The sequence below is a fragment of the Tinamus guttatus genome, unplaced genomic scaffold (genome assembly GCF_059628265.1).
Source record: "Tinamus guttatus ecotype Peru unplaced genomic scaffold, ASM5962826v1 Tinamus_guttatus_pri_ptg000347l, whole genome shotgun sequence".
Taxonomy (NCBI): domain Eukaryota; kingdom Metazoa; phylum Chordata; class Aves; order Tinamiformes; family Tinamidae; genus Tinamus; species Tinamus guttatus.
In genome coordinates this window covers 1,844,798-2,118,480 of record NW_028288881.1, presented here as the reverse complement: position 1 = coordinate 2,118,480, position 273,683 = coordinate 1,844,798, and the positions used below count along the sequence as shown (strand labels likewise).

Here is a 273,683-nt window from a genome sequence, read left to right as displayed (position 1 = left end):
CAGTTAGAGGAGTTAAAAAGCCAAGGCAAAGCTAGGGGAAGTTAATGTACTAGGTTGCCATTACCTAAATGACACACTCCAATGAAAAGATCATTAATGCTATTATAAACCTGTTGTTTTAATTAATAAAAAATGTGAGCATTTACTTTTTTAATGCTGGGTACTGCTGGAAAGATGCAGCTTTAGCCGTGTACAAGCCAAGTTTTTCATTAGTTCCACAATGAAAAGTTTAGATTGCTTCATAAAACACCTAGATCAATATTAACAGTGTTCTTGGTACAGTAAAAACACATCCTTTCAATTTAAAGCAAACACTCCCAAGACTTTTTGTTATACCACAAGGATTTTTTTTTAATGTAATGGGATAGTTCATAAAGAACTGATGGCTACCTATTAGTATAGTAAATGTTCTATGTTTCTGTATTCATTTTGGAGGCTCTCCAGATGCTTCAGCAACTAGATGAAATATTATTTTAGTCACCTTGGAATAAAACTCAACAGGTAGGTCACAGCACACAACAGTAGTATGTAACACCTTATGGCAGAAATTGCACAAAAGAATTGAGGGAAATTTAATATATTTCTTCAGTTTCACAAAAAAAGTCATTGCTTGGCCAAAACAACTTGAGCAAATAATTGCCAGGACCTTTTATCAAGTGTGCTCCAGGATTACTTTCTACTAGATACATTCAGTCTAGTGGCTCTATTTATACTGCAGCAATGTCTGAGATCTGTAAAGAGAAGCCTTCTTCCAAACCTGAATTAGAGTGTGTCTCTTTCATTCTGCTGTGCATTTGAAGGTTCATAGACAAAACCGACAAACGAGCAGAGGAGTGAAGAAAGAAGGGGTGCTAGTCCTTTATTTTACCACAGGGAAACAGGCTGGAACAAACAAAATGGACAAGATTTTGATTTTGTACAACCCACAGAGGAAAGACTGCTATCGCTGTTGACTGGAAGCTATCAATAAAGTGTGTTAAAGCACTGCCATGCAACCAGTTGAAGAGCTTAAAGAAGAATCCAGGAAGCTCAGTCTCTGGGAGAAAGCAACTCGAGGTGCTGAAGGCAGTGGCAATCACAGTAATGTTTGTGGACCTGCTTTGTTGTGAAGGTTAAGTGGTCAATATTTATACAGCATTGGAAAGGGAAAATGTTAATTATTTTATTTTGCCTCATTAACGGAGGGTAGGAAAGGACAACCATTTCTATGACTATAAGCGCTAACAATCAACTAAAGCCAGCAGAAACAAAAGGAAAGCCAAAGATTTAGGTGCTTGTGAAGAACATGATTTTTTTGCTAACACAGAGTGTGGAGCTGGTTCCTTGACTGAGGCAAGCTGGCCTGCCTCCAGCAATTTTAAACAGCTGCAGTGAGGAGTGAGGCTGAAATGAGAACTTTGTCCTGCTGCTCTTCCTGAGGCTGGAGTCTGAGCTGGAGCTGCAGATGCTCTCACAGGAAAACCAGGGCAGGGATCAGGGCTCACAGCAGGTCTCGTTTCTGGCATGCCGACTGTATCGGCCATCTTATCCCATCACCATCACAACACATCTAAGGATTCACTTTCAAGAACATGGCCAGACATTTCTTCATGTCTAGGAAGCAAATCCTAACTTTCTCCCAGTATTGCGTTGAATGGAAATCATCGTTACAAATATTAATCTGCTCACCAGAGGTGAATTCTGCCAGGTTTTCCCAATTGTTCAATCTTCATCATATTGTGGAATTCCTTCCTATTGACTCATCCCTTTGTCCTGGTTTTACGTGCTGCCTTAAGATCCCTCTGGACTGTGTCCTTATTTTACCTTTGCTTACCAGAGAGCTTTTCTGAAGAGCGCTGATGACAGGAAGACATTTTCCAAACAAGACCTTTCCACTGCCCTCACTGCATTACCACTTTTAGGAACTGCGAAGGCTGCACGCTGCCTGAAAGAGTCATCCCTACCCTGGTTTTATACCTTGCTCCTCTGAAGTGGGGGAATGCCAGTTGCTTGCCAGTTATCCTGAGATCACCCTTAGCACAAGCTTTAGGTGTGGTAAAATTGGAATCTCCATATGTTTTCCAAAGATTTAAATATGATTAAGAAATTTAGAGATGGAAAATATATCATGCCTACATCTGCTTGCAGGTTTAGCTCAGCCCTGACAGATATCTTTCTCCTTGCATATATCCAACTATCAAGCCAATAGCATATTTCGCATTTTCTGAATGGAGGTCTGGTTCCCTCTTTATATATCCAAATTATATCTTTTATAGCTTATATCTACATATATCCAGATAGATACATAGATAGATGGATTCTCTATATCCATCAAGGGTATACATGACTTTGAAGCCCAGACATTCCCTGGCGTTGGGGTTTCAGTGCCTTTAGTCCCCCTGCTTGGCATCTGGAGCTCTATGAGCTGGCATTCAATTTGCAAGTTGTTTAAAATTATTTTTTCTGAAGCGTAATCTGAAGTGTAATACTTTGCCTATCTTAATTTTTAGATATTGTAATGTCCCTCAGTCCTATCCAGGTAGTAACTTGGTAATGACTAGACTGTGCTTGATTAAACGAAATGTTAATCTGTGGCTAGGAATCCAGTCAACCTATATAATGGGGCTTGAACACTAGTGAACTGCATTTGGACCCTGAAACTTAAAGTGAACAATAACTTGACAGCAACAGATTATATAGATTTCATGATGGGATATTTCAGAATGTAAACACTAAATAAATGTGTAGTGCTCCCTACTGGTCTTATCTGAGACTGAGTATCACAGAAATTAGCCAGTTTGCTGTGACGGGTTTGGGGTGGATAATTATTTGCTGGGGCATAAAGGGATACCATGGTATCTGCCTTTTACTGATTGCCTTGCCTAAGAGGCAAGGTTGCTTCTGTAGCTCTTACCCTCACACAAGCAAGAATTTATGAAATCGTCTGAGGCTGCCTCTGCCAATTAACATCATCATTATTTCCACATTCAGAAAACAAGGCAGAGTTTGTGTTGACCATTCATCAAAGGAATGCTGTGGTGCTGCAGCCTCCACTATTCTGCCTCAACTGAGGACTAAACAGGTAAATTCTTGAGAACTAGGAAAGAAAATAAGCATATAATTTATGCTGTATACTGTTCTTCATTTTCTATTCCTCTTCCTTAAAAATTGTAGCAATATAATCCATGTGTATTTTTTGTTGTTGATGTTTATTGCTGATTATAATTTATTGTCAGCTTCAGTGAGTGAAAATGAAGACAAAGTGTACCTAGGGGTGTGGCCCAGAGAGAAGACACACTGTGGTTAAAGGACTGAAGTCTTCAGGAAAGGTAAAATTGACTGAGAATATCATCAAGGAAGTCGCAACACAAACATGTATGTTTATGGACATTTATCTTTAAAATTGAAAGGATAGAATCTCCCCATCCCCTTCACACCTGTCATAATCCTTTGAGAAAGATAAGGAGCCCAACATGTGTTCTTTCTCTCACTGATGATTGCAGAGAATCTCCTTTATAAGCCTGATCTACTCACCGACTGGTGAGCTTAGAGAGCAATCGTATATATAGGAAATATATATAGGATATCCCTTCCAAGGATATTGGAAGTGGTTTGTTCAGATTGTGGATGATGAGTAGATGTTGTGGAACGTAAGGGAAAACAAAGCATCCCACTAGTTGGAGCTCAAGATTCACTGAAGTGTTGGAATGCTTTTCCCTCCATGGATACAAGATTTACTGTGCTCATAGTAGGGTTGCAGGGATGCAACGAGGAAGGCCAAGGCCCGTTTGGAATTAGAGTGAGCAAGAGACGTCAGGGACAACAGGAAGGGTTTTTATAAATACATCAGCGGCAACAGGAAGACTAGGGAAAATGTTAGTCCTACCCTGCTGAATGGGGAGGGTGCCTTGGTGGCGGAGGATGCAGAGAAGGCAGAGTTACTAAATGCCTTCTTTGCTTCTGTCTTTACTGCTAAGGCTAGTACCCATGAACTACGTAGCCTGGACACAAGAGAGAGAACCAGGAGAGAGGAGGACTTTCCGCTGGTCGAGGAGGATTGGGTTAGGGACTATTTAGGCAAACTGGACACCCATAAATCCACGGGCCCAGATGGGATGCACCGAAGAGTGCTGAGGGAACTGTCAGGGGTTATTGCTCAGCTGCTCTCCGTCATCTTTGAGAGGTCATAGAAAGCAGGAGGAAGTACCTGAAGACTGGAAGAAACTAACGTCACCACAGTCTTCAAAAAAGGCAAGAAGGAGGACCCAGGAAACTACAAGCCGGTCAGCCTCATCTCCATTCCTGGAAAGGTGATGGAGCAGCTCATCCTAGAGACCATCTCTAGGTATGTCAAGGAAAAGAAGGTGATCAGGAGTAGTCAGCATGGATTCATCAAGGGAAAGTCATGTTTGACAAATGTGATAGCCTTCTACGATGCGATGACTGGCTGGGTGGGCAATGGGAGAGCCATAGATGTTGTCTACCTTGATTTCAGCAAGGCTTTTGACACAGTCTCCCATAACATCCTCATAGGAAAGCTTCAGAAGTGTGGACAGTGAAGTGGATTGAGGACTGGCTGGGTGGCAGAGCCCAGAGGGTGATGATAAATGGGGCCGAGTCTAGTTGGAGGCCTATGACCAGTGGTGTCCCACACGGGTCAGTACTGGACCCGGTGCTGTTCAACTTGTTCATCAATGACTTGGACGAGGGCACAGAGTGCACCCTCAGCAAGTTTGCAGACGAAACCAAACTGGGGGGAGTGACCAACAGTCCCGAGGGCTGTGCTGCCATTCAGAGAGACCTAAACAAGATGGAAAGTTGGCCAGAGAGGAACCTCATGAGGTTCAACAAGGACAAGTGCAGGGTCCTGCACCTGGGGAGGAATAAGCCAGTTGGCTTATTAAGGGTCGACCTGCTGGAAAGCAGCTCATCTGAAAGAGATTTGGGAGTCCTGGTTGACAACGAGTTAACCATGAGGCAGCAATGTGCCCTCATGGACAAGAAGGCCAATGGGACCCTGGCCTCCATCAGGAGGAGCGTTGCCAGCAGGTAGAGGGAAGTGATCCTCCCCCTCTACTCGGGTCTGGTGCGACCGCACCTGGAGTATTGGGTGAAGTTCTGGCCTTCCCAGTACCAGAAGGACATTGAGCTTCTAGACAGAGTCCAGCATAGAGTGACAAAGATGATTAAAGGACTGGAGCATCTACTGTATGAGGAAAAACTAAGCGAGCTGGGCCTGTGTAGTCTGCAGAAAAAAAGATTGAGAGGAGATTTGATCTTCAAAACCCTCCAGGACCACATGACCCTGTGCCACATGCTGTATGTGTCCCTGCTTGAGCAGGGGGATTGGACTGGATGATCTCTAGAGGTCCCTTCCAAACTTAACCATTCTGTGACTCTGTGATTCTGTGTGACTGAGGGTAAACAAGGCGAGGACTGAGGGTAAACAGAAGGAGTGGGACTGAGGGTAGACAAAGAGAGTACCAATGAGTGTAAACAGGGGGAGTAGAAATGAGGGTAAACAGAGGGAGTAAGACTGAGGGTAAACAGGGAGAGTAGGCCTGACGGTAAACAGGGAGAGTAGGCCTGATGGTAAACAGAGGGAGTAGGACTGAGGGTAAACAGGGAGATTAGGACTAAGGGTAAACAAGTAGAGGAGGACTGAGGGTAAACAGGGGCAGTACGACCAAAGGTAAAACAGGGGGAGTAGGCCTGAGAGTTAAGGTTGATTAAAAAGGCATGTTGGGAGTTATAAAATTATCAGAATCTCACATATTATTGAAAGTCTTAGAGGTTACAAAGAAATGCCCTTAATTTGCTTAACATATCTCCAAACCTTTTTCAATATTTTTGTGCAATATTTGTGAAAGGCGGTAGAGTTATTGTGGTTTTTGCAATCAGAAAGAAAATATGTTCCTTTTTTCGGTCATCTCCTGCAGTGTTTCAGAGCTCTTGCTGTCACTACTTCGTAGCAAGGTCATTACAGTCAATACCATCCAGATGTCTCTCCTCAAGGTCTATCTATACATGATTTTACCTGTGAGCAGGGCCCCACCCTGGTGCCTTCACCTCACTGTTTATTCCCTCTTGTTCTTCTCCCAGTGCTTTTTGGTGTATTTTTCTCGATTCAGCTCTCTCATTCCATCGATTTATGTAATTCTGTCAGTTTATCTCAGAAAGGAAACAAAGTGTGTAGGCCCACTTCAAAGTACTGTTTTTTTCCATTTTTTATTATGTTTCAATTGTTTTAGGTATTTGTTACATTTTTCTTTTAAGCAGTGTTTTGATATGTAGAAGGCACACAAAGTCAAACTGTAAGTGATCTTGACATGTATTCCCCTGAATATCTACTGAGCGGGAGTAGGCTAAGGGTAAGGAGTCATTTGAAGGTCTTCAAAACCCGTCTGGATGCGACCCCGTGCCATGTGCTCTATTTGTCTCTATTTGTCCCTATGATCTCTTGAGGTCCCTTCCAACCTCAACCATTCTATGATTCTGTGATTCTGTGATAATAGTCAATTCCTAAATGAAATCATTTCCTAAATGAAATAGGACATGTCCTATATATGTCATTATATATGTGACAGAAAAAAATAATTCTCCTGATTTAGACAAAGCAAAGTGTATGATTTCTCTGTGCCTTCTTCACTATGACCGTCAAATAAGATTTCCATGATGCAGTCAGATTAGGCAAAGTGGAATCCACATCTAGAAATTCAGTTACTCATTTTTTATCAATTTGAGGAGCTAGTATTTTTGACCTTTGCAATTGGAAGGAGCAATTACATCTTTCCCCTTTGCTACTACCATGTCTCAAGAGTGAGAAAGTGTAGCAGAGCTAAGCATTCACAATACCTCCTGCCTGTGCTTTGCCCTTCCCGGTGACAGCACAGACACAGACCTGAGAATCTCCACGGAGTCACAGGCTGCATCCAGTCCAGGAAATTATTAGACATGACCAATTCTGCAATCTCCAGACTGCCAATTTTTCAGACTGCATTTTTTTTGGTGTAAATCTTCTGATATCTGGGTGCCCATAGGAGAATTGAGAATACTTTATTTGGATTTCCATTTTTTGAAGAAGACTGTATCCTACGTAAATGATATATTTCCAAGGAAAGTCTATCCTAGTAGATCTAAGGGCTTAACACAATGATAAATGTTTCCTAGAAGAAATGTGCCCTAGAAGACTTCCTCTCTTCAGGTAATTCGTTCCCATCCACTCTTGGTACAAGGTCTGGAAACTGATACCCAAAGGCCTCTGTCAAGGGGAACTTCTAATGCTGGGCAGTAGGAGAGATGATGGTGCTGCTTCTTTAAAATATGTTTAATGCAATCAGTAATTAAGAAATATTTAAATTATCCTGGTTATGAAAAGGAAGTAGAACAGCAGAAGGTAAAGAAAAATATCAAGTGCAGATAAATCTTTTTGTTCTTCATCTTTTAGAGGTCAGTACAGGGAAAAGTAAGAGGTTGTAGATAAAGATCTTTGACAATTTTCACTCTTCCCTTGCCTAGATATTTCCCAAGCGACTGTTAAGTGTTATTTTTTTTTCTGGTGTTGTCAGCTTCTATTGCCTGTCACATGATATATATTTTAATTGACAGTCAGTAAGAGGCATTCCAATCATAGTGAAAACTGAGTTTTATAGCCAATGTGGATAGAAGTTGTAACCTGAGGATATGTCAGTTACTTGTTAGAAGTATGAATAATTGATACTGAACACCACTCCTCTTTACAGTCCCTATTCATTAGACACAAAGCAATCACAGAATAACCTTTTTTGCATCATTTTCTTTATATATGATTCACTGGTCTTTATGTAATTCTGGGATAAAATTATTCAGCATGCAGTTAGATTCTGAGTGAAGGCTTGAATTTAGAAGTGTAATCGATCATGACAAACTATTCAGTTTTGCCCATGGAAATATCAGCTACAAGACTGACAGTTAAAGTGGCTTGCTAGCCATTGTGCATTGAAACGTACCAGCAAGACCTAGGCTATGCCTGCACGGTGACGTGGACGTATGCTTCTCAGACGTTGCAGCATAAGAGACACGACGTGCATGCCAGCAGACATAGGATGCATGCAGAATTGCTGGGAGATTGTACCACACTCTGGAGAGCAATACTCTAAACCCCGTGTCACGTCTTTGCGGCTGTCATTACTCATGTTGTTACTGCTGGACTTGAGTTGAGGGTGTCAATTAGAAGACCTAATGTCCTACCAAAGGCAGACGTTGGAACGGACTACAGCTGGAGAGGTAATGCCTTTAAAAGAAAGCTTTGTGGTCTGAGCATCTGTTCACATGGATGATGAAGCTCCCCTGCTGTTATTTGTCTTCATTGGTAATTAACAAGTTCAAGTTTGCTATTACCTACTTGATCTTTCCAAGTCTTTATGGGGCTCATCAGTGATTCTCCCCACTGATCTTGTAATTTAATTTCTCCTGATTATGAGCACAATACAGAAACATAACCACCTTAACCTTTAGCGCAGCCCATGCTGCTAAGATAACCGATGCCTGCAGACTGGCCAACCTGACCTAAGCTGGTTAGTGGCAGGGCACATTGTTAGCCTTGTACACACTGCAGGGATGTTGTCAAGTCCATAAAGAACTTCACACAATGTAAATGGCTTGAGAAATGCCTGAGTTTTGTTCTTTTTTCACCTCTGCACCTGACATAGCAGACTAAAATTTGGCTCAAGACAGAGTCTATGAGGAGGTTGTAAAGAAAGGGTGAAAATTGATAGACTGTGACAGGTTTTTTTTTTTAAGTTTTGTTTAAGTTTGTTTCCTTCCCTTGAAATAAGCAGCTGCCCGTAGTTCCAATAAAGGAAGCTTTTTTTCCCACTTGTTTTCCTCTATTGTTGAACTCTGAATAAATTTCTATGGCCTGGGGGCTAAGGTAATGAAATAGGGTCCTGTAATACAGGAAAGGACTTTAAGACTATTCTGGGTTTGTAGCCCACATAATCTAAAAGATTTCCATGCCTCTATGTTTCCATGTTTTTTTTCCTATGTCCTCCCAGAAGGTTTTTCTTGTTGGATTTTGAGAACTTTACAGGTTTTGCTGGGAATATGCAGCAGACCCATTGGTACTACTATACGAGAGCTGGTTAGCCACAGACTGCCACTGTTGGGAAGAAACACTGCCGACTTCCACATGGTTGCTTGCATTCTACAGCAGGACTGATGCTTCTGGGAATGGGCTGATCGATCTTCAGCTCAGATGCTGCAAGTTGCCTATTTCTTTTGGCAAATTATGCTTACATTTGAAATTAGAGATTAACGGAATCTTCACAGAGCATTCTAGAAAATTCAAGTTTACTGTGCGTGCATTCATATTTCTGTGTAGGAAATCTCCAGACTTAAATAAAAGTTGCTAAAAAACGAGAAGAAAAAAAAGATGTTTCACCAGAGGCTAAGCTAATAGCTAGTTATCTCATTGTATAATCATGTGGAAATAAAAGCAAATTTTGTTTTGTTTTTTTTAATATTGACAGCAACTTTATATTCATCAGTGCCACAGTGGAAGCAACAGGAAACCTTTCTCTCCCACATTTTTTGGTGAGATAATTGGCATGTTTTAGCTATCTCACATCTTTAAAAAAATACACAAATACTCATCTCTCACATAGGGAAATTACAGTCTTTAAAATTATATGTCTGATCTAGAGAAAGGAAGAGTTCCTTGCCTACTTGAATCTGAATTGAAACTGTAAGTTCGATGTTTGAAAATGAAAGCCACCTCTGTCTGTGACTAAAGTCTCTTGGCTTGAACTCTTGTGATTTCAGCTTAATACCTCCTTTCATTAGGATGGACAATATTGAGCCCTGTGTTTCTCTTTTTTTGAGAGCGGTTGCTAAATACAGACAGGCAAAATCCCAACACAAGACGGCTGGATCAGCAATAGATATGGCTCTTCTTCATTGAATTGCATCAAAGCAAAGAGCAAAAACATGTCAAAAAAAAAACCAGTTTGCAGATGAAATATTTTTCAGTAGGATGTGCGCTTATTCATGATCACCAGGCAGTCAGCTGGTGGTCAAGCCCAGACTGTGCCAGACCCCAGAAGAAATGACAGCCCCTCTGCGTTTGCGATGCCTCTCCTGCTGTAGCGGAGGCCTCTGGTCCATGATTCAGAGGCTACCTAGAGCTGATTCAGTTCTCCCTCTCATCAGTATTTCCTTTCCTTTCTTATTGAGTTGAAATATTCCAGTTCTATTTTAATATCTGATTTAGTAAATGAGATCTCCTTTTTTGTCCCCTCCTGTCCAGTTCCTATGATATAATTAGGGTTTTAGAGGATACAGTTATATTGGTATAAAGATCCCTCATTTGGCTACACCAGGTTGTCCTCCCTGGGTAGGACTAACTCTACTGGAATGAAATACCTTAGACTGCAGTTTTTCCAACAGGGAGTTGTAGTGCTGTAAATGTACTGTTTACTATTTAGTTATGAATACTTCTCAGAAAGGCAGTAAGACTGTATATGCCTCTTAAGCTACACTTCAAGACAGAGCCTTTTACCCTTTTGGGGATCTTTCAAACATAAGTCTAAAAACCCCAAGCTAACACAATAACCATCGCTTTGCCTTGAAGATTATTTGACTCTTCTTGTGAAAATAGTGAGCTATCATGGAGCTTTAGAAATAAGGCACCATATTTGCTATTAGTAATAGAAAGATGTTTTGTTGTGTGTTTTTTTTTTCTTATTCCTCTGAGTTCTCTGTTTCCAGAGATTGCTGTGAGAGGACATAGTTGAGGCACTATGATTCCATGGGCCAAGGTAAGTAGTGAGTAGACAGCATTTCCTTGTATTTCTCCAGATATGTGCTTGTATTTTCAGTCTCAGTTGTCCCTTCTTCTTGAGCCAGTTAAGCCTCTAGAAGACTTGGGCTAAGACTTTGTCCTCAGATACAAATCTGGATACTCCTACAAGGAAAATATAGGCCAATCTCTTCCACAGTAAGGATTTAAACAGAAATGCTTTAAAAAATGAAAAAAAAAAAAAGTTCTCTTACATTTTTTCAGAAAGTGAGCAAACTTATTAAATGTTATTTCCCAAAAGGTAAAATTTTATATCTCTAGGCAGTAGTTGTTTCTCTGTTATAGAAAACGCTGGAGAAAAAAAAAATAGGTTAAATAATAGTTCTTAACAGGAAAACTGTCATAAATGGGCATAGATAAGCCACTTGGAAGGAGTATCTTTTACAAGACAAACAACAGCAGAGTGTACGCCAGAATCTACCAATCACTTCTGAATAAAAATATAGCACATTTATTTTATTCCTTTCTTTCTAGGAGAGACAGTTAACACCATGCCTTTAAAATAAAGCATCTCTAAAGTTTAAAGGACAAAGAGCCTCTCTCATGCTTGACTATGTTCTTGTCACCAAATAAGAAGTGTTGTACAGGATCTCTGCAGAGCTCTGCAAGGCAAACAGTTTTGCAGCTGAGGAAAAGATGGAGAAACTGTCTTGCCAATGCATTTTCATGATTTATTGTCATGTTTATAGCTTTCATTGTTGCAAGTGCCTAGACACTGTGTAAGCAAAAGGTGGAGTAAGCCTCACTCCATTTTAAGGAGATTTTATATTCAGTATTTCAGAAGATCCTCCTCTTTTTTTTTTGATTTTTTTTTGATTTGGATTCCCTAGAGGGTTTATAGCATTCCTCAGGGTGGAGGCATTTGAAGGCCTGAGGCCGGGTAGCTCCCGGGTTGCTCCCACCTTGCGGAAGGGTGCAGGGAGATGTGTGCGGGCTGCATCGTGATGAACACCAATTCTCAGCAAGTCAAAGGGCTTTCTTCAGAGGCAGTCTGTGACAAAATCCTCCAGGGTCCTCACAAACTTTGTTTTCATTAGGAACAAAGAGTATATTTGTTAAAGAAATACCTCCTAAAAGGACATGTTAGTGGAAGATAGGAATATGGGGCCTGGTAGCGCTGGCCTGTGATGTTCTGGGAGGGCTGTGCTGCTGAGGACAGAGTGACAGTCCATGCAACAGCCAGTGCCACTAGAATCACTAGAACAAGTCTCTCAGAAGCACTAGGCACGTATCGCAGGCTGGTAAGTATGGGAACCCACGCTTGTTGCATGGCTCCCTGGATGGAGACTTTATTTTGCATCATTTGTTTGAAATATAGCATTCCTCCGGCAGTAATACATGAAACACTTTCTCTTCTGCCTGCAATTTCTCATATTTGCAGATCGAAAAGCTTTTGTAATAAGCAATTATTTGTTACAAGCTTATTCCATTCTGACGTGAAGTCTAATTTTTCTGCAGAGTGGGAAAGAGATGGAATAGTTAATAACTCCTGGTCCTGAGAAAGGCTGCAGAATAATAACAGAGGAAGCTGAAATAATCATTCTGCCATCAGTTGTTTTCCCCTGGGCCTGCCCACAAGAAATCATGTAGAGAACTATCAGAGTCAGGCCTAGATAAAGGCTGTCTGCTAATTTTACCCTGTAACATAATCTGTTTATTCAGAAGATGCACTCCATCTTCTGTGCTATGAATCAGAAGAACCTTAACCTAATATGATTTCTTTTATTCTCGCTCCTTGATAATTAATATTACAGCACCAAATCTGCATCTGACTTTTTATTGCAAGCAATATATTACAAAATGATTTTTTTAACCCAAGAAAGAATAATCTATACTTTGTTATTAACCTCCTAAGTCTGCTACTCTTCTTTTATAATAATAGTGTTGTCTTGAGAGACATTGTTAAATGTCTATATTTTTGTTTTTATTGCAGAAGAAAACTTGATCAAAGTGGGAACAGGAGTAGCCTATAAAATTATAATGCATACCATTATTTAAATACAGCCTCTTTTTGAGTTTCAAACAGCTTCCCAAACATGACTATCTGTTGATGACCCTATGTATGGGACATCTGATGGACAATATCTCTGTTCACTTTTCAGAATGGCTACTTTTTCATACTTTTTGTTTTGTTTTGTTTTTCATTTGCCTTTTTTTCTGTTCAAACTGAGATGAGTATGGCTTGTGTTTCTGAACCTTGAGTGCCTGAAGCTAAGATCCAGGTCTTCTGAAAAAAGTAGGACTTCAAATGCCTCAGTTTGAGGAACCAGTACCTAGAGCTGCATAGCTTGCAATGTTTAAAAATAACTGGTAAATGATTTGATCAGTATTTAGCCAATTTACACAATATGTTCCTAAAACATTAATCACAGGTTTTCTTCTCACTGTCCTGCTTTTTTCTTTTCTGTTTTCCCCTAGGTCCTGGGCCAGACAGATATTGCTGCCTTATCTGTTGTCCTTTGTCATTCCAATGAATCCCATGCATATAGAGGCATTAAAGCGAATATAAAAAGTTATCCAAAAGACTGTTCTAGTTATGCGACAGTGGACACTTTCGGGCATTCAAAATAGAAATTACACAGTAAAATCTGTTCCATATAATGTCAACTATGTATCTTTCTTTCCTGCAGGTCCTTTCTTTCTATTAATGTCTCCTTCCCTCATTATTTCACCTTCATTTTCCCTTCCAGATATATAACTGTTAATATCATAGCTGAATGAATAAGACACTCACCTAGGATGCACTTTCGTTTAGCTCACAACCAAGGTGCAGATGTGATTTTCAGCATTTAATCTTTGCTGTGCTGCAGTTCCCTATCCGTGAGGTGGGGATGGCTTTTCTCTGTGACACAGTGATGCTGTAAAATAGGACCCCTTAATGTCTGCAAGCGGTTCACAAACGATTCTGGCAAAGCCTTGAAAGAACCTGAATAGCTTAATGCAGTGGCGTGTCCATGTCTGCTAGCCAAAAAGGTTTTAGGAAAATGCCAGTCACGTCACAGATATTATCTGTAGCAGCCAGGGAAAAAGGAGTGCGGAGGTATGAATGTGTGTGCGTATGCATGAAAGAAAAGACCAGGCAGAGGTCTTTGCAAAGTAGAAAGGACCTGTGCCTTTTGGCTCAGCAGTGGCTATTGGTCTGTAGAAATCAGCCTGTAGGTACAGACAAAATGATTCTTAGAATTAAAAAAACAAAAGCTTTTGACATTTTTTGTGAATTCCCCGCTCCAGGCTTATGGATGGTGGAAGAGATTTGCAGCAGGAATTGTGGTCCCCAGTGAAAACTCATGCACACTCTGCAAGCTCCCATTACATCCCCCTTCAGACACTCTCTGTAGGAAACACACACACAAAAAAAGGCCTTTTCTCCCATACTGGAGTGCTAGAAGGTCAGGACTCTGCAGGTGGGTCCAACAGAGCTTGCCTAGGCTTCCTGGGTGGCGAATAAAATGAAAGACTTGGGTATTCAGCATTGGAGGAAATAGCAAACACTCCCCCAGTGAAAAATTCGCTTGGGTTCCCAGCCTCAGGAAACCCATTGCTCTTGGGCAGGTAGGTCCCTGTGAGGGTGAGTTGTCTCCTCCGTCTGAGACCAGTATCAGCACGTGCCTCCTCCAGGTGCCCTCCTCTCCATGCATTCGCAGTATGTTCAGCCTAAGCATTGGAGCAGAAACACTAGGGACTTAATATTTCAGCCACTCCAGGCATAAATTACTCTTCAGGCTTCATACAAGGAGGACAAATATAGACGTTTTAATGGAAGATGGTGCAGCTTAGTGGGTCTTTTGGGAGAACCACTCGAAGGGTAACCATAGATATTTTTGTTTTATTTGACCTTAAAAATCCTATTGTACCAATTAGTTTCTTCCTTTTTGTAGTTCTGAATCATCATAGTCATTTTCTCTATTTTCCTTCAGAACCAAAGCATTCTGCATAAGAGATGTCAGAGAGCATAATAATAAAGACGTGTCTTGTGGGACATACACCCTAGTGAATTTGGGATTGACCTATGTATTAACTCTATAAAATGGTTTACTAAATGACCATATCAGATTAAATTGCCCAAAGAGTCTGAGGAAACAAGAGAGAAGAGGGGCAAAAAAGTTGCTAGATTCTGGCTCAGCTTTACTGTAGGAATTTGTTACTTGATGATCCAGAGAGCAGAAATGGGAAAAAAATATGAGGGCTCTGATAGATGCTAGTAATACATTTCCAAACAATGGCCCTTGCAGTGAACCGGACTAGGGCATCTTGAGCACCTGCACATCTGCCAGGTCAGCATAGTGATTGAACACTGCGAGGGATCAAGGGCCTGGCCAAAGCGGTAACTAGAGTGAGATGTTCCCAGGAAATAATTTTGGTGGTGAGGAGAGACCAAAGCAAGATAATGTAGTAGGGGACTACTACAGCTGTAGTTGTGCCACGTGGGCTACTTGGCTATGTGGTCAGCCTAGTTACTAGGATCTCATATCCAAGACAAATGATGGCCATAAGAAATTTGAAATTGTGGAAGGAAACAAAATCAGAGATGAAGCTAGGTGAATATTAATGTGAAAATGTTTTCATTGTTCAGCCCTGCCAAAAATCTCTAACTTCATTGTTCTCCATGTCAAGAAAAATAGCTTTCAGAGAGCAAAGCTTTTGAGACTAGAGTTTCCTGCATTTATGTCATTGTTGGACTTCTAATTAAATACTAAATAGACAAAGGAGAACTGTCAGGCAGTTACACTCACAGCGGTCTAATGTCATATGCTTTCTTTGAAATAAAAATATTCTTAAACAGATGAGATAAAGTACTTAACTTGAAAAAATTGCCACTAAGTATTCACTGGACAGTTATTTTCATAACATTTTATCAACACAAGAAAATCAAAACTTCTGAAATATCTGACTATGGCAATGACAGCTGACAGTTTATGTTAACATTGGACCAGATTTTTGCAGTACAACTGTTGAGTTTTCAAGGGATACTATTTTTCTGTTTCTTTCCAACCAAATTAGGCTGAAAGCAGTGGGAGGCCAACCTTCAGACTTCTCTTCAATAGTGTATGTATTTCTTTTGTGCAATGATAACTGAGGGATCTTTTTACTCTATTCTGCCTTCATTTTCAAAGAGTCTCTGATAAAACTGTACAAACAGAAGTGCAATAATTTCTGTCTTGGTAAAAATAAAGGATTACTAGTCTGCTCTTTCCAAAAGAAGGAATAATCTCAGAGCTTTCAGAAAAGCTACTGCAAGTTGTCCATAAAGGAAGCCATGGGGCAAGAATGTTCTCTGTTATACTCTATTCCCTTTAATTGATTCTGATTCTTTACACAATTAGGGAATGAATAACTCTAAAAGTTTAATTCTAGGTAAAAATATGATTTACATTTACATACAACTACTTTGTCTGAGAATGTGCATTATGGTTGGCTTTGTGGCTTTTCCCAGAAGTGCTTTCTTTTTATCTCTCTTTTTCCTTCTTCTCTTCTCGTCTCGTCTCTTCCCCTGCCCCCCTTTCCCCTTCCCTGTTCCCTTTCCCTTTTCCCTTTCCCTTTCCTTTTCCTTTTTTTCTTTCCTTTTTCGTTTCCTTTTTCTTTTCTTTCCTTTTTCATTTTTTCGTTTTCTTTTTCATCTTTTTCTTCTTCTTTTTCTTTTTCTTCTTTTTCTGCTTTTTTTTTCCTTTTTCTTTCCCTCCATTATCTTAGGAACCAGATGCTGAACTGCACAATCGAGCACAGTTCTGCTGACATCAGTACAGCCAAATGCCTTTCCACTATATGTCTGTTCATGAAGACAACCTTTACAACAAATACTGGTGAAGCCAGTTATTTCTTCTCTTTTAGACCCTCCCATCTTCATCATGGTGATCTAGTATTTGTAGACAGATATTTTCTCCATATTGACCACTGGCTATGCTTTTTTTTTTAATAGCTCCCTTTTAAACTGTGAACTTGGAAGAATCTTTGCATCATTTCATGACTTATTGTGTTTATTGTGTATCCATGCTATATACTGTATAAAAGTTAAACTACTAAAAACTCCATTGAACATTGCTTACTCTGAAGCTATCATCTGTGATTATCTGTGAGTAACAAAAATTTCTTGGTTTGGCAATATATTTAATATGCTATCACAATAACATTGCATCCTATTGCAGTTGGAGGTGGCTCCTGTTAATGTCCCTGCTGTTTTCTTCTGATTATCAAATCAGATAATCAGAAAGTCTTCTCTTATATTTTTTAATTTATAGAAATGTCATGTCTCGCCTGTGTATATTTATATCAAGCTGAACTATGGAAAGATAACCTATCAGTTATTTTATGAAGAGGAGTTTGCATCTTTAGTGAAAGAGGGACAGCTATAGTTCTTGATCTATTTACAGAAAGGCAGACAAGAGTCTAGCTTGTGCCAAACTAGGGACAAAATCTAGTATTGGATTTATCTCTGTGGATCCAGAGGATGCGGATGTCACTGGCAATCTTTCTTCTTGTAGTCTTTAGTCTCTGAACGATACTTCTGCCAAAGCTGACATACAGCATGAACTATTTTCTCATAAACTAAATCTAAATTTGAGCTTCTTATACCCTATCATTTAAACTGTCATCTGAGGAAAAGAAAGATTTTTGTGACTTCTATTCTCTGCAATGATTTAAAACAAAACAAATCTCAGATTCCCATACTCGAAATGACACACAGCATTTGGAGCAGCGAGCAGTAACGAAAACTTTATTTTCTCATTTTATCCCATGTTTTCTTATTCAGTAAATTGCATTTCAGAAGTTAATCATACTAAATGCCTTAGCTTATTATAAGTATGATGGCAGGCAAGTACACATAAGTCTAATACCCAAATTATTCTCAGGGATTGTGTCAGCTAGTGATCAAAGTGTCCATTTTTATTCATAACGCTATATGCAAAATGATTTAATTTTGACTTGTAATTTTGTTATGCATAAATGGTTATAGTATGTGATAAATAATTGGGAACCTAAAAGAGTGGTATCATTGTAAATACCCCCCTCTGTCTCAACTTGTTCCGTAAGTGATGTCAAAAAGCTGAGAAGCTATGACCCACGCTCGTTCCCTCCCTTGATCAAGAGAGAAAGAGAGAGCGAGAGTATAGGATATCTTTACCAAAATTTCAAAAGCGCATGTAAAGAAGGAATACTATTAGAAATGAGCCTGCTAGTCTCTGTCCTCCCTGAATTGTACCCTAAATATAGGCACTTTTATCTTCTTTCCTTATACTGTATACTTGTTTTAAATAGCAGTCCAAGGAACCAAGAGCCATTATAATGAGCCTTGACTTTGTATTCTCTCTATAAAAATAAATATATGGGCCTCTTTTCTGAATAACATTTCACCTATGAAGCAGAAAAAGTCTTCTTTGTAGGAGACTGTAGAATAGATTCCTGTTTCAGCGGTAAAGAAAAGTTTTATATGATTCTGGGATGAACAGTTGTAAAAGAGAATTGGTTATTTCTCAAACGTCTTTTTTTTAAATAAAGCATAATCTGAACTAGTACTCATGACATTTCTTTTAGTTTATTTGCCAGCATTTGGCCCAGAATCACAGAGTTCAGCATCTGTGGAATTGTTAATGCTAAATAGGAGAAGCAGCTGTAGAAAGACCTATGAAAAGGCTTAACACAACCCAAGATATTGTCAAGAAATTACCATTTCTAGAAAATGTTCCAGATATAAGTTTTTATCTGAGCTCTATAAGTTTTTGTCTGAGCTCAGAAGTTTTGTCCCCGAAGCTGCTAGTAAGGCCACTCTTAGAAGTGATGGCCAGTTGAGGCACCGCAGTCAATACGGATGTGCCCATACAGTTGACTAAAAGGCTCCCTGGCAGTGCCATACTTTCTGTGTTTGTGGTAAGCCCTCTCTCTGACAGATTCTGGAGGCAGCAGGGATTATATTATTCTTCTCTTTGTCTGAAAACCTCCACAAAATGTGTGGCTGATGCACCCAGAGATGTATGATAACTAAAATATGATTTGACACTTGGTAGCAGAGTAATAGGTTCCTGCCTTTTCTTCAGACCACTGTCAATTTGCCACCTGTGTTTTTTTATTTTATTTTTTCTAAGGCCGGTGGAACAGCCTTCATGCAGGCAGTAAGTCATGCTTATGCTATTAAAGTAAAGAAGAAAACAAATAAAAGCTGCACCTGTCATATTGCTTATATTGATGAGAAAGGAAAACAGCATAGAACCAATTATGTGCATCAGATATCTATGACAGTCTATAATGACTTAAATATTTTGCTAGAAAGAGGACCGTACTGGCTATAAAAAAGAGGATTACCCAGGAAATATGCCTATTTCTTGAGGGACTGGGTTATATTTACCTATTATGTTTTAATTTCTTGCTACTCTCTTCAAGGCAGATAAATGTGAAATTTACTGACCCTCATAGCCTTAGCAAGTATTGGCAGATCTCCTCTAAAATATGTCTTGTCTGGGCTAGCTAAGAGTCTAAACTCCTGAAGAAAAATTTACCTATTACACAATAGCTTCATGCAATAAGTTAGACAAATCATCTGCTGAAGACGGTTTGTTCTCTTCATTGCTTACAGATGCAGCCTAGATGAAAAGTGTAATCTGAACATTGGGATGGGTTTCTATCACTTAAATACAAGGTGCAGGGCCAGCTCTGGTGCTTGGGAGTATGCTGGAGAGCAGCGTGGGGCTGGTGGAGATGGTTGCGGACTGGTGGGATCCCTATGACACCCAGTGCAGCAGTGACAGAGCAGTGGGCTATGCCAGAGTATGCGAACACTACTGGACATGTGTGGTTTGGTTACTGAATTACTCCTAGAGTGCTAAATTTAAAAGTGAGCATTATCTCTAGTTTCTTCCTACATACAAGGATTTTAAAAAGTGCTTTGATAAGAAACTTGCTGTTGTTGAAACTTTGAGTAATGAATAAGAAAAGAAATGTACCTTCGACCTCTTCTTGAGTTATTTCAAGAAAGTTTATATTAAGTGTAAGGTAAAACATGAGGACTTACAGAAATTTTGGGAATAGCTTTTATTATGCTTGGTGGAAGCCGTTTGTGTGTGTATATATCTACATGTTGTGATAATTCGCAAGCACTGTTGTAACTACAGTCTGCACTAACTCCTGACTGCTGAAGATCTCGAGTTCTAGTTCCTGTTTCAAGGAAGTAAGGGGTGTTTTTTTTCTTTAATTTCCTTTACACCAGTAACACCAGTAGTGTTCTGCCAAGCAAATCTTTTGTTTCCATTGTTCTTCAGAACATATACACTTTATGGTATCCATTAACCCTTCTTAATTAGACACACCAGTACAGCAAGTTATTCATTTAGCTTTAGACCCATAATTGCTTGCTAGTTCTTGTGCCTTCTGGTATGTAACTGAAGCTATTCACTCTGGTGCTATAGAAATAAGATGTGCTTTGTGTGTGAACATGTATTTACATGTGCATGTGAGCAAGCAGGTACTTTTGTGTTTGTCTGTGTGAAAACTGTGCAGGGAGAAGGGGAAGTGGAGGGAGACACAGAAACAAACGATTCCCTCATCAGAAGAGTATATAAATTCAAATGGACAGGAGAATCTCTGCATCTGGGGTGAGTCCCTTGCCAGCCTACTTTTTCAGTCTGTCAAGACCTAGAAGACGACAGGAAGTACACTCCCTCCCCAGCTCACTTTGGGAAGAAAAAAATTAGAATAGGGAATTTGAAAGATATTTATGCTAGCAATACCATTTTCTGTAACAACTCTTTTCATGCTCTTGAATTTCTGGTGTAAATGTCAATGCTAAAAATGTGGGAAAGCAGTATCAGAGACTGTGGAACAAATATCTCCCAAAACAAGAGTCAGGAAGATGATTGCTGTGAAAAACATTCTTCCCCCTTCCTTCTTAAAATTCTTCAACCCCCCTCTAAACGTCTTTAATGCTCTCATAGCTTGCTTCCTGTAAGCAAGCACCTACCATATAACAAAACTGTCACAACTCTCATACAAATTCTATAATGTGCCTCTTTTCAGGTAGATTCATGGGCTGTTGTAGGGAGCTGTACACGTAAATAGGAAAGAGCCTCTGACCAGTACCAGCTTCTGCCTTGCGGATCTCTGAAGAGCTGGGTAATTCAGCTCCCTGTCTGATAATCACATTTGTTTTATATGATCTCTTAATTATACCACAGAATATGTGAGGAAACTGCTCATCTGTTTAGAGTGTGGAGATTAAAATTAAAACCGTCTCGCTTTTCTCTGCTGTTGTGTGGGTGTCAGTAACAAACTAATATGGAACAGACAACTATCAACTGAGATGTCAAAAAACGCAGTCATGAGAGCATCTGCAAAGGCTATCGACTTTATTGCCAAAGGAACTGTTTGCTTAGCCTGTGTCTGCAGGTAACAATGAATCTATTAAAATAAACTCTGGATTCATTTCCTGGCACTTCACATTGCTTGAATGCTTAATGCCTCGATAGTAAACAGAATTGATTTTCATGTTTCAAAGGTGAAACATGAACAGATCTCCAAAATATTTTCAGACATTGTATTTATAAACACTAGCAATGAGGAAACCCTTTCATCTTCCACTTATTTTTCTCTGATCAGCCAGGATCTGCACTGTTTTGGGAAAACAGTCACTGCATAGCAGTCGCAGTTTCGATTCTTTCAGTATTTATTAAATTAGGAGAAACAGTCACTTGGTTTATTTCTTCAGTCTTATCATTCTGGAGGCAATAGTTGACTAAAGGTCAAGGTGTCAAGGTAAAGGAGGCATAATGATAATTTTATTCATTAGTTCAGTGAAAGAAGGATGTTCTTCAATGAATAATAGTTCAAAGGGTAATGCAGCAACTGTTGACGTACTTGGGGACTTCCACACGAAGGGAAATAGTATATATTCTTGTATAAACTGTCATCCAGCAGCATCAGTTTTGCTTTTGTTTGCTGATCAATGATGTTTTGTATTTTCTATCATGTAAGAATGAGATCCAGTTATAAGACAAATCTCAAATATTTCATTAGAGATGCTATATGTTCTCAATATGTTATTTTATAACTAGCCAAACGTCCTTGCTAAAACACTTCAGAAATACTAGGCTGCACATGATTAAAAAACATATTGTAAGACCAGATCCCTCCTTTCATTCTTGACAATTGTTTGCTGCGTCTCAAAAGCTCTTACATATATATGACAACTGAAATACATGAGCTCTGGGTTTGTTGTATTAAGACCAAGTAAGTGTTCCAAGACTTGGAACATGTACTTATCCAGCTTTCTTCATGAGTTGGAAACAATTGGCAATTCTGGAAAACATGCAAGCAGCCAAGACTATCCACATTGCTCCTATCAAAATTCTGCAAGAACCCTGAAGTGCAAAGGTGCTGGCTGGGAGGAAAAGGCAGCTCATATGGGGGTGCCCCGACCTACTGTGATTTCCTCTAAACCATGGCAAAACACTGTCCTTTCTTGATATACGTATGCCCAGGATCCAAGATCCTGGCCTCTGTGGAATAAAGTATGACTATTGGCCACTACATCAGAAAGCAGTGGTTCATACTATGCTGAAGATCCATCGTATCTCTCACCCAGAGATTAGATGTGCTTTCTGTCTTCTTCCATTCTCCTGAGGACTGGCTATCCCTTTTTCTTTAGTCCTGGAGTTCAGCTGAAATTGGACTCCCTGCTCTCATTTTTCACATTAGGCAGGCAGTGAAGTTGGAAGTGATGCAGAGTCACCCCCTTTGCTTGCAGGAGGAGAAGCAGAGACTGTGACTAGGGTACTGCAGAGCAGCAGGGTTTTCCTTTGGCCCACTTATGGCACCAGTCCTGAATCTCTGTTGTTGCACAGGATGGGCGACATGAATGACTATTTGAACTGCTGTCTGGGACTGCAGTTGGCTCCTCTAGGCTGAGGGATGCCCTCTGAGATGCTGGTTGCTTGCATGGCTTTCTGGATGTCCTTTTGTGATGCTTCTGGTTAAAAGTGGCCTTTAATATCTGTCATCCTATATTTAGCATTTAATTGTTCAGCCCTCCAAGTTAATTTGTCTGGGTACTGGTCAGAAAAAAAGGCTGGATCAATCCAAAGGTATTTCTCTAACCAAAAACCATTTTGAAGTGGGATCTGGTGCATAAGTCACTAAGTAGCTTTAATAAGATATACAAATAGGCCTGGATTTTTTTTTTGTCCTAGAATTGCAAACTAAAGATTCTTCAGAACAGCTATATGAGAAATCTGTTCTTTTCTAAGAACACATTTCAGACTTCACATATACTTTATGTTGAATGAGTATATAGCGTTACCAGTCGTGTGGGTTTTGGGGAGTGTGAGTGGCTTTTTCCACAGACACTGGTTAAAGAAGACTACACACATGGTTTTAGTTCTCACACAACATGCATGGAATGTTTTCAAGAGGTGTATCTAAAGGCAAATCTAATATGATATATCCATCAAAGGTACTGCCCCGTCATGTTGTCTTGGAAGCGAAAGAGGAATAGTCAGTAAGGTTGAGTGACTTTGCTAAGAAATAACCTGAGCCACTGCCTGTGTTCAGGCAAACAGTCCTTAAAGGGACTTGAGCAGCTACCCAAAGCATACACTCAGCTGTTGATGCACTACTGTGGAAGGCTTTCCTGACTATTTTTTCCCTCTGATCATCAAGATGTTGAATCTAAACTTGATGTTTACAAGCCCAGTACAATTAAGGTTTTGAAATAAAAAGGAAATACTGCTTTCAGCTGAAAGCAATATTAAGTATTGAGGGAAAACTTGCAGTTACAAGTTTATAGAGGAAAGTCCAACTCTTCAGTAGAAAAAATGCTAAAGAAAATGAGATATTACATTGAAGATGAAAAATTACTGAAAATAATCTTAAGATCAATTACCTTATGCAAAAGCATGCAAGATGACTTTAATGTCAAATTGTCTTGTTGGAAACATTCTGTGAGAACTTAATCTGTCTTTGAAAGTAACTGGAGTCACTGGGGGGCTGTTTAAACCTCTTCCTCTAAAGCAGTCTCTCAGTCTCGGGTCCATAAATTAGTGATGGTTTGTAACACAGTGAGGGGTCACATTCTTAATTCTTACAGAAGGACTTCACACGGTGTGTTCTTGCACACAAGTGAAGAATTCATAATTTTCCAATGATGAAAACTATGATGTTAGCACGATTTTCTTTTCTTTCCAGAAAAAAAAAAAAAGTAGATGTCATTTTAAATAACAGGAACTACTTTTCTGAAATTTCTAGCTATCATCTAAACACTGCACATTAATTACAAATTTCATCTGGTTCAGGGATTAATAAGAAGTGTGCATGGTTGGGGGAATGGTAAAGATCACAAATGTTAATTTTAGTCTCATGAGGCTTATCTCTTATCACCTGCATTTTCAATGCATACCAGAAGGTCAGAGGCTGAATCCTCTAGAGGCAGATTAAAAGCAAGCACATAAATTAACTAATCTCACTCCATCTTGGAGAACAGATATTTCTTTCTCTGGTCACGAAAGCTTGCCTTTGAATATTCCCAAGGTCACACTTTGGCAACAATGTGACTGTATTCCATAACCTGGCTTGCTGGAACTATTCACCTAGGAATTAATGCCACTCTTACTTGCTGCCAAGCTTCTGGTTGCTCGAGAGGAGACAGTGCTTACTATTGTAATATGTGGATTCCGAATTAAAGCATCCGACAATCTGGGGAGGGAAGACTCAGAAGGCATATGTGATGCCTACTTTGGTGTACTACTGGACAAACTTGCTTGAGATGTGAGATAGTCTTATGTGAAACAAACTTTTTTATTATTATTATTTTTCCTCCACCCGTTTGACATTTTCTTATTTTATTCCATCCTAATAAATCTTTGTTTTTGTGGAAGTCTAGTTGAAGATTCTTGTTCCCACATACCACACTATCTTCAGTGATCTACATTGAAGTCTAATGCCCACCATGGCCATGGGATGCAGATGCAGTTTGCACTCAGACATGGAGCTTGGCAAATGATCCTGGGCCCTATAACATGGATGAAATTCCAGGGGTTTGGTCCTGTGGGCAGAGGTAGTTTCCACATGCATGCAAGTGCATCCAGTCCAATTTTGAAATCTTTTCTTGATGGATTATCCTGTACTATCCATGTGATCCCTGCTCTCAGGGCTGGTGCTACATGGTGGACCATATGGGTGATATGAAAAAGCACAAAATACTGATAAAGCATTTTGTGTTCTCTGAAGGTCAAGAACCACTGAGTAGTCAAACATGTCCTGAAGAGACTGAATGATTACTTCATAGCAGAAGACTACGCCTAGAGTAATTTCATAATTGTCAGCTTAAAAAAAAAAAAAAAAAAGCCTTTGTCAATCCTTGCTTCTTAGCTTGAGCGATTTTTTTTAGGGTTTTCTACAGACCTGGGGAGGATTCACTGCCTCTGATTACATTCCTTTTCCATTTTAAGTTTACTTTGCAATCATAGAGACCAGAAATATAACTTAAAATTACAACCAGCTTATATTCTAGAGCTCATTCTCTTGGCAAAAAGCAAAATGAATTTTGTGGTAAATTTTAAAAGCATGAAGTCACAGGATAACAGGAACTGACTATAGAGTGTCATCCTGGCCTTAGCAACAGCAGTGTCTTGTTGGAGAACGAAAAGTAGATGCGTAAAACTCAGAGAAAAACAATTAACTACGCTTGGGGTTTTACTTTACAGGCAGGGGTAGAAATGCTGTTACCAACTGACCCTTAAAAGGGTAGGTAACTGAAGAACCTGGAGAATGGGGTAGCTAAAGAATGTAAAAAGAACATACATGACTGTTAGTAAAGGAAGTAAGGAAAATTGTGCACAAGTTTTGGAATGCAGTGCAGGGAGGAAAAAGCAGACTGAGTTTTAGGAATGAATTCACATTTTAGACTTCCCAAAGCCCTTAAGCCAGCTCTGTGATGGCTTCTGCCCTCCATGTTTATGAATTCCTTGCACAAGTTCTTGCCAAGTGGAAATGCACAATTGCTAATAACAGACTGCAAAACTCCAGTTTCCTCCCCACTGTCATGGTCTGTGTTTGTTGCTGTCCCTTTAGCCAGTACCACGCATGTAGCTCCAGCAACACGGGCACAAACAACTACAAATTGTCTTTCAAGTGTTTGCCACCACCTGGAGACCTGCAGATGCAGCTTAATGGAAGCAGAAAACCTTCTTTTACACAGGCTGACAAACAAACCCTGAAGGCATCTGCAGTTAAGTGTAACTGAGGTAGCTATTCCACTGAGACACATAACACAACATTCACAGTCAGATCTGCCATCAAACTCACAGCAGAGCTCAGAGTTTTGGACTTATAATTCAGAGGATTTGTGTGATTGCAAACCCCAAAATTCTTACTTTTATTATAGGATGCTATAAACCTCCCCAGGAAAAGAAGCTTTGCTACATCCAGGAAATATAACAAATGTAATATTCTAGTCTTTTTCTGACACAGAATACCACTAGCCACTGGCTAGACCTGTGTCCTGTATACATATATACAGAATACAGTGATAGAAATGGATATGTCTTCTTCGTTGAAACAATATCAAGTTTTCTTAACACTGACATTTTCTTAACACTTAACATATTGAGTGTATGGTATAATATGCTTTTATTTGGTTTCTTAATTGTTAAAGAGGTGCTAACATGTGCTGGTACCCTTCCTTATTCCTCTAAATAAAATCTCTTGTGACATTGATCTTCCCCCTGAGCATGTCTGCATGTTGAGAGCAGTAGGAAAGTGAGCTGCGTGCTGAAGGCCTTATAAGATCCCAAACGACTCATCTTGCAAATACTGGGTTTTTTATCAAGAGTAAATCATTCTCCCATTAATTTTCATTGCAAATAAAATGACCTTGATGAAAACAAGATCTGAGGTGCTCAAAAGTAAGAAAATAATCTCTCTTTTTTTTTCTTTTTTTTTTTTTTTAAGCAGGACTCTCAAGAGAGAAGGAAGCCTATAAACACTCAAAAGAAGCATTTAACGATTATTGTGATAACCTCTCTTACACATTTTTAATTAATCTGTTTATTTCTCCAATTCCTAAAATGTAATTTAAAAAAGAAAAAAAAAGGACCCTGAGAATGTAATGTTGCACAAAGTGGTGCAACCACATATATCATTTGAAAGCTAATGTGTTGCACAGATAACCTACTTTATAAATTCAAGAAAATGTTTTGCATTTTGCACTTTTGATTTGTTGATACTTGCTTGCTAAGGATCAAAGATTTTTCAATCCATTTTGTTATTAAAAATCCACTTCAGAATGAGGGTGAATAGATAGCCTTTTGTGATAGTCTAGTTAGATTGGTTTCAAATACTACTTTAACTTAATCCATGGCAATTTGCTCTCATAGTATGAGATATCATCTTTTTCTAGAAGTGATCAGGCAAGAATAAGATACACTTATTATTTCAATATTGATTACTTAGATTTCTCTGTCTTCAAGAGGGTATGGTACTAGGTAGGCTGAGAACTCTTCATTCAAATATATGCTTCACCTCTTAAAAGTCAAAGCATATTAAAAGAAATCATGTAACTATAATAGCGCTATTCTTTGTCAGCATTTATTTCCCTTGGCTTAGCTATTAACTCCTTGCAAAGCATAATCAAGAAAAATGAGATCTGGTGGAGTTGTGTTTGACATGAACTGAATACAATTACTGGATGCTCAGTTTGAGGGAGGAAAAAGTTATATTATCCATTTTCAGCTTCTATTAGCCAACTTGCCATGAACAGGTACCTTCTGTTTGATGAGCAGTGTGTGCCTGAAAAAGCACCAGTTTAGTTCCTTCACACATCTGTGAGGAGGGATTTCCTGGTAGGTTATTCTGGAAAAAGACGAAAAGCCAAGATGTGCTAGGCTTGTGAATATATAAGAAGGCCTGCATTTCTGTACCTTGAGAGATACATGGCAGAACTTTTGAATGTTTCTTAAGGGGACTTTTGGATGTCTTTGGGGGCTTTGGTAAAATATTTTCCTCCCTCATGCCATTTCTTCAGGATATTATTTGTGTGTGAGACTTTCATAGAACAGCACTATATTAGCATTGCTCAACTGGATTATGGACTCAGGTTGGCTCATCTGCTGTCCTATTGCTAGTAATGGGAATATGAAGTGGGGTCAAATCCTGGCTGTCCAGAAGCTCTAACCCAATCTAAAAACTGACTCTGCGCATGTCACTCATTTCGTATTGAAACACATTCGTTCTTTGCATGACGTATGGTTAATACATCTGTAGGGGGCTAGAAGACTCTCAAAATCTATGAGTTTTCTAAGTAGCATTAATAATTAAATAAGCTCAACTTACTTATATTATAAACTAGTATGGAAATCCTTTGACAATATTTTATGGTGTATCTGTGGTATAGGCATGCTCAACCTACATACCTTCTCATTTCCCACCATTCTATCCAAGTAAATGTTGTTCCCTTGTTACTCTACTCCTACAATTTTCCTCATGCCTAAGAAAATATAATCGGTACAAAATAACTTAATTAGTGTTACAAATTAGGCTACAGTTTTCTAAGAAAAAACGGTGGAGAAAATGGAGTAGCAGATCTTTTTGATTTTTTGAGAGAGACTTATCCACAAAGCCGAGCTATTTGGAGATGTTGGAAGATTTACTGGAAGGAAATCCAAGTCCTGATGGATTACTGAGGACTGATGGATTACACTACTGGCTTCTATCAAGGAAAGCGGCATCAGCATGTGGCCCAGTGGAAGAAAGAAATCAGCCAAGTATCTTGAGATGATCAGACGAGGAAGGAAATCTCAACTTAGGGCTGGGCGGGGGGAAAGCAAAGCATGTTAACCATGTATAGTTAATACCCATTACCCATAAACTGATCCAGAGAGTGGGGTTTATTAAGGCTTGTTGAAATGTGCAGTCATTTTTTTCTGTTCATATAGCGCATCATTTTACCTATTAGTTATATCACTGTTCTTGAAAGACAAGTGTGAGTAGTTTCATTGAAGTGTGTTCTCTGATTTTACTGTCAGTCAGGTATATTGCTGTATCTGTGTCTAAAGCAGCGGACCTGAGGATGCTTCTCATCTCCTGGGTCCAAGACTATGCCACTGTCCAAAGAGAGAAGCTAGGAGGCGCTCCAGGATTTTCATTGCCCACTCCGAGCCTTGTCATCCTGGGATACCAAGAGGTTTGTAGGTCCAACTCCTATAACCCTAGGACACCGCGCAATGCTTGCCAGCTGCCCCATGTCCATAAGACTACCACTTTCAGCAGAAAACTACCCCTATCAGAAGAGCCAACCTCTATCAGAATCTGGGCCATCCATGTGTTCATAAGAGACTCTGTGATGCTTTCTGCTCCATTTGTTTCCTGATTAGCTGTGCTCAGAGCATCAGTATTAACTCTCAAAGATGCTAAGATGCAGGCAGGTATAATATGAGGTTTGAAGGCTTCTGATAACTTGTCAAAAACTGGAGGAGTCAGAAACAGTGGCTTGTCAGAGGGAAAAATCATGATTGTTGAGATGCATCTGGCTGAGAAGTTTGTCATGGGCCTCACTTGCTCTCCCTGCTGAGGATGCTCATGCTGCTCTTACTTTGCTCTGCTGCTGCTGGCTTTTGATGCCTGTCTTACCACAGCCCTGCAGCTGAAGCTGAGAATGAAAACAGAGCATTAGAGCCAAGAAAGAGAACCTGTATGGCCTGAGTGTTGGCTTGGGGAGCTTGATTTTTATTCATTGAGATATAGGAGCTGATCCTTGACAGATGTGTGCTGGAAATGATAGTGTGATTAAGGAGGCAGAATGTAGCTAGAGATTATAAAGGGCCTTATTTACTGCTTATCATGTCTTATCTGAAGATTTTTAATCTTAATCTTTTCGGAAAATAGATACATATAAGATGGAGTTTGGGGTAGAGAACACTGACTTGTATCTACAACTTCAAAACAATTACAAGGACTAATGTCTTCTTAGCAGTGCTCTGTCTTTCTACTCTTCAGACCCTGGCAATTTGCTTATTTCCAAGTCAAAGCAAGAGTTGAAAATTTAAAGTGATTAATTTCCTTTTTTTTGCCTACACTGAACACTCTTGTCATAAAATGGCTTCCAGTATATGTGACTGCAGAAAGGAACTGGGACTGTTCCATAACTATTTTAGCCAATTGCTTAAAATACATAAGAAGCTTTAATTGGAGTTTACTGAAATAAGCCAAGAAACTGAGAAGGTCTGATGTTTGTTCATATCCTCAGCTTGAGATAAGAAGTCTTCAGAGACCTCTTTGTAATATGTTGGATTCTTTTTTTTTTCCTGCTAAAACCCCTGCATTAATCAATTTCATATTAAAAATGGTTTTATCAGAAATAAATTAAAATATGAAAAGGGATTTTTTTTTGCTACTATATTATGACCTAGCATATACTTTTAACTTTAGAAAGTAATTAGGAAAGTAATCAACTTCTGTATCTCACCTTTAAAGCTCTACACTGCTCAGATTTATTTGGATCAGTGTTTCTGGGAGAGCAGAATCATGCACTGACCAAAAAGAATATTTGACCCCAGAGCCATTCTATGAATACACAGTACACATCATTTCAGAGTATGAAAATCGTGCTTACTTTCAGTGAAGCTCACTGAATTTATTTTCCCCCTTGTTCATGAAACAGAATCATTACACATTTTTCTTAAGGGAAGCTACTTGCCTGTGTGCATTCAAGTGAACTATTTTTTTGTTTTGTAATTCTCTTCAGTTCCTGCAAATCTCAAGCTACAGGAGATATCTATTCAGCATTTTAAATCTGAGCTGTGGATGTCAGCTGTGATTGATCTCCAATCTGCCTCTTGTTTCCTGGATGACCAGGCAATGACAGATCTTTTCTTCCTCCAACTGCTTGAGCAGTAATTCCTGTAATCAGGATGAGGGTGCTGTTGTGTTTCTGACAGGAAAAGCATCAGAAGATAACAAATTCTTAAAAAAATTTAAAACTATTTCTTTTGAACTTCCTCCACAGGTTAGGCTGCTCTAAGACTTATTGGCTGGGTACCAGTTGTAAGCATAAGCAGGTCTCTCATTGCATTCAGATAAAGATTTTGGTATGTGCTCGTGTGGCTTGGAGATATCCTAGGCTGTTACACTGAACTGCCTTATAGACCGAGCAGGATTCTTGGCAAGAGGCCAGAGCCCAGCAGCCCCCACTGCCACAGCGCTCTCCTTGCTGAGAAACTCCTGCACCTGGATCATGGGTTTTCTCTGGGGATGTTCTTCAAGAGTAGCAGGCTGTTCATTAGTAGCAAAACCTACCATTTTACGCTACTTGGAAGAAGTAGATCAAGAGAACAGGAAAGTGTGACCTATACACAGATACTCTAGCTTATCTCATTTTTCAGCAGTTGAAGTCCACCAGGAAACAAAAAAAAAAAAAAGGCAAAGCTTTTCTCACTTACCTCTTTTGTGCAGAATTTATGATGGAAAAAAGCCAACAAATATCCCAGGCACTGTGATTACATTGGCTAGATTAAATGAAAACTCAATCATCTATTCTTATTCGGTGCAGTGAGGCGAGGACAGAGTATCTAGCACAGGAGCTTATTCTCAAAGTACAGCCATTAGTCCATAACTCCAGAAACTTCTAGAATTGAATGTGATCCTTTATCACTTCCAGAACAGAAGATACTATGCACTGAAGTCATGACAGCATAACAAGGACTATGAAAGAGCAATTTTCAGAGTACTCTGGCACACTTTGTATTCTGAAACTTAATAACTTGTTCCTGTCTTCCAGAAGTGCACTTCTGCCCTTCACTGTCTTCAATTTGAATAGTGGAAAACTGACACAACACTCTTCTGACAGGTAAAGCACAATATGCAGCATCTGTCACCTCGCTTTGAATATTTCTGTTTTACCACAGAAAGCATTTTGCCTCAGCTTTCATTTATCTTAGTGATATTTGGTAGTGTTTCTGCAAGTTTGTGTGTTTGTGAAACTGTTTTGTGAGGCGTGATAGAGCTTAACACTTCCAAGCTTTTCTGAACTCGTATTTTACATTGACCTGATTTTTAAGCCTTTATTGTGAAGTTGTTACAGTTTTACTATTTTGAGCTAGTTTGACAGCCCTGCGTTCTTTAAGAGTCAGCATTCAATGGAATTGAAGAGCAAATAAAAATAAACATCGCACATCAGGCATTCTCATAAAACCACCCCATACTTGTTCTGTCTAACGAAGCAAAGTAGAGTGTATCTCAGTTACTTCCTCTTGCTGCAGTGGATTGTCTTGTGGGCTTTACCTATCTCAGGCTTCTTCCACATTTGTGTGAATTATCTATATTTATTCCAAGCTGCGTTGATTTGGAAAACAGCTAAGAGAAGCAGTCCATCTGATTTGAGCTGCTACCCCTTGAAAAATAGTGGCATCTGACAGAATTGCATGAACGAGTTCAGCTGTGAGAAATCTAAAGAGAAAAGAAATGCCCACATAAATGTAGCCTTGCAAACTTACTATACATGTGGTTGCAAGCCAGCTTCATAATACTATTAGTCAATGCCTACACTGACGTCCTCTACAGTCACCAGCAATTCAGCAGAGGAGGCTGGGTGTGGGCAAAACACAGGTCAAATTGTAGACCTATATTGATGTGAGGCTCAACTAGACGTAACTTGAGCACCGCGCGTGGCCTTCCGGACAACTCAGAAGACAGGCAGGGCCTGTTCTTCCAGCAAATGTTTGCAGACCTCCGCCTCCAGAAGCCAGTTCTAGATGAGAAAAGGAGTCAGAAGCCTCTTGAGAGCCACAGTTCAGACCCCTGGACTGCAGAGGGGAGAAAGACTCAGACTCAGCAGCTGGGTTCCTGCTCTGATCACCTTTAAAGGTTCTGGACTGAGAAGCGGGATGATTTATAGTGGGACAGCAGATGATGCATACACCCTTGCTGCGTGGAGGCAGTGCTAGCCTGAAGCATCTCCGGTGGTGGTTGTGTTTTCACACATCAGGTTGTCATCTGCAGTAAAGAAAGCTTAGAAGGAGCTTCATGAGCAGCTTGTCCTTGCCTGTAGGAGCAGTGGAGTTGGAAAGAAGAGTGTTGCAGGCTGCATGAAGCATCCAAGTCACCCATTGTGGGCTGTAGCTTCCTGCTATCAGTAGATTTGGTGCTTAGCCTTAGATGCTACCATGGATAGTAAGCCCCTAAAATCTGTGAATGCAGACACAAAGATGCTGTTTTCAATCATCTGCTATTTGTGATTTTTTTTAAAAAAAGAATATAAACTATCAGTCCACTAGAGATTTCTGCTCGCATAGCTGGAATAATGGAATGGCTTGTGAGGCGATTCAGGAATTCATTCATAATGCAGTGGTGCAGCAATGAATGCTGCAAAGCAGATGCTTGTATTTAAAAGTGCTTTGCAGGTACAGAATGTAATATGCAGAGACTCTGCATGAATATTTTTGTTTGGGGCTGTGTTCATACACCTGCTTGAGTTTTCAGTTAAAGCTTTCCAAGTTAAAGATGATTCTGTAAAAGATGTATTGCTTTGTATCATCATTTATTGTTGTGAATTTTCTTCCATCTCTAAACTGCAATTAAATGTTCCTATCATCCTGTAAATTAGCCTTTCTCTTTTAAACATCACATTTGCAACTCTATGTTCATATAATCCTGTAATTATGTAACTATTTTCATTTCAGCACTGATTCAGCAATGTACTTAAGCATATGAATATCTCTTTGAACCTACTGGGGCTCCTCACATGCTTAAAATTAGACAGGGTTTAATTACATTGCTCTATCAGCAGCCTTACTAGTAGATAAAGACATGGAAAAAAAAAGAGGTGGCTTGCATCTACTGTAAACACTGTTATTGAGTTGGACATTTCTAGACTCTACCTTCCTGTTTATAATATTAGTTTTCAGCTGGATCATGGTATTGGAGCTAAACACCATATGAGGCATTAAGATGGAACCACCTCTTTGACATCTGTGGTTTATCTAGAGGCAAAACAGTTTGAAAAGGCTCCAGACCTCCCTTGGCCTGTCTGCTCTCTTGAGGTTTACTGCCCCTGCGCTGCTGCAAATGATTGCAGGCCAGCATCAAAGGTTTTGTTTTGTTTTGTTTAAAGCTCTTTCAATGATTATTTTGCTTTCAAGATAACAGCATTGCACTGGTATAGCTGAAGTGGTGAAAAACCTTGAGGCACGGGCATGAGTGTATAGGGGAGGAGGGAAGACAGGAACCACCTCAATCCATCAGCAACTAAAGAGGTCCATGTCCTGAGAAGTCTTTCGTATGCTGAAGTTTTCTATCCTAAAATGGCATACTGTCTAGGACTATAATGATAATAGATTAACCAAGGTATATCTGTAAAGTCTTTACCTTTTACCTTATATTACATGAACTGGGAAACTCAAAGCATATCCTTTTAGATGAAACTAAAACCTTTTGTATTTTAGAAGAGATAAGACAGAAGAGTACTGCTGAAGAAAGCGGGAACATTAGAGAAAGGCCTGAAATAAAATGAAATGAAATGGAACGAAACATTGCAAGCTGCTTTTTTTGACAGAATTTGAAAAGATAAACCAAGAGCCTCATTTTCTCCAGGAAACAGAGGCAAACAGATTAAGTTCTTCAGTGGGCTTATCTTGATTCAAAGCAAGGCTAAGAAGTTTGATCTCTGTGATACTTATACAGTGATTATTTTACAAAAATATCAACACAAAGTCAAAAATCAGGGGAGCAGAGAACATTTCTGTCCCAAAATCATCATTGAAACTTTATGAAGAATAAAAAAAAATACAAAACCCAAATAGTCTTAAAGATTATTTTAGAATTAGAGAATTAGAATTATTTTAGAATCCACACATCCGTTGTGAAAGTTCTGTCTGACTTAAAATCCACTAATGGAGATGAACTTACCTGAAGCTGTGAAGAATGCCCAGACAAAACTTTTTGGAACAAGGTGGCAGTCTGCAGGGAGCCTTGGCCTCAAATAGAAAGCAGCACACAGGCCAGTAAAAGGGAACACTAAGAGGGAGTGGAGAGGGGATATTTGTACTGTTAGTTTAGAAGACCAATTTAGAGATTCCACTGAGTGAGTGGGAATGGACCCCTTAAAGAGGCTTTAAAAAGGATCAGACGGAGAAAATTTGGTATGTTTGCTTCACTGCTTGGGTTTTAAAAAATAGATCAGTCTGCAAAGAAAAATGACTGATTATTGATTTCTAGTGGGAGTTCTATTTCATGCAGACTTGAACAGTAGGGACCTGGTGATGGTAACACTGCTGCTAATAAAATGACTAATGCACTGGAAGGTATTACTAGAATAATCTGCCACCTCGCAGAGAGCAATCCATAATTTCACCAAATATTTTTGCATCAAAACTTTCTGCCTGAACATATTTTCATTTAATGTTGATTTCTAGATTTGGAGACAGTGGAGAGCATACTCTCTTCTCGTAGAAACTGCTAAATACCCTCATGTCTAAAATGAAGAATTTTGGTGTTTTTTTTTTTTTTGGTGTTATTTCTTTGCCTGAATTTCTCAAACTTCAGCTGCCAGACATCAGATGAGTCAACTGAATAGGTCTTTTTATATTGCACTTCACAAGAAAGGATCACTGAGATACTATATAGTATGCAGAAAAACTGCTTTACCTTCTGATGTTCAGTAGTCACTTCTGATTCTAGAGCTAGGCTACTGCAGTACAAATTGTGCAACAAAGAATGCACCTCAGAAAACATTTCATCTACCTAAAAGTTATTCTGTGCAATATAAAATTAGGTGTATCAAGCTTCAGCGTCTGTTTACCCATGCAGTCTAGAAATGTGTTCTATTTTGTAAGTGAGAGAGAAAGGATTAGATTTTTTTTTGTCATATTTGTTCTTGATTTGTTTTTAAGCACTGAGACCACAATGTCCTTGCATTTGGATACTGCCACAGTGAATTTTGAGGCCTTTGGCCTCAGCAGAGTAGTGCTGTGTTCTGGCTTCTCACATGAGGTAGTAGGAAGGGCTGGGTACCACAGAAGGATCCAAAAGCCACACAGCTTCCCAGTCTGTAATCTGTTGAAAAGTCATCTTAAAGAAAAAACAGGGACAACTCACAAATTCCGCCTCTCTTTAGGAGTTTGAGTTTACTCTTGGCTGCAGAGGGATGTCTTCTTCATGTCCAGTCAGGACAAATCCCTGCATCTAGTAGTAGTTCTCGGTTCTGTTTTTGCAAGAAAAAGAAAAAGGATTGTGCTTTCTTTAAGAACATTGCATGTGGTGGTCAGAGCATTTTCTGGAGATGTACTTTTGGCTTGATGAGTTAGAGCTTTGATATTTTGTATAACAAAGGGTAGTAGCAGCATTGCCTTTACTGCCAAGCTTGTAGCCATTACTGCAGTCTATTAACAGGTTCAGATTTGCCAGCAGTTGTGGGGCATGTTTCAAGAGTGTCTGTTGACAAAGGATTCCAGGAGATGCAGGTAAGAATTGACCTTATGTTTGATTTGATGGTAGCTGATAGAAATCATTTAATTTCTGTTGAATTTCTATTGAATTTCTATTGTGTTTTTATTCACAAGGACAGGGATACATGTCTTCTCCATAACGTGTTCTCCCTTCTTGTCAACCTTCTTGTCAAGGTCCTCTAAAATTGTTCTTAAGTTGCCTCATGGGCAAACTTCCTTATAGACCCCAAAGGACAAAAAGATTCATTAATATTTATGAATAATGAATCACTAGGATATTGCCCTTACATAAACAAACTGTAAACATTAATGCAACTGACCATTTAATGTAAACACAAATATGGTGTACCAATTTATTTTCTGTTACCCTTTGTTTGCTAATTCATTGATTTGTTAAAACTGCCTAACTAGAAAAAAAGACTGTGCAAATAGCAATTTCAGTTGTTACACACTTATAAATGTTTAACAGAGTCTTCACTCCCTAAAATGTTGGAAAGATACTACTCCTTGAGCAACATGATTTTCCCATTTTGTCCTTAGCTTTCCACTGCTCAAGATTTAGATCAGCACAGGCCATGTGATAACTTTAACATTATAATCTTTAATTTCTGTGTGTCCTTCACCTGTGCAGGACAGGGATGAAACAACACAGAAGTGACTCCTACCTTCCATATGTACTGCCATCTACATAAGCAACCAGTGTACTGAAGGAAGAAGAAAAATACCTCAAGCCCCTACATATGCCCTTCCACTAGCAGGTTGAGTGTGACATAACGGATGCGAGGAATATATATATCAGAAGTTATGGGTTGTTTTGTTTTTCTGCTGAATTGGCTGCCATACAGGACACAAGAACTGTATGCTTCATGCAGCTGCTTCATACAGCTATTGGAATCTTACTGGCATTGCCGGGATTTCTCACTACTTATTATAGAAGCATTCACACTAGTGATGAGCATCACAGAATATGATGAGTCATACAATGGCTTTTTTAGGCTAAATCATTCCTGTATTCACAAAGCTGTTCTTGCCTTAAGAAGAGAAAATGGGTCTGAGTAGTTGCTGGGTCATTCTTTCTTCCAGTGCAGTATCACTTATTTTTTTTTTATGGCCTAGATTTTCAGGTGTTGATCAGAGTAAATATTCTGCTAGCCTTCTAGCTAGTAAATATGGAAGAGCCGGTGGAATAACTGAAATGATTCATTATAGATTATAACCTTTGACAATATGAGAGTGATTTCTTGTTGAGTACCCTTACACATTAATTACTATGACTCCAAGCAGACATCTTTGTCTTACAGAGCTGGTGGAATATGCTGGGGTGGAGGGGCTGCCTAATTAGAGCTGGGCCCTGTGGACATGGGGTTTATGAAGCATAAGCAAGCAGGTCCTACCGTGACCAGCTCCCAGAATTAACCTCCATATGCTTCCAATAAAAAGCAAAGAATAAGCGTTTCCTACCCTGAACCTTTTTAGTCTGTTCCTTTTTTTTTTTTTGTTAAGGATAGCCTGTTTTTTCCTGTCTTAAAAAAAAAAAAAAAGCAAGACCTAATTTTTCTCATCACTTGTGTTTAATGAGCCGCTGTGTTCATGATGACTCAAGTGCTCCTAATGAAGTTATGTCAGTAATGTATTTGTTCTACTGAGTGTCAGAGCAGTAGACTGTATTCTTCCTATTGCCTATGCATACTTGTTTCTTCCTTTCTTGCAGATGCATGGGTATTCACGGGCTTCAGGATAGTTGGTTAACTGTATGTTATTGGAAAGCCTGATTACAATAAGGCCTTGATTCTAACCTATAGGCAATATTATATTGCCAGTAATCTTCTGAAGAAATGATTTTCTTAAATGTCATGATACTATTCAGAAGTCTTGAAAGCAAATGCAGCTATCTTTCATGTGTGCAGACAAAAGTATTGCCTTGCTAACCATCACCATCTCCTCTCTGCTAATCCATACAATATGGTAACAATGGATTGCCTCAAGGGATTTATATGACATGGCTAAATCCGTTTTAGCAATAAGAACCGAAACTGTCACTTGTTGAATTACTTTCTAAGGACTCAAATATTGTCTTAAATTAAGGTTTTGGATTTGATAGTCTGCATGTCAATTTTCTCAGTGAAAGCTCATGAGGGTTTGCAGCAGGAACGCCTGTTTTCTGAGAGATGCACCATGTATTTATCACAAATGTTAGAAAAACATTTGTAGTTTTCCAGAGATAGTCTGGTAAATATTTAATTTCCTCACTTTTGCTTTTATGAAGCTTAAAATCTACTTAGAAGGGGGGAGTAGATGATTCTTAATCTACTTGAAAGGGGGAATGGATGATTCTAGGAGTAACTTTGCAAGAAAAACAAGAAAAGTTTCAGGGCTGTTTGTTTGAGTATTTTTGTTCTTATTTTTCTGAAGACAGTTGTTCTGCATCAAGAAATATGATAAAGGGAAGAGTGATGTTCTTAACCTGTAGTGAGATAACAGGGAGGAGGTGAAAAGAGTAAATTAATGAATTTCATTCTGCCTACAACAGAAAACAATGACTCAGTCACTTATGTAAATGCACTGGTATATGAAATTTAGAAAACGTGACTCTTGACTTTAGTTCTTATGTATGTTTTAATTCCTAAACTAAGGTTTTTTCAAAAAAGATTTTAAGCTAGATAGCAGCAGCAAAATTAACCCTTTTATTAGAAATAATAATAATAGTAATAAGAAGAAGAAGAAAAAGAAGTGAAGAAGAAATTGAGTCCTTTCTTTGCAAAACCTGAGCAACAGCCGCAATATAGTAAGTAAGCTTCTACTTACTGTCAGCACTCCACTGCAGTTCAGAATTGCTGCCTTCTAAAATAGCTACAGGGACTTGGATTTTTAGACTAGGTATGTGATATATTTTCCATAAAAAATAGTGGAAGATTTGTCTTACATCTATAAAACCTTAGACAGGGTATTTACTTCGTAGATGTATGCAGCAAAGCATTCATGGCATGTAATTATCTGAGAGGTCTCACAGACAACAGATGATATAAGTGCTGTTATATGCAGGTGCTTGCTATCTGCCCGTCAATATTAGCAAATCGCTTTGCGATTACCAGTAGGATGATGCATACTTAGCTATGCATCCAGAGAACAAAAAGCAGGGAATGATGGATTTAGAAGATGGTTTTGATAACACCAGTACTGTTTATTAACTCATCAAGGGCTGCCAAGCTTGAACGCCCTGTGTATATAATAACACTGTTTCAAAAAATTTCCAAATTCATCACAGCAAAACAGCCCCAGGCCATCATCTATACCTGAAAGCCCTCAGAGTTGCCTCCAGAAAGGATCCCCTTGCCTCATGCTTCCACTCATTTTGCACTTCCCTGCCCCTCTTGTAGCCCAGCATGAAGGGTCCAGTTTAGCCTCCTCATGCAAGCAGGCTTTGCTCTACCCATACAAAGCTTTCCTGCTTTCCCTCCTCCTGGGAGCTGTGGACAAATGCATGAGCACTAGCCTCCTCAGAGCTGGAGTCAAGGAGAAAACACCCAAGGCACTGGCAGAAGCTCGATCCCATAGTCAGGCCCAAATTACATGCAACTTTGTGTGACAATATTTGGCCCTAGATAGAAAGTAGATATTCAGCCTTCCAAAGCTGATACACACAAGCTGGCCTCCCAGTTCTGGTCCACGGTGGGAGCTTGCTCCTGCCTTTGCCCAAAATGTGATTCCTTTGCTTGCTTGCATGGTGCGACACACTGGAGGAGAGCTGGGATGGGCATCCTGACGCACGCGCTGGGGTGTTGACTTGGCTGCCTCTCTGCGAAAAGATGCGGAAAGGGCAGAGCCAGGCCAAAACTATGCAACCCTTCCAGTTGATCTGCTGTGGCTGCTGCTTCTTCAGCCTTGAATATCCTTGTGCTTGAAACGTGGGTGTGTAAGGACTGGGGACCCGCCACCTCTGCCTTACTGCATAGGCAAGGGGCGGAGGTCCCACCTCACCTTCTCAGCCCAAGGACGACTGCCACAGCAGCCTGCCCTTCAAGAAACCCTGAAGATAGACCCACTTATTAGCCCTGCCCTCTCTGCACACACTGTTTGCCAAAAGCCTGTGCTGAACTCACGTAGGAAACTCCTATCTGGAGACCCTCAGAGAAAAGCTGGTGAACCTCTTTAAAAGCATAGGATTCATGTGGAAGAGGATGTTTCTTGCTACATGAGCCCTTAAAAGCCTTGGCAATGGATCACAATTCCTCTCACGTGTATAAAATGGTACTGTTTTTCCCCTGGCAAGAAGCTCAGCCTGTATAAATCAACCAATTTGCATTGGCTGACAGTCTGGCTATTGCACACCCAGAATGCTTTTATGCTTCTTTTTCTTTTCTTTCTTTCTTCCTCTTTTTTTTTTTTTTTTTTAAGCTAGTATTGGGAATGTAAACTGAGGCATGCGCTATATCTGCTCTCATATCCCTTAAGCAGATCCGTAACCCTAAAATCAGGGCACATCGGTTTTTGTTTTGTTTTCCTCACCTTAGCCAAACTTATCCCAGACTGTGAGCAGTGTAACAAGGAAGCCTCTTGCAGCACACCAGTGAAGAGTGAATTTGGTGAAATACCTGTTTTTTTGTTAACCCACATAAGTCTTGTGTAAAGGCCAAATGAAAGTAATCTGCTTGAGGTGGTGGAGGAGTAGAAATAGGAAATTGCGGAAATATTTTCACAGACCTGAGGGAAATATTAGTGTTGCCATTTTATTCACGTGTCTCTATTTTCCTAGCCCTGTGTTTCTTGGTAACATGGAGTAAGGGATGCTAACCCTTGCAATCTGGAAAATCAAAAGAGCAGCATTTTTCAAGTGAAACTAAATACACTTTGGAAGACTTCCTATTAGGCAAAGCTCTAAAGATTTTAATCTTTATTTGAATTATGTTCATGCAACTTTTTGTCAGTGAACAAGGCAGGGAGAGAGAAAAAACCCACAAAGTTTTCCATATATGTTGTAGACCAAATAGGAGAAAGCCATGCAAAGCCTTAGATCCTCAGATCTTTTTAGTGTACAGTTTAATAATATCAGCATCTTGGTCTGCCTCTTCATGCAAGTATTTGATGTGTCTAGTATATATCCAAAAGGGATAGAGTAGGGATATGCAACTGTTTACAAGCCCTCACTAGGGCATCTATGAATATTGTGAGTTGGAGAAAATCTTGGCTGTCTACAGCATACTACTTTCTATTGCATTTCTTTATGCAGTAGAAATGGGTGAAGAAGATGGTAACAGACCAAGCAAATCTGAGTACAACCACAGAGCTGTTATATTCAGGACCAGGATAAGAGCTGGATAAGCCCAAAAGGGATAAAATGCAAGAAAGCATTTTATGCTGGATTTTATGAGTTTTGTGCTGAAGAATTCAGAAAATATAGTCCCCCTCTTGCTGTTTAAGTTCCATGCCAAAAGAAACTGAGTTTAGTTTGTTCTTTGCAAAACAAAATTATTTTTCAGGCATACAACCGGTAAAGGTGGATATAGACCAGGTACTGGGTTATGTATGTGAGAAACTAAATTTGGCTCTAGTCTGGATATGTGAACATTTTGAGAAGGCTTTTCTGTCAGCCTTCCCTGGTCCCATGAAAACAAGAGTGTATTTTTAATTCTTAAAGTGCAGTTATAAAAACTAAACAGAAAACTATTGTAAAGGTGAATAATGTATCACCAATGCTCCAACAATAAAAAATCTAAACACAATTTAAGATGTGGATATTTTAAATATGGAATAAAATGTTCTTTTTGGTTATGAATGCTTACAGTGATCGCAGGTGCTACCTGTTGCTGGGTATTGCATTCACTGTGCAACTGCCCCTCTCTAACCTGAAGCACCAGAGAGCAGACGGCAGCGGGGGAACATGCTCCAAGGCTATTTTTAAATACACCCACAAGCACATTTATCCCAAACTGTGTGAAAATGTTCTTTCTTCCACTGAAACACTAGGGAACAAAGCCTGCTTTTCATATGGACTTGATTTTTCCTTTGGGATCATTCTAACAGTTTGTTTCTAACTTACATATAAAAATCAATCTGCTTTTCATTCCAGTTGTTTTAGTTCCCTATTGCTAGACACTAGGAAGATGGCAGATAGGAAATGACTACAGAGTATTGAAAAGCAACGGGCAAGAAAGACACTATCGATCCAACAGAAAATTCTTTCTCCTAACTGTGTCTGCTTTTGTGTGTGTGTAAGGATGGATGATTGGCGTGAATGATAATAAATCAATAAAAAGTATGTCTGTTCTTACAAGTTTTAAATTAAACATTTATATAGCACTGACAGAGAGTGGGTTTTCTCTTAAATGTTTTGCATGTTTTTCAACTAAGCAAAACTTTGAGATTTTATTTCCAGCTTACAACAAAAGTTATTTTTGTCTTAATATTTTTAAGGATATAGCTCTGACTCTTAAAATTGATTAATGATTTTGACCGGGGAAACTTTTTGGTATGCCTAAAGGAATGGTGAATTCCCATGTTGTAAAGATTCAGACTCCTATTGGTTTGCCTATAGGCAAAAAGCTAAAAAGTAAAAAGCTCTTTTGAAAAGTTTTGTCCATTTTTTTTTCTATTCTATAGAAAGACCAATCCAGTCAACACATATCCAGACTTCATTTATAATTAATATGATATAAATTGAAGTGACAGTGGAGAAAATAGAAACGTAATATATAATGCCTGGGGATATAAAACTATCAGAATATTGTATAGCAAAACACAAAACAGAAGACAAAACACATACTATATAGGATCAGCATTAGTTACTGCCAAAGAAGACATATGTAGTTGAAATGTGATTCCTCTGACATCTGTCAAATATCTATAAAATGTTTTCATAGATTCGGTAATCTTTTTTTATCATGTAAGTCATATTGTGTCTATTTCTGATTAACTTAGCTAACTATCTTCATAAACTTGAAGTCTGAGGGGCTGCATGTGGGGAAAACATTAACTGATAAGAGATGTTCTTTGGGTTCATCAGTCTTGTTCCATTGATAAACCAGGAAGAAACAAATGAGTGTCTAAAAGTCACAGGAATGGATATTGTTGGAATTACAATATATATATGATAGATCCGGCAAAAAGTCGCTTCCAACACTTCCAAAACACATAGCTTGCAGCCAGGGCTCAGCTCTATATAATGCAAGAATAAAAGGGAGAGGCAAACTTTAGGCAGTTCTGCAGGTGTCAGAAAATAATCCCTGAGACAGAGTAGATGAGGAATGCAGAGGTATGAGGACGACATCATTATTCTTGGTATAAGCTCCAAGCAGAGCCGGAGAGCAGTTGTACCATGTGTGTATGTGGCCAACAATGAGTATCTAGAAGCATACAAAACGGAATCAGAACCAAGTCAGCTCCAGTCAATGAGGCCGCTGGTGATATGTTGTCCCTCTGTAGAGATGTGCAAGGGGAAGCTGCCTGATATGGTCCTTGACAAGCAAGAAGCAGGAGAGCCTCAAGCTCCGGAGAGGTAGGGCACAGCGTTCCGTGACTATGCTCATTCTCATAGCCTGATGCTTGTGTCGTGCTTTGCTGCCAGTCAGCATGGCAATGTCAACTTTGCTTCAGTTGCTTTTGGCACAGGAGGATGTTATCTGCAAACCAGATGGGCAGGAGGAAGGTAGAACTGAGAAGAGGACCCAGTGAAGAAAGTTGTGCTTCAGAGACACCACTGAATACACTAAGGATGCATCCTGAATCCTAAAAACGGAGGCACAATGTAGACTGCTCCTGTCAAATATACAGCTCCAAGCAACAAAGCTGCTTTTGTTCTGTTTTGTTTTGTTTTACGGAAAATCTGATATTCGGTAAGCCCAAGTGAATTTAGGAGAAAATTGGCTAACTTAGTGTTTTCTTTTTGTTAAAAAAAAAGGAAATGTTTCTTTCATTTTGGAGGGGAAATGCCTGGAGAGAGAAGCCTGAAAATGGGAACAGACTGCTTTAGCAAATAAAAGCAGTGTCTTGGGAGGAGATAGCCTAGTCTTTTTCATAAAAGTTTTTTCAAATGCTGGACAGATAATAGTGCAGGTACTTGGTTTGTGGAGCTCTTGAACTGCTTATTAATTTAATTCAGAACAGCCGTAGTACTTGTTTTCTTCTGTCTGTTTTATATGAAGATCAGGCCTCATGGTTTGATAAGCAGAGATAAAAACTTCTGCAGCAGAGAACTTTAGAGTTTTCCAAAGATGTCATATTTGAGCTTTGTCTAGAGGAACAGTGTTACTCCTCTACTCTGTTTTAGCAGAAATTTATCGTACTGATGCAACATTTTAGATTTTATTTTGACATTGGAAATCAGGTTGTATCAGCATTAGGATGAAAAGGCTTGTTGATTGAAAAAAAATCATTTAATATCAAGGTATCTGTGATTCAATTCCTTTAACTTTCAAATATGTAGCTATCTACCCAAATTTACTTTCATTGGTTCTTCTGCTCTTGATGTTCTGACTATAACACTATATATGGATTCTTTTAAATAATGTATCTGTCGTATTAAAAGTTAGTGTTTGGATGCATACAGGTTGACTTTCACTTTTACTTGCACTACAGAAAATAGCTGTGATTGATAGTAGATTCATTTTAGTGTCTAAAGACAAACCAAATAGGCAAGGGAGGAAGAGCATAGAAGATGAAGGGTTAAGTAATGATGTGAGCAAGAACGGAGCTATGTATTGTAGCTGTTGTAAATTGAGAAAACAACATAGCTGCAAGGTGTTTTATGATTTGAAAAGCTATTCATTCACTACAGAACATTACTGTTACTTACCTACGTAGGATGCATTAAAATAAAGCTCAGAGTTAACTGAACCTTAAATTTTATAGATGCACATTTAATTAAATTGTATGTTTTATCTGTAGTAATAAAATATGAAACTTATCTGAGCTAATGCAGACTTTTATAGTTTTGAGGTCTGAAACATCTCCAGCACCTCCATTCAGGGCTGTTTGGTATATGAGCCATAACATCCATTGAGGGGAAGTGTTAATCTCTGAACCTTTTCATTTGCACCTAAGTGACTATCCTGCTCATCATGTTGATGCTGTATTAAGCAAATAAATAAAACTGCTTCCTTTTCTGGTATGAAGGGAACCTACAAAATCAAAAGAAAATTCTCCTAATCATTATAAAGCACTTGGCTTTGCAAATTATTTAATCTAATAGCATCAACAAAGGATTGTACTGTAAAATTATATTCAAACTATGCTGAAGGACATGTAAGTGTTTCCTGTTGATGTTGGAGGACAGAGGATGCTTTGGCATCAGGCAACATTATATGGAAAATGCTGATTCTAACCATATGCACTGCTCTTGCATTTTTTTTCCTTCTAGCCTTGTCAGTGAGCAATCTTTCACATACCCCCATTTTACAAAAGACCAGATCATAAGAGTCAGCATGGCCTACTATTAGAGTTTTGCCTCCAGAAGAGGTGAATTGATTAAATGTGTAATTCTAGATTATTACATTTGCAAACTGAATTTCCAAAAGTATAGAGGAATTCTGATGACACAGTCTATCTTTTCTTCCTTATTCAAGAGCATTCACTTGCCCGTTATGGTCTTTTAAACAAAAAAAGGATTCCGCCAGTTTCCATTTAAATGAGTGCAGAGCCTGCACTTCTGGAGGTTACCTAGTGAGATTTGCTCAGTTTGGCAAATGTCTGCATTCTGCTCTGCAAGTATAGGGCTGGTTTTACTGTATTCAAAAGGAGGTGGGTGGGAAGGTGCGTGGAGTACCGTGGCAATGTCTACCCTGCCAGTTTTAGCAGTTTGACCTGGATTGACATCCGTCAGATCCTGCCTATTGTTCTGCTGGCCATAGCTCAGACAAAATGCATGACCGCATCTCCAAGAAGGGTTTAAACCCCGAATATTCACAGTCTATTCACTCAGAATATAACTTATATTATAGAACACCATTACTATACCTTGTCCATCCAGGCTTCAGGACAGAGAGCTCAGGTACACTCAGTATAATACTAAAGGTCTCAAATTTAAGAAGTCACTGAAGTTTGGTTTATTTTACTAGCATGTAGATGAGTCAGGACTTACAAGTGCACTTATATGGCTGTCAGTCCATCCTGGCAAATAATTCAGTGTGATGCAGTCACTGAGCTCTGACAACAGAAATTGTATGAAACTTTTAAGGTATGGCTGAAAGTTATTTGCCTTTGAATTAGCCATTAAGAATGATCAGGACAAAACAAATCCACAAACATTTCTGCTGAAACTGGGCATGAAACTGGGCTTGAAACTTCCTTGTACTTCAGCATTTATGAAAGCTTAGGAAGATTTTCATATTTACTTCCATTATTGAGGTCCAAGTTGATTTATTAGGGGCAGGTTATCTGAAGCCAATTTATCTCTACTAAGGCCAATTTATCTCCTATTCTGTAAAGCAATTGTTGTATTTTGTATTTCCTCTGACTGAGATGGGAAGGAAGGGGGGATTTTACTTTTCCCTTCCCTTCCCTTCCCTTCCCTTCCCTTCCATCTGTGCTTTGGAGATTATCCTTTGTTAGCAACAGTAATGATTTGAATTCACCAGAGAGCAAAACATATCAGACACATAAACAGGCTTCACTTTCTTCTCTAAAATCAGTGCTTTGTAAGAGTGAAAGAATGTTGAAGATTCTTTGTTTTGGAAAGCTGGGGCAAGCATCTGTAGCTTATGAACATGTTTTAGTTCCTTCAAATACAAGTTTCTGTTGTCTAGGTGCATATGCAAAAATATATAATTCTGTACTTTTGATTGTAATGCACACATACGATAGCTCACAATCACTGCTAACACTGCTGATTATTTTTCTTTGGAGTAATGGAAATATAACTTGATAACTCTTTCTAAGTTACTAAGTTTGTGAATTCTTAATTTACTTAAGCACCCTCGGCTAAATCTTAACAACACCCCTTTACTCACAAGCAACACTTAGCACAACCATTCCCAGGAGAAATAGTAATGCATTGTTAATAGGAAATCACAGGTCATTTATCTTAAGGCTTGGTCTTTGTAAATTCTCTTTAAGCAAAGATGGTATCTTTTCATCTAAGTTTGAATTTGAGACTTTGGGTGTTACGGGTAACATATTTCTCTAATAAAATGCTGCACACTTTTACTAGTCAGCGTTACATCTGGAATCTGCATGTTCTTGTTTTGTTTACATTCCAGAATAAGAGAGGGAATGAGGATTATTTAAAGAAAAAATATTTTATTATGATGCCTGACCAACCTGACTGCTTTCAATGAGATGACCGACTCTGGACACGAGAGAGCAGTGGCTGTTTCATACCTTGACTTTATCAAGGCCTTTGGCACTGTCTCCTCTAGTATTCTTGCAGATGAATTGATGAGATCTGGAATGGCTAAGTGGATAATAACAAGGTGGGTGGAAACCTGGCTGGACCCTTGTGCTCTGAAGCTGGTGCCTGGCAGTACAGAAACCAGCTGGCTGCTGATTGCTAGTGGTAAGGCTTGGGAATCAATCCCAGGTCCAAAATGCTTAATGCTAATAAAGATTAACAGCCTGGACTAAGGGACTATGTGTGCTCAACAAGGCCCTCTTAGCCTAGAACATTCTCTGAGTGTTTTCATTTGGGGATTCACAAAGCATCTATGAACACCAGCAGCTGTATGTCATGGTGAATGTGCTAGCTCTCCTTCCTTGTAAGAAGCACCTATTTCTGAACAGGGCTTGACAGCGTCAGTGCAAATTCAATAATGCATCAACTTTGTGTCAGCAACAGTAAGAAGGAAGTGGTGTAGGACCAGGCTGGAAAAATTTGTCCAAAGTTGATGTTACTACTGTTGGCTTAGTTAGTACTTGTGGAACTTGTTTTCACATATAAAAGAATCAGGAGCTCTTGGTATTATCTCTTTGTTCTGAAATGGTAACAGGAGAAAAGATGGAGAGGCTTCATGTTGCTTCATATGCTATTTTCATGTGGCTCAGCGGCTCCTCTAGAGCTGTGTCCTGTCTTGCTTTCTAGGGCTTGCCCCAAAATCTACATCTGTTGCTCTTACATAAGACAAACTCAGTAGAAATATTACTGTTGTGGGCTTTTGCATGAGAATGAAAATATTGCCCTTTATTAAGCAAGCAGTTTAGTATCCACCTCGAGAAGAAAAGACTTTGAATGTCTAGGAAGAGAAAGATGACAGCTATATTTTATATATATTTAGCAATTTTGAGGTTTAGAGTTCCTTATTTTTTTTGTGGCCTCTACAGCCATAAGCACTAAAACAACCAGTAAGCAATAAATGATTTCTCCCCTTTCCTGTCCCCCCCCCCCAAAAAAAAAGGTATTTTACCCATTGGTTAATTGCAGCCATTTCTATTTCCACGTGGTGTTTTATAAATTACAGATTTAAAACACTTTAATTAGACCACAAGACACTCACCTTTCTCTTATGCTGTTTATACAGTCTGTTTTCAAGAATGCCTGATACATGTGATGCAAGTCACTCTTATGCTTCAGGACTGTCGGCAGTTTTTGGAGAGGCCTTCCCCCCCACCTCCAGCTGACCTTTGCTTTGGTTTTTTGGGGGGGACTAAGAAAGAGGGAGATATTTTAAAATCAACTTAGTGTTTAAGAACGTTCCAAGTGGGGGATCTTCTCTCTCTCCCCAGTGAAATCCAGGAAGGCACAAATCTGATGATTGATTAGTTACCTGCTGGGATTTTTCAGTCCCTGACCCAAAGACCACCCATGCCTTCTTATTTGTTTTTTTAATGTTCATTTTCAGGTGCAGGGACCACAACAGTGAGAGCAGGACAGAGAACACACACAAGAGAACAGGCACCATTCATCTCAAAACAGTGCAGAGCTACCATGTTTGTAAATCCTTATGACTGTGAAATATAAATGTTATCATTCCCTGTCCAGTCACTGTGTTACATTTCCACAGACACAGTTCACAGCAAAGATGATCATCTCTTGTGCAATATCAGAGACAGATGCAAAGTTAAGCACGAACACTTAGCAGCCACTATAAGAAAACGACATCATAGGAAGCCTTGGTTTGCCACCTCTGATCACATCTAAGTCTTCTGTAAACTAGTTAATCAATGCATAGTCTTATTTCAGAGTAATGCTTTTTCCTATAGAAATTACTCTATTGTTTTTTTTTCCTTCTCCATTCCTATTTGTGTGTTTGTAACTGTGTGTGTATATGACTATTTTTTTTAAGAGCAAGATGTTAAGATCTACTTTTTCCTTAAACCTTGATTAATATTCTCAGCTCTCTTTTTGGCTCATTTCTTCTTGCAGAGGTAGAAAATCAGTAGTCACCTTCAAAAAGAATGTGTGCCAGAATCTGACAGAGAAAAACATATCTCTGCCATGCATACGTCTCAGATAGATTCCACAAGCTTACTGCTGCCCCTTGAAGCTTGAAAAAAAAAAAAAAAAAAAAAAAGAGGAGAAAAGTACTTTGAAATCTAGAAGTTCTCACCCTGAATATAGGACTTTTGATGTACTTGGAAGTCAGCAATTCATTAAGTGTGCCATTTTGGTACTGGAACAACCTATAAAACATTTACGTCTCTAGAAGCATTTCTCATGTAATGACAGGAACAATGAAATATATCCATTTTTAGAATGCCATAAAAAGATCAATATCCACTCCAACCAACTCCCAAACACAGCACAAAATTTTATGGTACAGATGGTGCTATCTCAAACATGGCATTGCCAAATAGAAAAAGATCTATGACTTGACTGTATAAAGAACTTTCTACCTGTGACTCCCATTTGCCAGGGAGGAACTTCAGGGTTTCGGTTGTACTTTACTGCCTACTGGTGCTAATCACTCTGAAGGACCATTTCAGCCCTGCTGCTTAAGATATTCTGAATGAATCCAGTAAAGAGCTAAACTATACAACCTAAAACATTTTTTTTCAGGAGAAAGTTGCTTCAGTTTCAGAAATGACAGTTTATTAACAGCAGGAACTTAGAGGGATTCCTACTTGAACTGAAACATTTGTACTTTTAGGATATTGGGGTGTAGCATTTAACAGCCTCGCTTCCAACACACAAATAGTCTTACAGAGCTCAGCAAAACCCATTGCTTTGTTGCTTAGAGATTAGTTACTGACTTGTAAGCAGGTCTTGTTCTTTGCTGTGGGTTTATTCGATGCTTGGAGTCATGGACTTCCTTAAGCCCCTTTTTGAATCAAATGACATTTGTTTGTCATTAGATGTCTTTGAGATGTCATTCTTTTGGTTGATTTGATCATTTTCTATTTGGCTGTATTCTGCCTCCTCAATCTCCTCTTCACAAAAATGATCGGATTTGCGTCCAGTGTCTTAGCAAGCAGTCAAAAATGTCTCCACAAATCTTTGGATGTCAATACAAATGCCAAGAGTTCCAAAATAAAGGTACTCTGCAACATTTTAGAATGGCATTTTCACTTTTATTAAAAAAGTTTGCTCTTTTCATCAACCACATTTGCCCATTTTTACATACAGGTTTTAGCATCGGAGAAAAATGTGATTTGCAAAGTTAGATCTGATTAACTGTAGTGTGGGAGTTTCTAGAAGTCAAGATATCTGTTCAGAACACTGATCTGAAAAGGTTTGTTAGTTCTCAAATGTTTTCAGTCTTTTTGGCTTGCTTCTGCTCTCTCCTCATTTCTGCCATTTAACTCAATGTAGGACTTGCCGTAGTATGAACTCAGCCTGCCCTAAAGAAAAAAGATGTTTGCTTTAAACCATAATATCTAAGTAACAGTAAGAGATAATATCTTCATTTCATTATGCCGGCAAAAATGTCTGGGCCAACAAGACTGCCAAGACTCATAAAACTCTTCTGCGTCACTACCAATTTATTGGCATGAATCTGTCGTATCTTACTTTGATGTTTGCTGTTTTTGACTACAGCTCACACCAACATTAACTTCCTCTGATTTTTAACTCTCTCTTATGTATTTGGACACCTTTTGGTAGTGGATATTTTGGGATTGGTGTATTTTGTGTATTTATTTGTTTATTTGGAAATTGATGTAGGAGATTGTCTTTAAATTTGGTGTTCTGAGAAAGGGAGGATCTGTGTGAGTTGATAAGTACCTTTTTCCTCCCTTTTTCTTTTTAACTGTGTGTTTTAAGTGAACTTGGACTGAAAAAAAAAAGATAGGCTCACATATTTTCTTACTTGACACATAGTGCTTAAATGTCATTATTTCAGACAGTCTCTTTTTAAAAATAGACATTTGAATCTTCTGCTATGATGAGACCCAGCTCTCAGCTCTTTGTAGTACAAAATGCAATCAGCCACTTTCCATTACTATATAGTATGTCAGTATGACTTCATTCTTAACACAATTTACTTAAATTGGACATTTTGGCAGATGTGTCTATGAGACTAGGGGAGCAGAACTTCTATTAAATCATATCCTCAAACAATAATAGATTGTGCTCTAGATTTAGCTATGGGGAAGTTTGCAGCTCTGCTCATAACTTACAGGACATTATAGGATACATTAGGACAGTTTACCAGCAAAAGATTAAAAAACATCCTGATCGTAGGCCAGAAATGACATGCATAGATAAAGAATTTGATTTGTGATGGAGATGAAGGGGTTTACATAGCACAGCTACCTAGACAACAGGGGTCAGTAAACGTGTCCACTTGTAACAAGTCCAGTGGCACAGATGAGAGGAAGCGAGCAATTCTCTGGTGAAAAATGCCTTTCTGTTCTGCTTTGCTGGGCTCATACACTGCCCTCCTTTGGAGAAGTCACAAGTTCAAAACATGATTCTCCACTCTAGAGGTAACAAATTGTGCAGACACTGCGTTGTTTTTTTAGGAATGATGTTTGTGTGTACACATATTACGTTGCGTTTTACAGTAATTAAGACAGGCCAGAAAAATTCTCCTAGCACTGGAAATTGAAAGTGGTAAGTCTTACGACTATCTAAGGAATCTCTGCTCGTGATTTCAGAGCGGCTCAAGAGAGCTCAATCTCCTGCCTATACAAAGTGGGGCGCTTCTAGCAGAACCTCCTGGGCAGGAAGGCAGATTGTCAGCCAGAGACTCAGACTTCACCCCCAGGAAGCACTAGGGTAATTTTTGACACATGTTGGCTTGAGGGACAAGTTCTAGAACTTGGAATATTCTGGGGTAAATCTGAACTCATATTTCACATTTGTGCTTTGTTTTGCATCTTCTCTTTGGGGTTGTCTGTTGCTTCCAGTGAAGCATTTGATGTGAGGCTTTCTGTAAACTGATGTAGGGGTCAATTATTAGCATAAAGTTAAAAGTATCACTGGTTCCTAAAGATGGCATCATCTGAAAAAGACAAGATGATGAAATCCATTCAGTTCTGCAGATCTTGATTCCAGCATGAGCTTCACTAAATTTTCTGAGAGCATATGTGCAACCCATTGTAATCAAAACCTGGGATGATCAAGCTCTCAGTGCTATAGAAAATATTTTATGTAATATTTCCTCTTTTCTTGATTTCCTAATCTCTTATATCTCTTATATTCAAAGAAAAGAAACATAATGTAGCACTGGAAGTGTTGTCTGGGTCAGCAAATCAATAAAACACATACTTAAATTTCATTGACTTAAAACTGAATTGAGCAGTAACAAAGTACACAAAAATTTCAACCCTCTGAACAGAGAAACACTTAAAACATACTTGACTAATGAGTATGAATCAACTTGTATTTAAATACATCTGAATACTCATAAAGTCATAGATTAGAGGGCAAAAACAACCCCCCAAAAAATCAGAACACGCTTTACCAAAATTGGACCAGGAATTTTCATTCTAAATATAAACAAATAAAATAATATTATTTTAAATGGGTAATTGCTGGCCTGCAGTAACTAACAAAATACGTGCAAAAGTAAAGGGGAAATAACGATTACCCTCCTGATATGGATGGAGTAGCAATGCAGTCTGATCTCCCATGCCTTGAATGTCACTGAGTTGCATTGACTTTTCCCTTGCACCATTATCTGGTGAAAACTTAATTCCTGGCTTTTATCTCTCACTAGTGAAAGATGAACTTCAACAGGTACTTTCTATAGCAAAACAAAAACACTCCTTAAGCATAAAGGAGTAATAAAGTTATGACTTTTAGAAAAAAAGTAAAGAAAAAAATAAACAGAAAAGCTGTTTACTACTCTATTGCACAGTGCATTTTGAGCTTAAGAACTGGAAAACAGGAGAGAGAGTCTGTAACTGTGCTTGGTTTTGGTCTTTTAGGTGTTCCTTAGAAGGTTTGTCTTTAGAGCCTTTATTCTGTTTGTGCTTTTGCCTGCTCGGAATTGGAAAGGAAGAGAAGCAAGCATGGGTTGCAGAGCTGCAGGGACCAACCCTGCGCCCTGGTCAAGGGATTTCCCACAGGCTGGTTTTTTTCTTGCTACTTCCTCAGCGCAAGGTTGAGTATATATTCCTTCCTTCCCTTCCCTCACCACCACGCAGAAATGAGCCATTAAGATGTTAAATTTGCAATGAGTAAAGTTGCTGCCAACTTACATCAAACGGGCATTTGGCTCACTAGATTTACGGCTCATAGTTTGAATACAGCCCAGTAAGAACACTAGTTGACCTTTCAATGAGCAAAATCTGTTGAAGGCACAGAAAGGTTGGAAAGAGTTAAGGAAACGACTTGGGAATCAGATTTTGAAGGACCCAAAGTACCAAAAGGTGATTTTTCTGTCTTGGTAAGTTTGCTAGCCTCTGCAATAGTCAGACTTTGTGCCAACAAAGCACTTGTGTAGCTCTTTAACTTCAAGCACACAAGCCGCCTGACTGAAGTCAGCCGGATTGCTCATATGTCAAATATTGACTATATTAAATGTTTTGCTGGCTTAGATCCAACAGATGTTTATCAGGAACGGCTAATTTTTGAAAGAAAGCAGCTGCATTCAACAATAAAAGAAAAGGCCTACTGTGGGAAAATGGGAAGAAAAAAATCACCTGTAGCAAAGGCTGGGTGGGGATATCTGGTTTGATTAAAAAAAAAGAAAAAAAAAAGAAAAAAATCTTTAACAATCTTTTAGGGTGTCTCATTATCCCAAGACTTGCTTAGACAGAATTCTATTAGAGTCTGTGCCACCTGGGGCAGCAGAGCTGTTTTCCATCCATTCTTAATATAAATGACAGAAAAACATATTCAAGTTTGTCTGGGTATTTCCTGTGTTCTCGTTTTCTAGTACGGTAACCTATATTTAACTTTAAACATTTATAATTAAAAGCTTGATCTTTTCAGCTCCAATTTCTACTAACAGTCCCCTATTCATTTGAATAAGTACACAGATGGAAAGCTATTTTCAGATGGGATCATTAAGAGTAAGTATTGGCTTATATTTACTTCTGTGGAAGTCAGTGGGAAAATTCCTACTGATTTTTACTTAGTTTTGAAAAGCACAACTTCAGTATCACTTTACCAAGTGCTGTCCAGGTATAATCCTGAAGAAAGTAAGCTAAAATATTTAGTTAAGTATGACATAATACTTTCAGACCACACTTTTCTCCTTAATATGGGTACCCTGTCTGCACAGGCAGCCATATCAGTGTTAAGTCAAGGACTTCCTATGGATACAGCTCTCTCTTCCCTTCCCTCCCCTCCCCTCCCCTTCCCTTCCCTTCCCTTCCCTTCCCTTCCCTTCCCTTCCCTTCCCTTCCCTTCCCTTCCCTTTCTTCTCTCAGATACAATATTAGGAAAGAAGGAATTCAAGTAGCTTGTTTTTGCACTTGAGCAATATACCATTAACATCTGACTAAAGTCAGTAGATGATGCAGTTCTGCAAGAGCAGGGAAAAAAATGTGATCTTGTTTAATAGAATTATACATACATACACAACATTCTTATATAGATATAAATATATTGATAATTTCAGCATACTGACTTTTAATGCTTCTTTCCTGCTAGATTCAGGATGTTTTCTGCAGAATGAGGCTGTGGTTCCATGGTGATTTAAGCCTGCACATACTGACACGACTGCAAAATCTAACCTTACCAAAAAATATGTGCATCTTTCAGCTAAATTGGTTTCTGAGGTAGCTCATAACCTAAACTGTAGTAAAGCAGAAGATGGGGAACCCTGGTTGAAGGCAAAGGTACGGGCATGTGATAAAAATGATCAATGTCCAACCTTTACTGCACGTTTTTCACATGATTAAGTGATTAGTGGTGTGTTCTGTCAGTGTTGTATGCTGCTAATGCTGCTGCGATGCTAATAGAGTTTTTCTGCTAGGTCACATACTTAATGCATAGCAGGGCTGTCTTTCATTTATCAGTGTGTAGTTAGGCCAATAACTATCTTTTAACAGACATATTGCTAAAAATACACTATTCAGATGGTATAATTTCATAAATATAAATAAATATGATATATATTTTTTTTAGTTATGGATACAAATCATATCCATGTATATGTGGATACAAATATAATATTTAAGAGTAAAAAGGAAGGGGAAGGAATACATATATTCACAGGAAGATGGTGAGAGGTGCACTGTATTTGGTATAGAAGTATAGGAAACTAAATGAAACAATTCAGAAATTGTATCTAGCAATGTTGGATTTATCTGTTTAATTTCCTGCAATATTTTTTTTTCTTTTTGAGGCTTTAGAAACTGAACCTCACCAGTTATTTCTGTTTATTGTTTTCAATATATTTAGGTTTACAGCTGCAGCATAGTAGATATACTACATGGTTATTATGATATAAATATTTTCCCATTATGTTTTGAGATGCCGCTGTTTCCAGTATAACTTTTCATTGATTTTGCCTACCATAAGTATTCCCCTTCACCCTCTGAAAACTGAATTTGCATCAGGTTTCCTGAAAGTATTATGTGCAAAATTCAGACCAAATGAGTGAGATATATTTGCCGCCTCAGCTCTCCTATGCAACACCACCATCACCTTTTCCATAGGGTGGCTGATGGTTCTGATTTTTAACTCGAAACAAGCAATTGAGGCTCCATTTGAAGCAATAAATGCCCAAGGAAAATGTGTCAGGTGATATAGTTAAGATTACCTCAGTAATTTCAGGTTCAAATCTTGCATGTTCAAAAACAACTCTAAATAAAGTTAAGTCAGCTTCTGATTAATCACTTTTGAAAATAGAGACTAAGCAAGCTTTAACTGGATAATAGTTTTTGCAGTTCGATATGATTTAGCCCATTAATACGTAGTGCAGCAGTTCACAACAAGCGGGACTGAAAGTAAATTCCCAGGGAGGTCTTTCTTCTGTGTACCAAGATAAGCTTTCATATTTTGGTTGTCAGAACCTGCTCTTTACTCCTCTGTGATGTTTTGAGAAAAAATACGTGGTCCTATAAATGTCTAACATGACTCTGATCCTCCTTAACTCTGCACATTTCCATACTATCATGGGAGCCGTCATATCACTTTTAATACTTCACTACCTCATTAAAAAAAAATGCAGAGAATAATGTCAGCATCCCTGTTTTGATGAATGTTTTGAAGCTCACACCTCTAAGAGCACCTGAATAGACCATCCCTGTGGGTTGGTTATGCAGGAACCCTGGATCAGCCCATTGCAGGGTAGAGGGAAGCTCTCAGCACCAAGGTGGAAGGTGCAGCCCTCTGCAGTTGCTGTGTGTGTGGATACAATACTAGATCTGTGTGCTAATAGCTGACGAGAGGACGTGCTGGTGATGGTATCTCACTTTAGCTCTCCGGCATGCAAAGTTTGGTCCTATGGTGCTTTCCTCAATGGAACCAACGGTGCCGGGTGCCGCGGGTGCCTCTCTCGCAACGCTGGATGTGGGCGAGTGTAGTTCACCTGCTTTCCCACTCTCAATATGCTTTTGCGTCTCTGCTCTAAATCGGGAAGAGAGAAGTCCGTTTTGGGTACAGGAAGAAGGTAGATGTATGCCAAATCAAGATGTATGCTGAAAGAAAGCGCAGGATGATTACGAAAGACACAAGATCTGAGGGTGTTGTTCTTCTATACAGAACGAACTACAGCTCTTCACTGCAATGTCCCTTTCCGCCCTTTCTTCAGCACCAAGCCATCCATTACAAAACTCCTGCAGGCATTGATTCCCACTTCTAACACTGGGAGCCTTTTTTTTTCTTTTTTTTTTTCTTTTTTTTTCAATTGGGAGGTGGACCTATCATGTCTGCTCCTGTGCTGTTGTGCAGCTGGGGTGTTGTGCTCCTGGCCTCTCATCACTGATTTCAGTCTCACTGTGGGACTCTACATAAATGCATCTCTGGGAAGAATTAATTTATATTTTGATGATCAGTTAATCTGCATAGCTGCACTGCATACTATGCTTTGTGATAGCAGCCAGGGATAGTAAAATCCTGATAGCTCTACAGGCATTTTCAAGGTAACATGAGATGCCCTTGCCCCGGAACAATATCAGCTGTCTCATTAAGCAATTTGGTCAGTACTGCTTCTCGTGCGTGCCTATCAGCTGGGGCTTGTTATTGTGGGCATCAGATAACATGAGAAAATCCCTCATGTTCAGCTGTTTCATCAAAAAAAAAAATAGTTCTGAAGGGGGATCCTTCAGCTGATTTGCAAAATGTAGGTTACAGAAATGTGAAGGGTTCATAAGAGGATTCACCAAAGGGTAAAATATTCTAAGGCTTTAGACTTTTCCACCTTTTCACATTTTATTCTACCAAATAAATTTACTTTTAGATGAAAAGTACAAGAGGCTGCAGGATCTAAAATATGGAAGGCCAACAAGAAGCAGTGCTTATAATTTTAAACATTTTCTTTCTTTTCAGGTCTATTACTTAGCTGGAGTTGCAGATCTTGAGGGAAGAACTACCAGATTTTGGTAATGAGGATAAAATGAAACCTTTTTTCCTTCTACTCTCTTTTCACTTTAATAAAAACCTCTCACACATAGGCATTGCACAGCCTGTTCCATGACACCCTTTCACAGCCTCTTAATATGGATTTACACATGGGGAGTTACAAGTCCCCTCTTCAGCCCCTGCCTCCCACTCCTCTGGTTCAGCCCCAGCACCACAAATGCTGCTGCAGCAGGGCCCTGGGAATGCAAATGTGCGGGTACTGTCCCTGGCAATAGGAATCATCTCTGTGAAAACCTCGGTCCCTTAAAGAGAGAGGGTCTGAGGATACAGCACAGCCACTAGCGTTTTTATTTCCTATTTCTCTCTCCAGGTAGACCTGCAGGTTTCCAGGAGTTCCTTGTAGTGTTTTAGATGGATATACAGGGAGTGAAGAGACAAAAACCTTCGGTACCCACAAACTAACTCAGCTGCTGCTGAAATCTTCCCACTTGTGCAACAATTTATTGCATTGGTTGCTTTTTGTCCCTGTTTGAGGTGCAGGCTTATGAACTGAGAAACTCCCTTGATGCTTGCTGTGTATTGGCAGAGCTGTGTTGCAAATGAATTTGTCATTTTATAATGTAAAGGCCTTGGACTTCACTTTCTGTGAACTGTCTCTGTTGACTGTTTTCTGATTTTTGCAGCCTTCAGAAAAGCTACTTATTTTTTTTTTCCTCCAGGGATAGTTGGAGAAGTGCTAAATTATGTGGTGAGTTAAGTTTTTCTATAAGCAAGTTGAGGAATGAGGATGCTTTTGTTAAAGCTGCTTGACAAAAACAGCTGTTCTCTGTTAAGTGGAGCCTGCTACTGTTCTTAAACTGATTTTTTTTTAATTGTCACTACTACAAACTGTAGCTGGGACTTTCAAAAACTGAGCTGAGCACTGTGTTTCTGTCAACAGGTTGTAGGATGTGTCTGCACATTCCAACTTGCTGCGTTAGCTATTACCAGGCATTTTAGGATCTGACACACCATGCTCAAAGAATCACAATAACTGTGGTTTTTTTTTCCATTCTGCCCAAATTGCCTAGAATCTAAAATATTTTCTAATGTGTATATATATGCATACATATGCTGCCTGTTAAATTCCTGATTTCCATTCTTTTATTTCAGTTCCAAGAGAGTGTTGAAACAGAGGACCGTGTCTAATTTCATACAGGAAGCTACTTGTGGCAAATCAGAGCCCTCTTCTTCGCCTTGGGCTTCATTCAGACATACATGGAAGGCTTGTAGGGGGAGAAGTGCAAACCAATACAGAAATATCAAGATCTTGTCAGGGTAAACCAGACACAGACAAAGCTCTAAAAAGAACCATGACTATGGAGAGAGGGGCAAAGCACTAGGAAAACACGTGGTAAAAAAGTAAATCTCAGAGAGAAAAAAGCACTTGCGTTTTTTGAATATTGCTGAATATAGCTTATTAAACCACTCAGAGTTTGCGAGAAATCAGACATCTTGTTAGTTGCATCTCTTTTTTGTTAAATATTAATGATTTGGGAGATTCACATCACAAACTGCAGTGTTGTTTTATCTGGGAGGACAAACCATAGCACAAAAAGCAGCTAAAAAGAGGCCAAAAAGACAGTAAGTATCTCATCTGGTGATGTTCATAACATGGGGAAAAAAACAAACAAACAAACAAAACACGTGATAACTTTCAGTTGCAGGGATGCAAATAGCTAAATGTCATTTGCACAGTTGTTCTGGAGTTCCTGCGGGGCTGGATGCTCTCAGGGACTTACTGTAACCACTCAGAAATGCTTATTATTCTCCAGATAATGCCAAACTTAACTCGCCTGACAAATAATTTGCCTGTTGTACTGTATGATGACTTGGAACATCCATGTATTTTTGTTTGTTAAGAGATGCGTACTTGTATTCAGAGTTGTTTGCCTATACTTTACTAGTTAACTGAGCACACAAGGTATGAGGCTAAGAAGATTCATTGCATGCAGCGGGGGGGAAAAAAAAAACCACAACAACCAAAAAACCAGCAGAACGAATGTTAAAATCCAAATTCTGCTAGAAGTGGGCAAACAAAATCATAGATTCAGACTCAAACGAAGAAGCAGCCATTCTGAACATCTCATCTCTACTGAGGAGCACAGGAAGGAACAACAGTCTCTGTCGATACGGGCAGCTGGGAGAATCCATAATAATATCATATATGTTTGGTACGGAGTGGTGTGTCCATGTACATCCACATGCCAAGCAGCAGAGCAATTACTGTTGCTCACATCTCCATTTCATTTCCCTGGCTGAGCACTCCTGGGATTTTGGACTGCGGTTTCATTATTCACTTGGCTCTTCCATTGGTATTGTGCAGGTATCATTGGCTCTTAATGCTCCCATGCTACGCAGAAGAAACAATTTACATCCGAGTAGGTCGCTATGGCTACTGGCTACCTGACTGTGCCCTGTGCCTGCAAGAGCCAAAAATGAAGGTGCTTCGCAGAATTCAGACGAGGATAAACCACCATTCACGATTTTAAATCATAGCTGCACGTACTGCTAATGCTAACAGCACACGCCTGTGTGTTGGGTTGATTAGGTCCAGTTTCTCCCTGTTCTTGGATGAATTTTTACAGACTCTCATTCTCAGGGTTGCCAGCTGACTCCAAAGGAATGACTGTCTCTAGAGGACACTTTACATGACAGTGAGCAGATTAATTATACCTGCAAATGGTTTAAGGGGTAGCATAAAGTCTAAAGGTTTTCCATTAAAATTAATTCTGTGCTATCAGGAAATCCAAAATCCTACTGGATTGTCTGAGACGCTGTACTCTTTTTGGAGGAGTACAGAAAAAATCCCAAACTGGAACTAACACAGAAGGGTGCCAATTAAATGGGCTTCAGGTCCTCAACTTTCAGGGGCTCGTTCAGAAACACCAGCTGCGGTGCTTCGTAGTGCTCTGTTCTCTACAGGAATCATGCAGGCAGGGAAACACTATCATCCCCAGTAAGGAAAATGATGAAAACTGAAGTGACTCCAGAATGAGACAGTGAGTCAGTATCAGGGTCAAGACGAAAGCTCATGCCTGCCAAATCAAGCTGTCTCAGTAACCACCTCTGTGAAGGCAGTGGCTGCAGCATACTGAAAGAAATTTGACTGAGAAATCATCCCTCATACAAATAAAATACAGCTGAGAACCGGACTAATAACTATTTTGTCATTGCCGAGGAAATAACTCTCCATGAGCAGAATTTCAGAGCCGTACGCATTTTGTAAGAATCCTTGCGCATACGAGGAGACATTTGGCAGCGCGGTAGCTGCTGCCTCATCTGTCATTGCAAGCCGTGTGCGAGTCCTCCCGTTACGGCTCTCGGCAGTGAGACCCACGGGAGTGTTGAGGGAAAGCCTGCTGCTATAAAACAACCAAAGAATATTCTAGTGGTTGAAGAATGGGTTTTGTGTTCTTCCAACCACCACCTGTTTTCACTTAGCTATTATTCGGGGAGGGAAGTTGGAGGATTTTGAAGTTTTCCTTTCTCCCCTCCAGCCACAGCCAGACCTTTCTTTTCATGACAAAGCAATTCAAAACTCTTCTGACTGACCCCAAAATATTTTGCTTTTCTGAGTGTGGAGCAGTGAACATAGAAATATCTGTTTACTTATTTACCACTGAATTACACTGTTATGAAGTAGACTTTAAGAGTTTTGTTGTCCACTGTGGACTAAGATTGTATAGCTAAAGAATGTTTCCACATATAATGATATATTAAAGTGTGGTAAAATAGTATTAGATATCATTCACACCCAAAGACATGTACACAGAGCAAAAAGGTACCCAAACAAACCCCAACATGCTTGCTTGGACATCATTTTGAAAGCGATCCCATTAAGACTGAAGCTCAGGAATTAAAAACACATTTGTCCAAACTTTGCCATTATTTAGTCAAAGCACTTCATTAGATTCTAAGAAAACCCCTGTTGTGATTTAGCCCATGTTGGTTTTTCCTTTGTAGGGAAAGATTATTTTCATTGCCATGGCTGGAGCACTACCAAGACTACCACCGCTTGTAACAGGGGGTTAAATAAGACTGAATTTTATATTAAGGTAGAGAGAGCAAGGAAAATAGTCAATTTGACCTTCTATAGAAATCCTAACGGAGAACACAAAGGGGAAAATAGTACACACATTTTTTCTTCTTCTTCTAGCAGGTCATCTCCAATTTTGTAGAGTTTACAATCAGGTTTTGAAAGCACCTTAAGCTACAGCCATTCTACTTGGCTACCTTGATAAAATCTTAGCAAATATTGTCACTGCTTTTGACCAACGGCCTGGCCATAAATGGTCTTCCTGTTCTCTTGACCTTTCCCCATAAGAGACTTTTCCACCTGGGCCTTCCCTCACCTCCCACAAGGGGTTTGATCCCACGGGTTTGCCCCGTGCCTAGCGCTGGAAGAAAGAGGCTTCCACTTGCCCACCATAAGGATGGAGGGGGCTTGGCTGATTCAGAAAGGCAACACTTTGATTTTTTGAAAGTGCGGTTTGATTTTAGCAACAGGAAGAAGTGTTTACAAAGACCTACTAAGCCAACTTATAATAAAAGGGCTACATGATTCTATTTTGGTTTTCTATCCATCTGGAAGCCTAATTTTTTCTTCAGAACTTGCAAAAAGCTTCCTTCTGATTGCCTCCATTGTTTCCAGGAAGAATTGTTTTTGAATGACCTCCATCAGCTCTACCAGGATGCTGCTTATTTGCAACCATCGCACTGCCTTTCCAGTGTTTTGAGTTCAGAAGCCAAATGGTTAGAAATATTTGCACAGTAAATCTTCCTGTAACCCCTCCGTGCCATGCGATCATTATCCTAATGATCAGATAACAATATTAAATTATTGCAGTACAGCCTGCCCTGGTTGCTGTTTAGCTCATCCTAATTTACGAGTTGGGTTGTATCATGATCGTGTGTCTGTTCAAAGCATGTACCTGCCACGCTTGTGAGAAATACTGCGTACCGTAAGTCGGGAGGGAAAGGGGGCCTTGTCTGCCTGTCACAAATCTCTCAGGCTCAGCAAGCATGACTCAAGCAGCTCCCCAGAGCCTTCATATGTATGGGAAGATCCATATTTGCATGATCATGGTTGTGGGGGGAATGCTGTGCTCCCAATGCATTTTATCGCACCTTACAGCCTGCCTAGCACAGGAGAGCAGTTTGCTCCCAGGAAACACCCTTCTGTTTCAGGACACAGCTTTGACCAAGAGCCTTGGCCTTGACCTAGAAGACACTCAAGCCCAAGCACAGCAGCAGGGCCAGCACGGCCCAGGCCACCGTGGCCATGCTGCTCGCCGGGGGGACGCTGACCAGCTGTCCCTCGAGTGAGGTGTCTGCAGGCCCCCTTCTGCAGCGGGTCTGTCCCCCACACTCCTTGGGGCCGCGATGAGAGCAGAGCTGTGGCTGTGGAGTCAGCGGTTCGGAGACAACACGTCAGGTTGTGTCAAACTGGATTTCCACTGAGGGAACAGCTGCTTCAACTTTGGCGAGTTTCCACATGAAACTCTGCTAAGTCACCCGTTCCTCACTTTCCTTTCAGTGCAAACCATTACAGTGTTATTGACAGGGCCAGGGAGCAGGCCAGTTTCTGCCTCCTGACTACAAGGTATTTGAAGAGGTCATAAAATTTATCTGATTCCTTCTTCATTCGAGGGTCATTGAGCCTCAGACCCACCAGTGCTCCTGCCCTGCCTCCTCTGCAGAGGGCACTTTGGGATCAGCTCTGGCAATTAACAGCAAGCACAAGAACACGGCAGGGACGGCAGCCAGGCAAACCCGCAGCAGAGCAGGGCTCAGGTGTGTGCACAGGTGTCACCAGCTACGCTCACCCTGCCTGTTTATCCCAACTGTATGGATAACAGTGGAGGATCCTAGTTTGGTGTACAGCCTCGGTGCAGAGAGAGAGACGGAAAAGCAGCATTTTCCAGCTGTTAAACAGCTTACATAGTGCAAATCCGTTTTTAAGGAAAGCGCTCCGCCGAGGACAACGGTGCATCCTGGAGACACCCGCGGGCGCAGGGGCCTCCTGCAGGAGAGGGACACGCTGCCAGCAGGGCAACACGGCGGCTGCCGAGGCTGCGGAAATCTCCATCAGAAAGGCTGAAAGACCTTGTGGCAAGCGAGAGGCACGCTAACGAGAGAAAAACAAAATAAAACAAAACAAAACAAAACAAAACAAAACAAAACAAAACAAAACAAAACAAAATAAAACAAAACAAAACAAAGCGCCGTGTGCCCGCGGGCCCTGCGAGGCGCCGCGTTCCCCCGCGAGCGGAGCCGCCGGGCCCCGCCGCTCCGCGCGGCGCCGCCAGGGGTCGCCGCGGTGCCCGCTCCGCTGCGCTCCGCTCCGCCGGGCGCCGCGCGGCGCCTCCCCGCGCGCTCGGGGGCGGGCCGGGCCGGGCCGTCAGGTGACCGGCCCCGCCGCGGCGCTCGCTGCCGCCGCCGCAGCTCAGTCGCGCTCCCCGGCAGCGGCGGCGCGCGGATTTAGCAGCCGGAGCCGCCGCCGCCCCCCTCCCCGCCGCCGCAGAGCGCCGGCCGGCCGGCCCCGCTCCCCTCCGCCGCGATGCTGCCCCACTTGGCGCTGCTGCTGCTGGCCGCCGCCCGGGCACTGGAGGTAAGCGGGGCCGCGGGGCGGCCGCTGCCCGCCGCCCTCCGCCGCTTTGTCCGCCCGCAGCCGCCGCGCTGCCCCTCGCAACAACGGGGCCGCTGCCGCCCCGCGGAGCCGCCGGCGCGGGAAGCGGCGGGGTGGCGCCGGCCCCCGCTGCCGCTTCCCCCGCCACGCGTGTCCGCGGCGGGAGCCGCCCGCGCATCCCGCGCCTCGCTGCCCGCCGCCGGCCCCCCGGCCGCCCCGCTCGTGCCTCCCCGCAACTCCGGGCGCCGCCTGGCACTGGGTGTGGGGCGCAGGGGTCTCCCCTGGGCGCCGCGGGCTGCGTGGGGGGAACCCCGTGGGCGCGCTGCGGGCGGCGCCTCCCGCGGCGGCCGCGCAGGGTGCGGAGCCCCAGCGCCCCCGCGGGGCCGCGCTGCGGGGCTGGCGGCGAGGGAGGAGCGGGAGCGGCAGGGCAGGGCAGGGCGCCTCCCCCGCGCGCAGGTGCGGGGGCTGCCCCCGCGGCGGGAAAGGCGGTGCCTTCCCCCCTGTGTGCGTGTATATACATTATATATGCGTACATATATATATGTGTGTGTGTATGTGTGGGGAGAAATGTCTGTACGTGCGTGTGCGCGCCGGCCCGGGGAGGGAGAGGGAGGGCTGGGGTCGGGCGGGCGGCGCGAGAAGATGGCGCCGCTGCAGTGCAGCAGAGGCGCCGTAGCGCGAGCTGCGCCCGCGGGCGCCGCGCCGCCCCCCTAGGTGTGCGGCCGCCCCCGCCCCGCCGGTAACGGGCGCCCCCCGCGCCGCCGGTAACGGGCGCGCCCCGCCGGTAACGGGCGCCCCCGGGGTAGCCGCGGCTGCCGCCGCCGCGGGGCGGGCTTGGGGCAGGGGCTCGCCGCCCGCCGCGGTGGGGAGGAGCGCGGCCGGGGTGGTTCCCCCGCCTGTGGAAACGGGCTGCGGAGCAGAGTGCGGCGGCGCTGCCCGAGCGGGGTGCGGGCAAGGCGGGGGAGTTGCCTGCTGGTCTCCTCGGGAGTGACGGCGCCCCTTCCAGCGGGGCCGTGGGCTGGGAGTGGGCCCAGGGCCGGCGCTCACCCGAAAAGCCTGGGGGTAACACCCTGCACACGGCGGGGACTTGCTCTCCCCTTGCTCCCCTCGCAGAGGCTGCACAGCAAAATGAAAAATACCTCCACCACGACATGGTTTTGCGAATGAGGAAACCGCACACATGTAAAGAAACCCAGAGGTTTCAGGCTTCCTGGCACAGCGCTCATTTGGACTTTATCAGCTTGATGCGGCTGTTTGTTGTGTGTGTGAGGGGATGAAATCTCTGCCTGAGGTGTTTGCTTGAGGTTTTTATTTATTTTTTTTAAAAAAGAAAGCTTTACAAAATAGACATTTACAAAAAAAAAATTTACAAAAGAGTGTTTAGCCTCGACCTTAGAGGGGCTAGCACTGCCATCCGATCGCTTTACACCCGTCTGATAAATACGTAACGCAGGTGTGCCCGTAACGTAGGTGAAGCTGCTTCTGTGGGCAAAAGTACTTGCAGGAAAAGCTCCCAGATTTCCCATGGGAATCATCCTGGAGAGAGGCCTGTACCTGGAGACATGAGGGACCCAGCGCTTTCAGTGGCGCTTGCCGTTCACCAGGATAGCCGGGTTTTTCAGTGAGGCACCCTTGCCTTGAAACGGCTGTTTAAGCGAGCACTGATGCTTGCGCAGAAGCTTTTGGTTTTGTTCTGGCTCTCTGTGCAGATATGTGAGATTTTGTGCGTGCCTTTTGGGGTGGTTTTCTTTCTAACGCTTGGCAGTGAGGTATAGCATTCTTATGATTAGGCCCATGTCACTTGATATTCTTACAGCTAATGTTTTGAATAAGCTATTGCTTATACAATACAAAACTATTCGATAATAGGAATGGCATTTGTGCATTAACTGCACTTGAACTGTCTCTGTGTGCTCATGCATTGAAACCTCAATGTTGGTATTAGGTTCTCTTTCAGTGTCCTTTCTGGAAATTAACGTTTCTCCTGCCATTTTAACAAATGCTTTCTGGAAAGCAGCAGAGGACCTATACTTTGTTTTCAGGCGGAGTTGTATGAGAAAGAAGGGATAGTCTGAACACAACAAAAAATCTAAGTTGCATGTGAAGAATATATTGTAAAAATTCCACGTAGATGAGAATTTATGTGACCCTAAGGGAAATCTTCCTTAGTGCTTTTACATACACATTATAGTTGTTTAGTATGTTGCTTCTTCCTCCCATGTAGATCACAATTCTAGGGGACTGGAAGTCCATTGGACAAGAATTCTTAGCATTTGGGAAGTTATCACTGAATAGCTATTTTTTAATTAAATTTCTTCTCAGTAGTTTTGAGTAGATAATTGAAATGGAAATTACTCGTCTTTATGAATTTGAATGAATAATCCCAATTTATAAATCATTGTTTCCTTTAACAACATATTAGTGGGGATATCAAAGTTTCTGCAGTTCCTTTTTTGCTTGCTGCTGTTGTCCCATGTTCATAAGCAAAACTATAACTGTAGCAGTAGTTGATGGAAATCAAAGGATTCAATTTGTATTTTACAAGCTGGACCTTGGAAAGTTAGTTGATTAAAAAGTTTATTGCCTAGCTTTTTTTTTTTCCTCCATGTTATGTGGTTTTTACTTTTTTTTTTTTTTCCCCCTCCATTTATTTATTTCAGACACAAAAGACTTCCTCCATGCTATTTTTTTAATAATTACTTTGCATTCTGGAAAGTTAAATAGAAGCTTTTCTTTCATTTCTATTCGGGTGCCCTTGAGTTACTTTAGCTGAGATTTTTTTGATTGTTTGTTAAAGGATCCCTTTTGAGCTTCCCTATTTAAAATTCTTTCATGACAGGAGACTGAGGTGTGAGAGAGAGAAGCAGGGCAAGCATTATGGATTTTGCTGCACGGTCATTCTATATTTTCTAAGCAAAGGGATCAGTTACTTCTTCATAGAACACAATTAAAAATATGAGGGAAATGATAAGATGTTGAGATTATTTTATTTTATTTTCCCCCCTGGGGTGTTTGTGATAGACACTGGTGATCTTTCTTGATAACATTTGTAGAACTTGGAGCTTAGGAAAATAGCTTCAGGAATAACAATTACATGCGACTGCTTGGTGAATTGGCAGCTCTGTTTTTTTCTGGACAGAATAGTTTCTTGAAACTCAGAAAAATAATTAACACAAGCTGTTGGATGTGGAAAATTAGTCAAGAAATGAGCTCATAGGATCACAGAATAACTCAGGTTAGAAGGACCCTCAGGGTGTCTCCAGTCCAGCGTGCTGCATAACATCTTGGCGACCTGCTCCACTGTTTGGTTTGTTCATCTCTGGTTTGAAAAATGTCTTCAAACTCTTGTTTATTTTTAAGATATTATCTATAGGCTTACGTTACATAGGTGATCCTTAGTTCCCGCAATGATTGTCTTTTTGGCATCTGTTATATCTTTCAAAAAATTATATAATGACTAGAAATTGGAAAAATGTACTTGAGTTTTATGAAAAAAAATTAATCTGTCACTCAAATATACACATGTATATAAATTTATGCATTAATATATGTTAAAATTGCCTGATTTGTATATGTACATATATACCTATATTTTTATGCAAGCTATATTAAACCAATAGTTGCTTATATACCCAGGCGATGAAGAGAGAGAATTCCCTTTTTTTTTTTTTTTTTTTTTTTTAAAAGGTGTATATATAATAATTTATTCACTGAAGATGCCAAGTGTGCTAGTATGGCTTTAATGCTCAAGTTTAGAGCTCTGTGTTACTAGGATTAAATTCGGGGGATTATGGTTGTGGTGGTGGGGTGGCGGAAAACACCCCGTAGTGTAAGATTACAAGCGAAGGAAAAATGGGGAAAAAATGCAGTACTTCCTGTAAGCTTCGTTAACTGTTAGAATGTGCATTTGGGAGAGTTTGCAACAGTTCCTGCTAGTCTGAGAGCTGCCAAGATTTGAAAAGAAATGTAGATTATAATCTTGAGACCAGAATCCCTCTGAGACAAAGGACATTTTATAGAAATAGGATATTATTTCTGGATCTCTTTATTTAAAACATGGTCTTATGAGTCTTTGTTCTTAAAATTTGATCTGGAGCTGTCCTTTTTCCTTGACTTTTCAGATACAATGGGATTTCTTTTTGGTAGTCAAAAAAAGTAGATAACTAAATTTCAGATCAATGTCATACTACACTGAGTAGAGGCAGATACATTAGTGATTCAGTCACTAATGTATCTGCCTCTACTTCAGTGTAGTATGACATTGATTCTGAAATTTAGTTATTATTTTTTTGATTTAAAAAAAATCCTGTAGAAAACTACTCAATTTTGTAATTTTGAATTTAGGTGCTCTGCTATAGATTCCAGAAGATCTGAAGCTATATTTAGTTTTGAAAAGTCTCTACCCTTCCCTCTGCGAATTTAGTTGCATAACAAAAGAGAAACCAAATAAATGGATGCGAGAGTCTATGTCCAAGGGGATCAAATTGATAACAGGCAATTAGTATGTCTGTATATGGGTGTTTAAAAGAACCGATCAACCTCAAACTTCCCTCTTATGGAGGTTATGTGATTGTCTTGCTGCTGTGCTTTTTGAGAGAACAAATATTTGGCAATGTATAAAGAAATTATAAAACAAAGCTAAATTATTGCCGCTTACATATTTTTCCATCATGTGAAAGAAACGCCATGCTATGTAATTAACATCAGTATCTTGCAGTGCTTCCCAAAATTTGCTTTCCTAGATAACACACACATCTGTTGTTTGAATGTAACATTGAATGACCCTTTTCAGAAGAGGTGACATCCTTAAACCCAGCTACTAATTGCATGGACACTTTCATAATTGCGTGTTGCAGGTTTCCTTCCCTCCATCCATTGAGAGAAATAGGAGAGTAGAGTGCGGATTAATTAAAGTCCAAATGTGATAATGCTATAAGCTTCTACAGCAAAGTAGTAGGACTGCTGCATTGCTGTATTTTCTTGATGGTCCTTCCAGCAAACTTGGGAGAAACTGATCTCGTCTTAAAGACTTAGTATTAATGGAGACATATGGACACTGATTCCAGAGGCTTTCCAAAAGAAGCAAAAGTTGTCAAGTGATGGTGTTTCATTTGCTGCTGGGCAACAAAGCTTTAAGCCAGACATGAGCCTCAATGTTCATTTTGTCTTCCAGTTTTGTCTTTTACTTGATCTTTTTAGACTGTAGTTAAACACTGCTGGTAGTGCATCTAGTTCAGGAGCTGACTCTAGAAGTTACTCTTCCTGCTTGCATCAGTGGTTAGCCCTCTCTGAGCTGAACTTTCTCTTCTCTCCTTGGCCTCTCTTGGAGCTGTTTTTATTACACTACAATATTAGAACAAGCGTCACCTCTTTTTTTAGTAGGTCTCTGTGCTTCGCTAGGATATTGTGGTCACTTTGTCAAACAGATCTCTACAACAGCTGAATTGGCCCATCTAAAAGCAAAGACAGCTTTTTTGGGGTAAGAAACCTATTAAATCACACTTGTCCAAGTTAATTTAGCAGCATTTAATTGAAGTTTTGGCCTTTGCGTTCCTCTGGTAACCTGCAGGAGTGGATGAGTGGATCTTTTCACACCTGAACCGGCTTTGTTTCCTGACTGTTAAAAGTTAATGTCAAGTCAATGTGAAAGACAAAAAGCCCCAAGGAGCTACATTCAGGGATGGATAGCTCCATTCAGTTTCTGCTGACCTATTTTAGGTTAATCCAGATAGGAATTCCCTGTTCACCCTTCTAGGGTTTGCCCATCCCTAGAGTAGAGTTTATCTATTCAACCACAGTAGATAACATAGGACAGGAATGGGGCAAAACTAGTTGTACCTGTTAGTAAAAGCATTTAAAAATTGCTCCTTTTCAGAGCAGGCTACCAGTGTGGCACTTTGCTCTTTTTTTGTTGTTGTTTTTTTGCATGGTGCTAGTTGGAATTGCAATTAATAAAGCATAGCACAAATCTGATAGAAATTCAAGATGTTGGGAGGATAGAAGAGCAAAATTCCATGCTGTGTTTTGGGAATTGGATTTGTTTGGGAATTTGCTTCCATTGCAAAAAAAAATTTAGCAATTTTATATGTAACACAGATTTAGGTAATAAAATTACTTCTTGCAAATACATACAATCTGTGTGATTATTTTTTTTCTTATGGTATGGGTGAGAATTACCTCCTTGTGCATCTTAAAAATTAGAAATAGCAGTGTCCGTCAGGCAAAGAAGAAAAAGTGCTAGGAGAAGTATTTTGGAATTATTTCCAATCTCCTCGTTGTGTTGTTATCATGTCATCTTTGTGCCTGCAGCAAACATGCTCTTTCCTTGTCAGTGTGTTGTTGGAGATTGCTCATTCCGAAGCTCTGACTCTCTTGTGCAATCAGTATTTTTCTGTATGTTATAGGCTAAGAAAAGGATGCATTTTTCATTTTCATTTTCTTTCTCAGGTGCAATCACGTATGTTTGAGACAGAAATAGCCAACCTAAGTTCTTGTTTTCATACTTAGTTATGCAAATGTATCTGTAACTGGAATTTTGAACTGGATCTGAAATGTGGAATAGTGAGGTAATAAAGCAACTTCATAAGTTCCGCTTTCTTGTGGTTTGAAGAATCCCGTGAAAAATTATATTTCCTCCCTGTCTCATGTCTTGACATATAGACAGATAGAAAACGAAGAACTACAGCAAAGCCAAAGGTTTGACAAGCAGCATATCAGAAAAGTAAGTTTCTTCTACGCTCTGAATGGCTTCTAGGATTCCCCTCTCCCCCTGAAAAAAACATCTTTGTATACAAATCCCATATAATGTCTGTGTGTTTATGTTTATGGCAAGAGAAAATACAGTGTTACTTAGAGGATAGTAATTTGAGGAAGGAAAAACCTTCTGTTATATATAACAAAATCGCAGTGGCTTTAAAATTACATTTCTTTTTTTGGTTATTTTATTTTATTTCCCTATAAACATTTTACATTTTTATGTGCTATTTTAAATGATTGACTGAATACAGTATGGGAATTGGGCTTTTTTTTTTTTTTTTTTTTTTTTTTTTTTTGCATTCACAGTATTAGTGAGAAACTAGGTCTCTTACAATGAGTCAAAATCTAGCTCTACTTAGGTTGTTTTGGAGTTTGTTACCTACTCTCTTGCAGTTGTTACGTGGGCTTTTCTGTCCTCTGTCCACTTCAACTATGAAGTGGAGTAAAATTGCTTTTAATGACGCTGCTTTTGGCATCCTGATTTCATGAGGGAGTTCTTGCCCCAGTTCTGACTTCAGCCCAGTGAAGTTCTAGAAGGAAAGTTCTGACCTGCTTAATAACAAACTTGTAAAACTGAGAATTTTGGAACTCCAAATTGTCATTCTTTTGTCATTCAGAATTCAATCGCAAGTAGCTTGCTAATTGGAACTTCCAGCTTCCAGTTATTATTTATTGAATGATTTTATTATTCTGTTATTTTACTTACTACCTTTTATATATTTAATTTTATGCAAAAGGTTAAGAACAAGAGCTGGAAACACTAAATAGTCAAAGATCAAGTAAGTGACCCAGTATACACGCATGTTTGAGAGGGTTTTGGGGACCTCTAAGGTAAACTGTCCAGACAACTGAAGCCTTGGTTCACTTCTGTGTGGATTCATTTATACCCTGTCTTTGCCTTCTCCTTTTCATTTCTCATAGTAGAATAATAAGCTTTAGGATTTTTTTTTCTGCTAGCCTTATGGTCTGAAAAGCTGTTTTCACTTTTTAATAAGGCTTCTTAATGATCTCTCAAAAGCAGAGATCACGTTGCTGAGCCGTTGAGGTGCAGTGTTTCTTCTGCCACTGCTCAGTGCTCGTCTGTTTGGTTCCGTGCTAAGTGACATCTTCTGTAAAACTCAGGCCATCCTTGGTCAGAGCAGGAGCTGTTTTCTTGCTGTCAGTGGCCAGGACTGGGTGACTTCTGGGGAGAGGTGTAGACGTCTGCAGTGGGCAGCTCTTGCTGAAAAGGTTTTTTTTTTTTGTGTGTGTGTGTTCATCTGCTCTTACCAAATGTTAGCACTGCAAAAAGATGCTGAATTGCCAACAGGGTTCATCAAGTCTGACGGCGGGGGAGGGGGCTTTCCTTTGGGCAGAATCTGAAGTCTTTCCTAAGGTGTTTGCAAGAAGATGGTGGGAACCACTGAGCTTCTAAAGGAAACAAAATCTCTGATAAACACCAGCAAAAGGTTAAATCAAAGCTTTTTACTTTGAAATTGCAGTCTAGACTAATTCTAGAATTAGACTTGCATGAGAGTTAGACTTTGTTAAGCAACTTTAGATTAAAATTTAAATTATAGTTATAAATGAAATTACTAAGATTTTTTTCTAGTTGAATTTAATAAAGTTTTTTTGTGGGAAATGGTCAACAGTATTGGAGATAAAGACCCATACTCTGAAAATTAGACTCACCTGTGTTGCTTGGCCCATCTGACATGCCCCTTTCACTTGTGTGAGACTGCACGTGCTTAAGTACAAATATGAGCATAAGTGCTTGTGCTGTTACGGATTAAGAAGATTCATCTCTTAATTAATGAGAAGAAAAAGCTGCAATTAATCTGTCCCTAAAAGGAAACCTGCATGATAAGACACTGCCCTGTACTACTTCTAGGCATAAAGACAGCATATGTTTGGTACAATGCTACTGACTTGTGAATCTTAGCCAGTGGGTAGGAGGCTGACTGTCCCAGGTTTGTTTTAACACTGATGTTTGCAGCTGATAACCAAGCAGTTTTCTCATTGCAGCAAGGGTTGCTGAGATCTGTAACATGACTATTTTTCCCAATATTGGGCTCCATCATGATGAAGAGATTTGCCTGTAATGTGCAGGACATCTGATGCAAATTTTCTCAGTATCTTTGGGTTTAAATTTTCTAGCCACCTGCAGTTCCCACTGACTTCAGATACTCACCTGGGCAAAACACAGTATGGTAATGGTAATTTGTACAATTATAAGAGGCATTTTGGACTTGCATACAGTAACCTTTGCTGGATTTATGGAAAATGTTATTTGCCTGTTGATCTCAGGATATGAATGTTGGTGTTATTAACATAAAGCCTCTGATTAAGCTTAGGACTCTTTCCTTTTCTGTTATGGATTGGCATTTTCTTTGAGAAATTACTTAATATGATTTTTGGGTTTCTCCAAAAGTTATTTTGCACTAAAACTTACGGAAGTATTTGAGGACACAATTAGAAAGTGTCCAGTCTTATTTTAAGTTACCTTGAAGAATATGCAATATGTTAAATGATCTTAATCCTTTAAAGGGAGCTTGTTTGATCTGGGTTTCCTGTTACTCATCCTGATGAAACACAAGACCGTGTTTGGAGTTTGAGGTGGAACAAGACTCCAGGAAGCAGGGTTGATTTGGCACATTTCCCATGCTTGTATGTACTGTGCAGAGCAAGTTTTGAAAATTTATCTGCTTACAGTTGTCTTTGGTCCATGCATGCAGTGGCATGCTTAGCTCTCTGATTTCATAAACAGGAATTTTACAGAAAGGAAAGAGGAGGGGGGAAAAAAGAGTTTTAATGAGTTTGTGGGGTTTTGTGTGTGTGTGTGTGTGTGTGTGTATTTTTGACTGAACCTGCAAAAGAAAAACATATGGGAATGCTGATCCCTGAATAGTGTGTGTTATAGGCAGTGTCTCATGGGTGTTTCCTACCAACTGAAGCCTATTTAAATGGTCAGCAGAGGTTTTTGTGCTCCAGCTTAATCACAGCCTTCCCAGATTTTGTGTATGTCTGCCGATTTATTTTTTTACGTATAGAGAATACTTTTTTTTAGGGATTAAGGTATGTGGAATGTGGGACATCAGAAATATAAAAGAAATCAAATTTAATGCCATGCCTTAGATGTCAGTACCTGCCATGGGAACTAGGCTTCTGTCAAAAGCTGAATTTGTCCAGTGAGATGAATGAAAACTGAAGTAATTGTCAGTCTCTTCGTGTAGCTCGTTTTGCCCTCGCAGTATCGCTTGTTTGGTTCGTAATGTTGCCTGAAGTCTGTTTTCTTGGAATTCTTGTTATAATTTGCTCCCTAAGAATATTTAAGGAGACATCTGTTTTCCTTCTCTCTGCAGATGATTGCAGTTCTCATTCTACAGCTTGCTCATGACAGCACTGATGCCTCTGGGGTCAGAGTGTTTCTTGGGTATCTTCCATACAAATGAAAATTCTTGTTCTTACTTACTCTGAAGTCAATAAACTGTCTTATAAGCACGTTAGCTTTGTCCTCAGGTCAGTGCTGTCTCTCTCAGGTCTTTTTTGGTATTCAGTTGCTTTTGTCTTGCTCTGGTACTTTGAAATCTTGTTTCAGCAGTAACATGGCAGTGCAAGATTCATCTCAACCAAGTAACCAACCAAAGCACGTGTGTTAGCACTTCTGATTTGAGAAGCAAATGGTGCAACCAACTTTCTAATTAAAAGACTTTCTAATCATGCTAGCAGCCACCTCACTGGTCTACTTAAAGAAAACCTTTTACGCTGCTTTGTGGAGTGTGATGCTAATGCCAGATTGGGTGGTTTGCTGAAGTCAGTGAGAAGGAGCAATATAAAGCTCCCTGGATGTTTCTGGTAAGCTAGTGAATCTCCAAAGGATCAAAAGGGAAAGTTGGGAGGAGGTCATACAATTACTACTTAATCCTATGGTGTTTTAACACTCCTTAATTGAAAAGCCTGTGGACTTTTGGTGAAGCATTCTTTGGAGATACAGCCTTTCTCCACTGCACTTGAGTTCACAGTACAGCTTGCATTAGGATACAAAGTCTTATTGCTAAACCTGGTGCTGTAGAACTCCGGAAGTGATGTGTTTTGGAGGAAAAATGAATAGAGGAAATATTTTAAGTCAGTTGTTCCCATTACTTCAATAACATCTTACAAAAGCACATAAAATTCCTTTGAGAAGTATGTTAGCATTTTCAGTCCTTATGGCATGGAAATTGGAATGATGTCAAGAACAGCTTGAATTTTGTATGCCACACTTCTGCCATTCTGTCCATTCTTTGAAAGGGGTAGGGAGACTATGTCAGCTGGGGGCAACCCACCTGCCCCGTTGGGTTTTAGCTTTTCAAGTCTGTAAGGATGCTAAGAAAGTTTTTTTTTTTACTTCCTTTTGGTAGTTGAAAAGGGCATATATAATCTAAAACAGCTTTAGGAAGAACTTCATTTAAAAGGATTTTTGTTGTTCTCCAAAGGTTACATAAATAAAAGGTAGGAAGGGAGTGGTTATAGGTAATTGCAAGGGTAGGATTCCTACAACACTCTACTTTCAGGGACGATTTAGATGTGCAAATTGGATGTCAAAAAACAAGACTGAGAACTGACACTTAAGCTGAGGATTTGGGATTAAACTGAATTTTCCAATTTTTATTTGTCCTAATGGTCTATTTTAGTTTGCTTGGAAAATTTTATCCTGCCTCAGCCTCCCTCGTTTGGATCTGACCTTAAATGTTTTTTAATAATAATAATTAAAATACTTCTATTCTCTCTACTTAACTCCCTGTTTGACTTTTTGTAAAAATATTCTTGGAAGGGCCCAGATTATTTCTCTCGTCTTTGACGGATGGTATGTATTGTCTAATGCCCTGATCAGCAAATGTGGCATCTCTTTATCTTTTTTTTTTCCTCTTTTCTCAGTCTACCTTTAAAAAACAAAAAGGCAAGAAAGGAAGGGTTATAATTGCATTGCTTTCAGAAGCAACATTCTGGATATGAATATTTGTTTGTAGCACAGTATAATAATGCAGCTTGCGTTGTTTTGATTAGCTACTCAAACGTGCTTGTGATAATTGCCAGATCACCGGCATTTACTACAGTCATCTGAGTGTTTGTTTTTTTTTTTTTTTTCCTAGCTCTATTCTGTCTTTTGAAGCATGTTGGAAATATGGCTAGACATAGCTAAAGAAATATTAATGAAGGAGAGTTTTTCATTTAAGTGCTTTGTGCCATACTAACAAAAGGGTTACTACGAGTTTCATAAGGAAATTAAGAGACTGGAGGCTAGATGAATTTTATAAACATTGGCTATAGATACTGCATTTGATATTATGCACACAGGAATCTTAAGGTTTGTTCTTTGTTTTAATAGAAATGTATGCTTTTTTCTTGTCTAGGTGGGTTATTTATACATACATATATATAAATACACACACATATGTGTATATATACACACACATACACATATGTGTATGTATATATATACACACACACATATATATAAATAAAATATACACACGTACATAAATCTTTAACACCTTCCCCCTTTCCTCCTGATGTATTTGGTAGCTGAAATTATCTCCAAAACTAGTTCCAGGTTTGATAATGGGTTTGGTCACCAGAAGCTGTCCAAACTATGCAGCCTAGTAATGCTTGGATGTACACATTAAGCAAATATTTGATAATGCTGAGTTAGCTGCCAAAACACACCCAGAGAGGTTTCCCCTCTTTCCACCCACCTCCTCCCATCATTAAGGAGAGGGAAGATGCATATACTTATAATGAAATTACATGCCTTTCTTGCAGTGACTGTCACTGGGAAGCGCAATGGTCGGGACGTGCCTGCCTTGCTCTGGCGCTGGGAGGTTTCCTTGCTTGGGTTCCCACTGCTGCCTGGCCTCGGATGCCCCTCTTCGCTCCTGTGGTCTGAGCCAGGCTTTGGCTTTTCTGCCCCTGCACTGCAGCCTTCCTGCTAGACACAAACTCTTGTCATCATTGCCTGCATCCTTAGGAGCTGGGTGCTCCTGGTAGTTTTGAGCAGTTGCTATGGATTTGAGGGAGCCTTTTTACAGCTTTAATTCCAAATCTGCTTATCCTGTAAGGCAGTGGTTTTCAGTTTATCAGCACATCTGTGGACTATTTCTAATAACTTTACTGGGTCTTTGCCTTTTCAAGTGAGGGGTTACCATAACTTTAGTAACTTCTGCTTCTCGTGTTGTTCCCTGAATCCTAGTGTTTCCTGTCTACTACAAGTAATGTGGCTTCAGGGCCCGTGGCCAGAAGATCAGGTTTAACACTGCTCACTTAAAGCTTCTGCTAGGGGCTTGAAATGACCAGCTAGAGCTAAATAGGTGGCTATAAAGAGAAAAGTTCAGTTTGAAAATAATTGTGTTGAACGGAAGCAAAAAAGGTAAATAAGGAGTCATTTGGGGAAGACCGATTAAAGCAATTCTTATCCCTGATGAGGCAGCGACGCTTTCATTAAATCTATGAGCACATTCCTGCAAGGGCAAGGTCACATCCGGCGTGGGAAATGGATCTGCACGGCCTGAGGAAATCCACTGAGCGACATGGGGCTGCTTCCAAGCTTCCCTGCAGGGCCCTCTAATGTCAAGGGTTTCGCTGTTGCTGCTGCTTTTCCTCCTCTAAAAGAGCAGTGCAAGAGCAAGAGTTTGGAGTAGCTGCTGTTTTCTGTTTCGGCCCCGAAGCAGATACCTTACAGACGCTTGGGAGTCTTTGTGTGCTGCCTTTTGATGTGGGCTGAAGCTGGCAAAGCAACCTGTATGTGAGTGCATTTTTAAGCCTTGCCAGGTCCTCTTTATTTTCAGAAAACTGCTAGCTACAGGTGGTTGGTACCCACAGGGTGGGAATACAAAATCTGTTGTAGCTGCTGAGGTGGAACCTCAGCCTCGCCTGAAATGGCACCGCCTGTTGCTGTGGTTGTGCTCCGTGTTTGTACTTGTGCCTTGGTGTGTATGCCCACATAGGCGCCTTTACCGTGGATAACCACTGCTAATTATGGCAGGCTGCAGAGTTGTTGTCTGAGTCACATGAGCAGAGCTCACTGGTATCTCTAAATTTGCCTTTGCTGGCTTGAGTGGAAGGTGCAAATTGAGGATCATCCTCCTCATCTTTCCTTCCCTCCTCCTCTCTCTTAAAACCCTCCTGCAAAATCTTAATTCTTTAAGTATGCTAAACCTAACGTTGGCATCGAAAACTAAGGCCTCCTGGCTTCGTAAGTTTGGAGTCCTTGTCCTTGACTGCTTCAGATCCCCACAGAAGCCCAACAAAATGCAGCATCTATAGAAAATGAAAATGTTACCAAGTGGGAAAGTAAATATTATCCACCTCTGAAATCTTCATTTTTGTAAAACTTGGTGAAGATTTCCAAGAGTCCATCTGTGTTTCCATGCTTTCTTGCAGAAAGTTGTGTTGCTGATAAGTCGCTTTACTATCCAATACTATGCTATTATCTCCCCTTTCCTGAGCAACTGAATATTCTTCAGTCTTTATTTTCCACTGTAACTGGTCCTAACAAAAACAGGTTTAGATTTAGCAGCACAGTTGAGAAGTCCAAGCCTGACTGTGGTGGTTCTTGATCATCTTCCCATTAAAATCACCTATTTATTCATGATTAACTTAAATTATTGTCATGCTTGTATGGGCTTAGAAAAGTGGGTGCTGATGTGAAATCATTGGTGAGGTATGTGCAGCCTTTTTCTCCCAAAGAAGTGTTGAAATATTAATTTGTTAATAATTCGATAATTAATAAGCATCGCGTCTTCTTTTTTTTTCCAGGCAGAATGACTTGCAGAGTTTTTCTGTGATATGAAAGTAAAGACTTCTACACTATATGCTACTTTTGTCTGTATTTCTTAAAGCAAAATTAACTATGCTATCTCTTAATATTTTCCAGCTATGTGTGTGTATATACATATGCTTACATTAATACATAAGTTTAAGAAGGAATATAGCTATCAATTTCTGATGTATTTTCATAAACTTTTTCTAATGAATAACTCTTATCTCTCTAAATTTGTGAAGTGTTCTTGTTACAATTTTCACAACATTTTTATGATCAGAGGGCTCGAAATGAGATTTGAGCAGAATTGTAGTGGACTTCTGGCAGCAACTGATATAAATTTTTCACAACATGACACTCGGAGTGCAAAAATAATCAAGCTACCTGATGCAGAAAGAGTAAGCTGTGGTCACAGCTAAATAATTATCTAGGTGAGTGGCAGCTGATCTTCAGGCAGCCATTGATAGGAATAGTCTTGGTTATTTTTGTTTTTTTTTTTTATTTTATTAGTAAATTCACTGTGTTTATTTTTCTGTTTCTTAATTGCCTAGACAGTTTCCCATTTTAGACTTCCAGGAATAGGGCATAAATGCGTATTGTGTATATTCTGTATTTCTAGATGCCTAATACTCCTCTGTTAAAAACGTATCACCCCTGTAAATGGCAGATACCTAAGCAGTTGAGTTGAAATAGATTCTTGTGAAAAATGTTGTCTCGGGATGAAATGACTGGGGAGAACTGCATTCTGCGCGGCATCGAATCTGCGTGTGAGCGAACGTGAGCAGCGCGCACACCCGCGCTCGCGGCAGCCCCGGCTGTGACGCAGCCTTCCTCGCACGCTGCGCTTGCTGGAAGAGCGGCTCTGCCTTGCCTGCGACTGCAAACGTGTCAGATTGACAGCCGTGCTGCTGGGCTGGCCTCTGCTGCGGGTCACGGCCTTAGGGCTAAAGGAGCCTGAGGAGGGGCAGCTGTATATGGCAGTTTCCATTGGGCTGGCAGTCATCTTGCAGAACGAACGTGGTATTTTCCAGAATAAAGATAAAACCTTGGTAGTTGAGGGGAACTGGTTGACAAAATGAAATGGCAAGCAGCCATTCTTGAATGAGGGCTAGATAGAAACCTGAATGTCTGCCCATCTTGGAGGGAGACTTCTTGACTCTTCACTACTGGAAGTTTTGTTGGAAGTTACTTATCTGAGGGATGGTCTCTGGATCTCTGCAAGTTCATGGGAGCAGAAACTGCAAACCAGGTTCGCATAGTTTGTGTTATATGAATAGCATGAAATTGTAAACGCTGGGTAATGATAGTCACTGATACATTATTAGTGGGATGAGAAGACTGAGGCAAGGGATTTATGCAGTAGTCATGTTCAGTTTATATATAACAGTTTGCACCACTGAGCATTTTCCCCAGTTAGATTTAAGTAACCTAGTGAAATCTAGACTGGATGAGTTAGATTGCAATCAAGGATATAGAGAAACAGATCTGAAATTGGAAGACAGAGAGAATGTTTGGCTTAATAGCTAGACTCCTAAATCTAAATACACTGCAATCTGTGTATGAGAATACTTCCTATTTATATTTCACCTTGGCTTTTAAAGCATCACATGGGAATGTTCATTTGCAACCTCAGCACTTGTGCTAATTGAGGATATTACTCCACATTTTATGGTTGCGTAAAACGAGGTAAATAGCATCAGTCACGTGCTCCAGTAGGCACTGGCCTGGTAGCAGAGCAGGATGCAGAGATCTGAGGCATCTCCAGACTTTCAAACCTGCCTAGCTCAAGGAAAGAAAGACCTTATATCCAGGCCATCATCAGAGCAAATCATGTCGATAGGAGTGATCACAGACAGCTAGTTTGGGTGTGGAGGATGAATGAGTGTGTCAGCTTTGAAGGCAAGGACAGATCTTGTCAGCTTGAGAGTCTTTTTTCCTTTTCTTGCCCTTTGTCTAAGTTCATTTTAAAAGAAACCTTGAGGAAACTTCCTTTAACAAAAAATAAATAGAACATTGCATATAAGATTATAAGCTGTCCTTAAACTTGAGAGTTTTTGCTCGAGTCTTCCTCTGGGTTGCAGTGCTTCTGCAAGAAGGAAAACTCAAGATTTCTCGAGTTAGAGAAAACTCTAACTAGTCGATGCTTTTATAGTGGGCTTTATTAGTACCTGGGCACTTAAAATGGTCCTCTCTCTTTTGAGAGAACAAGGATACTTTATCCAGTATTTATAGAGTGTTCTTTTTAGACAAACAGCGGCTGTATTCTTATTTCTTTTGTTTTGCTTGGTTTGGGGGTTGTGATAGATGTAAAATGCTGGAGTCAGGTTTGTAGTCAGGAGTAATAATAAAAGAAGCAGTCAGAATTGAGCTCTTTGCTGGCTTGTGGCAGTGTTTATAGCACTGTAGCTGTAAAACTCAAAGTGGCTTGCCCAGTTGTCACTTTAATGCAGCAATCAATGCTACATCTGGACAACAGGACAAAGCAGCTTCTTGGGTAATATACTGCTAATTTCCCTATCTGCCAATTAATAAAAGCCTAATGGTTCAGATGTTACCGCTATACGTAGCTATGTGCTACTAAAAGAAAAGGCTGGAAGAATTTTCAGATGAAAAGTAAGCCTTAAAACTTGAAACTGGGTGGCTTTAGTCTCTCTGTTTCTTTGCTGTAATACGATCTTTCTGTGAGCACTTAATTTTCACGAGTGTATTCAGAGATGATGCCACAACCAATTGCTCAATGTCCTGAAATTCTCCTCTGTGATTCATTTGGTGAGTTTAACCCATTCTCCTCACTTTCCCTCCTCCATAGCTACCTCAAGTCTGTGTCCAGAGCAATACTGCTTAAAACACTTCATTTTTTTGAGTGTCTTTTGGGTTTGCTGAAATGAGATGCAACCTCGGGTGGTAACACTCTACAGAGGGCTACTGTCCTAAAGTTTCCAGCGCTGATTGAAGCTGTGGGACTGGAAATGTTAACAAAAGGGCACAGATCTGCTTGCTCCCTGCTCTTGGCCCTGGGCTTGGCTTTGCCTTTTGCAGTTCTAATTACTCGTTGTTTTGCACACTGCCTTTCTCCTCACTGCAACGGGGTGTTAATTGTGCCATTGCTGTATTTCATTTTTGCTGACCAGTGGGTTTTAAACAGACTTGCTCACTAAGTTTGTGTCCTGGAAGCTCGAGCTGAGGCGCTTGCAGATTCCTCTTAATCGATTTGGCCTCCGCATGACCAGATCAAATGGTTTTCAGTGTGATCTTGTTACAGTCGCATCCTGTAGCTTATTTCAAGTGTTTTGATACCCGCTTACCCACAGACAAGTTTGTTTTCTGCTTGTTGTAGTTCGTTTGTGATTAGACTGAATGGAAAATTAGAAAACAGGATAGTATTTCTGTAAAAATCCTGGTGCGCGTGTACTGCGGTTGCATTAGATTGGTAGTTTAAAATGAGCTTTTTCAGCACTTTGCCCTGCTAGTCTGATAATAACCCATTCCTCTATTGAATTGGTAGGTGAGTTCATGGCAGTAATGGTTTTAATAAGCTGCCAATTTTGGAAACTGATGGTCCCATGCTTTGCTCTTTGGAAAGACAACTCGCATAATCTTGTTATTTAGATAAATGCAGACTCTGTTCTGATTTATAAACAGTCTCCACAGCTGTAGTGGCAGCTGGTTTTGTGGGGCAATAATTGTTCTGTCCTAGGGAAGTTAGTGATGTTTCTAACAGATACTGTGCTCATTTTATGGAGAAAAATGTTTTGCACTTCCATCTGTGGATTTGTGGCCGCTATCAAGTGGTCATGTGGGAGAATAATGCCAGCTTACTCTTTAACTTGTGTCCTTGGCAAAATGGCTGGAAATCACTATTTCTAGTAAATGTCACTGCTGTATGAAATGGAATTAATCCTTCCCATACTGATATATACAGCATAGCAATGTGGTTTGTGCAGGGATGGGAAAAGAAAAAATTATCTCCTTTTTTTCCTCCTTCTTGTCTTCCTTCTCTTCCCTTCTTCCCCCCCCCCCCCCCCCATGTTGCTGAAAGAGGTAGGTAACTTCCAGTGGCAATTTCTGGAATTGGCTCTTGACAAGCCGCTTCACTCTGGTTGTTGCATTTATTTTTATGTTCCTTAAAGCTTTGTTGATGTTTCAACACATCCTGACTTTGTGGTTGCTCTGCTCTACTAAGTTGGTTTGTGGCAAATCTTTTCCAAAATTAGATGTAGTACCTGAGACTGAATAGTGGTAAAGGCATTGTATAATGTTTTCATCTTGCATTTCCTCGATTTAAATCTGCAGGACTTCATGCATAAAGTTTGAAGGTAAAGCAGGTTAAAGGGAAGAAGCGCTTTCAAACTTTATTCCTGTGGAAGGGAGTAGCATTCGAGGTTGTGATGCATGATCAAAGAGCAGGAGACATGTATGGCATGATTGGCTCTGCTGACTTCAGTGCTATTATGTTACTTAACCAGTTAGTAGTGGCATCTTATGCTTCCTGCCTCTAAAATCTTTTCATTTTTTCCCCACGGTTCCTTATCGTTTTAGCTTTCTGAGATAAGAATGAATGGATTCTTGTTGAATGGACCTATTGTTGTAGACAGGGATTTTATTTGGACAGTTACTCCTTTTTACTAAAAGCAAGAAAAGAAACAGCCTTTTATGGTAAAATGGTTCCTTTGATGGTTCATTATTAACTATTCTTTGTAAAGAGAGCAGATGAGCTATTTAAGTTACCTTTACACACATGCATTTTTTTTTTTTTTTTAAGTAAGATGATGTAGTAAACAAATTGCATGTGTAAGTTCAGAATTAAAATGTCAGCCATATAGCAGTATTGCGGTGCATTTACATGTAAAGTGTATGCAGGTACAGTGAAGGCTGTGCCCCAAATACCTATGAAGAGGCACGGGATTTAAGGTCAGGCCTATCGGCAGTGGAATGGACTTAATGGCCATAAGCATAGCAGGGTATTTTTTTTGCCTTTCCTTGATACTTTGTACTTTGAATATGCTCGTTGGAATCCATAAATGGTAAGTAGGAATAATAATGTTTGCGATTTGATGCAGCAGCAGTTCTTGTTTGCATCGCCCCTTCTCTTGAGGACTTGTCTCCTCAGAGGATACCATGGTGAGCAACCATGCAGGGGTACCTTGCTCCCTGCTTCCCTAATCCGGGCACAGTTCTTGGCCCTTCAACTGATAACCTTGCTAGCTGGGTTCGCTGGCACCTCTGTGGCTGTTTTTCTACTCTATTTCCCTCAGTGTGGAAGTATTTTGCCAGTAAGCTGAATGTTGCTGAACCTAGAAAATAAATTTAGGGTTTTCCTTTCCTTTCTTATGTTTACATCCAAAACATCTTTGTTTTGCTGTTCCTGTAACGTATGTTATGCGAGCCCAAGTAGTGCAGGAGCTCAAACACTTGTTAATGCTTGAAATGTGCCTGTGCATATAATCATATGTATCCATTGCATGACTATTGAATAGATTTATAAAGTCTGTTTATTCAGACTAAGTTCTTTTGACAGACCTTAATAAAAAGTTTGTGTTAAAGAGTGGATGTGTGTTTTCACAGCATGTATCTGAGACACAAGAATGTTGTCTGACCTACTGACACAATTGATAGTGACTCTATGTGTGAAGAAATGGGTTTTGGAAGTCCCAGGAAAATAGACCAGAAAGATCTTGTTGTGTGACCACTCTGAAGGTTTCCAAACATTAAAAAAGATGAAATAAAGATCATCTACCTATCTTTGAAAAAGCTGAAAACTGGTTGCCTGGCATTTAAATAAACCTGCATTTAATCTGCTTTGCAATACCATGAGGCAATAAAGTATGTTGTAGTTTTGTGCCTTTTCAGGCAAATGTACTCTGCATTATTATTAAAGCCATGAATATCAAAACCAGTTCAGTATGAATGTGTAAGGACACACCTGGTGAAAATTTCTGATTAAACTCTTGGAAACATATTTTAGAAGATCTAAAATTCTCTTAGTGCCTTTCATTTGGAGATTATTTCATCAACAGGGGGAACAGATATTTGCTAGTGTCAGAAAATGTTGAGGAAGAACGAGCCCTATGTGGTAATTTGCCAATATTTAATGCTTTTTGGTGCCTGAGATTAGATTGTGTTTTATTTTTTATGTGTAGCAAGTCTCTTTATATTGTGATCTGACACAACAGAGTGACTTCTCTTATCAAAAAGTTTTCCCGAGTGGATTTTGGTGTAGTTTTGTAATGGAAGCAGGGAGCTTTTGCAGATGCCCACAACATGCACTGAGCCTTCCATTAGGAAGTCAGACTGTGTAGAGGTTAAGTGTATAAGACCAAGGTAATGACCATTGGAAATTTGCTCTAAACACTACATAATGCTAACTGCATTTATCTAGAACAAAGAAAATGTTATTCTTATAGTTTGTGTGAAATACTGGTGTTCTCGACTGTCATTACAGTATCTCTTAACCTTATGTTGTTAGTTTAGATTTGATTTAATTTTCTGGCTTTATGTAATGAAAGTAAAAATGCATTTGCAACCAAATAGATGCTGTTCTGGTTATACTCCTGGTTCTAGTTACACCCCTGGTTACCTTGAAACGACTTCTGCTCTCAAAACGGTGTGCCAATGCACTGAAAAAGCCAAAAATAATGTGCTGTTAGTGGAGAACGTTCTCTCTTTTGGTTGGTGGAAGGAGCGCGTAATGTACATTGACTGAGATTGGAAGAAAAAAGAAAAAGCAAGGGAAAAAGTTAATGTAACCATACTAATAAAATGGAAAGCAGCCATATTTGTTGGAATGAGTGATTTGAGGGACACCTCATAGTTACTGCATGTTATATGTAATATATTTGTGGGTGTTTTGCCAGTAGAAAGCTCTACCTTCAATGGTGTGCTTGCTTAACCTTGAAAGTTAACTGTGCTGCCTGAGGTAAGAGTTGATAGCTTATTTCTCTACTCTTTCCTCCTAAGTGAGCAGAAGAGAGCTGCAAAGTACTCCTGCATTGTTGGTGTTTGATAGGATTTTGTATAGCAGAGCACCAGGCACAGATTCCTCCTCCCTGGGGTTTGCAGAACATGTGACATGGTTCTCCGTGGGCAGTATGGCTGTGATGAGTGCGAGTTGGGAAAGAAGGGCATTATTTCTTTATTGATGACAGGAGTTACCAGGATGCTACAGCCAATGAGTTATATAACGGCAAGTCGTTGTATTAATCTTCCAAATTATTCATTCAAACAAACAAGCGAAACTATTAAAATACTAGTGTTCAGTGTAACAATAACCTAATGGGGGTATTAATAAATGAGAGGTCTTCATCCTGCAGTACGTTGTTCCAATATGGTTGGAAAAATAGGAAGTTTTTTTTTTTTTTTTGTCTTGGGAGTGTGCTATTGCTTTAGTTTTGTGGCTTTTTTTTTTCTCTCTAATGAACTGTGGTGATTTTGGTTCACATATTGGTCAGGAAACAGCACTTTGAATCATATCTTCTCATTTGGATCAGTTATTTCATATCTGATAAAGATAGTTAACAAAGAATAAGACTTCTCATTTATTTTCATCTTTTGAGGGTCTGAAAATACCTCAAAGTTCATTTTAACCTCTCTTTCATGTAAGTCTGTGCCATTCAATTAGTATAGATTTGAAATACTCCTTAAGGATTTTCCTTTTGAGCCCAATGCTTTTCATGAGATTTCAAATAAAATATGTATGAGCATTTCTCTGCCATTCCCGCTGTTATCAAGAGTGAGAGCAGCTGCAATTAGTGATCTGACCTAGCAGAGTTCTCAGAGTCCTCTCAGTCTATCTAAGAAAAGCAAAATACCCTACAGAATTTTGGATTGGAATTCACCTCTTCAATCAATACCTCTGTTCTTGTCTCAGTGTATGTAAGCTGTAGTTAACTGTAGGAACTGTGTGTTGTCTTCATGAAAGAGCAAGAGTTCTAAGGTTCAAAAGAGGTTTTGTATTAATCACTACTTCTGCATGTTGGAAGAAAGCCCTTGGATTAGACTCCCGCAAATGTAAGTAACAAAATAACGCAGTAGGTTTGTGGTCCACAGTGCAGAAGAGTACAGCACACTTAATGTACCACCATGCATTGTAGGCCATGACACTCCATAGCGCTCAGTGAGACTCAGAAATCCAAAGCTCACAACAGTATTTGCAATATTAACGGAACAAGGTGGGAAACATCAACAGTGTTGTGCTGTTTTTCTTTGAGGTGAGATTGTAAGGACACAACATTGAAAGCCATCAGTGCTCCCACCTGCTACCAATTCTCCTTTGGGTGAAGGAAATCTGTATGGAAGAACTTAAATGAAGAACCGAAATGAAGAACTTAAATGCTTTTAGGCACTACAACAACTGTTCTAAGAAACCGTGACTAGAGCTTTAAAATTTAAGGTATGATTCAGAAAAAAATAAATATTTCTCTTTGGCATTTTCCTTCATATAATGGGTAATATGGCTTAGAGGTTTTTTTTTTTTTTTTTTCCCCTATCCTGTGTTGCTTCAATTGCTTATAATTTTTTTTTTAATTTGTCTTCAATTTTGTAACATACTTTGGAAAGTCATGAATTTACCATAATTAGCTTCCTATCTAGTTCCTATGTCCCGTAATTCTAGTTTTGAATATTTTTGATTATTTTTTCTAAGGTGAACAGTGGTCTTCTGTAGAATAACCAACTTGTAGAATAACTCTTCCATTTTCTTATTTCTGGTCAGAGGAAGGTGGAGGAATAAGGTATGAATAAACTTGAGAGGTTATGATACAACCTATAACATAGTATGGTAGCGTAGCCTACTGAAGAGTGTTATTCTGTCTTCTCCTCCTCCTCCTCTGTGATCTCAAGTGCTGGGAAGGAAGAGGTGCTGGAATTTGAGCGTTAGCGCAGTGACGTAAAGTTCTTCCCTGGACTTGTGTAGCATAATAGCATTTAGTGAGCAAAAATGTGGAATGTACAAATTGTAAAGTGAAACCTGAAATGTGTCCTGTTGCAAGAATGATGGAATATATCGGTTTCCTCCCAAACTGTAGAATTGTTTGCCTTTCTCTCTTATGCAGTTCTCAAGGTCTGTTTCATTTTTATTTAGATTTTAATCATGAATATTTTATGTATGCAATAATGGTAGACTTATTTCTTTTAGAGGCAGATGAAATTAAGTGAACAGTCTCTAGAAGCAGAAATTGGGCAGCCAGAAAAATGGCTCTCACTTTGCAACATCTGGGCGTAGCAGCCGAGTTTGAAGGCTGGACCTTTCTATAAAGCGCGGTGTGGTTATTATAAAACATACGATAATACGTGTGTTTATTGTGAAAACTTGCACTGAGCATGGAGTAGCTATTCAGTGAGAGCAGTTGGGTACTGAGTGACAGTAAAAAGCATGTGTCTTGTATAACACTAGGGGTCTTTTGAATAACAAATAACCCGGAGTGCTCTTTAATAGCACTTTAATAGCAGAATTCTTTGTCCAGTGGCATTTGCTCTAGAGGATGGGGTACGTAGGAGCGCTCTGTTAATATAATATCCTCCTTGCTGCAGCATTCCTGCTGTGCAGAGGCAGAGTCGGATACATATTTATGGGCAAAAATTGAAGGGTTGAACCCTAATTCAGCTCAAAACTTTATCAAAATTTGTCCAACACCTATTTGGCTCTGCCATTGGCAACTACACTTTGGCTTCTGCATTTGTTTTGAAAGTAATTCAGCTAATTTGCTGCTGTTTAAATGATCAGCCTCAGAGTTTCACATGAAATTGAGCTGATGCAGAGTCTAGGTCCTGCATCGCTAGCAGAGCTTCAGCACTCAGGGCCATGGTGCGTGTGAGGGTTCCTTCAGCATGACGGCATGTGAGGTGAGCAAATTCCTCTGCTAAGCAAGAGCCTTGCACCTCCTGCCCCTTCTTGGGGGGCTTGTGAAGTACACTAGGTATCTCCTCCACTGTGCTACCAATTCTGTAGACTTGTTGCAGTTAGTTCAACAACTTAGTGTTGCTTTTCTGCTTCCGCAGAATGGTACAAGTTTCCTTGACCAATAGAATTTTCCAAGTCTCTACAGAGTTATTTTTCAAGGAAGTCTGTTTGGGGAAAAATTGAATACCCCATACATCTAACCTAATTTCATCAAAGTAATATATTGTGAAAAAATACGGAAAAAAATAGCAGTGTGAAATATCAACCATGTAAGAAGGGTGTTTTGTACGATTTTAGAATTTATCTTGTTCATAGTGCTTATACAAGGGTGTGCGTGTGTGCACTTTTATTCATTTATTTTATTTAAAAAGCTACAAATCCAAACATTTAGGCAGAGACAATCAAAATCATAGGGACTCTACTGTAAACTAAATTTTATGATTTGTCTATGTAGACATGTCATATAGGATCTAGAAGGAATAAAAATGTTGCTACAGAGGTTATTTTTAGTAATTTATTTCCTTCTTTTCTCTCTTACTTCCACAAAGCACTTCTAAATGGAAGGTTTAATTCCATAGATGTTGAGTACTAATACATTTAAGGGAAGTGGGGTAGTCTCTCAATAGACAGCATGGCCTCCTTTCATGAGTAATGCTTTTTTTGTTCAGTTTCAGCAGGGAAAATCATTGTTGGGGGGAAAAAAAATTCATTAAAAAGAGGTGCAGAGATGTCATACAGGTGATTTCTGGTAGCATGAGATGCTTATGCAAAGCACTAGAAATGTGATGAACGAGGCCTGAAATTACACAGCAAAAAGAAGAGCTACTTCAAAAGGCATCTTGAAAACTGAAGACTGCTAGTCTATTAAAAATAAGTGAGTACATTGCAGGACAGTGACATTTGAGCTGTATAGCTTATTTGAGTAACTGACATTGCTCAGATGCTAACTTGTTTATCAAACTTTCAGTCTAAAGGTGTATTTCAAAGAGGTTTTGACCTGACAGATGTGATTCAAAGTTGCTGTGTGGAATGTAGTCTGGCTCTGCATGCAGCTGTTTTTTCCTTCTGACATCCTTCTAATGTACATACACATCTAAGATATAGTTTATACCTTAGGGCACCCTTCTTCTTAATATAAATGAAATCTAGCCTCAGATTTTAGGGGACTTGTATACCTGTTTTCACTCTGTAGCTTAAATTTCACAGGAGAGAGTTTTATGGGAATAATAAGAATCTGAGAGTTATTACTGAGGTTGGAATAATTCTGTAGTCTGAGATGGTGATATGAAAAAGACTTTCATATCCTCTTTACTTAAGATAAAATAAGTGATGGTGACTCTGAGCATGGAAACAGAAAATATAATGCTACAGATAGATGCTTTCCAATTAAAATAAAATAGGGTGACCATTTTTTCTTCTAAAATTTTAGTTTAATTTTTAAAAATAATATAATCTGATCTTGTTTTAGTTTTGTTTTATGGCTTTCTGTGATTAGATTTACCTGCAGCATCGTAACATTTCTGCATGCTTGGATAAGCTAAGAGTAATAACAACCTTGTTCTGTTTAATTGTATGATTAAAAACTTGTTTCCTTGACCTCAGTCACCTGCTGGATTGCATCTTCATTGTGTTCAAAGCAGGTAGAGGGTAATTAATCCTGACAGTAGTGTTTGTTTTTGTTTTTTACTTTTTTTAACCTGCTATTCCTGAACAAATTATGTTGATACATAAATGACCATAGACTTTCAAAATCTTGGGAGCACTATTGTCTTTTTCTCACTTTTTTTTCTACCTTCTTAATGCATTTTCTCATCAGGTCATAAAATCTTGATGCTCTAAAATTTTTAGCTCATGTTGCATTTTTAGTGCATGTTGCTTTCCCTGCCATCCCAGATAACTGCATTTGCCACCGTTTTCTTCCTGGCAGAAGGGTGGTCGCTGTGAAGTGCAACTAAACTGAGGCAAGGTACCTGCTGGTTGAGTAGAGCTTGTGGTCGTGAACGTGTTTTGGTCACTGCTGTGGTGACTAATAAATGCAGGTTACATAAATTTTGAGTATGGAGAAATAAATCCAAGCTTGAAGGGGCCAGGCAGTCTCTCAATATAATCTAGAGGAGTCCTGCTCCTGGTTTTCACACGCAGACATCCTTCAGCTGGGCATTTGCTATAGCCAGGCCTTGTCCACCACAAAGTGACAAACCTGAACAGGCAGGTCCGAAGCTCTCTTTGTGCAGGTTGTCCAAACTGCTTGCACTGTTGGTCTAGTTATGCGCTAAATTATGTAGAGATCGGCTGCATTGTGTTCAGGGAGCTTCTTGGAGATGGTTTATACTTATTGCTTTATTTTAGTTGCATAGGAAGCAAACGGATGTTGCTTTAGTCAACTAGAAATGTCAAATGGCAACATCAAACTGCAACAAGAATGTGGTAATGAATGTCTGGATGAACTGCAGAATGGGGTTGGGAGGGTGGCATGCAACTCCTACGTGCTTAATCATCACTGCATTTGAACATTTTTCAATTTTTACCTTCAGCAGAAGTTGTTAAACCTTCAAACTGCGTTGTCTATTGGGTTGAAGGGCTGGAACTGATGTTAGGTTTAGAAATGAAAAGCAGAGAGATACTTTATCTCCTAAAATAAGGAGGACATTTGTTCTTGAATAAGGTGTGGGTGTGGAGATTGTTCTTTGAAGTAGTCTTGAAAATAGCTGCAAGTGGAGCAAAAGATTTCAAATAAATTCATTTTGAATATGCATGGCAGTTGCTTCAAGTTAGTGTTTGCACAATAAAAACAATTAAAATCATAGAAGCAGTCTTGGAAACTGCTGGGGAATGTTTTTCATGTTTTGGTGTTTATAGAAACGGCAGATACAAGGTCCAGTGCTTATTTTTCATGTTCTGTTGTAGTTCTTATTTTAAAATTAATAGCATAGCTAGCTGGAGTGAAGTTATGTAGCTTTGGGCTTTTGACAACAAACCTCTTGAGGCAAAATCTTCCGAACGTGCATTTGCTCAGTGTAACCTTAGCTGTGAACAGGGGCTGCAGTTGTTGAAACAGGGATTATGAAGCACTATTAGCAAAGAAGTTAATTACATTTGGGCTTGCAGAAGACAATGACAGGAAGAGAGTATGAGGATAGGATAACACTTGCTGCCTTAAATAGCAGTGCTTAACTGGAAAAGGCCTGGAAGATGGAATAGTTAGGCACTGAAAGAATCCTAATGCTGCTTTTGTTATGGCAAAATATTCTCCTTTTTTGATTTTGTAATTAGATAAGCTTCTTTTAGTTCTAAGGTCTCTGCTACAGGAATCCTCTTCTGAGGGTCTCAGAAACTGTATAAATTGCATACTGTTTTGCAGAATCTCATGTGTGCTCTTACTTGTGAAGCATTTTACCACCTTTCCTCAAATGTATTTGTTGAATTTTCAGGGCTGGAAGTGGGGAAGGCAAAAGAATCTCTCTACTGCTTTTTGAGTTGGGAAGAAAATAAATCACGTCCCCTACATCCTCGTTCTTTCAGAGTTTGCATGCTGTCTTTTTTTTTTTCCTGTATTTTCTTTAATTTGACATTTAAAAATCAAATAAATATTTGAAAGGACTACATTCTCTCTGAAATGCAAAAGTCACCCAACGCACTTATTTAAAGACCATCTAACCAGTAATTAAGCTGCTTTGTTTGGGTGTCTCTGCCAGAACTTACCTTGTTTTGTCCTAAATCAAGTAGGCTTGTGTAAATGTTTGTTATTTGAAGGAAGCTACCTGGAAAATGGCTGGACATAGTCCTCTATTTTCATGATCTGAAGCACCAAGCATATGTACAGTTAATGCACTTAAGGATCTTTCTCTTATGGAACCTTTTTCTGATCCCAGGCTTGGGTATTTTATTGGATTTTGGTTTTATGTCCTTACTTAAGGACATAACAGCGCCCTCTCTGAGTAGGCCAAAAACTTGAAAACCCATACTCAAAAGATATTTTCAACTTCCTTATTCCCAAATAATACAGCTTTAAAGTACTTTAAGCTTTAGCTACTCCCAAGACGGAAGCAACAAGGTAGCAACATGAAGATGCAGAGCCCTTGAGAGGAAATGACTACTGCAGCTGGAATGCAGATCTCTTAAAATGCCCAAACTCTCCTTTAGGGAGAATCTGCTGGCAGCATCCATCACTGCGTCTGTGATGCAGATCATGTCCTTTCTTTCAGAGCTTCTTCTCTCATTTTAATTACTAAATTTCAGGGTTTTAATAATTACCTTTCCTATGCCAAAACCATAGGGTTCTTTAGCACTTTGTGATTTATTACTGCAGTGTAGTTGCATAAAAATCTAAACAGTATGTGATTCATTGAAATAATATCTCAGAATCAAGTAGCTGCTATTTTTGCACAACTCAGATTTAGGTAGTTTCCTTTCTAGATACCTAGATCAGGGTCGATTTTCTAGCTTCTAATAATCAACTGTCCCAGTGAGAAAAAAAAAATGAAGAGTGCTGCTTTTTGTTTGTTTGTTTTCCTCTTCTGAAGTGTGTTTCAGTTGGTCTTTGAAAACTTGTTAATGTACTGCGATTGCTGTTCCAGATACAAAAATTCTTTATGCTGCAGATAAAGAAAAACCAAGCATGATATTACAGTCAGCTGGAGACTGTGCGCTAATTGGTTTAAGTGTTATTTAATGATATGCTGAGAGGCAGGAATAAAGGACATGTTGCTTCTTTGAGGTCCTATGCAAAGTAAACAAAATAACACATGATTACAGTTTCATAAATATATTTCTGGCTATTACTTTTTCAGAATACTAATATGGCAAGTAGTTCCTGTTAATGTAATTTGTGTTGCAGGTGTCGTTCTTTGGGAGACTAATCTGCCCGAGAGCCTTGGGATTAGCCGAGGAGAGATTTGCCACTACAGGCACTATTGTAACAAACTGGACTGTAGCTTTATGGCATTTGGTGCCACTGTATAGAAGCTGCCTATCAATGTACATCGGTGCTCTAGCTGATTTAGTTGTATTGCGATGCCCGGGAATGCACGTGGCTGAATCAAACCATTGACTATGATGAAAGCATAGATGGTGAATAAAATTCTCTACCAGTTTGTTTATGTTGGCTAGAAATACCTACCAATTTGTTTATTTCAGCTAGAAACACCTTTGGCAAGGCAAGCTGCTGAGGACTCAGTTAAGGCAGGTTATTCCTGACTTGGAGTTTCTCTCTGTGCCTTAAATACAACGAGTTGTGTTGTGCCCAAGTGCCTGTGCTAGATTTCCAATGGAACTTGGAGCCTCTACATTGTTTTTTGTCCTCTAAAACAATCTCAGTAAAATACTTACTCGAGCGCAATCTCCTGATATGCATGCGGAACAATCTCCTTCCTGGAAGCTGCGTGGGTTACACACTGCAACTTTCCCCTAAGGTGGTGGCAGCTGTAGCTGGGACGTGCAGTGAGCTGGCTTCTTGCTGCCCTTTGAGTGGAGCATGTGTGAACTGAGACCTGTGGTGATAACAGCCCGGTATTTCACTTGCATCAAAATAACAATTGTATGAAATAGCAGTTGTTCCACAAAACATATTGCGTTTTTATTTCGAATTATCCTGGTGTGTTATTGCTGAGAAAGAAATTCTTGGGATCGAAACTATTATTGAAACGCTGTGAAGTGTTTACTTAGCTTTTAGTGTATTTTTGTTTAGACTAGAGGTTCATTCTTTGTATAGTTCTCCTAAACAATGTGTAGGGACCTGAAAGAATCACCAGGTACCTTGGGAATGCTCTTGAATTCAGCTGTGGGGCACTGGCGACAGGGGCAGTATGATGTGTCTCCCAAGAAGTTTTCATTTGTTCTTTTACTCTAGTGCATAAAATAACAAAAGGCCCTTTGTTATACAGGATTGCAGGGTAGGGCAGGGTAGAGTAAGTGGAAGCAACCAAAAGTATTTTTCCTTAAAGTATCCATTATTTAGAATAGCTAATTATTTTGGACCGAATACATAGAAAGCATTTTTAGCTTTACGGATTTCAGTTTTTGTGTGTATGTATTTTTATTGTTGTGGGGTTTTTCATTTTCTTTTTAACCTGTGTTGTTCTGCTACAGTCAATTATGGTAGAGGGAAGCAGTATGTAAAAGCACACTATATAGTTTGCAGTAGTCAAGGGTTTGTGGCCAGTGATCTAAAAAACTTGCACCTGTATGTCACTGAGTTTGGGCCAGGATGAAATGTTTCTGAAATTACGTGGTCGTATCAGGCTAATGATCAGGGAGGGGAAGAGAGGTATATATTCAAAACAAACAAAACATGTTAGGCTTTCAAAGAGTTTGTGTAGGCATTATAACAAAAGTCAGAGGAGTTAATAGTTGTTTATAATGTAATGGGGGAAAAAAATGTTCTTTACAAACATAGGAATGTGCCTTCTACCTTTGTGGTGGCCTTGTAGGGGTGCGTTCTTAATTGCCACATTGCTCGAGCGCCAGCAAAAGTTGGTATGAGTTGTCTCTCATATCTAGTAAGCTAGTAAGGCCTAGGTATCTTGTAGCACACCCCTTTGCCCTTTCATCAGAAATGTTGTTAGGATTGTCCACGGTGCTCTAACCACCATTTCTGCAGGAAGCTCTTCATTAACATGAACTGTTTCTGCACAAGCAACTTGCTGAAAAGCAAGAACCTGCTTGTTTTCTCAAGAAGTGCCACAGCAAGGAACTTCTTAAGGAACTTTTTTTTTTCCCTTTTTTTTTTTTTTTTTTTTTTCCTCCTGATATGAAAAAAAACAGTATCTTGGTCTGGAAGTCTGTTATTTCAGAGAACGGGCAGGAAGATAGCAGCACAAAGGCTATTTGTTTTCCACAATAAGTCTAAATTCTCTATTAAAACTTTTGCAGTGTAGCTGCAATTTTCACAGTTAACACACTTAAAAATGCAATGAATAAAGTTGCTGTTTTCTGCTAAAGGTGAGAAGCTTTTAGCTTAAGTACCAGGGCTACATAGTGATAGTAAGTCCATACTTCCAGGTATTAACTGGTTTATTTTTGCTGTTGTGTTTTCTGATAAATGTTCCGAAATGGTTGAAAATGTGTTAATACCCCTCTCCAGGTATTTACAAAAAGTTAATTGGAAAACAAGGTGTTGCATCTTAACCTGAGATATAATGGACAAAGCCATTAACTAGCTATCCTTGCTTGCATTAAGGGCGTTGGGAAGGAGTTCACCTTTGGAAACTGAACATTTGAATTATTCATGAATGTGATATAAATGCTTCTGTTCTGTTTATAGTGTTTGTTAATTGCTCCTGTATTTCTTTATGATTAGAAACATTTAGCTGTCTTAATCAATAAGATGAAGTGCTGTGCTGAGCAGTTAATTAGTATAGGCCTGTCAGCTCCGAATCGAGAAAGCTAAATGTGATCATGACTTGCTTTAGTAATTTGATTAAGGTAGGAGAAGAAGTCTGAAGGGAATCGCTTTGGAAGGAGACGTTCATAGGTGGGCGGGCACGTAATTAAATTGATAGCACTCTGAGTAAACTCTTACTTTTATTTCTAATTTTAGCTCTCTCCTTAGTTAAGGCCAAAAAAAAAAAAAAAGAAATCTCTATCTGTAATTCACAAGATAAGACCCCCATGAATCTACAGCTTCTGATTTTCAAACAATTAAAAAAAAATCTATTACTTTATGATGGCTGCATACATCAAAACTGCATGCAGCAGTCATGAAATGGCAGATCTGTATTGATTTAACAGAGATACTGATTGGGTGAAGTGATTGAGAATTAAAAAATACCTGTGAATAAAGACCATATATGTCAGAGATGGAATGACTTCTTTTTTTATTAAAATTGTGTTAGAATTGTGCTTTATCTAGAAGGGGAATTTTCAGTCATTTAAACTGGAGGACTCTTTTTTTTTTTCTCAAACAAAGTGTAAATACTTGCTGCAGTATTTGAGTTTTAGATAGGTCACATCTGAGATGTTCTGCTGCGCTTCTTGAGATGCTAAAATAAAGTAGGCACAAAAATAGACAAAAATAGGCAAGGTAGTTAACGTGTCATGCCACTTACTGGAAAATTCCATATTTGCCTAATGGAAACGTAGCTGTTAATAGTGAACCAGCCTTTGGTTGCCATTTAAGTTGTATAAGAATCGTTAGGCTTACGGTAGAAGAGGAGTGTCATAATAAAGGGAAATGTCTGCCAACAGAGATTTTCCTGAAGTACTTAATTTTCCAGGATAATTTGGGGTAATATGTAACATATTAAAAAGGTAGGAAAATACATACTCCCAAATTCTTATCTAAACACTATTTAAACTTACTTACTTACTAAACTAAACACTTATCTAAACACTATTTGTGGCATGTTCTTTTAAAATGTAAATTTAAAGCATTAGTGGAGTTTAGATGTCAATACCTCTAAGTTTTTTGTTTCTTTATTTTTGTGTGTGTCACAGTTTCATCATTTTAGGCATATGAATTTTTTTTTAAATGAACAGGGGAATTCAAGAAGTTGCATATGTTTACCCATCATAGGACAATTGCCCTGTTTCTTCAGCTTTTCCTAAATTTTTAAAAGGTATTTCTTGAGAATACTTGAGAATTCTTTTGGCTAAAAGATCACAAGTTAAAAAGATGCTCTATAATATGGGCTTATATGTAAATGTCTTGTGCTGTACAGGATCCTGAATGCGATGGCTTCAGCTTTAGAACAGTGAACTCTTTGCATTTCCTTCGTAATGAACCTAGCACTAAGAAGAGGTTTACCTTTGCCTTGTGTTTTCCGGGTATTAAAGCTGTGTTCTCTTTACAGAGTAGTTTAAAACGTATATGCTTAAAGTAGGATGGACCTCAGTTTTCCAGAGGACAGAACAGCTGGCAGAAGGATCTCTTGATTTGTGTTAGGATGCCGCTCTCCTTTCTCCTTCCTCTCCTCCTTTCTCTTGCTTGTTCCCTGCAGCTCTGTGCTGTGCGCTCTCCTAGTCCCTGCTGAATCCCTCTGGGTCAATTTGGAAACTCTGGAGAAAGATGGCCCAGAGGAAAGACCGGGGGGAGAAAGGCAAGAACTTTTCTGTTGGGTGGCGCATTTAGTCACTTCAGGAAAGGTCCATACATCTTTTCAGTGGAGAAATTAGAGAGATGGGAGGAGAGGAAGGGCAAGATGAGGAAAGATCGGACTCCTTATCCATCTGGTGTCAACAGATGCCAGTCACGGAACTGCAGTCTTGTAGTGCAAAATATAAAGAGCTAAATAGAGTTGAAGGGTTGGTTGTATAACCTTCTCCACCTCCTCCTTAAACTTTCAGGCAATAAGGATTTTCTAGCAATTCATTTGGTTTTATTTTCCTGAGGGGATCTGGGGATTCAGTTCAGTGCTTGTGGTAAATGTGTTGCAAGAAAAGCATGACAACAACAATATGGATGAGAATCTGACTGTTGTGACGATGATCTCTGGCCTAAATGTGAGAGGACTTCTCCTAATTTTATCTTGAGTGTAATATAATCATTTAATAAAAATGTTAATACAACTTGCCTAGTTTTGTTTGCTGTTGTCATTTTATTCTACCAAATGGGAAACTTTGCACAAAATCTTCTGAATAGTTTTCCACATCTGTGTGGAGAGGAAAATGGAGCTAGAGTGGCAGGTTGTGCAGAGGAGGATTAGCTCCATTAATATAGATCATACTGTTATTCAAATCACTGTTTTTTTTAATGAATGAGGATGGTGTAAGCATGCTTTTGTGTGTATATTTGTGTAATAATAAGCAACAATGTCACTGGACTGCGAGATGGAAGAATTTTAACGGTACTTAAATGGTATGAAAATCTCTAGAGAACCATGTTAAGAAGGCTGCATGGGTTGTGTGGAGCATGTGGTCATTACCCTAGCAGCTCCCCCAAGGAAGACACTCACCTAGTTGGGCTTGTTGATGCCTACCTAGTTTTCAGCCTTCTGTAAATCTGAGGGTTCTGGCAGAATGATTCAGTCCATTCTTGGTTGGAAGCAAATTCTTTGAGGCTGGCGCTGGTCACATGTTTTCCGTTGTAGTCCTGCCAGATACTTCTTCTTACCCAACTGCTGGGGTAGACCTGCTGATGCATGTGTTTCGACTGCTGATTTATCTACTCTTAAATGATTTCATTCCCACCCAGCGTCTTGAGACAGATTTCCGCAGTGGTAGGGGTTCATCTGAGTTGCACAGGGATAGGGTGAAATTTACGGAAAGGACTGGTCTTTTTTTAACAGGCTTTTTGAAGGCAGGGCATTTGGAGTCTTTTCCTGTTTCTGTGGGAGCATAATGCAGATTTCTGGGAAGATTTCTGACACTACTCGAAAAGCTCCCGTACAAAAGTAGTGGAGGAGAATCTTTGGGATATTTAATTTCATAAAACTGCTTCATATTAAAAAAAATACTAAAATATTAAAACATTGGGAGAGAATAATGCTCAGATAAAGAAGTTCTGAATAAGCCTCCACAGAACCTTTTTGCCCATATATGCAGGTTTAGTGCTTAAACCAACTTAAAGGCTTGTGAGAGAAGGGGGTTGAGTTGCTTTTCTTCCTAAATGCATGCAGAAAGCTAATAGATGCTACGGAATTACATTAATTCAGCAATTGCTGAGGGAAATGTTAATATTTAACTCCCTGCTCAGACATTTCAATATGTCCTCTTGGACAAGGTTGAGGCATTGTAGACAGTGCCTCTGCAGCAAGCAAGGATAGGTAGCATAGGTAGATTAGGTAACATATCTTAAGCTTATGTGTTTTAATGCTTATTCATATAGATGGTATTGCACTATTGCACTAAGAGTTGGACATAACCCTTAGCACTCCCATGTTGTTACTTCAACCACTTTCAGGCTGAGTTGGATCAAAGCTTAGGCGGAAGACTCTACTTTTAACCCATTAGCTATATAAGACATCTAAAATACAGCCTGTGCTCTCAGGCGGAAACTAGAAAATGAACTAGAGGTGGTCTTGGGGGGGTGGAAAAAAAGGGCAAGATCTCTTGAGAAAACTTGCTATCTTTTTGCACCTTCCCCACGCGGTGCCAGGACACACGTTAAATTTCTGTAATTGTCTGTGTTTCGACTTTGTATGTTGTTTTTATGTTTAGCCCAAGTCAATAAAAAGACAACTTTTTGCCTGATGGAGTTTATGGTTTTACACTTTGTTATGCCACAGCATGTTGAATTTAATGGAGATTTTGTTTGTGTCTCAAATCGGCCTGAATCAAATAGTTTTTGTCTCTGCTGCAGTATGTGGGTAAGCCCATTGATTGATTTGGGTTTATTTGAGCTCTTAATGGCTTGGATGGGCTGAAATGTCAGCCATGAGTTTGAAACTTATTATTTTTTTTTCTCCTTTCAGGTGCCTGCTGATGGAAATGCTGGCTTGTTGGCAGAGCCCCAGATTGCCATGTTCTGTGGCAAGCTCAATATGCACATGAATGTTCAGAATGGAAAATGGGAATCGGACCCATCGGGAGCCAAGACCTGCATCAGAACTAAGGAAGGGATTCTGCAGTATTGCCAAGAAGTAAGTTCCTCATGCAGGGAATAATTTTAGTGGTTCAAGTACAGGTGCTTGCTGGAGACATTAATCTGTAGGGATCTTCCATTTCTCTCTGTTTTCTACTCCATTGTGTTTTTATCCTCTTTTTAAAGAGGCTCTCCCCAGAACCCATTAAAATATCTTCAAAAACTGGCTGCTATGGGGTCACCAAGACTATTGTGGGACAAGTTTGTCCTTCTGTCTTCTGCCTAGGGGACATAATTCTGTTGGATGTATAGTCAAGTACCGGCTTACAGAGTATCTTGAGTAAAGCTGAGGTGAGGGTTATTATTAAAATACCCTTGTTCTTGCAGGACTGATTTTGAAAGAGTCAGCTGTAACATCTGTCATTTTGCCATCATACTGAAATAGTCTGGGTCAGTCTGTAGCTTTTTGAACCTTTTGAACACTGAACCTTTTGGAGCTTCTTAATGGCAAAAGCTTCTATTTTTATACTTTTACAGATTGAGTCACAATGAATGATTTTATATTTGAGAGTAAAAAGTTATTACCCACTCCCATCCTAAGAACAGATGGTGTATCTAATTTTGTTTTGTCCCCATGCTGTGATAGCACGATAACCTGTGTGTGACAACTTGAAAAGAAAATGTGGGTTTCATGTCATGAAACAAAAGGGCATGGTTTGAATAGCTTTAGTCACTAGGTCTTTTCATTTCCTTGCTACCCTTTTTTTTTTGCCTTTTTCTTTTTTTCTGTTGTTGTTATTTTCTTAGCTGGGGCTATTGCTTATTGCTAGAGCAGTATTAGCCTTGCTTCCTAAATGCCAAACCAATTCCCATGAAAAGGCCTTTTAAAAAACAAAACAATTCACTCTTCTGATCTCATCTGTCTTACTGTCTTCATTTTGATTCTGTCATCCATCAGTTTGATTTCTTCTAGTAGTAGCTTGGTTATTGTTGGATTTTGGCTTTACTGTCAAGAATATTAATGTGATATGTTTTTTAGTAAAAAATTGTGATGGATGATAAAAATTAATACATTTTCAATAGCTTTGTCTTTTTACGAAAATAATTATTTTAGGGGAAATTTATAATACTTTCTTTTTACTAGGAAAAATACCAAAAGTATTAGCAATGTTTAAGAGGCTTTTGCTTTTCCATTTGTCTCCTCTGGGTTGTCTAAGTAAAGCTGATTTATGCATAGTGAAATTATTGAGGGGGAAGGAAGGAATAAAAAGATGAAAGCAAATGGTGAGTAAAACTCCACAAAATAGTATGGTTTTTTTTTTTTTTTGAAGTTGCAGAAGGAAATAAATTCATTAAGAGAAAAGAGATGTAGAAAATTTGGGCAGTTTTAAGGTGTAAGTTTTTAGTAGATGGTAATTCAGTTGCATATGCTGCAGGTACTAAAGGATTCCAAGCAAAGACTGGAAAAACTGTAAATATTGGGTGTTTGTCAGGGTAATAATTTTGAAAATTTGGGTGGTATTAAAAAATGTTGTTGAACAAGAAAAGAAAAAGTGATCAGGGAGTGGTAGCCATATGCTGATAGATGACAAAGGGAATATTAAGGGATGTAGGGAGGTTATGATTGGACGTAAAGAAAAAGTTCTTCACCATGAGAATAGCCAAGCACTGGTGCAGGTACCCAGGAAGGCTGCAAAAATCTCTATCCTTGGAGATTTTCAGGCCTGAGCTGGATGAAGCCCTGAGCAACCTCATCTGACTTCTGCTGTCGGTGTGTGTGGCGCCTTTTCAAACTTGGCTCTTCTGAGAGTCTGTGAATTTTATCTCCTGGCTGGAGAAGTGGGCAGAGAAAGGGGGGATGATCTGTTACTTCTGTTTATAAGCCTACATAAATATTTAACCTCCAGGGTGGTGATAGTCTTGATCTCGGTGTTAAGTGACACTTCATTAGCCTAATTTGTAGGTGATCGTGTTACAAATTCAGAGCATCTTCTCCACTTACAGCTTCAAGCCCAGCCCGGAGGGGATGCTTGGAGCTTGCCATGTCACGAGGAGAGCTGCCGGCGGTTGTGCTGCCTAAAAGTGGCGCAGGCACCTTCTCATTTTTAGTTGGTCTCAATTACTACGGTGACTTAAGGCATCAAAATGCCTCTCTGCGCCTAGAGCTTTCCCTGCCATGCACCCCACTGGCCTTGCTGTATGTCCATGGGAAGCTGCTGTCCTGGCTCTCCTGTCCCATCTTCTCTCTTCCTCCTCACCAGTCCAGTGTTGCCAATTGGGAGACACCTGTGAGGAAGGGACAAGCCAAGGGGCACTTAACAGTGCTTGGTAGGAGCCCTGTGGTCTCTCTTTGTGAGCAGCTGGTTTGGAGGTGGGGATACCATAGGAATGTCTTGCGTGTTTTTTTTTTTTTTTTTTTTTTAATGTAACAACAACAAAAAGGAAATGGTTAACAGATATTTGGAAGGTCAGATAGGCTGTTGATGAGAGGAGTCTAAAAGCTACATGGAAGCTGATCCAACCCTGCAGAATGGAAAGAAGCTCCATTTTGGCTGTTGATTCTGTGTTGTTCATGTTCCCTGGCACTATGGCAGCTTTCTTCTGTGTGTCTCCCTGGAGCAGCAGCTGCTCGTGCCCCTCTGCAGAAGTGTTGTTTTGTTGTCCCCAACTCTGAGCACAAAACAGAAATGACAGGAGACAGATGACAATAAATGCTAAGATTTCCCCTGAATCTCTAGTGAAAAATCTGACCATCCTGTTCTACCTGTTCTTTGTCAGAGATACCTTGAGTGGCTCTGTGCCAAGCACTGTGATTACAGCTGTAACACAGAAGACGATAGTGCTCTAGTGCAGTATTTCCTTGTAGAAGTAGCCTGTGTGTCTAGTTTCTCCTGTATCAAAGACAGACAACAAGGATATATAAAGAAGATCCAACTGGGCAGAAACTTTCCATGCAGTAAAGTGAAAATCCTGCTCTATGGCTTCTAGACCATAAAATAAGACAAAATACTTTTAAGAGGAAACTCCCTTCAATTCCCTGTTAATCCAGGGGGATACTCTGTGCAACCTCTAGCTTGTTTCCTCTGTGAAGTTATCTTTAAAATAATAATAAAACTTTTAGTAGAACTTATGAGTAGATGCATTCCTCTGCCTCCTGACAGGCTGTTTTAAAAGAGCTTTTCCTTTTAAATGTACGGGCAGACACCTGCTTGGTGATCAGGACACATGGCTGGAAGGTATGTGGAGTACAGCAAGACATGTATTTCTTGCAGAGAAGTCCCAAGGCACTGTGTTCTCTTCCTTGAGCTTGTCATCACTGCCTCTCCCTGTCCCTTGCCAGTGTAGGTGGGTTTTGAAGCCTTGATACAGGAAGGAACAGCAGCAAAGCCTTGCAGGGGCAGAAAAGGAGGAACAAGGAATGAGCAGAACCACCTACATGGTGTAAAGATGTGTGTCACTTGTTGTTGCATCTCTGCTTTTGAGTGGGAGCTGAGTGCAGCACAGGAACTATTTGGATTTATATTTGGACAGCACATCACACAATTTAAAGATTACAAAGCTCAGACTGTACACTGCTGATTTGAAAGGAAGTGAAGATACTTGAATGTTACCTTCTGGTTTTCCTGAGTTCAGTTAAACTTTACTCCTGGAGTAACAAGAAGTGGTTCTGGAAAAAGAATACGCTGATCCTTTCTGGCGTCAATAGTGCACATTGTGTGGGGTTTCTCATTTGCTTTTGTTTCTAAAGCAGGACAGGCTAAACAATGCACTTGTTTATTGAGGATATGGCAACCTAATCTGGTTGCTTTTCTCTTTCAAGTTCTTGCAGCAGAGTCAAGTTTTCTTGCATTTCAGTGGAACAAGGCACCGCTCGGAGAAGTAGCATCCAATCTCACGCTAAGCCAAAGGTCACGGCCGTGATGCGCACACAGCCGTGGCAGCACGGCGGCGGCAGCAGCGCGGTGCTCGCTGGGACTGCCGTGGTGCTGCCCGGGTGGTTCCACCCGTGCGCCTGCCGGAGCGGCCGGCGCGGCGGGAGCACCCGAGCGCTGCACCCAGCCGCGGTGCCGACACCGCGCGGTGCCAGCTGCCGGGAACCCACCCCTGCCATGTGCGGCCCCGGGGAAAGCTTGTCCTCCTAATGGCTGCTAATTGGAGGTTAGTTCATGCCCTGGAACGTGGTGACAGAGCTGCCCCAGATATCTGCTTGTTGTTGTTTTGTGAAAGAAACTGCAAACCCCCACCTGCAAACACTGGTGTTGCCAGGAGCTCGGATTCAGCAATGTTGTTGTTGAAGGACGGTGGATTTTAGGAACCTTTTGTTTTGCTTGGACTTATCTGCTATCTGGACTTAGCTGTTTATCTTGCTAAACCATTTTCATAAAATTGGTGTAAAACTGTCCTTCGGCAAAGGAAATAGTCACGTGAATATGCAGAGTAGAAAGTTAATTTAGGTGGATTCATTTCCCTACTTAAAAGGGAGTGAGGGTTCAGGTAGAAGACTGGTGTACATTTTATTATACTAGCAATATTGAACAGCCACTATGTGCTGAATTTAATTTCTTTGAACTGTACATTATAAAAGCTGCTCGAAGGACTGAAATTTTCTTCTCTGTGCTGAACTTGGTGTCCAGTGGATTTTAAAAACAGTACTCATTGTCAGCAAAAAATTCTGTCTAGTACAAGGAGGCGTTTTTTAGCTTTTTTTCTTTCCCCCCTCTAGTTTGGAGGTGCTCATTTTCATTTTTTAGTATGCATGGATTTGAACGGAATGGGGATGTCGACCTGGAAGCCTGTATGTAGAATAGTGCCCCATAATCAGCAATGGGCTCGCTGCAGAATCTTCGGCTAGTTGCTTAGAATAACTTTCAGACACAGAATATTCCTGTAATCCCTTCAGTAGGGATTATACTCTCTGAAAGAGCTTCAGTTGCTAAGTTTCCTGAACTTGGGTCAGATGTTCACATTTTTCACCTCTCTCTTGATTAGCTAATGAAATGTTACCTGACTTCTCTTCCTTGAAGGCCTGATCACAAGCAGGTGAACCAAACTGACAGTCATAAATAGTAATGAGAATTCAGAGGATAAATTAAATCTGTTACTTACTGTGGTAGGGACCAGCCAGCAATATATTCTAGGTGTCCCTGCTTGAACAGGGGGGTTGGACTAGGTGATGTCCAGAGGCTCCAACCTCAGCCATTCCGTGGTTCTGTGTGCAACCCAGAGTGACTTCTAGGCCACATCTAGTGCAACCTGAAACGTGACAGTAATAATGCACTATTTAACCCCACAACCTCCTGCATCAAAATAGTGCTTAAGGGCCCCCTACCACTTTTAATGGACTGAAAGGGCGATCAGGGTACTGCCTTTTACTTTCCTTGAGTTCCCTACCAGCAACATTTCCAATAATCCTTCTGCCCCTGTCACACCTTCCAGAGTTATATGAACGGGACTGATGGTAGCAGTCTCCTCTCTGCGGTCCTACCTCTTGTTGCAAACTTCATCAAAGCCTTTAATAAATCTTCATAACATCCAGAAATGGTGATAATTTAAAAACAAACAAAAAGATAGAAGAGAGTTTTAACAGAGATGTAGTAAAATGGTGTTGCTCCTTCCATAGCACCATTTCTTTACGTTAACTTGTCGTCTTCATGCTGAGAACTGCTGTTTTTTTCTGAGCTGCATAATGTCCTCTTTCTAGTTTCTCAAACAAAGTTCATTGTATTGAAAAATAAAATGGTTTTAAACCTGCACTGTTGAGCTTCTTAGTTTTTCTCAGTGCAAAAAGTGTGGTTTTCTGCATGGTTTAATGAAATATCACGGAAAATATAGAGATTTTTGGCAGCACAGACTGTCCTTAAAGCAAATGGCACTTCAAGGAAAATATGTTTTGATGTATTTTGAGATGGGCACAGTCATGCTTAAAAGTTTTGGAGAGGTCTATCTTAGCATTCTTTGTCTTGACTGCTCTGAGGTCCATTCTTTTAATTAAATTTCAGTCTACAAAATTCCTTCGGCCTCATTTGCTTCAACGAAAACTTAGCCTTTGGAAACGCAGGGTCTGCTACTGTTAGCATATTAATCCTGCAATTATATTTTAGTATATTCACAGTGTAACTCCTTTAAGAAGAAAGCTTTTTAGCCTATATTGCATTCTGTACTTTTAGCTATGGTTCAAACTGAGTGACTGATAAAACCTGTAGTATATGCTGCAAGATACTCTCTTCCTTTATTAATAATAAATTTTTCCCCTTCTTTCCCCCACAGGCTTTTGTTTATATTCCAAAAAGAGAAAAAATGTAAAACACCAAAATCTCTGTATGCTGTATTGCTTTTATGATAAATAATCTAAGTCTTTTTAAAGTTACGTGTTTTTTCTTGGGAAGGGAGTGTACTTTTGCTTTGAGGCTTAGGAAGAGAGGATGGAATGGAAAAGGATTATCACTGTAAATACATATTCAGGAGATCTGTACTGCAGTGCTTAATGATGCTGCTGTGCTGCATTTTCCCCTACATTAATTTGGAGTTTCCCAGATACAATAGCTCAGGTGAAAGGTTCAGCTCAATCTCCAAGTCAAACAGGTGAAGAGTTTGTGCCAAGAGTAAGATAAGATGGTTAGGTTTTCTTTTGACCTTTAAAATATACGAATGTGATGGGTTATATGCTGGTTAGTGCTGCTGCCCTTTCAGCTTGTAGTTGAACCAGCAGATAACCATTTAGCATGTGTTCGGATGGTGAAAACCATCTGCTGAATTGAGGGTCTGAAAGACAAGATGATGTTGGACATCACTTGGCAGTGTGTTGTTCTTCATGCTGGTAGCTCGCTCCCTAAGGTTGCCAAGGGGCCCCCTAATCACATGTGCACAGAGCCTCTCTGCAACACCTGGAGGAGGGAATGAAGTTCACCTGGCCCAAATCCTGACCGTACGGAAGCCCCGGACGCTTTCTGAGAAGGCAGTGTGGTGCTGGATGTGATCTGCAGAGCTGCTGCCTCTGCGTCCGTGCTGTTGGCGCAGAGGACCTCATGGGGACAGCGTGGTAGATCTCTGCGGCTGTTTTCACCCGTTCCTTCTTTCCTTCCTGCATATAATGTTATGGTAGCATTCTGTGTGGTGGCTGCTGTTTTCTTTAAAGATGCTAACGCCACCACGTTTTACCCTGTGTGAGATGGACTGGAGCAACTGTTCCCCCAGGAAATAACATTAGAAGCCTAAAAGATGATAGGCATAAGGTGTTAAGATAATTTTAGGTAAATTACCTTATGTAAAGAAAATCCTGTTATAACAAGACAGCTGTTAGATTTCAGCCCTTCTCAGGAGCAAATGCCCATTCTTTTGGAAAGAAATACCTTGTCTTTTTTTTCCCACTCTTTCAAACTGTGGTGTGTGGATGCTTTTAATCTGGCATAAACATATTCTGGTTCCAAAAGAAGTTATCTCGAGTCATCTTTAACTCCCACTGTGTGGTACTTCTTGTTCTCTGCCTTTTGACAGTGTGTGTGGGGAACACACATCTTTAGGTCAGTTCCATCGTCCAGCTCCTGTGTAGCACTGGCTCATGGAGAAATGTTGGCAGGAGATGGTTGAGAGCTGGAGTAAGGCAGGATCAACAACACTGGATCTGCAACTGATGAACGGGACTGCTGCTGCCACCGTAGCCTCTGTGAGTGGGCCTCTGTAGATGGCTGCAAGTGCAATTCCTTCTTGGGCCTGGTCCTTTGGGAGTTGAGGCTACTTACAGGTGTGGGGTTGGTGGTTTTGGTTTGGTTCTGTGCCCAGGGACTCTATTCCTTGTTGGTCTCCACTTGGTGAATCCTTTGGCTTCCTGCATTTCTTGGGTCATCCCCATGCACTGTGGATGGCTCTGTAGCTTTTCTGTGCTGTACCTCATGACTTTGTCCTGTGGTATGTGACGCTTTTTTTTCCTTCTTTCCCCTTTCACCCTTGCTTTGTATTCTGAAATACTTAAAAATTAGCATTACTCATAAGAGATCTGTTAATTTCCCTCTAGTACTACCTCTGAAGCTTTTTAGTAACAGACAGTGGGCTGGTATGTCTAGACTGATGGCACAGAATTGGTTCATACTCAGAAATCTGTCTTTCCAAGGAAAAGGGAAGATGCATTATGCATATGTTTTCAGTTGTCAGTTTTGCAGGCAATCAAAAAACTGTCTTTCTCTCCCTCTTTAGCTTTGAAGCTGTCAGGAAGATGATGCTTTCTTGAATTCATGGCAGGGCAGTGCCCCAGTGTTAGATTGGGGAAATACTACTACATTCTTTTTTCTTTTTCCCCCTCCATATTTATTGCCATCACTTTCTAATTCATGCTGTGATACTATCCTCTGATTAACAATTATCTCATTAAGATTATTTTGTGGTACTATATTGAATACCTGTCTTAATCCTCCAAATATCCTATACCCCTTTTAAATAATCAACAGTGCCACTGATAATCCATTTTGATAGATATATGCTCCTTACATGCATATTATTCTACATGGTTGTGAACTAATTGTAGTATGTTCATATAAGCCTGGAAAAGTTTCTGAATACCTAGCAAACTACTGACAGCTTCATACTCCTTTTCCCTTGTTAAATGTGGCATAGTCTTTCATAGTCCTAATGGAATTTTGGTTGTCAGAAACTCATTTTTTACTTGAGTGGAATGAGGAGCCCTTTTCCATCAAGGGCTATTGCCTGTAAATTTCTAATGTGTGAAATGTGAGTGTTTTCTTTTAGGCCCTTAAAAACTCTTGGAGAGGCCTCTGGTTTGGTGTTGAGACAGAAAACAGAGTGTTGGATTTAAGTTCCTGGTAACAAATCCAAATTACTATAATGTCTTGCGGTAAATCCTTGCTAGGAAGGGGGAACGTCTCCTCTTAGCTAAGTAGTATTTTTCTGGTAATGAGCTCCTATATAATACATGAAAGATATGTCACAGTATCTGTTAAAACATTAGCTTCCTATTTAGTAGGTGGTGACAACTGTTGCTTATATTAACATCTAAAAAAACATAATCTGAAGAAAATAGAAAACTTGCAAGGTAACTGCAGTAATGTGTTTGGAAGCATGGTATTTTCTTTGGTCTGGGTACAAATATTGAATTATGATACTGTTAATCTGCTATAAGGAAATACAATCTGATACAATCCCTTTTTCTTGCCAGCATAGTTTCTCCTTCTATAAATATCATTGTAGGACAGAAAAAAATTAACTTTGGCTGTTCAGCGCTTTACAAGATGTCTTATTCCAGCTGCTTGAAGAAACAGTGTAGTGTTTCAGTAAGACTATAAAACAGTTCTGTAGTCTAGTGAAGTGAAATCTGATTTATTTCATTCATGTCCGGAGTCACATGTGTCTTCCTGAAAAATTAAACATTTGTAAAATGCCTGGCTTCCTCCACTCATCCCTTAACTCCTTCCACATGCTCTCTAAAGACAACTCTGTCAAGGAGTTGTGGTCAATAAATGGTTTCTGTGTTGCCAGCTTCTTAAATTCATCTTCTGGGTTGGTCTTGAGAAATTTGACCTTTTTTGATGCAATATCAAGACTCTTTACTAGATTTACTTTATCTTGTACAGGTATGTGCTGCTGCGGCTGCAAGAATCTGTTTTGTTTCCCTCCTCCCCCTCACTTCTGCTCTGCCAGAATGCAGCATATGTCTGATCCTGCGAGGAGGGAACTCAGGGAGCAGAGCTGGCACAAAGCTAAGCCCTGCACAAAAGATGCTGGTTTGTTTCTGAGGTAGCTCCCCGAGGGACGGATAAGCAGCACCCTCAACTCTGGAGAAATATTTTTTGATGTAATTAGAGCTACAAAATGGGTGTTAAATCAAGCCTACAAGGAAGAACAGGTCACATTTTAATCAGAGATGCAAATGTGGCTCCATAATCTAATTTAGGGCAGCAGTAGCACGAGAAATGGAGGGTAATAGCTTCAAAATGCCAAAATACGTGCAAAAAGGGAGAGAAGAGAAGGAAAGCGAGGATGGACGAAGCTGGTATTTCTAGGCAGCACATGATGGCAGTAGGGAGGACAGAGGAGAACTGACAGATGCATGAAAGATTGAGAAACTGAATGTAATACAGCCTTACTCTTGTAGGGGAATCTAATCTCCTGAAATGTAGGTTTCTTAGATGAGTTGTTAAACATTCTTTCCATGCCTGCCATACAGTATTTTAGAAAAAGTTGTGACTCCTCCAGTGAAGGGTACAGTCTGAATTTCTCTCTTGAATATCTGGAGAGTTGCTCTCATCACATTTTTTACCAGGGGAAAACTGAGGCAGAGAGTAACTAAGTGACCTGTTGAAGGTCACGTGCTTAGTCTGGAGTGGTAGGACAGATTCAGCTGAGCTCCTCGTGTCCCAAAGTACCACAGCAATCGGTCCATCTCCCGTTGCTTGACAACAGGATGAAATTGCTGTTCACAAGCAATAAAAGCAAAAGACTTCATTGATTAGTACACAGTAATGATTGCTTTTGAAGCACAGAGACAAACTAATTTAAACTAGATGCCATGTATTAAAACTGAATGAGAATGTGCGCTAAATATCAGGGCTAACAAAAAGTATGAGAAATCTAGAAAACAGTACTGTAAGGAAAGCAGTGGCAGCAAGTGTGATGGATTGGATGCTAGATGGGAATGTGGCAGGTGATCTGGTAAATTGTCTGCATTGTTTCTCTCTCTCTCTTTTTTTTTTCCTTTTGCCTGCTTGAAAGGTCTCATTTATTTAGTGCTTGTGCCTGGCTAGAATTTAGGGTCCCAGTAGCTGTGAATTTTTCTACTGCTTTCGCTCCTGTCAGGGTTTCATGGCTGGAGATGCTGGAGGAGCTTGGATATCTGGCTCCTGTGCTCATGAGCATCCCTCGCAAGTGCTGCTTTCCAGGCTTAGGAGGCTTCTGTTGTTCCTGTTCACTAAGCTAAATTCCTGTCCTAAGAAATAATGCAGCGGGGGTTTTGGTATTTGCAAATTAATGGGAGGTATTAATTCATCACTTAGTGTAGCCTTACTGAAGTATTTCTTCCTCAAGAAGTACTGAGCTCTTCCTGGGTGTTAGAGGGTCACCCTGATAGTTGTCATATGACTGCATCAATAGTTTGATATAAAACTTACTGAAATGATTGCTTGCTAAAAATGTATTTGAAGTTCCTGCGAATCTTCACATTTACTTGGATGTTTAGATCCATCTGTGGAGCACTAAATTCAGTCCAGCAATGTCTCACTTTCATGCATACCGATCAATTAAAGCTTATCTCTGAAAAAGTTATTCTGCTAAACAACAAAATCTGTTAACACAGAGCACAGTAATAAAGTGGATTACATGATAACATAATCCTGAAGATAAAAGCATGTAAAGCTTTGATCTACGTTTTATTATTATTTCTGAAGGCTGCAGAAGTGTAGGTGCAGTTCTGCAAGGCCAGAGGTAATCGTGTGTCCCATGATAAGCCAAAGCAAGGTGCGTTCTTAAGGATTCTCTTTATTGTTTCTTTCTTGTCAGTTTGAAAATCCTTTCCATCAAGAAGCACTTGATGGGAATGGGCAAACTTTTTATTTGTTTCTTAACTTCATTCCAGTTCAGTAGGAGAAAAGGTGTCAAAGATGCATTTTAATTTTAAAATGATTATTTGCCACTCTTACTGTGATACGAAAGTTGCTAACAGTTGAGGTTGTTGCTAAAGGTTGTGTCCGATGTGGCGACTGAAACCTTTCTTAAGCCCCTTTCTTACTATTCTTCCCCTGAAGCCTTTGCTGGGCTTTCCTGCACAGAGCGGCTTGTGCTTGGGGTAGTTGGAGCGTCCTTAGCAGGATGTAGCTGCAGCCGCTGAACGTTAACGAGCTGCCTCAAGCAGCCTCAAGCAGCTCGTTTACTGGGGGGTTGTTGTGCACCAAACAAGAAGTCACAGCAGACTGTAACGGCTCCTTTTGCAAGTCTGTGTATTGGGCACAAGGTTCATCTTCTGGGCGTTCATAGCTTCTGTATTCTTAGCTCCAAAACTGGAAACACTAGTTCTGCATCATATTAAAACACTTTTTTTCCTCCTGGCAGTAAGAGTATAAAATAGCTGAGGTTTTTAATAGGCTGTTTGCTCTTTGAAAGTTATTTATTTATCTGCCTTTTAGGTTCTATTAAAAAACTATTTTTAATTGGTGCCAAAAGGCACTATGATTCCCATCATAGACATAAATGTCTGCTTAGGCAGAGAAGGGACTGACACTGCACATGAAACCTGCTCTCTAAATTGTTTCGCTTAAATAGTATTAAATCAAAGTCACGTTTTTCTTCTGACTGTTAATGTTGCCGTAGTACTAACCCAGCATATCTTAAAAAACAACACCACATTCATACCCCAACCTGGTAGGAAATCGGCTAGCTTGGGTGCCTGCAGTGGGGATGGCTGAACTTCTGAAGTGTCATTAATACAGTAGAGGGGGTTCTTCATGGCCATGTCTTTGCATCTCTTTGGAGATTGTGTCTCAGAGGGAGGCACAATCTTCAAAGGAAATGAAATGCTATGCTATTGCAAACCTCATTATTTTCCCCTTCAAGGGCAAAATGCTGCATAGGTTTGAAACGCTGAAAGTTGATCTCCCAAATGGGAGATGTCTTATCGACTCTCCCCATGCCCAAAAAACCTATATGCATGTATGCAGACATGCAGATGTTCAAAGATGGTAGAGTTGTTAGTGTATTATGTTTTAGGACAGCCCCTCAGAACTAGTATAGTTCAGATTTTAACTAATAGAGCAGATAACAAGGGGTAGTAATCAGAGCTTGGCAAGCAGCTGTGCCACTATTAACAATCTCATGCTGCTAGTCATTTTAAAGAAACTTCATGTTTTCACTTGATGTTGAAAGCTTGATTCATGCAGTACACAGCCTGAAAATTTGTAGTGAAATTTAATCTTTAGATACTGTAGATACTCTTTAGATCCCGTTGGCTGTGTCCAGTTGAGATGGGTCCTGTTCCACTTATGCAGTATTTCGGACTGGAAAGTGGCTGCAGGATTGCAATCCTTCCTACTCTCCCTTTTAAAACTAAGTGTTGTCAGATCTCAGGAGATGACAATAAGCTTGGATTTCAAGCTTATTCCCGTGTTCCTCTTGCACTGTTTACCTCCAGGCATTTAGATGTGCAAGTTCTGACTCTGCTGGAGGGTGAGGCCTGACATGTACTTGTCAAAGTTGTGTTGGATGCCACATGACTTAGTTATGCTGTAAGGATGTTCCTTTCTAGGGATTAACATTGCTTTGGCCACCTGAGTGTGGCAACAATTTGAAGTGCCTCTAGTTTCTTTGTTTGCCAACTATCTGAAAACTCTTAAACCTGATTTTTGGTAGGATTTTTTTTTCTTTTTTGTCTAGCTTTGTCTGAGTTGATGGATTTGATTCTTCCGTTGAAGAAGTCAGTGCCAGGGTTCCCACTGACTTCAGTGGAACATGTAATACGAGGCATCAGTAAAAATGTGCTGCCATCTGTGTGGGAAAGCACAAGAAAATGTCCAGGTTCCTTGTTGGTGCGGATGGAGTTCCAAGGCAGATTGCTCCTCGGCTTGTACATCTCCGACTTGCTTCTGTTAAGTGGGTGGACACATAAAGACAACCCAAAGACTGGGAATTTTAATGCCAGTCTAGAATCTGCTCATATTAAGGATATCAAATTATGCAGATTTATGAAGAGCTTCCGTCTGAATGTCTCCCTTTGTCACAGGAAGCAGGCTCTATAGCATTTTTTAAAATTTATTTTATTTAGCAATGAAGGATAAGAAACTTCTAAACTCTGGTCTCTGGCCTTGCTTGTGCTGCGTAAACAGCTTCAAGGCCACGAGCAATGGAGCTTAATGTGAACATGCAATGGTGGGAAGTGACTTTCAGGAGGGGGCAGATCTGTGTCACTTACTCTAGCTGCAGTAAGATCTGCAAAGCCACATGGGTCTGCTGATTTACTGAAACAACACGTGATTTTCTGTTGTAATGGTTTGCAGTGTGGGGAAAGTGTAAAGGGTCTAGGAGTTACGCTGCTAAAGAGCACAAACTGAATGTTAGAACTGAATTCTGGTGGCCTGGGAGACACTGTACACGTGCACCTGTTCCAGTGTCATGGCTAAAATCAGTGTATGTGTGCACTTGAACATGTATTTATGTGTGTGTATAATGCATCTAAAGTGGAGAATTCAATTTAGAAGTTTCTCAAAGTACTGAAAAGAGCAGGGAGAAGTCACTAATGCAATTCTTGCTGAATATTGAGTTGGTGCAAATTAGACACTTGCAACATAAGGTACAGCGAACTTCTTGACAGTGGGAGCTGAAGATTTGCAGATGCCATGTTCTAGTGAAAGTGCATGAGCACTTAGCATCAGGATTTCCATGTGCTCGAGTTAGGGTGTTAAGCAAACAAAAAGATTAGCCTTTAATACTGCTGCCTGGTTTCATGGCAGTATTGCACTCATTGGGAGAATTGCACTCATTAGGCATCTGCCCTTCAAAACTTCAACTCCTTTTCACTGATCGGGCTACTAATAGATAAGTGGAAACAGGCATCTTATGTGTGGGGTATACTGTTTGGTTTTGGATTTTTGTTTTGTTTTGTTTTTAAATGAGAGCTTATTTTTGCTTTAATTTTTATAGTAAGGGTTTTTTTTTTCTTAGCAATATGAATATATCCTTCAAATGAGAATAAAAAATTTCCCATCTTGAATGGGAAGGGGAATATCTGAAATTGTTGTATTCTACTTGCTCTGTGTGTACTAATGACAGTAAAGTGCTTTATAACAGTAGAATTGAGGTATTGTTTAAATTGTCATTTTGGGGCTATTTCTCAACCTTTTTCTGCATTCCTTTCATGCAGTCCTAAAGCAAGCTGAGCATGAGCTGCTCCTGGTTTCTGAAGGATGGAGGAGAGCTGCTGTTTCATGGTTAGAATGGGACATGATATGACTTTGTATTCTAGATACTCGATTCGGAAGTTGATTTCATTAAAAAGGAAACCACAGCCTCATTCCCCCTTGGGGTATTCAGAAAAGTGAATCCAGGCTCTTAGATTAATAAATTACCCTTTGGCGACTTCCACAGTAAACTCAAGAATGCATAAATTAATTAGATTATTAAAAATGAGTTCCCAGGCCTGCTACATTTTGACAGTTCTTGCATGGCCCTGAGGAGAACTTTGACATAAAGTAGGTCATTTCGCAAGGAATGGAACTTGGAATAGATGAATAAAGAGCAATTTTTTTTCAAGTATATTTTCATAAATTTTTGGCTGACATTTAGTTATGTTCTATACTGTGATCTACTCACTGAACATAACTCTATCCCAATTATCACACATTTTTTTACTGACAGAAGTGGGGACATGGGGCTTAATTAGATGAAGCTTGTGAAAATAATTCAGGCAGATAATTTGACTTTAAAGGGAGGTATGGTCCATTAATGTCAGAGTTGTGGGGTTTTTTTTTCTTTTTTTTCCCCCCAAATTTTAGGAAAAGGAAGTTACAACTTTTCGCATGTAGTGATTTTTACAGTGCTAATAAATTTGTAGTTTTGTGTATTCAGAAGGATGCTCTAGCTTTGATTTGTATTAGGATGAAGATTATTAAGATTTCAAGTCAAGCAAGATATGTTTCGGAAAGGAAAAATAGAGAAAGAACCAGACTTTCTGCTACCAATTTATGTCCAGACTCAAAAATTAAACAGAAAGCTCTGTGTGTGTGTGCGTGCGCACGTGTAAGTGGTTGTTTTTGTTTTAATAAGATCAGTCTTCCCAAAGACGGCACCTGAAGAGCTGCTGTAGCTGATCCAAAGCAATAGGTAACGGAGTCTTTTTGCAGTCTCCTTGGATGCTAGTACTTTAGCCAGAAGATTTTCCTTCAGACATCTCCCTTGAGTTCCCAGCTCTTTAGCGCAGGCCACTGCGTGACGTCGCTTATTGATGTGGTTGAGGAGCTGCCACCAGAAAAGCATTTCTTTCGCCTTCCTGCAGACAAGTGCTGAGACGGCCCCAAAAAAGCAGGTCTGGTCTTTGGAGCTGCGTAATGTCCTGCCTGCCTTTATGGGCTGACACCCTTGAAAAGGGGGCAGGAGGGATGAAATCTTGCCCTGGGCATAAAGGAGGAGACTTCTTGGCTAGTTGTGTCCTCCCAGGAAGGCTGCTGTGGCTCCTGTGGAGAGCAGAGGCAGTCGTGATTGTGTCACTTGGAGGAGGAGATGCGCGGTTAAGTTGATTAGATATTCCTCTGTCTCTCTGTCCTAGTGCTTAACCTCACTCCTACAAAAACTCAGTTCTAAGAGAAAAATGAAGAGGGACTGTTAATCGCTTCAGGTGCTGCTGCAGAGTAGCCGGCAGAGGCAGTCTCCTCAGCCTCCTCACCTCGTATCTATTAGAGACGGTCCATGGCAAAGGGACCTCTCACAGTGGTCTGGCAAAGTAGCCCTTGCTCTCTCTGCTGGTGTGATTAAATGCTGCTGCTGGTGGAGAAACAGAAGTGCTCCTTGTGTTTATACATTCAGTGCTTAAGATGGGAAGCAAGCAGTTTAGAAGAGACCATATGTTACAGCCCTGTTTACTCTGAGGTTTGTAGTGTGAGCAGCTGGGTGCCCTGTGCAGTTATCCAAGAGAGACTTTGGAGAGCTCATGTGGTAAACGGAGTTTGCCTGGCAGGGCTAACTGAGGCTTTTGGTTTGTTTTTCTTACTACATGCAAACATAGTGGTGTTATAAACAAAGGACTTGAATTGCAGGGAAGGGTATGAAGGTTGGCTATGCAACCTTATTTATGCTTCTGGATGCCTTGGCTTTGCCCTGTGTGTGGAGGAAAGCACTTAGACCATGGGAGAAAGCCCATGTGGGAGTGCGCAGTTAAGTCTGTGTTAATGTGTGGAGCCCCACATGGGAACTGATGGTGAACGGGCTACCTCAAGTCTGGCAGTTTTTGAATGCTTTAAATGTGGAGTGCTTGAATGCTTATGGGGAAATAGAAATTTTCCATGAAATTCCAGATAAAAGTACATTAGGAATTTATTTTTTTAAGAAAAGAGATTATTTACATAGGAGAAGGTCATGTTTCTCCCACTCTTGGTAACAAAAGCACTGAAAGCTATACTGGAATTTTGTGTGTGTATATGTATATAAATTCTGCTCAGAGGGAAAAGCAGTGGATTCATGTTCTCATGACCAGGACTGGAATAGCTGAAACACCCTCCACCTACCCCATCCCACTCCCATTGATGTATAATGCCTGGGAGGTTGATAATCTCCTGCCCTGCATCATGTGTGTGTATATGTGTGTATGTTTTTGTTTGTTTTTTCTGTTTGTTTACTTTGATTTTTTTCTTTTCTTTTCCAAAGGGGTAGGATTAGTAATTAAGGCTTCCTTAAGGAAACAACTTAAAGCCTTAAAATACATGCTGGCTTTGTATGCTTGGGAAAAAAATGGAGAGGTTTTGAAGATGCTTAAGAGACGAGAATAGAAGACTTGCCTTGACTTGCCTTTTGGGCCAAGGCATAGAGGTCACAGAGTGAGCAGACAAGTAGAAAGTAGGAACTAACAGGATGCGGTGGCAAGTGGATTGGTGAGGTGAGAGTTGCAATGAAAGAGGCCAAGATAGCAGGTGAGCTCGATGGCAGGATGCAGCTCTGTGTGTAACAGAGAAAGAGCTGAGATGTTGGGAGAAAGGCAGAAATTGTTGGATGGTCCTACAGGAGAAGCTTTGAGTGGTGTAGGAAACTCTGCTACGTGGGGTTGAGGTTTAATGCAGGTAGCTATTGAGACTGCAGCCTTTAAAACCTGGAAGAAGGTAGGGATGAATACAAGGTGATATGAGTGAAGATAACAGGCTTTATGAAGATAACAGCCTTTATGTCTTTGTAAAGCTGTCCTCAGAGTTAGATTCAAAGAAGTAATGCCCTCACTAGCCAGGGAGACATAGCCGTTGGCCATGGTTTGATTACTTCCCTTTCCTTTTAACTGATGGGTTCAGAGGGTTCTGTCTTTTCCAATAGCAGTTTGAAATCCATACTTCTTTCTAAAATATCATGCTGATTAGGTTGCAGGAGCAGATAAGACGTTCCTGGAGTTGCAGTCCAGAGGCAGAGGTGTTCCTTCTTGTTCAGCTTGTTGGTTCTCAAGTTGGCCTGTAACCACCTGTGGCTGCAATCCATTTGAAATTGGCACAGTGCAGCTGGGTGCTGGGTTTATTCACCATCCCATCATAATACTCCTGTAGCAAGTGAACCGCTTGCCTGAGTTATAGAGAATGGCATGAACCATTGGGACACTAAGTAGCCACTGAGTTTCTCTTCTGTGATGGAAGCGCCTGCATGGCTCAGCAGGGCACGACTGAAGCTGCTCAGGTATGACGGAGCGTGGTTGAGCCAGCAGGGACTTGGCAGAAAATCAAAGGTGTCAATGTTGACTTGCAGAAGCGTGCTGGTCTCTGAAGGTGCAGATTCTTGGTCAGCTGGCTGATGGGGACTCTTCCTGGAGGAGAGCTGCAAGTATGTTTTATGGAACATTTACTGTGTAAACATGCAAATACCTTTGTATTTGCAGTGCTAAGTTGAGCGTAGCTGTTTTGCTTTGGCTCAGCAACGAGGAGATCCTGTTCGTATTTCATAACTGAGGATGGAGTCAACTGAAGAACTGCACTTTTTCACATGATATTTCTTTGAGGAAATACAGAAAAGCCTCGTATATTATGTGATTGTGAAATGAGCAAGCGGGGCACTGTGTGGTTCATTTCTTGTGAAACACAACAGCTGCTATCTGCAGATTTTAGACCTCAGGGGACTCGCTGCAGTAGTCAAGTTGAGCACGCACAGCATGCTCTTTGTGTCAGTGTGTTAAAGTCTTTCTTAGCTCGTATGCCTCCTTCCCCTCCGTGGCTGGCAATTCAGCACGCGGCTTATGCCTTTGCACGTCCCTGATCCATGAGAGATGGCTGCAGAGCTGAGGTGCCCAAGTTCTGCTGAGGTTTAGGCTTGCCATAAATCTGGCTTCACTTGGTAAGCCCACATTCTAATCAAGAATTATGGTTAGAGAAGATGAACTTGGAAGAAAAATTACTGAATAGGCAAAAAATTAGATGAGTGGTTGGGATAGGAGGATTTTTTTTTATATATTATTTTCTATGGTTGGTCTTGTACTTAGTTCTTAATATAGTTGCTGTCACTTGGCTGCCTAAGGCATCTTTCAGACATAATTCCAACTCATAAATAGCTGTCAGATTTGGGGCAAATTAATAGCAGGGTGTGATTTAGAGACACTTTAGCATGTTCTAGTGCAGTGAACTTAGAGAAAACTGAGAAATCTCTCCCTCTTTCTCTGTGTTAAAACATTTAGTCATAGTATCTAAGATGCACCTTTTATTTTTTACAGTTCATGTTAATGTGCAACACCACCATTTATTTTCCAAAGACTGTGGGTGTTCTGCTTTTAGAATATACAGGAAGAGATATTCAAGCAGAAATAATAAAAAATGGGAGTATATTAAACTTTGCAATATCATCATAATATGCTTTTGGAGTTACTGGTAAAGATTTATTCGTATTTCGCCTGTATAATGAAAAATGCAGAAGTAAATTAAAGTAACCCCATTAAACTTGTAATCATCATCATCTTAATTAAGGTTAACCCTGTAAACTTTTGGAAAATTGATTTGAACGTTATGATAAAAGGAACAGAGATCTGAATGGGCAGAATTATTCAAGAAAATGAGGGAAATGAATACTGCCAAGAGAATAAATACTGTGCCTTTGAGAAGAAATGTCTTTTATGACTATTTCATATAATTATCCTTAATAATTCCTCCAAATTGCACCCAGATATTCAGAATACTTTGTCTTCCGTCAAGCATAAATGACTTGGTGAGGAATTTTTCAATCAATCAAATATACTTCATTATGGTTGTGTAAGTAGGATGTGACTTTTGGAGATTTTATTGCAATTAGTGAAGTGTTTGTCCAGAATAATCATGCAGTGCCCACAGGCGCCTAGCACAATCCATAGGATTTACTTGGTTCCAAGCCTCGCTGCGATGCCTCAACAGGAGTGTCCTTACTAAGGAAAAAAGTCCATTTTGACGGAGAAGTCTGTGGCGGGGGCTGCCACGTCCCTCTGCAGGTCGCGGGGTTGGTCGAGCCCCCCGCCGTGGCTGTGCTCCCCGCTCGGCTCCCGGGCGCTTGTGCCGGGTTTGCCGGGCAGATGGAGAGCTCCCCCGAGCCCAAACCCCTGGAGGCCGCGGGCCTGGCTCCCATCTGTGAGGGGATTAGTCCCTGCATCAAGTACGTCCGCCTTGCTGAATGTTGGCACCCTGCGGCGTCCTGCAGCTCCCCTCTGAACCCTTTCCAGCTCATCCGAGTGCTTCCGGCCTGCCCGGCTGCCGGTGGATGCGGTACCTCAGCTCCGGCGCGCGTCGCCGAGCGGGCGCTCTCACCCTCTGCTCCCCGACTCGCTGCTGCTTCAGCCTGCCCTGAACCGGGGGGACTCGGGGTCGGTGCTGGCCATGAGCTGCCACCCGCGTTGGTCTTTCCAGAAACAGACCCGGTCCCACGTGAGCAGCAGCCCGTGCCCAGGAGGCCTCGCAATAAGCGCGTCCAGGCGGGCGCGCGCTGCTCGTCTCGAGGATCGTCAGACCTTGCTCCGTCTCACGCGCGTGACGCATTGCGGTGGCGGCGACACGTCCCTCTCGCTGTTTTCATCTGTGCCTCTGCTTTTATATCTTAGTGATAAATCCGAGCACCACCAGCCTTTGTGTGGGTAAATTTAATTGCACAAGGATTGCATGAAGATGGCATTAAATTTCGAGTAACCTGAGCCCAGAGGCTTTTGTATTTTTTGCTTAAGGTCAATACATAAGGAAATCTGCAAATGAAAATTGAAGTAAATAATAGTCCAGCTGTAAATTTTGATCATAACTTAAATTTTTTTAGATAAATAGAATTTTATTTCTCCCCATACTTTCCCCTTTAATACATTAAATCAAATACTGCACAACAAGTTATGATAAAGTTGAAATTTTAGATTTCCTGTAATTTTCTAAAGCAACTCATTTTGACTATCCAGAAGGAACAATGGCTCATTAGGGACGCTATAAATAAATATGAAGCTCATCTTTCTGTGCCACTAAGTAGGTTCCACTTCAATTCAGAGCAAGTATCTTATGCAAGTCTAGTTAGAGGATTTTTTTTTCAGTGCATACACATTACTGGCATTAAGCTATTGATAATGAAATTCAAAGCCTGTTTTCTTTTGTGAAGGGTGGACAAGGCTTTGTGTGAGCTGTCAGATGACATTAAGAATTTAGTAGCTGATGTAGAAACAGAAGAACAGACTTCTTTGTCTTTCTGCTTTCCTATGGACTTTTGACACATTCTATTAACTGCTTTAAAGTTTGGTCCACACCAACCAAGGGTTTAAAAGGTGGTTTTGTGGAATAGTGGGACTAAAATAGTAACATTTTCTCAACTTTAATGTTTCAGTAAGGGTCTGCAGTAATACTTCATTCTTACAAATTGGAAATTCATCTTAGGAAAGCAGCTAAGTATGTCTTTCACTCCTGAATGAGTTTCGTTCTGCCTTGTTTTGGTGTTGCACATATGTTCTTGTGAAAACGTAAATTATTTGGATTTTTTTCTCAATTTCTCTTTTTTTTTCCACATTCCAGTCTAACTGTTTGAACCCTTTTTAGTCACTTTCCTTTCAGACCTTTACTGCTGCTGGGTGTGACAAGTGAGACTTACCTATTCTGCTGATAAATACTGTAAATGATAGTGTGTGGTGCATCAAGCTCATGGTTCGTGGTAACATCTGCTAACATACAACCCTGATCTTAATTGTTCAATCTAATGCCTTTGGGAACATAAACTGGAAAGAAGGCAGAGCGACTGTGCTAAGCCCAGTGTGCAAAGAAAATCAAATCTGCTGTACCTTTTGCATTAGCTCTTGAAGCAACTATGGTGCTTTGCAGTGTAATATTTACCCAGCAGTTGAGGTGTGAAATTTCCCACCATGGTGGAATCCTAATCTGTTTTGGCAGCGCTGTAACAAGCATCAGGAGCGTGAGCATGTGCAGACCTGTTTTGTGAAGCTGTGGGGACCTGAGGGGAGCAGTAATGAGATTGAAGAAGGAAGGGGAGCTTTCATTCAATTTGCAACCTTGCTGTTTCAATCCAGAATTCAGTATTTCAAACGTGGATGGAGCGGAGGGAGCAGTAATCCTTCTGGACTTGCTTTCTGCAAGTAACGCAGAAATGTTGGTATGTTGGTAGTACAGATGGTGACCCATCAGCCCTGCTCAGCTGCTGCAGAGTAAGCAAACGAACAGAGCAAAGCTATTATCTCCTGAATATAGGAAAAACTCCTAACTGATCCTGAGGTATCAGTTCTGGTCTATGGCCTTTCTACAAGTGAGCTCTGTCTAGCTTGCTCGGTTAGCAGGGAAAATGGCATCTGAAGCCTCTCCGCGTGCTTGCATGGTCCACTGTAATGAGTGGAGGGTGCTGTCTAAATTGGCAAGAAAATTCAGATGGCTTCTGGTTTTTAAGTGCTTACGTGGAACAAGAAGTATTCGATTAAAAAATTACAAGGTTGATGTTTAATGTCATTAGCGTAAGTGCAGCTTTTAAATGGAGTAAATATTTCTTTCCCCTACTAGTCTTTTTCTTAGTGCTATTACTCTGTCTGGCTTTGTTTGGTGCATGTTAAGCTGTTAATCAATCTAGATCGATTCTGCAAATCTACTGTCTGCTTCTTGTCCTTTAATGAAAGTGAGTAGTTCTTCCCTCGCATCTCTGCTAATGCTTCAGTTCCCTTCTGCTGCAACCACAGATGCGTGCACCCAGGCACATTCATTCAGAGATGACTGATCTCAAATCTCAGAAAGGCTGTTTCGTTGTACCGTCTTTTTAAGTTTGAAATTTGTGCTTGAGCTTTAATCAAAGAGCCTGCTTACTTCTTTTTTTACCACAGTTGGATTTTAAACTTTTGGTCAGAGGAGTGCTGGGAGGGATTGGCACTGGGTTTCTGTGTGCTCCTGAGGTATGTGGTTGGGGCTAATCCTTTCCCCTCTGAGAGGGGTAGAAATGTTCTTCCAAGCACTGGGTTTGGGACTCCTGGAACTCATCCAGCCTCAACCCAGCCTGCTGTAACAGGCTTTATATTCCTTTTCTATAGGATGTATTTGATCTGTCTCCAGGAGCTTGCTTTTCCTCAGGGTTTGTTTCTACTTTTACCAATGTGGATATGAGTAAACTAGCTAAACAGTCTACCTTAATCCTCAGATGTGACGTTATGCAGGCATTGATAAGTAGGACTTGAGGAAAGGCCAAAGGAAGCTAGTCCATTTCAAGTTTGAGCTTAGGAGCTAGCTGGTGGGTCAGTGATGGAGCAATGAGAGCGGCAGGTTATGTGAGTGAGCAGCGCGGCGTGAGGAGAGCCGGGAGCTGGCAGTCGCACCATGTGTGCTGGCAGGGCCTGCTTCTGCTCAGCTCAGCACCAAACACCTGTTAGGCGTTTGGCCGTGCGCCGGGAGCACATCTTCCCATTCGGCGTCATCCAGAGAGGATCCGGTTTGCGTGCTCTGAAACCGCTCTGCCTCGGGAACTGAGGTGTAAGATGAGGGAACGTACCCTGATCGAGTAGAAATGCTCACGTAGAGGCACCCGCAGAAGGTGGCAGGGAGGTGAGTCTGCAGTCAAGGTCAGTGTCTAAGAAGAGTCCTCTGGCAAGAGAGAGCAGCAGAGAAGGGGAGATGAGTATATATGAGGCTGAGGTGAGGGAGTAAGCCAAATACGTAGGTTGATCAAATAGGCTGCCATTAAGTGAGTCAGCCAGTTCGAGATGGTGTGTTGGTTAATGAATGCGGGTTATAGCAGTGTATTGCAGTATTAAGAGCAGACTGGATTTGGGTCAATTTGGGAAAGCTGGAAAGAAGGAAGCATTAGTGATGTAAGCTTAAATATGAACAAGTGGTTTAACAGGCTGCACTGAGGAAGAACATGATGCTGGTTAACATGACTAAGAGAAGCATAAAGGTATGCTGTGAGCTTCAGATGAATTAATATGGGCTTCAATATACAAAGTTTTGCAAGGAGAGTGATTCTTCTTGCAATGGCAAGGCATGGAGGAGAGAGGGTCTAATAGCAAATCATGAAGTTCTTGTTTAGGTGACCTTTGGGTTAAGAGTATAATCTGGCCTGATATTGGTATGTTCAGTTCAAGTGGAGATGACCATGTATGACTCTGAACAAAGATATGACAGTCAGTTGTTGCAGCCATCACATTTGGAGCCAACTGCTGCATTTGTTTACGGATGTGCAAATGCACCAGCTTTTCAGGTAAGGGCAAATATTTATACTGTGAAGTAAGTAGATACATAACATACAACAGAAGAAGGAAGAGATTCAAATTTGCGCACTGTTTTGTGATGTCCACAAGACCTACACATGTAACAATATTCAATGATTCGGAGAACATGCCTGGGATAACAGTTTTCTTATTTATATTTTAATTCTAGGTTTACCCCGAATTGCAAATCACCAATGTTGTCGAAGCCAACCAGCCAGTTACAATCCAAAACTGGTGCAAGAGGGGATGGAAGCAGTGTAACGGTCACCCTCATATTGTGGTTCCCTACAGGTGTCTGGGTGAGTGATACAGAGTATTTACATCTGTTACCTTCTCCTTCTTCCCTTGGATCTCTTAGCCTCTTCTTGAAGAGAAGGGAAAAAAAAAAAGGAATCCATGTAACTCTCCCATAACTTTGTATGATTTTTTTTTCTCTGAAATGTTTTGTCCAATTTGTTCATCCTTTAGACATGCATCAACTTAGCAGCAAATATTCTGGCTGTTTTTCTGATACTGTTTTCACAAGTAATTACAAAGCAAGGTACTGCTTGCTCCTCCTATTTTTGTCACTATCTATCATCTCTTCCCTTTTTGTATAGACCTATTCATGTTCCTTTTTTATAGTTCATATGAAATATTCATTATGTTTTCCCTAGATACATGCCACTTTTCTCGTTATTGTTTTCATATCTAGTACTTGATACTTTATTGTGGAAACCAATGGGATCCTATTTTTATTGGAAAGAAGTAGAAGCAAGATTTTAGAATTCCTTATTTCTTTCTTCAAGCTTTATTGTATCAGCAGCTTGTTATTTTCTTCTGGCCTTCATGTTTTGATTTACATCACCAGTTTAAAACATAGGCTTAAAAATTCAGTCTTCTGTTAATCTTTACTTCTCTGTTAGCTTTTTTGTCAGCATTTTGAAAACTGAGAATCATATTCACTTGATGTTGTCATTAACTTTCTAGGCACATTTGTTTTTCCTTGAGATTATTTTTGAATGGCTTAAATATGTTTTTTTTCCAGTATCATTTAAATTGTGTGATTAAAACGGCTGCTTGACTTCATAGTTAAATGCACCCAACAGTTGGAGATTGCAGTTCTATTAAGCCAAGGCAATTAAAATTTTGTCTGTGGGAAGTAACTCACGCCTGCTGATCTTTGACCAGTTATTCCATCAAATGAATAATGCAAGAAATTTCATATTTTTCTATTTTATTTTTTAAGAGGGCATGTTGTGTCTGATGCCCATCACCAAGTGTGCTGATTTCATGAAAATAAGACTGCAGAGTAAATAATGTGTGTTTTATCACCAGTTCTAATTTGGCAAGACAACAGATATGTGAAATATATACCTAGAATTATCAGGCAAATGTTAGCATTCTGTACTGTGTCTAGATACTGAATTATAATGGTGTGGTAAGAGATATGTGTGTCTAGCTCTCAGGTGCATAGTTGTTGATGTTACCACAGGTAAGAACACCTGGGTTATTCTGAGCACTAGTGTCATTGACAGAGTACCCGAATTCAAGACTTCTTTTTGGAACCCATCTGTACCAATTCTGAGTGTGTAAGAGAGCCCTTTATTGAGTGTTCTCCTAACCTCTGCATGAGTTTTAGTGATTACTTTTCCGCCAAATTTATTAAATGCTTAAAAGGGACGTGCTCTTTTACCCACTTGTCATGTTTCCTGCAATTTCATAATCAAGATAAAAATATCAGCTTGTAGTGTAGATATTGTTGTAGAGTAGGATAAGCAGCTTATTAGAGATGGGGTAGAACTGCAGAAACATCTAACTTCATCATAATATATTTGATAAAATTCCCTGTGAGTACACTTGCACTAATTAGAGATGTGATGGAAGAAGTTCAGAGTACTGGAGCTGTGGAAACTAATTTTTATTATTTATGGCATTGTCATCATAACCAAAGTACTGAATTATGATCAGGGAACCGTTATGCTCAGGACTATATACTTGTACAGGAAGGTTTCGTCATTGCCCTGGAGAACTTACAATCTAATTTAAGATAAAAGACAATGTCATCACAAGAGCAAATGAATATAAATTGGCTATGAATAAATTTAATCTGGAAATTGTAAGGAAGTGTCAGCAAGAATAAGGAGCTCTACCAGTCTTCTAGTAAAAGGAATATGGATAAGCCCAGTAATTCAACATGAGGCTCGTAAATTTATTAAGAGGATTGTGTGCAGCTGCCTTGCAGGAGTGAGGGACTGGACTTGGGTATTTAAGGTATCTCTCCTGAGTTGTTGTTTTGAATAACTCATTGTTTTGAAAGAAAGATTACCTAGAATTACATGTCTGTTATCTCAGGTAGCAAGCTGGGCTTTACTTACTGGTGGCAAAATATTTGAAGGTAGTTAAGCCCCTCATTCCCATTAATGCTTCATTTTTAGCTCCTCTGTTGTATTTTTGCATCCCCCCACATATGCTGCTTCTTGCCCAGGTTTATGTATGTGTGCCTGCCTGTGTATCTTGACATGTGTTTGTCTCTCTTGCCCTTCAATTTTTGACTTGGGCTGAAGTAAAAGTGGTAGAAACAAAAGTATGAGAAGTGGCGGGTGCTGTCAGCAGCCTGTGGGAGGGAGGGAGGCACCGTGGTAGTACTTCCACTGAAGGAGGAATGGCAAACTTGACCATTATCTTTCTCTTCTCCCCAACCAGGCCTTTGTTTTGTGTGTGTACGTCCAGAGTCGAATGCTGTGGCACGTTTTTCAGTAAAATGGCATTAGAGGGTGAGACTGGGAGAACTGATCATTTTTGCTGTGCCTGTGCATGGGGTCTGTGAGCAGAACAGCCCATGGGGAAGCGCAGCTGCTTAGTCCTCATCAGCTTGGTTTTGGTCTCTTATTAGCAGTGTTATCATTTTAAATGGTTCTGCACAAGCACTGTTTGCTTGACTGTCACTTAGCATCCCTTTTTGGGGAACAGCCCCCTGAAATTTTAGTAGTGTGAGGCAGGTGAAGTCATTGAGGGGCTTTTCTGAAACTTCCCAGTCCTTAGCCAAGGCCTTCTGAGAAGTGGAAAGAACATATCCTTGCAGCACCCGGCTACTTCCTTACCTTCTCTCCTGCAGACCTCTTTGGCAGTTAATGCAGTCTATTTGTAGCAATATTGACCTGATTAATAGATTACATGGTTTCATATTTCCTTTTCTCTATTGGATGCAGCTAAACAACAAATTATGGATTGGATGCAGCAACAAATTACTTAAGGCTAAATGAAAGCTCCTGATTTGAAAAAGCCACATGTTCATACAATAACTGCATAAATATACCCCCGAAAACATTCTAACTAACCCCCCAAAGTTTTATTTACTTTTGTAAGTAAAATTCGGATTTGTGCCCATTGTCAGGGCTTGGCAATGTCCTTAAAAGTGCAAGCTTTGCAAAAATGTTCTCGTGCAGTAAGTCTGGTTTATGAATATATCTCCTTCATATTTCCACCAACACAGACCATTGCTGTACAGTTTCAGTTTGCTGAGGAGGGAAAACATTTTAGGAAAATAAAGTTGTCAGGTGACTTTCCTTTTTGGTCACACCGAACATGCTTTTCTTGCAACAGGGTTTATATTTTTATCTTCACATGTCTAGAAAATAACATGTTTCAGTGTATGCCTCTTGTTGCTCCACGCTGTTAGCTACCTCGTGACATAAATTGGAATTTAGTTCTCTTGAATAATGATGTGGCTGCTACCGTCCCTATTTTCTTTTAAAAAATAGTGAAGAAATCAAAGGGTCAAACGATGCTGTGCGCTGCTTGGCTGGTGGAGGCACACGCGTGTTTGGTGCTCAGGCTTTGCTGGCCTGGGAATGAGGACGGGCAGTGCCGGCGTGCGCGCTGGCAGCCTCGCGCCTGCAGCACCCTCAAACCACGCGCGCCGCAGAGCCCGCGGTCCCGCGCGCTTGCTGCCTGGGAGGCTGCGGGACTTCGTTAAGCCGTGCCAGCAGCCCTGCCGTTTCTGACGCGGGTCATAAAAACTGTCCCAGAAAAATACCCTGGCTGCATCTCTGGCCTTATTAAAGCCAGAGAAAGAACTTCCCACCTGCTGTGGTAGGAAGGCAGGATTTTTGCCTGCCTCTTTTTTTCTGTGGGGAGAATATGGAAATGGGACAGTTCCTGGTTTGCTTTTTCCTCTGCTCGCATCCCACATGAGGCCAGCACCTTGTTTCGCAGTCTGTGTTGTACAAATTTAACCACCCTTTCCTCCAGGCTTTCTGTCGGAGCAGCTATCCTTGTCCCAGTGCTGCTATAAACCCTCAGAAATGCACGTGGCTGTGCCCCACTGCAGAGCGGGCTCTGATTAACTGCGCTGTGCAAACGGCTCGCTTGCATCGCCACACGCGACGCTGCTTTGTTATCGCCTCGAAACACTGTATTCAGACCGCGTTTGAACGGCCTGGATGTACTGGTATATGATTAAGTGTGTCTCTTCTGTCAATCAAAATTAGATTACTCATCATTTGTCCGTAAACAAGTGGATTAGGTTATATGACAAGTATTTCTTGCTGTTTAGCTGCATAATGAAAAGCCTGATTCTGTTTTTGATTTAAAAAACTTTGAAAATATTTATTAACTTGTCATGCTTTATTACTGTAGCAGCTTGTTAAGTAACCATGTGTTGACGTCAGAAGAAAAGACTTCCTGATGTTTTGATACACGTGTATAGCCAATTATAGCAAAAAAGCACTGAGGTTATGCCTGGAATAAATCATTTAAAAATAGGGGAACGTAATTGATGGTTCTTATGGTTCATTTGGTAATGTGCTTCCATTTTCACTTTTTATATGCAAGGGTATAAACTGCCTGTGTTTACTTCTGAAGCCTGCTACTTATAATTGTAATGGTTGAAAAAGACCTTTGAGATGGAGTCCCAACCATTAACCCTTCACCATCCTGCCTGCTAAACCATGTGCCTAAGTGCCTCATCTACATGTTTCTTGAATACTGCTGGGGATGGTGACTCCACCACTTCCCTGGGCAGCCTGTTGCAAGGCTTCACCACTCGGTGTAGAAATTGTTCCTAATACCCAACCTGAACCTCCCCTGGTGCAGCTTGAAGCTATTTCTTCTTGTTCTATCTGTAGAGAGTCACCCCAGCCTCACTACAGCCTCTTTTCAGGTAATTGTAGAGAGTGATGAGATCTCCCCTGACCCTCCTCTTCTCCAGGCTAAATAACCCAGCTCCCTCAGCTGCTCCTCATAGGGTCTGTGCTCCAGCCCCTTCACCAGCTGCGTTGCCCTCCTTTGGACACACTCCAGCACCTCCATGTCCTTGTTGGAGTGGGGGGCCCTTGCTGTTCTTTTCTCTGGGCTCACTGTGTAGCACACCTATTTCTGCTTAAGACTGAGAAGCTTCCTTCCCTCTCCCCCAGATATTTTACAAGGGCTTTCCCCTGGGTTTTCCATGCAGTGCCTAGTCAATTGAATGGCATTAAAAACTTGTCTCAGACTTTTCCTGTTCCTGCTGGCTTTGCTGCCCACCTGCAACTTCCTTCAGTCTCTGCTCAGCCATGTGAGCGGTGCAGACGAGCCTCACACCCCCCCGTCTTCATTAAATACAAAATGCACCAAGCCTCAGCCTACGCAACTACATCACATCCAGTGTTCCTGACAGCCTTAGCTGACGGGAAGGAGAGGCTCTCAGAAGGACTGACGGTCTGAATTGCTGCGCGAGGACACGCAGGGCAGGGAGATGTGAGACGCGGTGAGAGCGCCTCTCCTCGCCGCGGTGCTTGGCGTCCCTCACTGCGTGGGGATGCTTCTCCATATGTACCTGAGCCCCCGGGGCCCAAGATTCGTGGTTGTCTTCTGCAATAAAGGAAAAAATGGCTGTTAAACATCAGCTGGCTAAATGATTGTTTATGAGTTGATAATTTTATATTTTTATTTTTATTATCATTTCAAGTAATATATCATAATAACTTTTTTAATAAAAAAAAAAAAGGGCACACAGGTTGTTTTACATATGTAAGAACTTGAAAATATAAAATAAGCTTTGTACTTGAAAAGCCTTGACCAGTCCTCTCTGCACTAAATTCTTTGTTTCTTGTGAAGCTGTCCAGGCTACCCCAGTGTCTTAGACATTCCTACTTTTCCTGCAGTATTTTTATGTAAAAGTAGTTAACAACAAAGACTAGTGCCGAAAGAGTAATAATAGGGTTAAAAAGGAGACAGCTCAAAAGTTAGGAAATGCAAAAATGAAGGTTGCCTCTGTGACCAAAGGCCGAGCCCAAGGCCCGTGCGAGCCTTCCTCAAGGGACCCTCTTGAGGGGATGTGCCCCATCCCTCCCCTCCCTGCGCGGAGCGGGCACCAGGCACTGCTCGCTGAGCGAGCTTTGCTCTCACCCCCTGGGCTGTGTCCTCCAGCACCTTACCACGCACCACTCCATTTCTGCCCAAAGACAATCCATTTTCCTCGTTGAATTTTCTCTTAATCTTCGCTGAGTACTTTAGTTTCATAAAGCCTGTGAGGTAAGGACTATGGGGGTGATAAGTGGTATTTTGTAGTTGGAAGGCTGAGGCAGGGGGGCTTCAGAAACAAGAGTATTCAGTAGTAGCTGGGCTCTTGGGTAATAAAGTGCTTAAGGCTTTGTAAGCGTGGACACAAATAAGGAATCTTCCTGGATAATAACCATGTATTTAATATGCATATACAAAATACATTAATGTTTATCCATATGTGAAGCTAGGACATTCCCACATTGGGGGTTTCATACCCCATTGATTGTATAACCTCCAGGCTTTAGAAGCAGGAATTCTTCATCCACACATTCCTGTTGTGCCGTGGAGTTGACTTACCCTTTCATTTGGGTGTTTCCTGTAAAATATAGCACTTGATTTTTGCAATGGGAGGATTCTGATTAAATATTTGCCTAATCTTTTAGGAAGGAAAGATGGGGAGGAGGGAGAAAGGAAGCATGCATCCTACCACATGTCATTAAATTGATTTACACGTGAATCATCATCCCACAGCTTTCTACCACGAAAACAGAAAGTGGTGATAGGATCTTGTTGTAATTTGGTCTGGTCTCAGAGGAGGATAGCAGGTTGCTAGCAGATTCAATGCAGTGGTTAACTGCAAAAGAAGAGTCAGTGATGGAAATTGTTGGCTATTTCTAATATCTGAGGAACCTTTCAATAAGCCTGCTTTGAGGGGAGGGGGGGGCGTTATTTATTATTGTTTATGACTAAAAATTGAAATTATTGGGCTTGCCAGTTACTATGATATTGGAAAGAGTCATTATTGCTTCTGAGAGAAATCGTCCCTTGGTCCCTTTTTTTTTTCTTTTTTTTTACAGGACTAGGTAGGCAAATGAGTAATATGTCTGCTGGATTTTTCAAAAGAAATCTGGCAATGTCTGTTACCTAGAAGCTATTAAAGGAATTAATCTACTGTGAACAGGAGAGAAAATTGTTATGTGGATAAATAGGGGAGAAAAAAAAGAAATCATCTGCCCTCAAGGTAGAGGAAGGGTCACCAACAGAATCCCATGAGGATCAGTTCCTGTGTCTGTGACATTCAGAATACCCTCTTTTCAGGTCATTCACAAGTAAGTAGTGAAGTGACCTGTTTGCTGATGACACTAAGTTATTCAGGGTAGGACAAGTAAAGGCAAGCTGTGAAGAATTTCAGGAGGGCATCATGATACTGACTGACTGACTGGAGGTAAAATGGAATGTGAAAATCAGTGATTTCAAGGTGTGATGTACATGGGGGAAGCACAATGCAAATAAATCCTCATTTGCTGGATGTGGCAACACACTGTGAGTAACCTCTAGCTACTCAAGAGTGAGATCCTGGACTTTAATAGATACTTCTATGAAAACATGGGCTCGTTAGCACCCGAAAAAAAGCACTGTGTTTCGGATTATTAGGACAGGAATGGGAATGAGGCATTAAACATAAATAACATTGTGGCAGTTGTGGATTTACCTGCATTTTTTGAATACTGTGTGCAGGTCTGGTCTGCTTAAGAAGTATATAATAGAAATGGAGTTGAAAGACTGACAGTGACTACTTGAGGTATGACATGGCTCCCTACAAGAAATGACACACCGGATTAAGGACTTTTCATCTTTGAGAAGAGATGACTGGAGGCTATGACAGTGGTCTGTTAAATTATGCATAGCATGGAGAGGACGCATGAGGAATGGTCATTCAGCCTGTCTGCCAAAATGAGAGCTAGGGATGATGCCAAATGGAGCTAGCAGGTTTCAGGCTGCAGAAAAACAGGATGCAGGCACACAAGTCCATGTGATTGTGCAGTTGTACTGCAGAGTGTGTATTTGAGCTCCTGGCCTCTCTGCCACACCACGTTGTGGGTGCTAAAAGACTGACCAGGTTCAAAAGTTGACTGGGCAGTTCACTGCAGAATAAGCCAGCGGGTGTTAGGGACCTAGGGTGTTAGGGTCCTCTGTATGCGGTAGTGAAACGTTGTCTTGGAGAAAGGCCACCGCTTGCTCTTCTCTTCTCCCTACATCCTTTTTTGATACTGTCTTGCTAGGTACTTGCTGTTGACTACTTGAGCTGAAAATTGTTTTGGACTGAAATTGGCCTTCGTTTGTTTTTGTGGGTTCCTTTCCAGCATCAGAGAGTAAGTTTGCTTGCAGTAAGACTTTGCAGCCCTCTTCCCTCTAACCTGCTTCTCAGCTACTTTTCTGCCTGTCCGAGAGCTGCTGCCCAGTCGTGCTTTTCTCATCCAGTCTCCCTTTCAGCTTGGGGGTTTCCAGCCTTGCTCCTGTCTCTGGCTCACCAGGCTCTGCACTGACACTCCAATTACCAGTTCATTTAGTTTCTTTGCCTGAGCATTGCTGTTGCTCACCTCTCCTTCCTTTCCCAGTAGTTGTTTTCCCCCTCCTGGCGTCTCTTCCCTCCCTCAGCACTTTGCCATCCTCTTCGTCTCAGCACCTGCTGTGCAGCCAGTGCTGCCTCCGCCTGCTTCCCAGCCCTTCATCAGCTCTGTCACTCATCTCCGGGCGTCTCATTTCGCGTCTCACTTGATGCTGCCTGAGCCAGGCGAATAGAAGGAGAGCTTCAGAGCCTTCCTGGGAGCTCGGTGATTAGGATGTTTTAATATAAAGGCAAAGCAGCACTTAACCAAAAAAGAAAAAAAAAACCCTTCTGCCAGGGTAAAACGCTTTTGTGTTGGGAGTGGTAATGCTTTCTCTTTCAACAAATTGCAATAAAAATACTTTATTTAAAGCATTATGGATTATGGCAGTAACAAGCACAGTTTGAGTGTTCCTGCTATTGCACCATTTATGCTGGAGACATGATGTTGCAGTGTTTCTCAGATGACCAAACAACTGCTGTCAGATACTCTTCTTGATGCCTAGCTAAATAAAGATGTCTTTATCTTGTGTAATAAGTGATGGTTGGTGGTCTCTTCAGTAGCACCTAATGAATGTTAATTTCTCTTTTTCTTCATTGCAAAATGAAGATCTATGATTCCTGTGTTTTATTACAACTTCAATCATTTTGCTTTTTTAAAAAAAGAAAAAAATCATCAAGATCAGATGCTCTGGTTTTTTTCCCCTCTCTCTTACAGAGGTGGCTTATAACATTAGTTGAGCTGAATTTTTTTGTAGTCTGAAGAATATTATCTTGTCGTGAGGATGAGCGTCTTTTTGTTTTATTGTCTGTAAGTGCAGGCATTTTTCTTTAGTGCATGAAATTATACATGATAATTGATTAAAACAAAGCAAGTCAGAAGAATAACGTTTCAGGTCTTGAACTCCAAAGGGAAAAAAGGAGACTCTTGGTTAGGAGTGAGTGCTATTAAAACTGTGTTTCCAAAGTCTTGTGGAGGGAAGTAGCTTAGACTTTTGACAAGCTTTTTGAAATACCTGTTTCTTGGCTTAAGATGCACTGGTCTCTATCCTGCATACACAGGAGATGGTTGATGGGTTTCATTTGGCCCTCGTTTTGTGCAGAATAAAAAGGTGGGGCTGCAGTGCTGGAGTGAATGTCTTAATTGTCATCACTGAGCTGCATCTGCAACTGCTTCTGCAGTCCTTTTGGATCCAGCAGCAGCTGAACGAGCTGTCACTGCACAAACTTAAATTAGTAATCCAGGATATAAGCAGACTCTGGGAAAGGTCTTTTGGAGACTTATGTTATGTATATTTTGTCTTTCTTTGTTTTTATTGCTCTCTGCAATAGTTCTGTGCCCATATGATTAAGAGTTGGCTGTGAGCTTGAGTTCTCATTGCTTTGAATTTACGTTGTAAACTGGTTTCCAGATTTGGTTTTTCTCTGTGTCACAACACTTTCACCAAGACATTGCAATTCCTTTTCATGAAAAATGTGCTTTTTAAATAATAAATTAAGAACCATTTTACTATGCTAACTGTAGTAACAAAATAAAAAACCCTACATGTTATAATCCACACTGTGCACTGTTTTTTTTCACTGTCAGTACTAGTATGAATTAATCTTCATATTTGCCTTAGATGGGGAGAAAATGAGTGTAATAAATAAAGTTGGATTTCTGTAATATTTTGTGGTTTGTTAACATGCTTCAGACTTCTTTTTTTTCATAAATATGCCCTTACATTCTAATTTTTCGTGGATAGGCAAGGTCGGCTTCCAAGGGCTTACCTGTAACCTTGGGAAAAGGGTTTGCAAAATGACTTTGAGAAAGTGTAAGAACAAACTTGGTTAATTTCCAGTAAAGTACTTTTTTATTTAGGTCACATTGCCCTTCAGGCAAAAAGAACTGATAAAACTAATACTTAGGAGGTAGCAGCACTGCATCTCAGCACTTACATGTCCTCAACGAATAAATTGCCTGTAACTGCAGAAGGAGACAGGGCAGCATTAGGAGACTGTACTGTAAGTACTGGAAGTCACTCGGGTCTAATGGACGTTCATCCATCAGATCCTGTCGCCGAGGGCCTCTGGAGGAAGGGGACGTATCATTGCATCAGTCGTGCTTGTATCAAGCAGCGTTCCCGTGAAACAGCATGTAGAAATCGAGCACTTCCAGGGCTGTGTCCACACAGCTGTCCTGGGGTTGTGCCAGCCAGTTTCTCACTAAACTGATGGCTGTGCTCGGAGCTTCTCCCTAGAGAAGGCACTGCAGCGCTGCATAGCTGTGTAAACATCCAAAATCTTTGCGGGTTGAGCGTGTTGACATCTGAAGGTCAAATGTACTTCAGTGCTTCTCGTCCCTTACCCACAGTTGCAAGCATCTTTATCATGCAAGAGGACATTCCCCTTGGGTTCTTCATACTCCTTTTAAACACAGCTGATGTTTAAAAGGGTAGGAGATACTTCGTTTTCAAATGCATGGTTTTATTTTCTTGCAGCAAACTTCTGCAATGGAAATCACAAGTTGAGAAAGGTTGTGCATGATTCATAAGAATGAAGCATCCATTAGCAATCTTGGGATTCAGCTTTTATTGAATCCTTTAGATACTAGATTTTATCCGAAATGTTAGGAAAGAAGGTATTTTTAGTTTACTTGTCACAGGATGGCACTCTTCATGACACTCCATTTTTCTTTTCAGTAGAGCTGCCCAAATTCTCCCAATTAGGATTTTCAATGCCGTTCATATTTTTCTGAAAAAGAAAAAGTTTGTTTTTCTTGAAGCCCTTCCAATTTGGACGTGCATCTTCTCGACAGCCCCCACTAACTGGGCGACGTGCCTGAGCAGGAGGCTGGAGCAGGCAGCCTCCAAGGACAGCCATCCCGTGGCTCGAAGCACGTTCCCACCGTTTCCCTTCCTCACCTTGCATTTGCTCCAGTGAGGGTGAACCAGGTTGCAACCGAAACCAACAGTAGGTCCCTGCTGCCCTTCCCGTAGAGCTTAGGGGTTGTGCTGATGCCTAGCACCTCTGTTGCTGCCTCCCTTCCATGCGAGGAAGACTGAGGGAAGGGAGAGAGCGCAGGGCCTGCGCGGCCCGAAGCGGCCCCAAGGCCTGGGCAGGGGCAGCCGGCTGGGCCCTGGGCACAGTGGGCAAGGTTAGTGGCTGCGGTGGGGCCCCTCGCGAGGGAGGTTGCAGCACGGAGCCGCAGGAGCACGGAGGCGCGGGCTGCCCGCAGCACGGCTGCAGCGTGGCCGGGTTCGGCCGCGGGCACCGGTGGCAACGGCGTTTGCCGTCAGCCATGTTTGCTTGCTCCTGCTGCGGGGATGGCCACGCGCCGTGTTTTGTGTTGGTTCTGCTTTCCTCTCCTTCGTCTGTTGTGGGGCTAATATCGAAGAAACCTGCTTGAGGAGAGGTGTTAGAGTAGAAGTTAATGGAAATTAAAAATCTCTTTCCACCAAGCTGTTAAAAACGACCAGGTTGATTTTGAACTTTTAAACTTGATCTATTCACGCCGTACATAGTACCCCTGCAGTCTGCTCGTTAACTAAACAGAACTGACTAATAGCTTTCATACTTCTTCATTAGCTTGAAAAATTGCCACCGATTTCCAGAACAGTACAACATATCCTTCTTCATGAGTGCCTTCATTGGCACTAATGACGGTAGGAGTAGCGTTGTGTTTTCGTTCTGCTGTGCGTTTATTTAACCTTTATTCAAAAATGTTGGATTTCTGCCTGACCTCCAGGTTGCTGTGTGGCAGGGTTTTCTTTCCCGGGGTCATGTGGAAACTTTCCTTAGTGGTCACTAAGGGAAATTAAATGTGATTTTTTTCCAGTTAAATATGGGAACATGGGCCCAGTTGTATTCAAACATTCAATTGTAATAAAATATATGTAAAAAAAGAAAGATAGTCTTTTAGGTACACAATCTGGTGCATTGACTGTGGTTCCTAATTCATCATTTTGAAACACTAAATATAGCAAATGGGCTAGAAATAATGGTTGATTATTGGAAAACTTTTACCTTTTGCATTTAATGTAGTCTATCTAGTTGGTGTTTTTGTTGTGTAAGTTTTTGACGTGTAAAATACTTAAAATACCCCATTTTTATTAGATCACTGTAAGTAGGTCATCAGAAAATTGAAGCATAACAGTCTATTATCAAAGTTAATTCTGGTAACATGAATTAATTTTTGATTTTGTAGTAATACCAACTTCCACTTTTTTTCTCCTGAAGGTACTCAGGTGAATACATGAACACTGGCCTAGGAGGGAGGTCTAGTCCTGTGTACTCTGAAGGAAGCTTGTTTTCATTTTAGTTTTTCCTTCAGCTGTTCTTTATATGATTATTTCTGTATTTGACATATTTTCATAGATTCTTATTGTAGTTTAGTGTAGGGTATAATTCTGCATACCTGTCTTTTTTCTTTTTTTTTCCTCCTTTTTTTTTTTCGAGTCATCCTTTTACTCCCATTTCTGTTCTTAACTGATTACAGAATTATTGATTATTTCACGTTAGTTTCCTTCGACTGCTACTATTTGGAAGCAATTCATTCAACAGAGATTGCCAACCTTTTGGGGAAAAGGACTGTCGTGGTTTTTGTTATGTGGTACTTAATATTGAAACACCCTGCCCAGTGCCTGAAAGGTCTGTAGTCACCTTACAACACAAATACACGCATATAAGTCTATAGCCAGGGCTATTTCCTTGCACCTGTTTTCTGGGATTCAGTCTGTGATGAGCAAACTCTTTCCCATTTTGTATCTTTTGTTTTGTTTCCAGAAAAATCTTCAGCAAGAATTCCTTCTGGCAGGGCAATCTAATTCCTCAAGTTCTGCAGTTGACCTCAACTTATGCTCCCTGCATGCTGGGCAAATTTTACTACTTCTGTTTCACAAACTTGTTATTTAAAAGACTTATTCCGTGTTTAGATTTTTCTAAGCTTGGATTGAATCATGCAATTTTCCTATAGCCTTTTGCGCAAGGCTTCCATTTTGTGATTTCTGTGCCTCCATAAGGAGGCCAATGGCCATTTCTGGGAAACTCGGAGCAGATATCGACTCCGATGGATCTGGGTTAGCATTTCCACTGCCTTTCCTCCAGCCGCCTTCTTGCTGCTGACCTCTGCTCCGCTGAGACTGGCTGTCAGGCAGTGCTGGGAAATGTGAGCCCAGGCAAATAAATAACCCCCAGATTGCTCTGCAATAAGAGGTGCTTAACCTGACAGCTCTCTGATCAGGCTGATACTGTGGCCACGGAGGGGGGTGTGTGTGTGATAATGGTGCCATTAGAGCAGCTGAGGAAGGGGGGTGCGTGTGGACTTCTTAAACAAAAAATATATATATATTTAAAGTTTTTATTGATTTATTTATTTAAAACAAACTTCCATACTCGTCAATGACTCAAGAAATTTTTGACCAATTTGAGGGAGGGGGTTATACTTTTAAGTACTGACTTGACTTTGAAAATGAGAAGCATGGCACATGTAAATCACTGCTATCGTTGAATTTTCATTATAGAGCATCGAGGTCATAAAGCTTTAATGTTTCTTTTACTATTTCAGCTTTTGGGAAGAAAATGAAACTTCAGTTAAGCTACAGCATAAACTTAACCTCCACATGCCCTTTTGCTCTGTGTTCTAAATGATAAATATTTTGATATGTCAATTTTGTTCCCATTAATGTAGAAAATTAGATTTTTAGATTAAAGCCTGACTGAGTATGACTCTTAGTAATATTTTTCTATAGCTTCCTCTGCCCTTGTTACTGCTTGTTTCGCTTTATTAGATAAGAATGTCCCCACTCTCCACCCCTCATTTTTTCCATGTGAAAAAAAGGAGTAATCTGAAGTCTCATATATCTCTTTTGTTGTTGTTGTTGTTAAACTCTAATACGATAGGCAGGTATAAAATTTTATTACAATTTTTATTTATATAACTATCCTTATAATTTAAAATACGTTTCCTATGTGAAGGTGCTTCAAGAGTAACTTTTAAATTATAATACAAATGGGATATGTAGTTTAAAATTAAATTCTAATTCCATGTCTGCTGTATATGAGCGGTTGTCTGTGTACGATTACTGTTATCTGGTCTGTTACAATAGAATCAATTTAAAGCAGCTTTTTTGTGCATGTAAAGCTCTTAAGGAAAACAGTTTTCTCAAATAGCACAGGCTCTGCTGAGGCCAGCCAATTTAGATAAGAGACTGGAAAAGAGGGCAGCTGCCTTTGGTGAGGAGTACCTCGAGGTGCTACCACTTCCCCTCCAATAACAAGCTTACTGGATGTCCCTGAGGTTGCTTATGGCCCAAAAATAGTGTTACTCAGTGGAGTCCAAGCAACGTGGTGAGGAGGAGGGGTTTTAACTGGGACTATTTTTTAAAAAAAATCTTGTCTGAATGAGACAGGATTGCCCTAATTCCCCTTAGGGAATTTTATTTGTTGTTTTTATTATTAGGGTGCTATAAAGGTGTCTCCTTCTTGATGTCATGTGTAATGCTATCCAGATAGAATTTGGTTTCTTCTGAGTACTCTGTCTTGGCCAACTTGCCTTTCTCTGCACGTGGAAATTCAAAAATAATGTGTTGCAGCTCATTTTAGTGACTTTTATTCTCTCAAATGTGTGTATAAAAATATATAATATATTGATTCTGATTCCTTTAACATCATTCTTATCTTGTCTTACACACTTGGGACAAATGCTTTTTCCTCATATATTTTTTTTAATAATGTGGTTCAGTTAGATGCTTCGGAGTCGGGACAAAAATCTGCAAAGGAATTAATTCTAAAATATAAGTTTTATAGACCTTCTCAGATGCATTACAGAATGTTCTATCCCAGTGGTTACTCTTGATTTATTCAATCCAATTTCTGGGCCCTTTTTTTGTGTGGTAGGTCTACAATAGATTTACTATTCTTGTTCAGTTTCTGGCTTCCTTATTGTTGTTCATCTTGCTCTGAAGTCCATTTACGCTCTTGAATTTTTTATCTGTTGATATGATTGATAGAAGTTATTTGACATAAAAAATCACATTTTGATACTGTGGATTAAATTGAGTGAGTAGGAAGTGCTTCTGAAGACAGTCTGTGTAAATTGTGGATATTCTTTGTCGTGTTGTCCTTAGTATTTGCATGTAACATAATGTTTTTATTATTAATCCTTACGAGCAGGATATGGTTCTTCACAGACCATAATCTTGCTAGGTAATCCTGACTTGGTTGCTGTCCACAATGACTCATGAATGAGAGAATCATTGAAGAGAAAATAAATAAAATGGGTTAGAATTCATCGCTTACAAAAATATGACTTTCTTCTACCAACTACTGAAAACTTCAGCTATGTTCAATGTGATAAAATCTTGCAAACAAGAACTGAAGAGGAACATTTTTTGTCATAAAGTAGATTTACTTATAATAGTATTTACATTACATATTTACTTGACATGGCACATTTACAGAAATTCTTGGCTTTTAGCCAGAGCTGAAAGCATGCTATGCTAATGTCTAAATACTTGTGTGCACTGATGTAAGGACTGGTAATGACACGGAGCTTTCGTGGTTTTTTTTTTTTTTGGTCTTTTAGAGCAACTCAGCCTATCAGTAGTAGCAGACAGTCATTACTCTCTGATCCCATGGATCAAGTGGTGCTTGATCTTAGTAAACAGGATCTGGTACCATGTCAGTTAGCATGGTAGTGGTCTCAGAAGCTGGAAATTGTATTTACAATTTTTAAACCAGTCTCCATTTTCTGTGGCTAGTTCTCTATGTGTAAGCTTGAAAGTTCCTGTGCCTCACAGGACAGGTGATTCATGTAATCTAACATACTCCTCATTAGCCATCTGGGAAGGTGATGCAAGAAACCTTGGCGTTGCCTATATATAAGCAATGTTGCCTGTATATAGCTAGGTTGCCTATTCCATGAGCAGGAGACCTGAGCATGTGTTGTTTTGTTTTGTTTTGTTTTGTTTTTTCCTATCCATGGAGTTGACTGGTTGACTGCTCCATCACTTACCTATCCAGGATAACTGAGAAATGAGCTATCCAGACCATCCAGAGTGATGATACAGAGTGTGCTAAGTGGTGGTGGACTCTTTTAATGTTACTCTAGTTTGCAGTGATTTCAAAAAGCCAAACAGTTCACTACTGTGTTTCACAGTTCACAGTACATGGAACAAATGGATATATGTGTTTTTTTCATATATTTTTTTCAAAGGGTGCAAGATAATCACTTCTTATGGCTGCCCTTGGCTATATGTTTTGAAGGAGAACGTGATTGAAATGAAACTGGAGATGGTTGCAGCAGTGTCGGGAGAGGAGTGAGGGACAGGATCCTGGGATCACTCAGGTTGGAAGGGATTCCCATAGAGCTCAAGTCCGACCTCCTGCTCAAAACTGATACTCAATTCAGACCAGGCTCCTCAGGGCTTGGTCCAGTCTGGTCTTGAAAAGCTTCAGTGATAGAGATTCTGCACCTTTCTGGGAAGTTTTCTTTTGATGCTTAATTATCATTTTGAGTTTTATTTTTTTCTTAATTATTTTTCTTCCTTGCAAGCTGTCTTATCCCAGTAGCCTTGCAGGTGCAGTACCAGATCATAGTGCTGTGGCATACTTGCTGCAACATGAGGAAGGGCTTGGCTCTGGGCAGATTTTGGCAGATAGTCGTTAATTTGTTTTTTTCGCCTATAAACTTTGCCTACCCTAAATATGATGGTGGTGTGTGGTTGTTTGTTTGTTTTTCCCACCTTTTCCCTCTGATCACTGGTAATAAAGTCCATTGCCCACAGATAGTAACAATTTGAATGCAAGCTTGGTCTCAGCAAATAGAATATTCTGGGCAGAGCAATATTAAGGGCGATTGCTTAGGCTGTTCCTAATCAGGAAGGTGTCTCTGGTAAGCTGATCTTCAGCTGCTGCTTCTGGAATTATTTGTTGATCAGAAATGCTGCGCAAGGTGGCAATGCAGAGACAATTACGGCCTCGCTTGATGGTGATTTGTGTTGTTTGCCAGGAGAGACGGGGAGAACAAGAACAGAATTAAGCTACTGTTCAAGTAAGAAGAGAAGCTTAATTTCGTATTGAAATATGCAGTGTGAAGGTATTCTGGAAGTAGGTTAATGGAAGAAAACAGAAACAAAATTGAATTAAATCCGCTGCAGTAATTATTTCCTTACTTGAAATCTGATACCTTAAAAACTGAATGTAACGTTTTAGTTCTTTCTACCTACTTATCTGGTCACTACTCCCCGAGACATCTGTGAGTAGGGGGCCTCCTCTAGCTTTACACCCAGTAGCAGGTGTGTACCCCAGTTATTAAGAGTAGTCCGTGAGAAGCATCTCGGTGTACAGGAGTGCAGAGCACCGTGAGGCCACTGATCCCAGTTGTGCTGAGTTCTTTCCAAGCACCCTGATCTTTCAGGAACATCTGGTTGTACAGTGTTTGATCAGTGCCATTAGTCAGCCCCTAGTGCAAATAGATAATATATTAGCAAATGAATCCAATTGCTTCTTACAGTACCATGTTTCCAATTTAGAGCCCCCTTTGGTCGGAGATGCTGCGTACTGAGGTGCACTGAGGGTCACTTCGTGGGAGCGGAGGCCCCGCTGGAGCCCGCTCCAGGCTGCTCCGAGATTTGCCCTCACCAGTCCTGCTGCAGACGGTGTCCGTGCCTGCTGCGAGGCAGGGAGCGCTGGCGGGAGCGGACCAGGGCTCAGCGTGTCCCGCGTCTCAGCCGCGGCGCCGCGTGTTGTTTATAGCTAGCGTTAAAATAAAATGCAGGCGCTCAGTGCCATCTTAAAGTGCTGCCTGTCCTGAAGTTCAGCCATGTTACTGCTTGCAAAATCCAACGGCAGCTGTGAGGAAAAAGAAGACTCCCAAAGACAGAATGTCTTCCGGCTTAAAGCATATCCATTTTTGAGTAACCTTTGTGAAACGAAATCCGTAATACAGATTTAAATAAACCCAAGAGCATTAAAATGCGTCCTGCAGCATCAGTAATTTTTTATTTATTCAGTGCAATGCCCCATTAGTGAATGTCCCACCTGGTGGTGGGAGCAGAAATATAAAGAGCTCATGAGTAATCGAGAGAGGCAGAATTGTGAGAGGATTTAAGAACATGAGCACAAGGAATAAAAGGAATCTCAGGCAAGTTACAGGATTACAAGGCAGGAGGCAATTAATTTGACGGGAAAAAAAAATGCAAGACTTGCTCATTGTACAGAAAAGTGCCTGAAGAGGATGAAAAGAAGGGTTTTCAGTAAAATACCTGAGGCATTTCTTAGTACCCCTTAGTTTTCCCATTCTCAACATCGGACAGTTTCTGCCGCGTACCAGCTGTTGAACCTTCCTGGGTTAGCGAGTCCCGATACTGTGGGGTTTTGACCTTTACAAAATGGGTTCTGGGGAAGAGGAGGGGTGGACTATTTGTGTGGGGAATTGTTCCCGTCAATTCCTCAAATGTTGTTTGGTCTCTGTGGTGGAGAGGGCAAATTATCCTGTGGCAACAACCCACAGGTGGCATCTTTCGCTATCTGACCTTTCTTACACTGTTCATAGCTCATTTTCAGTCCACATTGTGCTTCACCAGTCCCTGAGAGCAATTGGCAGTGCCCTATTGCAGGTGTGTTAGACAGGACTGCGGTGGTCCTGGAATAAAAACTAAAATGGTGGGTGTGATTGCACCTTCAAGAAGGGAATTAGGAAAAGCATGTGTTGGGGACCGCAGAGGATGAAAGGGAGAGAGGTGATAATAAATTAGGCGTTACAAGAGGAAGTGAAAAGATTTTTTCCTTGCACAGCATCGTGGAGGAGCTCTGGCTGAGGCAGGGCGGAGTCCACCTATGCAGAGTGACATGTCTAGATTTTCTTTGTTATTCCTGTAGTTTCCCAGCTTACAGCTTTCAGGAATGTAAGCAGAGTTATACAGCAGGGGGCAAAGCAGTAACTAGTACCTGTCAGAAGCTTTGAAGATGTATAAGCAGTGCAGTGAGGAACTGGAGAGAAGAGCAGCTCAGTCTTGGCAGTTCTCAACTTCTCAAGTGTGACTTGGCAACCAGCTTTTGGGTTTGTTGCTTAATAAATCCTGTTTGAGAGAGTGCACTGGGCTACTGTCGCAGCGCAAGAAAACTTGCAGGTCGGACTGTCTGGTCCCTGGAGAAAGCAAACGAAAGGAGACGTTCGGATAACTGGGTGACCTTGGCCACTGGTCATACTGATAAAAGTCCTGAGGAAGTGCTTTCTATTTTTGAGGAGGTGTTAGGGAGGTAAGGTAGGAGCAAAGAATCACAGCGCTTGACATAGGCCATGGTACTGGTGTCAGGAACAGGCATTGGCACAGTTCTGTTTTGTCGGTTCTATCTGATGATAATGACCAAGAGAGGGACATGAGAGGTGTCTTTACTCCCAGAAAGATTTTCCTTGGAGGTGGGAGAAGCAAAAGAGAGAACAGAGGAGTAAATGGACTTAATGCTTCGATAAACCATTGAAGTGTGCTACAGACTTTAAAAAAAAGTGTTCTAACAGCTTGTCTGTAAAGATGACGGGGAATGTAATTATGCATATTTGGATCGTTCTACATGTAAACAAATGTATTCAGTATTGGTTTGTGAAATCTGAATAATATTTGCACTCTGAAAAGCAAATAAATTTTAGTGGAAAATGCAGCCAGGCAAAAAGGTAGCGAAGTGAGCAGAAATTCTGTGGATGCCTGCAATCGAAGACTCGGAGGAAGGTTTGAGAATAGCCCTTGTTTTACGTGGTTCTGCAAGAGAATTTCATTAAAGTGAAGACATAAACAGTTTGTGTACTCAGTGGAGCCTAACAGTGAAGCACCCATTTTAGTTGAGGTGCACCCATTTTAGTTGAGATGATCTTCTAACTGTTTTGTGTTTCCTGCTTTCTCTTATTTATTTTATCTTAATGAATACATGCAGTCCTATAGACTTAGTGCAGTGTTTCCTATGAACTGGTATTCTAGAATGGTCTGTGAGTAAGGAAATACAGTCCTTTGACTCCACAGTTTTATGTGAGATATTCGGATTTTCTTTCTTTTGGACAGTCGAACATCTGATATGTCAAAAACTAGAACCTCTTGCTAAGTTCTGTATGTTTATATAGATGTTTGTGGTCAGTGAATTCATTACAGTGGGGTTGATTTTGCTTTTGGTCTTAGGTCTGCAGTAGGCTCATATATGGGATGCTGTTACAGTGTAATGCTTCACAACCATTACAGTGTTTCCAGACACTAAGGCAAAGTACAGCCAGAACTGCCAGTTTTTAATGTAATCAAGTGCTTTGCCCATCAGAAGTTACTATTTTTGCTCCTTGATAATGTGAGAAATGTTGCAGATGATAACGATAGTCTAGTTAAGAGACGTCACATTGAGTGAGTTTATTGCTATATGTGTCAAAGAACAAAACAGCAGCAACGCTTAGTCGGCACACTTTCTTTTTCAAATTTGGTCTAAAGCATGGATGCAGAAATATGTAAGGACTTCTTTGGAGCAGGATGTTTTTATTTTGGTTTTGTTTTGAAACAGTAAGTACTCTCTTGTACAGTGGAAATGTGTTTTGGAGAATCATTTAGTGCCCTTATTCTTAGATGTTTAAAATACAGTGGCTGGCTTTTCTCAGAAATAATATACAACTTGATGTAGCTGTGGAAAGCGATGCGCTGGAGCTCTGCGAGGGGAAAGGAGGAGTCCCACAGAAGGTGCTAATTGGGTCCCTGTTGGGTTTAGCAGAGTCTCCAAAAGACTGAGTAGCTGTGGCTGTTTTAACCCCCAGCTCCAGGGGTGGATAACAAGTTTCTTCATTGATCTGCTTCTGCTGCACGGATTTGGGTCTGCATTGCTGTCCATTTGCCCTGTTATGGATATTTTATTGAAACCTATCCAGCAAGTTGCAGATAAAATGGTGGAGTGTGGACAGTTTTCTTACTGTTTGTTTCTTTTTTGGGGAAGTTTTGTAGGCAGGAGTTAAGTCCGTTACTCATCGGAAGGTATTTAATTTGTAAGTTCTTTAGCAGTGTCTCCTTTTGCTGGTGACTGCAAGGGAGCTTGTGGTTTAAATGTTGTTTGCAATAAACATTTAAAAGTGCCCGGGGAACGAAATATTGCCGGGTGATATTTGCTACCCTATGGGATACTGGTATTAAAACTGGTAGTCCTTCGTTGGTAAAAGTGTAGGTAAAAATTATCACTCACATATTTTTACATGGAATTTTTCCTACTCCTGAACACGGCTGCTTTTGGGGCTCCATTTAAAAATATAATATAAAATCATTTTAGCAAGACCTGTTCTCATCACAGATGCTAAAAATTAAACATAAAATTATTTGCTGTGATGAGTCCTTATCTTTCCACATTTGTGGTTCATTCTTATTCAAAAGCTAGCACAAGCTTTGATTCAGAGGGAGCTCTGAATACAATTTGAACTTTTTTGGGGGGGAACCCTAACTGTTTGCTAGCCAGAATTTGGCTTTGTAGCCGATTCTGGTTTATTACCTTTATCATCCTATCTTTACACTTGTTTTTGTTACATGAGATGATTCCCTATGTCCAATCTCTTTTATGCAGTAGATGGAAAACCTGCTGATCAGAAGCATGCATCTTGCAGAGTATAATATTTTTGTTTTGAACTATTCTGCCTTGATATCATATCTGCTTCCCAAACTGGTAGGGCAGTCATCCTCTTAGGAGTACTCACTTGCTGAGCCTTTCTCTTTCTAAAGATGTTTTCAAAGACTGTGTGATCAGATGCCTCGACTATAATCTTAATTCTTTTATTAGTGGTTGAGTCCTAATGCTCTTAGTCCTCGCTGTACAAAGAAGGGCATTTCTGAATCAAACTTCTGATCAAGCACCCTGAAGTCTCCTGTTGTTCCAACAATATTTTTCAGAGAATAGGATATGCTTGGCTTCAGTAAAAATATTTAATAGTAAAATGTGGCATCATAATCTCTGGCAAAATTGTCTTTGAAAAATGTGAGCTGCTACCCCACTGTGATACAACGGCATATGCCTTGAGGAAGCCCAGTATGAATGTGGAGTAGACTTGGGAATCGTAAGAGATTACTAGTATTAGGAAAAAATAGATTTGTAGAATAAAACCGTGACTTTGTTGCTGTGATCTGCGTTCCAGTGGCATTTTTAACTTTATAATGAACAGTGAATATGGCAGCTTAAATGTTGCTGTTAAAATACATACATTGATTAGGAACGAGCGACTTGATTTTAAAAGGAAGCAGAGACTTGTCAGTCTTCAGCTGAATAAATTGTAGGCATGATATTTAATTTACGTTGTATGTTTACACGATTCGGGCCCAGGAGTCCCTGTCAAGGTGGTTTTCTGCAGAGCTGTCAGAAGTCCACAAACTGAAGCAGCCTGGTTTGGTTCAGACGTTCCCTGCAAAAATGAGTGAGCAGCTGTTAACAAGTTATACTTTGAGGGAGTTGCAAGATACTTGAAGAGGATACAAAAGTTTGGGAAAAATGTGAGCCTGTTGGTGGTAACACCAACCCCTCCTATGCTAGAGTAGGGATTCAGCACAAAGTTTGGAAGGGCTTTTGTTGGTGATGGTCCCAGCTCAGCCACCTCTTGGCACCTGCCGCCTCGCTGGGCCTGATCCTCGTGCAGCTGTGGGAGCCCTGAGCAGCACTGCGTGCCCGGGGAGGAGCGGGGAGGGAAGGGATTGGAAGGGCCTGAGGACAAAACAGGTTTGTGCCCTGTCTGCATGAAGAGGAGAGGGAGGAGCTGATATCCAGCTGTATCTGAAGAAAAGGGAATTTTTGAGTTGAATGGGATTTGGCAATCCCAGCACTTGACAGTGGCAGTGAAAACCAGTGCTGAGTTGGGGTATTTAAGCAGCGAGAAATATGTTAAGAGCTGCTTAGCCAGGGTTTGTATTGCTATTTTCCCTTCTTACTGTTGTCCTGGTAGGACTGAAGCTGCTATAACAGAGAGGCTGAAGAAAGAACCATTTCTCTTAGGGTTCTTTTTTTATTTACTGTAAAAGAGGGTAATTCCAGTAGCTATTCAGATAACAGCAGGCAGAAGAGAAACCGTGCAGGGTATTTTTTCTCAATGGTAGAAGCCATGCACCTTGGCCCTGCATCTCCTGCGCAGGCACAGTGCTTCTCACTCCTCACTCCTGCAGGTGCATCCCACCTGTGCGGCCCCGGCTTGTTGGTAAACAAAGGCAAAACTGGCCCCAACGGGCCATTCAGCAGCATTGCAAGATAAATGTGTGTTAGAGTAATTGATACTGGTAGAGGCTTATCCACAAACTGAGCGTTTTTAAAGGACTTCTTTCTGATAAGTTTGTGCTCCCAGTGAATAGGCCAGGCAGAATGAATGTTCGAGTTGTCAACCCAATTACATCAAGAGGAGAAGAAATGAAGAAAGTTTCTAGGGCATGATCTCAGGTTGCATGTGGGACTGTATGAGTAGCTTTCAAGTCCAAATCTCGTTGGACTAATATTATCTTAATGGTGTCTGCCAGTGTTACAGATTTGCAAGTTTTGGGGGGCTTTGGAAGATAGAAACTTCTGCCATGAGGACTTTTCTGAATGTTGTTTTGGCTGCTTGGGCACACATTGTCTGACAGCCGTTCTTTATGAAGCGTCATGTCGTTTGAGAGCAAAGTAGGCACGCGCTGCTAGCCCTCAGCAAGACACCTTCCTGTGCTTGTTTTCATGCTAAAATTGAAATATTGCCGAGTGACTTTGCGTGTGGGAGGGGGTGGTCCCCACAAAGATAAATGCATCTAAAAACAAGGTGCAAATTCAAGTTGTCTTGGAAGATTTTGGGGTGATAGCACTGGGCGTAGAGAGGTTATTAATGGAAACTGTAGACATGAGAGTTACCAGAATATGTTTCAGCTCATTACTCTTCCAAGTTTATTTTGAACACTCCTATAAGAAGTTTCTGATAATAATTTGCACGTGTTAGTGTCTGTCATGCAAGAGAAATAAAGCTGCTTTTTCCCTACTAAATTAACCATCTGGCTCTTAAAAGGCTTTCAGTCAAGCACATTGAAATATGGGAAGGACATTTAGGTAAAAATACATATACCTATAGCAAAGGTGTATACGTAGATTTTTCTGAGCTGTGGTCACTGGAGTTGGGTGTTACTTATTTTCTAAAGCAAGCTTCTTGGGTCTGAGTTTCAAGGTCCGCTTTGTTAGCTCCCTGAGGTGACCCCGTGCTGAACAGTAAGCATGTAGCCGTCTCATTTGATTCATTAACTCGTTATTACGTGCAGGAACCTTTGGGCCATTTGGGGTTGTTCATTTGGAACACATGGACTGTAATTTTTTGGCAATTGCAGGCAAATCTGCTGCAGCGACCTGATAATTTGTGCCAGCTGAGTCATGTGCCTTCACAAGGCAGGGTTTGTTCAGCATGTCAGCTTCTTGCAACGATTCCATCAATTTTCCTTTGACAAAAACCATTGTAGGTTTTTGTAGGTTGGGGATTACTTAATTTTAATGGCAGAGTTGTTATTCATGAATGTGTAAGCTTTTGTCTTAGTGCACAATCTCTTTGGTCACTTGCTTCCTCAATACAGAGGTATTTTTGCCACTTCAGATATGGTACTGAGGTGATCCATGAGTCATCTTCTTCTGTCGCTTTTGAGCTCCACTTGCCTTCTCTGTCTGGTTAATGAAATGGGATTGCAAGAAAGAATCTGCCTTAACACAAAGTACAGCTGTGGTGCTGTACTTGAGGAGAAATGCTCTAGAATAGAGTCAGGTTTGCAGGACTGGACTGGAGAAAAAAAACTATGAATATTTAAAAGCACTCCCAATCCCCCTCCTTGCCAGCACACTTGATGTCACAGCAGAACATAGTGGTTCCTCCGCACTCCCTGTCCTTCCTGCTCCAGGAAAGGCATCTCCGCAGCTCCTGGTTCAACATTGCAGCACACAGGTCTCCTTGAGGGGTCCTGCACACTTCAGAGGTGGTACATAGGAGTTATCCTGCTACACTAAAGTCCTCATAATCTTACTCTGAAACAAGATAGGAGCTACTTTCAAAGTCTGAAGAACACAGTGATGAAAGCACTGTGCAGAACTCTGCTATTCTTTGCAGACTGGTCCCTGACAATCATTTACAAGAACTGGCCTACACATAGATAAACATTTAAAAAGATGAGGTACTGGAAGCAAAATAAACATTTTTGTATTTTTTTTTTTTCAGTGGGCGAGTTTGTGAGTGATGCCCTTCTGGTACCAGATAAATGCAAGTTCCTTCACCAGGAGAGAATGGATGTGTGTGAAACTCACCTGCACTGGCACACAGTTGCTAAAGAGGTACAGTAATCCTTTTATTTTTTTTCTCTCTCTTCCTTTTTTTTTTCTCTCTTCCTTTTTTTAGAGTTGTATCACTTCTCTGAGGATGAACTCAAGTTCATCAGTGACATGCAATAAAATAAGAAATATGCAGTAGTAGTTATGTATGTTAAATTTCATTACATACACACCCACCCGTATTTGCTACCTCCTCTAGCTCCCTATTTTAATCCTGCTCAGGAAATCTTCATTGATAGTGCCCGGGCTTTGCCTTTTTCATTATCCTTCCTGTGTTTGCCAGAGTGCGGAGCGCTCCGTAGCGATAAACACGCCTCAGAGGATGCAGCACAGAAGAAGGAGGGCTGATAAGGCATAAGACTAGACAAGGACAGCTTGCAGTCAAACACAGAATTTTTACGATTCCTCCATACTTTATTGATAATGGAAATAAATCTTAACGTTACAATTGCTAATATATTTTGAGCATTTTCGTCCTTGTAAAGAGAGATTGTAATAGAAAAAATAGAAATGAGCTTTGAAAAGGTTTCTAGTTGTCATTTTATTTGGAACCTTTTAGTTTGTATATTATCTCACCTCCTGGTTTTGAAATAGAAATTTGCTTGCCAATATTATTACATTTAAAATTCCTACTTGAATTGTACAGTTGCCACTCGAAGGAAGAAGAGCCCCTTACAGCAGCAGTCCTGCTTGCAGGGAAATTCTGGTCCCTGCAAACCTGAAATGGCATGGCCTAGAGCATTACTGTTCCCATTACTATTAACACTACTATTACTTCAGTAGCATTAATACCTCGGTAGGGCAAATAATGATTCTGCCTCAGAGTCTGCTGTTTTATGAGGCAGAACCTGTGTGGTTTTTAGACAAGGGGATACAGAGTTGTCAAGTACATGAGAGGAGGCAAATCCTTCTCTATGGGGAAAGATTAAAGGACAGCAAGGAAGAGCTCGTTGCCTGCAGTGGTCATATATGAACCTGCACAAAGTGTAAGGATCTATGTAGAGGTAGGGAGCTACATACAGTACAAGTAGAGAATGAACATTTGAGCCACTCTAAATGGTGTTCAGTTACTCAAAAATGCAGAAATTGTGCACAATACCTACCCCAACCTCCCATGGCTGTATACAGCAATATACGGTTTGTTGAGGACTGAGAGGTCTTGAGGCCCAGCTTCCTTCCTCACCATATTGTTATCTTTTTCTATTTCTTCTTCTGTAGTCCTGTAGTGAGAAGAGTATGAATCTGCATGACTATGGGATGCTGCTGCCCTGTGGCATCGACAAGTTTCGTGGTGTGGAGTTTGTTTGCTGCCCGTTAGCAGAGGAAAGCGACAATCTTGATTCAGCTGATGCCGAAGATGATGATTCAGATGTCTGGTGGGGAGGAGCAGATGCAGACTATGCAGATGGAAGGTAAGAGTGGCTTTTCTCCCTTCAACTTTTTAAAGATCCTTAAAATCTATCTGGAAAAAAACACAGTGTTGGAGAATGGTTCCTCCTTACTGAAATTTCTGCCACAGTTATAATAGTGGAAAGCTCCAGTATACTAACCTTTTTATTTATTTATTTATTTATTTGTAATTCTCTATATTAAAATTTACTGTTAATATAGCTATTGCATTTAATATGCTTGTTTTTTTTTCAGTGAGAATCAAAGTATATGCCTTTGCTGTATTTATAACAAAAATGCTGAAATGCATTATTGTGTAACGACTAAATGACAAACACTGTTCTGTAAGGTGCTTTGTGCAGTCTGGGGTACTGCAGCAGGTATTTGGACACCACAACTCTTGGAGGTTTTGAAGTGTCTTCATTTATAATAGATATTAGCTGTTTGCCTTCGTTATTGTAAGACTGTTTTTCTCCCAACAATTTCTACATGTGACCTGAAATGTGACATTAGGAAAACCAGCTACTGTCTAGATACTGATGATGTTTCATTAATATACTTTACACATACTGCAGTTAAGATGGGAATTTCCTTTGCAAGACAGCAGTAGGTCAGAAAACAACTTACACCATGTGTTACTCTTCAGGGTCCCTTATGTATATAGGCTAATGTTAAGCCAAACTTGGGTTAAGACTGTGTTGCAACAAAAAGGCCCGGGCCCATCAAGGCCTTTTCATACTAATTTCTTGAATGCTTTAGGTGAGCTTGTGAGAGAACAATTTTATGGCCTAGCAACTGAGTTATAACCACTCTAAGATTAATTGCTTTATAAAACTAAGATCTAGGTTCAAATTTTTTGTGCTGTATAGACTTTCATCACTGCATACTATACTAAAAAGGTTAGAGAATGCAGTGTTTCTGGTTCTTAGATGATAATACTGATTTTTTTTTTGAATACTATACAAAATTCCAAACTTGGGACAGATTAGAAATGAACCATGGAAATGACTAGAGACCGAATGAAGAGAATAATGTGGAAAAGTTAATAGTTCTGATGTGTGTAATTTTAGGCTTTATTAACAAACAAGATGGGGACAAGTTCTTGGAACACTATTGAGATGAAGGGCAGAGACTGACTTGATGTAATTTGATGAAACAAGATGACATTAAGAAAGTGAAAAATTAGAAGACATTTCACAATGGGCATCTAAGTCTTTCCTAACAAGGAAAAAAATAGTAAGTGTTGTAGGAAAGAGTTCTATATGAATAACGTAATGGATTAAATAAGCTAAACTAAAGACTATTTCCTATTGTAAATCACAATTCTCTCTCAAAGGTGAAAGATTAAATGGTCTTATTTAAGAAACCTGCATTGGGCAATGTCATATCATACACCTTGATGCATTTAGGCTTTTTTTTGTGCTTTGGACTTCAAGAGTTGTCAAAGCACAGCAGTTTATAACACTTCAGTGAGATTTGTAAACTAGCCTATGGGCTAGTGGTGACTGCAGTGGTTCTTTATATTTGGTTTAGTCTTAGGAAAATAAATGTTCCCAAGAATATGAAGTGAGACATGAATGCGTATTTTGAACTGATAGGGAGAAAATGGCTTTTGCCTTTTTTTTCTTTTAGCAATTTTCTCTTTTCATATATCTGCGCAAAGACTCCTAAATATTTTTGAAGAGCTTCATAATTTATTTCTGGGTTGTTTCACATTTGCCGCTAAACATTTACTTGATTTACTGTTCTCATCCATTTTGTTCCTCATAAAGCAGTTCAGTATTCAAATAGATAGTTCAAGAGTAACTTCAGACATACATCCTGGAGGAGCAGGAACTGGATTGCTTTTGAATCAATTTCTGAAGTTCCAAACAAGTACCCATATTTTTTCTTCATAGAAGTGCTTACAAAAAGTGTGAAAGGGTCTTTTTGCGGGGCACTAGTACTTCAAGGGCAGGTGGAGAGCCAAGTGCTTTGTAATTCTTTCACACTGACTCATTCCTATCTTGTGCTGCCTCTTCAGCTTCCCAGCAGTTTTTAAACCATGTGTACTGCAGCCAGAAATAATCTCGAAACTTAAAAATATATTTATTTTAAAAAGTATCAATTGCTCGTGCGACAGTAGGTGGCAGTTCAATTTGTGTGTATATCTACATGCATATAAATACATACACATACTCACGCATATATGCATGTACATTTGTGTGTGTATAAATACATTTATGTGCGTCTTAGCCTTGAACTGCTTATTAAGGAGGAAGGAGGAGAACAGAAGTGAAAAGTACAGTGATGCTTTCCCAATGCTTTTATGCTGTTAAAGCAGTTTTGTTGGGAATGTTTACTTAAGTCTATATATTTATTTATTTCTACCATAAATGGGTAATCTTACAGTTACAATGTTTGTTTAATCTCAAAGCCTCCCAAAGAGTTTAATATCCTTCTGTGTATAGCTACATTAGCGGGACACACTATGAAAGGAAGGTGCTGGTAGCTCTTACATTAAGTAATGCTCACTCCACTTTTCAATATCTTTGAACTGTATGAAGTAAAATCCTATGTCAGAAACTGTGGATTCTTGATAAAGTCCCTCTTTTGGCAAATCAGCTGAATAAATTATTCGTGAAAAAGCATCCACTCATGAATCATTATAGCGTTTACTTGGCTTGGATCAAGCGAGTGCAATTTGTTGCTGTCTTCCAAAGGCGGCTTTTAAGATGTACATTGCTGTAAATGAAAAGACTCTTGGTATGGACTTCAAAGGGCAGTTCCAGGAGATGCTCGTGGGTTGCTTTTCTGACCACTGCTACAAGTACTGCAAAATAATGCCGTCCATACAAAGATAGCAAGATGAGAGGACGTGAGTTTGTCCTTTCAGAGAAGTACCTTATGCTATTACTTTAAAAGCCTTTTAACATGGATTTCTGTCTGGGATTCCTTAACATTCCTGTTGCAGCAGTTACTGCGGTCATCGCTGCTTCTCCCTGTTTCCACCCATGAGCCAGGTGCCCCCAGCCAGTTCCTTGGCTTGGGAGGAAGAGCCTCGAGGCCGGCCGCTTCATCCCCTACTGCTGTAAAGCCTTACCCGAGCATGGGAGCGTGGCAACCCTTAGCAAAAACCGTCACTCCCCCGGCAGAGTCATCACGGCTCGCTGCCGAGGCTGGGGCGGATGGGGGTGAATGGGTACGCGGTGGCGGTGGCCACGGCAGCCGTGTCGCAGCCTTCCTCCTCCTGGCGTGAGTGTAGGGGGGTGCTCTGCTTCCTTAAGGGCCTTGTGACGTAAACTCGGGAAATGCAGTCGGATAAAACACTTGTGACTGCTTTAAGAAGCTCGCGTCAAAGCGGAGATGATGAGATGATGTATTTGAGATAGAGGTGCCAACCTGAAAAGCAAATGACTATATCTGTGTTTCTCAAAATTGCTTTAGTGACAGAACAGAAGCCAATAAATGTAGATGATGGGTTTTAAAATAACTTCGTAGCTCACACTGTTTGGATCTGGATTTGAATGTGCTTGCTTTTATGGTGCTAAACACTTAGAGGAATCCCTGCGTCATTCACTTTCTATGTGCCCTTTTCCAGAGTGTCCCTTATTTTGGCTCCCAACAGCCACCTCTGGAGCAGGCCCTGTGTGCCTTGGGGTGGGTGTCTTTGCTCGGTCCGTGTTGGTTTTGCTCTGCGCGCAGCAGGACATGGAGCCGGGCGGCGCGGCGCCTCGCCGGCCCTGCTTGAGAGGAGCAGGGAGCTCGGGCGCGCGGGGAGGAGGTGACGCGTCCCCCCCTCGTTAATTCCCAAGTGTCGGGTCATGCTTGTCCCAACATCTCCTTCAGCACTGACTGGGAGGTCACAGGCGTCTTGAGCTGCGCCGTTCTTTGCAGTTATCCCCACTTTTAATTAAGAATTAAAACAAGGGCTGCCTGAGAGACAGCCAGATGTACCTGCTGCCTTCCAATGCAGCTGCAGAGCCACCGCTCTCTAGCTGCAGTACAGCCAAATAACCCAAGAGCTCTGGTTGCCCTTGAGATTCAGCCTCGCTCCGTGGTTCCCTGCCCGTGTCTCAGTGCTTGGCAGTACTGGTACCCGGTGCTGAACATCTTCAGGAGCGATAGTCAGGTTGAAAATTCCCAGATTTTCCTTATGTGTCTCTTATGTGCCTCTCCTCTTCAATAAGTAATCCACAGCAATGTAGTCCACTTTCTTCTCTCTATTCATCCTTTTTGCCTCAGTGATAGACACCTTGGAAAGCTCTTCTTGATTGCCTTCCTGAATTCAAAAGTATCATGAAAGTCTTTTAAAATTTCTGGTATTTTTTCCTAATGGTGCAAGTAGCATAATCCTATGTGCCCATTATGCTTCCAGGTGACATCCTGTGCATCTAGTTGCCAGTTTAGTTTTAGCATTTGGGGGATGGGGAATCACAGGGACCAGGCAGGGCTGCTTTTTTGATTAATTTCTTTATAAAGATTCTTACACTTTTTTTTTTTTCTTTCAGCATCTAGCTCTTTTTATTGTCTTTGTCTCAAGAGGTAATAAGATGTCAACACACATTAGCTTTACCTAATTTACTCACATTTTAAGTGTCGAGAAGTTAACCTGAACTGATGTTCAGTTATAATCGAAATTCCCTAGGGTGTTGTCATTAAATCAGGGTGTCACAAAGTGTGTTTAAATTGGCCGTAGTCATATAGTGCCCTGACTTAATGTAGCAACACACTAAGTCCTCATGGTATGCTGGACTCCTGCCTTGACATAAACTGGCAGGCTAAATAGAGACTTGGCTGTCTGCCTGTGGCAAATATTTGTGAAAAATTCTGAAGTCTACATAGTGACACACAGAAAGTAAAGTTAGTAGGCAAATGTGGTGAGTATACAAGGAACCTATGGTAATTTAAAAAGTCAAATGCCGTGGATTTTGTTGATTTTCTTCCATGTGGAAGATTCCCTGCCCTTTTGGGCAAACCTGGCCGCTGCTCCTCAATTGCTGTTGTTTGGTTCTGTGCTCAGCAGAGCAGCAGGAGAGCTGCGGCAGGCGAGAGGCGCGGAGCTCGCCCGGGCTTTGCAGCTCGAGGTGGTGAGTGCGGCTCAGTGACACAGTGCGGCACACAGCGTGGCGGTTCAGTGCTCCTTGGGCTTCTGGAGTCTTTATGGTGGAACTTAGTTTGCTTTTCTTCCTAATTTTAACTAAGCCAGCGTCAATTTACAGACATAATATTACCATGTATCTTGAATATCTCTTGCTATTGCTGCATTTCACATTTTTACACGATTTGGGTTTCTCTCTCGTAAAGGCAGTTTTTTAGTATTTAGACTTGGATAGTGCTCGGTAAGTTTTTTATAGCTGTTCTGTCCTTTCTCATATGGAGTTTGTTAAAATTCTGAAAGCAAAGAAATGCAGGAGTGTTAATGACTGTAGAAAGACTGATAGTGTTGGATTTCTTAGAACGTGTAAAGTTAGAATAGAACTGATGAAACAGCATATTGCTTTAAGAGGTAATTACAGCAGTGCTGAGTTGGCAAATCTAATCACCTCTTGAGTATAAAGCATTAACTGAAGTGATGGACGAGCCTATGGGTGGAATGAATTAATCCAATTGAGGAAGTGATGAGTAGGAAACAGCCAAGCTCTCGTGCCCCCTTACGGAAGCGGTTTGCCAGCTATGCAGATCGCCAATATGGCTTAAGTGAATGTTGAGCCCTTTCCAGGCAGTTAAAGGCATAAAACTTGCACATTTAAGAGCTGGTTGATTTGCAGAGAAGAGCTACATTTTTATTACCTCACAAAACTGAGTCACCAGCTGCAGAGCTTTCCTTAAGTAATAGGCAGAAAATGGATGAGTAAAAAGTTGAGGTACTCACTTGCAAAGCCTGAAAAGTTCGAGGGAAAAGGTTCTCGATATATGTTCGTTTAGTAATCAACTGAAAAAGAAAAAAAAAACCTTCTGATAAATCTATTAGATGTTCTAAAAACTTACTATGAAATATTTTTTAAAATTATTTTTATATGTACGTATCTTTGTATATGCATACACCATCTTGGTGAGAGATAGTATAGGTTAAATTTATTACTCTGTCCTTCTCTAAAAGTGACAGAGGTTTTGCTGAATCCTTCTTCAAAAGGAAGGTTTTGTTTCACAGATTAAGCTAGGTGGGTTTTGAAAGAGCATGCTTGCATGTGAGTCATCAGGTACCTTCTGCGAATGTGCCTCAAATGGTTCCACGCAGGTCAGCTGCAGAGAAATTCCTTGTGGTGTGAAGTATGCTTTCCTGTTCAGCTATGTGGAAAGCATAAGTATCTGTTAGAGGCAGAAAATTAGATTAAAAGATTTTTAATGCAACTCTTCATGTTTTCTACCAAAATTAATGAAATCAAGCATGTTTTTCTACTGTAAAGGGTTTAAAAATACAGTAAAAGGAGGAAGAGGAATGGGAAAGTTGGAAGCACAATTTAGCTTCAATATGTGCTAAGAACACAGAATCAACCAGTCAACCTTGAGCAAGTTTGGTTTCTTGCCTGTTAGTTTGCTAAATTGTTCCTAATCGAAAGCATGATAATGAGGTCCTCTGAAATGTACTGTTTTGTTGTGTGGATTCCAAGCATGTGTCATACTTCGGTAATTTCCTTTGTCTTTCACAATTGTGCTGTGTTTTAAGGCATTAACACTTAGTCTTTTGCAGTGATTGATTTGGCATTCAGTTTTTCCGTTACCTGTTTTCTCTTCCACTTTTAAATACCTTTGCTTTGGAGCTTCCCCGTATACTCTATATATTCAGACAAAAAAGTATTGTTAAGCTAGTGGAAACAGCTTCCTTACAGGTTCCATCCCTTTGCATGTTTCCTGAAGTTCCTTCGCTGGATCTGCATGAGGCCAAGTGCTTCTTTAGGTGGTAGGGTTGATGTTAACTTTGTGCCTGTCCGAAGCTGGGGCAGCAGCAGGATGGGAGCCCTCGCAGCAGTCAGCTTCATGGAAGGACGTCGGGGTGCTTGAACTGCCATCAGCTTGAGCAAACGTGCCTGGCTTTGCTGCCTGGACGCCGGCTGTGGACGCGGCTCCACTCCTGCAATCTGCTTTGCCGTAGCTATTTGCTCAGTCTTAGTGGCTGGTGAAATCCACAGTCCAGATGGGATCTATTTGCAATAAAATATTGTTGAAAAAGCATAATGCGTGCTAATCTTTCCAGATCTTAAAACATCTGTCTTTAACACCTTGTCATTTTTTTTCACTCGGTGATTGGGTGTATGTTTTTAAGTTGTTACTCAGCAAAATCCTAATTTAAGTGAATCAAGATGGATTGGAGTTTGCTGCAGACAAACATGAGCCACTTTCTAAAGTCAGTAATTAGTGCCTAGGTATATTATATCCTAAACTGAAAGTTTTTCCCCCCTTTTTTTTTTGTCTGAAGTTAATAATTGCAGAAGAAACGTCTTCTCAGTATGGAAGGAGCTTATGGTACAGTCCCATGAGTTCTGAAACATAGTTAGAAGGAAGACTAATGATTCTTTTAATTTATATTCTGCCACAGTACCTATTGTAGATTACTAGAATACTAAAAGGAAGCTTTCTTTCACTAATGTCTTCATTTCTAGAACAGCAGGAGGTAGCATAGCTCATTTTCCTTCACTTGCTTTTACCTTTCCTTCAGTGCCATCCTCATGAAGTGGCAGGATGATGCACAATTCTGTGGAAAATAAATAAATAATAGATTGTGGTTAGCTCTTATTCAAGTGATAAATTAATAAATTTATTAGATATGCATTGCATATTGATAGTTTAAACATGGCTTGTAAATATGTGATGAAGTAGATAGTGGATGTGTTTTTTAAAACAGAAATACGCTCATCAGAGACACGGTAGTTAGTGTGGGTTTTATGGAGCCAGTTACATTTTTTGGCAACCGCAACCCGAAGCTCCTGCGTTATCTGCAGCGTCAGGCAGTGATGCTGGAACTGCCGAGCTCCGTGTACCTGCCTGCACATATCCATGTGAAGGTCGTGTCGGTGGCTTGTATTACTGACCCATGACTCTCCTCGCGTGCTGGAGAGAGGCCTCATTTCCATTCCAGGGAGTTGGGTCTTAATATCCCTCATACGGGAAGGTTGAGGCAACAGCTTCAAAGCCATGGTGCATCTGCTGCTAACGGGAATTGCTGCCCCCGTTGGCCAGAAGCCTCCAGATGAGCCGCGCTGACGTGCAGTGTGTGGGACCTGCAAGACCTCCGTGGCTGCGCTCAGGCCTAACAATCTACCTCCCTTGTTTACTGCTGTATCATTAAATTCAGCTGATGATAATGTGGTTTTGCGAATATGTGAACTTGTCAGCATGTCAGGTAATTTTTTTGATCAGCCTTTGGAAAATCCTGTCACCAGCACTGTTAAGCCAAGGCAAAGTGTCAACAATTCCGTGTAAATGAGATGCTGCAGCCTGTGCTGCTAATAAAGCCCTGTCTGGGGTGGTGTCAGGGGATTATAGAGAAAAAGCTGTCAAGATATCATGGCTCCAAAAGAAACAAGACCGAGTCATACGCTCTCGCCGAGGAAGGCGAGTTGTAGTAACAGCAGGAAGCGAGTGTACCTGCTACATTTATTTACGTGGAGAAAACTTGCAGGCTTCTGAGTGTGCACATGTGTTTTTCTGTAAACAAATTGAAAGCTGTGGATTTGAGCTGAATGCTGAGGTGAAAGGTGTGCAGAATAAGCTGGACACAGCGACAGGAGGGCAGCCCTGTAGTGAGGCTCATGGCGAAAGGGGAAGGGGCAGCAGAGCTTTTCGTGCGACACGGAGGTACGGAGATCTCTGCAGTCCGCGACAGAGGGGCTTTTGTCCTGGATTGCAGACATTGTGCTGTCTTGCCAATGTTGAAATAACACTTTGTCCCTTTGCTGAACTAGTCTGTTCTGGATGCCCTTTGATGGTCCAGAATGATAGCAGCAATAGAATCCAAAGAAACAAAACCGAGCATTTTTTTTTTCATGTTTCTCACAAGGCATATTAGCTTTTATGATACTAAAAATATGTCAAGTCATCCCAGTGTCTTTGTTTACCACAGAAGCACAACAAAATCTGACACTGTTTATGCTAAAGTTGTGTCTTCAAGCACAATGCTCACACTTGTCTTACTAACCGCAGATGCAGGGCGGACCCTCAGCGGGCCCTCTCCCCTTTCCAGCAGCATCGCAGCCCTGCGAGTAGCAGAGATGAGAGTTTCTTTAAAAGCCTGCGGTTAGTTATGACCCTCTCTACCATGAGAGCTCAAAGAAAATGTTAAACAGGGGCATGATTTCTAAAGTCCAATTAATGGCATTTTAATTCTGTAAGAAAATGGCAAACCGTTCCACTTAAGTGTCAGAATCTAAGGCAGAGATGCTTCTGTTTTATTTGTTCCTTTTCCTTGTACCTTGCAGTAAAATAAATCCTGTGAAATACTGCCCCTGTGGTTGAGTCTTGCAGAATATGTTACAAGCAGAAATAAGATTTTTCCAGAAATGATCAAAAAAGTAGAAAGAATATTCTAGGACATACCAAAATGTCCATATAAATAAAAATATAAATAAAAATGATTTGCTTCCCACTGATGATACTGAAACAAATTCAGCCTCTGGATTTCACTGTTCTAGGCGGTGACCCTAGCTCAGCAATAGTTTCTCAAAAAAGAAGTACGGATTGAAAAGAGAATTTTGTTCTGCCATCCTGCTGCCTTTACACACACATGCGAGAGAAAACACAGGTTGCCTGCAAGTTAAGAATTTCCCAGCAGAGTGCTGTGGACTTGCATAGTCCTGTGAGTTGCTTTTATGTAGCTAAAAAACAGATGGATATTGGATGCATGCATAAAATTATTTTTGAAATGGCTTTCCATGTGTCTAATTGACTTTCCTTTGTCTCATTAGTTTGTTTTTGTTCTTTTCTTTTTTTAAAAAAAGCAACTTTTGAGTGAGCTTGCCAGTATCTGAGAGTAATGATTCATGTGAAAGGAAGATGAAAAAGAATTGCATTTTTTTACACATGTTTTTTTTTTTGTTTCTGTATGTCTAGCATAGGTAGGAGCGAGATAGACAGATAGAACAGCTCTCTCTAATGTTGAAAGGCATATTATATCCAATGCTTTTGATGAAAAGTTGGGTGTATTATACTCAGGATGGTTAGGGTAAATGTAGATACCCCAGACTGGAAGCTCATTAGTATTGCAGTCAGAAACAGATACCGGGGTTTAAAAGCCCACCCTGCTCTTGTAGTTGAAAGGTGACAGTATACTGAGGGCAATTGTTTTGTGTGTATAAAAAGGTGACATACTTGATTAAAAAATTCCAAAAAAGAAATACGCTGTTTAAAAGGGAGCCACTGAAAATGAAGTAGAAAGTCTTGACTTTGCTATAAATAGAATACCAATAGAAAATGATACAGAGTGCGTATGGTTTTGCTCCCTTTTCATTTATTTCTGTTGTATGGATATTAAAAAATGTCATCCCTTAATCGGAGCATTTTGGCAAATGAATTAATACCGCAACCATTTTTATATATAAAACGTATCTGGGCTTTACACAATGGAAAGCCTAATTACTCCTCCCCCTTGTTTCTGGAGGCTACATGTTTGGCAGCGGGGAGCAAACAGATTCATTCTTGTTTGGAGACTCGTTTTTTTCCCAGTACACTTAGGTATATGACATTCGAGAATCTCATATATATATTATTTCTTAACATCACCTTAAAATCATACTAACAAGTATATTGTTCTCCTCTCTGCTCTATCTACTACAAATTTGAAAGCAAACATATTATAAAATGAAATGTTAGAGGCTGAGCAATGCTTGAAGAGATAGCAAAGGGAGGGAGACAGGTTGTCTTGATGTAGGAGTCTGGCATCCATGATGCCATGGAAAAGATGAGAAGCCTTTTGTGTGCGATGGTGATGGAGACTCTACTGCCTGCTTGGATATTTAGATATCATTTACTCAGTCAATCCTAAATAGAAGAGCAGATTAATAAAAATGCGACCTTGACACAGCCAGGTGCTAGGAAGCATTTCAAAAGCAGCAACAGCAGTAGGTCTGTGCTAAGCATTTTGGTCTGTAACCTCTAAATTATACAGAATGAAGAGTGATCCCAGAAAATTCCTGACATATTGAGCCGCCAGGTAAAAGCCTATGTGCAGCATCTCCTTCCATCATCAAAGGCTGATTAAAGCTTGGAAAGTGTTTAAGCAGTTTTGTGAATAGCCATTTAAAGCATTATGATGTATAAAGATATTTATCCCAATTGTTTTTTTTTTTTTTTAACATGGACAGGAATACTTGTGCTTACATTCTATACATGACTTTCTATACATGGTATTTCTGCACATGACAGCTCATTAGGGCCAAAGATTTGTATTTATTTTATTTTTTTGGTGAGCATGCAGGTTCTGCCTGAGGTGATGGCCTCAGCAGCATCAGAGTGCAGCCATCCCCTCTAGCCCTCCTGGTTTGCCCCCCACTCCTTCCCTCAAGGACGTTCTGCACTGGAAATCTTTTATTTTGGGCACGTTTTCCAGTAAACTTTGTCCAAGCAGGAAGCTCTGCATAGTTTTTTAAAGTGGCATGTCAGTGCAGAAAGCTGAGCGCTGTTCTAGCAGCAGGGCAAAGAAGCCGGCAGCCGCCTTAGAAGGTTCCGGATCGGCGCTAGGTTTGAGGCTGAGCAGGCAGGGGAGGGCGGTGGGCAGGCCCGGTCATGGCGCCCCTCACTGGGAGACCCACTGCGGCCCAGAAGCTCCCGAGGGCTGCTTGGGCCTCGGCGTGCGTGTGAGCAGTGCCGTGTTTGGAGCTAACCTGGGCTTCTTTTGAAATAAAACCCCATTATTTGATGGCAGCATGAAGCAGCATATCTGGAGTGTTGCTCAGCTGTCCAAATATGGCACTGCTGGTGGGGATCCTCTTTTCCATCCTTGCATGAAAGGAGGAATTCTCTTCTGGCATCTTGATAGCCAGTTTTCTCCCAGACTTGTTAATGCTGACTTTTGGTGTTTCTGATTTACCCATCTTTGCTGGGACATCCCAGGGTCCCTGCTTCTTCACAACGGGGAGGGGAAGAAGCAGGTGCCTTGTGGTCTTCACAGGGTTTCTGAATAAAACATTCTCACTTGTCAGTTGAAGTTGTTGTGTGGCTGACAAGAGCATTCTCGCTTTCTCCATTTAGTGACGATAAGGTAGCAGAAGAGCATCAAGAGGAAGATGAGGAGCTCACAGTTGTGGAAGATGATGACGCTGATGATGACGACGATGACGGGGATGAAATTGAAGAGGAGACAGAGGAATACGAGGAGGCAACTGAAAGAACAACCAGTATCGCTACCACTACCACTACAACCACAGAATCTGTGGAAGAAGTAGTCAGAGGTAAATTTGCGTGCAGTGAGCTTGGGGTTGGAAAATCTGATATTCTTGCTCTGTATATTAGCCCTTTACAACAAAAATGTTCCAAACAGCAAAATACCCTATGGTGCAGCGTTGTTGTGCTTTGGCTTCTAGGTCTTGCAAATTGGTTCCTCCTCCCTTTTTCCATTAAGTATGTTCTTTGGAGGTCCATCTTCCTAGAAAGTCTGGTTATTGTATATTATTATTTTCATGGAAATTGATAGGGTTGTGTGTTTTTTGTAAAGTAACAAACTTTTGAATGAAGCTTTTCTCTCCACAATACATATTTGAATGAAGTCTTCCTATATTTAAATTTTAATCAGAGCAATTCCATACGATAGAAATCTCTGCAAGATAGATAATGATTCTTCTGCCGTGCTTACAACTTCACCAATAATTGCAGGAGATGATGGCAGAAAAAGTGATGAAGAGCTGCAGTTAAAATGAATGGGATTGGGACTTGCAGGAGGTAGACACAAAACAGCATAGATTTGGAGAGCACTGAGACAAGGCTGAAAACACCTGGCCTTGGCTCCTTTTGTCTCACCTCCTACCTTGAGGGCTGCTAGAACAGCCCTGCTTTGGTGTGTGTGCTTAGCTGTCCTTTCCTCCTGAACCTCGCTGTGGACGTTCGGCAGAGCAGATAGCGAAGGAGAGGGGTGAGCACTACATGTCCAAGCAAATATTTAGAACAAGGAGAGTTTTTTCATATAGTTTTTTCTCTTCAGCCTGTGTGGAGATACACTCATCAAAAATGTTAATACTTCAATGAAATTACGTGCAAATGTTTCTTTCTGAGGCTGGAGAGGCAGCTGTATGCATCTGCCTTACGTAACTCTGGATGTTTCACTCAGCTATTGGAGGGCCACTTCGGCAGCAGGGGGAATTATATTTAAATCTTTAAGCCAATTAAATGTATTACCATATACAAGCTTTCACAGCCCAGGGTTGAAATGCCCTGTTCTCACAAGTAAATGAATATTAAAAAAAAAAAAGTACCTTTAATGGGATTTTGAATGAGTGGAAATGAGAACAAATTAGGTAGACTGTATTTCTTCACTGAGGTTGATATTTCAAAGAGGTTAAGATGCTTAGCCTTCAGGGTATTAGGTCATAATAATATGAATGTAGAGGCAAAGTATGGAAGTCACCTTAAAAATACATTTTCAAAAGTTATGTTTGCCAACTAAAAATGCAGACCTGCCACCCTGTTTTTCCAGGGTCTAAAAGTAACCGCTTTTTGGTTAGCATCTCTAAAATATGTGGTAGAGACAAGAATGGGGCTGTGGATGAGGTGAGGGCGGTGTGTTTCGGATAGAGATTTTCGGAGCGGTTCTGCCACATCATCTCAGGCTTTCCGACTCCCTACTTGCTTGCAGAGACCTGGGTGTGCTGATATTGCTGCCTGGTGGGCACTAATGATGTCTAACAGAACTGCACCGTGCAAACACTTGTTCACCTGGAAATGAAGAAGCTTGTGACTGATACGTAGCTTTGGTTCTCCTTCCCATGTTGCACTTGAGAGAAGCTGCCCCCGGGGCTCCCTGATCCTCCTGATATTGCTAGCAGATCCAGGATAGAAAGCATCTGCTGTGAATTTGCTGTTGGAAACAGAAGAAGAGTTTTTCATTTTCCTCATACATGAAAAAGGCAGAGGTGTCTTGTAGGCCATTTACAAGGGATCCATACTCTGCAAACCATTTGGAAGCCCCTCCAGATAGGCTGCTGTGTCAGATCTTCCTTCTAGTGGACTTGAGCAGTGTTCAGGCCTCAAGTGTTAGTCCATGCAGTTGAGAAAATGTATCCTAGAATACTCCCCATGGGAGTATTCTTCGCAGCCCATTTTTTGCTATACTTTCTGAGGCTGTGACTGACACTATGTCACAGCACTGAAGAGCACAGGAATTAGCTTTGTCCAGTTCTGTAGTTGTTGCTTTTCCTATGTGAAATCATCATGGGCTGGTTCTCTTCTAAAACCATAAATTAAGATCTATTTGTGGGTTGGTACTGAGCCTTTTCTCCCACAGATCAATGCAGTGATTGCCATCAGCCATAAATATGCATAAACGTTATACTTTATAGACACTTGAGCCATTGTAGAATCAATTTGTCAGGCAGCCTTATTTCTATGCATCTTTTAATGAATTGTGATCAAAATAGCAATTGTAGAACTACTTGCAAACTTATTTTCAGCAAAAACAATTACAGTCTTGCCTAGAGAACGACAGATGCCATTGACAGGAAAATAGTCTTTTCATTCATTTTCTGTAGCAACCATATTTTTATAAGCTCTAATGTTTATTCAAAAAAGTGAGGGAAAGGGATGATTTTATTTATTTCTACTGCTTTTCCTAGCACAATACTTGCCAATATTCCCTTTCCTGCCTTTGATGAGGGTTCATCTCTACTATTGGTTTTCAGATGGAGCAGGGCAACAGATGGAGTTTAAATTTTCAGATATGCTGTTGCTGGGCCTCAAATATTAAATCTCCTTCACTGCGGGACTGAGGCTGATGGGATCCAAAGAGTCAGTTCATTTCAAGTCTGCATTTTTTCACCTTCAGTCCCTGGGAGATGTTATCGCTGAATTCTTGCTGAGCGATGTGTGACTTAGTTGTATGAAGCCCTGCAGAAGCAGAGTGGCTGTTGATGCTGAGCTTGTTTGGAGCACGAGGGTGACTTTGATGGCCAGTACAAGCAGCAGGGCAGTTTGAGGCCCGCTGTCCTCTCCGCGATGCGGATGCTGCAGAGCTGCTGCGGAGACCTCCCAGCTCCAGGTGACTCTTGCAGCACGTGACCCAAGCAGAAATTCGCTCTCCCAGCATGTGGAACTGGCTCTGATTTTGGTTCTGCTCTTGCCCTGCACTGCAGGGGATGAGAAAAATCAGTCTCTTCTATCTTGCAGCAAAGAATAAGCAGTTTGAGCTTAATGTCTCCTGTCAACATGGGAAGCTATCAGGGTTCATTTAAACGAAAGCAACGGGGTCAGTGCAGCAGCCTGGCAAAAACGCTTGGCAGCTTTTCCACATACCTGTCAGCAGATGTGAGAGATTCAGCAGAAGGTCGCCCTGCCTCATCTGGCATGTAATGCTGCCCTTTAGCGACTGGTTTTGCTTTCTCTTATTCAGCTGGATTTCTTTAAACATTTAGGAGCGAATTTAAGCAGAGCTGCTCGACGTGACATTTTAACTATGCTTGCAATCTGGAGTTGCAAGGGAAGTCACCATATGGTGCTTTCCTAGCAAGAGAGGAGGAGTCTGAGGTTGGTGTGCAGCTCTTGGCCTTACTGAGCTAGGATACATTTTTGCTGCACATTTATGTGCATTTATTCACTCAGTATCACTTACTATCTATTCTAAGGCAAGGCAGATTATCACTGAAATTTCTAGTCCCATCAGGTCTAAATTTGGGGATAAAAATAATCCTATATTAATCCTATACACTAGATCAGCTACGCTTTTTTCACCCTCAGCTGTTTTGTCCTATTTGCTTCTATGAAAGGTTACTATCTTTCTTTTCAAGTAGTTCTTTGTTTTTTCTGATTTGCTTTAAGGCTATGAAGTATGCTTTATTTTGAAAATGATAATGCTACATTGCGTATTAAGAAAGTCTACACAATTCCAAAAGAATAGTGTACATTGTAGTGACTACCTTTTTTTTTCTTTCTTATGATGAGATCTTCATTTAAAATGATAATCTAACATAAACAAGAACTAATAAAATTAACCTAATTGTTTTGCATTACAATAACTGACAGCATTTAATTGGACATTATAATTTTAAACACATCTATTGCATCATAATACTTCAAATTATATTGAGATTAGAAGAATTTATTTTTTGGTATTTAGTAATCTTGCTTGATGAGAAAGCAACATATTTATATTTTAGATAGGGCAGGCATACTGAAAAATACAGTAATTCTGTTGTTTTACATAAGCTTGGAGAGTGGAGAATGGTTTAATTTGAAATATACCCTGTCAGAAGAAATCCTCTGATAATCTGTTTCCCTGAGAGAAAATTATCATTTTAGTGTATTGAAACACTAATTAATTGGGTATTTTCTTTTGTTGTGTGCAGTTTGTTTAACAATGTGCTACCTTACCTGGGACACAGTCAGTGTCACTTCAGTGACTTTCACAGTCACTTCTGAAATGCACTTCTCTGTTAATCTGCACAGTCAGCGTGCCTCGCTACGCTCACTTAGTCATGGCGTTACACGAAAGGACACCTCTACCTCTGGTAAAGCACACAAAATCATGAAATTTTATTGACCTATCCCTAAAGTAAATCTGGGAGACTTGTTTATCTCCATCTTTTTCATCTTGTATTTTTGCACAAGTAAATAGGAAGTGTGGTTTTATGCATCAACTCTAGCCAAGTGCACTGTCAGATTTTTTTTTTTAATTTCGTTTTCTAAATATCCCCCCTCCAGTAAAAAACATTAGAGAGAGAAATTCGATCTTGATAGTTTAGGGTAGAAGTTGCAATGTTAAGGTATTTAACTGTCTTAGAAGAGATGTGCTTTAGTCTTGCATTTAGAAGTCATCATTATGTTTTTTTGTTTTAACTTTCTCTCTAGAAAGTATTTAGCAGTAGTGTAGCCAAGGCACCAACTTCAATCTCAGACCGTGTGCCAGCTTCACAGGTGTCTCTGCCTAGTTCCAAACTTCTTAAAATTAGTTTTTGTCTTTGAATACTCAAATGAAAACTTGACTGCCTCTTCTAACCGTGTGTTCATAATGAGAAGTTTCCTTGTTTTGGTGAAATTATCTTCTAATACTGTCCTTTTGATTCATTTATTGAGAAAAACAGTATTGTACATTTTTTTTGGAACAACAGTAAAGAATAAAAAAAAAGTACATATGCTCTTCAATTTGTCCTAACCAACCCTAGTTGGTTAACACCAAGTTGAAAAATGGAGGCTAGTACAGGTGCATGCGTAGTTAGTAGGTAGTTGGTGTCCCCGAGCCTGAGTTCCTGAAGACTTGGAAGCTCAAATCACCCCCCTTGAAGCATTATGTCTGAGTGCTTGTTACGGGGTGCGCTTGAGAGGTTGATGCCTTTGTGCTTTCTTGCATCGATCAATTGCTCTGCAGTGAGGTATGAACAATGAGATGGGAAATCATGGTACCATTTACTCAAGCAGCCGGGTGCCTTGCTTGCCTGGTCCCTGCACAAGTAGGATAGAAATCAGCTTCTGTCTCCTGTCAGCTTCAACAGCATAAATACAAGGCTTGCGAGTTGGAACATTATGTCTGCGTACTTTATATTAAATATATATTTCATACTTCATTTGAAGCAACGTTCTTGGAAGAGAGGGAGTGAAGGGACGGATGTGAAACCTCCTGGTGGCTTTACCCAATGCCATTTGTGCGTATAACTTCGGGGATGTTGTTCAGCTTTGCTGGAAAAAGGGTCATGGCTACATTGCCAGGCTGCTGTTTAGGAATGTTTCCAAGGTTTGAAAATAACTTTGGGATTCTTACTTGGAGGGGACTGTGCAAAGATGAAGGCTTGACAGGTAGATACATTATATCCTCCAATACCATGGCTAAATTACAGAGTGCTTGCAAGACAACCTGCTGGCATCTTTCTTCTGAGGTGAAGTGTTTTCTCAAAAGTGTAAACTAAATATAGGTAGTAGCTCCCAAGACAAATCAGAGTTGGTTGGCTAACTCCTCCTACTTGTCTTTAGGTTGTTTTGTTATCTCTTCACATTTAATTTCTGGTTTAAGGCTCGGAACAACCTTTCAATGAGCTTAGTTCTCATGGTCGTATAAAAAAACTCATATCCCGAAGAAAATAATGAGTAATCTTAGTGTTTGCATGGCAGAAGTGTGTTAAGGTATCAAAAAAACCCTTATTTTTTCCCATTAGAAGTTTAAACTTATTTCAGATTCCTTAAATGAAAATGCTAGTATTCACAGAGGAAAGGTTAGTCCCATATGAGTGTGGGAAAGAAAAATGCATGAAATGCAGATTTTGAAATAATACAATTATAATTTCATTTTGATTTGAAATAAGTTTTCTCCGAGGAACAGAAAGAAACGATTTACATTGTAATGAAAAGTCTTAAAATGTGATTCAGAACCATATTTTTACATTTCCCCGTGTAAAAACTGCTCATCAAAGCTAACATCAAAATGTTTGCACATAGATTTTATCCAAATCCCCTAACAAGTCTCTGGTAAGCTGCTATTTATGGAAGAACTCTATGTAGAGCCACTGTAAATCAGTATCCTAGTAAAACTGTGCATTTCCTGGGATGCTAAAATCTATACTTTTCAGAGGAAAAATAACAATCATTCCCTGTGTTTAGTGTGACTAATTTTTTTTAGTCTATAACTTTAACTACTGATTAAAAAGCAAGTCAAAGCATGAGCCACAGAAATGTCCCTCAAGGAGCAATCTGTTCACTTGGTTCAAAACGGCTCCTTTCGTGACAAGAGGTTGGAAGAAGAATAAGAAGTTCGTAATGAGGAGATGTGATATACACCTTCTTGATTAACTCAAAAATAATTTGTCAAAAACAAGATTTCAGAGAGGGAAGGTATTGGCAAATATAATCTTTGATATAAGGCACAGAGGAAATTTTAGCATTTTATTTAATTCTTCAAGGATTGTTTGAAAACCATAAAGACCTGGAAAGTTTGATTTAGACCAGTTAGGAACAAGAATTGTGACAGTGTCTCATCCTCTTTTACCTAATTTCGTGGAGCCAAAGTGTGCATCTTTGCTGAGGAAGGGTGAGCAAGTTCCTGGTACAAAGCAAAGGTCCGTCTTGCTGCCCCGGTTGGTACAAATTTTAGAACAAGGAAAATTGAACCACACAGTGGCAAAAAATGTAAGTCATCTTGTATTCAACAACAAGGAAGCAAAGATAGCTTTTAGTTTCTTAATGAATCATTTAGCCATGTATGCTGCCTGCAGCTGATTTCTTTGGAAATACTATAGCTCTTACATCATAGACTCAGTACCAGTGGAAGGGAATAATTTGCGTGGCTATTATTTTTCCTTGGCCCAAGAAAACCTGGAGAAGTTCCCACCTCAGCAGACCTGTTCCCATCCTCGCGCTTTAGCCAGTTCTGCTGAGGATTGAACATTGTGGCCCTGTCATATGGGCACAAATGCTGGGTGCTATGAGGGAACACAGGAGGACAGCAGAGGTGGTGGCCAGCGGTGGTGACCACCAGGTGTTCCGTGGCTTGGGCCACCAGGACTCTTGCAGTAAAGAAGCACATTAAGGGGCCCATGTGTGTTGCACATGAGACCATTTCTGTCACCCAGAGCAAAGAGGTGGGCTGTGCGGGAAGGACGTGCCCTGCGGCGGCACCAGCTCCCCGTGGGGCACCAGGCAGGGCCTCGCCGCAGCGCTTGGCTCCGACATCCGGCCCCATTTGGCTCTTGCTGTTCTGAGTGCGCTAAGCCGTGGTCTCCTGCGTGCTGCTCCACTGCTTTGCAATGCGTATGAATGGAATTCGGCTTCCAAAAAGCTAATTCCTTGCTACCGCTGGCATCAGTTATTCAACGGGCAGTTGCCGTCATCTTTGCATATTATTTGCACAAGTAGAAAAGCTGACTGAATCTGTGAGCCTTTCTCATCCCATAGAAATTACACTGCAAGCAGTAATAAGCCTGTCTTAATAGTAAAACTGGCATTTCAAGGGAAACCTAAAAGATGCTTCCTATGTAGATTGAAGAGGTTAGCGTTAACTAAGTAATTTTAAAAGAAAGACTGAGTTATTGAAACCTTTCTGTGTTGAAATGATATTTCTTCTCGGCAAAAACTCTTGTCTCTACCTGTCTCTTTAATGCCGTCAGTCAAGATTCAGCTTTAATTGGCAGGCAGCAGCCCTTCCAGAGCTGTCCAGAGTTTGCTTTGTGTGAAGTCTGGGACTGCGTAATTGGATCGCAGGGCTGGATTTTATTTTAAAATAAATCAGAAGAGTCACACATGCTAAATGTGGTATATAATTAATCATGAAGTAACATACAATTAATTGTATTTAACATTTTGTACAATTAAATACTCTTGTTCTGTTTTTTTCTTAAAGTAACAAGCAGGTAGATGCAGAACTGAAACATTTGTAATACAGTCTTGATAACTGAATACATGGCTCGGTTTCTTCTAGACCAAAACCAATTTTTAACACTTATGCATACTACCTGTGAACCTGATAAATACATGTGTAAAATTATATTTATTGTTTTAGAGAGTTAAGCAAATATGGATGCATGTTGAATAATGATGACAAGCTAATGCAAAATGTATTTAGTAAAGAACAGTTCTCCCAGGGAGAGTGAAGTCATCTATTATTTATCAAGACAGACTCAGAAAAGATCATTTTTTTCATAGCCAGAATCTTAGAGATGATGAGAGTGCAGGGGATTTTCAATGCTAATGCGCTGATACTTTTTTATACCTTTAGACCCTTAGGAGTCCGCCTTCCACAAAACTGAAATTTGTGCTGTAAATTTAGAAGCCTCTAGTGAACATACCGGTTTGTTGCAGATGCTGTGTGTGGGATGAAAGCAAACAAGGGATATATTGATGCTTAGCGTTATGTAGCTTTGCAAATGGCATATAGCGTGTGGGGCAGATAAAATTGTTTTTTTTTCTGTTTGGAACATTGTTTGTAAAGGGTTATATATTTACATGTATAATTGGCTGAATTCCAAATTGCAAGCAGGTTTTGCTTTCTCTTCACTTAATTTGTGCAGTTTGTTTTTTTCCCTCGGGTTTTCATGTTTTGCAGGATATGGGCAAAGACTGTGACAGCTCACAGCGAAAACAGATTAGACAGTTTTTACTTTTTTTTTTTTCCTGTACATAATCACTGTGGATGAGATAAATCTATGGCACTAGTTTGAGATATACATATGTGTGCATGTATACATATATAATATATATATATATATATATATGCCTCAAACCATGAATTATAAACCATGGGATGATTATACATAAATAGGTGTATGAAGAGAATTTGTTTTCCTGTGCACATTGTAAATGGTCTTTTTTAATAGGTAAGGAATCTCAGTTTGGGTGGGCATGGGGATGTATATAACTAGGAAAAAGAGAGCATCTTCTGACCTCTGCTGTCAGGTGTCTCCCATAAAGACTCAAAATATAGTCTTTAACTTCAGTAAAGTTACTTAATTTGCCTCTTGGGCAGTGGTAATCCATTATGTCTTTGTCCACGTACCCTGCCAGTAATGGAGCAATGATACAGATATGGACTAAGTGACATTAATATAGAAAGTTGATCCTGCTGAGGCTTGGGAATGGAGAAACTTCATCCTGGCGTGGCTGCCGCCATACTGGATCGTATTTCAGTGTGATGGCTCCGGGGCAAAATCCTCCAAGCAGCCCACGGTTAGACTGGTTGAAGGCGTGGGCAGATGTAGTGCTAGAAGACCGAGTCGGAGCCATCGGTGCTTCAGACTTGCTCTTGCACGGGAGGGTCTCGCTCCGTGTGCGAACGCTGAGCACTGCCCAGCAGAGCCGTGCGGGCGGCGGGGGGAGCGTGGCCGTGGGGCTAAAGGCGGTTCCTCCGGCTCTCCCGCAAGCAGAGGTGTGCTCGGAGCAGGCCGAGACGGGTCCGTGCCGCGCCATGATCTCCCGCTGGTACTTTGACGTGAGCGAAGGCAAGTGCGCACCCTTCTTTTACGGCGGCTGCGGCGGCAACCGGAACAACTTTGACTCGGAGGAGTACTGCCTGGCCGTCTGCGGCAGCGTCAGTAAGTGCAGCCCGGCGCCGCCGCGGCCCTCGCGCCTCTGCTGCCACTAACCTCCCTCCCGGCGAGGCGCTCTGCCCGCCGCCTTCGCTCGGCCTCCTCCTCGCCTCCTCCTCGTCAGCTCCTCCTTTGCTCTCTCTAACCCGGCAGGGTAGTGGGGACTTCTTCAGCTCTAGGTGGGCTTCCGCAGAGTGGTAGGAAAAGGCGACGTAGACATCTCCATAGATGAGGCTTTCATGCTTACTTTGTCCTAAAACCTTCTGTAGAAGCGTGTTGACTTTCTGTGTGTCTCTGTCTTTGTGCATTGAATTTTAGGAAAGCCTCAGGTAAGTTTAAAAATAGCTCATAGTCTGTAGAGTATATTTTCATGCTTTCTTCCCTTCTTTCTTCCCTTCTTTCCTTCTTTCCTTTCTTTCTTTCTTTCTTTCTTTCTTTCTTTCTTTCTTTCTTTCTTTCTTTCTTTCTTTCTTTCTTTCTTTCTTTCTTTCTTTCTTTCTTTCTTTCTGTCTTTCTTTCTGTCTTTCTTTCTGTCTTTCTGTCTTTCTGTCTTTCTGTCTTTCTTTCTTTCTGTCTTTCTTTCTTTCTGTCTTTCTTTCTGTCTTTCTTTCTGTCTTTCTTTCTGTCTTTCTGTCTTTCTGTCTTTCTTTCTGTCTTTCTGTCTTTCTTTCTTTCTGTCTTTCTTTCTGTCTTTCTTTCTTTTTTCTTTCCAAAGCATTCCAATGTCATAATATCAAAATGTTTATTCACAGCCATGGAAGAAGTGTGTGTGTTTTTTTCTTCTTTCCTTTTCAAGTTTTATTTGAATGTTTTTCAAGGATAATGGAAGAATTGCTTTTCGACTTCTAGGTTTCCTTATGGAGCATGATGAACATGAATGTGAATGACGTCCTGCCTCTTTTGTTTAACATTTCATGTACTACTTAACATATCATCTGCCTTGTCTGCTCACATTCTTAGTAGCTATAGCTGCCATTTACAACTAAAGCATTAGAGACCAATTATACATTTCACTGCCCTGTCCACTCACAAAGATGGACAGAGCAGAATAGAAGGGTGCACATTAGGGCCACATTTATTTTTAAAATTTTCAAATTGTGCCCAGGAACGTTTGGAATAAGTGGCAAACTTAAAAGTTCATGTGAATATTTGCAGAACCGTAGCAAGGCATGGTATATGTGTCATGAAGTAGAGAGCCGACCTGTGTTTTCCTGAAGTGGGAGCAAGAGCAGTGATGGAGGCAGAATTGCTGCTCTCACGCTCCAACTTGCCTTCCTCTCCGTGCCTGTGGGAGCTGTTCCTGGTGAGACTCCCTGGAGGGACGCGGAAAGGTACCCGCAAGAAGAGCGAGGAAGATACCCCATAGGCAGTGATCAAAAAATGTGACTTTGTAGTCCTCACAGAAACTTAATTTAGACAGCAAAAGAGTTTTAGAGCAGAAGGTTTTATGCATCACAAATGCAGGATACATGATGCTGAGGGACAGCAGACATGTAGATAACATAATGAGGAAAGAAAAGCAAAGCTAAATTGAAGGTAGCTGCATAATGCAGATTAGAGGCATATAAAAAAATATGCAGTGAGAGAGATGTTTAACTTTTGTCCTAGAAAAGCCATTTGACATCTTGTGCATTTAATTTCAGGTTAACTGATTTTTTTTTTCTTTACTGTTATGGACAACAGAATTTGTAACAGTTGGATTTAATTGGATTTACTTGAATAGAATTCGGGATGCTTTGGCGTTGGCTTGGCCAAGGAGCCAAGGAAAGTCACCAGACTGAGGACTGTCTGATGTTATATCTGCTACAAGAGTATCTGAGTTCCCTTGCCCAGAAGTGTATTAAAAAAAAAAAAAAGCTCCATTCATCTACCATATATTCAATGTTCAGCAACATAAGATTGAATGAAAAATAGCTATTGGCCATTTGTGTTGTACATTTTAATTTTATGAATCCTTATTGCCTTTACCAGTCTCACTGCAAAATGTAAACTACCTCCGTGAAGGCTGGACAGCAGTATAAATAGATTTGTCTTATATTTTGACTCTTGTAAGATTGAAGTGGTTTTGTTAGAATTCCAGTTTTTACAGATTTGTTTTGGCTTTTGCCATTCAAGCTGAGCCATATGGATGCATTTTGGTGCCCAAATTCTGTAGTAGGGTTCTGTGCAGAAACAAAACTCACCCTCTCTAGTGTATCTTGCAAGCAGAGCTGCAGTTATTCAGCCAGCGCTGAGACTTTCATTTCTGGCTTGTATAATACTGTGAAGCTGGTACCTAAAGGGAGAGGTGCTGCTGACTACCAGAGCAGTCAGGTCACACAGACCTCACGCGAATTAAATAGTACAACTTGGAGGGATGAGATCCTGACTTGTCACATTGATAATACAATGATGCTGCCTTCCATGTGCAGATTGTACGTGAAAACGTGGCACAGGCTGGTTGTGACAGTAAGCAACAGCATTTATGCCATGAGGAATATCAGAAGGACTCTGCTCAGACCCCCTTCCTAGCAAACAAGTGATCTTATTGCAAGAAACATCCTGTTACAAGGGGTGGTCTTGGCGTGATCCTGAAAAGGGTGTTATGGAGTGCATGAAACTTGCCAGTGAGGCTGTCCCCTTCTTCCAGCTTGTCTTTCGGCAGCGAACTTGTGCAGCTTGTGCTCGTGCTATTGGGAAGGATAAATAGCCTTCCCTTCTAAGATTGACGGTTCTTTCACAGCATGTGAAATCAGAAGTGAAAAAAGAAATGGCTTCTAAATTTAATCAAGCTGTACAACAAATCCATTAGGAAATTCCATTGAGCCCAGGAGATTCCCCCATCCACCCCTCCTCTTTCTGTTAGAGTTTAGTTCTTCGTTTGGTTCAGTGAAAATAAAACCAAGGAAAGAGCATTACCATTTTTTGTGTATCTTGGTTTGCTGCAAGAAACTTGTTGGTCTCAATCTTTTTATGCTTAAGAAAAATACCTTAACTACTGGGGTAAAAGAAGAAGCCCTTTAAATAAATTTTGTCACTTGGATCAAGCCTCTTTTCCCTTTCTGCCACCTCCAATTTTTTGAAAGAGAGTGGGAGGGAAAAACAGTGGAGAGGACCTTTCCATCTGGGAATTCTTCAGTCACTCCTCTTTCTTCCTGACGTTTTTCTTCTATTTCTTTTTCCTGTCACCGTAAATTTAACCTTTCTTTCAATCCTCGCGCATTCCCCCTGCCATTCACATTTATCTTTATTTCCTTACTCCTTTCTTCATTCCTTCTCTCTCCAGTGGTCATGTTGCTGCTGTTCCCTAGTGTCCTATAAATCTCCAGTAAGCAGGATACAGGGTGTGTGGAAAGCACACGGTGGTTTGTGGATCTGTATATCTAGAGGTAGAAGAGTGAAATTCCCGCAGGGGAGAGCTGACCTGACTGCGCCGGGATCCTCCGGAGGCTCCTTGGGCAGGTTGGGAAGCAGGGCTGCCTGGCCAGCAGGGCACGCGCAGCACAGGCGGGCGCCAGATCAGCAAGCCCCACTGGAACGGGTACGTACCTGCCCTAGCCCCAAGGATCTTGTTACCAGCTCCCGTAGCCTGCCAGACCCTGAGCCATCTTTCCATCGGTTTTTGGTAAGGCTGTTCAATACTGTGCACAGCTTCTGCTCACTGCAAGAACCCAGACGTTGACTGTTTGGCTGTCCGTATTGGGTGCTCTGAAACAGTTAGGGTCTGCCAGATGGGTGATGCAGATTTAATGATTTCAAATCAGGTGAATATTGGCCAGAGTAAGCAGGTGATGATTTAAGTGCCCTTATCAAAGGAACTATTTTTGTCATATTATCAAGTGAAAAAATAATATATTGTAGAAATCTTTTTACTTGTCTATAATTGTTGCTTGTTAAACATCTTTAAAATTAAAAGAAATATACTTTTTCAGTAAATACTGTTTTGAAATGATATTAATATTGATGTTTTATCTTGCAGACAGAAGGAGCTTCAAAGTCTGGAAAATTCTTTCTTTTAAATGACTTTAATTTAAGGACCGTTACATTCAATCCAGCGCTCTCACCATTTGCTATAGCTGTGACATGGAAAATTTAGAACATTATGAAACCCTTATTGCAATATTTTAGTTTGATCTTCATCTAAAATTGTAGTAAATCAGACTGTTGTGGCTCAATCAAGTTTTGAAGATTTTTACATAACACTGAAATGCCCATTTATAAAATAGTTTTTTTTTCATTATTATCGTACTAATTTAGTAAGGCTAACAACAGAGTGGACCAAGAGGCTGCCATGTTGACAGTTACCTCCTTTACCTTCTATAATCTGGGTCCTAGTGAAAAGTTAACATGCCAGATGATTTCTTTTTGATTGTTTTAGAGCATGATCACTGATGCTTTATGTGAATTTCGATAGAATTGTATTTATTTTCTAGACTAAATGCTGGAGTGTTACAAAGCTGCTAAACTGTTAATTGTGGTTTGTGAATGGCACATACTTTATTTTGATCTCAAATAGAAGAGATGAAAAGAAGTAGAGATTGTAACTAAGGAGCTACAGTTTCATAATATACATGGATCTTCACACCCTACAAATACGTGGTAAGGTGGTGTGCTCAAGACCTAGACTAGTATTAAAGATCTACTTTTGCTGCTTTTTGTATAGGCTAACCTTGCCTTGCCTTGCCTTCTGGCTAGTATCAGCCCTTCAATAATCAATGAGATTGGGTCTTAAAATATTTTCCATTTGTACTCTTAAGCGAGGGAAAATATATTACCTGCACTGTTTTACATTGTGCAGTTCAATTTCTCTTCCAAGGTAGCACATATAATAGTTGGTACCTTCTCAGAGCAAAGGCTTAAAGATGATGCTGCCTTTGTTTTTGGTTGTTAGCAATTTCCTTAATGTATTTTATCTGTTTGGGATCTTGGCATCTCTAATTAGCAGAGAGTAAGATGTTTTGGCAGCTGAACTTGCATGCCAGCTTCCAGAACACGTTGTAAGCGATAAAGAGGTAAAGAGCTGCAGTGCCTTCGCGTAAGCAGAATGGTAAAATATACGTGGTTTTTAGTTAGGAAGGACATTTTAATCCTCTATCTTATTTATCAGATGATTGCTCATTTTATCTGTAATGCTTCAGAGACTGCTTGAGCTTGAGGTTGGAAGGGAAGCTTTAACACAGAAAGCAGGCAGACGTATAGAACACATTCATCTGATATAGATGGTATTGCCCTTTCTCTGTTCTTGAAGTTTATGGGGTAATTGGCAGGCCTGTGTCTATAAAAGCTGTAGAGCTTGAAAGTTGCTTTATCACAGAAATGCATTTTTGACAATGCACTTAGTATTGGAAAGTATTCATCACAGTGAACTAGCTGTAGCCCTAATTTTTCACCCCGCTATAGGAGACATGATTTAAAATACAGAAGTCTAGCACTAACATTTCAAATCCTAACAAGCCACCTTTACAAGCATGATACTGCAAGGAAACATTTCACTAAGTAAAAGCCTTTTATCAGAATGAATGGGGTAGAGGAGGAAGGAAATTTTTACAAATACACAAAGCCAATCCCACTAGAATAGCTCATGACTTTATCATAAAGGCTCTTTGTATTCATTTTTTATCACTACTCCTGAACTACCAGTAAAGGGGAAAATGCCTCTCAAGGCTTCACTTAAATATGTCCTTTCCCCATCATCTCCAGCATAGGTTGCCTGCATCTGCTGGATTGAATTTTCTCTGGTGTAGAAATTAGACTAAATCACACGTCTTGATGAAGCTGAGGCCAATTTTAGGCAGTATAAAGGAAATCTTAAGAAAAAAAAAACATGTTTTTGCAGTTGTTCATGGTGAGTCCGTGAGGTTTATCATTCAGTACTCATCAAACATAAATGGAGTTTTAGTATCCAAACTGTTAATTTTGACTGGCAGGTTTAGTGAGTGTAAATGACTAATTTACCTTCATCTATATAAATTTGTAATCATCCTTCACCCTTGAATCAAATGTAAAAGCAGTGTTGGAATGTATCTGGGGTGGGGGAGGGAGGTAAAGTTTAACATTCAAAAAAGAAATGATCCAAACATTTCCATCTACAAGAGTTTGACTATTGATAGTTTGAAGCACTAGGAATTTTATTTATGTCATTTAGTGACTTATCGCAGATGTATTCAAGGGGAGAAGCAGGGAATAGACCTGAAGACAAGTTGAAACAAGATGATCATTTTGAACCGAGGGAAGAAAAGAACTGAAGAACTTGGAGTGAGTGATCTGAGCAACTAATGGCTGAGATAAATATCGAGTGGATATTAGCAAAGCAAAGTTGCATTTGTCAGGGCAGGAGAAAAGACAAGTGTAATCATGCAGATGGCAGTGAAAGCGTGAAGGAGAGTTTTAGCTCACAAGAATTGTTAAATAAGAAAAACAAAGTTAAAGCTGGTTAAGATGGCAGTATTATCTTGAGCTCAGGCAAAAGATGAAGAACAGTATGAGTAATAGTATTCTTTTTTTTCTCCAAGTTGTTTCTTTGGGGGATTTCAGTAAACCATCTTCCAAGCTGCCTCTTTTTTGATGCATTACCAGATATTCAAATTGTAACATATCAAAGGAATATAGTGTCAGTCTTGGCAAAGTAAAATTTAAGAGGGACTATCACTTGCAAACATGATAAAGTATTTTTTTTTCAACTCAATACATTAATTATATTTTCTGCCAAAGTTGCTATCTTGACCAGTAGTTAGTCTTTGAATACTAATGAAGATTATGAATTATTACAGAATGTATCTACAGACTTGAGTGACAAGGCAGTTTAGCCTTGCTAAACTCATGGTGGTAGATAATAAAAGCAATAAGAAAACCCAACTATTAATAAAGGGAAGATGGTCCTGATGGAGCACGGATGCAGATCAGGTTCTCTTACATATGTTGACTCTGTTCATGTCGCCTCTGCCTGGAGTCTTTTTCAATTAAACTAGTAGGTGTTTTTAAGCAGCCTGCTTTCTGATCTGCCATGGGAACATTCATCTCATATGACAAAACTTTGGAAACTATTGTATCAGAATTCCTTATTTTTTTATGAAGGAAATTCCGTTTGCAAAGGCTTTTGGGGTGTCACAGTATCAGGAGAAAGCAAACGTGCAAGATGAAAAAAATAAAATTCATTGGAATGAGTGTGATCAGCATGAGTGATGAATGCATAGCTGAAATGGATGGACCTTAATATCAATGAAAATCTTAATTAGAGTTCATATGATTGAACGTGCTTGCTGGAAATTAAAAAGCGGACAGCTGGAGTTGAGTGATCTGAAGGGTAGGGATCCCAGGCTCTGAATGCAATCAGCACAATTTACTGCTCTGCAATTAGCTTCCAGGCGGGGAAATGTGCTGATGAGTCGCAAGTCGAAAGCCCTGGCTCTCGGAGCTCAGTCTTTTCAAAACATTGGCATTTGTGCAGTTATGGGGACTGCCAGTGAGGGATGTGCGGAAGGTCTGTGCACGTATCCAGAGGCTCTCGCCGAACACCTTCAGTGCCCTCCTTCAGCCTTTTGGTTAAGGGTCTCTCTTATGTAGCTCTTCTATAAAGTAGTTTGCTGAGGTCCCTGGTAACACTGTAGCTGTGATTGCAGAAATTTATTTCTGGAGTTAAAGAAACCTTTGCATCATCTAAAAGTGAAAAGTAAAATGATTCGGCACTTGCTTGAAGATGAAGGAAGTGGGAACAGTGATAACGTAGGAAAGAGTTTCTGCAGGAAAGAGATAAGTAACAAGTGCCAGTGTTAAAACTTCGGCCTCCTTGAGTCTTCAAAGAAAAAAAAACAGGGGTTGCATCAAGGGGTTACACCAGCGCGCAGAGCCCATCACTGCTGCCTACTTTCCCCCCAAACATAAAGGCAACACAAAACAAACACACCACAAACACAGTAGGAAAATTCAAAAACTGGGGACATTTCTGGTGTTGATTTTCACAAGTTCTCACTTGGATTGCTGACTTTGGAAGGAATTTTCTCCTTCATTCCACCCCTTTTTTGGCTTAGATGGTGTAAAAAAAGTGATCTTGATGAAAGAATGTATGAAGATAAGGTTATTAAGACTGGGAAAGAGTGGAAAAGAAATGAGAATAGCTGTCTGCATTTATAATTTTATAGATTATGTATTGTATATCAATGCACTGTACTTACAGTTTAGGATTTTATTGTTCCCTGCCCTGTTATTCATTTCTATACTAAAAAAAAAAGGATTAGTTTAGCAAATACTTCTCTCTGAGCAATTAAATTGTATTAAACTTCACTACCTACTGTGTAGTAACTCATCCTGGCACATCCTTTTCACTGCATATAAAATAATGGTCGTTTATCATAATCTGTCACTCAACTCACTGCGAGAGTCAGAGCGCCAGGCGCAGTGAAATCGGGTTTTCCAGGTCTTAGTACCTGGTATCCTCACCTCCTTGGAAACGCTCTGGTAGGTGTCCCAGCGGGAAGTCAGGGCATCGTCAGAAAACCTGGCCCTTAAAGGCCAGGCATGTGAGACAGCATCTTTTGAAAATCAGACCTTAAATATACAGATGGCTTAACAGACCTCATTGCAAATTCCTGTGACCTTTTTTCCTGTTTCAATAAATTAAAGGTTAAATTTGCATAATTTATTGGACAGTCATTTAGATTGTCACTTCTTTCCACACACCTTTGTACAGGCTTGAGAAGTTCAGTGGAAAAAAGAAAAAGATAGAAAAAAGATTGAGAAATATGGAGAGTATGTATTCAGTCTTCTACAAAAACCTGAGGGTGTCCTAGGAAGCTGGGAGGAGAAAGGGTGAGGCAAAGGAGCATTTTGTTTGCACAGAGCATCTTTCAACTGTGGAAATCATTGCTCTAGCATGTTTTGAAAGTTAAATTTCATGTGAGTTTGGAAGAAAAAATGGTCATGGAAGGAAAAATCTGGGAAGGATAGCTTTAAAACATTGTAATAGGGTATTTACATGTGGCTCAAGAGCCCACGAGTGTCAGATCTGCAAGCTGGCAGTGTCTCCTTAAATTTTCCCTGCCCACATATATTCTTCCCTCAGGATGTTCCCATGTTCTCTTAACCTCTGTCAGGAAGCAAGACCCTAAAATAGATGGCTTTTCTTTCCGGTGCTCTTAAATTTCTTCCTGCTTTTTAATATATATATTTTTAATTGAATTAAAATGTTCCATACTTAAGAGCAACATTCAATTTTTGTAATTTCTGGGGCTTGTTGGGAAGCTTCTGTGTTTTTGTTTATTGCAATAGTTCAGTAATAAAGATGTTTGCAAAATGTAAATATTGTGATTAAATATTCATGGCAGAAATCTAAAAATGGCGGAAGAGTGATAATTCACTGCCTGTGATTTCCCACTGGATTTTTTTGGTTGCTTGTAGGGTTTTTTATTTGATTTTGCTGAGACAAGGAAGGCTTTTCCTTTGTTCCAGTGAGTACCTTACAAAATATGTTGGTTGATTTACTTTAGCAGCAGCTAAAATCATATTTGTGTCAAATGCACCCAAGGCCAAAGGCTTTCTGCTCTTGTTTCTGCTTGTTTTGCTTTTGGGTTGCCCCTGTAATGTAAAATCTAAGGAAGAGTTTTGGATTTTGGAAAAATTAACAGTTTATCTTAAGATCTGAAAATGCATTTCCTTGGAACTGATATATGGAAAGCTTGATGGAACTAACATGTGAAAAGCTTGCAGTTTTTTAGTTGTTTTTCTTTAAGTCATCAGTTTGAACAAAAAAAAACAATTTAACGTAGATAAGTTTGCATTTCAGCTAGCTTTTGAGAGAGTAGTAATAAACAAACATGGACTCAGTTTCTCAGACTGAATTTCAGGTTGAAGTTTGCTTCTGCTGTAGATTTGAGGAATGTTCGGGGGGTTTTCTTGTGTTGTTTTGTTTTCCTACCTGTATTAGTCCCTTTACTAAAATGTATTTCTTCTGTACCCAAAAGTAAAGTTAACTAAAGTACGTGTAGTCAAATTAATTTAAGAAGATCTTGTGCAACTATATGTACACTCTCCATTTGTTTGTTAGGCTATTTAAACTGACTTTGCAATTGTTGAACAAAATGTGACCAGGGAAATGAGACTATGTAATAACATATTAAGGAATAATGTAGCTGAAATGAAATAGTTGATCATCATTAGAAAACTTTTTACATGGCTGCTATGTCCCTAGCACAGAAATGCTACACTAGTTATAATCCAGAAGCTGCTGGATGCTACTGCATAATTAAAGAATCGTTGCCTACTCGGCTTAAATTACTGGAAAGGTAAATCTTTCTGGTCCTGGTGGAGTAGGTGTAGCCTGCTTATCTGACAGGAATTTGCAGAGATCAGTGCATTCTTGCTGATTATTTGCGGCATCAATAAGGAGTTTTCATAGTCAAAGTTGTTACGAATAAAATAAATATCTGTGAGAACAGAATGCATTAAGGGAAGAACTTGAGGCATTTCATTAGAGCATTGGGGGGACCATAGGTTCTTAAAAATGTGTTTGTCTTGGCACTTGTGAATGCTACAGTTTAAAATAACCTAATAAAAATAAATTATACATAAATAAATAAACTAATATATAAAGCACATAATTTTGGAGAGGGCTTTCTGCTGGTTTATGTACTTTGCTCTTTGCTATTTTTCTTTCTTTGAAATTTTCCTTTGCCAGTCATTCATAATCTGCTTGAATGATACTGCTTTCTTAATTCTAAAGTTTCTCCATTATAAAGTAGAGGAAATCTTTATATACATTTACTGCATATAATATACTTGATTAAAAAAAATACATTTTTGGAAGCTATATGTCCTTTTTTGTGGCTAAATGAACTTGCTTTGTTCTGATAGAAATAAAAGCAGATGCTTCTTTCTCATTTTATCTATTCTTCCTATTTGGCCTACGCTAAACTGATAAATCTGCTTTTCTTCCCTTCCCCCTCCCTTGCCCTGCCCTCTCTCGCCCTCACAATTCTCCTCAGTCCCCACCACAGCCGCCAGCACTCCAGACGCCGTGGACAAATACTTGGAGACGCCGGGGGATGAGAATGAGCATGCCCATTTCCAGAAAGCCAAGGAGAGACTTGAGGCTAAGCATCGTGAAAGGATGTCTCAGGTAAGGGGGCTTGTCTTTCATTCAACATGTGGCAACAGGTTTTATTTCCGACACCACGGGACGTGTGGACTCCCTCGTGCTCCCATTTCCCAAGGCTTCTACCAGCTGCCCTGCCCATCTGCAGTGCTGCAGATTTATCATTTGCTGCCTTTCTGACTACGTATCTGTGAATTTAGCTGTCTTGCACACGCACTGGATTCAATCACATCCATGATCATAGGTTGCTGCGATTCACTTGTACTGGTAAAAAGGGAAAAAAAAAAAAAAAAAAAGATTGATCTGGTCTTTGCAGAAGAATGATGGGTTTGTGGGATTCTTTTTTTAAAAAATACAGACCTTGACCACTCTGTAGTTCATCCTTTCTTTTTACCAGGGAAATTCCTTATAGGTAGCTTCATTTGGGCAGGTGGATATATATGAAATGCATCTAAACACAAAGAAAAAAGGAAAAAAAAATAGTGCCTTTGAACTGAATAATCAAAATCTTTTATTACTATAGCCCAAGAGGCTCATATAGACTGAAGCTGTTACCCATGTTTACTCCTGTTGAGCACTGATGAGTTACCACTACTTCAGAAAAAGGGATAATAATAGAAAAGCCAGCAAAAATTTTGACAGTCCTGCTCTAATAATAGCAAAGGAAAATATAAAAGGTCTGAAAGAAAGCATGTGATGCATATTTTAGAATGAAACAGCGACAGAAAAATAATGTACCATAATTTGGAAGCCCTGCCTTTTCTCTGTAGGTATTTCACTGTAATATCTCACTGCAGCTTTCTTCCCTGGTTGAATTTTCAGTTTTTCTCAGTATTACAGATACATAAGCCAGGCTTTTGGTGCCAAAATGATTGTGAAGGCCCAAAATGAGGCTTTTAGGAAAAGTTCCCCTCTGCTAGTGCTCTTGGCCTTGTGCTTTGCTCATAGAGAGGCCAGGGTGTCTTACAGGAAGGCCATCAGCGAATGCTTCAGGTGTTCAAGAATTACAAGATCTGAAGGAGGCGTGGAAAAAACAGTTTACCAGCCTTTGTTTCCTGCCCATTGTAAACTATGCTATCTGTGTGCCATGCTGCTGAGCTGCTTATCTGGCAATTTATTAAAAAATTGCTTTTTAGTCTTCCTTTTAAATTAGATTCATTAAATGTTTTTAACGGAAAGTTTAATTTTAAATTATATTGAAAAAAATCTAAATAGATTACGCACTTGGTAAGCTTTAACGGAAGTTTGTCATTTAAATAAAAAATAAAACAAGAAGTTAACTACCAGGAGCCCCTGACTAAGCCCTCTAGCCACAAAGGAAATATTTTATTCAATTCAGTTTCTTCAGATTGTTGCTCAAAGTCATCAGTTTTCAAAGCTGAGAAATGGGGCTTGTAAAAGAGGCAGGAATGCCCATTTTTCTTTTATTAAGAAAACAGAAGGAATGATCAGTGTCTTTGAAGAAAGGACCAAGTAATTCATGAATCTGGATAAGTGTGATAATCGGAAATAATTGTCCTTACTAAATACAGATGGTGCTTCCTTTTTAAATGAAGTAGATAGTTTTAAAAGTGTGCTTGATTGGATGTACGCTTTGCTTTGTCAAAAATATTTCTTAGGCATTTCAGTTCACATGTAAAACGTAATCATCTGAGTAGGAAGCATTTTTAACCATTCAAAAAATTTTTAAAATTGAAATCAAGCGTTTTAATCAAAACGCCGTCCTGACGAACGCAGGCTCTGTGCTTGTTGCCTTTCTGCACTTTCCCTTTTCACAGCTCCTGCTTGCTTTGCCCTCTCGGGAGGATCCGCACTGCTCTTTCTAAAGGCCATATCAGGCCAGAGTCCATGGCTCGAAAGCTGCCCCTGCCCAGCTCTCCGGGCCGTCCTTGTGCCCCGAGCAGACGCAGCTCCTGTTCGTGCAGTTTGGCTCCCTCCAGCTCCTTGAGCTCACAGAGCGGCAGGTTTCTCTGCCCTTACGTCTGTGCAGCACCCGGAGCAACTCAACTGCTAAGGATTCCTAGGCGTTACTGTGAAGTGAATTACCTGAGGATACCTTTTAAAACTTTTCCCAGGAATTATTAATGGAGCATCAAAGAACAGCAGCGAAACTACATTCATGTGTGGATTGGGTAACTAATATATCTATGCATATGCAACTTTTAAGTGTCTGCTCTTGTGCTAGATTTAACAGGGAGAGGTTGCGGTAATGGATCTGAGGCTGCCCTTGCTCTGGCTTCCTGCTGTGCTACTATTCCACTTTTCCTCTTTTTCTCAGTTTACTTGTATACAATTCCCTCTTTTAAATAGTCACTGTTAAACGGCCTGATGTCAAACCTCACTCGAGGGAGCTGTGCATTTACGTATTTCCCCTCTCAAACCTCTTGAGGCTTCCTGATCTCTAAAACTTTTTCTCTTTACGGCTGTTGGTGGTGTTTTAGGAGTCAGGTTTGTACAGCAATTATGGTAAGAGTTTAATGATACCTTTTCTCCTAGAATAGTCACCCTTGGAAGTTTACTTCCAAGATACACACCTAAAAATACTGCAGTTCTCAAGCAGGTGGAATTTATGGGGGCGATAGCTGGTGTTGCACTAGAGATACTTGGTTTATTCCTAAGATGAGAGTGTCGTTTTTCAAAGCAGAGCATAAAGTAGATCTAAACCAAAGTGTTTGGACTCTGTTAATCACCAAGCCATGTCCATTAAAATGCATGGTGTGTCCTGAGAGAGGAGTATTAGCCCTGTAAGCTACTCAAAAGGTCACTTCCATATATTAAGTGAGACAAGGGCTGCCTACCCTTCAGGTCCTCTCTCATGAGCAGTGTGCATGTACTTTAATTGTAACACACTGCAGGAAGAAGTCTCCCCTACTAGAAAATTCAGGGGGAAGAAAAGGTTCTTTTTCAAAAACTGCCTCTCCTTCGTCATATCAAGCATCTGTGGTTGGAAGCGAGGGTGACACCCATTAGTCCATCGCTTGCAGGGTGGCAGGAGGAGCTCGGAGCTCCTCCCTCTCTCCCTTGGCCTCATGAGGAGGGGCCAGGCTGTCAGCCTGTAGTAGCTGCTGTTGGTCAGCAGCACCACATGGGCAGCCAGCCTTGGCTGGCCCTTTGCCACAGCTTTGCACCGTCACTTCCTGCTAATTGCAGCATCCCAGAAGGGTCTTCAGCTGAATTTTAGTGCCAGCAGCAGTGTGTTCCTTAGGTCCCACTGCCTTTTCTGTGGTGTGTCTGAGGGCTCTTTCCATCCCTAAAACTGACTGTCAACTTAGCAGCAGCACCCTCTTCTGCTGCAGTCCCTTGCTCTGCGAGTAGATTTCTCTTTGGAGATAGTTAATGATGTTATTACCAGGAAAAGGATCAAGACTTATGTGTGGTACAAAAGCCCTCGACACAAGTAGGTATCTTAATGTCATGACTTTGGTGTTCTAACTAGGCAATTCCTCCATCAAGCACCACTGCTGCTATGATTGATGTGACCCATATATCTGGCATAAATTCTTCCTTTGACAGTTATGTGTCCATACACCAGTATATAAAATGGGAGAATATTCCACTGGTTTCAGTATAGTGATGTTTTTGTACTTAGCATTTGTCTTCATAACAAATGAGCCTTTCCTTACTTCTTCTTCTTTTTCCCTCTTGATGTTTCTTACAGCCCCATCCCAAAAGGAGTCTGTCAGGCAGTAAGTCCTGAGCTCTGAAAAAGTGAGACTTTGAAATGGCTTCCTGCTTTAAATCTCAGCTAGAAGGTGTCATTTTCCTGGCACAAAGCAACCAGGCCTCGAAGTGCCATAAATCTATGTGGCTTGGTTAGGTTTGTGCTTTCAGTGAAGCAGAGTAGCATTATTAGTGCATACAGGATAAATTCAGCCTCTTTCTACATGAGGGCAAATCTGCAGAATATTTTTTTGTTTTGTTTTCTCCTCTGACATTTGGTTTCCCACAAAATGCTGAGGCATATTTGTTACCTGTACATAATTTCTCTAAAGCTATGATCTTCTGAAAAAATAGTTTTTCTATGATGAATATGTGAAAGCAGCCATAAAATTATATTTCTTCACAAAACATTCACTCTTGTTGCACCAGAGCTTCAAATGCCAGAATTTACATTTTCACAACTGTATAACCTGTTAGTTCACCAGCCCCAAAGCTTCCCATGCCCAGAAAGGCTTAAAGAAATAATAACAGGCAGAGACCTGGTCTAGCCAAGTGTGTCCTTATTGCGTTGCCTATAATATTTACTTTCATCATGTGGGCAATCAGAATGTCTTTGCCTTTAGATTTTTCAAGGCTAGTGAGGCCGATAAAGATGCCAGAGAACGGCAGTTTGGAAAACCTGCTGGCCACCCATTCGCAGAGCAAAAGGGAACATTAAGCAGATGTCAGCGATGCGATCTGAAGACACAGAAGGAGAGAAAAGCGAGATCAAAGTTCCTAATCTAGGCCAATGCTCAAGATTTAGCACATGCTATTGTAGTTTATGACTTGGATTAATGCCATAGTTTCTGGGTCTTCTGTAACATTCACCTCCTGGCACCAGTGATATTTTAGTTCTCTAGAAAGACGTTGCCTGCGTACGTATATATATGTATATGAGTTGGGTTTTCTAGGCCACCGCAATCACTCACTTATGGCCTAAGTGCACAATTAAGAGCTGAATACTTAATGTGCTCTTAACACACTGCAGCGCTCTGAGCATTAATAAGTTTTTTCCAGAATACATCACGGTGCTCTGAATTACATTGCCATTTCATGTCCTCCAGTACTGCTTTGTCAGAGAAGCAGTAAAACCTGTGCAAAGTATGAAGGAAATAACTGGTGAGCTGTCAATTCGGTGCTTGTCAGCTGCCCTGAGTCCAGAGGGGTGTTTTGGTGGCACGTGCTCACCGGATACGTCGGGCCACCACAGTGCTCTCCAGTCTGTGCATGAGGCAGGGAGCCTCATGAGCAGCGTGGGGCACCTGGGCAGCTTCGGACAGGAGCTGGGAGGCGGAGGAGGCTCAAGGGCAGCCATGAGAAACAGCAGCGCGAGTCTGTCTTTGCTTATTTATCCTGCTAAAATGTCAGTCATGCCTGTAGACTGCTGTGCTTTGCTAAAGTCCCCTTTGAAAAAAGTCCATTTGAAGATTTCTGCTTTAAGTGGTGTAAAAGTGTGGGGGTTGGTGAGAAATGGAGGAAGGATAATGAGGAGGACGAGGAAGAGAAGGAAATGAGAAGGAAAGGATGAGGTGCATCTGGAATTCTCCTGGCCATTGCATTGTGTTAATCTTACAAACAAACAAGTCGCTTTTCTGTACGCACTACATGCTCCCCAAGAAAGAGATTACTCTTGCACAAAAAGTGTCATTTGAGGAAATGATCACTGGAAATGAAATTGGGAAAGTCCTTAACTGAGACCCTGGGGAGGTTTCAGATGTCCTGCACAGAGTACGTGCGCGCTGTGGCAAGTCAGCAGTAACTCCTTCCCTTCTTAATGAAATACTGCCCTGCCCTCCATTACGGAGAAGGTGGCCTTTTAGGTTGCTGAGAGGAATGGGACTGAGAGTTTTTCTACATCATTTTTCTGTCAGTGCTGTACTTGAGTTATAAGTATGTTCAGTACTTGAAATGTTTGGCACCAATTCCTGGACAGACAGCACAAATTGGATATAATTCTTGATCTGTCCTACTCAAAGGCCAGTAATGCAGTCCACATAAATCTGGAAATCTTTGTGATACCGAAAAAAAAAAAAAAAAAAAAACCCTTTTAGAATGAGCTGAAATTCGCAGTTTTTCACCAAGGGCATAAAACAGATGAGATAGAAGCATTTTTCATGTCCCAGGTGAGAAGGGACTGCATGTTGACCCACTGAGGCTCCCTCTTCCTTTGCTCGATGGCATCAGCTGGCAGCTCCATGGGGCTCAGGCCCTGCAGCACGGCCCTGCTTCCCTTAGCAGTAGGTTCTACCGTTGTTAAACATTGCAGCTGCCTTTCAGGGAGGAGGGGAATTTTGCACGATGAGTGTTGGAGCTGCAGCGCTTGGCTGTTGCTACACCCGGAGGCGAGAGAGGAGAAGTCACAAGTCACCCTCCTTGTGTCGTTTGCCAGGTCATGAGAGAATGGGAAGAGGCCGAGCGCCAAGCCAAGAACTTGCCAAAGGCTGATAAGAAAGCAGTTATCCAGGTAAAGGCCTTTTACCAGCAGGGGTTGCAACTAAGGCTTGGTGGGTGCTGGTTGTGATGTAATTCTAAAACATATTTATGTGGGGAATTAATATCATGTTCCACTTATAGTTGCTGTTTTTGCTTCCAGCTGTTAGTGGCTTCTTCTGTATTTAAAAAACAGTCCCTGAAATATAAATGTAGAACATGGTTAGTTATTACATAGATGGGTAAAATTTCACTGGAATTTAGATTTGTCTTCAGTGAGAGCTGAAAACCCAATTCCAGTAGGCCCTTTTCAGAAATTAGTAGACAAGTACGAGCTGTTCAAGTATCTGAGTGCAAGCAGAGATGGGAAGCAGTGATTTGAGTAAGCAATGAACACCATTTTTTATCTGAAAGAAACCTTCAGCCAAAATGGGAGATGTTCCCAGTGGTGGGATTCAGCATCGTGAGGCTGTATTCGCACCAAGACTTCGGAGCAATCCAAATTTAGCCCACATTTGTCACCAAACTCATCCAAATGAGATCAGTAGAAAGAATTGTCCTTATATACTTTGGAAACAGAGAATTGAGAAAAAAAATATACTATAATTCAAAAATTTCAGCCAGAAGCTCTTTAAGGCCTGTTGTAGCTGGTTCAGGTATTACTCAGTAGTGCTGGAAGCATTTCAGTGCAAAACTACTGAAAAGGTAATATTCAGAGCCATACTGCATTGCATATTAAATACCAAAGCTTCGTTCTCCATGTGTTTTGCCCAGTGAATCTTTCTCTGTACTGGAATAAACTTGTGCTTGTTTCTTCCTCCTGGTGGCTAGTTTATGGAGATTTTCTTTTCTGCCTTGCAGGTTTGTTTGTGAAGTTGCTTTGATGCGTGGAAAGCCTTTTATAATCACAGGGAGCAAATGTTTGCCAAGCTCCATCTGTTCCCAGGCAGATTGCTGTTGCACCAAGCAGTCTTAGGTCAAATGAAGGATTCACTGGTGATTTTGCTGACCGTTTTAGGAATATTTGATAGATTAATAAAATACAGCCAGGTGTACAGGAATACAGGGCGTCAGCAGTTTGCATTGAAATCAATAAAAGATACATTCAGCTCAGATTTGGGGAGTCACGCTAGACTGACTAGGGCAGAACATTTTGGTCATTTGTAAATGGAGTTTTTAATGCCCGCTGATCTCTGCTGATGTCTTCACTCCTTCTGTTATGATGTTTTGGGATTTTTTTAGCATTTCCAGGAGAAAGTAGAATCACTGGAACAAGAAGCAGCGAATGAAAGACAACAGCTGGTGGAGACGCACATGGCCAGGGTGGAAGCCATGCTCAACGACCGCCGCCGCATTGCTCTGGAGAACTACATCACAGCCCTGCAAACGGTCCCACCCAGGGTAAGTGCCACGGCACAGGCTCCACGAGCTGTGACAAGATCACCCGACTTATCCCAGGAAAAACAAATGCCCGTGCAGGTGCAGTCCAGTTTCAAAGCACTGAGTGCGTGTTCCCCGTGTGATAGCTCCTCTAACTAGCAATCGGTATGAACGATAAAGTTTGACCTACATATGTACATACTCCCAGGCCAACAATCCCATACATGCATACATATAGATAGATGGTTACTGAAACTTAGGTAAATAACACGAAAGTGATTTCGTTGTCAAAAACCGTAGCCATTCACAGACCATGATGATGATACAGTGCATGCACATTGTGCACAGCAGGTTACCTGATTATTCCAAGAGGGAGCTTGAGGATGCAGGTGGCTGTTTTTCCATTTTGTTTGCTGAACTCCTAAAATACTGGGTGAAGGTTCTTGTCAGAATTAGTGGACGGCATGAAGTCATCACATTAGAAATCGGAAAAGTTTTGCTTTGGATGGTGTCTGGGAATGATACAAACACCAAATTCAGTATCTGGATTTGAATGGTATTTTTAATGAATCCATATATATGATGTTTTGATTTCATTCCAAAATAGTTGATCTGTGACCTCCAGGAAAAAAAAATGAAAAAAAGAGAAGCGTGGGGAATACTATGGGGAAAATAGTTTAATATTTTATGTTTTTCTGGTCTCTTGGATTCTTTGTAGACATTAGGTCAGTGATGAAAGACTTTTTGGTCACCAGTATAGGTTGTAGCCGTTAGATTCTGAACTTGACCTCACAGTGAATTACCTGAATATGACTAACCTCGTAAAATTATGTGATTTTTAAGTTAATTTTCTCCTGTACACCAAACCATGTATTTGGTACCATGGAAAAATGATCATCGTATTGTGCATACAGTAAATTGATCTGAAAATAGTTTATTTGGCACACTTGAAATGTGAATGAGTATCTCATCTCTGTCGTCTTACAATTAGGGTTCTGATGGGCCAGAATCTAGTATGCAGTGCAGAATAAGATGTTAATTACCTCTTACTTGGTTATGAGGCAGTAGTTCAAGGAAAAAGCATCTTTTGAGCAGCTCTGCTACTGTAACATGCTTAATGGCTGCAAGGAAGAAGCATTGCAAAAAGCTTTCATATATATATTTGAATATAGACATATGTATCTTTTATATATATACATATAGATGCTTAATATATATATTTTTATAAAAATACATTTTTTCTGAATATTGCAAAAAACTTTCATATATATATTTGAATATAGACATATATATCTTTTATATATATACATATAGATACTTAATATATATATTTGTATAAAAATACATTTTTTCTGAATAATACAGTTTTAATAACTGTGTTTATCATGCAGATGGTTGGATCAGTGATGAAATGTTTAAACAACAGAAAGGGATATATAAAGTCTGACAGAAGTAATCCTTTTTTTCCTTTTTTTTAATCCACAAATATTTTCTGCCTCATGTGGTGTAAAATGCTTTGTTTTTGCTGCTTGCCAGTTAAAAGAACAGCCTGGAGTTATCTACCTTCCTATGGAAACTTTAGAGTGGATGTATGAAGAGCTGATCTATATTTTGCAACATAGTAATTTGAGGAAAGTGAAGTGCCAGTCTGTGTTATAAATCCGTAGAGGATGTTGTTTGGAGCCATGCTGAGAGTGTCGTGTTGTGTTTTGTAACCTCTGAGTGTTACAAGGGTAGTGAAGGGCTTGGACTCAAGGATCTCATTAGCAGCAGACGCGTCAGCAAATTATATAGTAGCTTTACTAGGTAGCTTTATGCAGCTACTTTTAGGATCGGAGTCTGCAGCTTGTGACTGGAAGTGAGACATGGTTAATGCACAGAAGAGCTGCAGGTTCTCTTGGCTCTTTTACAATGCAGCTTTCAGTTATTCACCTACGATACCATTTTCTGTTCATTTTAAGCCCATCATCTATTGCTGTAAAGACAGTTCTCATGCAAAAGCAACCCTGCCTGACAAGTATCCCCCAAATTATTTGATTTCAGTTTGTGTGCACCTGGCTGACAACTTTGTTCTGCAAATATTGGTAAAATATTTGCAAAGGGGAGATGGGAGCCGCGTTCAACACGAGTGCGGTCTCTAGAGCAGCTGAACTGTGAGGTTCTGCTCATAGCATTAGGGAACGTCCATGTCCATCAAATACAGATAGCATCTCCACACACATACACACCAAAAAAAAAAAGGAAAAAGGTAGTGAATTGTGAATTTAGCTGCAGAACTCTAAGCAAAATGTTAAAGCAGACTTTGGTCACAGAAAAAAATGGATTTTGCTTTTGTTGTTTGTAGTCAGCTTCTGTGACATTTAAAGTAATAACAATTTTACTTTTTCAAATAGGAGAGCCTGAAAGGCCGTGGCAATAAATGCATAAGTCCAGCAGGAGCAAGTTTTGAAGATACTGTTAAAAGACTGAGATATATCCTATATATCCTATATTTGCAGGCAGCAAACATTTAGGTAACACCAATTCAAGGTGTTACCAGACAGGTTCGTCATCACAGTTGATTTTGAACTACTGAGGCTGGACAGAAGCTCTTAACCTTTAAACAGTCTGGGTAAATGTATTAAGGGTGCTGTCCTTGCCTCAGCTTTTCTGTTGTTGCTGCCTGTTGGTGTTTTTGTAGGGGAGAGGGTGAAACTGGAGGACTGACAGATGATGTCTAAGCAGTGTCTTGAATGAGTCCAGTCCTGTGGCTGTGGTGGAGGTGATTGAGGAAGAGGTTGGAATATCCTTTGCATTCAGACCTTGGCTCTAGCCAAAGAGAAAATGGGGTTAATGGAAAATCCAGCTCTGTTAGCCTAGCTATTTCCTTTCTGACAGGAACTGTGTCCCTAGTAAGCTGAAAGAACATTTCATGTGATTGTCTTGTCATTCTGAGAATGAGTTGTAAGTATTCTGGTAACTCGTTAAATAATCTTTTTTTAAAAAAATCACTTTTTTCTGGTGTTATGCAACAATGTTTTTAAAGAGTCACCTTCTACTGCCTGCTTCAGATTATATGTTTTGGTCTTAGTGTGCTTACTACAGAAGCATATCCTGGATATTTAAAGTAATGGAAACTGTTCCTCAGAATGAAATAATAAGGAAAGAATTTGGGTTTAAATTGAATAATAAGGTTTTTAAACGGAAATATATATCTTTTGTGCTCAAATAGCTTTTAGTAAAACCCTGCTTTTAAGACACTGTATTGTCAGTATAATGACATTTCTTTCATGGAAGTGCAAGTTAGAATTTAAGTAAGGAAACAAAGCATCTACTTTACAAGAAGGAATTAATACTATTTTCAGGTTTGGGTCACTTTTTTACCATTGAGCAAGAGGCTTCTTTGTATAAAGCAAGCTATGCACAAAGATTTGTCAGCTTCTTTGTATAAAATGTGCTATTTAATATAGTTGTTACTGTGAGAAAAAGCTTTCTAGGAGAAAAATCATCTCTTGAGGAGGTTCTTTGCCAATATTAAATGGTGGGCTCTGATTTTGGAGGTCTGAAAGCAGATTCTAGCTGTCTATTTTTCAGAGGGATAGTCACTGGGCCAAAGTCTTTTTTTAGTGCTTCAGGTCATTCTTTTTTGATTCAGAAACTTCAGCAGCAGCAGCACCAGAGTAAGAATTTCACAACTTTTTTGCCCTTAGTCATTTGTTGTCATTTCTCTTACTGCCTCCATTCATAATAGAGTGTTCGTGGGACCACATGTGAATAAGATTAGGGAGCTGATCTTTGTAAAGGTTAAAATAAGGGCATGGCAGCCCAATCTCCCTGCACTCAGGTGTGAGGCTGGGAATGACGGACAGGAGAATCTGGAAGCCAGGAGCGCTGCCACAGTTACAGTGTGGTGGAGCTGCAGCCTTGGCTCTCATTGTGGAAAGTGTGGTTACTGTAAGTCTGCAGTAACTACTGTAACTGCAGTAACTACTGTAATCTATCTGTTTTCCATATGCTGCTTAATTGCTTGCCAAGGTGTATCCTTTTACTTGAATTTGAACATTTTCCCAGGATTTGGGGAGACTTTTGGCAGACCACTTGGAGCATCAGAATTTAATTTGGCCTTTGGATATCCCTCTCTGCAACTACCTGAAAGGAGGTTTTAGTGAGGCAGGGATTGGTCTCTTCTCCAGAATAACTGTGGGTAGGACAAGAGGAAATGACCTCAAGTTGTGCCAGGGGAGGTTCTGGCTGGATATTGGGAAGAATTTCTACACGGAAAGAGTGGTGAAGCATTGAAACAAGCTGCCCAGGGAAGTGGTGGAGTCACCGTCCCTGGTGGTGTTCAAGAAACGTGTAGATGAAGTGCTAAGGGAAATGGTTTAGCAGGCAGGGTGGTGAAGGGTTAATGGTTGGACTCAATGATTTTGAAGGTCTTTTCCAACCATAATGACTCTGTGATTCTCTGTGTAGAAATCCGTGACCAGTCTTCACCTGCAGATCAGTTATCATAGGAATGCAACGAGTCTGACTCTCCCGGTGCCAGCCGTTTTTGCACATCATGTGTAGTTCTTCATGAGTGAAGCAGTCCTGATGCAGAAAATAGGGGTTCCTGTGTATGCGGTGCATGCGGAGTAACTGAGCGCTTTCGGGAAGGACGTTACTGCTGCCTGTGCTCTGCACCATGCAGGAGGGAACGGGAATCCACCTGGAATCCTGGCACCGTTGCCTGCCCCAAGGAAGACTGTTTCCAGGTTGGAAGGGTCACTGTGGCTAGAGCTAAGGAAGAGATTGGTTTCTCCTTGTCTCTTACACTGTTTCTTTCAAGACTGAGAAGTCTTAAATAACACTGCATGGTGTTGGATCAGAGACAAATAAACAGTGCAGTTGCTTGCCCAGTGCATAGTTTGTCCCTGGAACTGCTGCGCGTTTTTGGAGTCTAGAAATTTAATACGTGTTTGAGCGGTGAATGTGGGTGGGTTTACTGATGAGAGCTGAACAGAAACTTCTCTGACTCACAAAGTCCCTGAGCTGCAGGTGATGGGAAGTGGAAGAGAAGTACTATGTGCTCCCCGCTTCTTAGTAGCCAACCTAGTGGCATCCAGTCCAGGCCAGCAAGACTGTGGGAACCCTTGGCCTGTGGTAGTAGTCATTACATCTCGAAAATTAGCAAAAATTGAGCTCAAGATCAGTGTCATAGCCAATGACGAAGCTTCAGTAGGAGGGAATGGGAGAAAGAGAGAACAAACTCTCTCTGTTTCCCTGTCAGCTGGACAAACAGGATGTTGCTGTTGTTCCGGAGCTATGCCTGAGCACCCTTGCTTCATTCTGTACTTTCACTGTCCTGTGGTCACAATAGCTGTTTTCACTGCCATTTTACTTAGAACTGCTGTGGACTTGTGATTCCCTTATGATTAACTTCTGTATTGGACCAACAACTTTAATGGATTTTTTTTTTCAGCAGTGATGCAGATCATTACGCAGTGTTGCAGGAAATCTGCAGGGCAGGCTGGGCAGCAAGGAAGCCAGGCAGCACAGGGAGATGAAATTGCATAGCTTCAAGGTCTGCGAGCAAATAACTTTGAACAAACCCCAGTATTGGTGCTGTTGGTCTGTTCTCTGAAGCATTGTCATGCAAACTGCCCTGAACCTCAACTTCCATCCTTCTCCTGGTGCTGTGCTTCACTTTGATGTCTTCAGAAATGGAGGGCAGCTGTTCAGTAGCCAATGTCACAATACTGTATTGTTTCACTCTGCTTGGTGATTTTACTACAGAAGAGAGGAATCAGTGGCAGTTGGAACTGATATGCCCCTAGTTTTTTTAAACAGTTGATTTTCCCTTAATTCTGTTAGTTAGGTAGAAGAATTCAAAACTATCATCCCTTGAACAGGTTGGTTCTATAATTTGCTTAAATTTTCTGTTTCACATGCATGTCACATTTTGTTGGCTTTGTGTCTTGCTGTTTAATCTTCGTGCTAACAGAGGCACATTCTCTGTGGGAAGGCAGTGGGGGAAAAAAGAGGAGCAGAGAAGAAATCCAGTTCATAATGATTTCATAACTCAGGACAAGGAAGCACATAGGAAAACTTTGAGAGGTAATTAAATAACCTCCTTATTTTGTGCATAGTGTAATACAAGCATATCATGATTTCAGTCAGTTTAAAAGGTTTCTTTTCTGATTAGGAACTATCCGGTCAGGATGTAAATTGTTGCCAGATAGAGAAGGATAATTAAGATGAAGCCTATCCCACTTGAATTTATTTGCCTTTTTTTTTTTTTTCCTGTTGCCCTCAGAACCCATTTCTGGTACCCTTTGTGCTTTGGGGCCAGTTCATATGGAGAGAGCAAGTATGGGCTGAAACAGGTCATGTCTGGGCTCTGTGGGCTTAGAGGAGGGCAGGGGCACCTCTGCCTTTCTGGTGGAAGCTGTTCTGAAAAGCCTTTCGGAGTCCAGCAAGGTCACTGTGGAAATACATGGCAGGAGGCACGTCCGAATGTTACTGCTGATCCAGTGGTAAAAATCCTTCTGTGAGGTAGGAAAGAGGAGTCCAACTACCCTTTGGTTCTGTTAATCTGGCCCCATAAAGCTGTGTAATGTCTCCCCTAATCTCAATTATGTGGGATTTGTGAAAGAAAAGGCATGGGTTGCATCTCTGCTGCTAAAGCAAGTCAGATTTTGAGAAACATGGTCATCTAACTCAGTTTTCCAGCAGTTGCTGAAGTTTTTGTGTGAATAAAACCAGACTCTTAATCTTTCCCTGGATTGTGGGTTTGAATGTGTGGTACAGTCAGCCTCCAGGCTTTACCAGTAGGTTTTGGTAGAAGCAAGCTTAAGAGAGGCAAATCCAGATGGCTAATAAAATCTGCAAAACTCTATCAGTTTCATTATATCTAAAATCCAAATTCTTGAGAGAAGGCGAGCAGAGACGAAATTGATTTTAATTTGTCAAAGCTGAGTAAATTCATATCCTGAAAGGAAAGTGATGAGATTGAATCCAACGCGGTTTTCATTTTATGCTGTCTCAAGAAGAGTACTTGGGCTGGTACGTGCGGGGAGGTTTTGAGCACTGTTACAGCCATAGAGTGGCAATGTTTGTGGTGATGTGCTTTCTTGGAAATTGGCAGAGCTGATTTTCATTTAGATGAAAAGCATCCTTAACTCCATACGAAGGGTAGCAGGATGGAAGGGATATGGTTGTATCAATCATTTCAGTGTAAAGGTCTTGCCTTTCTTGAGTGTCTGTACAGTGAGCTGCTGCTTCTGCATCAAACATGACCGTTAAGTTATTATCAAGGTAATTATCCTAATGAACTAAGGAAAAGCACATTCCAAGGGTGGTAATCAGAACAGACTGGTGATGGATTTTTTTGTATAGGCAAGACCACATAGCAAAGTACAGCACTGTGGAACTTTCATTTTTGATTTGCAGCAACAATTTTGATCAAAATAACAAGCCAACTCAGAATTCCCTGTGGCACTTCCATGACACAGAGCTAGACGTTGTACTTTAAGTACACGGAAGTACTTTAGTATGATTTTCGTGTTGTTTTTCTCTAATAAATGCTTTGTATTTCCATGGAGAGAGAATGTAAGTTATGTCTATAGCAATTCCAACTAAATTTGATATTTCCATTTTCCTAGCTCAGTGAAATTGCACTGTTTCACCACTCTCTTAAAAACGGAAAAACAGGCTAGGCTCTCTGCATAGAGGCCATGGTATTTATCTACGTGTTTTTACCACTTAGAAATTGTCATTCGGATATTTTAGATCTGATACATGGTCCTTTTGTGGAGCTTACGGAGAGGCCAGTGGGTCACATTCTCTTGTAATTGCACCACAGAAAGGAAACTGCTGTTTTCATCTCCTATTTTCTGTAGCTGGGGAAGAACCCACCTTGTCTCCATTTCAGGGCAGTACTGTTAATAACAGAGTCCGAACCCAGCATGAGGGAGTAGAGAAGGAGCAGTAATGGCAGTAAATTATCAGAACTGTTTTATGAACAAATGGTAAGAAATATTCTCCATTAGCTACAGCAAAATCAAGCTAAATCCTTGCTAAAATGGCATAGATCAGTAGAGAATGGAGTAATTGAATATTCTTAATGTAGAACATTATGTGAATAACTTCTGCTAGGCTGTGATGCGAAAGCCTCTTTTTTATTGTATTTCATAAATTGGTGCTACCGCCACAGTGATGAGCGCTGTCTCCAAATGCCTTGCGTGAATGAGATTCTTTCCTCCAGAAGAATTCCAAAGTTTTTGTTCAATTTTAATAAATCCTTGACTTCTGAAATGCCTTGAAAACTGGAGTGGAAATGGAGCCCTTGTTCTCCAGCTGGTTACATCTGGGACCTGTGGCATATTTAGGTAGAGCTGTGCTGCTGTGAGGTTGGCAGTTAGCCGCAACGTTGGGAGTTCCTTCAGGCGCAGGGAGACGTCAGCGTCGTGTCCCGCTGCCGCCGGGGTCGCCGTCACCTTCAGGCCTGCGGAGTCAGCGAGACCGGGCGGCAGCACCAGCCGCGCGGGTGTCATCGGCGGTTCCTGCTCGTTTGGGCCTGTCTCGTCCAGCCAGAAAACTGGAAGAAAACTGCCAGGATTGCCTGGTGAAGCCAGGAAGGGGCAGGACGTTTTCATAGCCTTAACTCCGCCCCGGTGCATGCGGATTTTCCCCGAAAGAGTTGGCTTCCAAATAAGAGGAGAGGCATGTTCCCAACTGTACTAGGCAGAAAGACGGCATTTTAGTCCTGATAGGAAGTCTGTGAATCTTGTCTCCTGTTTACAGAATTAATTGAACCCATGCAAGTCCCAATAGATTTAGCAGAACTCTATGTAAAATAATTTCCCACAACATCCTTCAGAATAAGTAGGATTTTAAATTAACACGCTCTTCTCATGCCCAGGAATCAATATTATTCCTAACTAAACAGCATTCCTTGTGAAATAATATGTATTCGGAGTTTGTTGCTGGATCCTATGGGTTAGGAAGTCATTAGTGATTCCTGTTACTGGTTAATTTAGTTGCTAGCAGCTTTGGCAAGAATAACTGAAAACGTGTGGAAGTCGTGTTTTTGAAGTGCCTTTGTCGCTTTCCTCGGGAGACCGATAGAAACAAGCCAGCAAAACAAATACAGAAAACTGAAAATAACAGAATTATTTCATGAGGATTAGGTAGCCCCTGGTGGCTGATATGGGTTAGGTATTTTGTGAATCATTTCCAATATGGTTTTTATTAGGTAGGTACAGACGTGAGTGCATCGAGATTTCTTTGGGGAAGAAAAATATGGAACAGAATTTCAAAAATTGAAACAAAAATTGTTTTAATAAACCTCAGTATTTGTTAAATGGTTTATCAAGTGTGAGAGGTGCCAGGCTGACCCTGGGATATGTCTTCAGTTTCTTCTTCTGCCCTAAACAGGGTCAGAGTTCAAGCCTTCAGAACTTAAACTAGCTCATCATCAACTTTTGCAGTTATAATTTAGTCTAAAGGTTCCTTCTTTCCTTCCTTCCTTCTCTCGGCTGGAGTAAATGCCCCCAGGTTTACCATAATGCCTTCATGCGAAGGGTCTGACCGCGTTGTCTTTGGAGCCCTCCCTCTTGTCGGCACTTGCTCGTGCCCGACCTCGTGGCCCCTCTGCGGCACCATCGCAGGAGTTTGTGTTGCTGCCTGTTGCACTAAAAGGGGGAAGGAACCTGCTGAAAATAACCCCGCAAAAACGCTAGCCAGGAGTAAAGTCAGCACCTCGGACATTTGTTAGAAGTGCCTGCAGTAGGTACAAGAATGCAAGGCACAGAGGAGAAAATACCCATTACTTGTTCTTTTTTTCTTCCTTCCCTATTAAAGTTACCTTCAGCTATAAAACTTGGGCCTTGATTAAGGTCCCAACCACCCCCCAGACACGTGAGAGCTGTCCTTGCCCGTCAGCAGCAAAGGTGCTGAGATGGAGGCAGTCACATTTCAAAGTTACCGGGAGGTAGGAGGTCTGAGCTGATGCAGTGTGTCTGTGGCTCTCCATGGTTATTTAAGACCAAGGCAACAGAGACAATTTATGTTGCAGGTTCAAGGCATACCACTGTACTTCTCTTGGGATGGCGGGGGGTAGTTTTTCTTTTTAATCAGCATTGATATGACCCATTGTATAATGTTAAAGGATGAGGGCAGGGTATGTTTTCCAAAGGTCACAAAACTGGAATATTGGCAGTGAGAATGTACTGTAGGACTGTGGATTCATTTCAGCTACCACTTCAGGGAAGCTCGAGCGCTTTTATATCTTGGGGCGACCCCTGTGCCACTGCTGTGTTCAAGGCTGTTGTTTTTCTTGGTGCCTGCATCTGTCCAGGGAGCTCCTGACTCCTGCAGGGCCTCTCTGTGAAAGCCTGTAAATCTCTGTGAGGCGACGCAGTGCTTCACAAGGACTTGTTAGCTTGAGATACCCACATCCAGGGAGTTGTTAGAGTTTTTCTCTGCTCAAGAGGAAACAAAGTCATTGCCCCTGTAAGAAAGCACCTTACACTTAATATTCTTTCTGCACTGTCCTCTTTCATTATGGTTTCCAACCACCATGACAGGAAGCTTTCTTGGCCAGGCATGCTTGAGCCGTCCATATTCATTTCTTCTTGCTAATGAGAATTTGAGACTTCATTTAGTGTCAAAAAAACGCACTGAGAGTTGGCTGCCAGCTTACCCAGAGACTGCTGCTCTTGGCGGTGTTTGAGAGGTGTTTTCAGGATCATTATCCTAGTAATGCCTGGTCTCAGCTCTTAATGTAAATGTTCCACTGACCTATTGCGATGTACATAAACATGCTGAAATGAAAAATATGCCCTTCTTGCATTAGACATGGCATATAAATGGAGAATCCCCAATAAGATGCTTTTCTCTCCAATCTGCCCTAACCTGTTGTCTAGATGTTTCCTGAGGGAAAGGAAAATGAAGTTTTAGCAGAGGAAGCAACATAATCAGTCTGACTTTTTATGTGTGTTGAAGGCCTGGTCTTCCAGCCTTTGTTCCTGTAATGCTTCACAGTTGGCTTTTCAGTTTTTGTCGTGACTACCGCCGTGTTACAAAAGCTACTTGCTTTCCAACATTTGTCCAGTTGCCTGCAACTCTATCCCAGGGCACTTGGTTTTAAGTTTTGTTTTTCTTAATGTGAATGAATTTAAGTCATGGAGTCACTAAATTTAATGTCAGGAAATGACTTCACATTTCTTTATTTCTGTCCTACAGATCTTCTTCAAATAACCTTTGTTTTACTTTCTTCAGACATTTTTAAATCTGTTGCCTAGCTAAAGCTGAAGAGATCCTTAAATCCTTGAGCTCTGTAGCTTAGTATTCATCTCTTGTGTAAATGTTAGATTAGTTTGGACTCTGTGTTTCTCTGTGACTCTAAGTCTTCTTAAAGCTTCAGCTTCTCCAACAGTTCTTTCTTCTGCAGGATGTTGTGTATTGAGCCTCTTATCCCTCCTTGTCACTTACCCATCCACTCCTCTCTATCACCTCCAGTCCCCAGCGCCGTTGCCGCTGTCACTGTTTTCTTTCTTCCACCCCATCTCACGGGCAGTTTTCTCACCATTCAGTAACACCGGGTAGGTGTGGAAACAGCGTAAACCAGGTGGTTTTTTGTTGTTTTTTTTGTTGTTGTTGTTGTTGTTTGTTTGTTTCCAAGAATAGTCATAAACAGTTAAAAATGAATGTCGTGCCTGAATACAAGAGCACACTTCTCTGGTTTGGTACTCTGTCATTGTACAGAGTAAAAGAACATCAGAATAAACATTTCTTCTTAGGCTTCTTAGTGTAAGTTTGCGCTTGCTGCTCCCAGGTACCGTCAGACTGTATCTATTTTTCATGTTCCTTTCAGCTACAGACCTTTCCTCTGCCCATAAGCAAGGGTATTTTTACACGAAATTGTTGCTTTCTTACTTTAGCAGCACACACACTAAGACATTTCTTTGTATCTTTTAATAACCCGGGTTACCTGCAATATAAACAAAGGATAACATTTTTAAAACTCCAACAGCCAGAAGAACCAACTAGTTTCTTTTTTCTTTCTCTTTTCTTTCTCTTGCGTTTTTTTAGTCCATTATATATTCTGGATATGTGCCTTCCACCCCTCAACACGGCTTCTATCTATGTGTTCCTTTCTCATTTCTTTCTAAAGACATAGCAGGAAAGAAGAGTCTTGATTTTGGTGGAGTTTTAGAGTCAGGTCTGGTGATTATTCATTGACTGGGATAGCGAAGTGCTTTCAGATGGACTTCTGTGCACGTGTTGGGCAGGCCCCAGACAATTTTTCTATAGAGTTGAATCTGGGTATGCTCATTCAGTGTACTCCTGATGAGCCTTAACATTTGCAATCTTTTTTTTGTTTTTAAAGTTGGTCAGATAGCCAACATGCTGTGGGACTCCCTGAAAAGCTTCTGATGAAGACCAGATTTGAGGGAGTGTTCTGGGAGGAACTTGCCTTGCCGTGGTGATAGTTGCAGAGCTGGGAGGCTGGCTCATGGGGGCTTCCTCCTTAGGCCGGAAGGGGAGAAGTGGTTTGGTGGAAAGAGCAGAAATGTCATCCAGAGGAAGGGTGGGAGAGGTATTAGCGTATTGAGACAGCAATTCCTGCCGTGTTGGGCTGACATCACAGCAGATAGATGAGGAAAAGTATCAGCCAGACTTTCCTGCTGGCCAGACCAGGTATTTGAAGGCTTTCTCGTGTCAGCTGTGGTTGTCCCTTCTGAAGGAGCTGAGTGATGGTGTATTGCTCAGAGGAGTCAGGCCTTTGGAGGATCCCTGCTGCAGGTTCTGCTTTTGTTTTGGTCTAAGGAGCTGTAAAACCTGTGTTGTTCTAAACTAAACCATTTTTTTTTCTTATTTCTGCTCCATAGCCTCGTCACGTGTTCAACATGCTGAAGAAGTACGTGCGTGCCGAGCAGAAGGACAGGCAGCATACTCTGAAACACTTTGAACACGTCCGCATGGTAGACCCAAAGAAAGCTGCCCAAATCAGATCTCAGGTAATCTCCCTCCTGAGGGTTAATGGTGTCTGCTTTGTTCATAACTACTGTGTTATTGTCAACTGATGTGTAAAACAAAAAAACAAAAATGTACCCCTTCCTGTACACTTTTACATGCAATAAGAAGTATTCTGCTTCTCAGCAGCAGATTAAAGCAAAGTGGTGTAGAAATAGAGTGTGGATGATGTATCTTTTGAGAAGAGCTGTTTATCCAGGCAGTGAGTGGGTTGTGGGCATTTCCTGAGGCACCCTCTAGAGCAATAATGTCCAGAGCTTTGGTAAATAATACTTCTGAGAGAGCATCTTTAATAGGTTTAGTTACCATGCACCATTTTACTTCCCTCTGCTGAAGTGGCAGAGGAGGTGTAGACATCTGACTGACTGAGACTAACATTTCTGTGTATGTACAGAGGTATTGTAGTATCTATAAATTTGATTCTTACAAAGCACTTGAGCTTAACTCTTTCTTAAAAAATGAGCGGCATAGTTCGTGCCATTTTAGTTGCTGAATCTTACTACAGTTCTTAACGTGTATATTTTGGAACAATTCTTGTGTTTTCCCTCATAAATTGCGGAGAGTGAGAAAGAAAAAAAATCTGCAGAAGTAGCTGGCTTTCATAACAGCAGTTAAAATTGCAGGGGCAGACGATGAGTTGTTAAAAATGTTGTAATGCTGTAATCTGCAGAATCTGCTTCAGTTGCCTCTGCAGGATGCAAGCTCTGTTCTAGCCACAGTTTTTGAACTGATTGGTATCACTAAAAAACAAATTAAACCATGTATCTCCATGAATGGCACAATTTACTTATTTGACTTCTCAAGCATCTCTTCCAGCCAGACTTGTAGACTGAGATTATACGATCATAAAATTGCTACAGCTAGAAATGTGCAGTTCTAAATGTCTGAAACATTCAAGCATGTCCTTTTGCATCCAGCATAGCTATTTAGTTTCTAAAAAACTGGACTATTTAAAAAAAAAAAGTGAAAATTTGCAAACTGCAAGTATGTTGTCAGCACATATAAAGGAAAATTGGAATCTGACATTTAGATACAAGAAATACAGTCTGCCTTTGTAGGCCCTATTTTCTGTATGATGGTAATACTGTAGTAAGAACATAGAGCTAAGGAAGGAATATTTCTGTAATACCTTTTCTTCCTGATTTGTCCAAAAGATTGGTTAATGTAAGCTGGCAGATTTGGTGGGGAATGTTGGTTTCAGTGGAAAGTAGAAAACAAGCTATTTCAGTCAAAGCGTTAAGTACTCTATTTCAATTTGAATAAACCACAGCAGCTCTTCAATGAAGTGACTGTTTGCAACCCGTGTGCCTGTGTAGGCCTCATTGCCCACTCAGCGTAAGTCATCCCGCTGCAGCTCCTCCGTTGCCCGACTTTCTGAGGGAGAGCTGGTGCTTCCCGGGAGTGCCCTGGGGAGCAGTTGCAGTGACTCGGCGCCCGCAGCAACCAGCAACCTGCAGCAATAGGGTTGTAATCACACTGAACAACACAGGAGTTCATCTGGGAAGGCAGCTCAGATGCTTTAAACTAGAAAACTGGAGCTTTCTTCGGAGAGCAGATGATTCTTTTTGCCTTATTAGGACAAAATAAAAAGAAGATCCAGCAAACATTAGACCTCACTTGATTCAGGTGCGATGCAAAAGCCTAAGGGTTTGGGCAAATGTACCAGTTACTGAAGGGTAAGAGAGGCTGTGAATTTCTGCCACGAGAGCTGCTTGCAGATATGCTCTGACTGATTCACAGCCAATTTAAACCCCCTGCATTAAATTGTTTGATTGCTCCCATGCAAGCTCAGGTTGTTGCCATGGAGGAGCCTGTGTGGCCCAGAAGGTAGTGTGGCAGCTGTGGGAGAGGTATGTTTTGTGATGGATTTGACAGTTTCAGTACAGAGAGCCTACCCAAATGTTATACTCAGCACAGATGAAAACAACCTTGCTTTGCATAGTCTATAAAATTTGCAGTAATGATGTATAACAACAGTATCCCCCTCCTTAAAACTTTTGTTTTTCCACAGGTTATGACACATCTACGTGTGATATATGAACGCATGAACCAGTCCCTCTCCTTCCTCTACAATGTGCCTGCTGTGGCTGAGGAGATCCAGGATGAAGTTGGTATGCAAACGATTAAAGTTGCAGTAAAAGAAATGTTTCTGTGTTGAAAAGCCACCACCAAAAGCTAAAATGCATCCTCTTGACACACTGTTGTAGCTGACAAACGGGAGAGCAAAACTGCCAATGTTCTTAAATTATAAATTAAATTACAATGAGGGTTGTTAAATTGTAATCAGGTTTGTGCTGTGCACGTATAAGAAAAACAGTAACTGGATGAAAGGAAAGGCCAGTGATGGGATGGTCTTTGTCTTTGGAACAGTTTTTTTTTTTTTTTTGCACAAGAAACGTCCTCTCTGGAAGGGCAGTTACTAGATTAGTTTCACAAATAAGCAGCCTCAGTGGACCAGTGGATCTCTTACCAATTTCTTTGCAAAGCAAAGGAGGGAGATGAGTGATTCGGTTAAGGGCAGGGATGTGGTTATGAGCGATTCGGTTAAGGGCAGGAATGTGGTTAGGGCCCAAGGAGGAGTGGGACGAGGAGCGTCCTAGTGGATTCACTTGTCCAAACTGCTGCTTGGGAAGGAGGTGCCTTCATGGGAGTTGGAGAAGGGATCAGCGAAGAGAAAGACGGTGGAATTAGTAATCATCCCCCACCATGTGTTTTGATTGTTCACAATTATAAGCCACCGTCATCAGCCTTAGTCTGTAGTTGTACAGTACAGTTTAAAAAAAATGGTTTGAAACAATCTCTGAGATGCTCGGCTCACGTTATTTCCCCAGCTCCATTATTCTCTTGGGTTTTTTTTGCTTGAAGTTTCAGTTTCCTCTGTTGTTGGCAATGTTAATGTTTGTTGGTGGGGACGTGCTTATTTTGTTTGTTTGTTCTGATCCTAAGTACTGAAATGGAATGGAAATTTTAGAGGTTTTGAAGTGACATGAGAGCAAAGTTCTATTAACTACTTAGTTGTCTACAGAAATCTTACTCTTAATCTCAAATTTAATACTTATTTTTAGTGTGGAAAAGAGACTGAAATTCGTAGAATGTTATTTCCCAAAAGATGAGAGAAGCTAAGATATCTCAAAGGAAAAAGATTGTCACAGTCTCTGAAGTACTTTTCCCTACTTTGATTTTTGGCCATTTTGGATTTACCAAGAATTCTTCACAGCATTGCAAAGTTAAAAGCGTCCAAATGTATGTTGTTTTATTGAAGAAGGTCCTATTGGCTCTAGGCTGTACTAGATGCCGAAAAGAAAGCCTATTCTCTCTTGATACCAGCATTCCCCTTGTTGCTAGCATTGACTCTGTGTTTGCTTTTACGTATTAGTTTTAATGGAAGGAAGTTCACTGAGATAATTCCTTGCTGCATCTTCCTAACTTTGGGATCTGTCTGTTTAAAATCTATTCTGCGTTTATTGAATTTGTTAGTCTTGGTACACTTCCTAAATCCATGGAAAAAAAAAAGAAATCTTTTATAGTTGCAGAATCAGTGGAGAAGTTAAATATTAATAAAAATGCATTTTGTAACATTTCCAAGTAATAGCTCAACTCTCATTAAAAAGACAAATGTTTCATTAAATACCTTTTTTAAGAACCATTGACTTAGAAAGTCTGAGTTAGTGGAAATTTGAAAAATATGAAGATAAGAACCTCTTTTGCACACACTTTGTCTCTGAATAATAAATTGTGGGTAAGGAAGCATATTTGAAAAAAAATTGTTCTCTCAGCCCGGGATGCTAGCTAAGGTGGCACATCTTCTCGTTTAGTTTTCTGTCCACTGCATGTACAGTTTCTAGCTTCTTCACCAACAGTTTTCACCTTGAGGAATGAATAATCTGCATTAGAAGACATGGCCATAGCAAAGGTAGTTTTCCTCTAAACTGAGTAAGCGAGCAGTACATTGAATAGTAGTTTCATGAGCAACAGAACAAATGCAATCTGCTTTCCTGTGAATTCATACTTTGTGGTTAATTCCTGTGATGTGCAATAAGGTGCCGGTTTGGACTAGATTTTCTCATTGCTAGGAATACTATGCCTGTTTTTTTGCACAGTTTCTCTGTCACCAGCTGTTACTTTTTTTCCTGATACTAGACTGAAAGTAAACTAAAATTTTCCTCCTATATTCCCAGCAGTGCACTGCCAAAGATCCATTCCTGAGAGACAGGCGTTCATCTTTTACAGGAAAGTGTCTGAGAATTAGATGTACACTTGTAATCTTTCTGTTACCTGTTGAGAACTTCATATTGAGGAACAAATTTGAATTATATCAGCTAGAAAAGAAAGTTACTGCTGAGATACAGCAACTGTATACAGAGCGTTTTTGTAATCAATCTGAAGATACTTTTTATTGATGTTAATGAATTGCAATCTAGCAATTGGGCAGCTGGTGTTCTTTTCAAATACAGGATATTCCTGAAGATCTTGACCTCAAAAAGCAGCTCCCAGCTCTGGTTTCAAGGTGCTGAATCCAAAACAACAAACCTAGCTTCCAAACCAAAAGCAGCCTTCCAAAAGATGGTTTATTTTCCCAATTCTAGTGGAGATGATGATAGAAATTTAGGGTAAGATGTAGAATAGTCATCATCCTTATCTGTAGCTGTTTGTCACCAGTTGAGCATATGGACATGCAGGGACACCCGCAGTACTCTGAAAAATAGGGAGCTTACATGAAGTGGACACTTCATGTCTTGTCATCAGAGGGTGCCAAGCATATGTTGGAGCAACAAATTCCAGATGTGAGAGCAGGAACGGTGCCGACTGCCTCTGCGTCATGTGGGGCGGGGTTAAGGGCTCTCTGTAGGAGCTACAGAGAGCGTCCTGTCTAACCTCACCTCCGTCCCTGGAAAGGTGATGGAGCAGCTTATCCTAGAGACCATCTCTGGGCATGTTAAGGAAAAGAAGGTGATCAGGAGTAGTCAGCATGGATTCACCAAGGGAAAGTCGTGTTTGACAAACCTGATAACCTTCAACGATGAGGTGACTGGCTGAATGGACGATGGGAGAGCTGTGGGTGTTGTTTACCTTGACTTCAGCAAGGCTTTCGACACAGTCTCCCATAGCATCCTCCTAGGAAAGCTCCAGAAGTGTGGACTGGATGAGTGGAGAGTGAGATGGATTGAGGACTGGCTGGATGACAGAGCTCAGAGGGTGGTGATAAGTGGGACTGAGTCTAGTTGGAGGCCTGTGCCCAGTGGTGTCCTACAGGGGTCATTACCAGGCCCGGAGCTGTTCAACTTGTTCATCAGTGACTTGGACGAGGGCACAGAGTGCACCCTCAGCAAGTTTGCAGATGACACCAAACTGGGTGGAGTGGCTGACACTCCCGAGGGCTGTGCTGCCTTTCAGAGAGATCTAGAGAGGATGGAGAGTTGGGCAGAGAGGAACCTCATGAGGTTCAAGAAGGACAAGTGCAGGGTCCTGCACCTGGGAAGGAATAACCCCAAGCACCAGTACAGACTAGGTGTTGACCTGCTGGAAAGCAGCTCCATGGAGAGGGATTTGGGCATCCTGGTTGACAACAAGTTAACCATGAGTCAGCAATGTGCCCTTGTGGCCAAGAAGGCCAATGGGATCCTGCCCTGCATCGGGAGGAGCGTCGCCAGCAGGTCGATGGAGGGGATCCTCCCCCTCTACTCAGCTCTGGTGAGGCTGCACCTGGAGTATTGGGTGCAGTTCTGGGCTCCCCAGGACCAGAAGGACATGGAGCTTCCAGAGAGGGTCCAGTGTAGAGCAACAAAGATGATTAAGCGACTGAAGCATCTATCTCGTGAGGAAAGAGTAGGTGAGCTGGGCCTGTGGAGCCTGGAGAAGAGAAGGCTGAGAGGGGATCTGATCAATATGTACAAATACCTGAGGGGAGAATGTAGGGAGGATGGGGCCAAACCCTTCTCGGGGGTGGCCAGTGACAGGACAGGGGTAATGGGTACAAGTTGAAATAGAGGAAGTTCTACCTCCATGCGAGGAAGAACTTCTCTACTGTGAGGGTGACAGAGGTTGTGGAGTCTTCTTCTCTGGAGATCTTCAAAACCCACCTGGATGCCACCCTGTACATTAGCCACAAGTCTTAGGACAAGGCTCGGAAAGCTTAGGCCAGATGCTGTGTAGGGCCTGGTTTGCCATTCAGGGTGCAGTGGATTTCTCAGAGAACATTGATGCAAATGTCCTGCAGTTCCCACGGGTCACTCTCCACAGCAGATGCACTCCCTGGTGCTGAGCAGGGACAGGAGCCCATCCCATGAATCTGAGAGTGGCAGCAAAAACCTGAGAAGAGATATTTTTACACTTTTCCCACCTTTTCTCTCTGATAAACCTCATATACTATTTAATATGTGCAAGACTTCAGAAGGAGCAATGGCAGACTTTAAGGGGAATCAGCAAGTCCTTTTAACACATCCTGCTTTAAGTCCTGTTTGATTAGACTGCTTATCCATGTATGTAAAAGGTAATTTATTGCAGGCAGCGGCGCAGCTTCTGAGTTAGAAGCTACATCAGAGTTCTGCATATCAGTCAACTGAGCAGGCTTTGAGCTGAATTTTTTATTTTATCTTTGCTGCTCTGTTTCCAAACCGATGTCCCTGACTGCACGTTTTGTGGCCCACTACTGATGAAAAATTCAGTACAGCTTGCTACGGCAGTGTGGTAACCAGCTCTGAAACACTCAGTTGTGAGCAAGTAATAAGGAAGAAAACAGGATTCTGTTTGTTCCTTGGCAAATACGTCCAAACTCCCCTTGCTTTGTCGTTCGGTTCCACTGCCCTTATCTTGTTCCTCCGCAGTGCGGTGCGGATGCCGCCTTCACGCCGTGTAGTAGGGAGGGAGGACGGAGAGGAACAGCCCCCCAGACGGCTACTTGCATTGAGCTGGATGCAGAGTGCAGAGGATGCTGAGGGTAACGTGCCATTTCCAGTGTCTACGTGCATCAGCCCAGCACAGCAAACTCCAAGTTGTGCCTCTGAATGCTCCGTTCACATCTTCTTGTGAAGATTGTGTGGGTATTTTTAGAGAAAGGTTGACATCTGTAAATACAGGGCAAGCTACAGACTGAAGATGTGTGAAGACCCCTTTTAACCCTTTAACCTATCAGCCTGCCTCTGTGCATTTTTTCAGACTGACATTGCCTCAGTTCTGGCCTACCAACATTTTTAAAGCTGATTGTTGATTTTCTGTTTCTAGCTGTTAATTCTGACCTACAGCAAACTCACAACCTTGCTACATTTATTTCCACAGCTCAACCCGTGTGCTGTTTTCCGCCTATGCTGTGATATCTGTTGAGAAGTTCTGAGAGCATTAGCTGTTTGCCACAGGCTGCCAATCCCAAGTGAAAACCGTGGTGGTTTTTGGCTAGACATTGCAAAACCAAGACCTAACCTTGGAGGCTTTGCAAAATCAAGTTCAGCCTGCCCTGCTTGCTTTGCAGTTGTTTTTTCATCATGATCTCTCTGAAAATGTAGCTTTAAACATATAACTAGAAATGTCTCTCAGACTGCAAGTAGGAGCTTGAAAGCAGTTCTCAGAATATCCTTTTCCTGACACTATTTCATATACTTGCTGCCTTAAGATTTAGCTGAAGGGTGAGAAGGCCTCCTGCAAAATGATACCAGAACCATTGAAGGGATGCGTAGGATTTCTGCACCTTTATTTCAAGTCAAGTTGCCATATAGAGGAATCCAATTCCTCCAAGACTACAAGGTTAAGAGTAATAGTCCTTTTTTTGCAATTAATATCATATATCAGGGTAGTTATAGTGCCTTATATTTTTTGTTGAAGCAAAACAGGAATGTTGAAATACGGGTGAATGAATAAGCACTGTAGGCCTTACCTGTAGAGGAAGGGACCTAGTTAGTGAATCGATATAGAAAAAAATAAGAGGAATTATCATCAGTTGCCCTTATCGTAATGATTCTTAAGGTTGTGATCCAAATGACGAACCAGTTCAGCCACTGTCAGTCTTCCTGCCTCTGTCCACACTAGCATTTAGGCTTGCACGGGAGCATGCTTTGGTAATGAAGGTTTCAGTCATCCCTGTTCGTTGTGTTGTGCCAAGATAGGCACTGCAAGGTTAACTTGGTTGCTGATTTGAGGTGGTTTCTAGGACTAGACAAAGATGCTGAGAAGCACATTGAGGACTGGAAAATTAGAGATGTAAAGCTGTTTTTCTGAAGCAATTCCTCTCTGTTCTAGTTAACCATACTTTACGGTCAGTGTTTTCTTTTGTTTTTTAAAATGACAAATAGGGAAAGCCACAAATTCATTGTACAGCTGCTGTTCTCAAAGTCTGTAGTTGATAAAGGTTGGACTAGTCCTACCTACTTCTAATACATTCTGCAATTCAGGAGGTCTCCTTTGTCACCTGGAATTTTGGTTTCTGAGTTGCCCCAGGCACTTGGTTGGTACTTCAGGAGACGGTTGCCTTCTCTTCGGGAGGCCAGGAAATGTCACCTTTGCCAAATCCTAGGGATTAAGTTTCCAGCCTGAATAAAGTTTCCTCTCTGTAAAACTGTTGCATTTTTTTGTGGCAGCAGCTCTTCCACTTGGGTTTCATGGGGTTTGTGTACCCCATGCAGGAATGTTTCAGTGAGCTCTCAACAGGTTTTCTGGAAGCAGTACCATCGTGTGCAGCTCTCGCCGCAGCATGCGCCGAGCCCCAGCCTCCAGCTTTCGGGATGGGCTCCAGGCGGGTGCCCGGGCTCTGTCCTCTTGGCTTCTCTGCTCCCCTCCTTCTCCCACAAGCATAACGGGACGGGAACAAGCAATCTCAAGCAGATGTCAGGTACCAGGTTAACTTCCAGCACTAACTGTGCCCGTATTTTCTCCTCGTAATTGATGTGACACACTTATGCATAGCCAGGAACCTTCATTTTCCAAATAAAACTCTGAATTTTCTGTAGCTTTTGATCTTCTTCTCGAAAGCCCCGTGGCCCTCAATTGAATAGATTGTCGGAACTATAGCAAAAAATACCTTGCTGGGTCACCATGGTTAAAAAATAGCAGAGTTCACCTATAAGAGCAAACAAGCTTTACATTAAGTGTTAAAGACTGTTTTAACAGTTTTTATATGCTTAATTACTGCTGTGATGTGATCCGGGTGAACTGCCTGATAAACAGTTAAAACATCTTCCACACAGGGAAGTTTCCATTATAGTGTTTACTGTGCCAGTGGTTTTGGCTCTTGGTATAAAACACTTCTCTTTTGATTTAAATACCAGTAAGATGCAGTGGAGCTATTTGCTGGAGCAAGGTGATGTATTCTGTTTTTAAGGGGGATCTAACAATGTCGTGTGCTCTACTGTGTTTTAATAGGCAGAGGTGGTTGGCAGCCGAGATGACAGGTACGTGTTGTTTCAGGCTTTGGAAGTCCTGCACATCATTAGGCAGCTTCAGATTGGTGAGAAACCTCTGTCATTTCTGCAGGCTGGAGGCTCAGCTCTGTGTGCTAGTAGAGAAATCTTTTGCTGCAGATTAAGAAATAAAAAGAAACCCTAGAAATAGATGCAACATTTTTCTCTTCCAGGCATCTCTTATTTTCTGTCCAGTTTATTTGACTGTCATAGGAAATTAGGCAGAGAATAGTAGATGATTAAAATAGATATAAATATACTTTACTGACACAGACGTTTTCAAATGCTTTCATTACTAGCATGCCGTATCCTCCCCATCTTTTGTACCTAAATAGTCTATTGTATCTTGCCATGAGCTGTACTGTTCATCAGGAAAGATATTAATCCTGATTCTTATGTGCACAAGCCCTTTTTGAATCTCATAAATATTGTGAACATGATTTTAGGGAAGCAGAGAACAAGCTTCCTGCAGATACTGTGAAAGGGATGAATGACTTTACATGTCTTTGGATCAGCTGGAGAGGGGAGCTCTATTAAGCAGGAGAAGATGTGGGGCCTCTTTCTTTTCATCTGCTTTTCAGAAATTTGATCAGAATTAAAAGATATCACAAAATGTTTTATGAGATATTTTTCCTTTGGTTCCTTTTGGCTTCCTTTGGTTTCCTCTGGTTCATTTACACCTTTGAGGAAATCTGGCCCAGTGGTTCAAGGGCTAAAAATTGACTTGTGGATTATAAACAAGTATTAATATTCTGGAGATCCACTATTCCAGTCAATATTTAAATATTTCATTCCAAATAAATAGTGCATCTTTTAGCAGGAGAAATTAGAAGGTCAGTTTTCAGTAGGAGCTAATAGCTAGAGGGCACTCTGTCCTACCCTGGCATGAAGTCTTTAGCCTGTATCCTTTCCAGTTCTCTTACTGTAGCCCAAGGATTTTTTCATTTATTTATTTCCTTAAATAGAAGATTATCACCCTCCGGAAGTTTGTGAATGAGAGAAAATGCTGGAATCGTAGTGGCAACAGATTTACTCTTGTACTACATCTATTTCATGGTCTCTGTTTTCTCCTATTTTTTCTTGTTTGGTTGTACACACAGAGAAATGTGGTTTTGACTAGGAATTCGGTTGTAACTTTCCAGCCATTTCATGTGCCATTTTCTGATGTCTTTCAGACCAGAGGCTGAGGAGTTCTCCTTGGAGACCCTAGTTTCTCCTGGTTAGAGGGGTTACAATTGTATGCAAGTGTTAAAAAGATGATACTATTTTTATAGCAATGCATGGATATGTTCTGTTTAAAAAAAAAAATAGGTCGTGACTGCCTCGTAGTTACATAGATACGAGCACAGATGCGTTCATAAACGTGTTTGATTTGATCTGCTGCTCTGTTCTGTCTTTGACGGAAGTAAGAAGAGAAGCTGGATCGCTTGTTCTTGCGAGGATACAGATAAAATACGTGGTGGCCTTGCAGTTTTTCTCACGTGGCCTTAGCCTGGTGTTATTTTTTTAAATTTTGTTTTTACTGCCCTGTGCTGCAGTGTGGCTGCTCTCAGCCTCTCTCTTTTGTAGTAATTGCTCCTGCCACTCCAGGAACTAATGAGTTAGCTTATCTTGCACCAAGTTTAAAATGTTGCTCTTTTATTGGGTGGATAACAAAAGTCTGGAAAGATCTCGATGTTTTCTAGCTTGAAAATATGATCTGAAGGAAGGCTTAGCTTAGAAGAGCTTGACTTGCTATGAATGTGTAGCTTTCAATCAAGTGAAATACTGTTTGCTTATGGAAATGCCATCACGTTTTGTTACAGAGAGTTTTTTGGTGCCCTAACCATACATAGACCTAAATATGTGTAGAAATGCATGTCTACAGCAGGTGAAAGGTATATGTGACATGCATGATGCAGAGGTCCCACAATTAAGCCAAAAAGGAGTCATCTGGGGAGCCTCCTCGTGCTCTCCTGCCCCAGCCTCTACCAGTTTGTGGAGATGGGGAAACCTCTAACAAACCCCTCTCCTTACTGTCTTTAATAAGTATCCATGAGCACCAAAGCAGCCCAAAATCGCAGGAGTAAAACCAATGCCACGGTAGCTTCCAGTTCATGGCAGCTGTTGAATGACGGATTTTATTTCACAATTTCCTCCTCTAAAGAAAGAGCTCTGTCATTTTGCATAAATTGGTCCAAGATTAAATTCCTTGTAGGAAATTTTACATTGTAAAAGAAGCAAATTAATGTTTTTGGAGTTGGGCACAAGTTTTCCAGTGCTACCAAACGGCTGTGTGTCCGAGCATCAGTCCCAGCCTGTCAGTACCAACCGTGTGCGCTCGATAATGCAGTTTGTAGAGGTAACACTGCAATCGCTGCTCCCAGAACAGGTCTCTGGACTTCTCATCTGGAGGAATTTGAAGTCTCAAGTTTGTGTGACTGTGGTCGGGCGTCCAGCAGGGCAGGGCAGAGGTGGCCTCTACTGCAAATGATGTTGTAAGTTCTGTTTTACTCGGGCATAACATGCTGTTCAGCTCAGCTCCATGAAAATGTTTAGGTCAAGAGTATTACGGTCAAGAGTATCTAATCTATTCTTGCAGGGCATGTTCTTATTATAGGGATAAAGAAGAAAAAAATTACCGAGGATGGATGATTTTACAGAATACCTGGATTGATGGAAATGTTGCAATAATCTCCTAGCAGTAAGCTCCCATGCACATGGGGTTACAAATGAAGCAATTTTTCATCAGCACTGCTTTCCCCTGCTGTGAGATTCTCATATCCCCAGTTTAATTGAAAAATACATTTTCTTGAGTAGCAATAGCCAGGTGGGGATTCCAGTTCTTTCACCGCTCTGCTCCCTGCTATTTAATGAAGTATATGAAAAATGGTAAAGAAGCCATCAAAACAGGACATGTACCCCTTAATTTGTATTTTTTGCTGTACATAATGAGCATATCGCAAGAATACTTGGACAACCCAGGAAACATTTGGCCTGTCAAGTGCTAAAGCTGCAGTTACTAAATAGCCAAAATTTATTTTGTCTGAGTTCAGTTTTCAGGGTTCAGTTTTGGTGAATTCTGATTTAAATTAGGACAAGTGAGTCATATCTAAAAGGCAGTTCTGTGATGAGAGGAATCAGGTGCAATAAATTAAAACTCATATATGTATATATAGTTGTAGATTATTTAGTTTCCTAAATACTCCTTAATCACTCTCTAAATAATAAAAATAGTTCCCTGGCTGCCTCAGAGTTCAGTATGCGTTAGAAATTCATGTGGGATTTGTACTTTGACCTTCAGAAGTATTTTTAGAAAATGATGAGTAACTGACTTCTTTCAGGTGTTGGAAACAGGAGGAGTTTAAATTTCTGCCCTGTTTTTGGATTTTACTGTGTTGTAAGGTCAGCAAGTAACTCTGATCATTTTTGTCAGTATAGAAAATGAGAATAAAGCTCAATAGAAGTTTTCAAAAAGTTTTAAAATGCCTTTTTTGTAAGGCAGTTTCAGCTTTAAGATGAATAATCTGCTAGAATAAAGATTTTCATGGCTTCTTCCCTCCTCTCATAGGACTGACAGAATAATAAGGAATACTTATTAATCTTGCAGAAAAGGCAAGGGCAGAGGGAATATTTGTGTTTAAATTTAGATTTTTCCACCTACTTTGAAGCATTTAGTGGTATTTTCACTTGGAGTTAAATATAGAGATAATTTTAAACTTTAGGATTTTAGCACAGTGCTCTGTGTGGATGTCGATGTGTATCATGTATGGTCCGGATTACGGTATCGAGTTACAGTTCCATATTCTTCCCCAAGCCTATTTTAATACTGCTTGGCTTAGGCTGGGGCTGGGTTGCCATCCTCTTCCTGGCGAGTGTCCTGAAGCAGCAGCACTTGCTCCATAGGCAGTGGGCCGGGCAGTGCTGGAGCGCAGAGCATCCCCGCCGGGCCATCACTGAAGAGCTGTTTGATGAGGCGTGGGTGTCTCTCTCTCATTTTTTTTTTTTTAACAATTCTTCCTATTGAAGCAGGAACTTCAGGGAATTTTATTGATTCATGTTACCTAGAAGAATGTTCTAAAGAATTTCTGGCAATATTTCAGACCAGACCTTTCCCCTAAGTATCTGAGGTGTGAATAAATTATTTTGCAAGGAAAACTCTATGAACAGTTTGTCCTAGGTTTCAAGTATGGCTTTTAAATAAGAGCAGCTAGAGTTGTGTGGAGCAGAAAGTAGTTGTCTCAGAAGTGTTCTGGTTACACTGGGCAGCCAGTAAAGAAGAGAGAGTATTTTGTGATTGGAAAGGAGAAGGAAAAAATGTCAGTATTTAAATTGCACTAAAGAAAAACATCTTTTAGTGCAACTGGCAACTAAATTACCTCTCTTTTACTCAAGCGGTTTTACTGTTATGTAAATACTGTTTAATTTGAGTCTTCTTTTCCACAATTGGTTCTGTACTGGAGAGAGGAAGAACGTCGTAGCTTTTTTGTTAAGAGTCTATAATCTATCTCCAGCAGCTGTTAAGTGATAGCTGACTGAGGTGAATGGTTTTCTTTGCTCTAAGATTATATTTTACACTTGCAATAGTCTCTCACAGTACCCTATTGGAGTTCCCCCCCCCCCCCCCCCCGGGGCTGCTTCTCTTTTTATCTTATTAAAGTTTGCTTTGGGGCAGAGGGAATATATCTAGAACCTAGAGATCCTGAAGCTGCAACTTGATGTTGCTCTCGGTGTGCAGGTAACTGCTTTTCATTTGACATTCTTGCCCAAAGGAATGGTGTAACATGGGAGTGGGATTTTTCAACCTTTTACTCCAGGGCTTTTGAAGTTGTGAAAGTTATTCCTGATACAATATTACTAATTTAACCACATAATGAGGAGGTAATGAGAGGGAGAGAAGGAGATAATAAAGATGGGGGAAAAAGAAATTGTGCCTTGAAGAAAAGAAGGGTCTGGCATTTGTATTTAACTTTTTTTTCAGAAATAACACAGGCTTCTGGTTTTAGACTTACCTTTTCCCCCAAGCTTCCTTTAATACTCTCTGCTTTTAACTAAAAGGAAAATACAGTCATTAACTAGGTTTTAACTAGTAATAAATTACATATATGCACACATCTATAAGCATACATTTATACTTAATTTTAGCTCATAACTAATGTCTTTAGTTGTTAGATAGCTAAGAGTTTGTTGTAATAATTATAGTATTCTTTCATTTAAGGTGAGGAATATCATAGCAGCTTTATTAAAAAAAAAAAAAAGTAGGCAAGATTCCAAGACCCTGAGCTGGCTCCGTAACAAATGGGAGATGGGTGGTACTGGTTCTTCCTTGATTATGTGTCTCGGAAATTCCCGTGGACCTCTGCTCAAAGCTTTTTGAAATTCTATAGTCACATCCGAAACTAAATTTGCATCAAAGTCCATCACAAATGAGAAGCAAAAACACCAAGCTGAATTCAATCATTACATGGTAATAAAACAAGCACCCAAGTGTGTCACTGAATTGGGTCTTCCAGAGCTTTCTCATGCTTTGAATACTGCTTTCTACCAGAATAATTTCTACAACATGGTCCACTTGCAAAACAACAGTCGCACCGTATATAAGTTGAACTCATTTGTTTTTCTATAGTGTAAGTCAATACTGTCTGCAAGGCAAATGCAACCAGAAGACTATTAAAGGCACCTCCTTACAGGAGAGGAATGATTTGCATCATTCTAATGCTATGGTTTTGGAAGCACAGAAATCTACATATGCGGAAAGAGCACAACCAGAAAGGAACAGAAAATAAGTAAAAGTGATGATAAATTGAGATTTTTTTCGTTATTATTTTTATATATTAGAAGGATATTCACTTTTAATATGGTTGCAATTGTTACAGCTACTCTGAAGTTCAGCGATGTGTTTCTTTCAAAACTTCAGTTCTAAGGCTGTATTAGGTAAGGCTGAAGAGTGGTTGTTACTACCTTATTTCTAGAGAAAATATTTTAAGTTTGCTATTTTACTTTACTTTAAATGCTCATGTTCCTAGAACTTGAAAAAAGCAAAAGTCTTATTACCTTACTGAGCGAGATTTTCATTCATTCTGAAGTGTACAAAGCTACTGCTTCTACTTACCCTTGCCCTAGTGGTGATGTCTCTAAGGAAAGAAAATAACAACTGTGAAACATTATTTTTCTGTGATTTCTGCTCTTTAAAGTCTCAGCTGCATGCCGAAAGTCAGCCTGCCCCGTGCAAGTTTCCAAACGAGCAGAGCTGGGCTGTAACAGGCCAGGCTAACCATGAGCTGGGGAGAGGCTCTGCTCTCACGAGGCGATCACGCGTCCGGCAGCACAAACCCGAGCGTTGCAGGTTGGGCTCCTCTCCAGGCCTTCCCGGTGCTGCTGCAGCGCGTGGCGCTCGCATGGCCACCCGCAGCGCGCGCGGGCGACACGGCGCTCCTGTGCCCGCCAGCAAGGTCCTCGTCAGAGCTGCTCTCCAAATTGTATTGGACTACTCTGTAAAAATGAATTAGTTCAACACTGGATGCCACCTAATGGTATTTTGCATCTCAGTAATATCATAATGATGGCACTTAGTAGTACGTGACATTATAATCTTCTAATACCTGATACAGCATAACACCGTATCAGGTATTAGAAGATAGAAATTGATTTTATAAAATATATGTTTGAAATTAAGCAGATCTTAATCCTTTCTGCTTAGGTGAAGGATTGAATGAGATTAAATTTGAGCTCACATGTACAATTTCTTCTGACTTGGGCAAAGGCTGGAGAAAATTCCCCAGGTCTTTTTTGGCATATTCCTTTCTTTCACCTTAGAGGAGGAAATATCATTTGATGCAAAAAGTTATGTATATTAAATCCACAACATACACAAATGACTTAACCTACTTTCCTGATGTTATAGAAGTTGGGTTCACTACAGGTATGGAAAGCACTTTGAGCCAAAAAAGTCACCTTTTTAAAAATCCTTACATTCAATAATAACACTTAATATTCTGGAGTTTCCTACACAAACCCTTGCTTAAAACACATGTCAGTGAAAATGACTTATGCAAAAATACATGGGCCTTCTGAATGTGAAAATCATGTCTTTGCGTCAACTTTGTAAAAGTGAAATTAGTATAACGCTTAGAGGTATGCTGTCATTTTATATATGCACATATACACACGCATTTGTGCCCTAATGTAGAGGCAAATACATCTATAGGAAAGGCATCAGGGAAGCCTCAATTTTAATTTAGGCTTGGCATTTTGACTCATGACTGCTAGGATGTAGCCACTGAAATTTACGTTAACACCTGACTACATTGCATTAGAGCAACTCCTGTGGACACATGCTGCTACTGAAGAATGTAAAACTGCTGTGTCCTAATGGAAGCAACAGAGTTAGTGTGTCTAGCTGGTTACAGTTTACCAGGTGCGCTGTGAGAAACTATTGGGTAGATGTTCTCAGCAAAACTTATTTGTAAAATAAGCATTTGTATGATTTAGACTGTCTTCAGACTGTTACAAGTTAATCTGTGTGCACGTGCAAATGTAGCAGTCGCTGAGACTTAGGCGCTTTGCAGGTGCTGCTGTTGAGAAGAATAAGGAGGTTGCTGACACTTTTTATTTTGTCATTTTGAAAGCATATTCTCAAAAGCAACCACTACTTTGGAAAAAGCATGTGTTCAGTTCAGATTGAATGCAGACTGAGGCAGTAAGACTGTCTGTAATTGTAACCATTTACTTGAGTTGATTCCCAAACAAATTTTGTTAAATCAGTGTATATTCTACCATGTAGAAGTGGTTTTAGAAAGGAGTTCTGATGTTGAGATTAAGCTGTGGCATGTGATATATGGGTGTTTTAACTACTGCATAGAAGAGGTGTTTTGGGCACATTTTGTCACCTAAAAACAAGTATTATAAGTTGTTTTGGAAATCTTAAATAATAAACTAGTACAGTAAGTAAAAATGATGACTTGAAAGATAACTAATGGATTGCTGGCATTCCAGAGCAGTAAGTAAAGCTGCTCTGTATTAAACTACAACCTTTATAGCTGTGTCAGTTAAGCATTGGGGTAAACTCTAGGCTGATATTGTATGCCAATATAAAGCAGATATTTACAAAATCTGTGGGTTTTTTTTTTTACCATTCTAAGACCCCATCACTTTGAACAGGATTTGTCTTTACCAATACGTGCTCTGAGGGTTCTGTAGTTGAGCTGATCTGAATGGTCAAGGGTCCACCAAAAGCTTCTGTAGCAGATTTTTATTCTCTTCTCCGATCCTCCTTTGCCTTCTGCTCTGTATGTCTCCCTGCCCCAGAGATGATGGTCTGAAAGGAGTTTGTAGTGGTGTTAACCTTCTGCTTGCTTTCGCAAACCTATTTCACTTCAGTATTTCTATATGTTTTGCTCAGTAGTGATAAACTGTGAGGAAATGCCCACAATGAGACAAAAGATTGTGATAAATCTGAGAAATGGTTTAGTAAAATCCCAGAAGTGAGTTTCTCGTGCTGAGAAAGAAAGGGTTTGGGTGCCTAAAGGAGGGCTTGTTGTAAGCTGGGGTGTAGGTGTCCTGTCTGTGAAGTACTTGTGCACCTGCACACCAGATCCAGAGCTGCTGGGAGAGCTGTGCTCTGGACTGAATGTGGGTCGTTCCCACGGCCGTGGGTACTATTGAACAACCGCTTCCAAATGACAGTAAGCTTAAACATCCTCTTTATTCTTCTGCAAGTGGTAGCAGCACTTGCAGCATGCCAGGAGATAGTGTGCCAAACAACAGCAGCAACAGAGGAGCAAGTCTGTTATGGGAAATTTGAGGTAGGATTTTTGGCCTGTTGGTTTGCTAGATGAAATTTTGAAGAGCAGTTTACAATCTCTTTATTTTCAACCCTAATGTCGAAAATCTTTGCCACTCAAAGTAAACCCTTGAAATAGTTTTGAATGCACATGCTGGCCTTCATCTTTATTCCCTGCTTATTTGCAGAATTGTCTTTTGCAAGGTGGAGGGATTGAACTGGCAACTGTGAAAAATGGAGGCAATGCTCAAATTGGTGACTAACGATGAGGTTGTATGGCTTTCCGTTAGTGTAACTGGTGACTCAAGCAGCTAACAGCACTGTGAACAAAATCGACACTGAAAAATTGATCTTGGAATTTGTCAGCTAGTGTCAATAACCATAAATCCTGGAGCAAATTGTTTTTTTAGCAGTTCTCAGCTTGGAGCAATTGCTTACACACGGGTCGCTCGGTGCCGCCTCGGATGCCTTGGTGCGATGGGCTCGAGCAGAGCGCCCGGCCGGGAGCTCGCAGGGTCTCACCACGGCTCGGCGTCTCGTCCGCCGCGTCAGATGGGCTGATTCACTTTGGCCATTGTTTCCCCCTTGTAAAATGGCCGTGATCATAATCCACTCATTGTAACGCGGTGCTGCCTCGCTCAAGCTATTGTGCAGGCCGGTTAGTGTCCGCGCCGTGCACGGCAGCTGAGCAGGGCACAAAGGGACCTGCGGGCCCTGGCGACGGCACCCTCCGTTCGGAGGCACCGAGCGTCCCAGTGCAGCGTCCTCCCCGGCACCCATAGCGTGGAGGCAGCCGCGCCACCATGCTAGTCCCGTGCCCCCCTGCGCCGGCCCGCAGCACCCGGCTGTGGCTGCCTCATGCGGCCTTGGCCTTCCTGCCCGCGGCACTCGCCTTCCTCCCCAGCGCCGTGCCAGCCCTGGGCGCTCCTCACCCTCGGCCTCCATCCACAGGTAACGGCGCACGCGAGCTGGGGGAGGGAGGACAGGAATCCTGAGGGTCGGCTCGAGGGCTCGGGATCCCGGGCATGAGGGCTCGGGATCCTGGGCACGACCGCGTGCTGCCACCACCACGGGCTGCCCCAAGCAGGGACTGAGGCACGGCAGGAAAGAGGAATTGCGCCCCCAAACCCATCTGGTTCCTCTGTCCGAAGGACTTGTTGGCTGTCGAGATGCTTAGTTGTTCTGCGATAATCGCTTTTCTGGGATTTAGGGTGACTTTTTATCATGATGCATTCAGATCATATCAAATGATCCTTTTTATCGTAACATATTTGGATGGTGTCATCTGTGACTACGTGACAGGCAGCTGGCACTTCAGAAACCAGCCTTCCTACTCAGAACACTAATATCCAGGTCCTTGCTCTAAAGCCTTGTCTTTGTCCCTAATAAGAATTAACATTGGTAATGGGATACAATGTCTGCTCAGAATATTTAATCTCTTTGGTTCTCTCCACTGTAAGGAGACACTTTAATTTGGTAAAGGATTAATGCAAGTGCACTGTCGAGAAAAAAATTGAACTTGCCTCCATGGTAAAGATTTATTGTGTATCTTATAAAATAATACTGTTTTCAATAAAACAAACACAAAGGGACAAACAATTCAGTATTACACAGACTCTCTATGCTGTCCCCGTAATTCATTTTAATGAGCAAATTAAATGACAAAATTGACTTTTCTGTACATATTAACAGTGAAATTGGCTCACTGTCTACTAATGCAGGTACTGCTTAAACAGGAAAATTTGGTTTGGACGTCATTTGACAGGATTTAAGACCTTTTTCTCATATTGGTCTCAGGGCTGGACTAATGGCTTTGTTATGTTTTGATGTCTCAGCTTTGGTGTAGTAAAAGGGAAGACAGAGCCACGTTAAGTTATCTCGCTATGAGATGGTCTTTAAGGGATGTATTGCAGAGCAGGGCCATAACAATCCTCCCCCATGAGGGCACTGAAGCAGAGCCAGCTCTGGTGCCTCTGGGTTTGGGGGATGCTCTGTGAGGGACACCGCGTGGGTGTGGGGGCTTCCATGGTGCTGTGGGCTGGGTGTTAGCAAGTGTGTTGCTGGAGTAAGCCCGGGAGGGAAATGGGACTCAAAAGATGTCAGTGAGGGCTGGGAGGTCTTGGTAGGACTGGACCTCACTGTCCTTGAGGTGGGAGCGAACCTTCACAGGGACTAGGAGGCCTCAAAGCCAGTAGGTTTGGAGATGTAGATTCAGTTGCTCACTGTTGATACAGAGAATTAAGTGAGCTCCTAGAGAGCAGCCCAAAGGGTCTAACAGCAGCGTGAGGTTTCCTGACCCTGAATTGCTGCAGATTTCAGATGGAGGCATGACGCAGTGACAGACAGTATAGGTCTTTAATGGAGTGAAAAAAAAAAAAGAGAAGCTCATTTTCTGGATGAAGAAGACTGAAGAATGAAAGCCTTTGTATCATCAGCTGGTGCGTGCTTGTACACACCATATATGACTATAAGCACTTGCACTCAGTAGCATAATCTTTACAATCTTCTGACTAAACTGTTTAACACTGTAAAGCTCAAGCCCTAAGTTCCTTGGCATGTTATTATCAACTCCTTGCTAGATTCCTCGTTGCAATTGTTTGCTTACTTGGAGGTACCCTGGTGTGCCAAGTTCCCTCAACGTTACCTGCAGATAATGCATTTTCTTTACCAAGAAACATTATCAGCAAAGAGGAGCTCAGTGGAGGAACATTGTCGTGGGGATCTGCAGTAATGAAGCACACAATCTCCTAGTTTACGTTTAACACTGAATTGGACAGTATGTCACATACATTTGATGAACCTGAAAAATGTTATTATTATTCTCACCTTGTTCTAGTGAAAAAAAAAAGCTTGTGTAATGTTGCCCAGGTTGTTGCTTGTAAAATGTTTTGCAGAGACTTGAATATTTTATCTAGCTGCTGTATTCAGCCTATTGTATAAACCTGAACTTAGGTTAATGCTACATATTTATATCACAGGTGTTTACTGCTTAAGATTATTGGAAAAGAACTACTTCAGTATTTTGGCTGAAGTATATATGTTAAGAGAGCAATTGTTTCTTCAGATTGAGTTTGTAAGCCCAATTTCTTGCAGTAAGTGCCATGGAGACTTAGGATTCAAGAGCAATGATGAGCTGTGATGGTCAGCATTTAAGAAGATTGGGAAAGAATAAAGACATTCCTTCCTATGTTTTTTTGCATGTTAACTTACAGCAATATGTTGGGAATTGATTTATGCTTCTCTTGAAAGTGATTGTGAAAAAGCCAGTGACTCATCAAGCAAAATCTCTGGTGATACATGAGTAGAAAACAGTCTTGGAAAATTCTGGTTGATATTAAAAAAAAAAAAAAAAAAAAGCTTTCCTGCTTTAGCAGCAGTGCTTATCACAGAATTCTGACTATCCCAAATAAATTTTTAAATTTAAATTTTTAAATTTAAATTTTTATTTTCATAAAAAATACATTTCATAAAAAATATCCTATTGATAAATTTTTACTATCATAGCACTGGAAAGGGATCATAAAAACCTCAAGCTCTTTTAGTTAGTCTCTGTTTTTCTTTCCTTGCAGATGAATTGCTTCAGAAAGAACAAAACTACTCTGATGATGTTTTGGCCAATATGATCAGTGAACCCAGAATCAGCTATGGAAATGATGCTCTCATGCCTTCACTAACTGAAACTAAGACCACAGTTGAACTTCTTCCAGTGGATGGAGAGTTCAGCCTAGATGACCTTCAGCCATGGCATCCCTTTGGTGTTGATTCTGTTCCAGCCAATACTGAAAATGAAGGTATGTACAAGTGGGGTAGAAACCCAAGATTATTCTGAATTGACTTTTGTGATTCCCTTTTTTACTTAGTTACCTGAAAATTGGCATCTTTCTAATATAAGCAGGATAGAGCTCTCAGATGTAAGTTTAGAACTGGTCTGCCACATCCGCTGTGTTTCTTCAATTAAACTGAGTCCAGACTAAAATTCTGAATTCACATATATAATACATTTCAGAGTTGAACTTACTTCTCTTTGGAAACAAAGCAAAATAAATTCTGGCAAATTGTTGGTGAGAATCCAATAAAATACATGGTGATGAGTTAAGGGAGATAGGTTGGCAGATTTGTGCAAACACAGAATGAGTGTTTAATTTAAAAAGAGCTCTTTAATTGCTGGCATGAAGAGGATTACAGAGCCAGTACAATGCCAGTGTATGAGTTGTGTTTATTTTTGGTTTTGGCCGGAATGTGCCGCAGATCTGTTGTTCTTGCATATCTGCACTGCAGATGGATAGAGAATTTATTTTTCCCAAGGAGTACTTTATGTTGTTTATGGAATAAGTAATTGAAGAGACTGTAGGATATTTTAATAATTTATGTATAATCTGGAGTTGGTAGTTCACTTAGGTGCCTGAGCCAATTGATCAGAAATGTAAAGGACTTCGGTCATGTCAAGTTCCTTCCTTTGTGTTTGCTTTCCTCATCATTACTGATTTGATAATGACAAAAATAATGTTTACTGCAAGAAGGAATGGTGGTTTCACAAAGGCTGGAGGAACAGAAGACTTGTTTCATGATTTGCAAAACAGAAATTTGTCAGTGCTTTGTTGAACTGAAGAACACAGATGTTAACATCTTACAGAAATCTTGTGAAATCTCAGACACTGTATCTGCCAATTTTGAGCACAGCAGCCCATTCTCCATGACTTAGTGTATTCCCTTTTAGTCTCACTCTGACACAACAGGTGAGTGACTGTGGGCACTGGCTGCCTGGCAGACACAACACGGGACATGGACACAGACGTGGCCGTGAGCTTGTCAGGCCCGGCGCTTGTGCTGGGTGAAGTCAGGGGCATCAAGACCCTTTCTGTGATGGAGCTGATCCTTCCCTAGAGGCCAGAAAAGCTTGGGGTCAGATTAAACATGGCTAGGGACGTGGGCAAGGGTCAAGAAATTAATGATCTGAAATCTGAAAGGAAAATGAGAGACTTGAGGAGGAATGAAGCCAAAGTAAGACAGGGAGTCAGGACTGCAGCTCGGCCTGACAGAAGGAGCAAAGAGAGCTGGAGCAAACTCAGGAGGAGAGGCCAGCAGCCCAGGCCAGAGCGTGGTAGGTGGTGGCTCCTGCCGAGAGGGCTCTGGAGCGCGGCTCGTGTGACGCGCCGAGCGGCCCGGCCGTCCCACACGCTGCGGGCTGGGCCGCCGCTCGTCCGCCTGCGTCCCCATTTCCTGCGCATGCCGAGGCTCTCTGGCAGGAGCAGGCTGCCAAGCTCTGGTGGTCTCTCTCCCACAGGATCCTCCAGCGTGGCGCTCTGCAGGGTTTCCCCTAGGTGGGGGCCGTGCGGGATTGATTCCTTTACCTGCGACCTCTTCTGTGAATCTCATGGTGGGGGCCTTTGAAGTAATGTTTACTGTGTGGGCATTTTGTAGCTGGGCATGGACCCTTGCAGGGTTGAAGTTCCTTCATGCAAAAAGGTCCTTCATGGTCAAGTCCTGCGCAGTTAGAATGTGCGTTATTTGATGACTCAGACCTCCTCAAGTTTTCCATGTTTCTACAGTACTACTCTGTCATCAGTTCAAACCACAGCCACAAATAACGTTGGCAAATGTTGTTAATCTGGTCATATCTACAATGCCTTCTTTCTCTCTTTAGATATATTCTCTATTGTTATCTTTGTCTGCAGCCTCATTTCTTTTCTTCTCTGCGTGTCTCAGCTCTTCATTTCAGAAGCCCAGGACTAACTCTGCCTTTGTCTTCTCTTCCCATGCCTGTTTTCTTCCATGGCCATGGTATAATCCCAGGCTTCATTTTAACTGCTTCTAACAACTGGTATCGCTCTTGTTACAACATGCTTTAAGAGGGTGGAAGAAGAAAATAGTAAACTGACACATTTTTCTCTTTCTTCCTCTTCCTTACCCTTTTCCCTCAAGGTCTCTTTGCATAGTCTATTCTTAAAACAGTAAGTTCCCTGATGTGAGAAGGTTTTTGGTTTTTTGTTTCTAACCATGCAGTACTGAGCAAGTCATTGCTGTTTCTTAACAAATAACAGTTAATTGAAAAGGCGTACATTCAAAATTCATGCTATTTAGTGCCTAAGTGTTGCGGCATTAGTGACCATCAATGTCTCTCTCTGCTGTGAGATGCTGAGCGTGCCAGTAAAGTACCAAGAACTGAGGATCTCAGCTCCCTCTTACATGGGTGAGAGTAGAGGCTGCTCAGCACCATCAGGAAAATCACAGCAGGTTCAAAGTGAAGGTCCTGTTATCTGGGGAATCTGCTGAGCAGTCGAAGCCCCAACAGTGAAGCCCTGACGCTGCAGAAATGCCTGGGAATTTTGCCAATGATTTAGCTGGATTTAGTGATTTACCTGGTATATTCTACCTTGTAGATAAAGTTTGCTTTAGTGACAAAGCATTTATCTTTTTCTAAAATAAGAAGAAAGAAGTCTGTATGTCTTTAATTGACAAACAATGTTGACATTATGACGTGGCCAGCTCACCGCTTTCCTTGGTCAGTTGAATATCTTGTATGTGGCCTTGTCTGTTCATCCGTACCTGTTCCTGAGCTTTTGGGTTCCACTTCTTTATTTTTTGAAAAGAAAAGCATTCACCTCCACATTGTGCTCTCCTTCAACCTGACATAAGATATGAGGTGGGCTGTGTACCCTGCATGAAGCTGGCATAGTGTTGTGTGATGAAAAAAGCAGGGATATGCCAATTTTAATTTCATGAGGCTATATGGAAAATAGATTTGCCGTCTTAATTCTATATACAGGCTCATTTGTGCCTATTTCTGTGCACATGGAAGTTTTGGAGCATCAAAATGAATGCAGGTTTTAAAAAATATTGTGTCAACAATACACTTTTTGTGTACATCTTTTTGTAGTTCTGCTTATTCATAAAGCAAAACTCATTCATAATTTAAATTTCTCCCTTCCGTGTTGCCACGGTCCAAGGAGGAAGGCCGCGGACAAGAGCTGGAATTAACCATTACTTGCACGTGCATCAACGCAGGGGCGAGAGCAGGCGGGGTGCAGGATGGACACTGAAGCTCAAAAAGAGGCTGCTCACTGAAGCCGGCCTTCCTTTGCACCGTGCCACCAGGGCCTGCTGCGCTGCGGTACCAGGGTCACTGTTTGGTTTGGAAAACCCTCGCCTCGGAGCTTTTGTTCCCTGTTTCCATCCCACAGCTGTTGTGTGACCTTGAGCAGGTCATGTCACTTCGGTTGCTTTCTGCCCGTTTTGAAACACGCCCTTCCTCCTGTGAAGTACTTTCAAACTGTACACTACAGGAATAATTATTCATTATTAAAGCTTTCACCCAACTCCACGGAGAATGCATTAGCCCTAGGTCAGGGCCACGCTGTAAAACGGAAGTTTCCCCCAGCCTTTTCTCCGTGCAGCTGCCCTCATTTTTCTTGCCACATGTAACTGCTCTCTCAGTTCTTCGCAGCTCTTGCTGCAGTCCCTCTGCGTGCCTCCCTGACCTGTGACAGGGCTGCAAAATGCTGCACAAGAAGTATATAAAACCCTTCAGCGGTCTAGGAAATAGGTAGAATAGGTAGCTGTGGCAGGGGCGGGTAGGGAAGGAGAGTCTGCAGAGGCAGAAAAGACCCATGGTTTGGAGGGGCTGACGCCTTTTTCTTTGTTCCCTTCAGGCCTTTTCACAGAAAATCACTGCTGACCCACCTAAGCAGTGGAAATTGTTTGAGGAAACCTACTGGAAGGCTTAAATAAGAAAATACTCCAAACTGTAGCTTTTAGTTAAGGTTGGAAATTGCTTTTTTTATAGCGCTGTGTAAGGAAGCAATTACAAGGCCGGCTAGCGCCTCTGCGAGCCGCAGTGAAGGGAGGGCTTGTCCCGCCGCGCCGCGAGCACCCTGTGAGCGCTGCGCGTGGGGCAGCAGGCGTGGGGCAGCCCCTGCTGCCCGTGCGCTGCGTCCTGCCGCGGGGGCCGGGGCGGCCAGTCCTGCGCACCAGGATCAGGGCGCCACCGAGAGAGGCTCTCGCCTGTAACCACAGCAGGGCGTTTGCCAGGCCCCTAGGAAGGCCGAGGAAGTGACCCGGGCTTCCTAAGGAGGTGGTGAGAATTGTGGTTTTGGTCAGTTTTCTGTGTGCCTGTTTGGCTCACCTGATTAGATGGTTAGTTTTTCAATCTAGAAATTCAAGTGAGTACCTGATCTAAAAATTCCACAATTCCAAGCTGTGGCATACATTTATTTACCAGAATTAATTTCTTATTGATACTTCTTACAAATAGTAAATGAAAAAGGCAAAAGCATTGCAACAAAAGAGAGAGAAAAATTAGAAAAAAAAAAGAACAATGTTTTAAGCTGGTAAGGTCTCAGTATGGCAATACAAGGGTTTTAAAACTGTATACTGACATCAGATTAGACTGGATTTTTTCATTTCTCCTTTACTTGCCTTTAAAAAACTGGAGAACGGATTTCTTGTCTACAAATCAGGCAACCTGCATGCAGTATTGATCATATTTTTTGATGTGCTGTACTATTTTCAAGTCTCTTAGCTAGCGTTTTAAAAAATCTCTATTGCATGGAAAAGGCAGTCAAGCTTCAGTGGGTTTGTAAGTCACCATTAATCAAGATTTGCTGCAAGAACTCATCGTATCAGTTCTTGCTGCCAATTCCAATCAGAAGACTGGAAAGGTTTGCGTGTAATGCATGTAGGTTCACTCTTTAGACAGAAATTCTTTGATCTTTATAGTTTCTCATTTTAAACAGAAACCAGAATATGATATAAAATTGATGCATCAGCTGTGAAACTTTCCTTTTGAAGTTTTGCCCATCCCTTCCTTTCACTTCCAGCATTAATTGAAGGCAGATCTCTTCTAGCTGTTGCCTTTTACAACTTTGTGTTTGCAGTGCCTCTCTCCTGCCCTGTCCCAGCAGAAGAGCAGTTGACCTTATCGTTTTTGGCGGTTTTGTTTATTTTTTGTTTGCTTTTTCTTTTTTCTTTGCTGCACGTGCCCAGTTGAGCCAGTTGATGCCCGCCCAGCTGCAGACAGAGGACTCACCACACGACCAGGTATATATAACTTGCGTGGCTTTTATCTAACCTGTGTTTTCCCAGCATGCCTGTGATCTGCTTGAGATGAAATGATCACCTTTTCTTTGGAATAACCCTCTGTTAAAATGTAATGCTGTGTCATGAAGCAGGAGCTGGTAGTTCAGGGAAAAGCTCCCCCACCAGCCCCAGCAGCCACTGCGCACGGACTGTGCCAAGGGCATTCAGAGGAGGATGTGGGACCCAGAAACCCAGAACTTGCATCAGCTTGTCAGCTCTGGTAGCAAAAATGTTCTCACCCTGCTCATACAGACCCCTCCACACAGCTGTTCATCCCCCCTAAGCAAAATGGTGCTGGTTTGCCCGGGGCGGGTACCTGTGTCTCCCCATGGACTGCAGACGAAGAGGGGCTTAGGTTAAGCTGCACTCATTTAGGAAAAGTGAGGGGAATCCAGTTGTTGGAGAAATTCAGGGACAGGATCTCTTATTTTAATATGTCATACAAAAAATGCTTTCCATATTATTTTATTGCTTTTCAGACTGTTTTACCCTCATGTATGTTTAGGAATATCTAGAACTGGCTGGTTCCACCGAGAGCAAAACCTTTTCTTTAAGAAGTGGAGACAGAATTGTAGTGTCAAGCCATCTTTTTTTCTTTTTTTTTCATTTCCTTTTTCCCCGAGTCAGATGAAGCTTGATCAATCTTTCCTCTTTTTACTCTCATCGTGTCTTCCAAGCTTCTGTCAGGAAGCATCTTGAACCACTCCCTCCAACTGTGTTTAAATCTTCTACATTACTCAGCAGTATCAAATGAAGTGCAGAAAATGCTATAGTGTGAAGTATGTTATGATACATCAATTGAGATGTAGGTCAAGACTGGCCAAGTAAGGTTGCTAGTTTTGTCTTAGGAATCTGAAGCCTTTGCATGAGTTTATAGTCTTGACTCATCCTGTGAAGACAGCCTGGAAGTTTGTGCAGATCTAGCTTACAGTTCAGTGCCGTTCTTGTAATATTGGAGTATTTCCATCTTCTGGATTCATTTTTCTCACCAAGAACAGAAGAAATGTCACCACAAATAAAACACACTTTAAACATATGAGTGGGAAACATGTTCAGACATAGTTCAGTGATAATTTTCGGGTCATATATCAGTTTATAGTCATTAATCTTTTTAATTCAGTCTTAATGAAAAAAAAATCTTATTAAAAGGCCTGTGCTTGTCACTAAAGATTCCTTCTTCCTTCTTTCTCTCCCCAAGTGAGGGAAATGGCTGGTATTCCTTATCTAGAAAACAAAAATAGTATTACTGCACTCTTCAGAATGAAGGGAAGGATTTTAGTCCGTTGTACCAGAGCCCTCCACTGACCAGGGACAATATGCAGGGTACAAAAAGTATGGTGAGGTCATGAGTGGTCGTTGTGAGTACACGCGGTAGACTCTTAGGGAAAGGTAGAAGTGTTTTAATTTATGGACTTCTGGGAATTAAATTTCCAATAGATAAAGGTAAATTTGCACTATAAGAACAACTGAAATTTTCGGTTCCAGTGCTGTAGTAGTACGTGGCCTTTGCAGTATTTGTGGCTTCTTGGCAGGAAATCTAAATGTGCAAAGGCCCTTCTGTTTTGGACACATGGGTTGAGTCCCTCCAGACTGCCAGGGATGCAACCTGCATTCTTCTGTGAGGAAGTCACTTCATGGGCATGTTAAAAGCTGTCCCTGTTTTACTCTCATGCCTAATGCAACAACAGAGAAAATCTCACACGTGTATACAAAATGAGGATGTTGCCATCTTAAAATAGTGCTAAATGTGTTGTAACAGTAAGCAGAACATACTCTTTTCACTGTTTCCAGAAAAGCCTCTTGAACACATTCTCTCATCCTAACACCTTTAAAGACCATGTCCAGACTTCTCCAAATTTGTCCTCACCAGACACAAATTGTGGCAATAAATGCCAGATTTTCCATTTTTCGTTAAAAACAATTTGAACCGCGTTAGAATTTCAATTTACAGAAAATCTGATAGCAATCTGAATATCTGTCATAAACTAGGAATTCTGGAAAGCAAAATGGTTAGTTAATCAAATGGAGTGTGAAATACAAGAGGGATTTTGCCAGTTTAAAAGTTACTGTGTTCTAACATTGTTTTACTTGTTAATTATAAATTAAATCAAGGTTGGAGGCTAAGAGAGGAAGAGAGAGACTTTTTTTTTTGCAGTTGTTGTCCTTTTGGATTAATCCATTTTTACAGTTTGAGGCTATTGTTTATGAAAAGAAAATGTTCCAAAATGGAGGATATTACTCTAGAATGAAACAGGATTGACAAGGGACCCAGAGGTAGATAAAATACAGAGGTAGATAAAAAACCCTTTGTTGTTCTAATTGCTCGCATTCCAGTTGATATCCTGAAAGATTTCGTAGTCTTCACTTCTTAGTGTCATCTTCCACTTGTTTTGCTCAAGTGAACAAGGCATCTGACCTGTTTCTTCAGGGTAAAAATGCTTGTATTATGTCAGCCTGCAAGCATCCAAGTCTGCCCTTAGGAAAAGTCAACATTCCGTAGCACGTATTTCAAAATTCTTGAGGAAGATGTTTTCTTTTAATGACTAACATGCACCTACAAACACATGCCTTTTTTTTTCCATTTTCTTTTTTTAGCACTGTTTGCATACAACTTTAGCACTGTTTGCAACAACAAAGCATACAACTTTGTTGCAATGATCGTTAAGATTTTCTTTATATGGATCATGATCGTGCAGATCCCTTTCCCCCAAGAGAGAGAATTTGGTCACAGTACAGCAAAGAAGTACGAATACCTTGTCATTCCTAATCCTTACGATAAGTTTTATGGAGGATCCTGTTACCTGACTGCTCTCTCAAAAAAAAAAAAAAAAAAAAAAAAGTCACTCAAGATAAATCACGAAATGGATATCCATCTATGGATCCAGTCCATAGGTAGGAAACTTTAGAAGTAAGGACCAAGCTTAAAGCATTTAATAACATTAAGCCAGTTGTCCTAAGGTCTGCCTCTGCAGTGCTCCGCCTTGACCGGCAGCAGTCAGAGGTTAAATCTGAGTGTGAACTACATCAGTCGGAGGAGGAGAGCAATGTCAGGAGGAGAAATTCCTGTTTCCTAGAAAACGCCTGAGCGGTTCACACTGCTGTGTGCAAGGACGCCAGCTGCTTCAGCGCGCTGCCCTGTGCAGTCGGGCTGCAGAGGTTTTTTGATTTGGTTTGGTTTTTTTACTTCCTCCTGACTGCACATAAAGCTGGTTCTGTGTCTTTGGCTCCTCTGCTGATAATTCATGACATGTCCATCTTAATTCTGTTAGGTTACACAGGAGGCTGAAGGGGTTTTAGGCTCTCTAAGCCTAATGACTGTTCTGCAGGATCATTAGCACATATGCTGCAACCTACATGGTGCGAGGGCATAGAGCAGCTTAGTGAATTATTTATGATTTTCTGGCCAGAAATTGCACTTTTTTCCTGTCCTAGTGATGTTAGTTCAGTGCAGTTGACTTAAGCCAACTGTCTGCAGCTACCAAATTAAAATCATTATTGGGTTGGATTTTTGCTTCAGATAATTATTTCTTATAAATAAGATAATTATGTACTGCAAGTACAATTATATACTCATAAGTACAGCATCTGCATTGGCAAAAGCCTGAAAGAGATGATCAGATTTCACTTGTTTTTCATTATTCATTTTTACGTACACATAAATTATCCTTGGTCTTCTGGGGAAGAATATCTTCATACTAAGTTCAAGTAAGAGGTTTTTGTTGTTTTGTTTTGTGTTGTTTTTTTAACGAATAAAAACTATTTTTCAATCTGTCACTGCCTTCTCCAGTCTGAAAGCCCTGTTGTCATCTGTGGAATAAAATCACCCCACCATTGTAACCACTCCCAAGGAAGGACCAGGAAATTTGAGTTCCAGGCAGTCTTAAAGTCCTTGTTCATCAAAGAAACTTAAGTTGTCATTGCAACTTAAGTTATCTTTACAAAAGCAAGTTTATTATTATTGCTTTATACATGAGGAAAATGAAACAGCTGAAATAATTTGTACCAAATCATAGACCAAATAATAGTTGAATTCCTGGTAAGAACTCGCAGCCATCCCCATCCCAGGTGCCTGTTTTGAACATTACGTGTGTTTCCATCCATCCTTTTTTCAGATGAGCCTTTGCCCAGATAGAGGAGTGTGCTACGACACTAGAACTTCTTTTCTACACCAGACCCAAGCTCAACAAATCTTTTTGTTCTTGAAATTACTGAAATGCAACTCATGTCTCTGGGTTGTTTTCCTTAATTTGGTGGTTCTTGATTTTTGGATGTGCTTTTTGTGTTTTTCTATGCAGGGACCATGCAGTTTGGGTAGTTTCAAGCATCGTTGCTTAGAAGTTTGATTTTTAAGGCCAAAAGAACCTGGAAGACCACAGGCGTGTGTATTATTTCAGATCCCAGCAAAACAAAATCTTAGAAGGCCATTTAACTAGCAGAAGAAGCAATTATAAGCAGTGTAGTAAATAATGTACAGCTAATTACTTCCTTGATATTCATTGTATATCTTTATTCGTGTTCTTCTTAGAGCCTAAATATATATTTACACAAACACAAAAGCTCATCTGTATGAGAGCAAAATGTTCCTCAAAGGCACTGATTTGTTTGTATTTCATATGAGTGGTTTTTTAACTCCCTGTGGATGTTTTTTTTTTTTTTTTTGCTTTAAGGGCAGGGAACAATTAAGTTTATATGTACTGTTGTTTTTGAAGTTTGGTCTTCATACGTTTATAAAAGTAGTTATCATTGCTAATTAGCAGCAATCTAATTAAAAAACCATCATTCAAGGACCTTGAGTACTCAAGAGCAAAGCAAGGTTAAAAAAAAAAAAAAAGTTGAATCTTATTTTCTGGTATATATAAAGTAAGCAGGCAAACCTATCGTTGTTGAATAAATGCTTTATCTTATCAGAGTATAATAATGTTAACTAGCTAATTGGATTCTACTGGATGCTCTTGAGCTTGTGGTTTTGATGACTAAATAAATTTGTTATTTTTGCCAAAGAGGTGCAATTAATTTATTTACCAGTTGAACAGTAGCATTTTAAAATTGAAATAATGAAGAATGCCAAATTGAGATGCCCTAAAGATGGTATGTATTTCAGAAGAAAAAGCATTAATAATGATGATTATTTGTGAATTTGCCATCAGAATATTACTCTCATTTTTCTTTTTTTTTTAGATTGGCTTTTGTATTTGGGTGGTATATTTTAGACTTGGCAATGAAAAAAAATCATTTGTTTTCAGTCAGAATTATTTCATAGCTAGTTCTTTTTATTTGCTTTTATTCAGTGCAAGGGTAGAGCAGATTAACCAGCCTTTAGTCTTTTGCTTCTGACCCAAGTCACACCCATCTGATAACACTTTTCAGAAGACCTTTGTTTTCCTTTTCCTTCTTTGGTTACCACCTTTGAAAAGTAAATCTTTGCTTATAGCATTTAAATCTTCAAATATGTGTTCGCCGGGCCGAGAAGGTTAATGAACAGGAAAGAGAGGGGCGTCGAATAGCGAGTCCTCCACGCCGCGGCACTGCTGAAGGGCAGCTGATAACCCTGCATGTAACTGTGTCGTACCAAGGACTGGATTCCAGTGCAGTCATGGGTCTCCTATCACACAATTAAGTATTTGTAGAAGAGCACTAGTTTACCCTAGTCACACTTTCAATTATTTTCACTTCTAAAGTGGGAAGGAGGAAAGAAAAATTACTCTGGCATTTGTTGTTAGTGCAATTAAAGCTTCTTCTTCCTCTGTCCTTGACCTTTTTCCTTTCCTAGATATGATGTACAAGTTTTAGTAACCACTGAACAGCAAGCTCTGTTTCCTGCTCAGATTTCATGGCTGTTTTTGGGATGCTGAGTAATAGCAAGCAGACCGCTGGGGCTTGATCCCACCGGCCCAGAGCAGAGCTTTTCTGCTAGGTGTCTCATCAAAAGGCTGGTCCCCCGCTGCAGCCTGGCCGTGGGGCTCCTGCGTTGTCCTAAAGCAGGAACAGAGGGGAGAAGGGGAAATGTCACTCAGAGAAATGGAGCTTAGGAAGGCCTGAGGGCTTGAGGGGTTCTTTTTGCCACTTGCAGCTCAGCTCACTGATGACTTCCCACCCTCGGTCGTTGCTTGCCACGAGGGCAGCTGGAAAGCTGCTGGTTTTGCTGCCTGTGGTGGCAGTTCTGCAGTTACCAAAGGTCCTCAGCCCAAGCTGACCCAGCTGGTGTTCACTCAGAGTGGTCAGGGGCAGGAAGAGAAGTCCCCAAGCCCTGTGTCCTGCTCTAGCTGTGGTGCACGAGGAAGGTTACTTGGAGATTTCACCTCTGCCTGGGCTCTCAGCACATCCGTTGAGCTATCGATAGACTTCCAGAACTGAAAACTGTATATTCATCTTGTGTTTAGCGACCATGGATGAACCTTTCTTCTTGGCATTGGTTCATGTGCATTTCAAACGTGCTTATGATTTGTACCAATGAGTTCCACAGTCAAGTTCTGCATTGTTACAATTATATATACGTGTATGTATATACGTACATATATATATATATTTACTTTATTTTCTTAGTTTCAGATCTGTTTTGTCCTAACTGTGTTGTTGTTATGCGCTTTCTTAGGAAAAAAAAGTAATGAATAGTTGCTCCCTGTTGACTTTCTGTGCATCCTTCCCAGCTGTGTAGCCCTCCGTAGTGCTCCCCTTAGCTGTCTCCTGTCTAGTCTGAAGCCCCCTCGTTTGTCTGGTCCTTCCCTGTATAGAAACCCTTCCCTGTAGTGATCATCACTGTCTCCTGCTTTGCCCCTTGTCCAGTTCTTCGGTGCTCTGTGAAGATGGGGTGCCCGTGTTTAATGTGAGGATGCCTCTTAGATTTATCTGCAGCGGGGTAACAATGTTCTCTGTTTTCTCTACTCCTTCTTAACTACTCCTGACTTTCTCTTTGTCTTTTTGAGTGCTACTGAGCCAACTGCCCACAGAGAGTTATCCACAGTGACTGCAAGGTCTCTGTCCTGGGTGAAACAGAGCTAATTTAGAGCCCAGTGTGGTGTATGTATAGTTAGGGTTATTTTCCCCTGTGTGCATCACTTTACATTATATCAGCATTGAATATCATGTTTATTGTGCACTCAGAATTTCTGCAGGTTTTTTTGCAGCTCCTTTTACTTTGTCTACCCTCATTTTTGTTATTACTTTTGATGCTGATGACTTTATCACTGCACCATTCACTCCCTTATCCAGATCACTTTACGATTACCAGAGCACAGATGCTTGTCGGGTCCTGCTGGTAACCTTCCTCCATTGTGAAAAATGACTGTTTCCTGCCTTCCTGTTCAGTTACGGGCAGTTGTGTAGGACCTTCCCTCTTAATTCTTGCCATCTCAACTTCTGCCAGAGCTCTCATGGAGGTCCTTCTCTGAAGTGTTTTGGAAAGCCACATTCACTCTAAGCTCAATCACTTTTCCCCATTTTCTTAATAACTCATCCAGTGGCCTCCTACAGATTTGGGAGGCAGGACTTCTGTCAACAAAAGACAAGCTGATTCTTCACCAACATATCACATTTATCTACATATATTCTATATTCCCTGTATATGTAGCTTCATTCAGCTTCATCGCGGCAGCAAGAAGCTCTGTTCCTCCGCAGGCCCCTGCCTGGAGGGAGCTTCCCCCAGGTGCGAGCGGGGACCGCGGCCGCGGGCTGGAGGCGGCCGCCCCCTCGGCCCCTGCAGCTGCGGGCAGGGAAGCAGCCCTGGGAGAGCCCTTTGGCCTCCCCAGCTGTCCCAGCGTGCGGGAAGCTGCTGGCGTTGCTGTTCCCCAGCCCTGCGTCCTGTCACCCGAAGGGCAGCGGGTTTGGAGAAGCCTCCGTGCTGCCCAATATGTGTTCTTACTTTCTTCATTTCCTGTTGATGCAGATACGGGAGCTATTTTGAGATTACGCAGAAAGGAGAGTGAATTGATTCTTACTTTATTTTGGAAAACTAACCATAGCTTTAGGGATAGAAAATTAAAGCTCCTTTTAGGCACCATGGGGGTTTTATTTCCTCCATCTCCATTTCCTCCTGCATTTCATTGACGGAACATAATGGTTTGTTTTCCAGCTGCAGTTTCATCACATGCTTTACAGTTCTTGCCTTTAGAAATGGCCTCTTATATATAAATGTCATGATATACCAGTGTCAGAATTAGGTGCGTAATGTGGCATCAAAAATCAGCTGCTTGATAAATATATTTAAGAGCCACTAAATACCTTATTCCTATAAAAAGAGAGAGAGAGAGAGAAAAGAAACTTACTGTGGAAAAAAAAAACAGTTTTAAAAAAGATTTGGTTTATGGGACAGTAAGACTGTTCAAGAAAATAACCATAAATACTGCATGAAGCATATTCTTGTTCTCTCTTTTGTATGGTTTGTTGTGAGAAGTAGAAAAGTAGGATTGGAAACCGAAATGGGATTGTCTGTACAGCTTGGAGAAGTTCTGGGGAACTTTTGTTCTCATTGTCTCACAATACGAGAATAGATCAGCATTTAATGTAAAAAAATGACAAATTCAGAAGCAGTAAAGGGGGGATAAATGTTTCATTCACTGCTGGTTTAGACTGTGGAGCTCATTGGCACTTGGAAGTGTTCAAGAATTTACTGAGGGTCCAGAGGCACTGTGGAGAACAAGAGCAGTCCGTAGGGTTGAGAGTTTTCAAGACATTTACATTTCCACACACTGGACCTGAGGTCAGCCCAGGATGCTGGGAATCACAGTGAAAGCTTGGAGAAGGGAATAGAGGGAATAATGTGCTAGAACAGTCATCGGCAAGGAATCTGAATGGGTTCTTACGTTCTTACCACATAAGGGTGAGGAGATAACTTCTCATAAATAACATACAGGGTTTGTGTCTCCCAGAAATACGGGTGTCAGTCAGTTGCACTAAGGGAAAACAACCAGCTACGTGGATACCCCTATGTTCTCGGTGAGCCAGAGCCAGCTTTTCAGGACAAAACATTCATAGCTACACACATCAGCTGCGCTCCTCAGCTCTTGTGAGTCTGGCTATTTCTCCTACGGCCAGGAGGAAATCCTGGCCTTCTTTCCAGCCAGTGCAGCATCCTCCCCCTTCACATCTGTAAGGGGAAAATAGGACTGCAGACTGTTCAAGATGGAAATCATTGTGAGCTTTGCTTGCTTGCTACACTGCCTGCTGCTCATCAAGAGGCAGAGTTAACTCTCAGGCAGAAATCAAAATTGGAATCATATTGATCCTGAACAGCCTGCACTATAAAAGCAAGAGTTCTGCAAACTTCACAGACATTCTTTATAACTCTTGCACATGTTTGTGCATAAGCTACAGGCTCACTGGAAGCAACAAAAGGTAGTATCTGGGATCCCCACCTCACAGCATGGGTTTGTCGTTTTTCTCACAGCAGCTTGAGCTGAGGAGGAGGAAGATTTTGGTCTAAACATCAATTTCCTTGGTGTTTCTAGAGAGACTGCTAGGGTGGATCTGTCTTCATCCCTTGAGTCAGCTGAGCAGACCACTGTTAATCCCCCCTAGTTGAGTTCTTGCAGTATTTCATACTGCAAGCCTTTGGTGTATGAACCAGCATAGCTGTGGTGGGTTAAGGAACACTAACAGAGGAGAAATTTTACCAGCTCATTCTCCATCACTTCAGTGGGAACGAAACATCAGAAGCCCCTCACTTTCCCCCAGCTCCCTGTGCTGTGTGAATGTCACATCTCACCTTGTCTGTGTGAATGGCACCTTTGCCTTGGTGGGCGTGAGTGGAGCAGGACTGGATCTAATGAGCTCTCCTTGCGGTGCGATGCAGGGTCCGGGTTGACCAACGTGAAGACAGAAGAGGTATCTGAAGTAAAGATGGATGCAGAGTTCCGGCATGACTCGGGGTATGAAGTGCACCATCAAAAGCTGGTGAGTGAACACGTGGAGCTTTCTATGTGTGTGTTTTGAGCTGGTGATTAAATGCAGGGCTCATGGGGCATGCATGGCCCTGCTTCCCTTGAGCAATGTGCATAGGGTGGTCAGAATTGCCTCAAAATTTTCACATGAACAGGTGCTACTTCTTCTCATTGTCTCTTAAACAGAAGTAAATCTGGAGTAATTTCAATACCATTAAATCTGACATAAGCAGCAATGGTGATAGTTGCTGCCCTCGTGCTTGTATGCAACCAAGTGGGGTTGTTTGTGCAATATAGCTGCCCCATGGTCTGTCCCCTCTTGTCAGGGATCACCAGGGATCTGAAGTGGAGACACAGGGGAAGGGCGATGCTCCATGAAAGGAAGTCTCATGGAGACATAGCATGGTGCAGCAAGAAACAGAGGGCTGCTGGAGAGTGGCTCTCCATTGGGAACAGAATCCTCCTCTCAGAGCAGATGGTGATGCCCAAAGGAGCTCATCTCCAGGGAGCATAATCTCTCCCTACTCAGGATAAGGGGACATTCTCTGCTGTCCTTAGCTTTAATTCGTACTTGGTTGTATCTCTGTAGTTTGTTTCTTTGGGTATATTATTAACAGAGGAAGGGCAGATAGGAACAAAATATTGTTCCTCTTTTGAACTGTGATTCTTATGAGAAGACACAACTAGAAGCGCGAATAAGCATCTTCTAAAGGCTTTTTGCAATCCCTTAAAAAGTAATGAAAAGCCCATACAGCAACACTTCCCCTTTTGTAAAGGTGTGTTACATGATGAGACTTCACTTCTCTGACTTTCAATACCCTGATATTAAACTTGAAAGCTTTTTTTTTTTTAATATATTCTTAAAGCTAAGTAGTGCTGAAAATTAAAATTAGCCTGGGACTCATATTTGCATTTGAACTAGGCAATCACCATGTAAAAAGATACTCCGCCATCTCTTTGATGCTGGGAACTGAGAATTCCCAGTCTGATGAACTAATCCAAAATGCATTAGCACTAATTTGGGAAATTCTCACATGCATAGCTCAGATGAGCTAAACATCCTGATGGAGGAAGCCTGTGTGAGTTCACTGAAAGGAAGGAACTTGTAGAAATGTGTTTCCATGTACTCGTTCCTGCATCACAGATCCTGTGTCACATGTGCTTTGCTGCAGTAACCCTTGACATAGAAGTGCTTTGATACCATCCCAAGCAGTTTGGAACCCCTACCATTGACTTCCATGCACTGCAATAATGTGTCATGCTTAACACAAGAGTTTGCAAGCTTTTCGAAGCATTTTATGACATACTTCTCACTGATAACTACAGCCATTATTTAAAAATCAATAAGCTGCCTGCTTGTTTTATTTTTGGAGTTTGTTTCTCAGTTGCGACTGAACAAGGAACCCAGTAGTAGCACTGAAAATGCTGGGCTGGTTCGGTGCAGTCCATCGCATGTCTGTTGCATGGTGCATCCTGCTGATGCCCTCCGAGTAGAATTGTCAGTGGTTAAACCAGTGTAGCCATTTTATATCAGTGAGTTGTTTTGAAGTTTATATTCTCCTTGTTCCCAGCCAAAAGTGATTTTGAGGTTAGAATTTGAAGACATCTTCTCCATTAGTTTAAATTCAAAAGCAGTAAGTGGAAAAATACTTCCACCTGAGTGAAACAGTCACCATAAAATGTCATTTGGAATTCATCAATGCATCGTATTTTACATGCACGTCTGAATTGATCAGAAATTGTACCAATTTTATGGGTATTCATGTTCTAACTATATAAAAAGTTCATTTTCAGGACTCAGTATGCTTGAGGCCTTCCTCTGTTGCACATATATATTAGCCAGGACATTTCACTGGTCTAAAATAGTATGGTAACAGACTTTCATTCCTGTGCCAGGAAAATGGACAGAAGTTGCTTCTCCTTCACATCAGTGTATGCCAACACTGTGTACCTTCCTGTGTGTTTCTATCTTTATTTAAGCATATTTCTTGCTTCTAACTACAAACAATATACACATCTACATTGCCTGTTTTAATATCTCTCTGAGGAAGATTGTGTTTTCTTAAAGAGTGCAAATGTAATACAGCTCATTATAATTCTCAGCAGGTTTCTTGCCTCCCCTTGCATTTTTGTTAAATACTTGTCAAAGAATTTAGTCTTTCTGAGTGAGGTAGTTCTACAGTCCCATGAATGTAACGTGTTCTTTAATCCGTGTTGCCCATTTTGGTTAAAAATAATAATAAAAGCCTGCTCCTGGCAAGTCAATAAAAGCTTTGTAATGTATGCATAGAAATAAAATAACATATTACTTGAATACAGTGTGGGTACAGTGAAAACAATCACCTGCTTGTTCCCATTTCTAGCATCCTGCTTTATTAAAGGCATGGTGCAGCTCCTTGCTGTTCCCTCATTTGCCTTATCAATAGCCATGCTGAAGTGGGTCTTGTGTTTCCCCTCAGCTCTCCTGTCCGCTCAGCCTCACGTGAAGATTGTCCTCAGCCAGGTGTAGCTCCTTCTGCCTTTGCCCTGTGTGACAGTGACTCCTGTCAGTGACTCCTTGCTCAGTGACTCCTTGCTGGTTGCCTCTTGTTTGCTGGGCTCTCATCTGTCTGTTAGGAGAGTTTTATCCCAGCTGGTCGTGTGTGAGTTTTGCTCTCATCCTGCCAGTTTTCTCTGCTCCTTTGTTGAACCAGTGCATTAGACTTGGGCCAAGCAAACTGAAGAGATGTCAAGTTGTGAACAATTTCATTTGATTTACAAATTCTAAAAGGATTCTTAAAGATTTACATTCTAAAAGGAAAGAAATTTGTATGCTTCCTGGTAACTCCTCTACAAGCTTGCCAGGCATTTTGCAATTAGCAAAAAAAATAAAAAAATAAAAAACTGTCACACTTCCAAGACCTGTGTGAGGGACTGGTTTAAAAGACGTAGAGATGAGTCTTCTACTTGGGCACAGAACTGCTACACTGCAGGCAAAAAACCCCACTTTGTACCTCCTCTCCTGCCAGGAGAGCTTGGCACTGCAGTGATCCAGCTTTGAGTAACTATGGTGCTGTGCAGGCGTGTTTAATTACTTCAGTATGCTGTGACCTGCCCTGGCAGCTGGACACGAGCCGAACGCCGGCGAGGTTTCCTAGCCACCATCTCTTAATTTTTTCTTTTGTAGGTGTTCTTCGCTGAAGACGTGGGTTCCAATAAAGGTGCCATCATCGGTCTCATGGTGGGAGGAGTGGTCATAGCTACGGTGATCGTCATCACGCTGGTCATGCTGAAGAAGAAGCAGTACACGTCCATTCACCACGGCGTGGTGGAGGTAAGCAAGGCTCCAAAGCACCCGCACAAAGGAAGAAGCCTCCAGGGTTTGCCTGGCCCCCTGCTCAGTCACAGTGGGGTATGGAGCAGGGCGGCATTGGATTGCCTCAGGCTCTAACAAACCGTGTCAAGTTGGATGTAAAACCACACAAAAAAATATTCTGGAATTATCCCAGGTCAACTACCTTATAACACAGAGCTTAATTTTATAGGAAATTTGATAGTAGCCAATGAGCAGATACTGCACAAGGAGGAAAATGTGGTTTTACTGTTGTTGGGAATTCATACACAAAGACTTCTTTATGTAGTTTGCAAATAAAGGCTTGAGGCAGGTCTTCTGTGGATTGTGCTGAATGCTACAAGGGTTTTTCTTATACAGATATTTTATTACTTTCTGTTCCCTAAACAAGATTAACTTTTGTTGCCAGCAGCTTTTGATTTATGGCTAATCTGAAACTCATAGATTTGAGAAACATATAAAATACAAAAATTCTATATGAGTTTTTCAAGACTAAAGACAATCTTCCAAGTAAAGCTGTGGTCAATTTACAGTAATTTGAAATACAAGATTTGTTGCTTGGATTTAAGAAAGAGTCTCTGTAAATAGGAAAAAAAAAAACTTGATTATGAGAACTGGAAGGGGGTTCATATACTTTTTTTCCTCCTCCCTCTCCCCTCACCCAAATGTGTTAATATCTACAAGTTTGCTGTGGAAATAGCTGATGTGCGGGTAGTATACTTTATATTAGGCAGCACTTCAGATATTTATGGCTTTTGCCTTCCAAAACCAGTATTTGCAATTTTTAATTGAAACTAAATCTTGTTCAAGTCCACAGTTACATTGGTATCACCTTAAGTCAAATGAACGTGCTCTGGTTGTGCTAGATGGGTGATGTTTCCTAATGCGCATACTCCATTTTGGGTGGCAGTGAAGAGTAAGCCTTTGACTTAAGCCTCCCCAAATCCAAGCTGTGCTTTTTCTCATGGTTTAAAACCTCCCAAAAATACAAGGTGAGAAGAGCTCCTGGGGAGAGCACTGTCTTACACACAGACATACCATTCTTAAAATGTCTGATAGATTTTTGCCTGATGGAATGATAGAGAGAGCATAATCCTATATTTTTGTGGACTTTCTTCACAGAAAATGAACATGGAAATGTTGACCTCACTGCTGAAAATAACGTACATCATTTGAACAAGCTATTCATGTCAAAAGGACAACTTAAGGAATAAAAAGTTTTACAGAAAAGAAAATAAAGGAGTAGCACGAGGATCTAGCAAGAATATTAGTCTGTCAGTAGTGCCATATTGTAAATGTCGCGTGGTAGGTTCACAGTATTGAGTCTGCTGCTGGCAGCCAGGATTCCTAACTCGGCCAGGTTTGCTGTCAAACTGCATAATCTCAATGTCTCACCTGCAAGAAAGGCTTGTCAGGAACTACTGTGAAGATTTATGTCTTTGATAACAGATAGAAAGATTACAAAAAAGGTCCTATACTACCTATATTCCAGTTTTCCCCAAGAGACGTCACGTTGTAATCTCTCACTCCACTATGTTTCTTTTTTTTTTAACAAAACATGTTATGAAAGAGCCTATTAGCATTTTTTGAACTTCTGAGGAGAAATATACATTTGCTGTTTTGAAAAAGTGTCACAATAATTTTCTCACAATTTTGACAATATAAATATTTTGAAGTGATTCATCCTTATCAGGAAAAAAAAGTCACAAGTGTGTAAGTAGTTGACTGAGTGATTGAAATTGCCTGTTGTACGTGCCCAGATGAGCTCCAGCAAACCCTCTGGAGATGCCTTATGCTGATGCCCCCAGCTCACCTGATTGCAGGAGGTTTCTTCCCCCATAAAAGCAGGTGGCAAAAGAGACATCCTTATCATATCTTCTAGTTCTGGATAGAAATCAGGAGTGGGAGGTTTAAAGCTAAAAGAGGCCAAAGGTTCAGTACGATGTTGTTTGAAGCTTAAAAATGGAGAAGCCCAGTCCTGGCAATGCTTTTCCTTTGCATCCCGGCCTAGCGCGTGAGCCCCTACGAGGGAAAATGCTCGTCTGTGTGTCCTGAGACGTGGAGATCCCCGCTCTCCGCAGCCCAGGGCTTCCTGCTGGTTTCCTGCTAGGGCAGTTGAGTTGTGAGCCCTCCAGTGTCTCCCGCTTCTCAGCCTGGACAAGCACCGCATCCTCCTGTAGCACAAGCCCCGGCTGACCTGACGGGCAGCGGCGCGCTGGGCAGTGAGAGGAAGGGTGTATCTTCCTGCGCGTCTCTCTCGTGTTGGCATGTTCTGTGCGTGCCGAGCAGAGGCCTGCGCAGTTCTCCCTGCTCTGCTCCTGCCTTTGCCCAGACGGCTCTGGCCGCAGCGGGTGGCACGCGGTGACACGGTCACGCTGGCCATGGCTAGCGCTGCCGAACCGGCCGGGTCGTGCAGGCGGGCGTCGGGCCTGCGCGGAGCGGGGTTCCCTAGCCCCTCCTGCCACTGCACCGATGAAATACCTGCGCCGCACGCGGTGCTTTCGGGATGGTGACAGGGTGGAGATGTTGCCAGAAATGAATCCTCTGCATACAGTTCCTGGTGGTGCAGCCTTGTGCAGGGAGCCTGGCAGCCCCAGGGGGAAGGACTTGTGCAAGGGCAGGAGCAGAGGAGGCTCCCGGAGGTGCTGGAGGGAGGTTTGTGCGAGTCGCGGCGGCTCCGTCGCTTCCCCCCGGCCGGGCGTAGCTCCCTGCGGGAAAGGGGGGCTCCAGCTGCAGCCGTGAGGCCTCTGAGGCAGGAGCTGTGCCCTCGCCGCGGGGGCTTGCGCCGAGAGGCTGGCGAGGAGACGGGCCGCAGCTTCCCGGGCTGGGCTCGGAGCGGCTGCTGGCGGCCGGGCGAGCGCTCCGCAAGGAGGCCGCTGCCAGCAGCACAGAGCCGGTGTCCTTCATCGCTTAGGGAGAGACACGGGGGCAGGGAAAGGAAAACTGGCTTTTTTTCCCCAGTGTCTAACATAGGGAAAACTGAAAAGGGAGAAGCCTAAAGCAAGAGCACCACTTCCCTGAGGAATAAACCACTGCCTGAGAGCAGTGTTACAGTACCCAAAGAAATGAATGGATTTTGGTTTTGTTGCCCAGGAGAAATGCTCATTGCAAACACAGCTTTTAAGAAAAAAAGAAAATAAAATGGCAGGCTTAGAAGGACAGTATTTTAACAGCAGAAATGTCAAGTTATATTGCGAAACTGAAAGCACTGGCAGCACCGTGTGAGCTTATCCCAGGGACCCTCTCTGCCTAGCATCCCATTTCCCAACACAGGCATCCTGTGCTGGCTGGGAAGCTCAGGGCTTTGATAGCCTGCAAGTGGAAGCAGGTTGCAACCCTAGAAATTGGATATGTCACAAAAATGTGCAATTATTACATGACAGAAAATACGTTCGGTTGGAAATGGTGATGGTTGGAGGTGCAGCTAGGACGCTGGAAGGTGGCCGAGGAGAGCAGAAGGGACAAGGATTAGGAAGGGGAGCCCATTCGGGTCAGCCGTTCACCTGAGCAGTGCAGCCCGTGTGCACACTCAGAGCTGTTTCTGCTCTGAAATAACCAGTGCAGGCTGTCGGGCTGGGACACAGCAGGGCTGCAGCACGGGTGAATGTGACCCAACACGTTGAAGGAGCAAAGGGAAGCGGCAGGTCTGCCCCTGTGCCGGGAGCAGAGCCCCTCTGCATGCAGAGCAGAATTCCTGGTGCTGCAGAGCAGAATTAAAACAAGCATCAAGTATAAGTACTACTGCTTTACGTTTTTGTGAAAAGGGTAAAGTAAGCTCGCCTGCTGTACAGGACTCTTGAGAGAATACATCTTCCGTTATCCGAAAGGTTATTTCTATGCTAAAAGTAAACAGCTATTTTTGCTAAAGGTCATTCATTGCTTACACAAATCCACATGGAAATGTTCATAACCAGTATGTAAAGACTCTGTGGCGCCTTCCTGATCTTGTATTTTTGGCTGTGTAAAATTCATGTGTCATCTTTTCTTCTAAGAACTGTCAAAGAGCTGACAGGCTCTCCTAGCTCTGTTCTAATAGATAGTTAACCAGCTAGTCAGGCGATGGTAGGTTTTGAATTCACAATAGCTATTGAGCTCAAGCAGTGGAGGTAAAATACCTGATTAACGTTTAGAGACTGTTCTCGCCCCCTCTAATTTCATGAACTTCTATATTACTGTAATGGTCAGTGAAAGAAGAAAATAATTTGTGAAGAAGCAGGTATTCAATAAAGAAGTCTTGACTGAGTTGTTTTTATGCCTGTCTTCCAAATAATCAGGAAAGGTCAATTTTTGTTAAGTAGAAGTATTTAACCAGTGCAGAAACTTCAAGCATTTTGTCACTGAACTGAGCCAAATTCAATATTGGAGCTAAAGAAGTTTTGCCTCAGCGAGTGCAGTGCGAATTTTGCTCACCCTCACCCTGTCTGCTCTGTTTTCCCTTAGGTATTCTCATTTTATCAGTTATTTAATGGTTCAGAGACCTGTTGCCTTACCTTGTTTCTGCATGTGGATCTATCCAGAAAATCCATCTCTGCAGATTGCTGCTGCAGGGTGATCGTGGGCTTCTCCTTTCTTGCCAGGTGCAGTGCAGCGTATTGATTTCGTCCCCCAGGGCCGCTTGCGGTCCTGGTGCCTTGGAGAGGAGAGTTTTTAGAGACAGCCGTGTCTTTGGGCAGCATTAGAGCATTAGGTCTTGAGTTTAATGCTGTTCTTAGTGGAGAAGTACCTGAGCAGCTGGTCCAGCAGGGCAAGGAACTGTTGAATTCCTACCACATTGAGCCACCCTTACTTTAGATTTCCTTTTCTTGAGGGCATGACAGAGCTTGGGAACCTGACTCTCTTCCTCCCTTTATAATAATTGCCCTGAGCTTTGAAACCTACCTTGCATTTCAGAGGATATTTCGTACCTAAAGTGCCCGTAGAGGAGGGCGCAAAGTGCAGGGCGGCCGCCGAGGCGCAGGTCGCTGCGAGCGGAAGGGGAGCCACAAGCACTGACCGCGTTTCTCCTTCCCGCGCAGGTGGATGCCGCGGTGACGCCGGAGGAGCGCCACCTGTCCAAGATGCAGCAGAACGGCTACGAAAACCCCACGTACAAGTTCTTCGAACAAATGCAGAACTAGGACACCACAGCAGCCTCACGAGACGGACAGCAGAACGATTGCTTCACTGCCCAGTGGTGTTCGCTCATAGAATAACGTGGGAAGAAACAAAAACACTCTGTTTTATTATTTACTCATTATCGCCTTTTGACAGCTGTGCTGTAACACAAGTAGATGCCTGAACTTGAATTAATAAAATCAGTAATGTATTTTCTCTCTCTTTCTCTTTACATTTCAGTCTTTACACTACATTATTAATGAATGTTTTTTGTGTACTGTAAAGAGTTTAGCTGTATTTAACTAGTGCATGGGTAGATTCTCTTTCCCAATTATTTATCATGTAGCTCCTTAGCCAGTTGTATATTATTCTTGTGATTTGTGACAAAAATTAAGTCCTAATTGAAATATGCTTTAAGAATTGATGGGGGATGCTTTTGGTGTCTGTGGGGGTTAGCTGCTTCTCTTTGCTGAGCATTTTTTTCTGATCACTATGCATTTTAAAGTAAAACAACCTTTTTTTAAAAAGTATTCCAAATGAGTTATTGATTTTTTTTCCTCTGCAGTTGCATATTATTGTACAGATTGTTGCTCCTGCTGTATTAGTGACGTAGAAATCATGGGAATACACATTTGTTTCTTTGTGCCTGTTTTATGTGCACACTTTAGGCATTGAAAAGTAAACTTTATTTTCTTTTCCATGTATCTTTTTGATCTTAAAAAAAATATTAAAAAGAATCCCTGTTAATTGTGAGCACTTCTGGGGGGGAAAAGTGCCTGCTGGACGAAAATTAACGGGGATCCTCTGCAGGATGATTGTACAGAACCATTGCTTATGAATTGATAGCTTTCTACACTGTGTTACATAAATAAATTAAGAAAAAAACCTTTGGACGAGAGTTTTCTTTGGAGGCAGAAGAGTATTTTGAAAGCAGGAAACATGGGACATTCGCACGGGACAGTGAGGGGCAGGAGGAGATGTCCCTGCACGGATGACGATTCTCACGGCTTGAGCGGAGCGGAAGCAGCAGTGCGGGGCAGGAATGGGGCTTGTGCTGACTTGGGCACAAATGTTGTGTCTGTTGGGTTTGTTTGCTTGTTCTTAATAGTGTTTTGATGTAAATAAATATGTTCCCGGAGGAGCCCAAGGCTGTCGCCTCCCACGAGGTCCCCACGGTGCCTCTCGCCTATGGCCCTCGTGGCGCAGCCCCGTGTGGCACCACAGCAGGAACCTGCATCTTTTGGTTTCACAAATATTCGGGGCAGGTTGTCCCCCTTGTGGCCCTTACTGTGGCTCCTGCTTCGGAGGGCGCACATACAGAGGAGTGTGTAGGACCCCGTCCCATGCATGTGGCCAGTGCCACAGCAGAAGATCCCTCTTCCTCGTAAGCAGGACATAATTCAATCTAGTGCACTCTCACTAAAGGAACATTATTGAAATTCCATTCAGGAGAAGCCACAGTAATCCATAAGATATAGGCAGCCACTAGCCTTTTAGAGAAAATCCCACTTATAATCCCATAATCCTATGCAATCTCAATTATAGAAAAAATGCAGTTGCTTTGAACAATAATTTGTGGATTTACAGTAAGTCAGTATTTATGGTGCGAGGTTCTTTGGTGAGACGCTTGTGCTGCCCTTGCTATTCATGGACGAACTTTTAACTGCACAGTTTTACTGCTCTAAGTGATCAGTTTTCACAATTTTATTCTGCGTATGCTCCCTCTAGGAAGAAGAACAGGTACACATGTGCACAAGACGTACAGGATGCAAGTAAAGTTCCTAAAACTTCAGTATTTCCAGAGCTGTTGCTCCCCCAAAAGCTGCCTATACATTTATCACCGTTCCCAGGTAACAGCAGCAGCCTCCTGCCTGTCTAGCCGTGCAAGCTCCTCGTTGTGCAGAGATTATATTAGAAGTGAATAAAAGCAATTTGACAGGCTCATAAAATAGGGAAGCTGACACAGGAAAGTCACTGAGCACCTCAGTGACAGGCAGGATTGATGGCTCACCAGCCCCATCAGCAATAAACGGAGCGGGCCAGCTTGGAGGAAATCGCTCCTGGGGGAGAAAGTAAATAAGAGAGAAATCCCCGTCTTATGAGTCCATAGGTTTAACAGGAGGAGTTTTCTCATCTGGGTTGATTTTGACAGAATGGGGTCTGGGTGCACTCGGGACGGCAGGAACCTCGGCGAGGATGAGGATGGTCTCTGGCAGCGGGAGCCCCTGCCAGGCCAGGCTGCCCTTATCCCCCTTGGAGGCTTTGCAGGACGGGGTGATGGGCCCAGGCACCTTCTTCCTCCTCCTCTTCCAGAAGCTCCTGGAAAAAAAACGGCCTTTGTTGCTCATGTTGGCTCTCTCTAACTAGATTAACTAGTATCAGATATGCAACGATGCTTCACACGTCAGGCACATGATGGATGAGGTGTCCTGAAAAATACCTATATTCATGCTCATCTCTGTGTTTCATACCTACATGTTGCTAAATTTCCTTCCTCAGCTATGAGGGGGCCTAAGAAGAAGAAACCCAGGCCGGGTGTTGCCCTTTGTGGAGAATAATTTGCCGCACCTATATATTCCATTAGGTCTGTCATGATGCTCATGCAGCTCCAAACTCTCCATCCCCATTATATGTGCACTTACCAAAGCAATTTCAGTGCCATTGCTGTTGGCCTAACTGCTCATTTTTATTGTTTAAACTAATGGATTTTGTGGGCGGTGGGTAAGTCGCTGTTAAAATGCCTCTAGGCAGCAAGATTGCAAATATCCTAATGACATATGAGAATAGATTACAAATAGCACTGTGCATGGCACCCTGGTGCTGGCAGCATGAAGCTAGTAAATTAAAATATAAATATTGTTTTCTATTCCCAGACAATCTTTTTTACCACTCAAAAAAGGGAGAACCTTGATTCTGTCAGAGAAGGAGGCTGTTTTGTCTTGCCGCTTCCCCTTTCCAGTTCTCTTTTCCACCTTATTCCCAGAAGAAGCACAGACTAAACCTTTCCTGCAACTTTCTACAGCTCTGAGAAAATTATCTGGCTGACTATACAGAAAAATCTTTTATGCTTCCAGGTATAAGGCTTAGGTTTTATTTAGAGGTAATAAAATATTCTGGCTTTAATGGGATTCTTAGTTAAAGCAGAGTTGGATTTAGACACCAAGTTGGAGACTGAGTCTTTCTTTGCCTGCTGTGGACAGCTCAGCTGGAGAGCAGCAGCCTGCTCAGTATGAGGGATCTCACCTGGAGGGAGAGGTAGGCACCCCTTTTGTAAAGAGCTGCTACAAAAAATAAAATAAAGGAAAAGGAAATGACACAGGGTGGGGTTCCCTCATTAGAGGTTGAGCAGCCGCTTCAGGAGGAAGGTCCTTGAAATAGCTGCAGAGCTGCTGCTGGTCCAAAATGGGACCCGGTAATTACAGCTGCTCTGAAAAGGACAAAATCCTGCAAAATTGCCCCATGTAATTCCCTGGAGAGAATTAAGGGAAAAAGCTGCCCCCTCCTCCAGCCCCTGCACAGAGATAAGGGCAAGCACGGGCTATGGCCAGGGTCATTCCCTATAGGGCTGACAGGGGAGAAGAAAGCTCCTGAAACATTACCATTTCTAAAGTCCTTGAAAAATAACGCTCGAATCAATAAATGTGGAAGAAACTGTTCTTATTTTCCTTTTAAACGGCTTGGCCATCAATCTGTCTCATTGAAAAAAAAAAAAAAAAAAGGGTAGGCGAGGAGGGAAGGAATACATATTTTCGTGTGTGTTTTTGCCAGGTCTGTTTTTCAACGGGTCCTTGCGTGAGGCAGCGGGACGCGAGCCCCTGGCGCTGCGGGTCATGCTCGCCTCCAGCCCAGGCGCACGGATCGAGCGGGCGCCGTTCGCTGCATCGAAACAGCAGCAGCCGCCGCTGCTGATAGGGAGAGCGATGCCCCCGACGAGGCTCCCCGCTGTGGTAAAGCAGCCCCGACGGGCAGAGCGGGGCCGCGCTGCGCGCCGGGAGGCCCCGTGTGAGCCTGCGGTGCGGCTCTACCTCACGCTCGCCCGCGGCGCCACGTGGGCTGCTCGCTCCCTAATGGTCGGGCCGCCGCTGCGCCACTCTGTGTGGGAAAACATCGCTCATCCAGCCAGGACCCTGCCTGGCCATGGCTGAGAGTCAGCGTCTCCTCGGCCCCTGCCCACGGCTGCTGGCCATGGGGTGAAATCTCTTGAAAAAGGTAACACTGCCCGACGCCTCTGCTGAAGGCGCTTATGTGGGTCTCCCACAAGTTGTTGTGACCTTTGTAGGGACGCAGCATCTCTGAAACTTCTGAGAGGAGGCACGCAGGAAGCGCTGGTGGGATCCCATAAGCTTCATCGCTTTGAGGGCGGGAGCTACAAAGCTCAGGTTGACCTGAGCAGGACAGCTTGGGCTTACCCCAGCCTGCAGTCAGCCCAGCCTTGTCTGGAGTATCAGCTGTACCCGTTACCTAACACTGGATGTTACAACACAGTTTGTCTTTTGAAGATAAATGTCAAGCGAGCTCTGCTGGCATAAAAAAACCCTGCATTGCCAAGGCATTTTACTGTTTTTTGGCCATCACATTGCTAGAAAATCTACTATGAATGTCTGCTGGCTGCCAAAATTAATCAGAAAGAGTTTAAGAGCCAACAGCCTGTATTTTGCAAAGCCTAAATTAAAATGACACCCTGTACTCAGTACCCCAGTACAGGTGTGATCCTTAAAAGCCCCCATAAATGAACAGGAAATCACCAGGAGCTGACCATTGACAAGCAAAGAACAAGAACTGCATTCCTTCAAGAAAGGATAGCCAAGCCTACATCCACCTTTGGCCAAGGCCAGAGTCTTAAAACCACATTTCTAGCCTAGTCTAGTGAGGGCACCTGCTGCCAGCTCTGTTGATGCTGGATCATGCTAAAGGTGCCCACAGAGAATGCAGCAACTTGTGTAGAGAGAAGGAAACACCTCACACCACAAGAAGAGCTCATCATGATCCCACTCCCACTTGGGATTTGTAGTTTATCCGTAAAAACAAACAGCGCACCCGATCTACTTCTACACATGCTCCATTAAGCAGGGACCAGAGCCCATCTTCCAAAGATATTAGGACTCTCATTGGAGACTACTCTCAAAGGAAATAGATTGCAAAAAGCTCAAGCTAACACAAGTTTTAGTATCTTATGACAACCAAACTACAAATTGTTGACTTTTCATTTGTTTTGGACCCTCCACTTGATTATGTTATTTGATGGCCCCCATTTCTTGTACTGGAAGACGCACTAAGAATTCATCCCTCTTTTCCTTTTTGTTATTGTTAGAGATTTGCTACATAACTGTCACAATCTCCCTCAGTGGTCTCTCTCTACCAGGATTCATTGCAGACTGCTGGTCACTATGTGTGTGAAACCTGTTTCAGACATTGGTTGAAGCTTTGGGAACACTTACTGTCTTAAAATATCTGTTCCAGGTAAGCCTATCTAGAAAGCCACAGTTTAAGGCAGGACTTAGATAAGATGCAGACTTATAGACTGTTTTTTACCACAAACATCCAACTGAGTGTATCTACCTAGCCAAAATAACTGCTGCTGCCTCCGGCACGTATTGACATCTTAATGCAGCATCACATTTGTGACACAGAATCATCAGAATAAAATACAGTGTTTTTAAACAAGAGACATGTCTGAGAATACAGTCTATTTAATTTGGTTGAACATATACCATTTCCATCAGCAGACTGAATTCTCATTCTAAGCATGACTGATCAAAGTACATAATGCTTAAACATAGCAGTTAAACACCACAATGCAAATCAGAACGATAGTTTTGTAGATTCCTCAGAGCTCCTATCTTCTCTAGCCTTTTGGCAATATTAAAGGATAGGGATTCACTATGGTTTCAGCTGAAGTTGCTTCTGACCTCATGGCTAGAGCTAAGCAATATAAATGCAGATTGAGGGTGGCTCCAGCTTTCATGTTTGGATGCTAAACAGAAAAGTAATCTCAGCCTTGTGGCTGATGAGCAAATGGTGCCTGTAATGCCATGCCTTATTTAACAAAAAAAAAAAAAAAAGGAAAGAAAAGCATGTGCAATTAGAAATCTATTGCATGGCTGACTGATTTGTGTGTTGCTAATCAAAATAGCAGCAGAAGAGCCTATGTATCCTGAGCCCGACATCCCAGGTCAGCAATCCTCCAGCCTGCTGCCTCCAGCCCTGCGATAAACCCACAGGCTAAACCCTGCTGGCCTATAAATCCCCTTGGGCCCTGCAACAAATATATACTCCCACCCACCCAGCATATCCCAGCACAGGATCTCGAGATTTTCCTTTCAGCCTTTCCTGCAGTGTGGGCTCACACCACCAGTGTGGTCCAGTGCACTGCCATGGAGACACATGGCTCTTCATGGCTCCACAACACAGGAAGTTGCTTTCACAATAGTTTCTATTTTCCAGGGATAAACCCAGCAATAAAAGCACCCCCTCCGCCGTCCCCGTCATCATATGGGAGACTAGGGCTTAATTCCTCAGCTGGAGGGGTTTCCAACACACTTTTCCTGCTTATCCCTGCAGCACACGCAACCTGCCTTGGGAGGTGGCTCCTCAGCACTCGGAGGAGGCTCTTCTCGGATCTTCGGCTTGTACTTAAACATTAACTGGGCCTGGGAGAAAAAGAACCAAAGAAAGTAGTGTAGAATACTCACAACATTTTTAATCCAAGTGGAGGAAACTGTGGAGTTTTGTGCTAGAAACCAATCTAACACAAAGAAAACAAGGGGCAAAAACATTGTCTGGGAAGTATTTTGTGAGAAAAAGAGTAAGCTGTGCACAGTTTTGGGAAAGAGAAGACACACAAACCTACTTCTGGGGGGGTTTTATTGCCCTGTTTTAAGGCAAGGTGGAGACAGAGCTCTGAAGCCCCAAGGATAAGGCAATAAATACCCATGTCCTCAGTATTTCTCCTTGGTTTGCTCTAGAGAGCTTTTCCACTCGTTATCCTGACTTTAAGATCTTGTCTGAGGCTTGGGAGACAAAGAGTCTTAAAAAAAAGAAAAAAAGCAAATTTTATGTGCATCTGTCTTCTATTGATCTGCCTAAAATCATGAGCCCTGGCACACGCCTTGGCTGGCCAGGTATGAGAGCTGCAATGACATTAGTTGAAAGCGGGAGCATTCTGCAGCACTAGCAAGGCAAGATCCTGAGACTTACATAGATTATGCATTCTTACCCACTTTCCAATTTCAGGATCTTGAAGATTTTTCACATTTCACTTCCAAGCTCGTCCCTGTAGTCACAGGAATTAGAACCTGCTTGTGATGCTGCGATCAGAATGAAAGGTAAGAAAGACCCTTGTGTGATTAGTCCAGTCCATCATCAACCCAAATGAAATCCGCTCTAATGCTGCCAAGATTGGCAGAAAGCAAAAGATCATGTTGTCCTTTTGTTGATTACAAAATTGGCTTTAAATAAATAAGAGTCCTGCATAGTGCATTTGTGAAAGCAAGCAGTTTTGTGACTGAAATATTCCCAATTAGCATAACTAAAATACATATTTGTTCAAAAATTATTGCCTGCATCCAGGCAAAACACCAGCAGTCAGTCTGAGAAGCAAGCATGAAGATTCACTTTTTCCCCAATAAACTGTCTTCTTGTATCCACTTTCATCCAAAAACACAATCACAGTTAATAGCTAATCAAATATTTTCTCCTAGAGGCTGGGAAGCAAGAGAGAAAATGGTACTATTATTTCTATTTTTAAATAAATGGGAGCTGTTTGAAGTCAACAGCTTTATGGCTCTATAAAATACACAAAATCCTCATTAACATAGACTGCTATATATAAAAGCACAAGTTTAAATGCATAACTCTGGAAATTTGTAAATCAAAGGCCATAATAGAAATTGGCCTTTATCACACAGTTAACTGTATTAAGAACGCACATTTGTAGATGCATCTCTATGAACCTATAATTTCAATGAACACTAAACGCATGCACAATGTAGGCAAGTCAATGTTAGCTGAATGGCATTTGAAATGGCTCCATATGCCATTTCAAATAAACTACTTTTTGTAAGTGTACACAATAAAGACCTCAACATTTTGTTGCTGCATAATGTTTTCTTCAATTTTATAGCAATGCAGATTATTGCACAACTCAAGAACAAACTCAGATCCATTTATAAAACACAAAATCATTTATTTGTTTAGAATTTTCATCATTTTCTTCCAACTTGGTTGCAGACCGCATAAGCTATAAATGCTTCAAGAGCATCTTTCCTTCTGCTTTGATGACACTGAGCTCAAGGGAACTCTACAGTAATAAGTAATTAGACATCAGTGAGCATGATCAGTGTTTTTCTTTATCTGTAAGCAAAAGTCTTAATCAGTTTAAAAGCATTTAAGAAGGTACTTTCTCAAAACACTTGTAGCATTTTTCATTTCATGCCAAGTCAGTCCAGGTTAGGACTGCTCAGCTCACAACAAGCAATAAAGAAAGCTTGAGTGAGTGAATTATAAAAATCTGCATTAATTAAAGTTGGGAATGTCTGAGTCTTGATATTGCTAAGAAATACACATTTCATACGGAAACATACAGAGTTGTTCAAGAAACTGGAAAAAAGAAGGGGGAGGAACCACCAATTACACAAGCTGTTGTGCAGGAAACGACTCCTGAGAAGCGTAGGGAACATCATGCTGCTCCTGCTTTCCATGAACTGAAAGCTGGTGTGACATCTGGCTCAGCCTACCTTAGCAATTAGTGCAGTGCAATAAGAGCGGATCTGCTAATCAAAGCTTTTGGTCCTGAGGCATCTCAAGTCCCCGTTATAACATAACTTTAGTATGCTGAAAGTATTTATTTCAGGCTTCGTATAATCCAGCCTTCAGGGCCAAGCAGCTCTATAGCACATATGGTTTGGTGCTTTCAGAAGGCAACAGACTCCCTCAAACTCTGTTCCCATCACTTCTGCTGAGGCCCCTTTGAGCCCTGCTGTGCTGTCTTGTGGTCTGTTTTCCGTCCACGGTCACTGCCGGCTTCAGTTTGCAGATGCCAACATCTCATCAGCAGTGCCTGTGGCTAGCGGTGTCCCCCAGGGGTCAGTCCTTGGTCCAGTCCTGTTCAATTTATTCATCAGTGACCTGGATGAAGGCACAGAGTGCTCCCTCAGCAAGTTTGCTGGTGATACCAAACTGGGAGGAGTAGCTGATACCCCAGAGGGCTGCGCTGCCATCCAGAGGGACCTGGACAGACTGGACAACTGGGCGGTGAGAAACCTCATGCAATTCAATAAGGCCAAGTGCAAGGTCCTGCACCTGGGGAGGAATAACCCCAGACACCAGTACAGGCTGGGGACTGACCTTCTGGAGAGCAACTCTGCAGAGAAGGACCTGGTGTCATGGTGGATGATAAGTTGACCATGAGGCAGCAGTGTGCCCTCGTGGCCAAGAAGGCCAATGGGATCCTGGGGTGCGTTAAGAAGAGCGTCTCCAGCAGGTCGAGGGAGGTGATCCTGCCCCTCTACTCAGCAGAGGTGGTGAGGCCACATCTGGAGTATTGTGTCCAGTTCTGGGCTCCACAGTACCAGAGGGATGTGGAGCTGCTGGAGAGAGTCCAGCGCAGGGCTACAAGGATGATCAGGGGCCTGGAACATCTGCCCTATGAGGAGAGGCTGAGGGGGCTGGGCCTGTTCAGCCTGGAGAAGAGAAGGCTGAGAGGGGATCAGTGTCTATAAGGAATTCAAGGGAGGCAGTGAGGAGGATGGTGCTGGCCTCTTTTCAGTGGTGGCCACCAACAGAACTAGAGGAAATGGCCACAAACTGAAACACCAAAAGTTCCACAGGAACTTAAGGAAAAAAATTCTTAACAGTGAGGGTGACAGAGCACTGGAACAGGCCGCCCAGAGAGGCTGTGGAGTCTCAAAACCCACTTGGATGCAGTCCTGTGCCACGTGCTCTAGGTGACCCTGCGTGTGCGGGGGGGTTGGACTAGATGACCTTCCAACCTTAAGCATTCTGTGATTCTATGATTCTATGCCAACATCTCCCTTTTAAGGATACTCAGCGCCATCTTTGTTCCTTCTTCTGAGCGGCACCACAAAGTTTACTTCTCTGTTCACCTCTCTACTTGTGGTTGGACAGCATGACCTTCAACAGGCTACAGCCTGAGGACAGAAACCTAATCCTGTGGCTGTGCTGGGAGGACACCTGGTGTCTCCTGTCCTGCCTTTACTGCTGGGTTTTGAGACTGTATCCTAATCACAACAGAGACTATGCCTAATTTCAACATGCCTTCCACACATGCACAGTAGAGTTAAACAGCTGATTCTTGCTGGGAGAGTCCTGTGTGACTGCCTGTCCTCCCAGTGATCTCCAGAATATACAGAATATGACTCTTATTCATGAGGTGTGCAAATTGGTCGCCTAGGACTGGACTGGGAAGAGGAGGAGTGGGAATGTGCTTCTATTATGATCCTTTTATCAGCATGATAAATGTAATGACCCCACCTCGACAAAAAAAAAAAAAATAGTGTTTCTGTTGCCCTTCTCCACACCCCTTCCTCAGAGGTTTCTTCCTGCCTTCCAACACCTTCCTCCGAGATTTGTCCACTGCACCAGCTCATAACTGAGTAAAGCTTAATCCATATGCATGGACAAACATGGTTACTTGCATCACACATTCCTTGGCCCCCTATGATTTGGACGCATAACCCAACAAGCATGCACATTTGAAACAGATCTCCCAAGTTCATATCCTCTGAAGGTGGGCACTCCAAAATCACTCTTAGAAACAATCCCACCAATGGGGAAGTGGAGGCTGCAGAGGGGTTGCTTCAAACTGCTGTTCCTAACCAAACTGCTAATCAACTCAGTTTCTCTTTTTCAGTCTTTCCTCTCTTCCCCTCCTCTCCCTTTCCACTCCTCCTTCCCACAAAGTAAGAAATGTGAGCGCTATCCTCATAATGCTGAGTGATTTTTAGCAATTCCTTTCCTGAAACTGGATCAAGTTAAAAGTAGCTGAAACTGAAGTCAGCTCAGTAGGACTATATATTTGTTTTGCTTGCTAAACCATTACAGATTTTTCAACCTTTGCACTGCCATGATTTTGCTTGCCATTATTACATTCCCCATCTAAAAATGTGTAGACCCAACCTTTGAATTCATCATACACACCATGATAAAGCATAAGCTATGTCAGGTCTTCTTATTTCTATCCCAGTCATATGACTCCAGGCTTTAAGTGATGCACTCATTGCAGTCAATGCATAGAGAGACAGTGAAGTCAAGCAAAGGAATCATCTTACTCCCGAAGTTTTATATGGCGAGTAAACACTATTGGCTGGAGTGAGAGAGCATAGTTTTAGGCAGAACAGGGACTGATGCATTTCTTGTGGTAGTAAAAACCATAAAAATAGTCAGAGAACTATTACCTTGGCCTCAGTTGGAGAAAATCACCGTCTGGACTCTAGAGTCATCTAAAAATAGGCAAGGTGAAGAGGAGTAACTAAGGGTGTTAAATCAAGGGCTCACTAGCTCTACAACAAGGTCTGTGGTTCAGAGCAAGATAATCAAGTCAGAGCAAAGCATTTAGGAAGAAGTGAGGCCTTGAAAAACAATGCTAAACATGTTACCCAGCCGTATCAGTTGACTAGAAAAGCAACCCCAGTAGGTGAATTTACTGACAAAGATAACTTGTGGGTTAGAAGATATTAGCAGCTTCTACAGGTATAGGTCTTAAGTTTTTTGCACAAAATACCTAGATTGTGCTGGCTTTAAAGCTTTTGAGGACTATCTTGGAAAAATTCAGTTGACAATAAACATTTATTGGTACAAAACCGCAACATTTTCTTCTCATTTGCCATTAAAACTCCACCTTCGCCCCCACGCTACAAACTATTAATTAGACAGCTGGTGTGTGAATGCTGCTTATTGGGCTGGAGAAGAAATTGTACCTCTTGATGACAGGGAGATGAGTGAGGAGACCAGTCTTCCCACACGTACTCTGTGGGCAGGGAGACAGAGCTTCCAGACGGGGAGTCAGAGAAGACAGACATAACACTTCAAATAACCCCTGTTATTCCCTGCTGGGTGCCTCAGCTAAGACTGGATCCTAAATTTTTGCAGGCAGGTGCCTCTGCACCGCCATACTTGTGAGCACAGGACACCACAGGGCTCTGGGGCACACAGAAAAAATAGATCTGCTGTAACTAACTAAAGAGCAGTTGCACTTCAGAAATACTGGAAGAGAACTATCAGCTTTTGCAGAACAGGTCCTAATCACTAGGCTTTGGCATACACTGGCTTTATAAATTGCTGGGGCACTAAGAAGGGGCAACTGATACAGACAAATTGAGGGCTTGACCTGTCTGTCGGTGTTTTGCTGGAAGTGCCAGTGAAGGTCTTCCTCCTTCCCAGAGAACCAGCACCACAGCTTTGTAGGTGGAAAAAGAAGTACAGAAGAAACCAGAGAGTGACTCTCAGTTCCCAGGACATCCCATCTGGCTGATGGTCTGCAACGATTTTGCCTTGTACTACAAAATGACTTGTCTGCTCGTAACTATTCTTGAATGTGGCACAAGCAAGCCACACACTCAAACATGGTGCTGCTCTGAGGGGTAGAGAGAGACAGGGACAAATCTTGTTTAGTTTGAGCAGATCAAAACCTAGCTGGAAATGAAAGACGGTATAAAACATATGTATTATGCTGTCTTGCTCATTAGAGGAACAGTTTCTGACTGATACACCATTACTCTACATTAAAAAGGAAATTAAACCAGAAATACTAACACCTTACAACTTATGGAAACATGAGACAGCAAAAAAGTAAATAGAGTAATATGCACTATTCAGTCATCAACATTCCAGGATCCTATTTTTTTAATACATTTACACATCTCTACCAGTTATCCATGTGATTTCATCCTAATGATAGCAATAGCCAATAACCTTCCCCATCATATGGAGGTTGAAGATCTCATGAAGTGCTTAAAAGAAAGCAAGGAAAGCTTTGCTTTGCTCTTTGTAAAGATTTGTTGCAGCCACATCTGGACTACTGCCTGCAGTCCAGCTCACCACCTTGCAAGGAGGCACCTCTGAGTTGGAGAGAGCCTAGGAGGGCAATGAAAGAATGAAGGGATTGGAGCAGCTGGGACTCCAGCTTGGAGAGGTCTTGTGGTGTTATAAGCAAGGTTTGCGAAGGGATGATGCTATATGCAGAGTTGCTGGCCAGATATAGCTCAGATGTTGAGGGCATCCAGTGACACTGTTGGGGGACCAGTCCTGGGCAGACAGAAACGCTGCTGTTTTACACTGCAGGGAGTGAACTTGGGCAGCACGCTTCCTCAGGAGGCTGGGGGGAGGGCAGTACCACTGGGTGCAGAAAGGGGCTAGAACAGCTCATCAGCAAATACATAAATGAATACCAAGGGGACAAAGCAAGGATGTGCCCTTTAAGAGCCCAGTATGCTCACCGGGAAAGCTCTGGGAGTCTGAAGACTGCCACCTCAAATGGCAACTCCCGCTGGTGCTGTCGGTGGTAAAACACGGGGCAGCTGAGACAGCCCATTAGTCTGATTCAGTCGGGCATTCGTGTTATGAATTACCTTCGGGGAGAGGCGAGAGGGGGGGGCATGCAAGAAAACCCCAGTTCCCTGGGAGAGCAGAAAGCCCGGGTGTCAAGATGAGCACTTGCACCCCAGGGCTGCCTCCAGAGCTGCCTCATTGCACCGTGAAGAGTCACCTCCTCTTCGGGCTTCCCCCCCTGGACCTGTGGGCTGCTGCTCCCTGGCCCTGAGGAGACGTAGCAGGCGCAGGGGCGGCAGGCGATGCCGCAGGAGCCTCAGGAGACAAATCCCTCCACAGTGTCTCCCTTGTCAGCCCTCACAGCACAGCGCTTCCTGCTCCCTCACCATGGGTTGAAATGGGACCCTAAGGCGCTGCTGGCCAGGGCCTGGCTCTGCCAGAGACCAGCTCCAGCCGTCTCTCTCCTGTAAAAAAATTCACTCCTCGGCCTGAAATCCAGCAGCCCCAGCCTCTCAGTGCATACAGTAAATCCACATTCCCTGGGAGGCTTCTTGGGTGGCAGCGGCAGAGGCCAAGCAAGGCTGACACCCCCTCCCATGCCCTGCTGTTCTTCGTGCCTCCACCTGCACGGCCTTGCCATCTGCGCCGTGTCGCTTTCTGGGCTTCCCTGTGTCTGGGTTTTGTGGCTGAGAAAGAAAGGAAGAAAGGAAGATAGATACAGGCAATACAGGAGCCACCAAAAGCTAAGACTAAGCAGAGGCATTTACCAGGCCGGAGCGTGAAGTCCTGGGTGGGGAGGTGGAGCGCAGCATGGATGCAGAAAGCCTTGGCACAGTCCATTAATCTTCACACATCATGCAATAAGGGGGTATCTCTTTTAACATGAGCAGGCTGGACACCTGGGTGCAGGAGAGGCTGCAGTGCCCTTTGGCCACCCCATCTCCCTGCACGTCTGGTTCTTCTCGAGGAGGTTTTCCTCTTGCAAGGCTCTGATCTTTTATGTGGCACTCCGCAAATCTCATCCCAGGTCTCTGGGGTTTTTTCCCTTAATGATGTCCCCCCTCTGCCTTCACTATGTCTCCTATGGTAGTGAAAACTTTACAGGACCAGTCCAAAAGTCCTTCCTGGGGAGGACAGCTCATACTCCCATTCCTGTGAGTTAGCTCTTGTCAAGAAGTCACACACCCCTCCCTGGTTTCCAGCCTAGTTAACAACCTCCTGAGCAAAACCAGAGCAGGTGCTTTACTGCAGGGGGCACCTTGAGACAGGCTACATTTCACCAGGTCAAGAAAAGCCATAGTCTTACCAAGAAACCATGCTATATAACCAACAGCTGCCCAGCGTCAGACTTGGGCACCTGCTGCTTGGTCTCTGTGCATCAGACCACAGCACCCGAGGGGAAACAGCCAGCAGCGCCCTGCTCTTTTCTGCATTTTAGGAAGGAAAACAGCCTCAGGTTGTCAAAGGGATCTGTCCTTTTTTTTTCATTTTTCCAGGACCTCCATCTCACAGGAGAGCTGTGGGAAAGTGGTTCCATGGCAGAGGCCTGGACTTGAGTAATAAATGAGCGTTGATAGCATCTGTTTGGTGTGTTTAATTGGGCATGGTAGGAGGCTTTCAGGTACGCTGAGGACACACTGTAACGCTCAAGCTGAATCGCTGCAGATTATTCCCTAGTATTTAACCAAGTGGTTTGCCTTGGCGTGAAATAAGCTGCTGAATCATTTAAAGCCTCATGATTTCTACGTGGCGAAGAGCATTAGCAAGTCAATTGGTTTCAGAGGAATTTTGCTTTGTGAGAAACAGTCGGCCCTGGTGAAAACCATGCAGAGAAGAGGGTGTGTGACTGCACGGCCATAGGGCTGATTGATACACCCTCCCGCCCTGGGGGAGAAATGAGCATCCCCGAGCTTTGCTCGAGCGGGACGTCCCGGTGCCCTGGGCTTTGGACAGGGTAGATCATGCAGTTCTGAGATGAAATACCCGCAGAAAAGAGCAAAAAGCAAGCCCTTCAAGCCCACTTTGTGGCATGGGCAGCCAAGCCATGCCGAGCACGGGGTCAGCAGGGCCCCATGTTCTCCCAGCAAGTCAGTGCTTTTTCAAGCAAAAAAGAGATCCATTTCTGGTTAAAAAAAAAAGAAAGATTTTGCACACAGAGATGCCAGCAGGAAAGCCAAATAAACCCCAGACATGTATTTTGTTCAGAGAATAGAAATTAAACTGGCAAAAACCTAAATGTGCCAGGGAGTGTTCACCTAGTGTTGCTCTATCCTAATGTGAAAATGGGTTCCTTTTTTATTTTTCAGTCATGTCCTTTTATCCCCTAATTCATAAAAATGAGGTATAATGTATCTCTTTAGCTCCAAAGGCCTAGCTAAATCCAACCAGGCAGATTAAAATGAGGTTTTATTTAACAGACCCTTTTGCATTTCAGCTGTTTCCACAGACAAGCATGTACATAGGCTCTGTCAAGCGGTTTCACCAGAAGCCCATAATACCCACTTGAATTTAAAATACACACTTAAAGAAAAATTGCATTGTATCTTAATAACCGTGGGAGACTTTGGAGATCGTGAACGCAAGGTGAGAAGTGGATGTATTAGCACTGAGCACTAATTCCCCGTGAAAGGCACACAGCAGCTCGTGACCTGCCATGGTGCAGCTGTTGCTTTTCCCATCTTGAGTGGGCCTTTCTGAGGAGAAACAGTCAATCATAGCAAGTTGAATTGCCATTTTATTGGTGAAAGAAGCTTCTGCTGGAGATGCCTATTTTCACTAGTAACTTTCGAGAATATTTGGTAGGATACCGTGTGTAATGCCGGCAGTGGTTTGAGCACAGATGCTTTTGTGCACTGGGTCATCTGTGGAGCTGTCAGAATTCACGACATCATAGAGAGGAATAGAGAGGGGAAAAAGGGTAGTCATCATAAGCTGTGTAAAATTCACCCACGCATCCAATTCCTTCCAAGTAGAGGGTCCTCGATTTACAAAACCATTGATTTTCTTTCCTGGCTGCTGGTAATGAGAGGTAGATGTGAGAAAGTGCTCCCGGCGCGGCCGTACGTGTGCCCGCCCTCCAGCGCAGCCGGGGGATACCCGTGAGCGGCCCCTCGCTGCAGGCCACGGCGGAGCCTCCCTCCTCCCCATGGCGCCCCGAGTGCATCCGCGCGGCCCAGATCCGCAGCCCCGGCGTGGGCTGAGCAGTCACTCCATGCGAAATACATTTTTTATGCGCCCCGAAGAAATGTTTGCTAGCCACACGTTTCCAGGCCGCTGCTTGAAAGCATTGCTGGGCTCTCTCATTTCAGTTGGCGGAAATGCTTTTAGGACTAATAATGCTGGCAACCTGTATTTATCGTCCTCCTCTCGCATGATTTACAGCATTATTCAGGCAGTGCTCAATTGATCCTGGTTGCAAGCTGTTATATCTAAATCACTTGCATCTTTCTTTTCAACAGATTTCGAACCAGATATTGCAGCTAATAAGTATTATTATGTGGTACAGTTTATGTGCGTAGGAGAATATTTTTACTATCCCTTTAGCTTCTCTCTTTGTCTTGTATGCTCAAGAGAAAAGACGAAGGGATCAGAGTATTTGCTTGCCCATTAAAAGGTGTCAGAAGCAAAGATTTTACTGAGGCAGCCCCCAATCAGACGTATGACAACGGGCTACTAAGATAAAACCTTGTCTTTCCCTCTTGAGCATAGAGGAAGACTGGGAAGGCTTTGTGGGAACGTGTTGTCCTCTGTTTCTGCCTGGAGCTCATCAGAAATAATGGCCTTTTAGGACAACCTTGATTGGGTTGTATGTCCTGTCTTAGGGGTGAGGCGGGTAGAGATCCATATTGCCATGTGAAAGCCCCTCAGTCCAAAAGGCCTAGCAAGGGTTTAGTAACTCCCCATGACTAGGAGGCCAGCTCATCCCACTCCTTCCCTGCCCACAGGGACATTTCTTCCCAGGCACAGCTAAAGAGGGATGAGCTTCACCCCAATCAAAGGAGTTCCAACCTAGAAATGCTATGAAAACACCTACCTGAGTGTGAGTTTTTCTGTATGAGGCTGCCTTCTTGTATGCTGTCCATCTGTCAGTGCTGCTTGACTTGGGAGCCTGGAGGCTCTTCAAGACAAGGCATGGGGAAGGTACTAGGGTAAGTGCTGTGTGGTGGTGCGAGGCTGCCTGGTCTGGAGAGAGAGAGGACTCCTTAAAGCCAGAAGCACCATCTTGGGGTTCAGTGGCACCTGTAGGAAACCTTGAAAATGAAAAATATCATAGTAGTTTTCACCTGGCAAAAAGCTAACATGGCAATGGGAGGTGAGGGAATGTCCTGTACCTCCTTAAACCACAGTGGTTAAAAATGTGAGACTCCTGTATCTTTGAATAACTGCTTGCTGAGGCAATTGAGTTGATCGGTCTCTGCAAATAGCTACCCCATTTTAACTTCCTTGTAGGCATCTGCTAGCCCACGCACCTGCCCCAGGTTGCCCCGAATGCAAGAAGTCACTGCTATGGACTGCAGGCTCTGGCACCCGCAGAGGGGCATTTCATGAGACAACCACAATGACAACAAGCAGCATTAGCTAGGGGAAAAAAAAGAAAAAAAAGAGGGAGCATCTGAGGTGGGAAGGAAATTTTGCTTTCCAGCTGCTGTACACACGATCACGTTACCGCTCCAAGACACCATGCGCAGGACTCGATGCTACCACACGGGTATGAACCACCTACCGCTTCTCACAAGGGACCCGCTGCGGTCACAACGAGGCCGTCTCTGAGCCCAGCTGTAATCTTAGCAGATGCTGGTGCTCAGGAGACGTGGGCAGTCGCATAGAGTCGCCTGCGAATGATAAATAACGGTGCCGGCTGAACCTTCGCTCCTCTTCACAAACTGCCCTTCCATTATCCTCATCAGGGAAAGCCGCTGGGTATCAGCACCGAGAAGGGCGAGTGCGTCACCGCCTCAGCCCTGTGCCGGGGTCCCAAGGACATTCCTGCCCGTGGAGAAGCCCTGGATAAGCAGGGCCTGTCCTTTGTCACAGGTGGTTATCTATCTGCTCCAGCCTCGTGCAATCGTCTTCCCCACTGGGGCCAAACATCGGCTTGTGGAGACGTAATTAACAGGATTGTAGAACTGGCTCAGCTGAAAAAAATGACTCCAAAAATGTGTTGGGAGGGTTATTTTTAAAAACTTATATATTCTATGATTATATATATATGTATTTATGTATGGATATTTACTTTATATATATATATATATATAAATGAGAGGCATGCACACACTTTTTAAGGGCCTCGCCTGAGGTATCTCAGGATGAGAAATGAAGCCAGTGGACCTGCTGGCCAGGGAGGTTCTTCTGCTCTGTGAGCTACAGTCCTGGAGCAATTTCTCTGCTTTTCTTATGGCCTCACCATTTCTTGGCACTAAAGCACTAAGGTATGTGACAGTGCAATGGAAATATTTCTTTAATTAAAACAGCCCTGCTTCTGAAGCCAGAAGTAAAAAAGAGATCATAAATTTCTTCAAACAGTTCATTAAGAGGAAATAACCATGCATGAGCAGGAATTTTAAAGAAGATCCTCTAATATTTTTATACAGATTATTGACATTGCAATCTTCCATTAATTTCCTTTAATTTGGTGAATGCACATAAGAGAAAATACACCTACATCCCAGCTTGTCACGCACCTACACCCAAGATTTTAAGAGAAAAAGAGAGAGATCAAGGGAGAAATTATGAAGTTAGTGAAGAGAAATCTGCAGAAACACTGGAGTGTCCCTGGAGAATGTGAGTGCCTCTCCAGTAAATAGAGGAGAGTTTGGTCATTCACATGGGCATGGGTCGCACAGCTTCACCAGCCAGACCCAGCGCCTCCAAAACGCTACTGGGTGTCACGGAACAAAGTGTTTCAGCACTGGAGAAAAAGAAAGAAAAGAGAAGAAGAAAAAAACCCCAGTAAAACAGGGGAAGGGTTCCTACTTTACAGTAGTGGTTGAGTCAGATGCACTTGAACAGACACCCTGAGATCATTTTGCCAGCTGCTTGCCACCTCCACAGAAACTGCCGCGTTAAATAATTAACTAACCTAAGTGTATTTCCCAAAGGAAAAAGAAAGATGGGCCTTACCACGCAGTGTTGGGCCTGTCATCGTCTGGCAGTGCATGAAAGGGGGAGTTTTAACAACAGTTACGGATGATTAAGGTTTTCCCACCACCATCACCCCACTTTTTTTTAGCATCCCGCAATTCCTTGGCAATCTTGTGCTGTGTTATGCTTTTCACCTCGCATGCTAAGACTGAACATTTTTTGTTAGTTCCTTATTTTTGATCTGATAAATCCTTTTCACTAGCTTTCCAGATATATATAGAGAGATATTTTGTGCTGCTTTGTGCATTTGCCCTATGCATTTTTTGATCTTTCTGGGCTTTCGCTTAGTGTGAAATACGACCAAGGGCCATGCAAAGCCTTGGAGCACATTCATCATTATTCCTCCTCTGGATTTAATTTTCTCCACACCCTCAGCCATATTATTGATGTGTTTCTTGGCTGGCAGGGCCCTTCCTAGGATGTTTGGATACGGATGCCCGATGGCTCTGCCGAGACCTGGTCCACCGAGAAGCTTCCCGTGTGGAGCTGCCCGGTCTCGCTGCAGGCCCGTGCGCTTCCCGCAGGCCTCCTCGCTCCGCACGCCAACAAACAGCCCTTTTTCCTCTTTTCCTTTGGAAGTGGCTGGCGCTTGCTCCGTCCCCTGGGAAATCTCCCTCGAGGGCCTGCAGTGCCCCATGGATCAGGGTGGGCATCACAAGGATGCCCCGGCTCTGCGCTACCTGCTCCTGCGTTCCCTTCTACACCCCCAGGACCAGTGTCCGCCCTGTTCAGCAACAAAATCAGATTTTATCATCAGAGGGTTTTTTTTTCCTACCTACTGCGCGTGAAATCATGGCCAGAGTGACACCAGCTGGAAGAAGCTGGTACTGGAAGACAGCTCTGTTTTCAAGGAGTTTCTGCCCATCCAAAAGCAAGTTCCTACCCGCTGCTGCACAGACCACCCCCTTCGAAAAACATCCATCAAATCACAACTTGCCATAATCGGAAGCCAACCAGTGACCTCCTGCTTCAGAAGCGCTACCCTATTAATACCAAATGAAGTTCCATCTTAATTATTTAACTGTAAAGACTTCATACATAAAATTATCATGAGAAAGCTAGAGAGATATGGTAAATCTCACCCATTTTTTGGAGGACAAAGTTTTGCACCAGGGACCTGAGTTTCTTTCTTGGTCATTTATGTTGGAACGACACTTTGACATTAGTTTTCATGCGGGTTGGAGGTGGCAATTACCATACTGGAGGGCTGGCTGCATAATATGATTTTATTTTTTTTTTTTTTGGTTCTTCTGGCTGTGTTCATTGTATTTTAATATTATACTACGATTTTAGGGTTTTAATTAAAAGGAAAAGCAGCTGCAACACAAAGTTATTCAACACGTGTTTGTAATAATTTCAGCTTTGGGCTAGCAATCTGTATAACCATGCAAGAGCATAATGTATTTCATATGATCTTGGCATAAATCAGGAATATATTTCTTTCGGAAAGATATCAACAATTGCTGGAAAGTAAATTATCCCAAACAATTCTGGCATACACAGAGAAGTAGGAAATACATCTTTTATTTTTTAATATTTTTTTGCTTTGGAAAAAGCCTATTCACATTTTATTGCTGAATATGTGATAGGAGAGGTTTGAGAAATCCTTTCCAAGGAGGAGGACAGGCAAAGCAATCCTAGGAGACCAACAGCTAAGAAAAGAAAGTCGATATTTTCTTAGGGTAGGAGACTTTTTGTAATGTTTATGGAAATTTGCAGCCTAAAATCTTCTTTAAGGGCAGTTGATCTTGTCTTTTGGGAAAAGCACCTTGCTTGCTTAAAACCTATGTTTGCTGCTCTCAAATGTATTATTGATTTGCTGAACTGCCACAGCCTCAACAGGAGACCCTGTGATGAGGACTTGGCAATTCTGCAGCCCCAGCACCCGCAGCGCCCAAGCCAAGCCCTGTGAAGACAAATCCTTGTCGCCAGCAGAGCTGAACATGCTGAAAGGCACAGGAAACTTTACAGACATAGGCTAATTTTGAGAGCTGATAGAAACATTCAATGAAAAGTCATAAGAGGAAAAGAAAACCAGGAATTCCTAGAAGAACATCATTCCTGGAGCTTTTTGACACCACCGTCCTTTGGAAGAAAGGAAGTATTGAGTAGTCCCAAGCAGTATGAAAACTATCAGGAAAAAGGAATATTTTTGCCTTTAGTTCTTCTGTCTCATTCCAGCATTTTCTAGGTGAGGTGGGGAAAGCAAAAGAGCAAAGAACTTATGGGAACAGATAGTGCCAGTAACTCTCAAACTGCTCATGAAAGCTACACTGAGTTGATGATACAAATCTTGCTAGTTTCTCCTCAGCAAACAGCATCATAGAATCAATGTGGTCAGAAAAGACCCTTAAGATCATCAATCCAACCA

General features: G+C 41.4%; 1 protein-coding gene across 2 annotated transcripts; it reads left to right on the top strand.

Annotated features, from left to right (window-relative positions):
- Positions 1-64,595: 64,595 nt before the first annotated feature.
- On the top strand, positions 64,596-252,359 carry APP (amyloid beta precursor protein). Of its 2 annotated transcripts, XM_088529802.1 has the most exons (17): positions 64,596-64,664; positions 100,462-100,629; positions 125,084-125,213; positions 150,948-151,060; positions 152,276-152,469; positions 164,612-164,811; positions 174,406-174,573; positions 185,523-185,656; positions 191,724-191,798; positions 193,007-193,165; positions 205,999-206,127; positions 208,155-208,254; positions 227,860-228,081; positions 233,273-233,326; positions 243,153-243,253; positions 246,407-246,553; positions 251,587-252,359. In XM_088529802.1, the coding sequence occupies exons 1-17, from the start codon at positions 64,614-64,616 to the stop codon at positions 251,686-251,688; spliced, it is 2,247 nt and encodes a 748-aa protein (XP_088385928.1). In that variant the 5' UTR covers positions 64,596-64,613; the 3' UTR covers positions 251,689-252,359. The 2 variants fall into 2 exon arrangements, with proteins under 2 accessions (XP_088385928.1, XP_088385929.1); XM_088529803.1 differs by lacking the exon at positions 174,406-174,573 and having other exon boundaries at positions 64,600-64,664.
- The last annotated feature ends 21,324 nt before the right edge of the window (positions 252,360-273,683 follow it).

Excerpts from the sequence above, each read along its gene's own strand:
- APP (XM_088529802.1), top strand. The coding sequence starts at position 64,614 with ATGCTGCCCCACTTGGCGCTGCTGCTGCTGGCCGCCGCCCGGGCACTG. Across the intron at positions 125,214-150,947 it reads GGTTCCCTACAGGTGTCTGG|TGGGCGAGTTTGTGAGTGAT; the intron begins GTGAGTGATACA and ends TTTTTTTTTCAG. Across the intron at positions 206,128-208,154 it reads CTGCCCAAATCAGATCTCAG|GTTATGACACATCTACGTGT; the intron begins GTAATCTCCCTC and ends GTTTTTCCACAG.